Source organism: Botryllus schlosseri, chromosome 8 (genome assembly GCF_051294905.1).
Source record: "Botryllus schlosseri isolate E-star chromosome 8, Bs_hap1, whole genome shotgun sequence".
Classification (NCBI taxonomy): domain Eukaryota; kingdom Metazoa; phylum Chordata; class Ascidiacea; order Stolidobranchia; family Styelidae; genus Botryllus; species Botryllus schlosseri.
In genome coordinates this window covers 19,030,335-19,298,047 of record NC_137243.1, presented here as the reverse complement: position 1 = coordinate 19,298,047, position 267,713 = coordinate 19,030,335, and the positions used below count along the sequence as shown (strand labels likewise).

At 40.6% G+C, this 267,713-nt stretch overlaps 9 protein-coding genes and 4 long non-coding RNA genes across 17 annotated transcripts; 7 read left to right on the top strand and 6 right to left on the bottom strand.

Annotated features, from left to right (window-relative positions):
- The first annotated feature begins 21,012 nt into the window (after positions 1-21,012).
- On the top strand, positions 21,013-22,922 carry LOC145444464 (serine/threonine-protein kinase Nek2-like). Its single transcript, XM_080322452.1, has one exon. The coding sequence runs from the start codon at positions 21,047-21,049 to the stop codon at positions 22,451-22,453; it is 1,407 nt and encodes a 468-aa protein (XP_080178578.1). The 5' UTR covers positions 21,013-21,046; the 3' UTR covers positions 22,454-22,922.
- Positions 22,923-23,704: 782 nt separating this feature from the next.
- LOC145444466 (uncharacterized) lies at positions 23,705-26,953 on the bottom strand. Its single transcript, XM_080322453.1, has one exon. It carries the CDS (start codon positions 26,847-26,849, stop codon positions 25,719-25,721), a length of 1,131 nt encoding a protein of 376 aa, XP_080178579.1. The 5' UTR covers positions 26,850-26,953; the 3' UTR covers positions 23,705-25,718.
- Positions 26,954-51,410: 24,457 nt separating this feature from the next.
- On the bottom strand, positions 51,411-57,996 carry LOC145444450 (uncharacterized). Its single transcript, XM_080322436.1, has 4 exons — positions 57,611-57,996; positions 55,040-55,197; positions 53,790-53,951; positions 51,411-51,853 (listed from the first exon to the last, which is right to left on the bottom strand). Exons 1-4 carry the CDS (start codon positions 57,669-57,671, stop codon positions 51,806-51,808), a joined length of 429 nt encoding a protein of 142 aa, XP_080178562.1. The 5' UTR covers positions 57,672-57,996; the 3' UTR covers positions 51,411-51,805.
- A 15,692-nt stretch (positions 57,997-73,688) lies between these two features.
- Positions 73,689-83,516, bottom strand: LOC145445370 (carbohydrate sulfotransferase 13-like). Its single transcript, XM_080323563.1, has 6 exons — positions 83,234-83,516; positions 82,984-83,177; positions 82,687-82,780; positions 80,217-80,311; positions 78,715-78,867; positions 73,689-75,970 (listed from the first exon to the last, which is right to left on the bottom strand). The coding sequence occupies exons 1-6, from the start codon at positions 83,327-83,329 to the stop codon at positions 75,538-75,540; spliced, it is 1,065 nt and encodes a 354-aa protein (XP_080179689.1). The 5' UTR covers positions 83,330-83,516; the 3' UTR covers positions 73,689-75,537.
- Positions 83,517-84,423: 907 nt separating this feature from the next.
- Positions 84,424-108,177, bottom strand: LOC145445579 (uncharacterized). Its single transcript, XM_080323770.1, has 14 exons — positions 107,943-108,177; positions 105,121-105,391; positions 103,780-103,941; positions 103,537-103,690; positions 102,406-102,649; positions 99,869-99,964; positions 98,991-99,170; positions 92,610-92,735; positions 90,011-90,093; positions 88,888-89,056; positions 87,992-88,109; positions 87,781-87,930; positions 86,797-86,935; positions 84,424-86,059 (listed from the first exon to the last, which is right to left on the bottom strand). Exons 1-14 carry the CDS (start codon positions 108,030-108,032, stop codon positions 85,951-85,953), a joined length of 2,091 nt encoding a protein of 696 aa, XP_080179896.1. The 5' UTR covers positions 108,033-108,177; the 3' UTR covers positions 84,424-85,950.
- A 5,541-nt stretch (positions 108,178-113,718) lies between these two features.
- LOC145445334 (uncharacterized) lies at positions 113,719-147,086 on the bottom strand. Its single transcript, XM_080323522.1, has 21 exons — positions 146,835-147,086; positions 140,873-141,005; positions 134,983-135,155; positions 134,765-134,921; positions 133,381-133,496; positions 132,360-132,497; positions 132,121-132,273; positions 132,009-132,058; positions 130,878-130,984; positions 130,495-130,643; positions 129,911-130,024; positions 128,415-128,568; positions 127,042-127,217; positions 126,670-126,798; positions 126,400-126,549; positions 125,709-125,845; positions 121,555-121,697; positions 116,698-116,896; positions 114,798-115,037; positions 114,183-114,284; positions 113,719-114,114 (listed from the first exon to the last, which is right to left on the bottom strand). Exons 1-21 carry the CDS (start codon positions 146,930-146,932, stop codon positions 113,870-113,872), a joined length of 3,063 nt encoding a protein of 1,020 aa, XP_080179648.1. The 5' UTR covers positions 146,933-147,086; the 3' UTR covers positions 113,719-113,869.
- Positions 147,087-154,199: 7,113 nt separating this feature from the next.
- On the top strand, positions 154,200-159,467 carry LOC145444160 (uncharacterized). Its single transcript, XR_013916624.1, has 2 exons — positions 154,200-154,601; positions 158,875-159,467. It is a non-coding gene; the product is annotated as an uncharacterized LOC145444160 (long non-coding RNA).
- Positions 159,468-171,666: 12,199 nt separating this feature from the next.
- On the top strand, positions 171,667-173,033 carry LOC145444839 (uncharacterized). The gene is made up of 2 exons (XR_013916805.1): positions 171,667-171,711; positions 171,771-173,033. It is a non-coding gene; the product is annotated as an uncharacterized LOC145444839 (long non-coding RNA).
- Positions 173,034-175,845: 2,812 nt separating this feature from the next.
- LOC145444838 (acetylgalactosaminyl-O-glycosyl-glycoprotein beta-1,3-N-acetylglucosaminyltransferase-like) lies at positions 175,846-183,121 on the bottom strand. Its single transcript, XM_080322860.1, has 6 exons — positions 182,664-183,121; positions 180,432-180,521; positions 179,551-179,700; positions 179,286-179,418; positions 177,642-177,826; positions 175,846-176,784 (listed from the first exon to the last, which is right to left on the bottom strand). The coding sequence occupies exons 1-6, from the start codon at positions 182,945-182,947 to the stop codon at positions 176,226-176,228; spliced, it is 1,401 nt and encodes a 466-aa protein (XP_080178986.1). The 5' UTR covers positions 182,948-183,121; the 3' UTR covers positions 175,846-176,225.
- Positions 183,122-196,127: 13,006 nt separating this feature from the next.
- Positions 196,128-198,074, top strand: LOC145443991 (uncharacterized). Its single transcript, XR_013916583.1, has 2 exons — positions 196,128-197,926; positions 197,988-198,074. It is a non-coding gene; the product is annotated as an uncharacterized LOC145443991 (long non-coding RNA).
- Positions 198,075-198,720: 646 nt separating this feature from the next.
- LOC145445423 (uncharacterized) lies at positions 198,721-203,054 on the top strand. Of its 2 annotated transcripts, XR_013917015.1 has the most exons (3): positions 198,729-198,923; positions 199,769-199,875; positions 201,794-203,054. It is a non-coding gene; the product is annotated as an uncharacterized LOC145445423 (long non-coding RNA). The 2 variants fall into 2 exon arrangements; XR_013917016.1 differs by lacking the exon at positions 201,794-203,054 and having other exon boundaries at positions 198,721-198,923; positions 199,769-200,124.
- An 8,459-nt stretch (positions 203,055-211,513) lies between these two features.
- LOC145444724 (zinc metalloproteinase nas-13-like) lies at positions 211,514-235,157 on the top strand. 4 transcript variants are annotated; one of them, XM_080322730.1, is made up of 14 exons: positions 211,514-211,555; positions 211,646-211,708; positions 211,780-211,890; positions 213,636-213,763; positions 215,029-215,169; positions 216,031-216,175; positions 216,260-216,313; positions 217,183-217,308; positions 223,227-223,409; positions 231,809-231,972; positions 233,699-233,834; positions 234,022-234,173; positions 234,237-234,492; positions 234,892-235,157. In XM_080322730.1, exons 2-14 carry the CDS (start codon positions 211,690-211,692, stop codon positions 235,008-235,010), a joined length of 1,734 nt encoding a protein of 577 aa, XP_080178856.1. In that variant the 5' UTR covers positions 211,514-211,555; positions 211,646-211,689; the 3' UTR covers positions 235,011-235,157. The 4 variants fall into 4 exon arrangements, with proteins under 4 accessions (XP_080178856.1, XP_080178855.1, XP_080178858.1 ...); XM_080322729.1 differs by having other exon boundaries at positions 211,643-211,708; XM_080322732.1 differs by lacking the exon at positions 217,183-217,308 and having other exon boundaries at positions 211,643-211,708.
- Positions 235,158-241,207: 6,050 nt separating this feature from the next.
- LOC145445335 (parapinopsin-like) lies at positions 241,208-252,019 on the top strand. Its single transcript, XM_080323523.1, has 7 exons — positions 241,208-242,007; positions 242,412-242,574; positions 244,486-244,590; positions 249,375-249,595; positions 250,412-250,564; positions 250,642-250,731; positions 251,540-252,019. Exons 1-7 carry the CDS (start codon positions 241,825-241,827, stop codon positions 251,684-251,686), a joined length of 1,062 nt encoding a protein of 353 aa, XP_080179649.1. The 5' UTR covers positions 241,208-241,824; the 3' UTR covers positions 251,687-252,019.
- Positions 252,020-267,713: the final 15,694 nt, after the last annotated feature.

Sequence of the window (267,713 nt, the reverse complement as noted above, 5' to 3'; positions counted from 1 at the left end):
CAGGAAAACGTCAAGCCAAATTCAGCACATAAGGCCGCTGATGAAATTGGTTTACCTTTTTAAGCCAACATATGAGCTAACGTGAAAAACATTACCGTACTACCAAATTCGTCGATTCCACTCAAGTCCATAGCAAGCGGACTTGGTAATTTATTTTTCGTCAGCAGTTACCCGACCGGTCAAAAACAGGTCAAATTTTACTGTACTTTACCAAAGTTTAGTGCTGTCCGCATTCGCCATAGTTCGGACGTATCTGAATATGTTTGGCCATTAATTGCTCAGTCAACAAATGGTTACGGGTTGAATAGCGCATTTTTTTAGTCACAGGCAACTTTTTCATAGGGGGGGATTTTAGCTCAAATATCGGCCAAGGGGGGCACGAGATGAAAAAGGTTGGGAACCACTGTCCTAGTCTGAGGACGCCGAAATGCCCTCATAAATGGGAATACGACCTCTTTATAGCTTTGTCAGCCAGGCTAATGGACAGGCAGAAGTAGAAACGTTATAAATGAAGGAAAATCGGCAATGCGGATATTCGGGCGGGTCATTTGGATTGGGAGTAGGCCTACGACTGGAAAATGACCCATTTTAAGTCAACACAGCATGATTTTCCGTAAAAATTAATGGGCAGTTTTCTGGTCCGGTAATCTGAGTTTTCTAATTTGTACAAGTGTCCTTTTTTCCGGATCCAAAATATCGGAACCCTCATTTTATGTAAAAAATGAGTATAACGACCAACATCGACGTAGTTGACTCGAGTCAGGGTCGAGTCTACTTTTTCAGATGTTGACTTGACTCAGCGTTTCAAATATGTGGATTGACTTGTGACTCGAAGCAAAATTTTCGAGTCAATTTTAAGTAATCAAGTATAATCGGTTTCAACTAGGTCCCTGTACCGGTACGTAGTGTACGACAGGGCTGTTCAAAAAAACTTTTTTTCCTGAATCTTGCTGACTAGGTGATTAAATCGTTAGCTTGCCTTTAAAAACGATGCACACCAAATTTGAATTCATTCCAACCGGTAATTGCGGAGTTCTTACCGCTTGAAAATTTTGAATTTACTGAATTCCAACCTGTAGCTTAATGTAAAGGACGTTGTCGAGAAATTTATACCTGAGAATCGATACCGAATGTGGCAACGCCGGGATGCACACACACGACCTTTTCATATGCATAACATGCCTGCATAGTGCATAGCATATATTGCATTCTCGGTATTGTCCATTCTCGGTAATAGAATTCTCGGTATTGACGGACACCATACAACATATGGATTTTTGCTACCCACTGCGACATCAGGTAGTAGCCGTCGGTTAGTCTGCGATAAGTATACGGCAAGTCCGTGGTCAACGGATATCCGCTTATAGTTTATACTTAACTGGCACTTCCGCAGTAGCTGACACGAACGTCCTGTGTTCTGTGTAGTTCTTGACTGTAGTTCAATAAACACAAACAATTGCCTTTTCCAGATATATTGGTCGAATATGCATGAAATATACAGTAGGATATCGCAGATGAGTCTGGTTCGTAATTTGAGATGCACGTGCTGATAAATGGTAAGTTACGTGGTACGAGAAGAAAGACATAAATCACGTGATATACAGATATGAAAGAGAAGGGGCCAGAGCCCTACACCACGTACACAAATTCGATACAACAGTAAATCGTGCTTATCAGGAAGTGGTAAAAGGCCCGTCGTGGTCCTATCCCAGGTAGCATGCCTACTTGGGTACCACAAGGTATCAAGGTAAGATGAATTGTGGTAACCAGGTGGGGAAAGCAATCGGGACCCGTACCTTTATGGCCCCATATTACAGAGGGATTATATGGCGAACCACGTGGGTAACCCACTAACCTGGTAGCGAAGACAATATCACGAAACCGGTCCTTGTAGCAGTGGCAGTGTAAGTGGGCCGAGAATTCGACGTAGACATGTGCTAAGGCGATGATAGGTCTACCCTACACGTCATTTTACTTTAACATTGTATACTGCACAGTAGATACCTGCTACCACTACTCACTCAAACCAATATATATACGGCAATCTGAGTATGTAATAACCTTTACGGTGGGTGAGTGACACCGTCATCACTGTTTAAGTGTAATCGTTGAGTTATATTTTCAACTGAACAAGACACACACAATGTACAATGCGATAAGAAACAAAGTGATGTAATGAACAGATAGGAGGATGCCGACCGACGCGCAGTTGCCGTCTTTTAGACTGACATCTACCTCGGCTTAGAGTGCCCGCCGTCACAGGTACTCTCGATGTTGATCATTTTCGAGGCCACGGCCCTTGCTAGCGATTTCCATAACTTGCGAGTGCTTTCTTTCGTCGAGTCATTCTCGGGTCTCATGGCGGAAGAAGAGGAGCCCGGACAAACCTCCGACGGGAATCGAACCGAGGCCGCCCGATTCTTAGGCACTTATCGTCACCAGTACCCGAATTCAATTCATATGGAGATGGAATTCAATTGGGAAATGTCCCAGCGACCATCATCGCAAATGAATAAATCGGAAACCGATTATAATATGACTTTACTATATAGATCAGTGGTTCCCAACCTTTTTCCACCCACGTACCATTTTGAGGTTTTATGCAGTGCTCGCGTACCACCTATATAAGTTACGTGCGTTTCCACTATTTATGACGTATTTGACCTATGCGAGGTGTATTAACAAATTCTATTAAACTAGGCCAGGGATGTCAAATATACGGCCCGTGGGTCGGATCCGGCCCGCCAGACGATTTTATCCGGCCCGCATAGCAATTCTGAGTACATTGAAAAAAGATTATATTATCCATCACATCCACAGTAATAAACCAAATTACAAAGTCCGCGTTGACAGTTAAATATCTTGTATTCATCACAACGCATACGCAGGGATAACGCCAGATTATGACTAAAGCAGGGGTAGCCAAACTTTTTGCCATTCACATTTCGACAACTCGTGTAGACTACGGCCGCATTCTAGGGCATAATCGTAATGAACGAGCTGGATGCCAAATACCCAGGTTAAAGTCTCTATGTTCGTTTCTGGTAAACTCCAGACTTACTATGCGCACCAAAATCGCGAGTGGTCAATGGTAATGTTAAAGGGGCACTGCGCTCTAAAAATGATGTGGTCTCAAATTGAAGGTAAAAACGAACAAAAATTTTTGGCCGCAGCCATTTCCTTCAGAACGCCACCGTAATGGAGCTGCAATTAATTGAAATTTCTACAAGACCAGCTGCCGCGGCTGCTTAACCCGTTACATGGCACGATATCTTCACCGTCGCACTTGCTCGACGCGATTAGGCAGTCACGCAGAGAACGAATTTTAGATAGTTGTCAGCCGATGTTATGAAGGAAATGTGTCCAAGTTTCGTTCTCTGCGTGACTGCCTTATCGCGTCGAGCAAGTGCGACGATGAAGACATCGTGCCATGTAACGGGTTAAGCAGCCGCGGCAGCTGGTCTTGTAGAAATTTCAATAAATTGCAGCTCCATTACGGTGGCGTTCTGAAGGAAATGGCTGCGGCCAAAAATTTTTGTTCGTTTTTACCTTCAATTTGAGGCCACATCATTTTTAGAGCGCAGTGCCCCTTTAAGGAAGGAAGTGCTCATAGTCGCGCCAACCGCGAAAAAAAAATTCAGATTCACCAATGAATTTCGTCATTGATATTAGTAGTTTTACATATTAGCATCAAACATTTATCCTTTCGCATCCCGTATGATCAGATTCACCGGTATAGAGTTGATGTAGAGGTGTTGTCGAAAATTTAACGCAAGTTATGAGCCATCTTCGGGTGGGCTAATTGGTATTAGTAACTTTGTAAATGATGACCTCCCATCAGGATTGTTAGTATAGTGAGGAGCACACGATTCCGAGCTGATATTTCCATGTGGGGCTCATCATTTACCATTGATGTTCGCATCTGTATTGTGGGGCTCTGATTGCAAAGGGTGCTACTATATTAAAATCGAAAAATGTAGTCGCATTGAATCGCGCAGCGCGAAGAAAATTTCAAGATTAATTAAAATCTTTCAAGAAATCGGGAGTCAATTCGTAAATTCGAATTGCATGTCGACGGCCGCCAGCACATACTAATTGAATTGCGTGTCTACGGCCGCACAAATACCCTCTTACGGCCGCAGGTTGGCCACCCCTGGACTAAAGCAAAGGGAACACTGAAATATGTCTACTTGTATCGGCGGTAATGCCATTGTATTCAACCGGACAAACATCGTATTTTCACCAATTTCATTGCTCGCAAATAATGGTGTTGCGACTCGCTAGAATGAAACCCCCACGATCCGTGTATTATCTATATATGCTTGATAATAAGGTATTCCAGCGAGAAGCAATGGCACGAGGCAACATTTTGGATTGCGTTGACTGGTCCGGCCAGCGAGCGATTTCATGACTTCGATCCGGCCCGCGATGCAATTTGAGTTTCACACCCCTGAACTAGGCATTATCACTCAGTGTTGATGGGATGTATGGAGTGGTTTTTTCACCACCAGTCACAAGAAGAACAACATACTGAAATAACAACACATATTCAAAAGTCAATTTATTTAATGCAATGGCTGCATTTGTTTATTTTCCACTAGCTTGTCGATGCGTGGTATGCGTTTGCTTACAGCGCATCGAAAGTCATGTATGGGCGCAACAAGTCGGTTTCGTTTCTTCGACTTCATAGTCATCAGGGATGAAAATCCTTGCTCGCATTCCCACGTATAAGGGAAAATTAGCAGCTGATGGGGAATAGCGTGAGGCGACGGTCTCAAAAAACTCAAAATCAACCTCACCTGAACTAGTAACTCCCTTCGGTCGAAAATAAACAGAATCTACTCGCGTACCACCTGGAAGACCTTCGCGTACCACTAGTGGTACGCGTACCACAGGTTGGGAACCACTGATATAGATGAACAAACCTTGCTGTAGGAAAATATAAAAGAAGCATCTATTTCGGAAAACTACTCGGTCACATGTGAGAACCGTATGGAAAATCGACCCGTCTTCAATGACGAAAATCACAAGTTCCAATTATTTGATCACAGAAATTTTACGAGTAAAATTAATCCTGAGTTAAAAATAGTAGATACAGATAAGGGATAAAGGTAATGGGATCTACGCTAGAAAATTATAACGCAGCTGTGAGGAATTGAGTACTCTAGCAACGGAAATTTAAGTTCACTTCAGTGTGACAAACGGTCAATTTTAAACAGTTCAAATCACATTGACGAATTAAAGCATGGTAGGGGTTTTAATGTTCGATGTTCGAGCAACCAATAACAGGGATCGCATAATAGCTAGAAAACTTTACTACATACGGAACCACCTTATTATTCGATGAAATAAACCAAATAACATTGATGGAAAATAAGGTTGGTTCCTGTGTGGGTGATATATGGGAAATCTAAGCTCCTCTATAAGTGTATTTCTCATGTTTCAAGATGATTTCATTACAAAAACTCAACAAGTAAAACTCCCCCCGAGTTCAAATTGATAGGTACAATGAGAAGAGACGTATTGCAATCTACCTGGGATTGGTATGGTATAACCACGCATCTTTATGGATGGAAATCCCGCTTGGTTTCGATGTGGGTCACATGTTACTAACCCATTCCGTTTATCCATCCCACCTAACCACTTAAATTCCACTTGGATACCAAGTGGGCGTGCTAGCTGGGATGGGAGCTCAAGACCAACGTTGTAGGATCTGACGAAGTACTGTTTCAGCCCTGCTTGAATCATGCCTCGCATCGTTCTGCGAAAAATTCGCCAAGACTTTGAGACTTTATTGACTGTGACTTGACTCGACTTGTCCTGACTGGATTCAAGTCAGCTCCAAAAACCGAGACACTTGATTGACTAGAGTCGCCTTCTAAAATCGAGTGACTTCGACTTGAATTGAGTGAAAATATGCAATATCGTGTGAGTCAAAGGTAGTGACTTGATCGCACCATTGAAAGATGTGGGTGTTCAGAGACAAATGGCCTGGGATTCAAAGAGTTTCTGCGTATAATGCTTTGGAAGACACTTTTGGGTAAGACCGAAACATGCGGCAGCGAAATTGAGAAACCGATTTTAAACGCTGAGTGCAGATCAGAAAAATGCTTCAGGAATTGTCTTTCAAGCTACTGTGATTTTCATCAATTTCCTGGGACGGCTTCAAAATTCAACAACCACTGTGGTCGAAGCATGCAAGCATCGAGAAAATCTAATTTCGAAACTATACTTGCTTGAGTACTTTTCAGGTCTGCTACATTTTCATGCATTTGAAGTAGATTTAACAAGAAATGATAATTGTCACTTCTACTTGTACTGGAGTAAAAATTTACGTTTGAGTATCAACGCCGACAGCTGAAGAATCAAACTCAAATGAAGCCATTACAACGAAGGGGATGCGATATTGAGAGACCGTACCTAGTCGTTTCTGCGTAGCCTACTGTCTGTTCATTAGGCTACATCAGGGGCTCTCAACTTATGGCTCGTGTCAAGTTTCCTGCCGAAGATATTACAAGTTAGTGAATTTACAATTTTACAATTTACAATACAATATCTCAATTCCAAAATGAAAAAAAATTACCCTTGTCCATTAATTAGAGAAATCTAACATAAAATTGTAAATTGAGTTACAAATTTGGGACGCATATTTTCAACAATGGTGTCGTGGGTTCATGGTCGCCTTCTTTTCAATTGCGTATACGACGCAATGCTGTAAGTCAGGGTAGCCAACATGCGGCCATAGAAGGAAATCTGTGCGGCCGTCGACACGTAATTCAATTAGTACAGAGGTGGACAACCAGCGACCGCAGCAGGGAATTTGTGCAGCCGTCGACACGTAATTCAATTATCATGTGTTGGCGGCTGTCGACATGCAAATTGAAATTACGAATTCATTCCCGAATTTTTGAGTGATTGTAATTTATCTTGAAATGTTCTTCTCGCTCGCCGCACGATTCAGTGCGATTTCTATTCTCGATTTTAATATATAGGGCCCTTTGCAATCTCAGCCGAAATCGGAATCGTGTTCTCCTCACGAAAGAAATTTGTTTCTGGTACATTCATGCGATTCCAATATATTTCCACTATACCGACAAGCCTGATGAGGGGTCAAGAAATAACAACTAAATTATCACCGAAGTGCGGCCTGTTCTACAGCCTTGGACGCTTCATGCCAGCCTGGGTTCTTCTGATACTCTTTAAATCCTTAATCCAATCGAAGTTACAATATGGCATCCTTTGTTGGGGGACTGCCAATAAAACTGCACTCGAGCCACTACAAAAACTACAACATAAGGTACTCCGTATCATAGCTAGAACCCCACAGGGGCCTGGTTGTCCATCCAACAAGTCGCTGCTGAAGAGATTCGGTGTCCTAAACATATAAGATATGCGGAAACATACAAATCGCCAAGTTTATGTATCAGTTCCACTGCGGTCGTTGCCCTGAATATTTCAATGACTTTTTTTTACCTCGGAATCAAAAGCGCACAAGTATAACACACGCGCGTCCACGTCGTCCAAATATCATATGATCGACCATAAAGATCATCGCTCCATCAAATATGCCGGACCTGATGTGTGGAACAGTATCTCGCTGGCCATCCGACAGTCGACGAGCATGTCCACATTCAAGTCGAAATACAAGCAATTACTACTAAATAAATACTAGTCTATCCTCAAGATTACCGGACCACGACTGACCTATCGATTTCGCCTTCCATGACATGCCACCCAATTTATGTCACTTGCTTTTTTCTATACTATCTTCTTTACTTTTCATTCAGTGTGCATGCCTCCTCTTTACATCGCCTAGGCCAAGTTGGGTGTCTGATTCCATAGACTACTCCAAGTCGCTTCGACAACTTCCCATCTTTTCATTGTATCGCATTTTGTGGTGTATTGAAATGATAAAATTGCTAATAAACCAATTATGATGATGATGTAAAAAAGTGACTATAATAACAATTGGCCCACCCGAAAATGCATTTTCATTTGTAACCTAACCATAATTTTTAAAAACCTTTCCTCTATCAACTTTACCGGTGAATCTGATCACATGGACTGGGAAAGGATATGTATTTGACAGTAATATGTGATACTGCTACTAGTAATGACGGAATCCATTCGTGATCTGAATAATTTTCGCGCTTGGCGTGACCATATCCAATCTCAGTGACTATTCATACCATTATCACTGGCGATTTTGGTGCGTATAATAGGTAGGGCTGGGCAAAATGATTCGAGTACTCGAATCTGAATCGAGTAGTAATTTTAATGATTCGAGTCGAGTAATAAAAGACGATTTTTTCGAGTACTGAAATTATACGGTCCTCGAAACTGAAAGGTAATTTACCAACGAGAATTATAGTTTTGATATTATTTTCCACTGAGGAAGCCGTGAAACCTTGATTGGCCGTGTTACAGCACACCGGACACAGTTTAAAGCTACGAACGTTACTGGAAATACCACATTTCCGAAGTCATTATCATCCACCAAAATTGTTAAGAAGTGCAATGAAATCGGTATGGTCGAAAAAATACCAAAGTATCTTTAATGTGATGAATAACAGGCATTGCGTTCTTTGTGGTGGCATAAAAGGTTCATACTTGGACTTCGACATAGTACATCCTGTTGTGACGTCATAATGAGTGATACTCGATTACTCGACTCGACTCGAAGCATATTACGTGATTCAGAATCGAATCACTCAGGTACTCGATTTTGCCCAGCCCTAATAATAGGCCGATATGAAAAGTAGAATAGTCCGAAGTTCACCGGAAATGTACAATGTACATTGTACATGGACATTTTAACATATGTATTTTGTGTCCAGTTAGTTAATTACGGCTATGCCCTGGAATGCGGCCGTAGGCTACATGAGTAATCGAAATGCGGTCGTGATTAGCGAAAATGTTGCCCACCTCTGAATTAGTATGTGTTCACCGTCGGCGTACGAATTTAATTTACTAATTGACTGCGCTTCGCGCGATTCAATGCGACTTCATTTTTCGATTATAATATAGTAGCACCTTTTGTAATCTGAACCCCACAGTACAGATGCGAATAACACTATATAGCAGTGGTCGGGAACCTATGGCTCGCGAGCCATGTATTGCTCTTTTTGGTGTAGGATATGGCTCTTTGAGAAATTTTTTATTTTGTGCTTAATTTATCAAAATTGCAGTAACTTGTTATAAATTTTCATGACGGCCAGAATATTTATTCTCGTGGCAGCATAAGCAATGTCTTTGAGAGGTCAAGACAGTAGGATATCCACTATTCACGGTTAGTGGCCCGCACCGCCTTCTTTTCAAGTCACAAATTAGGTAGCTGTCGCGCCGGTGACTAACTCCACTCGCGAATTCGATCTGCGCGCCTCGAAATCCTGGATTGCACGATTAGAACAGCGGACATTGCCACGCTTGTAGGACAATGCAGTTTTCTAATACGCATTGTCTTCCTGATCTACGCCGAGAAATGAACTGCCTTCGAAGTGACATTCACAATAACAAATTCAAACTAAAAACAACGCAATAGGTATCCGAGTTCTTTATTGGTAAGTAACTTTAGCACCGCCGTAAAATGTACGTTTGTAGCACAGTGTTACGTACGCCTAATACTTTAGAATTCGATCAGTATATAGATTATCGGAATCAGTGCGACAATTACATTTGATTAATATCAGTGACTATAAATTCTAAGCTATTTACGATGAGATTAGGCGGTATCACAGCTGAGGCTTGGCCCGCGCGCCTGTGCTTCATCTGTGCCTAACACCTCTCCTTTTGCGCTGTATTTTCGAACAACAAATATGAAAATTCCGTGATTCAAAATTTAGTCATTCGTAAACATCGATAGAAAAAACCAATAATCAATGCAGGTTTCACAAATTTCTTTCACTCATCTCTGACGACATCTGACGTACTGTCTCACTTGCCGCCCCTAACCCCACGTCACTGACGTATCACACCATGCAGTGCTGTGTGTATGGCGCACACTACGAATCCCATATATTAGTGCTACTAATTCGTCACGGACTTTCAATAGTGACGTAACACTTGCTTGACATGTAGCCTATGGCTCTTTGGGTTTTGCAATTGAAATATTGCTCCAATATGGCTCTTCGGTGGAAAAAGATTCCCGACCACTGCTATATAGAAATACCAACTTGGAATCGTGTATTCCTCACGATACGTTTGGGCGATTCCAATATCTTTCCACTATAACGAAAATCCTGATGGGGGGCAAGAAAGAACAGCATGCATAAAAGTGACTAATAACAATTGATCCACCTAAAGATGCATCATCATTAGGGCATTTTTTTACTTGAAAACGGAAGATTTTGACCTAAAAATCAAAATTTTGAATTTTTTTTCCTTAAAAAACTTAATTTTGACCAAATTTGGACCTGACGTATGCAAATTAGGTGTTTTGCCACATAATGTTAGAATTGTACTACCTATCTTCATTTCTGGTTCGAACTGTCTGTCCTTACGAAGTAGTTCGGCCTGAAAAAAAACTTTTTTGACTGAAAAACTGACAAATTTTTACATGAAAAAGCTTGATTTTATCGAAATCTGGCCCTATGAAGAATTCCATGAGTAGTTACATCACGTATGCGAAATAATTCAAATCTGCTGTAGTACAACGAAAGATACTTTACTACATTCTCGGGTGGAAAATGCGTCTGTCCTTACCAAGTATAGCTTGCCAAGGAAGGAGAAAAAACGTTCAACAGTAGCATTTGTTGGCTGACAACACTGAAGTTGTGCGTGAATACACTGCTTGTGGCACACCGTGTTGCTTCATACTGACAATGGTGTCTACACCACAATTTTTTATAATGCACTTCTTGATATAAGAACCACGCAATGCCCACGCAATCTTGCTTCAGTTAGGATTTTGCGGTACGTTGAGCATAACACCAGGCCAACCTATTAGTTATATTTGAATGTATATGATTCACAAAGAGCAGACAATGGGCCATTTTCAACGGTAGGCCTATAAAGTAGGCTACAAGCTGTAAAATGTCAAATGATAAGTCCTCAGACAGTGCAAAATCTACGACACAAACGAAATGCAGGTTAAAAAATTTTGACCTAATTTTGACTTTTTCGACATGTCAAAAAAATTGCACTAATCATCATTTATAACCCTAAATTTTTGAAAACACCTGTTCCATCAACTCTACTGATGGATTTGGTAACATGGGCGGAAAAAAGAATAAATGTTTGATAATAATATGTGAAACTAATATTATTGACGAAAATCATTGGTGAATCTGTAAATTTTTTCGCGCCTGGCGCGACCATAACCCGTCCCATGTCATGACCACTCGCGATTTCAGTGCGTATATAGTAAGCCGATATCAATAAATAGATTGGTTCGGAGTTCACCGGAAATGGTCATGGACTGGACGCTGTGGACAGTTTAACATGTGTATATGGCGTCCAGCTAGTTCATTACGACCGTGCTACGGAATGTGGCCGTAGGCTACATGAGTAATCGAAAATGCGGCCGCGAATAGCAAAAATGTTGGCCGCCCCTGCTGTAAGTGTTTCAAGACCAGTTATATGTGGAAGCTAAGAAGACTATTTAAACAAAATCAACTTAGCGACATTTTGCAATATATAAGCCTATAGAACAAGTGTGGGCAATTAGTTTCCTCCGTGGGCCAAATGAGAAGTAAAAAATACTTATGGCGGGACGAGTGAAAAACTTTAGCTATATTCTCCAGCGTGTTTTAATTTTATTTCCATTACATTGTTAATAAATGCGGCTCAGTGAATGTGTTGATGTTAGGTAATGAAAAAGAGACGATAATTAAAAAAATATTTATTTTCCGTCGTGACTCGAAACCATGTTAAACATGATACATTTTAACTCTCTTTGAATCCCTATACCAGCTCTTTTATTAAGACTCTCAAACAGTGGTTCTCAAACTTTTTTAGACACGTCTTCCTTTATGATAGTGAAATTTTTCGCGCCCCTTAACTTGATATTACAAAATATTAAAAAGTTCAGCCGGTATGCTGCTAGCAATCCCCACGAATACTTTGATGGCAGGTTATCGCAGTTTATGAGAGAATTCTGAAATGTAAAAGTTGGACAATACAAAGAGCAACAAGTAGCCTATAAGCTGGGGGTAGATCGCGTGGAGCGCGAAAACATTATCATTAAACTTTGGCCTCGCGCCCCGTTCAGATGCTTTCACGCCCCTAGTTCGAGAACCGCTGCAATGGAATGTAGGCTATATATGCGATAGTAGTACAAAGCATATTGTCTTGCTCGATGCCTTCCGAGCAGTGTGTAGCTTAAATAGCCTTGATGTTGAGCGAAGTTAACAGTTTTCCTGGATTTCGCTGTCCCTTGATCGAATGTTTCGTGTTTTTGTCATAAGACCGACTTTTATTAAAATCCTTAATCTCGGCGACATGCTCGGTAAAAACCGAAAGGACGGGTGTACCCCTGACTCCAGTATATACAAATATTTAGTGCTCTAAACCTTCTTTGAATTTCAGTTTTAGGCTTTCCTTTTTTGACATGTCCGTTCACCCTTTATGGGTGATAGATATGATGAGTGATATAGTAATCGCGAGCACTGATTGACTTTTAAATGAATTACGGATTTGGAAACGTGTCACGTAGCAATTTGAAACGCATACCGTATAATGCGTAATGTGACAATGACAAAAAAGAAGATTTGAACTCAACTATATTGAGAGAGTGATTTCTCGTGACTTATTTGCTACTCACACTTTGCCACATACTTTGGTACGTATAGGCAGCGTAAGCGTGGCATATTAATGAACAATTGAACAGACTTCAAAAAGTAAACGAATTTCCTGTTCAGATGATACAGCCTATGGTTTTAGTCATTCAAAAGCAAGTTTTATGTTTTGAATTCCAAGCAACCATTCGTGGGCCGCACAGAATAGCTTCGCGGGACGCACTTTCAGAGGTGGTCAAAGTAGGCTAGTCAAGAAAGCTACTGAAGTAGAAGTAGAAGTAGCGACGAAAAAATCTACTCAAGTAAGAGTAGAAGTACTTTTTCAACAAGCCACTTAATACTACTTGAAGTAGAAGTAGAATTGACTGACTTTAAATCTACTCAAGTAAGTAAGTAGTTTTGAAAGCAGTCTTAATTCGTTCACATGGACTGTCAAAAGCTGCGAATTGAGCTATGCGGAAGGTGCAGAGAGCTTGATTCGTATTGATGCATCCCAGAAGGTATATATCAATTTTCGGCAGAATAAGCATTCTTTCGCATCATGGGATGCAAATTATAGTATTGATATAAAAATGCGATACTAACCCTTTGTTTACTAGAAGACCCCGTTTTAGAGAATATCATGGCATGGTGCCCTACCCCAATGCCTCAAGTTTAGGCGAAGAGCAATATGTAGAAGTTGTATCGGATACGGTGTCATCACTTTACACGATTAGTATACGTTAATAACAAATATTGTTTCGTAAAAGTTATATTTAGTGTAGCTTTATTTTCGGAAAATAGAAGCACTACTACACTTGCTTTTATGATTCAACAAGTATGCGAAAAAAGAACTGAAAGTAATTAGAACTCAGAGTATGATACTCGCAATTGAAAGTGAAATACAAATACCACTTCTTAAAAGCGGAAAATATATTTCATGTCTTTTGTCCATAAAGCTTCAAAGGTGATCTGCTAAAACAGGCTTGATTTTGCAGATTAGCAAGTCACGTAATGGGCTGCTAGATTACGATATGATAGGTAATTGCTAGATCGCAAAACGGTAGTTTCAAACGTTATGGTGGGCCATATTTACTGTGATGAAATATTTGATATGGGCGACAAAGCGGTGTGAGCGGAACCAAACAGTCCGGCTCCTAAATTATATTCACTGATACTTTCGTGAAAACATATTTGGCACTCCATAACACTGTGCGCGAAGCGCAACAAAATTTCTGGGCTTTCTTGACTTTTATGAATATTAAATGTTGGTACTCCGTGAAAACAGCCCCAAAATTCCTCAGGCTATTTTTCGTATTGGGGGATTACACTACTTCTACTTGACAAACTGAAAATAGCGAAAAGTAAGTAAGTAGTTCACAAAATATTACGCAGTAGAAGTAGCGAATAAAAGACCTGCTTGAGTAAGTACCAGAAGTAGAGGAAAACTACTTGAGTACTTCGAAAAAGTAGAAGCACTTCGTTACTGACCACCTCTGCGCACTTTGCCCAGGTCTGCTATAGAACTAACAAATAGCAAAGTAGCATTTACCTCAAAAGAAACCGGACAAGCAAAATATAGTCTGTGGTTTCAACAGGACTTCGCTTAGCAGAAAATACAATAGAATCACCTTCAACGCATCAATTATCAAAAAGGCAACACTAGATGAAATTTCGAAATCGTGGTTCACCGGTCTGCAAAACTTGTTTTGCAAATTTTACCCCTCCACAAGCTTAAAACTGGTTGATAATACGACTGGGTTACATCACACTGTGTCTTGTGTAACGCATGGTTCATTCTGTGTCTTGTAGCTTATTTTGAGATAATTCGCGGTTTCACTATTTACATGCGATCAGGACATGTTATAGGACCACATGTGGTCAAAGTGGTCGAGTAGGTACTCAAGTAGAAGTAGATATAACACCGAATAACTCTACTCAAGATGAAGTAGCAGTGGATCAACTTGCAAGTAAAAATGTATTATAGGCCTAGTGTTGCATAAAAAACAGAAAACTGTCAAGTAGAAGTAGAAGTAGTAGTCTGAAATCATAACCACTTGAGGAAGTGGTGCGAGTAGGCGAAATCTACTTATAGCAGTATTGGGATGACTCAGAGTCATGAATTGAATCGAGTAACCTTTCTTGACTCCTGTCACTTATTGCAAAAATGACTTGACTTGACTTGGTTCGACCGGGGCCTACGTATATAAGTATCGTAGGCCCCGATTTGACGTTTCAGAAATGCGGATTGACTTGTGAGTTGACACAAAACTCACGACGAGTCAATTTCAAGTCATCAAGTAATCGATGTCAACTAAATCGCTCTCTTTTATAAGTTCGGATTGTTAACGACATACGCTGGTGTGACCTGTGAGGGTTACCAATCATTCCTTGATTGTGCGTTTTACCAAGCCTCCGTTGTTATATCACAAATAGATTGAGCGCAAACGTAGTGATCGGAGCTTACAGTTTACGTTGGCGTAAGCTAGTAATGAAATAATACATTCGCAATGTGTTATGTTCTTGATCTTGCTTGAACAATAACACGTACTACGAGGTTGCAATATGAAATCAGCATATTATCAGTAGAACAACTTAAGACAGGCGACACGATCCAGAGTGCAGGTAAACGAAAGACGATAGAGAACAGAACACAAGGGTATAAATACAAGCACGACACACGAGGAAATGATGATTGGCGGTAATTACTAATCCTAGACAAATAAGAGACAAACGATACCTACGTAAAATACACGAACATAACACAATGTATCTCTGGTGTACAAACTGCTCACAGTGCCCAGTGCTCACCTTAACCAACCCTCTTGTATGATTTTAATTTTCTGAGGTTTCGTATTTTATCCAGTATTTTGGCTGATAGTTATGGACTGGGGCTATACTGTTACTCGCGTAGTTTGAATTTTCTGCGTATGCTTTAGGGATACAGCGCCTTTTTGCGTAATCAACTCTTTTTTTCGTTCCTCGATTCAGAATAAATGGGGATTCCATCTGTATTTGAAACAGTTAGCAAAATGCAATGACTTTGAATCATGTTTCGTACTTTCAAAGTTCAACTTGACTCGACTATAGTGACTTGACTCGTGACTTGACTTGACTCGACTTGACTCGAGTTACCTCCAAAAATCGGGTGACGTGACTTGACTCGAGTCACCTTTGAAAATCGAGTGACTCGATTTGTCTCGAATCAACATGCGCAATGACTCGAGATTACTCCTGACTCGAAGGTAGTGACTTATGATACCAACACTGACTTGAAGTACTCCTAAAAGTAGAAAAACTTCGTTACTGACCACCTCTGGGGACACGATGTTATGAACAGCAGCCTTCTAATACCCGATCTTATACAATGTTCGATCTTGATTTTCTTCGACTGATTTTCTTTTTGGCACTTATTTCCCGTTTTTTCATTCTCTTCCTCGTATCCGTTCTTCCCCGGGTATATCTATGGGATTTATTTGTAAAGATGGCGTAACAATAGCGAGAAAAAGGAGGAGGAGTGCAGAAAATGCTGCGACACTTCGACTACGTGCTTGTAATGTTTGGATCAAGTCATTACCTCCGAGTCACGAGTAGGGTAGCTGGAGTTGGATATCACCATTAGGTAAACTCCCACGCTATGTTCATTGTTCATATCATATTTCCAGACAAAATTCAAGTTGGTATTAATAAATAATTACTATAAACCCCGTTAAAGTATAGTAACAAGTAGTGAACGACAAAGTTAGTCGACGGTTTAAAACATCTGTGGCGAGACGAGGAAACAGATCTCTTGCACATCACGTGGCAACGCGATTGTTTTGAAACGAATTTCGGTTTGGAATGATGACGCTTCGTTGCTGCAGACGCTTGGGTTGCTCGACCGTTGGGGTTTGGGTATTTAAATTTAATCTGTGACCAAAACACTGATGGCAAGTTACCACTAAAGCTTACGTCGCTTGCAAGATAGCAACTCGGAATATTTTTCATCAGTGAAGGTTGCAATTCGCAATTATTTGCAATGTTTCGGTAGAAAGGGTGTTACTCTCTTGTGATTTTGATACATGATAGTGATTTGATTTCGGATTTGTAATACTTTGCAATGCTCCTATTATATACTTATAGATTATTCCATTGTGAGGGGATTCAGAGAATGTACTTCTGATTATCTTGTATGACCGACTTAGCTAAAGGGCTTATAATTGCTAGACAGCTCAAAAAGATATCAAAAAGCATCATATGTCCAATATGGAATCGGTGTCTCGTGCACACCAAAGATTCTATCGACTACACACAGGTGTGACGCTGAAAACCGTCTTGGCACACCAAAGATATTGCGCTGGGCGTACCGGGATTCCAACCCGGTCATATGTCATATCATGTGTATAGTCTGCTGAGACTGAGTCATGTTATGGTGGTGTGACTGGTGTCACTGTCTGGTGACTGGTGTGATATTATAGATTACTATTGATAGTGGGACTGTGTTCTCCAGTAGAGGCAGTGCCATAAGTTACAAGTAATAAGTTGGTTAATTACAAATAGAATTAGTGATTTGATTTGCAAGATTTCTCAAAAGTCAAAACTACTTCCAGTTCCATTGGAAATAGGAAATGATGGTCTGGAAACGAATACCAGTGAACTCGGCACTTGGTGAATTCGGCCGCACAAACTCGGCACTTGGTGAACTCGGCCCTTGATGGCACTAGAACACCTTCGCATTGGAAATGGATTTAATATGATTAAACAGTATATTCATATTGAAATGAACCCGAATATTTTCGGCTGACACTCGTCAGGGGTAATCGTCAGCAACTAGTAGAGACTTGGAAAGAACATTGTATATCAACAATCGTATCACAAAATATGACGTCACCAGCATGAAATTTCGAATGAGAGAGCGTTCAATGTACTATTTTTAGGTGGTACACGAACTACTTTTGTTGACCTTGGATTGGCCCCATTTTCACCCGTTTTGAAAAACAATTGATTTCTGCGATCAGTAAGTGTTACGACACAGTCCAAACCAATGTGATTTTTACAACAACACAACTGCTCCTGCTCCCTTCAACACGCAAAGACGTGCTTCCTGCACTTCAACAAAGTAATGTAGTGTACGAATATAGGTGCCACTGTGATTGTGGCTACGTGGGAAGAACGCCAAGACGTCTGCAGGACCGCATAAACCAACATGTCCCCAGATTTATCAGAACACGTGCGTCACGCGATGTGAAAAGCTCACCCTTAACTCATCCACTTAAGATTGATGCTGATCGATCAAAGGCCATTAATTCTGCCATCGGCAAACATCTGTTGGATAATCCGATTTGTGCGAATAATTATCGAGACGACCGATTTCGAATCGTAGGTCGAGGCCGTTCACAATTCCATTTGTGTGCCTTGGAATCAACTTTTATCAAAATACACCAACCAAAACTCTGTCAACAAAAGGAGTTCGTGTATCACCTAAAAATAGTACCGTACATTGAACGCTCTCTCATTCGAAATTTCATGCTGGTGACGTCATATTTTGTGATACGATTGTTGATATACAATGTTCTTTCCAATTCTCTACTAGTTGCTGACGATTACCCCTGACGAGTGTCAGCCGAAAATATTCTGGTTCATTTCAATATGAATATACTATTTGATTGTATATTGAAGTTCTGTACCTCCAAGAAGCTCTTCAAAGATTTAATATGAATGAACAATATCATAAAGGAAATTTAAACGTGTCGTGGCTCGCGGTAGATCTCGTAATCTTGGCATGCTTCAACCCTGTTATAGGGACACCCTAACTCACCCCAAACCTAATATCCTCACATCCAATTTTAATAGACCCTCTTCAAACTCTAATCTTTGGATACCCTTTCCCCATCTTTGACCCTAACCCACCTCCAATCCTGATATCCCCCACCCCAAACCTAATATCCCCCATATCCAACCCTAATATCCCCCTCCCTCAACCCTTATACCTCTTCCCCTCTTACGATACGCTAACCCCAACTTTAACCGTAACCCATATCCATCGCTAATGCCCCTTCTCCAACCCTAATACCCCCTCCCTTAACCCTAATATGCCCCCTCCCGAACATTGATATCCGTCTCTCCAAAGGCAAAAAATAATTTATTTTGACGTGATCATGCGAAACATTTGTTGATGAGGAACACTGGCTTGTCGTGATCGTTTAACGGAGAAGCGCCGCTTGATCTTCCAAAGCTCCGATCTCACATACAACGCCAAGATCCATCTTCTCAAAACTTACACGACACACGCCCGTCACTCGCCCAGACATTGCTTCATTGATCATTTGCTACCATCGTTTAATTTTTCTTCTATTTTATTTTTTTAACTACCACAACATTTTTTACAGCCAGACTGTTTAGAGTCAAGTGTACCTGTTTGATGCTGGTGTGATCAGACTAGATGACCTTCACGGTCTTATCGATCATTCCTATCTAATACCGAGTACTGTGCATGCATATTTTCTGTACCACCACCACTGCCGTGTGTTATGTATTTTGGTTGGATGAAAATAAAGACTCTCTCTGTCTCTCGCGCCATCAAATCAACAATACTAAGCAGACCGCGCGTGGTCGGTATATGAGCGCTGCGGCTACGCAATCCGTGATCCCGCGGCTACGCAATCCGTGATCTAATCACGCCGTGACTGCGTGATCTACAGATGCCCTGACCTCCTTACAAGATAGACGAATCACTTGATAATACTATTATTAGTTTGATAATTCATATTAATAGCTGTTAATACACTTAATTACAAAATTTCTCGAGAGCCGAATTCACCGAGGGCCAAGTTCTCCAAGGGCCGAATTCACCAAGTGCCGAGTTCACCAAGTGCCGAGTTTGTGCGGCCGAATTCACCAAGTGCCGAGTTCACCGGCAACCCTGGAAACTATAGGCTACTAATGTAAGTATAGATTCAAAAAGCAGGTTTAGTCGATTTATGCAATAGTTTAATAGTTTTATCAAATGCACAACTTCAGCCAAATCATTGTGGAGACAACTGAACAGCTGAGACTCGCTGTGTGCCTGTGTGGCAACTCCAAAATTGGAAGAAGTCGAAACACTCTCATACTTACTGTGTGTGTATAATGTTTTTGTTGACAATGCTATCTAATCACCAAGGCTTAAGTTATATACATTAGAGTGGAATTGGTGGCAATGGCAACGTCACGCAGAAATTTCTGTTTAATTACTTAATTATTCTATGCAGAAAAGCTCTCATCACACAGGGTTTATTTCAAAAAATGAACCGAGATTCCATAGGGCTACGTTACATTACGGACGACTGATCTGATCTTTTAGATTTTTGGGATACCGAATTAGATGATGCAACATTACCAAAGCTTATTGATAGTCTTGGATGACAATGTAATATGATGAAAGTTCAATCATTTTCTCTACTAATCAAAAATATCCTAGATTGATACATCAACTGATAAGCCCACCAAACAAAATTTTGTTGTTAATGCAGCAATGTAACAAATTCTAACATGCAAATTGGCATTGCAAACTTGGTAAAACCAACTGATATTTTTATTGGCTGTCTAAAAATCAATAATTTGCTTCCACAGCTTTTAAGCCCAAAACTACCTTCCTTAGCATAAGCGGTTACCAAGATAATAAATATGGTAAAATTGCTATTTTCGGCTTGTTCGGTGAACTTGCACGACCACTAGAGGGTGCAGGAACCTGAAATCACGATAGTACAAATTCATTTGAGATCTGGGACCAAATATCAATAGGCCTACACCGAACACTTTTTGAAATTAAAATTTTTCTTTTCACTCCAACTAATGTGGTCATGGTCAATGGTGTGAAGCTTAAGTACGTAATTGACCTCCAAAGATTCAGGTTCATTTATGAATTGAAATTTATTATCTGTGTATACAGAAAAGTCATGAAGGCAATACCAACTTTTAGCTTATTGTGTTTAATATACAATTGAATAGTATATTCATATTGAAATGAACCCGAATATTTCCGGCTGACACTCGTCAGGGGTAATCGTCAGCAACTAGTAGAGAATTGGAAAGAACATTGTATATCAACAATCGTATCACAAAATATGACGTCACCACTCACCAGCATGAAATTTCGAATTAGAGAGCGTTCAATGTACTATTTTTAGGTGATAACACAACAAAAGGAGTTCATGTATCACCTAAAAATAGTACATTGATTGCTCTTTGTGATACGATTGTTGATATACAATGTTCAATTGTATATTGAAGTTCTGTACTTCCAAGAAGCTCTTATTGTGTTTACTGAATGGCAATCTAATATAGACTCTTTAATCTTTATTGTAGACAAAAATATGCCTTCAAAATTAAGTGACTACGATATTTTGTATACCATCGGTTCTGGCTCGTATGGCAAGTGCCTTAAAGTACGAAGAAAAAATGACGCAAAGACACTTGTTTGGAAGGAAATGGATTACGGATCGATGACGGAACCAGAAAAGCAACAACTGGTATCAGAAGTCAACCTACTGAGGGAATTGAAGCATGAATACATTGTGCGGTATTATGATCGCATAATAGATCGCTCCAGCAGTCGTCTTTATTTAGTCATGGAATACTGCAGTGGTGGGGATTTGGCGAGTTTGATATCAAGGAGAAGGAAAGAACGCTCTTTCATCGAGGAGGACTTCATTCTCAAAGTGTTCGCGCAATTAGTTCTAGCACTGCAAGAATGTCATATCCAACGAAAAAAGCTTGGCCAAGGCAAAGTATTGCACAGAGATTTAAAACCGGCTAATGTCTTTCTCGACGAGGCCAACAATGTTAAATTAGGCGATTTCGGACTAGCCAGGGTGTTGAACCATGATACAAGTTTCGCAAAGACATTTGTAGGCACCCCATACTACATGTCTCCCGAGCAAATGAACAAACTTTCATACAATGAAAAGTCTGACATATGGTCACTGGGATGCTTGGTTTACGAGCTTTGCTCGTTATTACCACCGTTTACGGCAGCCAATCAGAATCTGCTTGCCGTGAAAATCAAGGATGGCAAGTTCCGAAGAATCCCATCAAAGTACAGTGACGAATTGCAGGAATGCATCTCGCTTATGTTGAAAACGACTGCCGCACGAAGGCCCAGTATCGATGAAATACTGAAAATGGACCTGTTGTGTGATACGCTGCATAAATGCGGCTTGCATATGCCGATGAGTCCAATCGTCAAAAAACCGGACGAACCAAAATATCGAAACCAGGAGCGGAGGAAATTATCTCTCCCAGTAGATAACGAAAGTTCAACGCACTCTGATGGTAAATCCAAGGAAGTCAAAGATCTCGAAGTTCGACTGCAAGAGGTTGAAAAGCGCGAACAGGAGTTGAGAAGAAGAGAGAAGCTTTTGACAGAACGCGAAAAGCTGGCGGAAGAGAAAATGTCAAATGCGGAAGCAATTATCAAGCAATATCGTGAGCTGAGATCGGAGAGAAACGGCCTATCATCAGAAGCTTTACACGACAAATACGAGAGACTAGGCATATTGCCTTCAAAGAAGCAAGTGCATTTTGCCGGTGAATCAAAAGAAAACATCCCAAACTACCAGGTAGATGACGCCAAGTACCGAAAGCTAAGTGGCGTCGGTCCCATAAGCGACAAACACTTAACGGATTACAGGCAGAAGTTGCGGGATTTAAGAATACATAATCAAGCAAACAAGAGATACGACGGTAATGCAAAGGCAAGGCATCTGCTTGGAATGCGATAATTTGAGTCACTGTCTCGTGTCAAAGATCGACCGTGATATCTACATAGTGTATTCAAGTGCAGCTCCACCAAAGGTCTTATCATGCAGTTAATAATTGTGAATGATATCCTGTATCAAATTTATCATCACTACTATGCTAATGTAATGTAGCTCACATCTCGTTTGGTAGAATAGCCGTTGATGTTTGCGCGTTTGTGGTGCTCACGCACAGTTCAAGATCGCACTTTATATGTCCATGTGTGAACTCTTTTCATAATTTTGCCTTAAAATTAGCTCAGTATAAATTTTTTCTGGATTTGAGACAATGGTTCATGGAGTCATGATATACTGTTCACCATTTAAATATGTTCTGAGCACACCAGTGATTCAATTGCTTGTTTGCGTATTTATTTACTACAATTGAAACTAGTGAGCACACTTGCTACTTATGATTTTTTGTGATCAATAACGGATGAACTGAAATGCTTTATATGCTGAAAGTTAGTAGTGTGGCATCGGGACGAGGTTATGGTAAGGCAATGATTCCCAAAACGTTCAGGTTCGATGAATTTGATCAAAAATATTCTGTCAGTGGTCATCAAGTAGGATCTATGGACAGCTTCATTAACATTTGAGATTTTATCCCGCCTAGCTGTCTTCACAATTATGGTTTTGAGGCACATTTTATCACAAAACCTACACGCCTGTGAGCCTGTCCAAATTTAAGCCTCAATCAATCCATGAGCTTAAATTTGCAAGATTCCAGACAACTAAGGATATATAGAATGTCCACTTGTGCATAGTGTCATTTTCTGAGGAAGGCTGACACCTTTGAATACGGTGATAAGATTAATGCATTGATTTTGAGATTCGTAGGAGGAATGCAAATTAGATGGAAGCTGCTTTGTGCATAAGAAATGACCTGTGTGAAAGTATTGTGGGCTGAGTAGTTAAATCATAGTCAACAGGGTAAGTACTGTGGACTTGACATTGGCCTACCTTACAGCATGGTTTCCAATGCCCAGGATGGTAGCCGGTTGTGAAACCTCTACATCAAGTAAAAACGCTTCTTTGTCAGCTAGCAAAATGCACAAACTGATGAGTATGGCCCAAGTTACCTGCATACCTAGTGTGACATGTTTTGGAATCACTGGTGTAAGCAGCTCAAGTTAGATTGACGAGTCTTCTAACTCATTCAATGACATTGCCTTGTTCTCTTGTCACACGCAACTTCGACATCTGTGTTGCAAATATTTTTCACACAATTCACCATTTTCTACATGATAACGTCAAAATTTATTCAGTTGCAAAAATAAAACCTCACAATCCAGCTCTTCTAACAAATTGCAGAAAAGTACTCTACTTGCAATATAAAAATACAGGAGGCTATTGACATGCGAAATTTCATACCGAGTTGGACTAGTTGAACACAGCCTAGCAAGATACTTAAAAAAGAATTACATGTTGAAGTCACAACAACAAGCATAAAATTTGTATCTTATTCAATGATTCAATTTACATAACATATATCTACTGCAAGAATACATTTATTACAACTAGCAGACTTTTCTGGTACCTCTGATCACGAGTTATCGGCACACTAAAGGGGTTCAAACAATGCAAACTGAAACTGATATGGACAAGTATGTAATAGTCATTATCTAAAAATAGTACATTGAGCTCAAGTTATCCATTCACCTCAATTATTCATAAGTTTTATGATGGTGACATCATATTTGGTAACACGACTATTGACAAACAGATTTCTTTTGAAATCTCTACTAGTTGCTGATGAACCATTGACACTATCAGTAGAAAATATTTTGGTTTATATCAATATGAATACATTATTCGATTGTTCAAAGTTCTGTATCTATTCAGATCATTTAACGATGTCATGTTCATTGTCATTGTGAGTAGCAGATCCTTGTTTCATTGGAAAGCGTTAAAATCAGCAACTATCAATCGTAGTTTATATAAACAAAAATAGTTGGCTTTGTTTATGCTTATACGATTCTTACCTTTAGCGTTGCTATTACGATGCCATATAGTTTTGCCATTGTTATAATGTGAATCTCATGGTCTGCAATTCTGAATATTACATCATACTTTTTCATATTGGTGTCACTATTGCATCTGTTTAAACTTTTCAGTACAACCAAAAATTCGTCTCCGAAATGAATGATGTGATGAAAATAATGATCTTAATTAAGATACCAATTTTATGCTCATGGTTGTTGTGTTGGAATTGAAATATGAAAATAATGCGGATTGTGTAAAGCCAAAAAATACTCCTGCGTTATACTACGGCAAGGCAGCACAATTAACTCAACACACAGAATATGGTACCCTGATGCATGCAATTTAAAGATTTCAAGTAAGACAACAGTAATAAACCATTGTGATGCAATATTCGCAGGATAATATCAAAAGTTGAGGTAATTCTGTGAAAGCCATCAATAATCCATGGCCGTGGATATATTTCGGGCTTCATCAGGAAAGCAATATATAGAGGACGAACTTTGGCGCAATATTTTCCGTGCAATAGCAATCATAGTATATCAAGAAATGAATAGGAACATTGAAATCAATGAAGTGAACGAGTTTCTGAATATGAATTTATGACAGCAATATCTTTTTCTCACCCCACACCAGCCCAACACTGGGCAATTCAAAGGTTATACATTTACCTGGATACGGAAGTTAACAACTAGCTACTAGACGTAAGGTGACCAAGTTTCACAGGAGTTTGGTGGCAGTACCTACTAGATGGGGGCAAAAACAATTCACCCAAGACGTGGCGGTTCCCAACCTGGGGTCTGTACAGCAGTTGAAGAGCTCGACAATGAGAATATTCACTCAGTATGAAAACAAATACCAAAACCGACTGGATATAGTCAAACTACATAATATGAGAGTTGTGCTATTCAAACTGAACATTGATGACTTAATTGGGGCCAAACAAGTTTAGTGTAGGCCTACCCATCCCATTGAACCTTGCCATAATTGATAGTTATGCGTTTTCATTAATCTGTGCGGCTTTTGAATTTTTCCTATAACATTCTTTGATGTTATAAGGCCGTGAAGTAGCAAAATAATTGTAAAGGGTCCCCCTGGGCAAAATTTTTCTGACAGGTTGGGAATCACTAACATAGACTATGACTAATACAAAACCTACCAACGACATACAATTACAAGGCTCAGAGTAACATGCAATAGTGAAATAGAAGCAATATCGTTATATATATGTAAATAATTAGAAATAACACAGGGCAAGTGGCCGATTTCAACTACCAAAACTACCAAAGCTCCCAAAACTTCCACTGCTCCAAGAGCCGCTGCTCCAAGAAAATCTTTTCGTTGCTTTATGAATGGCGTAACCTCCCAGGGCCGCCGCGGCTGCCCCGCCAATCAGCTTTTTATGCTTTCCGGCCTTCTTAAGCATACCCCCGCCGCCAGCAGCTGCTGCACCACCACCACCTAGAAGAGCTCCAAGCCCACCGAGTCCCCCTTTACTCTTCTGTTTATGACCATGGGATTGCTGTTGCGGGTAGTATCCACCTTGTGCCTGTGGGTAGTAACCTCCTTGAGGATAGTTTGCATATCCGGCGCCATATTGCGGTTGATGAGGACCTGGGGGATAGTTGCCAGGTGGAGGTGGATACTGTCCTACAGCCCCTGCTTGTTGTGGGTAAGGTGCGGGAGCCGCTGAACCAGCATGTGGGTAATGTTGATGTTGTGGGTATCCACTTTGTGGAGGGTATGCTCCACTGGGATGTTGTGAATATGGAGCCCCTTGGGTTGGCGGATATGGTGCCCCTTGCTGGGGAGGATAAGCCCCACCTTGATTGGATGGGTATGGTGGATGAGAAGATCCAACAGCTAATCCTTCAAAGCCCAATGTGCCCATCCCTGGTTGTGTTGGCGGAGGCGCCTGAGAATAAGGTGGCGGTGCTCCTTGGTATTGGCTGTGGTTTGCTGTCTGGGATTGTACAGGCAATGAATGCCCTTGTGGTGGATAAGGATATCCACTCGCTTGTTGTGGGTACCCTGAATTCTGTACAGAATAGCTCGATTTTTGGATGGGTCTTGCATTGTTCAATGCCTGAAGCCATGAATCCAATTCTCTTCGATTATCGGCGAGTAAAAGGAATCTTTTATCCTTGGCTATAAATAAAAAGATACAGTCTGTCTCTCTGTGATCTGGCAGCTTAGGGATCTTGGCCATAATTCCAGCTCCGACTTGGATATCTTGACATTCAGTGGCAAGATTGATATTGCCGCCCCGTGGGCCATCTTTAAAATCGTAAAAGACAAACTGTCCATCAGTGTAAAGTTTGAAGTAGCGTTTTTTCCATCCTTTGAATATCCCAGTTGAGTATTTCTGTAGATATCCTTCTTTCACTACACTTGTCATAATTTTATATCAATCAGGTAAGTAAGGCAACAACCCTGCCAAATTTATGTGTTTTGAGAATTGATTAAAATTAAAACTGTGAACTATGACTTAATTACAATCTCTTTCATCCAATCACTTGCTTTGAGAATTTTCATCGAACAACTATTTCGGTGGGAGTTGAGTGCTGCCATAGTAGCATATATTAGCAATAAAGTGAGAGAGATGATGACCCACTTCACTAATCACAAAAATTATATAAATTAAAATTAACTATACATTAAAGGGTATTGATCAGCAGTCAGCACCAGGCCCATTTCAATGGTTATCAAGGCTTGATGCCTGGCTTAAACATTACATGCATATTTTCAAAAAATGAATAAAAAATCACAATAGGGAGCGTTGGTACTGTGGTTGGATTGGATTTTAATATTTCTATTGTCATATACAGAAACAGTAATTTCGAGTTGCTATGTGCACTGTCTTGCATGATTGTGATTGTATGACCACTGTCCTGAGTGTCCTGTTATTCTTATTCATTTCACTCAATAGTCCCTGCTATACTTGATCCGATGTGGAATTAGTGCCTCGTGCGTACACCAAAGATTCTACTGACTATAAACACAGACGGACACAGGTGTGACGAATGGCACTGAGAACCGTCTTTGGCACAACGCTAAACGTACCGGGATTCCTACCTGGTATACTTGTTGTGAAATGTTCACTACTGGCAAACAATATTGTCAACAGATTGACTATAGGCCTACATCAATAAAATAATAACAATATTCTAAGAAAAATCCAAAGTGGTCAATTCGCAGCTGGCCCCTGCCCCCTCGCAATCTACCCAGCCCGTCTGATTTCAAATATATGAAAATATATATCTGGTTAGGGTACGGTCCGTTCGGACATCACCAAAACGACCCTCTCAGTTCGAAAGGTTGCCAGTAAATTCGGCCCTCCAAGAATATCGTATTAAAATGTATTACCAACCGTGAACCAACCAACCAACATGAATTAATTACAACATAATTACTGTTATTAAGTGATTTGGATGTCAAGGCATGCGTAGATTGCGTAATCGCGGGAAAAAGCGCGGATATTCACGGGGACCTAATTTACTCGGTACAGGTACACAGAAGATATACGGAAACTAGAAATCGCCAAGTTTATGTATCAGTTTCACTGCGGTCGTTGCCCTGAATATTTCAATGACTTCTTTACCTCGGAATCAAAAGCGCACAAGTAACACTGTAACACACGCGCGTCCACGTCGTCCAAATATCATATGATCGACCGAAAAGATCATCGCTCTATCAAATATGCCGGGCCTGATGTGTGGAACAGTATCCCGCCGGCCATCCGGCAGTCGACGAGCATGTCCACATTCAAGTCGAAATACAAGCAATTACTACTAAATAAATACAGTCCATCCTCAAGATTACCGGACCAAGAGTGACCTATCGATCTCGTTTCCCATGACATGCCGTTCTATTTCTTGTCGCTTTCTTTTTCTATACTATCTCCTTTACTTTCATTCAGTGTGCATGCCTCCTCTTTACATCGCCTAGGCCAAGGTGGGTGTCTGATTCAATTGAATACTCCTAGTCGCTTCGACATCTTCCTGTCTTTTCATTGTATCGCATTTTTTGTGGTGTATTGAACTGATAAAATTGCTAATAAACCAATGATGATGATGATGAGGTACTCGGTACTCGAATTTACCGAGGGCCGAAGTGACCGCGGGCCGAATTTACCGCGGGACGAGTTTACTGGAAATCAGTTGGAAATAGTCTCAAATGTGAAATACGTATTGTGACAATAAAGACAAACAATCGCAGTCCACATTCTTTATAAACAGCATGACCGCCATGACGAGATGAGAGATTACAAACGGCTCATTGCATGCATCGACCATAGCTAATGATGAGCAATGAGCATGTCCAGACCGCTGGAAATGGACCTGTAAACGGCAGAAAAACCTATAAAACCTGATTCCAAAAAGCCGTAATAGAAACAGCGGAAGAAACAGACAGCGGAGCTTTCCAGAGTTGCCAACTCCAGATGGACAAAAATCGCTAAAACTGGTGCTGAAAATCGCTAGATGTCGCTAAATCTTGAAATAAAATCGCTAAAAAAGTCGCTGTCTTCGAGAATTAAATCCATTTTAGAGATGTAGTCACACTTATTCAAAATGACTACACCAGATCCTTTATCAGGTTTGGTTATGTGAATTGACTTATTGGATTTCAGGGATCTGATGCTCCTGTAGCAATCGGACGTCATCGTGAAATCACTTCTGTCGATTGGAGTTCCACAAAAACCATGCGCTAAGCTACTTAGTTTGGCTTTAAGGGCAACAATTTTCTCACTGTGTGCCTTTGCTCTGCTTTCATCATCAAATTTCTGGTGATGATGTGACAATTGTCCAAGTAATACCTCAAATTCAGCAAAGACTTCCTCACGCTTGATTTCTGTCGGTGGCACAGAAAAATCAAGACCAAGAGATAGTACCAACTCTTCTGTGCCGCTCAGCTCATAGTCCGATAAGTTGGTAATAACCTTACCATTCGTAATGTTGATCTCGATGAGTCCGAAATCTCTATGTGTTCGTTTGATATATCTAGTTTATTCACGAACGTGCCAGTTCAAGAGACTATAGAGATTTGTGCCAATGAACTCTATGGTGGTGTCCTTCCATCTCCTCCATTCTCAAGGTCTTCTTTTGTTAAATTAATGCGATTGATCGCTTGTGATGTCGAATTTAGTTTCAATAACACCATATATACACAGATCGATGGTGTTGCAATGGGATCGCCGCTTGGTCCCATTCTGGCTAACATTTTTGTGGGGTATTACGAAAAACGGTTATTCGAAGATATTGATCGACCATTAATGTATCAAAGATATGTTGATGACACCTTCGCCATATTTGAAAATGAATCCCAGTGTGATTTGTTTGTGAGCAAATTGAATGGTTTTCACCCATCACTGAAATTCACCATGGAAAAAGAGGTTAATAATTCATTAGCATTCCTTGATGTTGTAGTGGAAAAGACGGGTGCTAATTTTGTTACATCAGTTTACCGTAAGCCTACATTCAGTGGGCAATACATTTCGTGGGATTCTTTCTGTCCAGTAAAACGTAAAGTAAATTTGATAAGAACTCTGGTACACACAGGGCTCTGATGATTTGTAGTAAAGTCAAACTTGATTCTGAATTGGAGAACATTCGGTCAATCTTTCAGTCAAATGGTTATCCTGATCATATCATTAAAATGACCATCGATCGTAAACTCAAAGATTTCAGAAAAGTTAAACCGTTCGGACCTAGAAAATGTCCTGTTTATTTGCATCTTCCTTGGATTGGGAAAGTGTCCAACAGGTTTGAAAAACAAATTAAATCGTCAGTGAGCCATTGTTTTTCACAAGTAAAACCTCAGATAATCTTCACGACGAAATCTCTGATGCCTGCTACGCAAAAGGATGTGCTACCTGCGACAAATCAAAGCAATATAACATATGAATACACGTGCCGATGTGACAGTCGGTATGTAGGTCGCACGTCTCAGCGCTTGCAGCAAAGAATTCGCCAGCATGTCCCACGGCAAATTAGAATAAATAATGTTTCTCCAACTCCTTCATCGCAGTCTGTTGACACACTGCGTGATTATGATCAAGTTACTGCTTGTAATTCGGCTATTGGACAGCATCTCTTATCCCATCCAGAATGTGCTGATCATTACAACGACAGTCAATTTTCTATACTTGCTCGTGGCCGTTCTCTTTTTCATTTAAAGGTCCTGGAATCTACGATCATAAAGCTACGAAAGCCGATTCTCTGTCGCCAGAAGGAACGCCTCTACACTCTTGGAATATTTAATTAATGTTATGTGTTGTGTTTTCGGTTATTTATAACCGAATATGTACTCGTAACGTTTGTTTTGTACCGTTACTACCGTATCTAGCCCGTCTACTAGTTGTTTGTTTTTGTTATTATTACGTCATACGGACAAAATAGCTCTTACATTTCGAATTTGATTCACCCCATCACTAACGTTCGCTACTGATGAGAGTTAGTCGAAAAGCTTTTAGCGAATAAATTAACAATATGAAGTTATTGTTTCGCGTTATTCTGAAGTTCTGTACCACAAATCACTTGTTTAAATGTAAAATATCGCGAGGTTATACACTCTAAGACTTTGATTATTGCAAAAGTAAATTGTGATATGTTTGTTAGATGCATCCAATTCAACTAGAAGTGTCTAGTGCCCAACACTCGTAATATCAAAAAAGTACTTGCTACACTGTTATTTGCTAAACGTGTTTTGCATTGTTGTTCATTTCTAGTATTGATTGAAATCATTCTTGAACCCTCAAATAATAATTCCCGACATGAAACCAAGCCGCTGAAAGTCGTTACCATCACGAAGATACAATGTGTACGATGTTTGTCAAATGTGTCCTACCTGGCCAACAGAAAACAATTTTCACTCACTCGAAATGAAACCAATGTGATGGTCTCCATTCGATATTTTGTTTGTGTCAAATACTTTGCAATGAACACATTTGCGTGGTTGAGCTTTAGATCATCAAGCTGTTATTTGTAAATCAAGATTTCGGTAAACTTGTAAATGTATCGTTTAACTAACCGACATTTAGTGATTGGGGAACATACCAAACGATACACATCCATCTCCGAAATACTGCATTGATCTCAATTTCCATCATCGTGATAATCGAAGTACATTTCTTTCGAATTCGTAACAACCGGTGTTTCTACGACACGATAAATTCTTGACAAGTTATGCTTAAGATTGGTTGCATATCGCGAAAAAAATAATATACCACTCATATTGATACTGTCACTCCATTGATCGATATTTTCAAACGAGTAAAATTTATTACTTGAGTTTCCCCGCTTAATGTAAATGAAAACTCAGCCGTCTTTTAACATCACAAAGACATTGATAAAAAGTAGGCAATCAAACACAACACTTTGTACGACACTAATTATTGTTCCACACATCTCATTTCATACTAAGTGTATACGAAAGATATTCATGACACATGAAAATATTCCCATGCTACAAACCTGTACAATGATTGGTGGTGCTTTCAAACTGTTTCGATATCACAAGAACTTTATTGTCTGAATGGGTGTTCATGTATCTTAATAATCAAATAGTTCAACACAGAACTAGTACGAACAGAAACATCAGAGTTGTTTACACAAAAGTTTGTATGTGTACAGTATGCGAACACCATGTGTAAGTCCAGCACAATTGCGGTATCCATCCGAGTTTAGTTAACACAAATTTATTACAACGGAGCCACGTAAACTTTCGTGAAAGAAAAGCATACTCACTTCCAGAGGGTTATGTCAACGCCATAGCAGTACTCCAACAACAAAGTACATATGTTTTCTAGTCACGGTCCTTACATCTTTCACATAGATCAAACTACTTTGCTAACGAAAAGTGCTGAGTCATCACAGGATTACCCTCACAACAAAACAGCTAGAAGATATTATCATACAAAAATATTCCTAACCCTTTGCGCACCAGTGACAAATCATACAACAAACATTTTTTGTGTGTCGAATTGTTGTTCAGTGTCAAGTATACCTGTTGAAACGTACATTAAAACAACACAGTCACATTTCAATTAAAACCACAAATCTATTTTCATTTCGTCACAAACTGTCACATACAGAAAAATAAATTTTCTTTCCCCAACACATACTTGTAACCAATCGCTTTCATTAAACACTCAACTCCATAAAAGTATTTACTCTCTACAACATAGACATTCCGATGTAGTCAACAAATATTTTTATTATTCAAAATCATCGACTTCTGTTTACGGCGTTAGTGTGTGCATGTCATACATGTGGGGCCCGTATTGAAATGGACACGACACGACTGAATGTAAGGAGATAGAAGTCTATCGCATGGATCGGGACCGAACAAGTTAGTTAATGTATTCACGGTCATGATTGTGTTTGTCATATACGAATGATAGGGTTACTGTCAAATCTACATACAACAACCTTCTGGCACTCATAATAACAATTTCATTCTCCCCCATAATAACAATTTCATTCTCCCCCCTTCGTAATTGCATTCTCACGACAAGTATATTGTACAACTCGACAGCTACGTTTAACAATACCAACGACACTAAACATACGATACCTACCCAAGTAAAATTACCATTTTCACCTGGAGGTCAGGCGTTACCAGAGTAAAAAATACCATTGTCCTTTGAAGATTTATCGTTTACTCAGAGTAGCAATACATTTTCACTTGAGGGTCTATCGTTTCCTAGAGTAACAAACCTTTTTCACTTGGAAATATATTTTTTCACCGGGTAACAAACCTTTTTCACTTGGAAATATATTTTTTCCTTGAACAACAAACCTTTTTCACTTGGAAATATATTTTTTCTCAGGGTAACAAACCTTTTTCACTTGGAAATATATTTTTTCCCTGAGTAACAAACCATTTTTACTTGGTGGGTCGTCGTTTACCTGAGTAAAAATATAATTTTCCTTTGGAGATCCGGCGTTTACCCAGTGTAACAAACCATTTTCACTTGGAAAAATACTTTTACCTAGAGTAACTAATCATTTTCTTTTGGAAATATATTTTCTCCTGGGTAACAAACACTTTTCGTTTGGAAAGCTATCATTTACCTGAGTACCAATACCGTTTTCACTTGGAAATTTAGCTTTTCCCTGGGTAACAATACCATTTTCGTTTTGAAAACTGACCACCACACCGGATAATTTGATATTTTTGTATATTGTTACAACGGATAGTGACAAAATATACACCAACAACGACCCCGATACATTTGTCTAATCAAATATTCACTTGCTCTGATGCATCCCATCAAAATCATTGGTTACTCGCATGCAATAACAATGTGCTGTTGTACATCGACATGTATGTTTTCGGAATTGGCGAATAAATGGGTTTCCGATATGTCCGCGATGTCCGGGTTCGCGCTTTGGATTTTCCAGAGTCAAAATGTCTGAATAAAACACCTCCTCGACTTTGGTAACTGGTTGGTACACGGATAATGATGTTCGGAAAACGGATGAATTTATGTTCCCCATCGCGCTAACAACTCTGGGTTACTTGCGGGTTTCCTCAGGTCTGTTTACTATGTTGTGTCTTTACTGGTCAATACATGTCGCTCCAGTCAGCTGAAACCGGATCACTAATATGAGAAAGTATGTGGACCGGATCAGGATATTCACTCATGAACCAACGACCAATATTCAAGTAAACATGTTACAGACCGTGTTTTGTCTTCATGAAAAATACCAATGCATACACCATCACATCAAGTACGTCAAGATTGTTCATACATACCAAGTATTCGCGTAAACGAGGTGTACATACAATGTGTCGGTGTACAAACATCATGGAAAACAAATTCATGTTCTCAAGTCTCATCATGCGACGACTCTGTACATTCAATGTGGGCAGTTACCAAAGTCGAGGAGGTGTTTTATTCAGACATTTTGACTCTGGAAAATCCAAAGCGCGAACCCGGACATCGCGGACATATCGGAAACCCATTTATTCGCCAATTCCGAAAACATACATGTCGATGTACAACAGCACATTGTTATTGCATGCGAGTAACCAATGATTTTGATGGGATGCATCAGAGCAAGTGAATATTTGATTAGACAAATGTATCGGGGTCGTTGTTGGTGTGTATTTTGTCACTATCCGTTGTAACAATATACAAAAATATCAAATTATCCGGTGTGGTGGTCAGTTTTCAAAACGAAAATGGTATTGTTACCCAGGGAAAAGCTAAATTTCCAAGTGAAAACGGTATTGGTACTCAGGTAAATGATAGCTTTCCAAACGAAAAGTGTTTGTTACCCAGGAGAAAATATATTTCCAAAAGAAAATGATTAGTTACTCTAGGACTAGGTAAAAGTATTTTTCCAAGTGAAAATGGTTTGTTACACTGGGTAAACGCCGGATCTCCAAAGGAAAATTATATTTTTACTCAGGTAAACGACGACCCACCAAGTAAAAATGGTTTGTTACTCAGGGAAAAAATATATTTCCAAGTGAAAAAGGTTTGTTACCCAGAGAAAAAATATATTTCCAAGTGAAAAAGGTTTGTTGTTCAAGGAAAAAATATATTTCCAAGTGAAAAAGGTTTGTTACCCGGTGAAAAAATATATTTCCAAGTGAAAAAGGTTTGTTACTCTAGGAAACGATAGACCCTCAAGTGAAAATGTATTGCTACTCTGAGTAAACGATAAATCTTCAAAGGACAATGGTATTTTTTACTCTGGTAACGCCTGACCTCCAGGTGAAAATGGTAATTTTACTTGGGTAGGTATCGTATGTTTAGTGTCGTTGGTATTGTTAAACGTAGCTGTCGAGTTGTATAATATACTTGTCGTGAGAATGCAATTACGAAGGGGGGAGAATGAAATTGTTATTATGGGGGAGAATGAAATTGGTATTATGAGTGCCAGAAGGTTGTTGTATGTAGACTTGACAGTAACCCTATCATTCGTATATGACAAACACAATCATGACCGTGAATACATTAACTAACTTGTTCGGTCTCGATCCATGCGATAGACTTCTATCTCCTTACATTCAGTCGTGTCGTGTCCATTTCAATACAGGCCCCACATGTATGACATGCACACACTAACGCCGTAAACAGAAGTCGATGATTTTGAATAATAAAAATATTTGTTGACTAGATCGGAATGTCTATGTTGTAGAGAGTAAATACTTTTATGGAGTTGAGTGTTTAATGAAAGCGATTGGTTACAAGTATGTGTTGGGGAAAGAAAATTTATTTTTCTGTATGTGACAGTTTGTGACGAAATGAAAATAGATTTGTAGTTTTAATTGAATTGTGACTGTGTTGTTTTAATGTACGTTTCAACAGGTAGACTTGACACTGAACAACAATTCGACTCACAAAAAATGTTTGTTGTATGATTTGTCACTGGTGCGCAAAGGGTTAGGAATATTTTTGTATGATAATATCTTCTAGCTGTTTTGTTGTGAGGGTAATCATGTGATGACTCAGCACTTTTCGTTAGCAAAGTAGTTTGATCTATGTGAAAGATGTAAGGACCGTGACTAGAAAACATATGTACTTTGTTGTTGGAGTACTGCTATGGCGTTGACATAACCCTCTGGAAGTGAGTATGCTTTTCTTTCACGAAAGTTTACGTGGCTCCGTTGTAATAAATTTGTGTTAACTAAACTCGGATGGATACCGCAATTGTGCTGGACTTACACATGGTGTTCGCATACTGTACACATACAAACTTTTGTGTAAACAACTCTGATGTTTCTGTTCGTACTAGTTCTGTGTTGAACTATTTGATTATTAAGATACATGAACACCCATTCAGACAATAAAGTTCTTGTGATATCGAAACAGTTTGAAGGCGTCACCAATCATTGCGTATGTTCATAGCATGAGCGAATATTTTCATGTGTCATGAATATCTTTCGTATACACTTAGTATGAAATGAGATGTGTGGAACAATAATTAGTGTCGCACAAAGTGTTGTGTTTGATTGCGTACTTTTTTTATCATTGTTTGTTGTTGAAAGATGGGTGAGTTTACATTTAAATATAGTAAGCGGAACAACTCATGTAATAAATTTTACTCGTTTGAAAATCGACTCGCGTGAAAATACCGATTAACAGTATCAATGTGAGTAGTATGTTATTTTTCGCGATATGCAACCAATCTTCTAAGCATAACTTGTCGAAATTTATCGTGTCATAGTCGGCTGTTACGAATTCGAAACAAATGTACTTCGATTATCACGACAATGGGAATTGAGATCAACGCAGTATTTCGGAAGTGAATGTGTATCGTTTGGTATGTTCAGCAATCACTAAATGACAAAAATATCAAACTGTGCATACAACTTGGTCAGGTAAACGATACAGTTACAAGTCAGATGCGATCTCGATTTACAGAAGACAGCTTGATGATGTAAAGCTCAACCACTCCAGTGTGTTTATTGCAAAGTATTTTACACAAAATATTGAAACGAAGGCCCACCACTTGGTTTCATTACCGGGTGAGGGAATTTAGAATTTAGAAAAAACGATCTACGCCGCTTAAGCGACGCTGTTTCATATCCAATGAGTGAGTGAAATTTCTTAGGGGTTTGATTTAGCTAGTTAATTACCGGTGATTCAATCACATACAAGTATATCGTTTTTTTTAGTGATTGAGTATTGTGACGACATTTACTTTGACGAATGACAATGGGAAAATTTCCAATTTCTTTGGTCGTGAGCGTTCCACAAATATTTCCGGCATACATTTAACAAGCAACCTACTATATTCTTTTGTTATGGTAATGACTTTCGCAAGTTTGGTTTTATGATTACAATTACTTATTCAAATGATAATTTATGATCACTACTTTGAGTAACAATACAAACACATTTTGTAGATTTCGGTGTAGCGCCTATTGCGATTTTGTTAATGCTGTGAGTTTTGTATATTACTCAAGTCTAGTAGAATAGGATGCGTCCAGTAAATATATTCCAAATTGCTTCTGTGTTGATCAAAGTCTTGAAGTGTAAATCTGTAGACTTCACAACGCCTTAGAGAGTGCGAACGGAATTATGTATTGATCGCACGCTTCAAACGGTACTCGATACCCAAAGTGATATTTTCACACTCTGTAAGTTGTCTATGTTTCAATGCGCTGTCACAAATCCCGACAATAAATCGTATCAATTGCTGGATTCAATAGTAACGACGTGCCATTGTGATATACTTACTCTACACTTAGTCGTTTCAATTACCCGTTGCGAATTTGACCAATAAAGCATTTTGCATCGGGTGTTCAATGTTTGAATAACGAAATTGTTGCATCTTTAGTCTTGGTTACTGGAAACAACTACATTTGTAAAAATATTTTCTGATATCCGTAATACGCAGAGTGATTTGTACCAACACGGAATATCTTTCAAATCAAGAACATTTCAGACAAGTATAGTTTTACAAATCAATATGTTAATAACCACGGTAGGGAAAAGTTTGTTGCTGTCATAATAACCTTTACCACAACACCGGGTCTAATTAACGCGAATAATTTAATAATCAAGTCATGATCAACTATTACATATGTCAAATCAATGTGTCAATCCTTATGTTTACAGCATGATAACTTTCAATGTAACACCGGCGTTTGATCGTATAAGAAATGAATTCTTAACTACGTTGCTCGACCTTTCAAATCTCGTATACTCAAACATATTATGTTAAGCTCAAGTCCCCTGTACCAAAGAGTAATTACTTTTGCCTTACAAAATATACCGAGTAGTAATTAGTTTGTCTTGCAGAATATACCGCGTAGTAATTCCTCTTCCTCTTACAGAATAGTAACGACTTTTAAAGTTGGATAAAAATGATGCGTCGTAGGGATATGAGTACAACCGTGGCTGTTTTTCATACTGATACTGTTTGAGTTGGCCGGGTAACGGATTTACTTGACAATGTTTTTTGTGGTTGACTCTTTGAATATGGTAAGATGGTAAGATGCCGAGACGTAATACTATTTCCGTACACTCAATTAAAACAAAACATACCTAGCATTCAAATTATCCGTAAGCTACAAGTGGATTTAAAACTTGATGTTGTTTTGTGGTTAACTCAAGTCAGTGGTCATGTTTGTGTTGGTTTCAGGAATGATCATGACGAGTTGGTCGGGTAAATTACTGGTAGTAACTATGACCGTACAGAGTTGCTGAGATTCCAATATCTTTTACGCTGTAATATACGGATTCACTTGTGATAATTTAATTCTCAGTTATTATTCAGTCCTTCAAATCTCATATACTCAAAATATAATATGTTCATGTCAAGTCGTATATGCACCGACTAGTAAATATTTGTTTTCAGAATAGTAACGACCTTTACAATTGAATAAAAATTATCGGTCATATGAATACAACCAGATGAATTAATTCAAGTTTGTGAGTTGTTGTGATATAATCAAGTAAGTGAAAACTAGATTTTGAACACTTGTTAATGTTGTGAATAATTCTTTTGAGTATGGTAAGATGTTAAAATATCTCTTTGACAAACGGAAAGCGGAATCGCGAATAGAGTTGCAATGTTTCATTACTTGTTTCAAATCAATGTGCAGATAATATCGAAATGGGACTGCGGGAAAGTTGGTAGTCATGTTTGTCAATCTATTTCAATTCAGACTATGTCAAAGTCCAAATACCTCATTCTTGATTATCTGAATTTACCTATAGAACATGTCGCGAATGGATTCCGACACCGTACTATAACTAGACCGCTACGTCTGATGCATTATCGTGTCAGCGACGTAGGATTTTACAATTATTTCATACCTTTTTCAATAAGCGTCAACTTCACAGAGGATTAGGGTTGGATCAGAAATAAGTGAAAATTTGTCGGTATTCGAATCACCGTTTGCGACGGTTCTGTTATTCGTTACATGATAAATCTTACCAGTGAAATCCAGCTCTGGGACAAACTAATTACCAAAATGATACCCTCTGAGTGATTGAAATGTATGTAAAATCAAGTCGCGAGCGATGGTTATGTCTTAGGTGTTATCTTGTGAGCGATCGCGGGATTTTAGAATTATTTCGCACCTTTTTGAATAAGCGTACACTTCACAAAGGATTAGGGTTAGAGTAGGAATAAGTGACAATTTGTCGCTATTAAAGTTACCGACACTGGCGGTCTGTTATTCGTTACTTATTAAATCTTACGAGTGAAATCAAGTTCTGTGACAAACTGCTTACGAAAATTTCACCGCGTGAGCAATCGATATGTCTGTAACACGAAGCCGCGAAAGATGGTTATGTCCGAGACATTATCTTGTCAGCGATCGCGGGGTTTTGCAAACTATTTCACACCTATTTGAAGTGTTAGTTTGTGAACGCGGCTATTGTTGATATTCGTATCGTCGTCTACGCCGGCACTGTGGTAATCTAATTGCCTAAACATTACTATGCGACTGATTCCTAGATTTAGCAAACTATTTTCACGCCTTTTTTGTTGAAAGTACGACATTCCACCCGCAGCCTATACCCGAAAGTACGACATGCCAACAACGAAGCCGCGTGCGACCGATCCCTATGCTGAAAAGGGTTACCGTGCGACCGCAATAGCCGCTTGCCACCCCCGCCATAAGACAAAAGAGCCGCTTGCCACACCGGGTTTCGTGTTAGCATCAATAGCCGCAGGCCACCCTCGTCATAAGACGCAATAGCCGCATGCGACCGCACCCATAAGAACACATGGCGAGTCACCAGAGACCGCGTAAGAATAGTACGAATCACGACCACGAGTTTTCAATATACGAGTTACCGCCGCCGCCTATACCCGAAAGTACGAATCACGACCCCGAGTTTTCAATACGAGTCACCGCCTATACCCGAAAGTACGAATCATGACCGCATCCATAAGAACCCATTACGAATCACGGCCGAGAGGGGGGTCTGAAAGTACGAGTCAAGACCCCGAGTTTTCAATACGAGTTACCGCCGCCGCCTATACCCGAAAGTACGAATCACGACCCCGAGTTTTCAATACGAGTCACCGCCTATACCCGAAAGTACGAATCACGGCCGCACCCATAAGAACCCATTACGAGTCACCACCACAAGGGGGGTCTGAAAGTACGAGTCACCACCCCGGGTTTTCAATACGAGTCACCACCCCGCCCATAAGAGCCCATTACGAATCGCGAGCGATCTATATAACTACTTACAGTATGCGAATACCATGTGTAAGTCCAGCACAATTGCGGTATCCATCCGAGTTTAGTTAACACAAATTTATTACAACGGAGCCACGTAAACTTTCGTGAAAGAAAAGCATACTCACTTCCAGAGGGTTATGTCAACGTCATAGCAGTAAATCAGCTACTCCAACAACAAAGTACATATGTTTCTAGTCACGGTCCTTACATCTTTCACATAGATCAATCTTACTTTGCTAACGAAAAGTGCTGAGTCATCACACGATTGCCCTCGCAACAAAACAGCTAGAAGATATTATCATACAAAAATATTCCTAACCCTTTGCGCACCAGTGACAAATCATACAACAAACATTTTTTGTGAGGCGAATTGTTGTTCAGTGTCAAGTCTACCTACCTGTTGAAACGTACATTAAAACAACACAGTCACAATTCAATTAAAACCACGAATCTATTTTCATTTCGTCACATACAGAAAAATAAATTTTCTTTCCCCAACACATACTTGTAACCAATCACTTTCATTAAACACACAACTCCATAAAAGTATTTACTTTCTACAACATAGACATTCCGATGTAGTCAAGAAATATTTTTATTAATCAAAATCATCGATTTCTGTTCACGGCGTTAGTGTGTGCAAGTCATACCTGTGGGCCCCTTATTAAAATGGACACGGCACGACTGAATGTAAGGGGGTAGAAGTCTATCGCATCGATTTACGTGGGGTCTTCGCTACGGTTTCAAAAAACGAATCATATATTTTGCATTGGTCGAGACCGAGCGAACCAGTTACATGTATTCGCAGTAATGATTTTGATTGTCATATGGGAATGACAGGGTTGCTACTCCGACAAATCAACATACAACAATCTTCTGACGATCATAATAGCAATTTCATTTTCCGCCGCTTCGTAACTGTATACCCACGAAAAGTATATTGTACAACTCGGCAACTACGTTTAACAAGACCAATCACACTACCAGCGTTGAACACAAGATACCTACCCAAGTCAAAATATCATACTGGTTTGGACAACTGACGTTTACCTGTGTAAAATTATCATTTTCACTTGGAGGTCAACCGTTACCTGACTAAAATACCATTGTCCTTTGGAGATTTATCGTTTACCCAGTGTGACAAACCTTTTTCTCTTGGAAATATATTTTTTCTCTGGGTAACAAACCTTTTTCTCTTGGAAATATATTTTTTCCCTGAGCAACAAACCATTTTCACTGAGCAACAAATCATTTTCACTTGGAAATATACTTTTACCTAGAGTAACTAACCATTTTCTTATGGAAATATATTTTTGACTCGAGCAACAAGCCATTTTCACTTGGAAATAAACTTTTACGTTGAGTAACAATACCGGTTTTACTTGGAAATCTATCTTTTCCCCAGGTAACAAACCATTTTCACTTGGAAATATATTTTTCCCTGAGTGATAAACCATTTTCGTTTGGAGATGCGATGTTTGCCCAAGTAAAAATATCATTTTCGTTTTGAAATCTGACAACCACACACATCAATTTGGTATTTGCTGTATTGGTGAAAGTTTGAAACAGATTACAACGAACAGTGACGGAAATATACACGGACTACCGGTTTCAGAGTATACCCCCATCAGTCGTATCAATATCATCGGTTAACCACATACAATATACTCTTGTACACCGAAATGCATGTTTTGGAAAATTGGACAATAGGCTTCGATAGTTCTGTGATGTCTGGGTTCGTGCTTTGGATTTTCCAGAGTCAAAATGTCTGAATAAAACACCTCCTCGACGATGGTTGGTATGTGGATAACGGTGTTCGGAAAACGGTTGGATTTATGGCACCCATCGCGATAACAATTCCAGATCGAGTTTTCCCCCGCATGTTTACTATATTGTGTCTTTATTGGTCAATGTATGTCCCGACATTCAGTTTGAAATCGGAAATCCTGATAAAGTATGTAACCGGATCCGTATATCAACTCTGAATCGATAAACCAATGAACAATATTCAAAGTAAACATGTTACACCCTGTGTTTCCACGGAAAAAATACCATCCAGACATACGTCGCGCTTGTTTGCCCACACCAGTATACGCGTAAATGGAGGTGTGTGACATTGCATGCAATGTGTTGGTATACAAACATCGGGGAGTAAGCCTTCGATCCACAGACATTATCATAGCCGGTAATCTTGATGCAGATCGAATGTCATCAAGCACACCCGATAACAATGTCATACTTGCACACACTAACGCCGTGAACAGAAATCGATGATTTTGATTAATAAAAATATTTCTTGACTACATCGGAATGTCTATGTTGTAGAAAGTAAATACTTTTATGGAGTTGTGTGTTTAATGAAAGTGATTGGTTACAAGTATGTGTTGGGGAAAGAAAATTTATTTTTCTGTATGTGACGAAATGAAAATAGATTCGTGGTTTTAATTGAATTGTGACTGTGTTGTTTTAATGTACATTTCCACAGGTAGGTAGACTTGACACTGAACAACAATTCGCCTCACAAGAAATGTTTGTTGTATGATTTGTCACTGGTGCGCAAAGGGTTAGGAATATTTTTGTATGATAATATCTTCTAGCTGTTTTGTTGCGAGGGCAATCATGTGATGACTCAGCACTTTTCGTTAGCAAAGTAGATTGATCTATGTGAAAGATGTAAGGACCGTGACTAGAAACATATGTACTTTGTTGTTGGAGTAGCTGATTTACTGCTATGACGTTGACATAACCCTCTGGAAGTGAGTATGCTTTTCTTTCACGAAAGTTTACGTGGCTCCGTTGTAATAAATTTGTGTTAACTAAACTCGGATGGATACCGCAATTGTGCTGGGCTTACACATGGTATTCGCATACTGTACACCTACAAACTTTTGTGTAAAAAACTCTGATGTTTCTGTTCGTACTAGTTCTGTGTTGAACTATTTGATTATTAAGATACATGAACACCCATTCAGACAATAAAGTTCTTGTGATATCGAAACAGTTTGAAAGCACCACCAATCATTGTACATGTTTGTAGCATGGGAATATTTTCATGTGTCATGAATATCTTTCGTATACACTCAGTATGAAATGAGATGTGTGGAACAATAATTAGTGTCGTACAAAGTGTTGTGTTTGATTGCCTACTTTTTATCAATGTCTTTGTGATGTTAAAAGACGGCTGAGTTTTCATTTACATTAAGCGGGGAAACTCAAGTAATAAATTTTACTCGTTTGAAAATATCGATCAATGGAGTGACAGTATCAATATGAGTGGTATATTATTTTTTCGCGATATGCAACCAATCTTCTAAGCATAACTTGTCAAAAATTTATCGTGTCGTAGAAACACCGGTTGTTACGAATTCGAAAGAAATGTACTTCGATTATCACGATGATGGAAATTGAGATCAATGCAGTATTTCGGAGATGGATGTGTATCGTTTGGTATGTTCCCCAATCACTAAATGTCGGTTAGTTAAACGATACATTTACAAGTTTACCGAAATCTTGATTTACAAATAACAGCTTGATGATCTAAAGCTCAACCACGCAAATGTGTTCATTGCAAAGTATTTGACACAAACAAAATATCGAATGGAGACCATCACATTGGTTTCATTTCGAGTGAGTGAAAATTGTTTTCTGTTGGCCAGGTAGGACACATTTGACAAACATCGTACACATTGTATCTTCGTGATGGTAACGACTTTCAGCGGCTTGGTTTCATGTCGGGAATTATTATTTGAGGGTTCAAGAATGATTTCAATCAATACTAGAAATGAACAACAATGCAAAACACGTTTAGCAAATAACAGTGTAGCAAGTACTTTTTTGATATTACGAGTGTTGGGCACTAGACACTTCTAGTTGAATTGAATGCATCTAACAAACATATCACAATTTACTTTTGCAATAATCAAAGTCTTAGAGTGTATAACCTCGCGATATTTTACATTTAGCACGCACAATGGGGAGTTACTGAAATGATTAAGAATTGATCGCTAGCTTCGAACGGTACTCGATACTCAAAGTGATATTTTCACACTCTGTAAAGTGCATATGTTTCAATTCTCTGTCACAAATTCCGACAATAAATCGTTGGATTTAATAGTAACGATATTGTGATATACTGATTCTACACTTAGTCGTTTCAATTACCCGTTGGGAATCGGGATAATAAACCATTTTGTATCGGATGTTCAATGTATGAATACTGGAATTATTACATCTTTAGTGCTGTTTATCGCAAACGATAGATTTTAATAATTGTACTGATTGTTGAATGTAATAATACCGATATTGTCGTTTCATCTTTAGTCTTGGTTACTGGAAATATTTTCTGATATTCGCGATACGCAGAGTGATTTTTACCAAAGTGGAGTAATTTTCCTATCAAGAACATTTCAGACACACATAGTTTTACAGCTTAATATGTTAATAACATTGGTACTGAAAAGTTTGTTGCTGTCATAACTTTTACCACAACGCCGGGTCTAAATTTAATAATAAAGTAATGATCAACTATTACAAAATCTCATATGTCAAATCAATGTGGCAATCCTTATGTTCACAGCATGATAACTTTGAATATAACACCATCGTTCGATTGTAAGAAATGAATTCTCAACTACGTTGGTCGGACTTTCAAATCTCGTATACTCAAACATATCATGTTAATCTCAAGTCGCCGACACTGAGAAGTAATTACTTTTGTCTTACAAAATATACCGAGTAGTAATTATAGTTTGTCTTGCAGAATATACCGCGTAGTAATTCCTCTATCTTACAGAATAGTAACGACTTTTCAAGTTGAATAAAAAAAGATGTGTAGGGATATGAATACAACCAAGCTTGTTATGGATTTTAGGTTTCAGTGATTGTATGGATTCGTGTATGTTTGGCTGTTTTTCATACTGATACTGTTTGAGTTGGTCGGGTAAGTTACAAACGGATTTACTTGACAATGTTTTCGTGGTTGACTCTTTGAATATGGTAAGATGGTGAGATGATGAGACGTAATACTATTTCCGTACACTCAATTACAACAAAACATAACCCGCATTCAAATAAGCCGTAAGCTACAAGTGGATTTAAAACTTGATGCTGTTTTGTGGTTAACTCAAGTCAGTAGTCATGTTTGTGTTGATTTCGGGAATGATCATGGCGAGTTGGTCGGGTAAATTAGGTAAAGTGGTAGTAACTATGACCTTACCGAGTTGCTGACATTCCAATATCTTTTACGCTGTAATATACGGATTTAATTGTGATAAATTATTTCTCAGTTATTGTTCAGACATTCAAATCTCGTATACTCAAAATATAATATGTTCAAGTCAAATCGTATATGCACCGATTAGTAAATACTTTGTCTTCAGAATAGTAACGACCTTTACAATCGAATAAAAAAAGACCTATAATACGAGTACAACCAGGATGAATTAATTCAAATTTATGAGTTGTAGTGATATAATCAAGTAAGTGAAACTAGATTTTTAACAATTGTTAATGTTGTGAATAATTCTTTTGAGTATGGTAAGATGTTAATATATCTCTTTGACAAACGGAAAGCAGGATGGTGAATAGAGTTGTAATGTTACATTACTTGTTTCAAATCAATGTGTGTATAATATCGAAACGGGACTGTGGGGAAGTTGCTAGTCATGTTTGTCAATCCTATTTCAATGCGCACTACGCCCAAGTCGAAATAATCGGTTTCGGATTAGGATTTTACAATTATTTCACACCTTTTTGAATAAGCGTCAACTTCACAGAGGATTAGGGTTGGGTCAGAAATAAGTGAAAATTTGTCGGTATTCGAATCACCGTCTACGCCGGCTCTATGGTAAACTAATTACTAAAGTAACACCATGCGACTGATTCCTAGATTTAGCAAACTATTTCGCACTGACTGGACTAGCGTAATAATCGATAGTAGCACACTGTTGGACGAAACAATTCAGCACACAGGTCATTCGAAATATAGGCCGCACGCGCTGCGTAATCCTCACAACAAGCCGTGTTTGCAAAACGGACGTATTTAGTAGGTAAGACATATCAAAACGCAAGCGCAAACATCTGTTTTTCAAAATCGCACAATGCACTGCGGTTTAGTGAATTTCCTGTTTAGTGATACTCGTGACTATTCACTTGATACATATTCAACACCGTGCGAGAGATGTATATACCCGAAAGTACGATTCACGACCGCACCCATAAGAAACAATGGCACATCACCACCACAGCCTATACGCGAAAGTACGAATCACCGCCGCGTCCATAAGAATAACGATATATCATTGTCGTACTCACCGTAAACGTTAGGATTACCTGGATTCGGTCATTTTTAATAATTTGCGATATACACATTAACTAAGGACCAATCACGTGACTATTTACCAACCTGATACATATTCAACACCGTGCGAGAGATGCATATACCCGAAAGTACGATTCACGACCGCACCCATAAGAAACAATGGTACATCACCAGAGATCCCGTAAGAATACATGACACATCACCAACGACGCCTATACCTGAAAATACGACTCACCAACACGAGTATTTCGATACCATTCACCGCCGCAGCCTATACCGAAAGGGTTATCGTGCCACCACAAGACACAATAGCCGCTTGCCACCCCTTGCCATAAGACGCAATAGCCGCATGCGACCGCACCCATAAGAACACATGGCGAGTCACCACAGATCCCGTAAGAATACACGACAGGCGAATCACCCCCACGAGCTATACCTGAAAAGGCGAGTCATGACCGCACCCATAAGAGCACATGGCGACTCACCAGCGATAGGGGGGTCTAAAAAGGCGAGTCACCAACACGAGTTTCGCGGCGAATCACCAGCGGCCCTATACTACCCCATGCAAAAAAGCGCGATGTGCGACCGATCTACTATACTACTGTCGTTAAACATGCGTAATTTATGTACATTCACCGAAAATTTAGGGCACTCTTCGAGCTCCCCGATTGGGAGTTCAGGTTGCAGCAGTTTCGGTCTTGGTAAGAGGTCAAAGTCCAGTCGGTCTTTTCGGGACTTTGGTATCGGAAATATTTCGCGCTTTATCGCGCTCGAGGACCCCTCGACCATAATAAACCATATTATAATTGTGTGTGGTATATTCAGGATAAAATCGAGGTGGTTATAACATCAATCGGGTACGGTCTCATGCCTTGTGACTCGAACCATCCCGAATTCACATCTGTGATTGGCAATACGGAGAAATTAATGGTATAGGATTTTGTCTTAGTGCTTTGTGTGACCAACTAAGACAACTGAGAATGGGATGCCTATATCTGCTCACATTGAATTTAGTACTGTAGCCAGTTATTAATTTTAACTAAATGTATTCCAAACAAAGCAACTCGATCATATTACATAACGTCCATGTGAAGTTGTGAACCACAACACTAGATAATATAATAATTTATGCCACGATGAAGAAATATTCTGACGATTTAATTTTGTAGTAGATCAGTGGTTCCCAACCTTTTTCATCTCGTGCCTCCCTTGGCCGAAATTTTAGCCAAAATTCCCCCCCTTAGGATAAATCTGCCCGATTATTAAAATGGTCATTTTTACCGCGCAAACACCTGTTGACTAAGAGAATAAGACGGGCGGTGCCGAGTGTTTGTTTCTAGCACTGCTGGAGTAACACTTTGTAGACCTCCAAAAACCATGGTCTTGGTCCCAATCACACAAATTCTGGAAGGCTTGACTCAACAGACCCCCACACTTCCATTTGTGTTTTCGGTTTCCCATGCACCAATCGCTAATATAACTGCTGTGAAAAATCAGTATCCATGAATTTACTGGTCTCGCCATTTTTTTCTCAAGTTTGCACATGCATTTGGCCAACAATAGTGGTACGTTGATATATAGCAGGGTTGACCAGACTCGAGTTTGACTCGGGTCACCATTTTCTGATAACTCGACTTGACTCGAGTCATTTTCTCAAAATACGGAAACGAAACGACTCGACTCGACTCGAGACAATCTGGGTATTGACTCGATTTGGACTCTAGTCATTGTGCATGACTCGAACCAAGTCATATGACTCAAGACTATAAAACGTCCAAGACCGACTGGTCATTGTAATTTCGAAGAACAGTAAAGTGACCACCCTGTTGGTAGTTCGTCAATTGATCCTGGTACTTGACAATGCGACAAGAAACTGCTCAAAGTGAGGAAAATTAGTATATCATAAATCAAAATCATTAAATATCACCAAACAGTGTAGACTTGAGTGTGACTTGGACTCGTACTCGAGTCATAATACCATGACTCGGACTCGACCGTCTGCTCGGTGACTTGGACTTACCTCAATGGTTAATTGAAAATGACTCGACTTGACTCGAGTCAAAACTATGAAAGTGGGATTGACTTGTGACTCGGAGCCTCTTGACTAGGCTACAGCCCTGATGTATAACATACACGTGATCAGATTCCCGGCTGGAGCTCATTGAAATTTAGGACACCCCTTATACGTTTCGGCAACATTGCACTAAGTTTGCCATGTCTTTTTTCGATCGGGTAGCTGTTCACTAAAAATAAAGCAAGGCTAGCGATCTCTCTGACTTGAATCGATGACGTTGGAATATTTAGTCACAGTCTGAAAATGTTGACTTGAAAATATAAGATAAATACTTTCACTAGAGTCCTTGTTGTGATAGATTCGGCACGCGTAGGATATATTTGATTGAGAGGCCATCGCTGGCCTACAAATTGTCTTGCGAACTGCAGCACATCTGAACTAATTGAAAAAGGGGTGGGGGGATTTGTATGTGAAAAAGAAATTTCAAATAGCATTTGAACATACTGTCAGCAAACAGAAAACAGCCATAAGGAGTATACGATCGGATACAACTGGTTGACTAAATGACTGTTCGAATATGAACAATTAGGGAAATCCGATACAATTCTAAAGTCGAATTCCCCCCTAAAAATTGCAAAATTCCCCCCAAGGGGGGAATTCCTCCGTGGTTGGGAACCACTGTAGTAGATCTAGTTATTCACTTCGTGCACAAAGCTTCAAAACAAATTTTATGTACACGAGGCTCTCACTCTCAAAAGTGATATACAGTGCCTCCTTCTTTGATCTTCACACGCTGTGCGCCGCGGGATATAATACCTAATTCGAAAAATTTTGTGGAAAATAACCGTAGCAACCGTGATGGCAGTGTTTTAACGAGAAATTAGCGATTTAAAAGTACGCCCAATTCGTTTTACATTAATTATAATAACCCACTACATTTCAGTGTTGGGATGACTCGAGTCATGACTTGACTCGAGTCAGACTCGAGTCAACTTTTTCGAATGACTTGACTTGACTCGAGTCACTTTGCTAAAATGACTTGACTTGACTTGACTCGGAGCATCAAAAATGTGCATTGACTCGTGACTCGGAGCAAAATTCACGAGTCAATTTCAAGTCATCAAGTAATCGATGTCGATAAAAATCATTGTATCTTACATATGGTCGGATTGCTCGCGAAACGCTGGTGTAACCCGTGAGACCTACTAATCATTCAAATGATCGTGCGTTTTACTGAGCCTCCATTGTTCCCTCACAAATATATTGACCGCAAACGAAGTGATCGAAGCTTATAGATTAAGATGTCGTAAGTAGCAAAATGTATATTTCTGTTCTCTGTTCTTACCTTAACCAAACCTCTTGTTTTATTGAAATTGAATTCGAATATAGTTTATAGTCATCAGCCATCGAATTGTATCATGTCAATTTGTAAGTGGGTAATGTATTGCATCTTATCAATTCCTTTCTTTATTTTCGCCGGTAACTAAATAATGAGGCTGTACAATTACTTACGTAGTTTAGCAGTTCTACGTATAGCCTATGTGAGCGATACGGCGCCTTATTGCGTGTATATTTAACTCTATATTCGTTCATTGGTTCAGAATCAATGATCACTCAATCTGTATTTCAGACAGCCAGCAAAATGCAATGACGTAATCATGCCTCATACTTCGAAAAGGCAACTTGACTTGAATTGTGACTTGACTCGTGACTTGACTTGACTCGACTCGACTTGACTAGAGTCACCTCCAAAAATCAAGTGACTTGACTTGACTCGAGTCAAAATGTGCAATGACTCGAAATGACTCGTGACTCGAAGGTAGTGACTTGATCCCAACACTGCTACATTTATGAAAACATACGTAGCAAACATCGTCGCGTAGCGCGACCAAAAAGTTTGGGATTTGACACGTTTTGCGGAATGGTAATTTGCCCTGAATACTCATTAAGGATATGTCCTACTGCTACATTATCTGATGCGAAGCCATTTTTCTTCAGCGCCCCCCATATCGCCCCCTGATATTTTCCGCCCCCTGGAGGCAAGGTTAAGAACCAGTGATATAGGGTTAACATATTTTGAAAATCAGAAAAAAGGACACTTTTTCAAAATTTTTAGATTTGCAATACCTAAGGATAATCCTGAAAAAATATTAAATTTTTTGCACTTCGTGGTCGGTTGATTGAAAAAAGGTCTCCCAGTTGAATTTTGCCCTATATTTAACCGAAATTATAGAAAGAAATGGCAAATCTCCAAAAATAGGACATTTGGGCGTCCCCCGAGGACACTTTTAAAAAATTCAAAAAAGAGGACGTATGGTAACCCTAGTATAATCATACTGAGAATGAATCAAAACCAAAATATTTCCGAGCTGATCGACGCGAGTCAAGGACAGTCGTCAGCTATTGGTAAATTTTATTAACTTAAATGAAATAACAATGCATGCGGACAGTATGTCGCCATTGACAAGAAAATGGCACGTGTTATTGGTTATGGCTGATGTCGTCACTAGAGATGCAGGGAAACTCACAGCGCACATAGTGACCCAGACTTGTGGTCGAATTTTTTATGCTGGCAAAACTGGTCCTTCCAACATTTTACGTAATACTCAAACCCTCTCAAATCAAATAAACTGAATCTCGATCTGTTGAAATAACTCCTTGAGGATTTGCATTCGTTTATGCGGCTGCGTCATACCAGTTCAATATATCGTAGCCTATTACTTGAATTCAAGTTTGCTGAGGTTACACAAATATGGACTATTTTCGTTTTATAGATGCATCCGTATTGCTGCCTCCGCCTCCCTCCGTTCGCGTGTCGCAGTATTAAACGCACCACACAGTAATAAAAGTGGCACCATCATCTTATTATACAGCGAATGCTGCTGTTTTTGCAGTAGATGCAGATCTGAAAGAAACCGTAATGATTATACTTCTATCCAATGAAGCTAAACCTCACTTTCTACCACGTCAATTACAAAAACGAGGTTCACTTCACACATTATATTTCGACACTCTTTAGTCTGAAGGCAGGGGTCGGTAACCTTTTTAAACAAGTTTATCTATCCTTAATATTCCATTGTAATTCGAAAATAGCCATACATCGACGCCAACTGTTACGTAACAATCTAAAATACGTGACGTCACTGAGACACGAAATCAAAGTTAACTACGTGGGATTCGTCGAATGCGCCATGTATTCAGCGTAAAACTGATGTGATGTTATAACGCCCGCATTAATCCACCCGGTCGCGTTACATTTGAGGATCCTAAAAGATGAAAAACGACAGTTGACCATGTGACACTCTACCCCGATACAGGGTTAGGGCGGGTAACGCGGGTCATGACTCGAGTCATGATTCTTTGGTGACTCGACTCGAGTCAATTTTTCAAATGAGTTAAAGACTCGACTCGAGTCAATTTTCGTATTGACTCGACTTGCACTCGAGTCATTTTACGTTACTCGAACAAGTCATGCGACTCGAGACTATGGGACGGCCAAGACAGATTTCATTGAAACTTGTAATTTAAGTCACCACATTATTGGTATATCGTCTATCATTCCTGATACCTCGAAAATAGAGCAAGAAACTTTTAAGACTGAGAAAAATTACGAAATTATGAGCGCGAGCCATTCTAGATCAATTGAACAGAATTGAAAAAGTGGGTTGAATCGAATGGAACTCAAAACTGACTTGGACTCGGACTAGAGTCAAAACACTATGACTCGGGCTTGATCTACTCACTGACTTTGACTCGGACTTGACTTGGTCGTGAATTGAAAATGACTCGACTTGACTCGAGTCAAAATTATAAAAGTGAGATTGGCTTGAAACTCGGAACCTTGTGACTTGGTTAAAACCCTGGGTTCGGGAACTTTTTGTTAGCGACATATTTTTAATTTTCTTTTCGTTAGAGTCATGTGATATTTTTTCGAACTTGAGATGTGCAGTTTGAAACAAAAACGACAACCATAGATAAAGAATGCAAATTAACTGCGCACTGAAATAGCTAGAAGGTGGCGAAAGGGACCATACCCCTCCTTTTTCGGAATTTTTAGAAATACAGATATGTTTTAGCCAACACTAAGTGCGATTCAAGAAAGATCGCTGGCGTTAAATTCTTGGCCGAAAATCGCGCGGAATGACCCTGTCTGAGTCTCGCGGTAACAATGCGCCAAGTAGAGGCAATAAATATTGCGCCCAGTGAATAAATGCAAATTGGGAATTGCGCGAATCCCACCAAATACCAAATTTCGCTTTTAATTAGTTGTGGTACGTGCGAGCGACCTTTTGAGTGGTGACAACTTTTTTTGGAGGTCACGAAAAAACAGCATGCTTCAACCAAGTAAGTTATTACAAGTGCCGCGCCCGACGTTCACCCTCCGGAAACGCACGAATTCATAGTAACGGTACTATTAGGCTTACCATATTTTGGAAATCTAAAAGGGGGACACTTTTTCAGAAATCCTAGGCTTGCAAAACCGGAGAAGAATTCTCAAAAACCGGTGAATTTATCCCACTTTCTGATCGATTGACTAAAAATAAGGTCTTTTTTCCGCTCCGAGCTCAAAATACCGTTTTTTTCTCCGCATTGCTAGATGGTTGACTAAAAAAAAGGTCATCTTTCCGCTCAGAGCTCAAAATCACCGTTTTTTACTCCGGAATACCCGCCGGCCTTAAAAAGCGGGACGTTTGACTGACTGGTCGGGACGCCGGGACAAGACGTTAAAAAGCGGGACTGTCCCGCCTAAAACGGGACGTATGGTAAGCCTAGGTACTATATAGTGTGAAATCATGAGCACTTCACCAGACTAATACAAATATAACGAAAACCTAAAGTACCTTGTAGAATTTACATAGGGCTGGATAAAGTGCACATTCTGGTGTCCTTGACAAGCTGTTTAACATCTTCGTATAATACTGCGATTCTCCTCTCCCCAATATTCCCAAGATCCTTTCATTGGTATGGAAGAAATCCTCGTACTCTTTTGGGTACATAGAAAGCTGTAATAAAATAGGAACCTGGTTGATTATTTGAAATAATATATTCATGTCTACCGGACAATTGAATATAAATTATAACTGGTTTTCGCGTGTTTATCAAATGACCTCAAGCTGCAGGTAGGCCATTCGGTATTTATTTAAAAACAGCCATCACATACCATATTTGAAATTCCTGAAATATGAACCAACAAATCTACCAGCAACGTCCGGTGTTGAGATCAGGTCACCTTCAAGTCACAAGTCATCTCGAGTCAATGCACACCTTGACTCGAGTCAAGTCATGTCACTCAATTTTGGGTGGTTACTCGAGTAACCAACTCGAGTCAAGTCAAGTCAAGTCAAGTCAAGTCAAGTCAAGTCAAGTCAAGTCAAGTCACTAGTCACGTCAAGATGAGTTTTCAACGTACGAGGCATAATTAAAATTCGTTGCATACACAATGAGTCCCCATTTATTGATAATCGAGGAACGAATATAGAATTGAATACACACGCAAAAGGCGCTGTATCGCTCACGCATTCTTAGAACTGCTAAACTACGCAAGGAACGGTATAGGCCCAGTCTGCAATGACCAGCCAAAATACAGGATGGAATTCGAAACCTCAGGAAGTTGAAAAAATGATATGGTAATATAAAACACTACCCACCTACACATCCATGATATATAATTTTAGCATGCTCCAATTGTAGATTGAGCGATAAACGATGTTGGTTCGATTTAAATCATACAGAAGGTTTGGTTATATAAGTACAGCGCGTTTGCGGTCAATTTATTCGTGATCTATCAATGGAGGCTCGAGTGATTAATGGCGATCACAGGTCATGGCAGCGTATCGTTGACAATCCGTACAAGGTACACCGATCTTGTCGACACCGATCACGTGATGACTTGAAATTGACTCATAAATTTTTCTTCGAGTCACGAGTCAATCCCCATTGCTAAAGCGTCGAGTCAAGTCAAGTCAAGTCAAGCCATTTTTGCAAACCGACTCGAGTCAAGCCAAATCATACGAAAACTTTGACGCGAGTCATCCCAACACTGGTAACGTCCGACGTTCAGGTAAAAATATTTTGATTAATACATACTCACACATCGATTTCCGCAGTGGTGAATTCCCTTCGTTCTAAAAATTTGTTTTAAGCTTTTTGGAATGCTTAGAGTTATTTTCAGTCCGAAAATCCGTTTTAATTCATCATCATCCGTGTCGGGCTCGATGTCGCTGTGTGAACGATACTTGCTGTGGCATCCTACATGTGTAAAAACGTCACATCTCGATGTATATGTTAGCCTATGACTTCCCTAGGAAACCATGAAAAAATTTGATTAAATTTATAAACTTCATGTTGACTCCACTATGATAGAAGAAATGAAATAAAATTGTAACCATTGATAAGGGCGCATCGTATGATACGGAATGTCTCCGTGACCGATTTCTCCATTTTGACGCGCCGTAGACGTCGGGAACTACGTTTTTAGAAAAGCTGAGATCTTTCCAAATCCTTTGATACCTTACTCAAAAATTTTGGTTCGCAAAAACAAATACAGGAACCTAAAACATGGTTATCACCTAAAATTTCCAGATATTTTCGGAGTTGAAAATATTGTCAGTGATTCTACCAGAACATCAGAAGAGGACTGTACGGTATTATGTATTAGGGTATTACTTATAATTTTTTACCGTTTCGAATATCAAACAGTCTTCTGGGGAGTTTTCCGTGGGGTTAGTACAGTGGTTCCCAACCTTTTTCGTCTCGTTCCCCCCTTGGCCGATATTTGAGCTAAAATTCCCCCCTATGAAAAAGTTGTCTGTGACTAAAAAAAATGTGCTTTTTAACACGCAAACATTTGTTGACTGAGCAATTAATGGCCAAACATATTCAGATATGTTCGAACTATGGCGTATGCGGACCGCACTAAACTTTGGTAAAGTACAGTCAAATTTGACCTGTTTTTGACCGGTCGGGTAGCCGCTGACGAAAAATAAATCACCAAGTCCGCTTGCTATGGACTTGAGTTGAATCTATGAATTTGGTACGGTATGTTTTTCACATTAGCTCGTATGTTGGCTTAAAAAGTTAAACAATTTACTAGCGGCCTTGTGCTGAATTCGGCTTGACGTTTTCCTGCTTATAGTAGCAATTTGGTCGAGAGGCTGTCGCGGACCTAACGAAATCGTCTCGTGAGCCCCACTTTATCAGGGGGCGTAATATCTACGGAAGACATTTAAGCATTCACCTAGCTTGAAATCCGCCAAAGAAACATACAATTGCAAAGAACTAATTTCTACTTAACAGTTCTATACCATAAAAATCTAAAAACCTTGTGAACCCAGTGTATTTTCCGATACAATGCTAAAGCCAGATTTCCCCTAAAAAAAATTAAGCCAGATTTCCCCCTAAAAATTTCAAAATTCCCCCCAAGGGGGGAATCCCCCCCCGGTTGGGAACCACTGGGTTAGTACATTGCGGTCACGCTTCAGTGATTTTCAAGTTCCAGGTCACGTTCAAGTCGGTGCTCGTGACGGCATATGATGCATATACTGGTTTACTTTATCCGCTAAAGGTGGGATATGAAAAGAGAAGGCATGCTGCGTTGTTTCCTGCCATAAACCGGACGGTCCGGGTCCGATTGGGTCTTGATCTTGGACTTGACAACAATTGTACGCAACATATAGCTCAACGAAACATGTTTGACGCACGTGAATTCAAATTGGGAGAATCATCTTCCTCTGAGCGTCGCATTTGTACTACTACTACTACTACTACTACTACTACTACTACTACTACTACTACTACTACTACTACTACTACTACTAATACTACTACTACTACTACTACTACCACCACTACCACTACCACCACCACCTTTTCGACCGAAGAGCCACGTGAGATTTACGAACAATTGCGCGGGCCACTAGTCGTTCGATAGGAACGAGCGGAATCAGATACCGTTAAAAACAATACTTATATTGCTACGCTTCAAAATTGATAACAATTACGTCATCAATAAGATACAACGGACAAGACGTATGCCGCTAATTATACATGCCGAGATCATACATGTTTGTGTTTACCCAGATCATTGTCGAATATTGATATAACCCTTCGCGAAAGAATATGCGATCAGTCGGATTTCGATGCCGAATTATTTTGGCCACCAGGCCAAATATTCATCGGCCGTTCTTTTAAACATGGTAGACCGGGAGTCCTGAGACTACATTTGTAACATTCATTGGCTATTCGCCACACATACTCTTGGACACGAATAACAGTACTTTGTCATTCGTGCTGCAAAAGCAATAATCCGTTCTTCCAGTCCTCTAGCTATTCAAGGACTATTGCAACTAGGCTACAAAAGGATGCCATGGAACCTATAAACCGCCAGTCAGATGATATTTGTCATTGGAATCAAGCTCCCCTGTCTCACATATCAGCGACTGCTCACAACGCAATTGCGGTAAAGTAATCTCACACTAAGTAACTGATATGTTTATAACTTCAAACAGTCGCTGTCGGAAAAATGTGAAACTTGTGAGTAACATAACAATAAGTGGAAAAGACAAATATTTTGTTACTAACCAGCAACAACAACAACAACAAGAGCAACAACAACCACGAAACTGACGAAACTAGGAACAGCTTCAAGAAAGCACCAACTTACCACAAACACCGATAGCTGTATTTAGGACAATCAAGCCGGCCATAACAAGAGTTATCCTCATAGCAGCAGGTTGGCTTCGTTGTATCACAAGGTTCAACTCCTGTCACAATGTCATCGTGTGGTGTTTTATCCTAGGTGCCATCAATTCGAGAGTGACGTGAACGAGATACATCCGAATCTCTTAATATTCATCCAATATGGCGGTAATTATCGGTAATACTGTCAAATTCAATTTGTATTATATTGGCGTATCTACCCACGAACGGTCGTAAGTGATGGTGAAATTTTCAGCGAAATGTGACGCTAATAAATGTCGTCGATGATTAATACAAATTGCGAACCGATGAAAGGTAATTTGATTTCAGTACTTATCCTAAATAAATGCGTTGTCTGTCGCGTCATGGGAGATAATATGATATATTTCAAAGATAAAATTGGACAGCCTCAGATGAACGAGACTTGCAATTCAGAAGCATAGCTGATGTTGAATTTATGACAATCAAAACGACTAAAATAAAGGAAATATAAGGGAAGAATACATGCAACTTTTGTATACATTTATATGAATTTCCTTCTGAAGTGTATTTTCTGATAAGGAATTGATTAGCGTTTCAGAACACAAAGAGATGTTCCGCAACAACATAAGCATTAGGGATGGTGTGAACGTGAGGTTCGCGTTCGCGTTCTGTGTGTGAACCTCGAAAATTTGGAGGTACACGTTCACAAACGAACTTTGGTAGGTCCTGCACTGTGAACCTTTTTCATATATTACAATTTCGGCTTCATTAAAACATTTTTGGTTGACATTTATTGCATTTCTGCTGCGGGTCCCTCTATGTATGGCGCTGGCAGCATAAAAAAATCAACATTAAACGAGCATGCTCCTTGACAATCTCAAAAATTTTACTTGCTTTGTTGGAAAAGTTTGCTCCAAATATCCAGTTTTCTGTTAGTGAATATTTAGTGACTCTCAGCTGTGAGTTTGGCCCGCAATCACACAACATCAAGAGCGAAATACACTACGTGTAGGTATAGTCAGCGAATGATGCTTATTCAACCAATCAATGAAATTGATATCGTTTGTCTGATGTAAAAAAATCTGGCATGAGTGCGGGGTTAATCTTGATTTCATATATTTATTGTATCATAAAAACCAAATCCGTGCGATTGGGGTGTTGGCTACGGCCGTGTAACTCGTTAAATGGGTAGTATCGATAGCAAGTATACATAAACCCGTTTTACACTCTGCTCAATATCAGCGTCGCAATAATACTCATACGCCGAATCCATTTTCCAGTTTGACCTAGACCGTCGCAGCATAAACTTAAATTCCCTAGCAAGTCCTCGTCGAAATTGTTGGCAAAGCCACGAAAGATATTGATTTTATGAGATTATTATATCATTTGATTGCCTCAGTTGATACATTTGGCGAAAAGTAAAACGTCTATATGTACTTCAGCATTGTGGAATTATGTGACCCAAGTCGTCGCTAAATATCTTGTACTGTACATTAATATAGATAGGCTATCACTTCACTGAAATGTAGGGTTGAAATTGGCAATATGATGTCACGCGGCGTCATGAGGTCCACGTTCGCGTTCACACGAATCTGAACCTTTCAGAGGCTCACACCGTCGCTAAAAGCATACTCGATACATATATTGAGTGCATACGGAAATAGTTTTCTTACACACCAGTCCTGCTCACTGAGGTGTTATTTCCTATGAATTCTGAGCATAGGCTATATCAACGTTAGTTTTATATAGGGCCTACAGAGCAACACTTCCCTGATCTGGTTGAGTAACAGAAGGTATTGAATACATTTTGACCGGAAATGGTGGTTTAATCTAGTTTGAGGGTCACTGTTCAATAGCGCTCGCGCAATAGGAGTTTTTTTTTAAATTGTCGCTAAAATTGTTGGTTGGTGTATGTAATTAACCAGTAATTGGCATCGCTAAATCTGGGTTTCGCCTTTCCAAACTACAGCTTACATTGTGAAGTTTTCATGTCATCATCATAATAATAAGCGGTTCTATGAATTATTTTCATCCGCTCAAGACTCACAATGCGTGAGACACAAGACTTAACGCGAATTAATGAAGAGGTATAGGATGATGTCGAGCCGACCAAGTACATTATATCGATCTAAAACCCTCTTGGATTATTGCTTGTGTAGGTCTACTTCCCATAAGAATCATTTAGTACTTCCCAGCGATGTAGTAGCTCCGCCTCGTAAGGTACTCCAAGCTCAATCTGTAATCTGTACGGTGCACACATAAAAATATTCAACATTGATCGAAACGGAGTATAGCACGAAGAAACTGTATAAATTGCACGGCCTCTGGGCACCGGCTTATTTCTGTGATTTATGCGTCACACACGGTCTGCTTTCACTTCACCACAGTTACAGTATAGAGAACGTCCTCTATAGTTACAGCCAGAACGATAAAGTTTGGAATGAGGAGCCGAATTTTAAAAATAAGAAACATGTTAACACGAATGTGGGACAAAATCAGACAGCCAATGAGAAACCTGGTACAATTTTCATGTGCAATTGTGCATTCACGACTTTTTCATCTCATTGAAGTAATATTAGGGTTACCATACGTCCTTCTTTAGGAGGATTTGTCCTCCATTTTGAGGTTTTTGAAAACGTCCTCCTTTTTGGCAATTCGTCCTCCTTTACTGCTTTGAGAGCCAAGATAGCGGATAGATTCGAGTGAAAATGGGCATCAATGACGCTAGATATGAAGTTCGGGGTTCGAAAGAAAGTGGCGACCTCTTTTGTCAGTCAACCGATCACGAAGTGGGAAAAATTTCCCAATTTTTCAGGATTTTTCTCCGGTATTCTAGGTTTGAAAATTTTGAAATAGAGTCCTCCATTACCGATACCGAAATACGGCAACCCCGAGTAATGTAGAGTTTTGTTTTGGCGCGACTCGCTTTGTGTGAGAATGAGCGATATTCAAAAAATCTTTAAAATCCTGGATCGTTCAAATCCAGTCTTGTCATAAATGTATACGTATGGAACAAAACCGCTTCAGTTAGAGATGTAGCCAGGATGAAAATCTTGGGGTTGGAAAAAAATTCAGCAATGGTGTAATGTAACGGATTAATTATGACGTAGTGAGTACATAACACAATAGGGGGGGGGGTGTCTTTTATGGTTTTCAGACTGTTATTTGACTATTTTGGGTTATTTTGCATATTTTCAACGCTCCGTCCGTAATTCCAAAACGTTAGAGCTACATTCCAAAATTTGTAAAAAGAACGTGGCATCACGGATACACTGCGTCCGATTGAAAACGGACGACATCGCAATTACGATGTTTTGGGGCAAAGACGACTTGCGCTATCCTCACCGCCGCTTCACAAATGTTTCAACAGCGCAAGTATCTCGATTATATACGTCGGTACGAAAAATGCCTGGAACTGTGCGAAATCACAATAGTGCCCTGGTCGGATGTCGTTCGTGCAATCATGCAAACAACTAACAGGTTATGGGAATCGATTGTAATAGGAAGTGCCATAAGTTGCATATGAAAATGTTATCACGATATGTGTAATTTGAAGTTGTCAAGCTGTGGCATAATCTCCTTTTATTCGTCATAATGATACATAGCGTATAATTATTCTACTGACGCGATACAAGAACGTTCCGCTTCAGATTTGAGCTAGATTGGATAAACGATTAGTGTTCAACATTCCAAATAGACATGGGGTGATTACTTCATGAATGTAATCGATTACGATTACGATTACTTCTGAATGACGCGATTACGATTACGATTACAGCAAAATCAGGATGTAGTCGATTACGATTACGATTACATTGGAAAAGTAATCACGATTACTCACGATTACATTTATTTTGCATCTTGGAAGTTATATTGGAAGACAATACATGGATTGCGCTGAAAAGGCCTGATGAGATAACAGACTTTCTAAAAAAGATGCGCCATTTCCTTGTTATGTCATACCAATTGTCCATTTTTATAAAGGACAATTTATCGCACCCAACGATTTACATTCCTACCAGATCCATGACTGCCGCACCCCAAATTACCCAATAGGGTGGGGAACGAGCACGAACGGTACTCAAAAGTATTTCGTAAACCGACATTACTTATAGAGTATTTTCGAGAGATTTAATTCCGTTGGAAATTCTCTCTAGATAGCTTGATTTTGATATGCATACGTCTCCCCGTCAAGAAAGAAAGAAAGCATACATAATTTATAGTGGTAGCATTTAAACAAATAGTTGTTTAAAACACTCTGTTTGAAACATGTTTTAAACAGTGTTTTAAACAAAGGCATTCAAGAAACCTAAATTGTGTTTTTCAAGTTGTAAAATTATGCCATATTCGTGTAAATACTTTTCAAAAAACATTTTGTACGAGCCTACGGACAACTACCACCCGATTTAGCCGACGTACATCGATATGGGATGGTTGGAACCCTCAAAATAGTCTTTTCAACAGTTATACTACAGATATTTCGTCAAAGGAACTATATTTACCCTATATATTTTCAATTGTCAATGTCAATCCTCTGTAACGCCCCAAATGAACATTCGTGACGTCATTGCTTAAAAAACATATGTTTTAAACAAGGGCCTTGTTTCATACATGTTCGCTTTAAGTTGCTTTTTGTTTTAAATGCAACCCTAATTTATAGTAATTTTAGGCATTTAGGTTCCAGTCAATATCGTGCCACGACACACCAAAAAACATGCAGTTTCGACCAACACGTAATTAACGAAGTGTGCTACTAAAGAAAGAGCTAGGCCGAAACTTAGGGTATGTGTCCATTGTCAATAGCCGCGCTGGGTGGGCGTGACGAATAGTCCGATCCTTCCAATCTGAGCCCTCTATGCAGATGCCACCCGCGCACGCACAGAGCATTTAAGACATGACAATTTGAGTGTGCGTCTCGCAAAAGTTTTTCTTACAGTCTGCTACGTTCGGTATACTACAATATCTTTTGATTATGTAACAGACCGGAGCTAGGTCACGAATTAACAACATACATTAAAGTAATTATAACAAGATAACAGACATTGTAATTATGAATTAAGTGCCCCCAGCTGTATGGGTAAATCTCACAATATAGGGTACTGAGAGGTGAGAGATGATTAAAATTTAATAGTATAATAATGCATTTACCAATATTATTGACGAAATTCAGTCTTTAACTTTAAAATACCACCCTATGGGGACCAAAGACCAACATTTGGACTGGGGGACTAATTGCTGTTTTGGTACTGATTCTAGCTACAACCCACGCTAACATGGTATATAATCCCATGGCTATGGGGCGGGGCCCAATGTTGAGTAAGAATTGTGTCTTCATCTCAATGTTGAGTAGAATTCTGTCTTCACAACTTGTTGTAGATCATGTACTGCAAGCTGCCGTTACGAGAAACGAGAAAAAAAGAGCTCGTTTATGAGATATATCAGCAGCTGTTGATTTTTAATGCTTCGTTGTAGAAACCGTTATGTTTTATTTGACGAGTACAGAATTTCAAATCGTTGTCCGGTGTACGTACATACTGCATAGGCCTACTGCTCGCCAAGCAGCAACGGTCAAACTGCGTTTAACTATGCATAACCAGAAATCGATACGCAAGTTACTATTTTAAACTAGGCAGAGTGGTTATTAATTATCCTGCAGCGAGGTGGTGGTATGTGGAACCATGGCAATGGTGGAAAGTGTTGATAACCTTATAAACATCACGGTGGGTGTTCTCCATCGAATATCTTTTTACTGTGGATACTTCCTACGCAATGACGAGCAAAGCTAATAGGCTACTTCTGACGTAATTATGAGCAGTGGCGTTTGCAAATCAGACGTTTGTGCTATCACGAAACTGGTAGCCTTATTCAGGAATGTTCATTGTTCAGTTTATGTCATAGTCCTGGTACAAATAAAAAGTAATCGTTCTTTCACAAAGAAATCGATTAGATATGGGAAGTAGTCGATTACGATTACGATTACTTCGGAATCTTTTCGAATGTAATCGATTGCGATTACGATTACTTGAAAATGCTGTAATCGTCGCAATCGATTACGAGTACTAATCGCGATTACCCCATGTCTGATTCCAAATGTGGCGAAATACCATTTCATTAATTGCTTCGTCTTTATCTGACCTGTATAGAGTACCCACAGCATTCACAGGCTGGGATACAATCCCTAACTGAGGGTATAGCATTTTTTCGTCATCGCGTTGTCCCTCAAGTATGGGATATTATTATTGGGTTTCTATTAATTCGCGGAATAGCGATGTAATAGGACTGATAGTGTAATGGTTATGCGTCCGGCTTCTCGAGCGGTAGGTCGTGGGTTCGATCCCCGGCCGGCTCATACCAAAGACTCGAAAAATGGTATCCGCAGCTGTCCTGCTAGGCGCTCAGCAATCACGGATAGCATGGAGGAGAAAAAAAAACGGGGGCGCAGACTAGATGACCTCATGGGGCCGTATCGCAACTCCGTCGCCAAACCATCTCGATGGTGCAGGCGAGAAAGAATATCATATCTCTCTCTCTCTCTCTTTTGAAATCTCCGTTTTCGGTAAAAACACTTGGAAACGCCTTCATTTATGAGGAACGAACACCCAACACGAGATTAGTATACGGAGCAGGCTACGTATATGGCAGTGGTATGTTCAACAGCAATGGGCTGCATGTTCAAACTCGACTGAGGACGAGTGACTGAGCGACTGAGGCCCCTCTATATGTTGGTTTGTGGTATTCATGGTGTTTTTTCGACTACAATTTACACCAGGCCGATTTCCTTATTTTGATTCCGTAGTTGTCAACTTGTAGCACGGCCCCTTTCTAGGCTCTTCAAGACACCGCGTATGTGGCGAGGAGGAGGCTAGATGAGATTTCAACACTTGCGTAGGAATTCTGGAGTCATCATCGGTCCGGCTCGAACAAGCAACCCATTGGCGTCGAAGCTATGGATTATACCATTGCGCCATCTCGTCACTCGATCCCTTCATTAGTCTAGTTCAGTAGTTCTCAACCGGTGGGGAATTCGATGGTTTCTGACAAGGCTTTGGAGCAGCCGTAAATTTGTGTTGCTCCGGCTCCGGAGCTTTCTTTTATCATAAATTAGCTCCGGCTCCAGTTCCGGAGCCGCATTATTGCCACTGCTCCGGCTCCAGCTCCGACTCCGGCTCTGAAAACCATCGAAGATGTCTGTCTATATCAGGGGTGGGCAACCCGCGGCCTGCGGGCCATATGTGGCCCGCAAGGAGGTTTTGAGTAGCCCGCGAGCTAATTTCCCATTATATTATCGAAATTTTGTTGCATTATCGAAATTGAATTGCTCAAATTGTGAACTTGCAAGGCCAACCAAAATATGATTAAGCTGTCAGCGACACTTGGAATGTCGATGACTAAAATATTATTTTCGACGCATTGGCAGATCCAGGGTCCAGTCACATTTTAGTAGGCTTACTACATCGTCGTACATTACAATAAACTAAAATAGTAGTAAAATTTCTCTTCCCGCTTCGCGTGTTTATTTGTCACACGATATCTTTCTTTGTAGCCTCCCCTCCCCTCCCTGAAAATGAAAAAAAACTGATCTTGTCGATTGGGTTTACCTATATTCGTAATTACGAGAGAAAGTATTTTCGCGTTTGCGCTCGCAGAAAGATCGTCGGAGATGAAATGTAGGCACAAAATGAGCGTCGTGTGTTAACGGAAATCTTCGATATCGATAAGTGCAGACGTGGAATACTCCTGTCCTTGCAAACTGTATCCAGGGGGCGGTATACAGTCGACCAGCAATATACCCTAGTAATATTAATATCAACTTTGAAAATTTTACGTGCCTGGGACGGCTAGTGGGCAGCGCACTCGTTCGTCAATGGCATGTGGCCCTTTAGCCGAAAAGGTGGGTCACCCCTGGCCTATATAGACTACTAATTTACCCCTAGGTTAGTTATCTATAGTAATCTAGAGCAGTGGTCGGGAGCCTATGGCTCGCGAGCCATATATGGCTCTTTTGGGCATAAGATGTGGCTCTTTTCGAAACTTTTGTTTCTGTGTTTAATTTATCAAAACTGCAGCAAATTGTTATTAAATCTTCACACCAACAGTAAAATTGTTCTTGTGGTAGTATAAATATGTATTTGAGAGGTTTATACAGTTGCGTGTTAAGGGTTTGCTGCTCGGACCCCTTTTTCAAAATTCTCAAATTTAAGCTACTGTATCACCATCGACCAATATAACACCGGATTTCGATAAACCCGCCACGAAATCTTGGATTGCGCAATACGTTGATTGATCAAAGAGACTATAGTAGACATGGCGGCGCCCGTATCACAACATTTTCTTCCTGATCTACGGGGAGAAATGAACTGTCGTGGGTGGAAGAGACATTCACTATTACAAATTCAAATTACGAACAACATCATAGCCATCCACGTTATTGATTGAGAACGTAGCTTTGTAATCGCTGTTAAAATATGGGCGTGTGGCGCAACGTTATGATACCGCCGAATTGAGAAATCGAATCAGAATTAGTGCGAAAATTTCATTCGATTAATATCAGTTATTATAAGTTCTAAGATATTTACGACGAATTGCGCTATCACAGGCAAGGTAAGGCATGACCTGGTCGTGCCTCATATATGCCTTACCTCTCCTTTCGCGCTTTATTTTCGAACAATTTGGTAGTAAAAATGTTTGAAATCTAGTAGACAGGCGAGGCGCTGCGTCACTTGCCTTCCCTGACCCCACGTCACTGACACAACACACATTACAATGGGTATGTATACTGCTGTATAGTGACCATGTTTGGCTTCACCTACGTATGTCATCATGGGTGCTCGCATTTAATAGAAGCATCAAGACGAACCTACGATCTCGTATAACTGAAGAAAGTCTCAAATTTTGGCTGAACAACAATTATCAACCAGACTACAAAGCCATCAGGAATACCATGCAACACCAAAAGATGCATTAACTGTAAAAAACGTGTAAATAGTATATTCATACTCTTATTGTTGTCTACGTGTGTCGGAATTCTCAATGTTACTTGTCTTGAGCTTCGCAAAATATCACAGGCCACTCATTCAATACATTTAAAAATATATCACTTGCAGAAGATCTATGTAACTCAAGTTTCGCATAATCATTACTCAAATAAGACGATCGGCATGATTAGTACGAGTTTTTACCGAGGAAATAGGTGCAAACGACGAATCCCATGTAGTGATTTGGAATTTGTGCTACCATGACGTCAAGTCATTCTGGCGTAATAGTTGATTGGCATGTATGGCTCTTTGGGAGTTAAAATGGAATATAGAGGGTCAATATGGCTCTTCGGACGAAAAAGTTTCCCGACCACTTAGCTAGAGTCTGTCAGCCGTCAGTAACATCGGATGCAATAACGAACACATATAGGTGCCGCCGTACCGGCTAGTGACGACATAATGAATTCTTGTCAAATGTCGATAGCATCATAGTTGCACTAGAACGCACTTTACTCCGCGCCATTGCTGTGTACAGCATTAAAATTCTGATGCGGCGTTTTAACACTGACACTGTACTCGTTAACATTAAGCTATACAGCGTCATTCAATTTTTAAATGTGCGATTGTTATTCGTCTGTAACTGTAGTAAGAGCAATAGATATTCGATTTGTACCAAATGGCCTATGGTTTGACGTTCGATATTGGTGCACTCGTAACCAGTCCATCCGGTGCCGATCATGTTTATCTGATTATACAATTTTCCGGTTGAAACAAATCGAATAATCGAATTAAACACTGTGCCATGCTACATTGCGCCATGCCCATAACGAATTAAACTATGTAGTATGCACATTGCACATTTACAAGTCAAAGTGCGCAATAATCCAGGAATACTAGAGTATCAAGCAGACAACAAGAATGAATTAACGGAAATCGCATATCAAATCAGTAATTTGTCTCCAACATAAAATACCATGGCGTTTCGGGCTACTCTCCTGCCATCCCCTATTTACGCTCGAAAATCGTTACTGGAGTGAATGACGATGATGCGCAGTGATGAATTCCAATTAGCATGCATAATTGCATACTCAATAACACTGTCCAATTTCGCGGCCCGATTAAAGAACTATCACGAAAGAACGAGTATTTGCTCATCCGATTCATAGCAACGATAAGATAGAATTTATCGACACGTGCAACGGAATCCTATCTCCCATTTTGCGTAATACATAGTGATCATCATTTTCGAACCGTATACAATTGGCCGACAAGGTTGTGCTGATGATGAAATTGCGGGTATGCCGAATACCCACAATATTCACAGGCATATTTCGCATACCGAGGTTCGGCAGTCATTGATGAAAATTGAACATTGAACATATGACTGCTCTACTGTTAAATCCCCAGGAACATGGTTAGTCGGAAAAGGTAGAGGCAAAGAGGAAAAGATTCGTAATTTCGCGAAGGCCTGATATTGAATTATGTGAACTTAGCAGATATGGTTGTTGCATATATAATAGCATCTTATGAAATACGTCGGAGCCGGAGCTACCCCTAACATAACTGGCTCCAGCTCAGGCTCCAGCTCCGGCAAAAATGCACGGCTCCGGCTTCGGGCTCCGGGTCCAAAGCCCTGGTTTCTGGTCGGAAATATAGACGCATTTGTTAAACATTAAATAAAGGATGGTTCACATATGGGGTAATGGCGATTAGTAATCGTAATCGATTACGACGATTACAACATTTTCAAGTAGGCGTAATCCCAATCGATTACATTCGAAAAAATCCCGAAGTAATCGTAATCGTAATCGACTACTTCACATATATAATCGATTTCTTTGTGAAAGAACGATTACTTTTTATTTATACAAGGACTATGACATAAACTGAACCTTCGTGAACTAGGTAGAGATATTATATCAGGTTAGTGATAGCATCAACGTCTGATTTTCAAACACCACCACTCATTATTACTGTAGAAGTACTAGCTTTGCTCATAATTGCGTAAGAAATATCCAGACTACCCATAGATATTCGAGTGTGATGATTGTAAGAACACCCGGCATGCTGTATATATGGTCATCAGTACCCTTGAAACGCCACTACCTTGAGGCAGGGTAATATTAACCGCTCTGCCGCCCTAGTGTCAAAGTAACTTATGTATTGATGTTTGATTATGCTTAGTTAATGCAGTTTGACTGAAGCGGCTTGGCGAGCAGTTGGGGTTCGCACCTGAATATAGCTCTAACCATATATATAGTATTAGTTTATCACCGTAATATTTTGATCATTTTAAAACACCACACAACTGTGATATAGATATAGATATAGATTAGGAAGACGAACTGCTTTCCACACAGGTTACCTATACCGTTGATAATTACTTGTAAATTGTCAGGCAGAGTAGCCAGTGTACAACAATTAGTGATAATTCAGGGTCCGAGCCTTCCGTTGTATTTATCTACGAATCTACCGTTCATTCGTAACTCACATACAGCCTTATTCCGTCGTATGGCTACCGTTCAGACGTAACGCATACAGCCTTCAGCCATAATACCAATTCTTATCCATTCTTATCCATCTTAATACAACCTTAACAAAACTAAATTTTGTACTCGTCAAATGAGACCTTACAATTTCCACAACGAAGCATTAAAAATCAACAGCTGCTAATATATATCATAACCGAGCCTTTCTTTGCGGTTTCTCGATACGGCAGCTTACGATATCTGTATTAAGTGGAATGCAGAATTTTATGTTCACTTTATCTCATTTTGTTCTCATATGACTCTTCTTGAAACGGGTGCCAATCGCTATTTCGCTATTCTTTACTCTACATTTGGATCTGCCGCCGTAGCAATCCGCTTATACAACATGTTAGTGTGGGTTGTAGCTAGAATCCGGACCACAACGGCAGTTCGTCCCCGCACTCCTAACGTTGGTCGGGTCTTCATTCCTCTGTGGGTACCGAGGTGGCGTTTGTATTGTGGCGCTCAGACTGGAAAGACAGGACTGTTCGTCACACCCATCCAACGTTGCTATTGACAATGGACACATAGCCTATACCCACTATTTCGGCCAGTTTCTTTCTGTGACGGCACACTTCCTGGAGTCGCGAGATATTGACCCCGACCGAAATGCCTATTCCTATAAATTATGCATTTTATGCTTTTTTTATCTTGAAGAGGAGAGGTATACATTTCAAAACCAAGCAATCTAGATATATTAAATCTCGAATCTTTAAGAAAAGTTTTAAGTTTATTAAATGTCTTGAAAATACGTTATAATTTATACGTTGATTTACGAAATACTTTTTAGTCCCCTTCGAGCTCGCTCCCCATCCCATTGAGGAGTTTGGGGTCCGGTAGGTACGAACCTGGCTAGAATGCAAATCGTTGGGGGCGATAAATCGTTCCCTAATAAGTTGGGCAATGGGTACATTATCACGTAACAAGCAAATAACGTATCATTTATAAAGAAAGTTGTCATCTCGTTAGCACTTGTAGCATTGTAGCATTGTAGAATTGTATACTTACATTGTAGTTATATTGTATTTGTATTCTGGTTCTAAGTAGCAAAATAAATGTAATCGTGAGTAATCGTGATTACTTTTCCAATTTAATCGTAATCATATTCGCATGCTTCCGAAGTAATCGTAATCGCAATCGATTACATCACCCCATGTCTGGATGGTGTATCTAAAGGTATAAATTCGTGTATTGTACCTATTTTGCGGCGACATTGCTGACATTGCACCGAATTATCAACATTGCGCCGGCATTGTCGTCATTGCGCGACATTGCCGACATTGACAAAGCATTTTTACCCATAGTCGACATTGCGCTGGTAATATCGACATTGCGGCAAAATCATCGACATTGCATGCTATCGGTCATGTATAATGTCAGTTATAACTATTTGAATATAAGTATATTGCACGGTACAAGTTCGTATATTGTACCTAGATTGCAGACATTGCGCGATACTGTCGACATTGCCGACATTCATAAAGTATATGTATCCCTAAACGTCTGGTCAAATGTTATTGAGGGAAAGTTTTGAAAAGTATATAGGCGTTTTAAGTAGTGGAGAATGAAGACTCGGAATAAAGCTGAAGTGGGGAATGAAGACAAAAATGTTGGGAACCACTGGTCTATTGGTTCTCTCGAAATTTAGGGATTTGGATGCTTGTCCATTAGTTAGAGAAATATACATCAAGGGCTTGGATTTTGAAGTAGCTCTTTGGGATCATTTGACTGGTTCGGCACACGAGCGATCTGAATGTTTGAATCCGGCCCCCGACGCAAATTGAGTCTAAACCAGTGGTTCTCAACCTTTTTCACCTCGCGGACCGGTAAAATTTCAAAAAATATTTGGCGGACCGGTGGACTTTCAGAAATTGAAATCAACCCAAAATGTAGAGTATGAAGCCGTTTTTTGGAAGTATATGGTGCTAGAGAGTGGCATTTTAGGGTTTCGATCGTAATTAATTATGTTTATGATGGTATCCATGAGATTTTTCGGTAGTGAGTCTGCTGAGTCGAGGTAAAATTGCCTTGTCCAGATAAACGTGCTACCGCAGAGAGTCGTTTACAGTCTTTCGCCCCGTATACCGTGGATTTAACTATAGATTACTAACCTATGGATAGATACGCAGGTCCCGTCGTTACGCTCCGGCAAGCAGTTACACTTGTTGCTGAGCAATCTAAAAGTAGCATAATTGGTGGAGTTATAGCTTGCGACTCGAGGGCTGAAATGTAATGAAACTGGTCCCGATCGAGAGCTACTGCCGCACTGATTCCGAAAATACAAATTAAAATCTTGTCGGGGATATGGAACCACCTCAAAACAGCCCTCAAAATCTGAAAATCAGCATTGTTCCAACAATGGCAACACCGCAACACGATGAACGTAACAATGGCAATTTCGTCAAGCGATTGTTCAGAACAAAGCCGATTTTCAGACTTTGAGGGATGTTTTGACGTGGTTCCATTTCCCTGACAAGATATTAATTTATATTCTCAGAATCAGTGCCACAGTAGCTCTCGATTGAGACGAGTTTCATTAAATTTCACCCCTCGGGTCGCAAGTTATAACACCACCGATTATACTACTTTTAGATTGCTCAGCAATAAGTCGAACTGCTTGCCGGAGCGTAACGACGTGACCTGCGTATCTATCCGTAGGTTAGTAATCTATAATTTAACCGACCATGTCAAGTCGAATAATATGATTCTCTTCGACAATATCGAGAGAAGGAGTGTTTGGGAGTCGAACCAAGCACCTTGTCGTGCTACCTTGCTGAATGCTGATTGTTCACTACCACCAGACGTAGGCTACTCTGGCTACTACGAACACAATGCGCCGCACGAAAACACCTGGAATAGCTATACCTGGCCAATGGCCATACACAAAACCAGTGCCGAAAAGCAGGGTTGTAACCAAGTCACAAGGCTCCGAGTCACAAGTCAATCACACTTTTATATTTTTGACTCGAGTCAAGTCGAGTCATTTTCAATTCCCACCGAGTCAAGTCCGAGTCCAAGTCAGCGAAAAGAGGATCGAGTCCGAGTCATGGTATTATGACTCGAGTCCGAGTCCAAGTCATCGTGTTGACTGCTTAGTTTCCAGTTAAAGTCTTCCTAAACCCACTTTTTAAACTCTGTTTGGTGATATTGAATGGTTCGCATTTATAATATATCAATTTTCCTCACTTTTAGCAGTTTCTGGTCGCATTTTCAAGCACCAGTACCAACAAACGAAATCCCAATAGTGTGTTGGCTTTGAAATTACAATGAAATGTCGGTCTTGGCCGTCTGAATCTCGAGTCAATGACTTGCTTCGAGTCATGCGCAATGACTCGAGTCCAAGTCGAGTCAATACACAGATTGACTCGAGTCGAGTCAATCATTTCCGTATTTTGAGAAAATGACTCGAGTCGAGTCGAGTCATCCGAAAATCGTGACTCGAGTCTGACTCGAGTCGAGTCATGACTCGAGTCATTACAACCCTGCCGAAAAGGCACTTCGTCAGTCAACCCCCCGAAAAACGTTAGTCTTGGGCCCCACAGCAAGATGGATGCTTTCACCACTGCTTGAGAGCACATCCGCTCTACTAAGTGCCGGCAGAGAATTTACGTAGCCTAATCGCTAGAAGCGTGGAAATTTTCTATAATTCATGACCGAATCCGTCGATAATATTGGTAATTGCGTCACATTGCTACATTTTATCCTATCAGAATCAGATTCTCCGGTTAAGCTGAGTGAGGTGTCGTCTTGGAAAATTTATGGCATGTTATCAAATTAAACATATTCGGGCTGGACTGTTGCAATAATTGCTTTGTTGCATGTCATGAATTCATGACCTACTGTCTGTTATATGATGAATAGATATTGAAATCGTCCATATGCGTACTAAGCTAAAAGAAGCACACGATTCCAAATTGCTATTTCTTCACTGGAAAATAACTTTTCTCTGTGGGATGGCGTTTTTGCTGTGGGGTACAGTACAGGGAAATTCGGCTCCAGTCATTTAGGTGTCTATGGACAATTTGACATATTTACATCGAGGTGTTTGGTCTACAAAGAGCAGTCATTTTTGTCGCTGCCAGATTTTTGGCACACTTTTCGCAGTCTTGTGTTAGCCCAAACTTCATCATGCATTGGTGCGTCGTGGCGCGGCAATGGCTGACCTCCGAAAATGCGTGATCACTCAATATCCAATTTATTTAGTGGCACCAAATCGGACAAAGTGTGTAATTTCGTTTTAAAAAGTTGGATGAAGTTTCAACTAAAATAATCTTTAGTTTATGTTCATTCACGAAATAACTTTGGGCTCCTTCAAGCTCGGCCTCTATCAATTAGGGGTTGTAGTGTGGCAGTTACTATAGTTACTATACTTCACAAAATGAATGAATGGAAAACGAATCATCGTGCAAACTGCGCATTTTAGCAAGTCAGCTTGTACTGGTCGCTCACATGTCGTCAAATGACACGGCTTGAACTTCAAGTCAAATGTTTCCAGACCTAATACTACCTCACGAAGTTCTCAATCAGTTTAAGTTTTGACGCTTTATTGATTTTATCAATGGACAAGCCTTCAACATATTGCATCTTGAAATTAAGGTATGAAATTGTAAAATGCCTGGCAGACCGGCAGGAAAGTCGTCGCGGACCGGCGGTTGAGAACCACTGGTCTAAACGGCCTAAACCAGGGGTGCCAAACTCAACTTGCATCGCGGGCCGGATTCAAACCTTCAGATCGATCGCAGCACTCAAATGATTCCAATATTTTACCTCAAAATCCATGCCCTTGCTTTTCATTTCAATTCTTTACTACTAAACCTTATAGCGTACTATTCTAGCTACGCCGATATTCGCCAAAAATTGTATTTGCAATAATAAGTTTACTGGCCATTTGAATACAGTTATAAACCGCTAGAACAGTGCCTATCGCGATGATATTAGTTGCGATAGTTCTCTGTCCCCTGCGTATGCGTTGCGAAGAATACAATATATTTAACTGTACAGGCGGGCGTTGTAGTTTGCTTCATCATTATTAAATCGCGATTAGGGTTTTTCCTGGGACCACGAAACTTTTGAGTTAATAGTGAAGCAGCAGTGCGACCACAGATATTTGAATTACATTTCTCTGTAACTAATATATTCTTCATGTAACCTGCATATAGCGGTTTCTCTTCTGTGAATAGCTAGTTTTTGGTCCACTTTCCATAACACTATATTCTCTGTATGCACTTTTTTGCCTTCTCGGAATTGGGTGCCCATGCTAGCGACTTGTTCCTAATGGTGACTAGAGTGAAACCACACCACCAATGTCGGATGGTTATATTTTGTCCAATGAACCATGGCCATGAATGAACATAATCTACATTTGCTATCGTGGGGAAGTGTTTCCTACCAAAAATCCTAACATTGCTTAGCAATGTGCTGGAAAATACACGCATTTTCGATCTACTCAGAATTGCTTCGCGGGCCGGATGCGGCCCGTGGGCCGTATTTTTAACACCCCTGCTGAAAAAGAATGGGATTTTTCTTCTAGAACAGTGGTTCTCAACCGGGGGTACGCGGACCCCTAGGGTCCGCGAAACCTCAAAATTTGTAAAATGGTTGATAAGACTCACATCAATAAGACTGTGCACTGAGATGAAATATTCGACTGTGCAAACTCATTTTAATTGTCAAATTGCCAATAACCTACCGATGCAAACATATTACTGTATATTACTGTTTATTACCGTAATTTTTGACCGTCCTGCCGAGCATTAAATTTGATAAAACGGGTATCAATCGAAAGCTACCGCGGTACTGATTGCGATAATATAAATTTTTCTCTGCTCATGGTCCTGGAACCCCCAAAATCAGCCTCGAATGTTGGATTGTAACAGAGTTTGGTATTGTGACGCAACCATGCCGTCTGAGCAGCTCAGGAGTGAGTGAGAATGCTCAATCGGTTGCGCAGCAATGGCCGATGTTCTTGAGGTTTGCGCTGCTCCTCACCTGCTCGCCTGCGTCACAATTCCAGGGAACAGTGCTCACAGCTGATACTGGCTAATGAGACGAATCCACACAGCTTGCATGCGTTTAGACGCAGGATGAATTCGACTCAAATTGCACGCTACCCATGGAAGTAGGCTACATTTGAGATGCCCGGAGGCGAACTAAGGGCAGTAGCCGTGATAAATATTTGAAATGGTATTGGATTTGAGGGGTTAACCAATGGCGTACCGTATTCATTGCGACGTAGTGAACGCATAGACGACGTCACAACGTCAAAGTCGAACATTACTGTGTTTTCGTATTGAACAGGATTATGAGCGACACGGCCATCAGCTGCCGTTATTCATTGGATTCTATACTCGTCGCTACTTGCACTTTTCCCATAACACCCGAAATTCTATAGCAACAAGCTGCAGCTGCTATAGTTTAGGTTTCAAGTAGCCAAAGACTTCAAAATCCTTCTCGTAACTGTCCACCAGCCTCCGCAACAGTTCAGAGCCGAATTCGCGGTGAAATTGCGCCAACTGTGACGCCGTACCGTTTGTGTCGATGTCAGCCGGGATCGATTCTTCTTTCAGTGACGAGGCGACTTTAGTCGCGACGTAACTAACGTCTTTCAGTGCCGTTTCGGCCCGCGATATGTAATCGTATTTGACAGAGCACGGGCTGCACATAACGTGAATTCTCTCCCAGAGGTAATGAAGGTCATCGTTGAGAAATATCTTCTGAATGAGGAATGTTGCGAAATCTTGAAAACGTGCGTAGGCACCCTGGTATCCGTTCGCTTCTCCTTTGGGTAGGTAGTCCGAACGAACTTTTTGCGATATCTTTATCAAATCCTCCTTGATATCTCTATGGTATATCGGTTAAATTCGTTAGTCTCTTTCCCCCACTCTTGACTGACTTGACTAGCGACTAGGGCTGGGCACAATGATTCGAGTACTCAAATCTGAATCGAGTAATAATTTTGATGATTCGAGTCGAGTAGTAAAATACGATTTTTTCGAGTACTGAAATTTTGCGCTTCTAGCAGCTGAAAGTTAATTTATCTACGAGAATTATAGTTTCGATACTAATTTTCACTGTTGAAGCCTTGACACCTTGATTGGGGGTATCGTAGCATACGAAACATATAGTACAAACCCACGAAGGATACTGGACGTAGCACATTTCCGAAGTCATGATAATCTCACAACATTCTCACCAAGTGGAATGAAATCGATATGGTCCGAAAATACCAAAGTATCATTTATGAGATGGATAACAGGCATTAAATTCTTTGTGGTGGCATAAACGGTGGTTATTCGAACTTTGACGCATTACATTATGTTATGACGTCATAATTGTTGGTACTCGATTACTCGACTCGACTCGAAGCATACTACGTGATTCAGAATTGAATCACTCAGGTACTCGATTTTGCCCAGGCCTACTAGCGACCAGTGGCCCATATGCCGGTCAATAAACGGGGAACGGTATGGTACGAGTAAAATAGTAATTGAATTAGGTCGACTAGATATGGAACATGCAATCATTTAGTGTGGTGATACGACTTTTGAATGAAACTGAGTCAACTACAGGACACAGATTTTGATTTGGGCATGGTTCCAAATTAATTTCGAATTTTGATTCAATTTGGCTATAAAGAGAGGAAAATAGACAATAAATACGAAATAGTTGTCCATTTGATCAGCCATGAAATACAGTAGGCAGTTTCGCAATATCCATTGTAGTCCTAGTACGTTAACTGCGAGTCTGCGGGAATTATATTCTTTGATATTAACATAGGGACCCGATAAAAGACATCAGTATTTGACGCTGGAGTCATCTATTAATATTGGATTATATTGATGTTTGGATTTTATAGTCGATTTTCCTCGGTTAGATACAAAGGATTTAATGAGTGGAGCAATAGTGGGGTAACATTAACTCATTATTGTACATGCCACTCCTGGGTTTTTCCACCCAGATCTGGTTTTCCGAGCATCACCTGGGTTTCTGGGTGTTTTTGTGCTTGAAATCTGTTTTTTTCAACATCATGTTGTCAGGTCAATTTTACGGCTAAACATTGCTTAGATTAGTAAGATCTCATAGTGTCGACGGATTCTTGTGCTTGTCATGTTCACAGCGTAACTCTGGAGCAGTTGTTTTACAATTGAAAATGATTTAGGACTTGAATGCTAGCGCTGCAACAAATTCTTCGTGTGTCAGTAATTAGTAGTAACTGCTGGCTGCTGCAAAGTATGCAATTAATGCACAACGGAAAGATCAAATTTTGATCAAACTAATTTACCATGTTGACAACAGAGTATATCAACTTTCAACAGGGACACTCAAAGCAAGAAATTTGGGGCACCTGGGCAAGTTATTCAGAGGGAGAGAGGTTTGTTAAATCCAAAAGTACTCCTAATTTAATGATTTGACAGCTTCTTTTTCGACTAAACATCCCAGATAACAGTGTTTGTCCCAGGCTTAATGAATCGAAAGCTATTTTCAATCTGCCTCGTCAGCTCACAGTCTCTGGAACTACCCTATGGCCATGCATAATCATATATGGGGATTAGCATTGTTGCGAACATTACGAATAAATAATACACCACGTATTGATCCCTCATACCGAATGCCTCGTAGCGATGTGTTGAGAGGAAAACATCATATTTTGATGGATTTGCTCCTTTAACTGAGCAAAATGTGAAGTATGAAAATGGACCGTGGGGATTTCAATATCAAGGGCTAAAACTTCTTATGTTCGTATAACTGTCATTGATGACTCTAAGTCTATGTTTTACAGCTATATCATAGGAATTTCAGTGCAGTATAGGATCTGGGTTCATATGTTTTTTTCTAAAGTCCCAATCTGGGTTTTTCCAAAATATCTCAGTGGCATCTTAGGACTACGGAAAACATTCGAGGGACACATTCTTGTACCGACAGTGTGAATTCGTAAATGTCCGACATGGACAATATTAATCGAATACACAGTATATGGCATTGGTAATGGTATTCGGGAAGAAAAAGTGATTGAACCCAAAACCATATATAGCTGTTTTAATTCAATTACTGGATAAGCTAGGCTTACCATATTTTGGAAATCGGAAAAGAAGACACTTTCTCAGAATTTTCAGACTTGCAAAATCGGAGAAGAATTCTCAATAAAAGGTAAATTTTTCCAACTTTGTGGTCGGTTGACTAAAAAAGAAAAGGTCAACTTCTGCCCAGCTCCCGATATACCCGCCGTTGCGTCACTTCGGTGCTGATTTACCACAAAAAAAGAGGACAAAAGGGCATCCTCCGAGGACACTTTCAAAAAAGTCAAAAAAAGAGGACAAATCCTCTTAAAAGAGGACGTATGGTACCCCTAGATAAGTCGTATAGTATTTACTTTTTAACCAGACTACGGAAGTATGCCGTTTTTTTTTTGCTGAAATCAGCACCTATATCAGATAGGCAGATATAGGCTATTGCGTGATAGCCCCCTTGTCACTTGTCAAGGTGACGAATAATAATCATAGGTGTGTATTGATTGTCTTGAGCCGTAATAGTCTGTTATACTATACATATTTCACGCACAAAGATACACGCTAGAAAACTCTCACATGTTCTTGACATCGAAAACGTGACGTTCGTCCGATCGTAACCCATACTGGTAAGCATCCATCAGACGGATGAGCGGGTCTTGAATCACCAAGAACTTGTAATAATACTTCATTCTATAAGCAATCGATTCTCGCCGGTAACTGTAAATCGACCTGAAATTGTAAAGATAATCGCAAATTCTTCTGATCTTGTCCAGGGGTTTCAAACCCAAATGCACTCGCGGGCGACGGGCGTATTTGATGAGATGAAAGTGTAAAATTCAAGGTTGTCAAACTAAATGAGCTTCTTCCGCTGGCCGGATTCAAATCATTTGATCGCCTGCAGGTCCGACTACGCAAAAGATACCAGAGTGTTTCTTTACCTCTTATACCTTTTTTTTTGCATAGGAATTATTATTATCAAGCCTATACAATATACATAGTAATAAACATTATATTACAATCGCAGATCATAGACATAGAGCATCACGCATCACCGTTATTCACAAACAACAGAAGCGGGAAAATGCGACGATTGACAATTGAATACAATTTTAAGACGCTGAAACATTGGCTCTAACGCCGACATAAGGTCACGACTGCCTTGTGTATACGTTGTAACGAAGGCAAAAGATTTAACTGTAAACGCGTATGTTGTAATTTGGTTCGTTATTATGAAATCGCCATTTGGGTTTCTGCAGAGGTCGAAGGCGTTTAAACAAGAAGTTAAACGGCAGTGTGACCGCATGAGTTTGCAACTTTGTGACTTGGCTGCAACCCAACACCAAAATTCAATAACGCAAAAAACCGCACAACCACTTCAGAATAATATAGAGATATGAACAAAACTGTAGTTACTTTACTTCGCCTAGGCTAAGGTGGGTGTCTGATATCAAAGGCTACTCCAAGTTGTTTCGACACCTTCCTATCTTTTCATTGTATCGCAGTCTTGTGATGTTTCGAAACAATGAAAATATTATTAAACCTGAGTGACTTACAAAGGCTAAAACCCACAGGGGGATCTCTCAATGACAGCTTATGCGACTGTAGCAGTCCTGCTCTCTACTGCCATGCCGGGATGAGCAGATTCTACACGGTTAGATTGTGCATTTGGCTGCCGCCTGCCAGGTAGCAGAGTTGACCTGTTTTTAGTCATCATCCAGTATAGCCAACCGTGAAAGGTCTAAGAGAATTTCAGTGTTCTAGTACTCTATACATGGAGCATTTCCTAAATAAAGTTGAGAATCTCTGTTCTACAATTTCAAATGCATGTGTCTCATCGTAAGCATTTCTCATTCTTAAAGCGCATATCTCTCAGGGTGGCGGCACCTTTTTGACATCTGTATTCTCATTATAATAACATAGCGACACAAAGATGGACGTTCGCTGAATTCGGGTATGTCCAGGGTTGATAAAGTAATGAGCAACTGCTTATCAAATTAGCCTCTCCGCCCCATGATCCGTATCACTGCTATTATACGCTGTGATGAGTTTTGAACGATAAAGGTTCCAATAACACTCACCTTAAATTTTCCGATCCGAGTATTTCTCGCCACATTTCGCTGTAGATATCCCCAGTAAAGCAGAAAATTGCTTTATGAACATCCGAAGCTACTAACTAGAAATATATAGTCTCATCGTTACATTAAGATTTCAGATATTACTTGTGGCTAGTAAAACTACAAATACACAATACACATGTTTCAGGATTGCTATAGTTAGGGATGGTGTGAACCTCTGAAAGGTTCAGGTCCGTGTGAACGTGAACCTTTTTGAAAGGTTCTGTGTGAACACGAACGTGAACTTCATGACGTCACGTGACGTCATATTGCTAATTCCAACCCTACATTAGCCTATACTATACTACTACTCTATAGCCTATGTTTATGTACATTATACCTAGCGACGACTCAGGCCACATAATGCCACAGTCCTGAAGTAAAATCGATATCTTCCGTTACTTTGTCAACAATTTCGACGAGGACTTGCAAGGGAATATAAGCTTACGGTACAGGCCAGACCGGACAATGTATTCTGCGTCTTGAGTATTGCTACGTTGAGATTGAGCAGAGTGTTAAACTTATACCGATATTATTCCATTAACAAGGTAATCAGAAGTAGCCAACACTCCCAACGCACAGATTTGGTTTTTTATGATACAATAACATATGAAATCAAGATTGACCCCGTACGCCTGCTAGATTTTTTTACATCAGACAACGATGGCAATTTCTTTGATTGGTTCAGTAAGAATTATTCGCTGACTACATGTAGTGTATTTCGCTCTTGATGTTGTGTGAGTGCGGGTCAAGCTCACAACGAAATATTCCCAAACGGAAGGCTGGATATTTCGAGCAAATTTTTGAGATTGGCAAGGTGCATTCCCGTTTGATGTTGATTTTTTTATTCTTCCAGCGCCATGCATAGAGTGCTGCAAAGTAGGAATGCAAAGAATTTCAACCAAAAATGTTATAATGACGTGAAAAATGGTAATCCATTAAAAAGGTTCACAGTGCAGAACCTACCAAGGTTCGTTTGTGAACGTGAACCTCTTAGTTTCCAAGGCTCACACACAGAACGCGAACGTGAACCTCACGTTCACACCATCCCTAATAGTTATATACGAGCCATAGTAACTGGAAAGATTGCGTTCGAAAAATAATCATAATAAACTATGAGTCGTTTTAAAAATATCGAACGATACCAATAATTTTCAATACCTTCTGTTAGAATTGTAGACGTATCGGGTATATTATCTGGAATGGACCGGATGAGTACTGATGCACATGGGACAAATTCCTGTATAAGAGTTTACTTCTGTCTCTGACTAACAAGTCAATAACGGTACTAAAACGAGAATGTCGTGATCTAAACCAGGGGTCGCGAATCCATGACCGCGGGACGCATGAGAATGTTCTGGGTGGCCCGCGCGATAATTTTCGAAGTTAGATATCATTAATAATAATTTACGGTGAACTTGCATCCCGAGAAATTTTTCCTAAATTAACATGGAATGGAGAATTTTTGTCAAAGTTTATTCATGATTCATGACTTCTCCTCTGATCTGTGGCCATGGTCATACATGGACGCCATATGCCATTTTAGATCTGCAGCTAGATAGAATGAAAATTGTTGGGTGCCAAAACTATTTAACGAAAAAAGTTGGGCAATGGATAATGGTGAAGGAAGAAGCAAATTAAGTAACGTTAAAATGTCTTGTCATGCAGTCTCATCTCAATAGATTATTGACTTTCACCCCGTGTCTAATTACAATATCACACATTGTACCGAAGTTTGGTAAATTGTGCATAACGAAACAAGCAAATTGTTCATATTAAACGATTTCAGAGTTTTGTAATATGTACTCTGAATTCACGGGGGCAGCGTCAGCAGAAATAGTATGGGAACCGCTGCTATACTACATAGCTGACATCATCAATAGACGTCGGTGATTATGCTCATATGTATGGCTGACTTACCTAGGGTTGCATTTAAAACAAAAATCAATTTAAAACAAACATGGTTAAAATAGGGCCCTTGTTTAAAACATGTTTTTGTTATTAATTATAATTGTGACGCCACAGTGGATTGACATTGACAATTGAAAATATGGGGTAAATATGGCTCCTTCGACGAAAACGGCTTCCGCCCAATGTCATAAACCGACCAACAATAAATTAACTGGGACTGCATTGTTATGCAGGATTTTTACTGACGGCGGTCTTCATCATCTGAACACCCAGTCCGTACCAATGATCTATATCTGCATGCTATAACTTTTGAATCGACGACGATTTCGCGGGTTCCTGCCACCCCACATCGCATATACGTTGACTATATTGGGTGCAAATCGTCTTTGCGCTCATACTACAGGTTCTATCGAAAGTATTTGCGCAGTTATGGCATAATTGGACAACGTTTGAAAAAAAAAACAATTTATTTAAAGGCATTTCTTTAAAACACCGTTTGTTTTAAATGCAACCCTAGACTTACCACAGGTTTGTAAGGAATATCTGATATCGAAAATCCCGGGGGTTGATGCTTGGTAAGATTAAATGATAAACACGAGTCTTCCAACCTTTGTTGCCTGAATACAAGTGATATATATATAATAATCTATAAGCAGTGGGCATAAAAGTGAAGTTCGCCAACATGAGCTGAAATCACGGCAGCAGTTATTAGACAACATTTTCCATATTTCCGACATGATAGATAAGTTAACAACCATAAATAGTCCCGAGTGTCCATGTTCACTGTTCGGTGTTCACACTACGTGTATTGGCAACTTACCTTAACCGAGCGATTCGATCCATTTTATCCTCAAATCCAATGTCGTTTCGTGCAATAAGGTTCATCTCATTTCGAACGAAGGGACCAACGGGCCTAGGGAATGGATGACGTTCATCCAGTGATGTTCCATCAGCGTTTTGTCGTGTTTGCAAGCTCCCGATCTGCCCATCTCGCGTGTATGAAGACAAAATTACCTGCCGGAACAAATATTATACAAGCCTTTGCGAAAACAGAAGCGTACCCTGATCACCTCAATATAGCTTGACTTGTAAACACCGAAAATTCCTAGTCCCAAGGCAACAGTGACTAGAAAGATTACAATTCTCTTCATTCGATATACTCTCATAGCGAGCAATAACCGGGAACCCACGCTCTTGCACGAGACAGCTTATGGTAAGTTGGCGAGCCCAGTTGTCCTTATGTCACATAGGCACTACTTGCATATCTGCGTAAATTATATCAGGATCAGGGTCTGTTACGCAGCTTACATTTGATGTGTCGCGCATGAACTGGGCGCCTGACACACCCTCATAGTAACCGGGGAGCATGATCAATTCTTCATAAGTCAGCTCACTGCATTCACTTTACGCTTACATCTAATCTAAACCAGCGATCCAACATTCGACTCCCTAGTTTAAATTCATAATGCATGGTCGTTTTGTCGTTGCTGGTGCAACGATGTTGGCCTACAAATGCATGAAAAGATATTAACAATCTACATGTGCATCACTGAGTACATTCGGTATGCTAATTCAATACGAGTCTAATGGCATATGTTCTAAATCAAACCCATCAAGATTAGGGTTCTTCAAAAATGACTTTTTTCTCAAATTGTACTGGCTGCTGAACCTTTCAGACGTTCACACTTCACACCATCCCTACATGGAATGGAATCGGCTACTACGAATTTTCAAGTCGGTGACGTCATATTTAATGATATGATTGTCGTTGATATGCAAACTTCTTTTCAATTCTCTACTAGTAGCTCTCGACTAACATACCCCTGATGAGCGTCGGTAGAAAATATTGTGGTTTACTTCGATATGAATATATCATTGTATACTGAAGCTGTGTTCCTCCAAGAGACTTACAACTACTAGAAGTCAAGCTACCGTATTCAAGACTGCAATTCGGTAGCTGAGGCCACCCAGTTTGCCGGTCTGCATTCTAAACTCCGCATCTACAATATTATCTATGGAAAAGCTGGACTCACAGCCAGAAGAAACGACTACAAGTGCATAGTTGGAGCCTCATAACTGCCGTAACGAAGCCGTTGTCACAGGCGATTGACCAAGTAATCTCCACGTTCTCTCATTCACGCTATTGTTTATGGTTTGAAAACAAGGAAAGCACACACGCTCCAACGCCAACCGCAGATGTTCCTCAAATTATTTTCCCATAACACGCACCACCGCCCTAGCTAGCCCTACGCAAAGCAAGAAGTCAGCCAGTAATCGTGTTAAGTTTCATTAGTGAAAAGACCCGTATGGGCTGCGACTGTCAACGCAATATCGGAAGCAAATATACATCGATTCTACGCCAAGATAGCGAAAGTCTTGGCTCAAAGACCGTCGCAAATATTCACAATATACACGATTCTTCGACAGGAATATCTATAAGCGTTCATCAAAGGAGTGAGACGTAAGGCACCAGTTGTAAGCAAAAAGATGAAACAGTATCAGCGGCACAAGTAAATCCATTTTTCAAACGACACAACAGAAACAGACACACGTACGGTGGTGATTCGTGATCAAACTGATCAAGCAGTAAATTCCGAAGTGTATGGCGATTCCATATCGACCCCGATCACAGCGATATCAAGTAGCAAGCGCTGTTCAAATCGAAAAGTACGCACCGCGCATGTTGCTTAGGATGTGCCGCTGTCCTAAAACACCGAGATAACCGCCGTGCACACCACATAAATTAATCTTAAGAAATTCACAACTGTACACCCGTTTCCTTATAAAATAGCAGCATATTATTCGCCACGTACAAAGGACCACTCGTCGAGTACGTCAACGTCATTGCACGAGACCCCCAGACTAATTTCTCGTCGAAAAACTCAAGAACACGGAAATTATACAATTCCTAACGACACCCAACAAACATTTTATACAACAGTAAAGCTTGCTAGCTTCCAAAGCACCAAAATCATTAGGACACAGTATACATCCTTTTTTGCAACCTCATCATGGCTACCGATGCTACACCGGGCAGATCGGAAATGACTTTTTCAAAGCGCACAAATATGGCAGCTTATACGAAATCGAATCGGACCCCATCAGAAGAAATCCCGATTTTGCTAAAATTGGAAAGGTTAGTCATAGTTACCGCACAAACATAAGATAAGAGTAAAATAAATCCATTACGACTAATCGATACATAATCACATAGGAATCTACGATAGAATTATACAGCTACACAACTATTATACCATATTCCTGACAATACACTCCATTTTAAACTCTCGATAACGATTATATCATATTAATATTCAAATAGAAAGCGACACACACACATATATATATAAGACCGCGGTAATACGGGAAGAAATATAGGAAACAACATAATAACAATATCTATAGTTAAGTTTTTGGCAACAATTTAAACCGTCAGTGAAAAAAATTTGTTTAAGTCCACGTCGAATTGATCAAGCCTGTTTCAGTAATCGTATCGTGTTCGTGTCGGCATCGTTTTCGATCTGATGGAAGGGCGCTCTCCTAGCGCGCGCTGGATATGCGGTTGGAAAAACACCTCCGCGAGAAAAGTCTTCAACATCCGCGAGTCGGCTTTTGGCGGAAATTAACGCGCGCCGCTTCCCGGCGCAGGATTGACTACAAAAGAAATTCCACCCTGACCGCACGGTTCTAAAGCACAGATCGGGACGGTCCCGGCCGAGCACGCGCGGCGCGAAAGCTAATGTTCTTTGTATGGAAGAGCACGGCGAGTCGGCGAAGCCTAGTTTCGTTACTCGGCGACCAGCGGCGCGGCGGGCGCGAACTTTCGGTTTTCTTGCGATATCACCTCCACGGCGGCCATCTCCATTTTGCCGCCGGCCTCCGGTACCTTACGCCCGCTGAAAAGCGATAAAAGTTCAGTTACAAGTTGAAAAACACGGATGGCCATGGGATGTTATAACTAAACCCAGATTTTCAGCCAATACCGATGAATTTCACCGTCACTGATAACCTCGATCTATTCGGCGTGAATTTGCCCCGCATCGCGGTACCTAAATATATTTTCGATGATCACACCCATTTGTAGCTTCCCTAGTCATTTTGCGTTAGTTTCTTGCGAACTAATCATTTCCGATTACCCGCTAAAGGTATGCGACCCTGGACCAAATCCACAAAGTACCCGACAGTTGTCTTCAGACCGTTTATTTCTTACCTCCACTCAAGAGTAGGTTTGACACGTATTTGGAATTGTTATTCTAGGGTTTCGGTAAAAATTCACGGAATAAGTTTTACTTCTACCAGAGGAGCAACAAACGAATATTAAATTACCGGCCACGGAATCGCCGAAAACTCGAGGACGCCACCGCCGGAGGTCGGTAAAGAGCAGGTGTCGTCCGATTAAGAGCCTCTCGACCAAGGGCCCTTCAGCAGATCCGGGTTAAAATCCGCGTAGCATCACGCTCTTTTACACCAACGGGATTATTTCAATACATCCGGCCACGCACAGAATACCGTTAGTTGTTCAGGTGTACTGCATCAAACGCAACCAAGCTAGATATCGATTCAAATCCAATCATCGTCAAGTTCTATCTGACTTGCGATGATCCAAGCTGGAAGATACAAGAAGTTGACGTACCTCGCTAGAACGGCCGCAACGTCGCGCGGTTCCATCGTGTTGGCGATCACTTGCCCGAGTTGGTCCTTCGTCTCGTTGGTCACTACTCTTCCAGACGCCGGCTCATCGTACGTATCCCCGCCCTCGAGAACTTCTTGTTCTGAACGAATATCCGATGTTTTTGGTCTTCTCTATTATTCCACAAGCGTAGGCGCGTGATCATATAGACTACGAGGGAGGGCTCTCTGATCCAGTTTCAGGAGCTGGCTGGTGCTCAAGAGACACCGATTTGCAGATATCGCAGGCCACGATTCAGTATAATCATTTTGTTATGTGTGGACATCATGTTTTAGTGTTTTTTCTACAATGCAAGTGATGCAGAGTTCATTATGTGCACAGTATCCAATAATAATAATAATGTATTGGTGTGTAATGTGTTAGATATTTGTTTTTGTGGCTAGGTGAATATTTGTAGCTCAATGAAGGCTTGCAGCGTTAGGTTAACAACCACATATATAATGTAACAGCTTCGTTGGTGAATTAGCGTGTCGACTTTTACATTAATGCACTTGGCGTATACCCTTCCGTCAGCAGTTCTTACCACTAGTTTTAAATGGTCAGTATTGTATGTGTTGGATACGGTTAACAATTATTCAACTGACTTCAAGTCTGGATGAAACCAATATAAACGAAATAGAAACAATCCGTATGAACTCCATCAGTACATTTGTTCAATTTAAAACGATCAACAACCAACGAAACATGAGCAGGTAAAAATCCGGAACGTGACCACGAATCATGGATATTTACCTTTTGCATATATCGACATAGTACCTAACTTCATGTCATTTTGAGATTTCACATCGAAAAAGGACTTGTCAACATCGATTGGACTTCGTTACAAAACAAATGGGTAGGTGGATAAAGGGTTAAAAGGTTGGAGCGAAACGCCAGGTGGACAAAGCCGGATTCAAGTTGTCATAACGAAGTATATACCAATCATACCTGAGGCGTCCTCGGCATGCAGCAAGTCCTCGGAAAACGAGCTCTTGGCGATATCATCGAAGAAGCGATCTTCAAAGCAACCTTCGACGTCACAATACCCATCGTCGTTCCACGCGTCATCGGCATACGACACCAGCACTCTCGACCGCCCTGAAACCGACAAATAATCGTAATCCCAACACACGATACTACCATTTCCATCAACACTTACAAGTCTTTGAAACATCCGTCGATGGTTGGTACGGCATCTGGCTCTGGCTTCCGGCCATGAACGGGGTCAAGAAAGGCAGCCATCCGCCGAGGAACACCGCGAAACACAGCACCACAACCTGGAACCAAACCACATGTCCAAGATTTCAGATAAACTAAGTTCTCGGGGTGACCCAAGATTTATAGTTGCCGTCCAAGGGCATCGTGAGTAGCCTATGCGTTCACGCAGACCTGTCACAAGCCGAATAATACTGGTATGTTCAGAAAAAAACGAAGAATTATCTGACAGGTTTCTTTCGCCTACCGACAAATACCACTTGATTTTCATCGCTTGTCCTTGTTATGTTTTCTTCTGTAAATTTCAATTCAGCATACCTACTATGCAGCATAGCACATGGCATGTAGGCCCTACATGACATGTGCTATGTCCGGCAGGTGTTTGTTTGAAAAACTATAATCGTTTTAACTCTTTCCTGCCTTTCATTTTATCGAAATCTTGTGGAGGTTTTGAAATGAAGAAACTATTAGAAACTATTAGAATGAACTATTAGAATGTATATAAAACGCGTTGAATATAAACGCGCGCATAACCTATCAAGTTTCAGTTAGAAGGACCTTGCAATATAATGAAGCGAAGGGACACCCGGCTATTTAAAAACACCGCCTTATTTCGTGCGCCTGAGATGATCCAAGAGTAAAAAGAAATTCGAGGTCAAACAAGGAAAGAACGGCTTTAAGCCAAGGGTATCTAGTTCTAGATGTCCCTGTTTACAGCAAGAGCGTTCGGATGTCACACGAAATACGGTGCCGACCAGTTCCGCCGCCACGCAGGGAAATAACGAGACGCCAGACTGCTCTCAATTGCGCTACAAAGACATGCAGCGAATGACAACTAACCATGAGGCAACTGCTGGTTTGAGTGCCGGCCTGAGTGGTTTGCTTTGGCAGGTTTTCCGCGACTAGCCTCTGCAGCGACCTCAGCTGTTCCATCAGCGTCTGATTGCTGTCCTCGAGCGAGTCTAACTTACGTCGCAGGTCCCCGTTCTCTTGATTGAAACTTTCCATTCTGAAATGAATCGAAACCGGGATTTAGGGAAACCTGCCGAATGCTAAGCAGACTGCACCAGTGTGCCAGGTATATGCAATTTCATAATAAATACAATCTTAACCCATGACAATAGGGCGTGTCTCCGGAAATTGAGCGCGTAATCATTTTTTCACTTAAAAATCCTAGTCTAAATCCGAATCCCAGCTTTCGCGCGGTAGCTTATCCAGTCACGAGGGCTTAAAGTTGTATTAACATACGCCATGATCGAATGTAGCCGTGACTAATCCGCGCGCATCTAGTGGGGTACCTATTCAAATTCTTAACCATAAAAGCAGATCATATTATAACAAACTTGATTGCACGACATTCAAGCATGCGACGCAATGGAAAACAACAGTTGGGCATGCGACACTTTAGCTCGTAAATGTATAACCTTGAACAACCCCTAATCTCGAAATTCACCTGCACCCACACTCAACCCTAGCCTGATCGAACCACAACCCAACTTTAATCATGAATTTAGCACACTCGTTAAATTGTCGCATGACGAACTGTGGCATGATCTTATGCTACATGCTCATATGTCCAAGGACCACCAAATTGACCTATAGCAAGTTGCAGCACGTCAACAAATTGCACTAATAGATATAACCCGATAAAGTACAACTCGAGAGTTACAGATTATTACAAACCTATCGCCACCACGTAGCAAACACACGCCCTAGTCTACCATCGTAACATCAGAAACCAAATCCAACGAGCGGCTACATCCAAAGATAACGGGCGATAATAAAAAAGGACAGTGTTCACAAGCTTGCTCAAATGGCCGTTGTTACGATAACCGACCGCGTGCCGATTGCCATACGATCATTCACACAGTGTTAACCCCACGTATTTTAAACTGCAACAGCACGCTGAGCAAATAGTACTCAGTACCAGGCTGGAACATGGCGAAGAGGCAAAGATTCTCACCGTCTTTCGAGTGCTTCCACGTATTCTTTCTTTTTCCGTCGGCTCTCCTGCGCCGAAATCTTGTTCTTAATCTTCCGGCGGATCTGAGAGAGAATCTTTATTTGTCAACCTTGCAAATCAATAACAAACATAACAAAAATGCAATTCAGTGAAATGAAACATGATTAGCAAGGTGGTATAGACGCGCGACGTGATGAAACAAGAGTCATCCAAGCAGGATTGCAACGACTCGATTCATGATTTTTTGGTCACTCCACTTGACTCGAGTCATCTTTTTCAAATGTGTAAAATGTCTAGATTCGACTCTAGTCAATTTGTGTATTGACTCGACTGGTACTCGAGTCATTGTGCATGACTCCAACCAGGTCATATGACTCGAGACTAGAACGGCAAAGAGTGACATTTTGAGACTTCGAAGAATCGTACAGTTACAACATTATCGGTATATCGTGTATCAGTCCTTATACTTGGAATATAGACCCAGAAACTGTTAGGACTGAGGAAAATTTTCATAATAACATTTTATATCACTCGGGCAGAGTTGGAAAATATGGGTTGAACCGAATTGAACTAAAAACTGAACAGTGAACACAATGACTTGAACTCGGACTCGACCCTCTACACAGAGACTTCAGACTTGGACTCGGACTTGACTCGGTGTTGAATTAAAAATGACTCGACTTGACTCGAGTCAAAGCTATAAAAGTGAGATTGACTTGCGATTCGGAACCTTGCGACCAGGTTACAACCCTGTATCGAAGTGGAGCAAAAGGGAACGACCGCATATTAAAAAATCGCCCTCGTCATTGAGAAGTGTCCGCCACTGTCCACAGCCGATTCGAATCAGAATCTCAATATCCATTCCAAAAACTTCTTTCTACTTATCATAGTTCAAATTGCAAGAAGTAACTAGTTTCAATGCCAATATAACTGTATAAGTAGAAGTGGAAGGACCAAAGACATAGTCACTCAAGTGGGTGTAACTGCAATTGTGCAAAACTTACCTGATTACTTCGAAAAAGTAGACGCAATCCATTACTGGTTAAAAGTGATATTCGAGCGAATGACAGGCTGTAGAAAGTCAGCCCTACACATGCTTAATGGTAGCTTAAAATTGAACCTTATTGTTTGAACGATAACATCCCAAGGGAACACTATTCCCATTTATTCGCTTGGTGCGCCTCCCGATTCGGTAGTGGGGGGGGGGACCTAATTCGATTCGGCATGGCTGATTCAAATCGGAAGCCATCAAATAAGACTTAGTCGACTTCGAAACAGCGATCCGCTAAGCCTACCCCTAACGCGTCCGGTCTACGCATAACCGCGACTTCACGGCAAACGAGCGCGTCTATTTGCGTCGCGAAACCCGGATGAACCTTTTCCTGCGATTACGGCGATCCGCGCACGTTTTCGCGAAACAAAATCTACCGGCACATGACGTAAGCAAATCCGAAACGCAAGGCTGCGCGCGGTAATAGGCTGCCGCCGGCGCAATGGGAACTCGAAAGCGGCATTACTATGAAAGCGTACTTCAGGTATGATATAAGACTGGATATATGCGGAATGGTTTATATGTTCTTGATGCAAGTGTTTAGGCTATATCGTTTACGAAAATCGTGTATCTCGCCGATTCCCGCCCACAAATCATATAAAGCGCACTTTATGGTTCAAGAATTTGCTTACATGCCTATTCAGATGGGTGGAGAGGAGTAAAAAATACAATAATTCATATGGAGATACATCCCTGGGGTGGAGTGAATAGCGTTTTCGTGTACCAACCCAAGAAAGTATAAAACGTAACCCGTAATCCGAATACATTAATGCATACATACCAAGGGCCGAATTCAACACTGGCGATTCACCAAGTGTCGTATATCATAATTCACGGTCATATTCAGTGATACATTCAAAGTTGCGAAGCACTGCAATCCAAAGTTCACCGCCCCAGCACCGTGCGAATGGTATTTTACGGCGCAATCGAAATAACCGGGCGAGAAGTGGCGACGATGTGAAATTGTACCGAACGAGAGTATATAATGATTGCTTTTGTAAAGTATTTGGGAACGATACGATACGACCGGAGCCCCAAGGCAGCTTTCGGAATTACGAAACGCATTCGCATGACTCACGCAGCATGTTGATCGAGGAGAGGCGCAATTTACCGAAGCGTGCATGCGATCCGATTTCGACCGCCTCATGTTGACTTGTGATTGTGGCGATGTCATTCATAAACGTGACGTAACACTACGTCGCGAAAGTACTTTCCATCTTGGCAATAGTAATAAGTAATAACGTCTTCGCCAATACAAAATACAAACCCATAGCAAACGATTGGGTAACGTATGTAAGCAAATATATTTTATTTTTAATCCCAAATCCCATTCCGAAGTCAAGTCCTAAGGCCAGAATATCAATTCATATTGTACCATGGCGAATTGCAACACTGCATTGTCGGCATCAGTTTAAAAGCGAAATCAGCCCATGGAATTACAGTGTGGCACACCGTTACTGACGGGTTATGCAAGCAACAGAATCATCTCGATGAAACTTATGATGAAACGCTGTACCATTGCAATACGCATGTCTACTGTCGCCTTACCTTCTTCAAAGCCTTCTCTTCTCCCTTGGTAAGAGGCAGCTTGTCGGGCACAGAGTAGCCTTCAGATACCAGCGTCCTTTTCTCTTCTTCAGTGAGATGAAGTTCGCCGTGCGTCTGAGTCAGTCTCTGCAATAAACAACGTCGAATTCAACAGATGTGCGGGCCGGGAAAAACCCAAATCATGGCAAAAACTGGCGCGCTATAATCGAAATACGATTCCCGAAAGGAAGAGAAAGCAATCGAAAATTCCCATATTCAAAAGCAAAGATCACATACACATATGGACTTGTTGAACTATTAGAGCATTGAATAGTGGATCAATTCGCTTTACTATTGGTTACTCGTTTCTCGTGACTCGATGTGACGTCACAACGTAAACACACGGTTACCTATTAACAGAGCTGCGTCAAAAAATAGCAGCGATAGTTGTATGTATAATGTATACCTCGACACCCCTACTCGATACATTCTCATGCATGTATACTGGCAGCTGATTAAATTGATAGCAGCAACACATCGATAGTGTAACGCAGGGAGAGTTGCGTCGGATGGGGGTATGGTTGCCAAAATCTGCCCTATGCGTACAAACACTTCGCCTGCTCAAAGTACAGCGAATTTGTAAACAAATTCTCGGAACACCGTCTCGACCAAAGACCGCCAACTGTTGACGGTCTGGCGTCTACGACGGCGGTTGGTTGCTTGGCTCGGCGTTAACTATATATATACATGGTAACAGTCGACCTCGGGGTTATAGCTGGAGCAAGTATGAACAAGTTTGCGGTGCTATTAACAGACAGCAAGCGCCCAAAGCGCGCAATATGAATATTTACTCTCTTTACGCGCGCCAAAAGCGGGTAAATATTCCCGCGAGCTGATACAACGGAAATGACCGGCCGTGACACATCTTTTATACAACAGACTAATATATTTATAATAAAATAAACCCGAATACATTGAGAAGAGGGAAGCCACTCGTCATCAACTAGTGGAGATTTCAAAATAACTTTGTATATCAATGGTGGCGTCATCAAATATCACGTCATGATACGACTGTTGGCCAGAGCAGTCGAAAATATTCGGGTTTACATCATTATGAATATAATGTTCAATAGTATATTGACGTTCTCTAGCTCCAAGAGTTTCTTGAAATTCACCTTTCATACTTGAAGTCCCAGGTATGAATAGTTTTACGATCGATATGGGAATGGTCGAGGAAGGCATAATTGCCCGTTGCATTCTCCCGAATAAAACTTAAGAAATCAATGACACTGTATTATGAAGAGTGCCGTTGTACTTTCCATCGATACTCTTCTGATAATGAATGGATTGGATGTTTTGCTCCTAAACTTTGTAATTTGAATACTATGAAAAGGACTGATCTACTACCGGGCTGCTGAATTGTTTCGCCACACCCGTTTAATATTTGGAACGCCCTGTTTATGGTGCAAAGAGTGGAGAACGCATCAATGAATACATCGAGTGCAGAATGCAAATACTACAGCATCCGAGTAATCACCAGGCTTAATATTTTGCAGTATTGTGTCGTGTGCGGACAAGTTCAAATTTGAAGACTGATCCGTGAAATAAATCCAAGTTGCAGCCTTGCAGACTTAGCTAATTTCGGTACTCGAAATAACGACTCGCCCTACTCGAATCCCAGTGCTCACTGCTCAGCCGTATCCGTGAGAGCTACGGCTCGATACACAGATAGAGAGAAAATACTTATATAAACCGGAGATCTGGGTTCACAGCGGCACCGGCTTCGACGCTTGCCGCGAGCCTAAATGCGGAAATATATCCGACACGGTGATGTTCCGACGCGCACGACTCCACAATCTAAGGCATCGGGAAGTTTTCCTCGCGGTGAGTCAAGTCAATGCATCACATGAAAGCTCGCGAAGCGTGCAGCCAGCAGTGACGATATGCTGTCCAAAGTAACCTTGCGCGAACTTTACCTGCGTTCCAAAGCTACAGGTGTCGAGCGTTGCTAGGCTTAATTGCAGCATTGCGGCTCCACAAACACCTTTTTGCTAGACGGCAAACAAGCTGTCATAAAATGCAATATTCTCGGCAAAGGCTACGCCATACAACGTCTAGTCGGCGCGTCTAACCTGACGCCTATGACTTTGTGTAATGATGTGTACGAATACAAATTTGTTGATAGGATGCGGCCGATGTCATCAGAAGTTAGAAACAAATTTCATTGCACTACGACGGCGTCACCGGTCAGAACGCTGGCAAGTGTATGTTGAAGGAGGTGTGGCGAATACACACCTATCATCCTGATTCGCAAGACTGCGCAAGTCCTTCCCTGGTGAATAAGTCCAGGTGTCAACAATGCTTGATGAAGTTGGACGATGTAACAAAATATCGGTGTTGGTAGGAATCATTCAGTCACTCGTGAGTTTGGCAGACATGCCCCTTAGTCGATGCCATACCTATTTTATGGGCCGTCTCAATGAGAAGTAGATTGATGAATCATTCGTTCAAGGCTTATTAAAGACTTGACCAAGCGCGCGGACGAAAATTCTTCACAACCACGGAGTAATGAATATTTAAGTACTGTTAACATATTTTACACTATTCTACTACATTAAATTACAGTGGAACATAGTGCAATTTTTTCCAGAGACAGTTTTAAAACTTTCAAAAATGTAACCGAGAGCAGGAAATGGATTTTGCGATAATTTCGAAATCGCACGGGGCTCCGAGAAAGCTCAATCTCGGCCGGGCTGCGGACACGGTTGTTCACGTGTTACGAATCAAATTTGGGTTTGGATTTTGACTAGAATTCGAATGTATATTACACGCAGGACGCAGTGACAAAATATTGCTATTACAATCGCGGGTATGCTGAGTTCATCAACGCAAGTCCTCCTATACTAGAAAGGTCACTATCACCGGTCAGTGGTCACGCTATCAAAAACAGTACAGACTTTCTGACTACTTTCCAGAAGACACCAAAACCAAAACCAAAACTGATATCAAGAGCAAACGCCAGATAGAAAAGACCACGATAAAGACTTAAGACGCGTCACCAACCAAGCGTCAAGACCGTGTAACCATTAAAAGCAAGTAGGTAACAGCGAAACCCTCGATGCACCCGGATATTAGGACCAACGCATTGTCGCGGGAGCAATGATCCATTGACAACAGCACACTTTACTTTCATTTGGGCGACACTAAACAAACATCGACGTTTGAGAATACATATCGTGAGAGATTGATACGCGGCGAGCCTACCAAGTCGCGATATTGAAACTGGTCGAATAGACAACCAAAGTCGAGCAGCATCTTTCCCATCTTCTCACGCTTATCGAATCGTACACTTAGCGGGAATATTGATCACGCCGTACGCGGAAGGAAGGGAACTAACGCGCTAACCTGGTAATCCACCAGCCGTTGGGAAGTGTACCGAGTTCAAAATATCGTGCATCACGGTGTTATGAACAAGCGCGGCAGTATCTGATGAATTCCTACGGCAGGATCTCAACGCGAAACCTCTAAATTTCCAACATGATTGATATCTAATTTGAGATTTTATAAGTTATAAAGCAGTCTTGCCTCATAATCATAACTGCTAAAACTGCAGAGCTCACATCAGCAGAATGGGCGTTTTATATAAAATATCCTGCTATGAAAACTCAATTTCATTGTCTTATGTAAGCTCATTGATACAAACATATTGCTGTTAAGAGATGTTTTGTTTGTGGTTTGTGGAAAACCAAAAAAAACGGAATATGAAGGTCAATCAGGGCAACCTCGCATTGTTTGCAAAAGTTTCTGAATTTAACGCTAACGTCTTAGGAAAATACTGAACTTTTACAGTAGTTTAAAAATGAATACTTCAAGATGAGCTGTTGGATAGAATTTACCAAAAGTACCGAAAGGTTGGCGTGAGTCCTACTGTTCTACAGTATCGGATAGCTCCGGCCTAAAACCGAGCGTGACTCTGACGCCGTCAAAAGAGTTACCGCCAAATGATCGTAAACCAACGTCACACAATACCTACCCGGATATAGCAATAACCGTAGCGCCAGAATAAATTCCAGAAAAAGAACCCAAGCTATATAATACAATATATCGCAGCGTGTTACATAATAGAACGGGTGGGGAGAACGTCCGAGAGAAGATGGCAGTAAGCAATGCAGCGTGCAACACGCCTTCAGATGGGTGTTCACTGTTCACGGTGACCAATAACATACATTCACCTACCAACGGCTAAACCTTAATTCGGCACATCAGTTCCGCCAATGACAGCGTACCATAACCGCCCTCAATTAACCATTGATGATATTCGTAGACCCTGCTTAACAATCACTCTACTAAAGCGATGCAGGGTGCGCCCAACCTCACCCAACTCATTCAAGGCAACGGGCTTGTTTAGAAGCACTCGGCTAGCCACAATTAATAAGACTTCAACCGGATCATCAAGCGCCTGGATTACACCGAACCCGGATATACAAGGCAAGTCATCCGTACACCTAACCAAAGGAGCACGAAGTATCCGGTTCAGAGGTAAAACACGGTGTTACCGGGGCGTAAATTCAAGCTACCAGTTATTCTTTGAATCCTAGAGGAGGAGAGTCATTTTAAACCACGACCGTTTACTGGACAACGCGTGTCAGGATTAGGACAGTCCAATCGTTTCAAACGATAAGCGCGCAAAATTGGACAGATATATTAAAATTGACAGTTGTCTGGTGGGTTACCACTACCAGTGAATGATAAATTTGGCACTTGGTGGATTTTGCATCTGAAATGTAATAATAAGTTCGAAAATGAATGATTCACTCAATATGAGCATGATTTCTGAATGTGATATACACGCCCTCGTATGTATGTAGCAGTAGCAATTATCGTTAGAGTTAGGGGTTAACTGTTAGGGTGGGGAATGTTATCATCAGGATTAGGGGGCCACCAAGTGCCATATTGATGATGACCGTGTGGTGAGGTGTGTCAAATGTAACTAAATATAACATAGGAAAACCGACATATCTATCGCTTTGACGCGACTGATGGCAGTATACCAGGCTAACACCAAATACCGGAACAGTACGTCAGTCGACACTCGCGAAATTGATTTATTCTTGTACAATATTTGAAGAGGAAACGCAACAATCAATGTCGTTAGTAATCGAGTGCGAATTCAGCTTTGGCATCGGCACTCCAAAAAAATCAATAGACAGCCCACTCGAACGCAACGTACAAGCAGGCATATTGAGGTATCAAACCACAGCAGTAGCTTCAACAGGCCACGGCCCAAGCTACGAACACGCAGGTGTTCGTTGTGAACGACCATCGTGATGGCCAGGGGAGTATTTCAAGAGCAGCGTCACGAAGTACATGCGCGTTCAGCTCGGGACCGGTGCCAAGCTGCCAATCTTATCACAGCCTCCAATTTCATCACAAAAAAGCCCATCCGCAACGGCGATGCTACCTTTTCGTTAACCTATATTGGCGACACGACGCTAAGTTATCAGAAGTATCGGAACATTGCAATGCAATGCATTGCCAAATTTAGCGACGAGTATTTTTGCACATTGGTATCAGCAAAACACATCGTAGCCATGTGACGTAAATGGTAGAATCCATAGCCTGGAGTAATCAAAATTTTCCAATCTTGAAACCAACCTCAAAATAGCCGTTTTTTTGTCATAATGGTATGATTTTGGAATAGCAATAATGCAGATTCACTCGCACCAAACTGGTAAACGACACCTAGAACATACTGCGCATATTATTACAGCATAGAGCTATCATGTTACATGGATACCTGTACTGTGTACAGCCGGCGAAAATCAATACAACATCGTGTTCGAGATGTAGTTACCCTCGCTAGAACCAGCGAGCATCGATCACCCATCGTTAATCACTTGCTTTTAATGAGGATAATAGGTATTAAGGAATCAATTCGACAGCGCATATCCCAATTCAGTCTGCCGGCGAATACTAAATTTAGCAAACGGCGGCCACACTCCATGGCAAATATTACAAGACTGCGCAAAAATCAACCACGGGAGCACTTCACAGCGATCAAGCACCTCGCCATCGATTCGTGTTGTTAGGATCTGCCATCGGGCGCATCTACTACACAACGCCATAAGCGGATGCGACCAATCGAGGACAAGTACCGCACGCAAGTCGCAATACGCGTCATTTGATACACTACCAGCGTGGTACTTGATAAATCCATGCCGATTCAGGAAGCAGAAATACATTAGTACGATACATACGCTATGGCCGAATGTCTTCTAAGCCGTACCCCGATTCCATAAACTGTGTACTCATCGCATTAGGTATAAATTAAGAATTGGAAATTATCACTCCATTTTTATCATGTCAAAATCGGACTACTATTTCAGTTGTAAATGTACCCACCTGCGGATTTGTAAGCAGTTGTGCGGACATGTGGTTCGTGGTAGGCAAGAAATGTATGTGAGATTGAGACGGCACTGTGATTTCAGGTGTTATTCTGGTGCAGGCTACTTTTGGGCTCAAGGATCCTTCGCTATCACTGGTGTTACTGCTCGGAGGCGTCGGCGGCAATTGTACGTCAACCTGCAGAGACTGTGACCTTACAAAATAGTCGCGGCTAAGGGGAAACTGTACTGCACAAGCACAGCCTATAACTAGCGCAACGTAACGAGGCAAGGTCAAATAGACGGCGCATGATCGGATTATTCATGGTGAGACTCCGTAACAATGTGACGACACAAACACTATGACATCATACACTAGTGATAGAGATTCTAGAGCAGTGGTTCTCAATCCCCTCTCCAACCACTTCTTACATTGCTGCCACATACATTACAATTTTATATAATTCTACATCTCAATTGAAGATTGCAAGTTGGACACTTGTCCAGTTGTCCCTGGACAAATGCAACAACAATCGAAGTCAATTTAGCGGTTTGCAAATACAACTCGCCTTGCAGAGCAGAAACAGTAAAACCACGTACAACACGTGTAATATCAATAAGGCAAGATCAAATTCCTTGTTATTTTGATGGAAGTTTCCAATATTTGCTTCAGAGTTGCATACATTTGACTCTATTACATGATTTGTAAAGGTTTTACTGGTTCCCAAGCTATCATGATCGACAACCACTGATCTAGAAGGGCACATAGTCACTATGAAGAATTACATTACAGCCAGGAACATGCAGTACACACGAGGTCCGTCAATAGGCTCTCAACAACCGCCATGATACCGGTATCATACAAGGAAAGGCGCTGTGTAAAATATCTATGTTTACCTGCGGCTGACATATCCTTACATACTGTTCCCCTTCGCAAGGCTCTGTCTTGATCTTTATACGAGGATACTGGCCATCCTGTCGAAGCTTCGTAATCTGTAAAAGGACCCTTGGTTTACCATGGAAGCGCCAAGTTTAGGTGCTCAGACAATTTATAATCAAATGGTGAGCAATTATATACCGTTAATTGGGTAAGTCATATTATTGTACTGTATTAGTTCATACAGTACCGAGTTTGTATTGACATCTCAAGAGGAATTGATCCTTGGCAGGGACCATCACGACTGACGGTCGTAGTCCGCAGATAAATATGATTTTTCTCAATGACAGGTGCTGGGATCGTCGACAGGCATTCGTATCGTAATACGACCTATTTCCTCAACAGCATGCGGTGAAGTCATTTCGGCTACTCGCGTTTACAACCTCAATAATAAGGCACACCCGAGACGCTCATGCATGCTAAGCGAAGCAGGAAATGCTCGGTTGCTATTGATACACTCACCATGTGTACTCTACGGTGAATCTAATTATGTTTGTGTTTGTAGAGTTACAATGGAAATCATGGGCTAAACGAGATGTTCATGTAGTTGCGCGGATGCATGCAATTGCACAACATGCCCTTAAAATAATACCACACACATACCGCACGATAATCTTTACTGGGTGTATTAAGTACATTTTGACAATGGAGATAGCCTATACTCACTATTAGTAAGAGCAACGTTGTCATCACACATACCGTGTTTTCCAAAAATGTCAGTTACAAGACGCGAACACAGTGTGCTAAATAATTAATGAAACCACCCACACCAGGCGACTGAGGCGAGACAGATACCTTTAGTTTACTTTCAGCCCTATGCTCCATTGAGTAGCTAGACTAGCTACAGGCTACGTTAAGTGTCATCCTATTGTACTACAGTTGCAACCACGTGCAGGGATTGCGAAATTTCAGAGCTGTAAAGGCTGTGCGACTGGTTTAGCGCGTCGCCATACGGTGTGCGTTCTTTTCGCGATCAAATATACAGTATTCCAAAAGGACGAGCTCAGGCACTATCGGAGATGGCACGTTACGCTGTTGCGAACGTTGAAATTCCTATACAAACGCCCTAAGGTGATGTTAGACATACATTTGCATTTACTATACACATATTTTACAGTACAGCCCGGCTTACGTAACACAGGGCTGGCAATATAAACAAATCCTTATAGAAACATGGTATTCGTACAATCGATTTTGCGTTTGACACTTAACAGATATCGTTACAGACGTAACTCGATATTGCCAAGCTTATTCAGTATGATCGTCTCGACGTATTGAATAATAATCCTTATTGACCGGACGCTAATCTACGCAATGGCTTATTTCAAATAACAACGATGCAATACAGGCTTCGCTTCAGGCAATCAACGATTTATACAGTAGATATGAAGAAGACACAAGCAACGCTGAAATGTTACAGATAATGAAAGAGCAACTTCTGCATGATCTTCGTTACCAATTGACGTTTTCCAAGTTATTGAAAAGTTCATGAACCTAGTTATATTCCCCAACATTTCCCGCATAAGATATCGATCTAACCCACAATACCAAAGAAAGTGACCAACTTGAGAATGGGAGCGCAGATTGTCTATTTGTGTCGATCGGAGAGGTATTATCGAGTAAACCTTCTCAGAATAAGCAAACTATCTATTGTTCGGAGGAGTCAATAGAAGGCAAGTTACGCATATTGGTCGACTCGCGAACTCTAGTCGGCCTTCCATTATTAGAGGATATTGACAATAGAAACTCATGCCAGCGCCGAGCTCCATTTCTAAAGTCAGAGACCGCCTAATATCTATAGAAAATGCACAATTGCACATGACGATATAATCCGCGAGCCGTAGTAGGATTCAGCCTTACATTCAACGTGTACTGTCACACTGACTTGTGTATAGGCCTACAGCAATTAAGATGTCTGAGCTGATAAGTTTCGAAGTAGTAGTTTCATAGCGTTGGCATTGATTGAATTAATACAAATCAAAGGGCAATTGCGTGATGCATGTCAGCTAAAATGGTCACAACAATAATCAACTTGACCGGAGCACAAAACGAAACAACACTAATGCTAGCACAAAAAAGAATATTTGAAAATCAGATTCGTAACCAAAAATAGCGTCCAATTCTATTTTTCGGCATTTACAAGCACGGTACCGATTCGTTGTACACTAAAACAGGTATAGATACATAAGCTATAATCTAGTTTATTTCCGGCATACATTTACGCATACTCGGCCGAAAACGCATGGTGACACAGCACCGCGCATATAGTGAAAAATAACGCACCCGATTATCATCACCACCGATGGAACATACGATCTTCCCAGCAATTAGCTTCTTATGATATGAATATGTAAAATCCTATCAGTTGCATATTACAGGGAAATACATTACACAGCTCCATACATACATACATAAGCCATACATAAGCAATTGGGGTGGCGACTAGTTTCACGGCGTACGCGCATCAATAGGGAAATAATTGAGCTTGACTACATACCAATCGTCCACTCTTCAAGATCGTTTGCAGCGTGGAAGTCGGAATCTGTATCTGGGTCCTTTGCGTAACTGAGTTCGTCGTCACCTTCGCAGTGTGTTGACTGGCGGAGCTGGTCTGTGCTTTTGCGGTCTGACTGTTCTGAGCCAAGTACATAGCCGTCGGGATACCTTCGATTTTGCCATCAGCGGTAATGTTGATCACGCTGGACTTGAGCGCGTTTTCATACGGGTTCGTGGCGGTTGTGCTGTCAGATACACATCAACCTTTCATCGTAATGCATTACAGTCGCACTTGTACAAACTACCGATTTACCCTCTGAATTTTGAGCAGTTCTAGTTCTAGTCACGGATTTTTAACAATGAGTACCGGTAGTTCTAGTTGTCAATTTACAAATTAATTAGTTGCCAAACAACTAGAAAACACGTGTGGTCGTTTGGCAGGAATCGTGCTACCGCTGTACTCTTTTGTGATGTCCTTGTAGCCATTGCTAGCTCAGATTCCTCACCACTAACAGGGACGTAATAGCCAGAGGGTGGATTTTGGAGGCAGAAACCACCCATTCCAAACTCGTAACCACGTCATTCCGAGTCTATTTCCAACATTTCTTAGCTCATGCGCCATTCAATAATTGCTTCGGATTTGAATCCAGTGAGTTGCATTTTAGTAAGTTGGTGGTGGATTTTTGAAAGTCATTAGTTCATGTTCTAGTTACGCATTAGTTCTAGCCACGGTACGCATTTTGAAAATCGAGTAGATTGTACAAGACTGATTACAATGGTGGGCCTGGTCGTATGAGAAATGGTATTACAGCGGGGAAAGATCGATCATAAACACAACATATTCGGTACTACAATTCCTATGGGCAATGCTATCAGACCCATGTTATTCTTTGCCTAATTGTTTATTGAAAAGACCGGTGGTGTTTAGACGATTATGTCCACAGAAATAAACACAGAGTCAAGCAGTAGCAAGATATCATTTCCATGGTGAGTCATGATTTCTGCACGGATGTAAAATACCATCAGCGTCAAATTCGATAGTTGGCAGAACGTAGAGTGGTCGAGTCAAACGAAAGTAAAATCATTCATAGAATATAATCAAATTAGGTTGGTATAAACATGATTAGCAAACCTGTAATCCATGCCCATATCAGTTTCCTTCTTGACTTGAACTGTGTTCCCCAGTTTGCTAATAGTGATGACATTGCTTCCGAGAGAATCGACAGTCGAAGACAAGCACTTGTCCAAAGTTTCATCAGCAGAGATCGACATAGCAGAGCCAGAGCCTACAGATAAACAAAAAGTCATCAAATATCCCGTGAACTGAATCAACTCTCGGAAATTCGTAGCGCAGGCAAAACAAAGCAACGCTTACATTGGTTAATGTCGCAGTTTTCCTGGTCGACAATGTGAGTGTCGAAGGATAGCGCGAGATCGTTGAGTTCATCGTCGTTCTGCAGATTAAGGTCGCTGTCAAACGCGAGGGAGGGGTCGTATTCCTCCTTCACCATAGTAGGCAGTCCACCAATTGGAAATCCTTTAAAAGGCATTTTACCGTGAGATACAGGATGACGCGAATAAGGAGTGGAAATTGAATATTCACCAGTGAATTCGGCACTTGCGACCGTTTAACGCTAATACGAACCTACCCCTTTCCCACCCATAACTCAAACCCTAATCCAGGGGTAGGCAAACTTTTTAGATCGCGGGCCGCATTCAACATTTGAATCCATTCCCGGGCCGCACTGTATAAAATTGGGATGCTAAGCCAAAATGCAATATTGCTATTTGATTATATAGTGACCGACGACATGGAAATAACATAGGCTATATGTACGGTATTTGTATATTTAAAACGAACCAAACATTAAAATGATGGTAACATACACGCGTCAGAAACACTGACGAGAATTTATAAGCTGGTCGTCCTCATTGTGAAAATTAAGGATGAAAGTCGGTTGTCCCGATTCTTAGAGCTGGATGTAAATTTGAGTCTGTGGGCAGCGATCTGTTCATAAGATTTGCTGATTGTACTTTTGGTTAAATTCCAGCACAGACAATGCTGACATCACCATAACCATGTTCCCTTTAAATACCCTTCTACAATATATAATTATTAGAAATATAAATAGTTTCACACATACAATGAACAAATCTATCAAACAAACCCGTGAATCGGTTTTTCAAGTATGCCTACAGCACTAAAAATAATAAACTTGCTCGTGTTTCCAATCTAAAATCACACACGTGGTCGGAGTCAATTCATTTAAGTTTCACTTTCTGTGTCGTTTAGCAATTGAAACCTTTCAAAATGCATGGGCCGAGAGGTCGGACAATCGCGCCATCAATGAAATAAGAACTACGATGGTGAGAATATAGCTTATCATTATCATGTTGAAGTATATCGAGAAAAAGTTTAATCAAGTACCCACCCCATAGTAATCTGATTTTTAGTACGCATTGTATCAATATTTTTACGTTTCCTGACGCTTTCGCGGGCCGTAGTTTGCCCACCCCTGCCCTAATCTAACCTCTAAGCTTTGGCCTTGGCTTGGCCTTATATGTCCGTATATGGCAGCAATTCACGCTCATATCCAGTGAAACATTTACGAGTGCTAGTATCGGCTCAGAAATCCTATATTGCTCATATACACTCAGACTAATAGCTAATGAATGCTGGAATCCCAAATTCACTGACAACTAATCGAGCAATTACCGTTCGAAAAGTCTTCAAACTTCACAGCAGTCAGCGGGGTGTCGGGTCGGTCGTTAATAAGTGAGTAGGCGTGTTCGTGCGGCGCGTTTCCGTGCGAAGAACCCGAAGACGTCGACGAGGGCGATAGCGCCCCGGAGGAACACGACGGTGACGACGGAGTGAACAGTTCACCCGTGCCGTTCACGAAGCGGTCCTCCAACATGCTGTTCACCCAGTCGTTAGCGTCGTCCATGCCGTTTCCGAAATGGTTGATATCTTCATCACAGAACGGCTGCGAAAAGGTTTTCAGAAATGTACACACAAGCTACACTCCTAGTGTAGTGTATAAATCAGGAAAACCGCACTTTCAGGTAGCAAATTCTGCTTTGACACCCTTCCAATGGATGAAAATGAGTCAAATACACCAATTCGTAATGATATATTATATATCGCAGGGGTGTAGTGAGTTCTGTTAGTACCACCCCAAGAAATACGCAAAATTCGATAAACTTGAACATAACCTAACCTGCTACACGCCTAGGACATATGTCCAATGTCCATAGTGATTGTGTATGTGAACAGTGTGCGTTTGAAATAAGAATTTGGTACCTGAGAAACCCGTTCACCTGATTCACACCTCCCCCTCCCTATGGGTAAAATCTTATAAATACACACATTTCAACCCATGGATTTACAGTGTACAAAACCCAACGTGATTTCCATAGCAGTATTATATACATGTCATAAATATCACGTTAGCCGTCCCTCGCTTGCATCGGCACACATTATTAATTGTATCGCCGACTGTGTACGAATGGATTAAACATTAATGCGCTACCGGCGATTAGCAGCCGTGAAATCCATGTAAACAAGAGCATTCTCCACGGCACCAGTTCGAATTAATCAGGGATATCTTGTGATCATTGTGAATTCATGAAGCATGCAGCAACAAATCGAAATGGAACTAAGTAGCTTCCCCAACGAGCTAGATTATAATGGAACCTTATGGGCTCCATTTGAATCGACTCTTGTATCATGTAGGATACGGGGCGTGATTTAAGTCGCTTGGTATTCTGCATTACGCGTTACTGACCCATGCCAGAGTCTCATTCATTATGGGAACATAAAGGGCACAGTTCACGCAACCACAAAACAGCGGTGAAGGTAAACATTCCACAAAAGACCAAGATCAAATCGTGTGCGTATACTTGCAGTGAATTTCTTATTTGACGAAGGCGTTTAAATCGGGTGGACGCGCTATCATTTGAAAATCGAATGTAATTCAAACATCTGAAACTCCCGGTTTTATTATTCGGCGGCGACGTTATAGAAACTATGGAAATCACGACACATAAGTGCTGGTCGCAGAAGTATGACGGAAAAAGCTACGCACAGACGTCGGACCGGTATCATCAGAAACACTCTATTTATGAACGGTTGCTTGGAACGCCCTTAGGCAAACTTGAGCGATTAACTGATAATTATCGGTATTTCCATCAGACATGTAGTAACATCGCATAGTGTCGTCACAAGATTTCAAATTATCCCCCATGTTTAGAACAATTAAACCTGCGTCGCGGCGTCAACGCGTTTCGCGTACGTGTGCTCAGGATAAACTGCGCGTGCGCGTACACATGCAAAATTCAAGGCCCGCCGTGTTATTTCCTACCACCGATTTATGACTCATCGCACTATCCTTTCAGGCACTCAAGCATGATAGCGGAGATAGCCTAGGGCGTTCATTCCTCGAGTAAGTATTCCCCGTTGACGTCTTTAGCATTTCCAATTCGCCTGACACGGTCGGTAAGAAAATTACAATTCACAATTGAAAACATAATATATACAAATGCCTTCAAAATAGTAGGTATTGAATTATTCAACACACGCGGATCTTCTCTATGACGTCAGCTGTCAAATATGAGGCAATGATATCTTGGTCGGCTTTATATGCCGAAGAGATTTGGTTGACGTTCACATATGTGAGTATTATTTGCTAGCAAGAGCTTAACCCATTGCGTGTTTTCGGCGACAACTTGTTCCTTCCGCAACCATTCACGTCCAAAATAGCTTCATTCATATTAGACAATACATATCCAAGTAAACCGCACGCATAGTAAATGAACTAAGTTTCGGGTCAGAATGGCACTTTGTACTTTGCCCTACTGCCCGTATTCCATTATGTTAAATGAAAGTTCTTGCACTGTGTACGACAGATTGAATCGATATCCAGAAATGCTGTTGCTGAATACCTTCAAGTGACCAGCGCGAATTGGATGTCATCAAGTAGTCCGGTGGGTATAAATAGTTACTTATAACATCAATCACAAACTGCCCATTTGGACGTTTCTACTATCACAATGCAAGCAAACTAAATCGGATTATGTGACATTGTCAATATGCGCCGAACTATCGCGGTCACACGGAAGTACAATATAACGGCCAGTTTGATGTGTAACTACTGCAAGCATCCGCATTCCAAAATAGAGATATCATTTATCAAAGCACTGTTCGAAACCGCAGCGCAGGCGACAGTGCAAGCAAGGTCGCAAAAGACCCACAGAGACAATGCACGAAGACTTGAATCCTCACGAATCCGAATTGTATCGATGGCAAGACACGGGGGGGATGCTATTTCCTGCAGTATAGTATCTCGTTGTAGGAATGAAATAGCTTAAAAGTAGGGGTTCGTGTATTAATGTCCTCCTTACCAGTTCAGAACACAACAACGTTGCGAATCAATCTGACGAAGCGTATCAATCGAACACACGAATATAGAACCGAGTAGACCAGACGCGCCGTCATATTGGTTTAGACATGGTGAGTGTCGACCCCCATTTACTCACCAGTTTGTAATAACTTGCCCCAAGGATATCCATATCGTCCGATCTAGTCTTGACGAGGGCGTCGTTAAGGTCAGATAAGGCCATACTCATCGCGGTGCCGGTAATCCGTAGGTCAGTTCGGTTAAGATTGCGATTTTATCCTGTCCAGCTTGCCCGTTATTCGCATGCGCCTCAGTATATACTGGTATATTAACAGTTCTAAGTGATCTCTGTCAATTAACGACAAGATGATTGGCCCTTCGAGTCAATCACTAATTGCTTGTACCTGCCCCCTGAAATTCTGTTTGCTGCATATATCGGATTGTACCATGAGTTTGTAAACAGCCCCTCTACTCATAAGAACTATCAAGATCCCATTGATCTGATATAGCAACAGACACCGCGCACCGCCGGCCGGTGTTACGCCAGTATACGCACTCGACAGACCGCCTAGCGCTACTGGTGCGACGCAGACCGTAAAGCTTTTGAAATTTCACGGACGTAACGCATGACTGCTGACGAGGCGTAAGAAAAAAGATCTCCCGTAGTAGTGGGATCAGAATTGTCAGACACCGCATATCTGTTGAAGGAAAACTAGAAAAACGCCTGCTCCCTTCGCCTGATGGTACCGGCTGTCTCGAAATGGTGTGAAAGCAAATCGCGGTTATCAAACTTTCGCGAAATACCCGCAAAACAAACGTTATCGCGGCATATACGGCTGATGCGATATCGCACTTCGGTGCGATTTGAATGAAGTTAGCAAGTTATTCAATAACGTACCCGAAAACCAGGGTTTGATCAACTATATTTCCAAGTTTAGTGGAAAATAATAACCACTGCTTCGAAACCTCGGCAATGTAATTATAAATTGTATAATTATATCTCACGTATTGACGCAGATAAATATACCACCGCATTTAGGGAACCAGACTCATTCTACCCCTTCAAGTTACCGTTGCAGTAAGATTTATGATCTGACTCAACGATTTAGATAAACAGTGAACAACTGAGCATATTGGTAATAATTTCATCCTTTCGTATCATATGTGTAACGTGTATGTGCGATAGTGCGTGCATGGTGTACAAATCCGATCGGAAGTTATCACAGTAGCTGAAGATATTAAATAAACCTTCAGCAGTACATAGCTTCCAGATCCCTGCTAACAATACATCAATCTTGCCAATCCATTTCAGTCTTCGTGCACTCTCCACTATGAGAATGTGATAAATTTGGAGATATAAAATATGGTTGATGCAATGACACTATTACGGCCACTCTTATGTTATGTGGGCGGACTGTCGATTATTCCGTAGATTTCAGAAGAGGGACCGGGTTCAGAAAGTATGCCGTTTACATGCACATAGGTCACACTACAGCAGTGGTTCTCAACCTTTTTCACCTCTCGGACCGGTAAAATTTCAAAAAATATTTGGCGGACCGGTGGACTTTTAAAAATTGAAATCTTTTTAAAAATTGAAATCAACCCAAAATGTAAATATGCAACCGTTTTTTGCAGGTATTTGTTGCTCGAGAGTGACATTTACGGGGTTTTGATCGTAATTAATTATGTTCACGATAGCGTCCATGTGATTTGGCGTCCAAGTCTTGCCTTGTCCAGATAAATTGCTACCGACGAGAGTCCTTTACAATTTTTCGTGCCAAATGCCGTGGGTTTAACCGACCACGACAACTCGAATAATACTCTTCTCTTCGACAATGTCGAGATAAGAAGCGTTTCGAAGTTGAACCAAGCACTTTGTCATGCTACCTTGCTCATTGCCCACTATCACCAGACGTAGGCTACTGTGGCTACTACGAATAAAATGCGCCGCACGAAAAATCCTGACAACAGCTATACCGACAATTCACAAAATCAGGTCTGAAAAAGCACTTCGTCAGCCTACCCCAAAAAACGTTGGGGAGATGTGGTACCGATGGATCAAAAATTGCTAAATGATCTCTGGCCCACAAATTTTCAGCCGAGAATAGCAGATCTTTTGCGTGCTCAACACTTTGATCAAAGCTTTACCTATCGCGTACATTTACATGAATATCCGCCTTTTCTAATAATATTTATAAACGTAAACGTTTAAAATTTATTGCTCGAACGTATCTTCGGTCCCCACCCGGTGGGTCCAAAGGCTCACGGCCATGGGACCTATGAGACATACGCTCAAAAATTCAAATTTTTCAACTTATTTTGTTGTGTACTATAATCGAAGCTACAGCCAGTCAATGAACAATGTGTTGTCGCCACATTCAAGAATAAAATAGATTATATATACTCAAATGTTGGCATAAAATCACGTTTCCATTTACGCCTAAACTTACAAAATTAATGCCACTTAATTATATTACCCGCAAATCGACATTTTGACTCTCAAATACCTCGTAATAGCGATATAACACCACAGGTAACTATAATTTACAGCCTCTAGATATGTAGGCGTGTTTCTGTTGTTATAAAGTGATTAGTTGGTCCAACTATTTTGCTGGATTTGGTTATGGTACTATATGCCCCCCACCCTATAAATATTGTAATTGAATTGAAAATAGTTCACTCGAGGATGGTATTGAATTAAAAAATGTGTGTCATTATATACCCCGATACAAGCCCTATACATCACATCAAAATTTATGGCTGGTTTGTTAGTGTGGAAGGTGATATAGAAAAAGCTATATATCGATCCAAATTTATTTTACACCTCCTAAAACGTAAATCATTTGTCACAGACCCCATAACTCACGCAGGTCGAAATTTTTTGCATGTGAGGAAAGATTCTGCCAGCATTCCACCGTAGACAGAGTCGCGTACTGTAATCATGGGATTATCACAGAGAATTTTTCAAGTATTTTCGGTCCCAGTGTCTCATCTGTACCACATCTCCCCTTGGTCTTAGGCCCCAACATGATGAGAAGCCAAACTGCGGGTGGACATCGCCCCCAGACCCCACAGTAGGGTGGATGTTTTCACCAGTACTTGTGAGCACATTCATTCTACTCTGTGTAGGCAGGCAGTTTATGTAAATCGCACCATGCGCGAATATTTTCTATAATTCATAACTGAATCGGTCAATGATATTGTTATTGCATATATATTGCCATAAATTTTTCATTCTCTCGTAATTATCAGATTTTCCGGTAGAATTGAGTGAGATGTCGTCTTGGAAAATGTAAGGCACGTATTAGTAATTAAAAATATTTGGGCGGGCGTGTTGGAGTAATTACTTCGTTGCATGTCATTATTTCGCGACCTACTGTCTGTTATATAGTGAATAGATATTGTAAACGCCCATGCGCACTAAACTAAAAGACGGACAAGATTCCAAGTTGGTATTTCTCACTGGCAAATAATTTTTCTTTGTGGGATGGCATTTCTCCTGTGGGGTACAAGATTGCCAGGACAGCGAAATTCGGCGCAAGCCATTTGGGCGCCTATGGACAATTTGACTATATATAGAAGTTTTAGGACAACAAAGAGAAGTCCTTTTCGGTCCAGGATTTCTGGCTGCCAATTTTTTGGCACAAACATTTCAGAGTCCCATGTTATGTTAGCCTAAACTTCAATATGTGTGGGTGCGTCGTAGCGCGGTAATGTTTGACGACGAAATGCCTATTTCTATAAATCATCTGTATTTCTTGGAGAAAGGCACCTAATAAGCAAAACATTCAGTGACAATAAATCGCGCAGAGCGCGAAAAAATTGAAATATGTCGGATAAAGTTTAGAAAAAAATAATGTATAATTCGTATGCTAAATAATTTTGGGTCTGTTTAACCACTGCCCCTATACATTTGGAGTGTTTGGCGTGCCGCAGTTTGCTCCTGCACAAAATGAATGAATCGAAAACGAATGATCGCGCAAACTGCGAGGTTTAGGGAGTCAGCTCGAACTTGTCGCTCGCATGTCGTCAAATGACACGTCTTGAACGTCAAGTCAAATCGAACATGTTTCCAGACCTAATATCACCAGACTTGTACAAACTACTGAATTTTTAAAAAGCGCAACTAGAACTATAACTAGAACTACTCAATTTTTAAGACTCGCAACTATAACTATAACTAGAACTACCCAATTTTCAAATTCTGCAACTAGAACTAGAACTAGAACTACTCAATTTTCAGAACTCGCAACTAGAACTATAACTAGAACTAACGAAATTTAAATACCGGCAACTAACTAACTAAAACACAACTAACTAAATTTAATTCTCAATCAACTCATTCATTTTTATTTTATTCGAATTCGGCGTTCCAGCCTTCTACATGAACGTCGGTACAACGAAATTACTGAAAAATCAGACAGACAGAACTATTCTGTAATCAGTACAGGATAAACTAAACCATTTTCTGCAGCGGTTGCTGATTGCAGCGAATCAACATGAGTCGCGAAAATGTTTTTTCGTTGAATTTCGCCCTCTTTCGGGAATACAAAATCCCAGCCTGCGAGAAAGCCGTTTCACTAGGCGCAGATGTCGCAGTCATCCCAAGAAAATCTTTCGCCTAGTTCCGTAATTCTGGCAAGTCGGTCATATTCCGCCAACAGTTTAGCACATTCTGACCCAGGGGTAGTCGCTGTTCCCTGGCATACTTCTTCACCTCAGACGGGCCGGATTTAACTTCAAGCGGACGACACTGACTTGGAGGTAGAAATTTGAAGAGTGAGAGTCTCGGTTTCTTGTGCGTTGGAGAGCCAGGAGGAGACGACCCAGGCAATTTCTGCAATTTCCTTTGTAAAGATACCTTGGGCGAATCCAGATCGTCTTCTCTTTGTGCCTGGGCAAGCGTGGTCGGTATCAACATCGCGAGTCAAATCTCGTAAGTTAACAGACGCGACAGCTTAGTTCCGAGATAATACTCGCCAGCACACAGCAGTAGATCACTAGTTCACATTCCAATTAGTAAACAACCCCAGCGGGAGATCGCGTGCGCTGCGCACTGTCGATTGTTGTAAATGTGCCGAGTTATCAGTGAACTCAGCATAATCAATGTGTTAACTATGATCCAGCAATGAGCATTTGATCCTTTGTCATGATCACATTAGTAACCCTAAGTAACCTCACTTGTCACGCGAGGAGAGTTCTCATCGCACAGGGCAGGACACACGAGTGTTGTTTTCTAGTTGTTCGGCAACTAATGTTTTTTTGAAATGCGCAACTAAAACTAGAACTAGAACTACTTAATTTTCAAAATCTGCAACTACAACTAGAACTAGAACTACAGAATTTTCAAAATCCGCAACTACAACTAGAACTAGAACTACGCAATTTTCAAAATCCGCAACTACAACTAGAACTAGAACTACTCAAAAAACTGTTAGTTAGTTGACCGTCAACTAACTAAATGTTTAGTTTGTACAAGTCTGAATATCACCTCACGAAGTTCTTAATCAGTTTAAAATAAATTTGATGTTTCATTTATTTTGTCAATGGACAAGCCTTCAAAATATTGCATCTTTGAATTATGGTATATAATTGTAATATGCTTGGCGGACCGGCAGGAAAGTCGTCGCGGACCGGCACTGGTCCGCGGACCGGCGGTTGAGAACCACTGCTCTACAGCGCATGTGACCGGCGTCTAATAGGAGACAAGCGGTTGGACATCGGCTCGCCCGCTGCACAACAAAGTAGCAATTTTGTGTAGATTACCAATAATCGCGCTTGAGCTCAGCAATTATGAAATTATTTAACCGCAAAGTCTGCGCATTTCCCGACGACTGAAACACTATATTCATCAGACATCGGCGCTCCTGCTTCATCATCCTCCACTATTAATTCTGAGCAATTAGAATGAACGATTTTCGAAATCATACATCGACTTTAATCCATCAACGGCAATTATCAGACAACGCTAAATGGCAGACAAACTCATTCCAATCTCTGATAAACATCATCAAGAAAATAGTATATGTCCTATTCTGTTCGAGCAAGTATAGTTAAGGAAATCGTTTACACTGTGACGAGCATATTCTGCAAAAATCTTTCATACGATATTTGATCGCTCAATTTAGTGTCGTAGTGGCGAAGGAAATCAAAAAGCTCATTGGGATCTTGGAATTCCACTCCGTATTGGTGCAGCACGTGCCGGAATGCGTTAACTGGAATCTTCCCTCGCTGCGAGGCATCGACTGCTCTCAGAGATCTTCTGAGTGCCGGAATTTGTTTTGGTGGTATTTGCATCAGCATCGGCGGTTCTGAATGGAGAATATACCATGAAAATAATACGTACCGATGGTGATTCATTCAATACGCAGTACTGTACCGGAGAAAGGAATCGTTGACGATACGGAAGGCGCGTGCCTCACTAATCCGGCTACATTGGATCTGTACAGGCGTTTTGCATCCTCCATGGATATTGTTTTAGCTGCAACAAAACACTAAAGTGTTGTACGGACTGAATGGGTGTGTGTATGGTGTTGAGCTATACTAATCGCATGTTTGATTCAATTTATATCAAAACACGGAAAGATGTAGCTCGGGGCTTGCCACATTGTTTGTATTCGTGTAATCGGGTAGTCACGGTTGGAAATAATACCTACAGTTGGTACGTTCCCAAAGCGATATACTAAGCAGTGTAATATGCTTGGACGGACATATTGGTCATACTGTAAAATGCTAATACATCCAGTCGACACCATGGTAGTATTTGACGTGAATGTGAACCTAGCACGCTCAATGCACATCTGACCTCGTGTGAATATTAAAAGTGTTGTTTCTGACTGTGCGGCGACGTCGAATTGGTCAGTGGTTACGTTATACACGGACAGAGTTTGGAGACCGCCGCATCGTGAAAGCTTTATTAGAGATTACAATGTCATTATTTTTACGTAAACGAAACGATAAAGTTTGAGAGACCTCGTTAATTCTTCACACTGACCTTCCTTTGGTCCATAAAAGCCGGCTTTAATGGCGTTCTCTTTGTCGTAACGGTGCGGGTAATTCTGGGGACCTCTCTTCAGCAAAGCATGCTTCGTAATTGTCTTGAACACCGGTGTTGCTGGCGCGTTTCGAAGACTGACGAACGGGGATCTTGGCTTTCTTTTGTACACGAAATTGTGCTGTCTCGTGGGGATCGGAGGAGGTCCCGGGCGGCAGGCAATAACCGAGGTGGTATCAGCTGTAGGGGAAAATTCATTTTAGTAAGCGATATACCTATGCATTGGTATGGTAAATTTTGGTCTCTGTTTGGGGTTGTTAGCGAATCATCTTGGCATACCGATGAATGTAAAAGATTGAGAAGTATAGTGCGAGTCGCGACAGCCGATAGACTCATACTCATTGGTAGCTATGTGCAAATTTTCCAACCGATTGCACACGGTAATATCGTTTCCATAATAATCGACAATGGCTTTCTCCTCCTAAGCTTTACCAATCCTGCAATCAAATCTTGTAACCCACAAAACTTCACTTATCAAACAGCGATGGCCTTTGACCGGCTCGAATCGTAATCAGATACGCGATCACAAGCAGCACCCCGAAGGCAGGAAAATGGTACGTGAATATGATATTCCTGACAAATTATGTTCACCAAGTCAAAAAGCTCGCTGCAGATTTTACGCTGAGAAAACATCGCATGTAATTCCTGATAGCAATCGTAATGAATATGAACGTAAAATTTTATACCAAGAAGGTCACCCGGCGTATCATCGCCGTATCAGATTTGCATGAGTAAAACAGTGAACGCAATTAAATTAATGCTGCAGGGAAGATGAGAGGTATGATCTTTTGCAGCAATGGCATCTATACTACCTTTTCCTCTCCGGGACCAATTGGAAAAGTAAATATGATTAGAGTTTAAGATCGTTACAAGTGTTGATGTGTCGCCACCAACGTAAATGACCTTGAACAAAATACACGACTCTGAAATTACTGCATAGTAAGTAACTTTAATTTGAGTTAGGGATCAATATTTACGTGGTCACAGTTTACTCACGACGGCATGTCAGGGCCTTCGACGCCAGACGGATATACCCAAAACCTGGCCATTGGTGTACCAGTCCCAAACCGTGTCAGTGGAGGAAGTTGCGGCTGACAAGGCCCCCGCTGAAAAATCTGTAGCCAAATCATGATGTGCATATCTGAGCAGTGGATATTGAGGTTCTCTCTTTTTCTCTCAAAATAAAAGAAATTATGCACCGGCCGCGTTCGGTAAACCAGTCATCGCATATTTAATATGTTGTCCGGTGTACAGTGATATATGTAATGCTGGCCACATGCACGTTCTTGTGTGTATAAAAACTATAACACAGAAATAAGATGCTGGCATCTGCGACCGTAACTTATTTGCTAAATTTGCCTCGTCTGATCGCTTTTCCTTCACACTCTAACCCGTGAGTAGGAAATTGCTCGTGCAGACGAGCTATTAGCGCCAATCAGGTAATGGACGGTACCGATTGACCGTGCATAAAACAGTCTAGTCGAGGACTACATGGCTGGAATGAAGAATCCGACTATTCACTAAAAAATGGCTCAGATGTTTGTTCGACGGGGTCAATTTGTCAATTGTTCGCCTATAATACCATATACTGATGAACAATAGAGGCGATAACGGTTTTACAACCATATACGAAGTCATATGAGACGGTGACCTCTTCCACTAAAATGAAAGGGGAAATTTCCATTATTGCATTGTAAAAGCTGGCATGGTTTAATTTCGTGATCCTATGCAAGAGATGCCTTCACGCACATATTTGTAAGTGAAACTCTCGCGTTATGACAATGGACATAGTAGAAGCGAAACCAGTCGTGAGTGAGTGTTTACTAAAGTAAATACTTACACAGTACAGGCTCCGGAGTCTCAGCCGACGACGTGTGACTCCTGAGACTGTGACGGGACAATGGCTTTGTGAAGAACTCCATGAACCGGAAATAATTTGTTTTCTCATGGATTCTCGATTCTAGCATTTCGACCACGAAATGTAATTCAATTTCGGTGACTTTAGGACGCATGCCTTTCACGATTTCCAGCATGTCTTCCTGTGAAGTACCAGTGTAATTATAACGCGATAATGCAGACAAAAGACATACAATACATTTGGTTTACGAAACGTTCAGATTCATCGCAATCTATGCAGTCGTAAAGAAAGCATTAATTATCACAGTCGCTGATTGATCGTCGAGAGTAAGTCACGTGATATCAAAGACACCAATTTTCGTCTGCGTTAGACACTGTGCCTGGCAATCATTATTTTCTTTACCTTATGAGAGATACGATTGCAATGTGTATGGGGGAAGGCGCCAAAATTGAGTTTGTGCCCTTTGTCGCAAAAAGGTATCCATTCATATGAGCCTAAGATGGATTTAGAACATGTACAATTGTACTGTACATTGTTGTCATAGATATGGTCAAACTAATTAGATTGGGAGTCGAAGCTATAGAAATATCATACGCGACGTAATAATAACGATTAATCGACTGACTTGTGAGACCTCTGTGTACTGCTTGGAAGTCGGATTCGCAGTAGATATATTCGAGGCAATGGCATTTTTTAAGGCTGCAATAGCATCCCTAACAAGCCGTAATTAAACAGCAGGTATTAAATACGAATATTTTTTGTATTTGACTTGCTTCTCAGAGTTTGTCCGATGCTGGGGTTGAATTTGAAAAACACAGTTTGAATCCGTGGTAAGAAACCCATCGCTCCGCGCTACCAGCAACGCACCACTACGGCATGTCACGGGCGAAATCGATATCATACCGTTCGGTCGCCGTAACGGATTTTACGACTAAATTGCCCCGCTGAGCGAATTACGGGTTTATAAAATCACATAAGACACTGTAATTGCCACTCTGTAACGTTGAGTTGCGAAATTTGAAATCGTCTTAATTTCATACGCAGGACGTCGCATGTAATAAAATTGCATACAATTGCATTAATTAATGCAATCCATATCGCGAGCGAGATATATTTATATGTTTCTTTAACGGTCACCCTATTTACGTAACCAATTATACTTCATTATGTATATGAAACGTTGAGAAAGAAAGAAAATTCTGTGTTTGTTGCATCGATATGAAGAGCCTTTACAGACCCATTTAAACGTTGACGTCAAAAGTAACCAATCATACCAACAATTAATTGGTGAGATGGCCAACATGATTGGAATATTACTGCATCCTTGGATATCAATTCGATTATATTCGTTACGATCTACTGGATATCATAATGACCTGCCGCCACGATAAATACCATCCTGGGCGCAACTATACTATTTTAGGCGATATCAGTTGAATAATTACTGACATTGCAAGGGAAAGCGATGTAGATCATATAGGTCTCTCTCGTTGACCGAGTCAATGATATTGGCGAATTTCTGTCTGTCCGTATAACTCAGTGGTTCCCAACGTGGGAGATATCGCCCCCAGTGTGCGATTTTGAGGAACAAGGGGGCGGAAATAGCAAAGGGGGTGAGTGGAGGGGGGGGGGCGATAGGGGCGTAAACGTTAAAACGTTCAGGGAGATTTATTTAATTAACACGGTCAGAAAATGCACGCGAAGACGGCTTATTCTGCGTGTGACGCGTAAAATGACCTTTTTTAGTAAATCCATCAGCGATTAGAGTTAGGTGAATAAATTTTCCGATGATGTGTCCCCCTTTTCGTATCCGTTAGTATGAGGGATGGGGGAGGGGGGAGGGTAATTTGTGTCGAAATTGATAAGGGGTGATGTGACGTAAAAAATTGAGAACCACTAGTCTAACTACATAACTCAGGTATTCATTTTAATGATCTGAGTGGAGTATATCTAAAGATGCTTCTTCCGACCCTGATGCTCGATTCCGAAACAATTCACTCAGGTAGACCGAGCACATGATATTTACCATCCAATTACATTCAATAGTGCAGCGAAGCATTTTCAGGGGTTCGCGAAACCTAAAAATTTGCGAAATAGTTGACAACCTAATTTTTATTTTTTAAATTACAAAAATGGCGAGGGAGTTTCGTTTCATAACTAATCAACCTTTAGGACTGACATAAACGGAACGGTCGTATGAGATGAAATATTCTACCGAAAAAACTCATTTTAATTGCCAATAGGAATAGCCTACTGATACAAACATATTGCTGTTTAGATAGATTTTGTTGGGGTTTTCGAAAAGATTTGTTTGCAAAAACTTTTTTCTCCTGCAATAAACCTAACCGCTATTCCAGAATAACTTCAAGATGAGCAGCTAGATGGAAAGGACTATAGGCTGGACGTCATTTGTTCTGTTTCTCAATTTTGGTGCCATATATATCATACGCAAAGGGAGATACGTTGCGCGTATACTCATTACATTCGCCACTATCTTCGGCACTCGTTCATATCTAATCGAAATCGTGGATTTTCTAGACACGACCGCGTATATCAGGAAATGCAGCTACAGAATTCGCTAAGGAAAGCCTTCCAATTTCTACATAAATAGTATGATGTTATTTCAAAGAATGGTAATTTTGCTGCTCTTTAACACTAGCCTACACTTAATATTTGCACACGACAGATGACGGTTGCACGATAATTGTAGCAAAATTTGAGCTAAAACGGGGGGGGGGGGGGGGGGGTCCATGACGGTCCAAAGCGAGTCCGCGAAGACAAAAGGGTTGAGAACCACTGTAAGAGTGGTGACAATCGAGTCGTATTTGCAAAAGACGGGACAAAAACAGAATGCTATTTGGGGAAATCCCGCAATTTACACATTATGTCTTGCCACGGTACATCACCAGGGAGAAGATGGCCATAAAACTGACAAGTCATAAATCGAATTTTACTGACTAAAGCGCTACTTTTGAAATCGAATTTTACTGACTAAAGCGCTTCGCCGTGATGCACGAAGACCGGAAGTACCAGAAGGTAATATTTTCACAGTGACCTGAACAGACCCTTAAATTTATATATCATGTTTGTGACACTCATACAAGATGTACCAACACTTGAACGCCATTAGTATCCTATTTCATCTAAATGATGGAACATAAGAACCATGGTATCACCTGCGTGCATTCGATATATGGGCATATTCCAATGACCCTTTTCGCGCCTATCACCGTGAGCCCGGTCGTGTACGTGCAACTGTGTCGGGGTCAACTCAAGAATTCCTACCTAAGTGTAAGAGGTTTATCTAGGCTCCGCCTCAACATCTCATCGGTGTAAGCCAGGGGTCGCCAACTCAAAAAGGGTCGCGGGCCACTTTTCGAATTTGGTAGCGGTCGCGGGCCGCATATATTCAATATCAATATAAAATAGGCTACACAGCTTAGCAACCACGATTTAAAGCTTTATGTTAATACAACGCAGTGTTATCTTACATAGGCGATGTGCATATAGTTACCACATAAGGAGTAACACTTTATCAAGGGAATACAAATACAACAAAAATCATGATAAACAATTTCATTTTATTCCGAATTTTGAATTGTGCATGATATCTGGCAGCGCTTTTCCGTGACTATGGAATCGATATTGGGGCTAGCGAGAGACGTAACTAGATGAAATACCAACTCAACGTAAAGCTTGATTTTAACGCGAAAAAGCCCTAAAATAAGCCGTTTTCTACGCATCAGTGTCTGGGCCATTGCACGTCACGGCAATATGCCCAGCCCATTCATATCAGCTGATTTTCCCTCGATGGAATGCTGTTGCCAATAGTTGCCATCGCTAAAGCCGTCTCGGTTAGTGAGGAATAGTGATGTTGGGCACAGGAGAACAGTTTATTTTGAAACAAAAACAATACGTTAAAACTGTAATCAATTTCAGCATTTCAAGTGCTTTTCTAAGCATTCTTCCTAAATCTCAAATCAAGTCGCGGGCCACAGAATATGACCTCGCGGGCCGCATGCGGCCCGCGAAACGCCTGTTGGTGACCCCTGGTGTAAGCGGTGTCTTACAAAAGCCCAAAAGTGGGCCGTGCTACAAGTCGGCAGCTATGGAATAAAAATGAAGAAAATAGGCCTGGTGTAAATGACCATAGTAGTCGGCAAACACCACGAATACCAAAAACAACAAATGACGGTACAAGTAGCCTACATACGACATACTTTGATTACCAGCAACTATTGCTGCCAGTAAGTGAATGTTCAGTACCCTTGCAAATACCATCGAAGAAAAGGAAAGCCGTATCATTTTGCTCATGGCTACTTGTTTGTGCTCAAACTTTAAGATTTGTAATTGCACGTGTTGGCTGTATCAGTATTCAATAACAACCTAATTTCTATCATCAGAACACTTTATAGTTTAACAGGTATACTCATAATGTAATCGGATATTTACGAATTGGAGTGTTGCTCATTTCAAGGTTCGGATTTCCGAGTTGGGTTGGAGTCAACTCGTCGCTCCGGCCCGCACGAACACGCAGAAGCCATTTCCAGTCGAAGTAAAACATCACCAATTTGAAGTCAAGCTCATGGCAGTGAAATTAAAAAGAACCAGCGTATATGTGTGCAATAGAATTTACGGATTCGAAATTCTATTTCGCATTCTTGGCGCAATGACTAGGATTCAGTCATAAATTTACGACAATCTTTTCTCTGCGTACTGAAGAAGATGAATAGATTTAAAGTATATAAGTGCAAGCATAAGGAGAAAACAAAAGCTTTTCACTGCAGTACTAAAATATGTAAAAGCACTCCGTCACTTATCACTTCTATAATGACTAACCTTGGGTACCCTTGACGTTCCCATCGGATCTAAGAATCGCAGTTTTTTCTTCAGACTAGCCCAGTTCGCGGTGACCTCGCGTCTCATTTTATTCATGATAAAAGTGACCATTTCCAAATCCGAGGAATTTCTGGTGAATCGGCCTGATTAAAAGAAAGCGCCGGTTGAACTGACACGCCCACAGCGGTTGTGTGGGAATGTGAGGGTGTGCAGGCCTTTTTGTTACTCTTTCACTTGGGAAATGCCACGCAAGCCAACTATTTTCACTCGCACCACATTGTACCACCTTGTACCTCATCCTATATGCGACCGTATAGGAATAGTCGTCGGCTATTTTCACCAACTGTGGTGCAGGTGTAAAATGTGGAGCACAGAGCACAGCAAATATACGATAATATACGATTTTCATTTACAGTAGAGGGATAACAATTTTAACATTGCACTATAAACAATGTATGTAAATATATATTATGCAGTAGGCCAGGGTTATTGAACTGGGGTCGGTGAACCCATTGGGAGCTCGCGGATTAGTTTCAATGTGCCCGTAAAAGGTCAATAAAAACCGAGTAATTAAATCCTGGATTTAATCCAGATCCGTAGATTTGTCAGTATGATATATCATACTTCCTTGAACAATGAATGGTTTTAAATAACGGTATACTTGATCTCAACGGCCGTCACAATATCAATCGTTATGCGTATACGTTTGTTCATATTTGCACTGATGAATTTTCTGCTCCCAAGCATAATGTGATTAGCGGTTCTCCGAATTCAAGTTATAACATCGGGTCAGGCTATCAGCGTCCAGTCGATAATTCCGGTAAACTTCAAGAGCATGGCAACAGTTGGCTAGTGCCTCATGGGCACCGTTCTTCACTCATCAGTCAAATGAAACACGCGATTCCAAGTATAATTGTAGACTATGCGTGACCCGAACTTATCAAATCTTCACTAATTCTTTCCGATTAAGGACTAATCTTCGCATTACAGACGTAACACGCGATTACGGTTCGTTAGTCACGTGATCGCGTGGCGGTATCGCACATGCGATACGGTATGCGTACCACTACGTTTGATCTCATTTGGAGTAACATGAGTAGTGTTAAGGAATCGTATCAGTATGCTACTAGAAGGAGAATCGAATCGAAATATCTGCTCAAATGCAGTTTAGTTTGCCCAAAAGTAGCATGCTGAAGTACAATGCTGCAAGAGTAATTGCATTGAGTGAGGTAAGAAAATCTTTGAATCCATACTGCGAGTGAGGCTGTGCAAAATCGAATACGTGAATGATTCAATTCCCAATGGAGTACTATCTTTCGGAAAGGTAATTTGTAAAAAAAAAATCAAATGACTCGTGCATAGCTTGGTGCTGCATGCTTTGGAAGCTGTGATTCGACCAATCTAGTTTACAAAGCTCCACTGTATTTGCCAGATTTTAGAAAGGTAATAATCCATTCGAAATGAATGATCGTTCAGAGGTGCAATTACCCCGCAATTTCGCTAGAAAACAATGAATAGGACGCCGCAGTTACTAACAACAACTCTTCAGGTTATTAGCTCTTACGCTGCCGCTAGACTTCGCAAAACTCGCCATCACCCCATAACCGTAATTGCGACGTTATATATTGTTGGCAGTCAAATAGTGGGCAGCATTTCGCAGATGACGATGAATATAAATGTGCCATACCCATAGCAACTAGAGATGTACAGGATCAGGATTTTGGATTGTAATCGCCGAGGAATCCGGCATGGATTTCATAAACAGGATCGGATTAGGACAGGATTCTAAATTTCTAGTTCATGAAAGTGTCGTTCTGAATGATTACAATTTACCTCAATGTTTTGTGTGAACTTGGACCTGGTTAGTTTTTGCATTGCACTACAAATTCGAAGCAAAATCCAATGTATTGTCGAGGTATGATTTGAAAAATATCAACTAATGGATGCGGTCAGATCTGAGCAGGATTGTTTTTGGATCTGGATTTTAGCATTATTTTATTGTATTTTATTTTATCAAACAGAATTGGATACGGATCTCTAAAAACCAGAATCCGGACATCTCTAATAGCAACGTGACACCTGATTTAATCTATTGTGACGTCATAAGGTTTTGTTGCCAGAAGCAACTCAAGCCCTCAAGCGGAGATCAGTATGATATGAAAATGACATAGGAAAAGTTATTCGAGTTTCAATAGGCGTTTATCATGAACAGGGCCGTAACTGCCGCACCCCAAACCCCCCAATTGGGGGGGCCGAGCTCGAAGGGGGCCCAAAATTATTTCGTGAATTAGCATAAATTATGAAGTATTTTTTGAAAATTTATGCAACTCTTTCAGAAATTTTTCGCGCTCCGCGCGATTTCAAGTTGCCAAGTATCTTCATTTTGGGGTACTCTTCCCCCAAGAAAAAATACGCAACATTTATAGAAATGGGCATATCGGCGTTGGCCATTACCGGGCCACGATGTACCAAGAAATATAAAGTCTTACGCCGGTACGTGGACATATGAGCATGCGACATTACAGCATGCGAGACTTCGGCATGCGACAATTTGGCATGCGACACATGATCATATGGGTTAAATTACGGGTTAGGGGTAGGTTAGGGTTGGATTTATGGTTGGGTTAGGGTTAGGCTTTAGGTTAGGTTGGGCTAGGTTAGGTTAGGTTAGGCTATGTTTCGGGTTAGGGTATGTTTTTGGGTTATACAGTCAAATGCTGAAGTGACGCATGCTGATGTGTTCCATGCTGAACTGTCGTTTTCCATTGCGTCGCATGCTCATATGTCGGGCAACCCTTACGCCATCATGTAACATGCGACTCCAAGAAGTGTGCCAGAACGATCGACCGCGAGAAAACCTTGGCCGAAAAGGACTGCCCTTATGCTGAGCGAAAACTACGGTATTATTATATACAAAATACATGTAGGTTTAATTTTGCGCCTAAATGACCAGCGCCGAATGTTCCTGCCTTGACAATCTGAACCTCACAAGACAGGGAAAATTATATGCCAGTGAAGAAATACCAATTTGAAATCGTGTGCGTCTTTTAGTTTAGTAGCCTACGTTTGGGCGATTCTATATTTTTGATATAGCAGACAGGATGTCTCGAAATAGCATCATGTTACGGAGTCATACCAACGGGGCCCTACAGTTACCATAACACCTCACTCAGCTCTACCGGTAAATCTGATTACGTGAGCAGAGAGGACAAGAAAGTGATAGCAATATATATGCAATTCCCAATCTTATTGACCGATTTTATCATGAATTATCGAAAATTTTCGCGCTTCGCGCTGGCTCACATGCAGTGTACGACTCATTACGTGGCAAAATCGAACAACGTGATTGGGGGTAGGTTTATCACCCTATGTGAGTCAAAGACTCAAGTTTTTTTTGGGGGCCTGACGAAGTGCTGCTTAGTTCCTGCCAACGGGTATACACCCCAAGATTTTTAATTATGATTGAGGGGTCCTACCTTTTCAAACACACCTCACTCAGCTCTTCCTGTAAATCTGATTACGTGAGCAGAGAGAGGACAAAAATTAATAGCAATATGTATGCAATTCCCGATCATATTGACCGATTCAATCATGAATTATAGAAATTTTTCGCGCTTAGCGCGTGCAGGCTGGAAAGGCTGACTCAGCTAACGATGCCCCAGCATGTAGATGATAAATAGCGTTAAACAGCGTATAACCTGAGGGGGTCCGGTTTATCATCATATGGGGGGCCCAGGTCCAACGTTTTTTTTTTTGGGGAAGGGGGGGGGGGGCTGACGAAGTGCTGTTACGGCTCTGATCATGAACGTACTTTTGAAAGCAGAATCTATTTGTGTTGAGCATAGCTGGAGAAATACAAACTATTGGGAATTGATAATATATTACGCGTGCGCCCAATTTGTCTGTTACTATACCTCTAATAAGGTTTGTCGCTGACGCATCGGTTGTGATATTTTCGCCTCTAATTACACCTTAGCTATTATAGTGCTTGCATTGATTGCCCGTGTAAGATATAAACCATGTTCGGGAAGTTTACGATGGGGTTTACTAAACACTGCCCTTCATCCACAAAAAGGTCAGACTAAAAGGGTAAATAATTATCAGGCAGTCGTTTATTGTGTCGTCAGGAGCTCGACAGCTCGATCACTGTTTACCTGGTTTGGAAGCGGAATAATGAAGCTTCAACACGTGACGTAGAAGACCGGGAAATGACATGGACTCGATCGGACGTGATATAGGCATGCTCAACCACAGGCGGGAGAGCTCGCTAGCTGTCAAAATGAAACCGCACCTGCAATACATGAAAAACGTACATACTTAACCAATGTGTAGAAAATCGAATATCATCACCCAAGTGATGCTGGCGTAGGCCTTTACCAATGCGAAAGCAAACAAAAAGCTTTATCCCGTGCCTCACCTGACGCCAGGATGAGTAAAAGAAAATTGTGAGACCTTCAATGATTGTAGCACCAATAATTATGTGTATTTTCCATTAATGTTCATGAATCACTAATATATAAAATCACGGAACTTACTTATTCGTGTTCACAAATACAACGTGAATAGAGAGTCGAGGCACTCACTGGCATTGGGGAAGCCTTACCTGTATTACTGCAATTCGTCATGAACAGCTCATAACTTGTATTGTTGGTATTAATTGAATGCCATTGTCGCACTGATTCCGGAAACGTCATTAAAAACAAGTCGCTAACAAAATATATACCATTTCGGGTATGCATATTTTTAAATCGAATTCTTAAAGGTCAGTGCCGCACCAACTGTGAACCTCTCAGCACATCACTGCAGTACAGTGTGGATGAAGACAACGGCCATCCAAATACAGACCTGAACATGACGTAGTCAAACTTTTCCTTATCAACACGACAGAAGTCTTCCCGTACGATCATATCGTATTCCTTTTTCAATTGGTAAAACTGGTTCAAAAATATGCCAACCATGACTTTTTCGAGCTCTTCAATTGGACGCGGGTCATGTCTGAAATATTGAATCCCGTGTAATTCAAGAAATGATCACCCAACGGACCAACATGGAGTTTGTGCTGCTCGATGTGTGCTAACTAGTAAGAGTTAGCATTCATACTATTGAAATCACTACCTAAGAGTGTGATTAGCAGGGTCGGCGCCCATTCCTTGTAGATATCTTCGCTTATGCTCGTGCAGATGGGCGTATTCGTTGTCGATGTTGGATTGTAGCCAAGGGTCGTCCTCATCTGCTGTTGCTGGCCTGAAGGTACAAGGGAAAATTACCAAATGGCACGTTGTGGGTTAAGTAAACACAGCCGCTACTGATTAATTGACGACGCGCATGGGGATTCCAAGAAGAAATAGGCGACAATACATATTACTATGTAAGTTCTAACATCGAAACTGTCAAGTGTAATGAGGGATTTGCTATGTTCACAATTGCAATCGTGCCTTTGAAACTTATTACGTTGGGACATTCTGACGTAACCTGCACTATTCCTACCGAATCATGACGTCGAATTTGGAGAGAAAGTCATTGTAGGCTATATAGGGATCCTTGTCGCCTCTTCCGGTCGGCGAGGGAACTACTTTGATGAAGGGTGACGATACAAAAGCGTCCCAACATCCATCCGTGAAAGTCATGCTGAATCTGGTTTGCAGAGCATCGCGTAGATTGACCTGCAATATGAAATAACATGAGTCATCAGTGAGATACCAATAACTCATGCCGAGGCGAATCATTCACGCTACATCTTCTCGATTGAACTATATACAATTATACATAATATGTTAACCACGTCACCACGTGCGCCAAATCCGACCCATGAACTGCCGGTATGTTAATTTGAATTAAGACGATACTTGTGCACGTTGAAATAAGATCTTGAATGAATCCAGTGATTTCTCAAGAATTATAAGCAAATTGCGGGTGTGAATATTCCGTCATATTCGTCGTTGAATATTGAATACTAAATTTGAACTAAAACCTTTTTGCAGTTCGTATATTGAGTGAGCTGTTTGAACATTTAGGATTGGATCCCTGCTATAGCTGGTCTGGCAATAGGGGTTCTCGTGTGCAACAGTACGCACCAGTTTGTGACAATACTGTAAACCCTATTAATTAATCTTGAGCCGCGATTGACCCGAGACCTGAAATTTGCAAATGCCCGATGGATTGATATCGTATCATAACGCACAGCGCCAAATTGCCCACCAAGCATCTTAGAACTCGTACTGTACATTGCATGTCACTTGTCACATACATTGCCAAATACAGGAACTTAATTTGGAGAAAACTATATGTATAGAGAGAGAAATTGCGAATCGCGAAGCGGTGCGAAATGTATCCAATTCCATACATAACATTAGGCTTTATTCGCAAGCTCTGACTGTTCCAAAACACATGGCATCAGCTGTGTAAGGAGTCACGTGAAATTCATTACTTCAAAAAGTTAATACACGGTAGATGCGGGATATATATAATTACATTTATTATTATATTTAAATACTAAGAGGAATACGAAATTGATGACATCTTCGTCAACCTGTAAAAACGTCAGTTATAAAAACTATAACTATGTCCTACTGTACTTTTCCGTATAGTTTTCAATAGGCCTATAGTGATTCTTGGAGTTTGTACTGAGACACTGAAAATCGTAGTTAATCAACTTGCAAAATTCAAGAATTCAGTGGCGTTCTGAAATTAATATTAGCTCCTAGGAGAATGTCACGTACCACAGTTTGGAAAAGATAGGCGAATACCGATATACTAATCCCTACCGCTTTACGATGAACATTTAGCAAACTAAAATATTGAGTTACCGCACCCGCCGGCGTTCGCTAGTATCAAGTTCAGGATACAGTTGCAGCACTTACCAATGATATAAGTCCCGTTTCGCTGAAATCACGGGCTTTGATCAGACCAAGTAATTCCAGGAACTCTCGCTGGAACACATCGAGCAGCAGGGCTTCAAGAACTGGCGCACTCACGCCATCTGGCGATACTTGCGGAGAGGGAGCTCTATGGAATCTGAAAAAGAAAATCAGATGTTTGCCGATGGCAGAATTAACGGCCTTTGATCGATCAGCATCAATCTTAAGTGGATTAGTTAAGGGTGAGCTTTTCACTGAGCGTGATGCACGTGTTCTGATAAATCTGGGGACATGTTGGTTTATGCGGTCCTGCAGACGTTTTGACGTTCTTCCCACGTAGCCACGCCGCAATCACAGTGGCATCTATATTCGTACACTACATTACTTTGTTGAAGTGCAGGAAGCACGTCTTTGCGTGTTGAAGGGAGCAGTTGTGTTGTTGTAAAAATCACATTGGTTTTGACTGTGTCGTAACACTTACTGACCGCAGAAATCAATTGTTTTTCAAAACGGGTGAAAATGGGGCCAATCCAAGGTCAACAAAAGTAGTTCGTGTACCACCTAAAAATAGTACATTGAACGCTCTCTCATTCGAAATTTCATGCTGGTGACGTCATATTTTGTGATACGATTGTTGATATACAATGTTCCTTCCAATTCTCTACTAGCTGCTGACGATTACCCCTGACGAGTGTCAGCCGAAAATATTCGGGTTCATTTCAATATGAATATACTATTTAACTATGTTATCTGAGGCGCAAGTCACTTCCACATTCTCGATGAGGGAACAGAAGTAGACGTTACATACCGGGTTGCAATGGAATCAGTCATACTCGAGTCACGATTTTCTCGTTAGTAATCAACGTGATGTAGTTTGTTGAAATGCACGCATACTAATTTGGCATGAATCATAAACTGATATGTGACGGGGTGGCGGCAGCATTATTTACAAACCTCTGCCGCTGCGAATGCGTCTATTTATTCCACATAGACGCTGACACCGATGCACGTAAATATCAGTATCAAAACGAAAAATGTAGGCTACTTACTTCTGATTTTCCATTTCCAACGCCAAATGCGGTCTAAATAGGCCTCATGCTAATGTGATATCGCCAGAGTGTGATAACAAAAATGATCCGCGATGGATGATTCGTGATTGAAAATTGTTACGAGAACTAGGACTTGACATCTCGTTTCGTAATTTGGACTATATGACTATGACTCGCTGACGAATGGAATATCACTCGACTTGACTAAAGTTAAAAGTTACAAAAAGAAGAATGAATCGTGACTCGAAACCTCGTGGGTTCGCATACCACTCGGCTTAGTCGCTCACGAGCAATGTATTAATTTATCTCGCCAGCATTATGCTATACACGTGATTTTCTTCTTTGCGATGCAATACGAAATTGCCGGTAAATTGGGTCCGATTCTCATTATAAAATCGGAAAACGAAATGGGTGGTGCGTTGGGTACGCGAATCCTCATAGAATCCTTACGTGTGATCGATGTTTTTCATAACTTTGTGCAGCAAGCCTCTGTTGGAACGTGTTTGCAAGCGGCGCATTAAAAGTTTGTAGTTCACTCGTTGGTCTTTTCGCCGAAGGCCGTTCCTTTCGAAGTAAAAAGTGCATCATGTATACTTCCAAAACCAGCCATTGTTACCATTACCCTCTGATATTTTGACTGCTTATTTATATGTTGAGGTAGGCCTATACTAATTATGTTATCATAGTGATGAAGAATGAAACCAACGCTATGTTAATTGTCGGATCTATATTTGAACAAATATAGTTAAGGTGGTTTGTAAACCGAAAGACTCATTTATTACTATAATATGCGTTCCTGAGTGACCCTCGTAAGAAAACTCTACCACGAATGATTTTCTTTTCCTACTATTAACGACGAGGCTCACTGGGCGAAGAATAAAATTCTCTTTCATGATGGTGATGGTTTATGGTTGTAGCTGTCTGATAATGCATAGGCCCACTCTAAATTATTGCTTCTGGACTGCTACATACGTCGGAATATCTACATTATCGATCATACAGAATCGATTGCTTCACTAGCCTATAATACTTACCGTACAAGGAAATGCTCCATGTCAATGGCTTTGATTGGGATTCCGAAACGCGTTAGGGCAAATCTGAGGTCTGCCTTTGTTATTTCGCCTTTGTGCTCCGTGTCGCGAGCTTGCATAGCTTGTAGGAGACTGTTGTGCCCTTCTTCTAACTACAAAATATGAGTTGATATCACTGGACGAAATGTCGCCTTGCCGTGGAAAACATTATATGAATAAATGGTATGAATATGAATATATGAATGGATATTTTCCTTAATGACCTGCAACGAATGTGGATCGTTCTACAAGTCGGCAGATAAGAAATCATAATGAGGGATATCGGCCCGATGTAACAGGCATAGGCCTACTCCTAGGATACATTTTGCGACGCAGATAGGACAGACCTTTTTGCTAATTAGCAAAGCGATGTCCCCTTCGAATAGCTTAGTTGGTTCGAAAGAAGTCCGAGGCCTTGTTACGGACTGAGGTCTATTGTTCTGTGAAGCAATAGCTGAACGGAGAGAAAACAATTCAAAGTTAGTGTCAACTGTCAATATGATTTCTATAAAATAAAGTGTGCCTCATAATTGGGCTTACGAATGCCTCGTTCATACAATTTGAACACATATAATATCGAATACCCATGGCTGAAACTAACATTCCACTTCCGAACTGAATTTTTCTCGCCTGACGAATGTTCACTGTTCAAGTGTTCATAGGTCATATTACGTGCTGTCACCGAGCTGCCACGATTTGAATTTACTCGAATAAAAACGAATGTATTCCACTCATTTTCGGGTAAATACTACTGTGAATTCGAAACTGAATATGGGATCTCACAACTTAATGTGAAGACAACAGTATAGGGTTACCATAAGTCCTCCTTTGGATTTAGTGTCCCTTTTCAGGAAATGGAAATGTCCTCCGAGGACGCATAAATGTCCTCCTTTAAAGATTCGACATCCAGGCTAATGGACAGAAGGAACTAATAATGCCCTATATATGACACATTCGGGAATGGAACTGGAAAATGACCTTTCTATTAGTCAACACAACAATATTTCCAGTACAAACTTCAGAATCAACAGTTTCTACTCCAGTAACATGACGTTTATGATTTGAGAAAAGTGTCCTGATTTCTGGATTCCAAAATATGGTAACCCTAGTCGGCAGCGCATACGAGTGTGCCTAATCATAACTGCCGTCCTTCTACGCGCACCGATAGGAGAATTCATGTGCACTTGTGCGGTTCTCTTATTGAGGGATCAGTACCACATACATATCATTTGGAGTTGGAGGCAGCAGAGTCGCGAATGCAGATTTGAAAATCAAGAGAGTGAGAGGACATCAGCCTATGATGTTGGTGACGACATGCATGGTTTCTGGGGTCATGTCAGTTGGCGGTGTTGGAGTTTTTAATCGGAAAACCTGGTAAGTTCGTGGCTATAAGTAACCAAGTACACTCATGGTGGTCGATATGAGTATTTAATTGGAGTCATGATAGGTCAATGTATAGCTCTCGTTTTTAGCCTTACCTTGCGATGTTCTAGGTCGTTTTGATTCAGGCTCTGGAACAATTCTAACCCTGTAACGTGAGCTGTAATTAGCTGTTGCGATTGATGCAGATCATCTTCTGAATTATCTAACATCGTCTCAACTGGCTCAACTTGCTGAGGTTGCGGAGGCTTTGGTGTAGATGTAGCAGGCTTCTTTGGAGCATACCGTCCGGTTTCAGGGTCAAGACCCAACAATTCGAATAAACGTTTCGTGTGGATTGCGTATGGACTCGCGCCATCCATTCTATGAATATGATTCGATACAGTTTTACGAAAATACAGTCCTCATCTATCACGATCAGATCTTTGCACTCCAAGCATGCAACATACCCTCTGTATATCTTCGTTACATCGTCCTCTGTGGCCATGATGTTTAACCTGCGCAAGACTTCTCGGAATTGAGCTGGAACTACGAATGCACCGTCTCCGAAACAGATTGCAGGTAAGACGGAGGTCGGATCGAATCGTCTGAAAACAGTATGAGCATTTGATGACTCTTAGCCGATTTATTGAACAAGTTTTAGTCACTCAATCAATGTCGGACTAAGACTCGGCTGGCCCAGGTCCCAGATGTCAGGAGATACTGACTTTTGCTTTAGTCATGGAAACAACTAAAACTATATTTGACAACAAATATCTATTATATAACCTCACAACTGCTCAAGTTTTTGAGAGGTTTGACATTAACATATGTAGTTTTCAGAAGAGGGTAAAGTAGCAATTGATGATACTCAAGTACAAATAAAACAAATGTCGTAAATTGGTACTCAAATAAAAGTAGAAGAAGCGATTTTCAATGCAGGCCAAAACTATATGTAAAAGTAGGCCCATATAAGAGTAAGAAAAAAGGAAGGTCTGAAAATTTCTCAAGTTAAAGAATGGGATAAAGCATACGGAGAATATGCGTCTCAGATCTTTTATATTCAGACTATCGTCAGTGACAGCCATAAAAACCGCTGGATACAGCTTTACCACAGCACCGCAAATGTAGATGCATTTTATAAAATCTTGATACAACGGACGGCACTAATGTGGTGCTTCGGCCTTCATTTATATTGAGTCTTATGATCTTACGTTATTCATATCAGTAATTATCAGTAACAACAGATGACGTGTTTAGGCCGTCAGGCGATAAGCGCCACATCTTTTTGTTTAATAAACAACAACAACAACAACAACAACAACAACAACAACAACAACAACAACAACAACAACAACAACAACAACAACAACAACAACAACAACAACAACAACAACAGATGACGTGAAGTGACAATGCAAATTGTCCGCACCACCTTGCGGCCTCCATGTCAGCGTGAAATAGGCGTAATCGTGGGTTTTTGAAACGTACTCATCTTGTACTCTTTTCTTTAAAACATTCCAACAATGAGATGAAGATTCTCCCACGACCTGCCGCGATGCCCTAGCCGATCTTGCGGAACGGGGCGTTGATGGAGGTAGACTTGGCTGAACGAAAGAATAATCAGTGACCTCAAAAAAGACTGAAGAGATTTGTCAACTTCACTGAAATACCTCGTTATGATGATCCCTATGATATATTAACTAGTTCGTGATTGTCAGAATAAGGTAGATGGGACCGCCTTTTATTGCAACATAAAAATTCTTTGGTACCGGTGTCCCGCAAAATTCTGCGAAAGCTTTATGGCACGTCATGCTACTCGTGCTAAACGTGTTTGTGACCCTAATATATTGGTTATCCACAATTCAAAATGAGTTTTCGTCAACAACGGGCCATAAAGTTAGCGACGCATACATTAGTCCAGTGCAGTGAACTGTTAACGGTAATTGTGGTGTTATTCCGCTGTATATATGTATTGTATTTACTGAATGTATTTATTTTGCAAGGGCGTTTCCCCCTTTTCCACACCAGAAACCCCTGAACTCCCCACAATTCGAGAATTCGATCACCGAGCAATCGGGTGGGGACCACCGATATATAGCCTTATTCCAGTACATTTGTGATATCGTAATGTCAGCGAAGTCTTCATATACAGCTCCAAATAACACTACGGTGATATAACAAAATAATGTGCTGATGACTGACGACTATTTAATCTATATAATATGAAACATTAATTAAATTTAAATTTTCGCCATCCCGATTTGAAGAGTTACTTTCATTTATTTATTTATTTATTTATTTATTTATTTATTTATTTATTTATTTATATATTTCCCTTTGTCTAGTGAGAAGAAATAATTGTTCAAAATGGCTTTACGTATACATAAGTATGAAGACTCACAATAGACTGATATTGAATCTATAGCCACTTCTATTTATATGCTGGTTCCATTATTTGTTAATCTGATCGAGAATAGGCTATCTCAGGGCCATTTAATCGCAGCGCAAATGAGCATACCAGTTGGCAGCAACCTTGGTGCGAGCAATCGAGATTGGTCAGCATGTGATGTGGTAGAGTCCAGTCATGAAATGTGACTCCGCGTAAAATAGACCTTTATTGTATTGTCTACGACCCGTTAGGTGCGACATACAATCAGGTCTTGCGTCATGTGGATTGGCTTTAAAGGTCTGGGTAGTATAAATTCCACGATTGTACCGAAATCAATATCAATGTAAAACTGATTTTGCAAATGCGCCCCAGTGGATGTTGAGATGAGCAATATAGGGTCACAACAAATGACGGTGGGTGAGCCAATACATAGAACCGAGACATGCATTCCAACTCCCAATCCCTATATGTCATCTGGCTTACACGATCGTAGTCTTTCCGATGACTGCTTCTGGGGGCGGTGCTAACTGCTTTAACCCAATTCGACACTTTTTGGTAGGGCGACTCTGGTATTCCTTGATTTTTCACACGAAAATAAAACTCCTCGAATGATATGGTATCTTTGTTGTCCAATCCAAGACTGTGATCAAATATACAGAACATTACCTACTGATATCAAATCGAAATACTGTGCATACGACCTTTTCAAGATGGCTTGAATTTGTTTGCTATTTAAATATCCGTATAAAAGCCACATGACGCGGGCAAATGCTTCTTTCGGCACAGTGCCCTCTCCGAAAGGATCGTTTGCCTGGAATATATTTCGGGCGGCGGGTAGATTTCCATTCAGCTTGTCTTGAAGGTGAATCAGGATCTATATTAAGAACAAAGAGAATGAACATACCAACTACATTGCATCAAATGTTAGTAGGGGATCTTGACCTAAAAGGCGTGGGGGTCTTGCGAACACCAACTTTTATGAAAGGCTATTTGTGAAAGTGAACGTGAACTCGAACACTTGACGTCATGTCACAATGCTAATTCAAACACAAACCTATTTTTGCTTTACTGTCAACGCCCCGCCCCTAATGAAGCGACGATAGCTTATATGACCGGGTACATTTAAACGAAACCCAGGTCAAAATATATAAGGGACTAGACACCAAAATCAGCATTCGAGGCTGATTTTGGGGGGTTCCAGTGGCACGAGCAAAATAAAATATATATTTGCACAATCAGTACCTCGGTAGCTTTCGATTGATACCAGTTTTATCAAATTTAATGCTCGGCAAGCCGATCAAAAATTACCGTCAAATTACCTTTAGCCAAATGGAAAGTGTGACGTAGGACAATTTCACTGAGCCGTGAGATTTGCTTGTGTCCACACCATATAGGACACTACGGTGCAATCCTTAGTTAAGATTTCAAGGCGTTCGATAAGCCCGGTACCCCAAATTTACCAAGATATCAATTCATTTGGGTTGAGTACATGGTAAATGCCGATAAGGCAAGTCTTCTCGCGTCGACGAACTTACGCGTAAGCTCTGCACTCGCACGCTGCGCGCATACGTAAATAATAACATACAGTCACTAAAATTTGACGTTTAAGAAAGTAGTGGGGAATCTCGGCAGATTGGGGCCGCAAGCAACATTATCATGTAAAACGGGAAACTGTCCGCGGGCCGGATCCGGCCCGCAGGCCGTATGTTGCCCGCCCCTGCTATACTTGAACCGTCTAGATAAGTTATCAAGCCTATAGCGGTATCGCAAATGAAAATAATCTATTACAGTGCATGGTTCTCCACCGGGAAGCTTTTTCAGGGGGGTGCGCGAAACCACTAAATTTGCAAAGGTATTGTATTGTATTGATAGGCACAACACAGTGGGGCTTATCGCCTTTCTAGGCCTTGTGCCCCACGACATGAATTTCATAAAGTTCATTGGTCTTTGCTTTTTTTCTTTGTCTTGTAGGGAACGTCTTTATCATTCTCTCTCGCTGTCATCTTCATTGTCTCTCACTCCCATGCGTCCCCATCGTGGTCTCTGCTGCCGACTTATAGCACGGCTCACTTTCAGTCTGGGCTTTTTAATGCACTACCGTAGTAGTGAGGTCGGCAATGAGGAGCCCAGAGAAACCTCCGACACGTAGACGTTGGTCAGAACCGTGATTCGAACCAGCGACCATTGGTGTCGTGACTACGGTGTTTTACCAACTGCGCCACTCGCTTCCCCCAATTTGCAAAGGTATTGATAACCAAATTCGTCATTTTTTACGTTCGCTTCATAATTGCTAAAACTTCAGGACTCACATCAACAGAATGGCCGTCCGAGATAAAATATTCTACTGTGCCAACACATTGTAATTGCCAAGTTGCCAATAGTTTACTGATACGAACATATTTCTGTTTAGAGATGCTTTGCTGGGGTTTGCGGTAAAAATAAAAAGTTGGAGTAGTAAGGTCAATGAGCGTGAATTCGAAATGATTGCAAAACATTTTGAATTTGAAATTATCAGTCTCAGCAATTTAGTGAACAGTCGTTTGTGCTAGACATTCATTATTTTTTTCGCAATCTGCTCCAATAAGGGAATTGATACTTCGTCACAGAATCTATTTTTCCTGTGATATAGCTTACATATAACCACTATTCCACCATAACTTCAAAATGAACTGCTGGATGGAAATGACATGGGCCGGACGTGATATTTTCGATACAAAAATCTTTTTCTAAATTTTGGGGCCATGTATATGTTGCGATCATACCGAAAGGTGTCGTCGTACCCGTTATACGCGTTATTGCTACATTCATCCCAACGGTCTTCGACCATGTTTTACAGAAAAACCAGTCGGACAAATCTTATCATGAATTCAAACCAAAGGTCGACACATTCTCATGATCAAGCCATATTTTCTGCGTGTCGTCTTATTGGCTATGGTACCCAACACAGTGACCTTGTACACGTAAAAACTATCGCAGGATTTTTTGCAATAAATTCAACTAATATTACATACATATTAACATATCGCTCTGGCATCGTGTATAGCCAAAATTATACCCTTTGTGATCCCTACTTTGATAACCCTTGAATTTGCGCTACGGTAACTTGCAAATGTGAATCTGTAATGATGGTATTTAGTACTATCCTCGTGTCTCGTACTAATCGAACTGTTATTACGAAAATATTATGATTTTTTAACGAAAGAAAGCAGAAAGTCAATTTGACGTCATTTTCTCAGCCTGTCGCCGGCTCAGACGAGCTGATACAGTGTATATCTGCCACTACACCGCTCTCAAACCACGCTTTTGGTTACGCTGTAATTATAGTGCGCAAACATTAATTCACTACGTCTTGTGAGAGACAACGTTAGTGTCAAAGCTACGATTAGTGGTGCGTCGTAAGTCAAACAAGTTTTTACAATTGCGTCGCAACTACAAAAGTTGGGAAGACACTGCATTTGAATTTCCTATTAGGTTTGTTTGAATTATTCCACGTCAGAATAATCAACAATTATTTACGATTTTCATTCGCATTCATCCGGATTTTGATCCGCACCATCCACACCACCTTCGTCATCCGCACTGCAATTTTTTTCATTCGCACAAGTGCGTATCATTCCACAAGGTAAAAAGCACTGTCCTGTAACTATGTGACTATGTTACGTGCTGCAGCATGGGCCTTAGGTACGCACCTGTTTGTAGTATGGGTGAGTAATCAAAAGTCTGCCACATTTAACGGGCAAGATGGAAGCGGGCTGTTGTGCCGCAAGACGACAGTCTCGTCTACTTCTTTGTTGTGGCATTGTGGTGACATGTTGTGACAAGAAGTGTTGTCTGCAATCTACTGCAAAACTAGTCTGGTCCTCGGAATTAATCACCGCAGTTACGTACAGTAGATCAAGTTCGGAACGTAAACCAGATCATGTATGGGGAAATCAAATATACCATTCAATTGCATATTGAAGTTCTGTACCTCCAAGAAGCTCTGGAAATCAAATTGTGAGGAAAACAGCGGTCAGCCTGTTGGTATATTCTTGTCCTATTATTGTCTAGCGATTAAAACATTATTGAATACCAGTTGTCATACATCCTTGATATCAATGATAGCTGTTTTGAAAAGGTAGGTATTTGTCAGAGCCGTTATAGTCACGCCACTCGATCGCTGGATAATGGTGAGGTAATTACTCTATAATGAGAAGCCCTTCACGGTGAATGAATTCCTAACAATGAAATGAGCCGGTATAGCTTGGTACAAGCATAGTATCATGCGCGACACAGAATATTATGCTTTACTATTGTAAAGTTGTCAGTAATAGCTTTGTTCGCGGGTCAATTGTCACGATACACAACGAAGAATCTTTATCATATGTGTAGTATTGAAACGTAATGGGATAAAATCTTCCGATGCGCAAATAACATGGGACCCGTAACCGATTTATTTGAAATACCGCTTCACAATGGTGGTTATTATTATTTCGGAAATACTTATGACTATCGGGTGACACTGAGAAGAATCTTAGAAATTGGAACCCATCGCAGAGTTCATCTAAAATTTGTGTATCGAACATTACTACGGCTCTTTCACGTCTGGTGCCGCGGCATGTGCGTAATCCGAAATTGTCACAGTAGTCAGAGCCGCTCTGCTACTCAAGTATACAAGTAAAAGAAACGTCAACAAGCAATGCCCAAGACACGGTAAAACTAGAAAATAATATAGAAAATGAAAGAAGGTAAGAAAAGAACTCAAATAAATATAGTTTCAAAATATAACTTTGGTCGAAGAGTCGTATACTTCTAGAGGGAAATTGGAGTGGGCCACATACGAAGTTGCAAGATGTATGTTTGCGACTAACGCGATGCCTCAACGTTGTAATACGAATAGGTATAATCGTATAATACAGTGGTTCCCAATGTGGGCGATATCGCCACTCAATATGCAATTTTGAGAGACAAGGGGGCGAAAATGTTAGAACGTCCAGTGGGATGTATTTAATTACAACGGCAAAAAATGCGCTTGTAGACGGCTTATTTTGCATATGACGCGAAAGTTTGGTGATAATATCAAGTGCCCATTCATATAGCGTCATTTACACACCTGTTTAAGACATTTATTCTTCACAGCAACAGCCACTATTGTTAGGAAACTGGAGAGAATTTTTAGGCAAATATCGCTTGCCTTCCAAACTCATGATCTCATCGCTTTATATTGATGTGTGGCTCTGTTACTAAATCTCAGCCTCAGACCTGACCTTGGCACCGAGTCCCAGACATATTGAATTTGTCGAGGCATAAAGCGCTTAATCCAATAGTATAAAGATGTTTCCACGCAGCTGAGAACACCTCCGGTTAAATTTGCAACGTAATATTTTCAATAACCAGTTTATACCAAGTTTCCGAAGAGAATTGCCGTGTTCTCACATTTCAACTCATATTGATAAAGTAGGTCGAATGAGCAGATAGACTTATCTATAGCTTGATGTATCTCATATTCCGCAAACAGTCGTGTACTTGATTTTATGTTGACACAGTCTATTTGTGACTGATATGCTGGGAATAGTCACAAAATCGGTATGTGGTCACACGAAAGTAATCTGATTATTATATGAGGTGGATAATGTTTGATACATACAGACAAATTTCTAATAAGAAGGCGATTTTTTTGACATGTCAAAAAAAAGTCAAACTTTTGTCAAATTTGTAGCGTTAGGTCAAAAAATGTCGAAATGTCAAATTGTTTTGCTACCTGCATTTCGTTTGTATCGTAGATTTTGCACTGTCGGTGAACTTATCATTTGGCATTTTACAGCTTGTAGCCTACTTTATGGGCCCACCGTTGTAGACGATCATTGTCTGCTCATTGTAAATCATAAACATTCAAATGAAACAAATAGGTTGACATGGTGTTATGCTGAACGTACCGCAATACCTAAAACTGAAGCAAGACTGCGTGGGCATTGCATGGTTCTTAGATCAAGAAGCGCATGATGGAAAATTGTGATGTAGACACCATTGTCAGAATGAAGCAACATGGTGTGTCCCCAGCAGTGTACGCAAAACTTCAGTCAACCAACAACTGCTGCTGTTGAATTTTCTTTCTCCATTCTTGGCAAGCTACTCAGTAAAAACCGACACTTTCTATGCGAGAATGTATGAAAGTATCTTTCGTTGTACTACAACAAATTTTCATTTTTTCTACCATAATACGTGATGTAACTACTGAAATTCTTCATAGGGCTAAGATTTCGTTTAAATAAAGTTTTCTCAGGTAAAACTTTGTCAGTTTTTGAGTCAAAACAGTTTTTTCAGGTGAAACTATTTCATAAGGAGAGACAGTTCCAACCAGAAATGAAGATAAGCAGTATATTTCTAACATTATTGGGGAAAACACCTAATTTGCAACGTTAGGTCAACATTTGGTCAAAATTAAGTTTATCAAGGTAAAAAAATTCAAATGTTTGATTTTTAGGTGAAAATCTGCCGTTTTTAGGTAAAAAATCGCCCTACTGATAAAGAATATTGTAGTGTTACGTTTGTCCTTTAGCACGTGATTTTGGATACTGTCTAATAACGATTTTAGTATTCGCCAATAACCACCTCTTCCGTCGTCACTCGACTGCTTTCTTGCGACGTATTGCAACGTTTCGTCACACTGCGGCAGCGGTCCATGTCCATCGACGTGTGCAGATTCACCCTGGGTTCCGTTGGCAAAAATCCATCCCGGTGTTGTCTAAAATTACAAAGAATGATCTCTTTGAACATGGATTGACATTTATAGACTTGGATCAGTCTAATTTGATGACTTTATGCGTATTCTATCCATTTCGGACCAACAACTTTACAGCTAGATTCAATAAGAATTTCGAATGTTACGGAATTTCCGGAGTCACTTTATACAAGTGTTTGTTAACTATTTTGTTGCGGTCACCACTAAATTTTGTGGGTGCTTGTGTGAACCCTTAAAGCAGATGACTGGAAAATGTGGTCACATCTCACCAATCGTATTTGCACACTCAATCTGGACTATTACATGATTGTGTCAAAATCGATATAGCGTGTTTATAATCCAAGCGAAGCGCAGGAAATGATATCCAAGTTTAACAGGTTGACCTGGTACATTTTGAGGGTCTGCGATTTTAAGTGTCTTCATGATAGTTTGTGGAGTAGTAGTTACGATATGCGAGATGTAACGCTCGAACACCATAGTGGTCGAATATCATTCGTTTTATTATTACACAGATTACACCATATCATCAACAATATAATTTTCCTTCGTATGCACGTTGTGCATCTATATTGTGTTCAAAAATATCTCTATTAGGGTAAGTCGGAGTCGCGATTGGAGAGAGGAACAGAGAATTTTCTGTGAACGACTTCGTGAGGTATGCAATCGATTTGAGAAATTTGGAGTAAGATACCTGTCATGGTGCTGGCAAAACATCAAAAACATGGAAGCACGGAAAAATATTCCCATCCCAAGGCTGTCATTTTCCATATCATATCATAACATACTTTCATATTTCCCTATTCTATGCCGAGATTTCCTTCCGTACCACACCATACTATGCTCGGTTTATAGGTGTACATTCCAATTCAACGACCAGCTTCCGAAACAACGTGTTAAGTATATCGTTCTTACAAATCGCTCGCAAATTATTGGTGCTTATACATCCAATATACTCGCAATCCCGCATATAGCCCAAGATGGTTCGATGAGCGAAGCCTTATAGTTGGTCCCACTCAAATTACCATTTACTGAACAAATTTATATATGCTGATTGTAATGATATTATAGTACCGGATAAAGCCGTTCTGATTTCAGGCAGGGCATGTCGAACCTATTTTGTCTGTGATGTCGTTACTGACGGAATTAACCATATAGAAAATGAAAATGTAAATGACATCTAGTAAATAAGTCATTTCGAGAGCGACCAAGAGGTTCAGAATGGCGTAGAAAAAAGAACATTTGATTACTTGAAAGTTGACTCGAAAATTTGTCTACTAGTCTCGAGTCACTCCACATTTCTCATATGTCGAGTCAGAGCCAAGTACAGCAAGTCATTTAAAAATGTGACTCAAGTCATCTCAGCGACAGTTTGACTCAAGGGCGGGCAACTTTTCCGGTTGGCGGGCCGGATATGGGAAAATGAAGTACTTTGATGGCCGGATTACATAATAAATACAATAATCGTGTATTTATCCACCTATAAAAGGAATAAATCATATTTAATGTAAACTTCAAGTTTAAAGCGTATAAAGACCAAACACAGTATTTAATGAATTTATTAACAGTAGCTGTTGAAGTCGATCAGACATCTGTGATCGGTCAACGTTGTCAACAAGGTCTTTGAACTCTGGCTGTATGTCGTATGTAGAAAACCTTAGTAAAGACTGCACGTGAACATCAGTTATATTGCAACGCAGCTTTGTCTCATTAATGATCATGGTCGAAAATATATATACACCCGAACAGAGAAGTGGCGAGGTAGCGCAGTGGTATGACCCACGGCTACAACCAGACATGGGGTGATTACCTCATGAATATAATCGATTGCGATTGCGATTACTTCTGAATGACGCGATTACGATTACGATTACAGCAAAATTAGGAAGTAGTCGATTACGATTACGATTACATTGGAAAAGTAATCACGATTACTCACGATTACATTTATTTTGCATCTTAGAAGTTATATTGGAAGACAATATATGGATTTCGCTGAAAAGGCCTGGTGAGATAACAGACTTCCTTTAAAAAGGATTTTCCTTGTTACGTCATAATGTACCAATTGCCCATTTTTATAAAGGACGATTTATCGCACCCAACGATTTACATTCTTGCCAGATCCTTGACTGCCGCACCCCAAATTTCCCAATAGGGTGGGGAACGAGCACGAACGGTACTCAAAAGTATTTCGTAAACCAACATAACTTATACAGTATTTTCGAGAGATTTAATTGTGTTGAAAATTCTCTCTAGATAGCTTGATGTTGAAATGCATACGTCTCCCCTTCAAGAAAGAAAGCATACATAATGTATATTGGGGTAGCATTTAAAACAAATAGTTGTTTAAAACACTCTGTTTGAAACATGTTTTAAACAGTGTTCTAAACAAAGGCATTCAAAAATCCAAAATTGTGTTTCTTAAGTTGTAAAATTATGCCATAATTGTGTAAATACTTTCCAAAAAACATTTTGTATGAGCCTATACGGACAATTACCACCCGATTTAGCCGACGTACATCGATATGGGATGGTTGGAACCCTCAAAATAGTCTGTTCAACAGTTATACTACTGACATTTCGTCAAAGGAACTATATTTACCCTATATATTTTCAATTGTCAATGTCAATCCAATATGACGTCACAAATGAATATTCGTGACGTAATGGCTTAAAAAACATGTTTTAAACAAGGGCCTTGTTTCATACATGTTTGGGTTAAATTGCTTTTTGTTTTAAATGCAACCCTAATTTATAGTAGGCATTTAGGTTCCAGTCAATATCGTGCCACGGCACGCCAAAAGATATATGCAGTTTCGACCAACACGCGACTTAACGAAGTGTGCTACTAAAGAAAGAACTATAGGCCGAAACTTAGGGTATGTGTCCATTGTCAATAGCCGCGCTGGGTGGGCGTGACTAATAGTTCGATCCTTCCAATCTGAGCCCACTATGCAGATGCCACCCGGGCACGCACAGAGCATTAAAGACATGACAATTTGCGTGTGCGTCTCACAAAAGTTTTTCTTTCAGTCTGCTACGTTCGGCATGCAACAATATCTTTTGATTATGTAACAGACCGGAGGTCACGAATTAACAACATACTTTAAAGTAATTATAACAAGATACCAGACATTATGATTATGAATTAAGTGCCCCCAGCTCTACAGGTAAATCTCACCATCGGGTGCTGAGAGACGATTAAAAATTAATAGTAATATAATGCAATTACCAATATTATTGACGAAATTCAGTCTTCAACTTTAAAATACCACCCTATGGGGACCAAAGACCAACGTTTGGACTGGGGGACGAATTGCTGTTTTGGTACTGATTCTAGCTACAACCCACGCTGACATGGTATATAAGCCCATGGCTATGGCGGCGGGGCCCAATGTTGAGTAAGAATTGTGAAATAACGATTGGCGCCCGTTTCAAGTAGAGTCATATGAGAATAAGATGCAGAGAACATAAAATTCTGTCTTCAACTTGTTGCAGATAATGTACTGCAAGCTGCCGTTACGAGAAACGAAAAAAAAACGGCTCGATTATGATATATATCAGCAGCTGCTGATTTTTAATGCTTCGTTGTAGAAACCGTTATGTTTTATTTGACGAGTACAAAATTTCAAATCTTTGTCCGGTGTACGTACGTACTACATAGGCCTACTGCTCGCCAAGCAGCAACGGTAAAACTGCGTTTAACTATGCATAACCAAACATCAATACGCAAGTTACTATTTTAAACTAGGCGGAGTGGTGATTAATTATCCTGCTGCGAGGTAGTGGTGTGTGGAATGTGTTGATGACCTGATATACATCACGGTGGGTGTTCTTACAATCACACTAATGTACGTACAGTCGTACATCGAATATCTATTTACTGTGGATACTTCTTACGCTATGACGAGCAAAGCTAATAGGCTACTTCTGACGTAATAATGAGCAGTGGCGTTTGAATTCATACGTAAGTGTTATCACGAAACTGGTATCCTTGTTCATGAATGTTTATTGTTCAGTTTATGTCATAGTCCTTGTACGAATAAAAAGTAATCGTTCTTTCACAGACAAATCGATTAGATATGGGAAGTAGTCGATTACGATTACGATTACTTCGGAATTTTTTCGAATATAATCGATTGCGATTACGATTACTTGAAAATGCTGTAATCGTCGTAATCGATTACGATTACTAATCGCGATTACCCCATGTCTGGCTACAACACGGGTTGTTGTGGGTTCGAGTCCGACCGAGGTCGACTCCAGAATTCCTATCTAAGTGTTGGAGGTGTATCTAGGCTCCTCCTCGCCGTGTGATCCGCGTAAGTAGTTGTCTTATAAAAAGCGTAAAAGTGGGCCGTGCTACAAGTCGGTAAATACGGAATCAGAAATAACCATTACACTATCTCGCTCGGTTACGACGATTACAGCATTTTCAAGTAATCGTAATCGCAATCAATTATATTCGAAAAAATTCCGAAGTAATCGTAATCGTAATCGACTACTTCCCCGTCCCTGGTCTGACATATGAAAAATGATCAAATTCGAAGAAATGTTAAATTGCTCTTGATTTGACTGGCACTTTATTTTAACCGAAGTATATATATATTGAAGTTACATTTTTCGAAAGTCTGAAACCACTCACATCATTCTCTTAATCATGGTTTCATGATAAGGGTTTCGTGGACCATAGGGGTGTATACGAAGAACTACATCAAAGGGTACGAGATACATGGCGAAATTATTCCTTTACTCTATCTAGAACCCAAAATCATTGTGCGAACCCACTAAAAGTGGATTATTTTCTCGTTTTTCTGGACAAATTCACTCAAATCCAATATCTTCTTCGCGCCACGCGCGATCTTGTGTCAATGGTCGTTTAGATTTTAAATGTAGGTACCATCAGAAATCGTGTTGAATATGGACAAATGGTATGGAAATTTTTATTGAAAGCTCACAGGGTGCGAGTGATAAAAAGGTGTATGCGCAATGCGCATAAGAACATGACGATATATATCATCAGTTCCAAACCAGGTCAATGTCGGCTATGAACCCATCGTGTCACTCTGCGGTCATCAATTATCTCTTTGAACCGATACGATTCTAGGACGACGCGATGTACGCGCTGACAAAAATGCTGTCATGGGGTTACGTTTGGATTAGTTAATCATAACAATCACTATTGAACTTGCGTTCGGAAGACTTCGCACTGAAGTCACGAACACAATCGTCTCTGTTGTTCTCTGGGGCATTCCACAACGGATGATCAATGAAAAGATAACAGACGAACGCGCCACTCAGCTAAATGTCTGCAGCGCAATAAATAACGCTTATCGAATAGGATCTATTCACGTGAATATCCTCACAAATATAGGCATATCTTCATATCTAATATATATCGATGAGGTCAGATCTCTTAGCAAGTGAGTGGTAGTGGTTTTGCTCCCTCTAATTTTTCACGAGTCTGCACGCACTCACCAACTCACTGCGCGGTCCCTTGGACAACAGCACGTAACGAATAAATAAGGTCAGCACTTCGGCTTTCTCGTGTGCGGCACACATTTTTCTGCGCGCGGCCGCTTACGCGCGCAGCTCCGAGGGAACATTGGTCTGGGGTATGAGCTTATGGTTACTGCATTAAATATTTGCCAAGGTGTTTTTCATGACCCGCTTCAGCAATAAACCATCAGAGTATCACCACAATTTTGGCACATTGAATTCACTAATTCGCGTTGGCAATTAGCGGTAAAACGAAAGCACTCGATTCAAGATACACGCCGATAAGATTTCAAGTGTGTGCTAATACGCTGCGCGATATAAATCAAGTTTACTTACCCAGATCCATGAATGGACAATGAATCTCTGCTACCTAGTCTCGACAGCGGATGCGATATCACAGGAAATTTCCCGGCTTGTCCAGCACTGGGAGCCATTATATTGCGAAATACCTAAATACTCTAAGTACACACTAAAATAAAATCAAAACTTCCTAAAAACTCATTCATTCTCAGCTTTAAACCGTGGTCATTTAAAAATAACCCCGCCCCTCATTGTAAAGTGACAACTTCGTAGCTTACAGTAATCCGGTGACTGACTGTGTTCGACATATTCACCCTCCAAACATATTGATCTAAAGACTTAAGCCCTTGTTGAGTAACCCGATAGCAAACAAGTTGTCTATTAATTGTCCTCTGTTGCCTCTGGTAACAATATACCGTATTCACCGGTGGTGTCAAATATGTGTCAATGAGCGGCTATAGTAGCGACACCGTGCGTTATAAAACTGATCTGGTTCGCGAACACAGTTTAATTTATAATGACGCTCGTCAGTGCAAAACAACATACGATTGCGATGCAGTAAAAAGTATATAGAATTCGAAACGACTCGGAAGAGTCTTTCAATCTAATAACCACATTTTCTTACTGGAATTTATAACAAGATGTGATAAGATAAAATCATGCATGATAGAGACCGAGAGTTTGTTCACTGGTAATACCAAATACGTTTGCAACAGTAAATAGCGATTGTTTTCAAGTTACACACACCATAAACCAGTGGTTATCAACTTTTTTGTCTTCGTGGACCCCGTTTGAACCGTCACGGGCCCTGCGGACAGTTTTAGGTCTATAATTTAGCTCAATTATTATGCAACCGTAATCTGTCTGGCGCAAATATTTATTGCGTGGTAGTGATAAACATAAAAAATTATTTTCTTGAAAACAACATCATTTCCAAATTTCCTAAGATCGGTGGCGATAAATGTGATAATAACGGGTAACGCTTCCAACGACACCTTTGGGTATGCTCGCAACATATATATGGCACCAAATTTGAGGAACATAATTTCGGTTACATATAACGTCCGGTCCAGTCTAGGCCTGGGCAAAGAGCGGCCCGCGGAGCTAATCTGTCCGGCCCGCGAAAGGTTGCTTGAAATTCCGACTATAAAACCTATTTTTAATGTTGCTGCGTTGACTAAAAGCATAGGATGTATAAACAGACCGCAAATTCGTTAAACTAAGCCAGTTCATTAACATGCCGCGATTACGAAGCCTGTACGTACCTCACATGTGTAATCCAGATTCAAAGTAAAGTCGATGTAGCAAATTATGCCGTTACGATTAAAGTCAAAAGAAGTCGCCAAACCTTCTTTGTTGCCATTGTCACATTACGCATTTCATGATCTGTGTTTCAAATTGTTACGTGATGCGTAACTGATAACTGGTAACTGGTAGCCCTTCGCATTAATTAGTACTCAAGAAGTCGTTCTCCGTTTCAAAAGATTGGTGACCCTTCCTGGTGTATAAACTAAGTGACGGTCATGGAGTGACGAAGCTAGAAATTGTAGTAACACTGTATCGACACAGTTATTGTTTGTTTGCGATATTCATGGTGTTTGTCGACTATAATAATTGTATACACAAGGCCGATATTATTTATTTTTATTCCGAAACTCCTGACTTGTAGCACGGCTCACTTCTAGGCTTTTACAAGACATCGCTTGCACGGATGAGATGCTGGATGTGGAGGAGCCTAGATAAACCTCCAACACTTAGGTAGGAATTCTGGACTCAAACTCGGTCGGACTCGAACCCATTGGTGATGCGGCTGTGGATTATACCCATACGCTATCTCGACACGCTATCAATACAATTGTAAATTATAACGAAAACAAGCATGTGACGTCGTTCGAGGAGAACATGATTACCAAGAATATCCGTAGGCCTATGTCAAGGCGCGGGGAAATCATGAATATAGTATGATGTTGTTGCGAATACTGGCTATACAATTTTAACGAAACGACTGCATTCTGTGTAAACCTCAAAGATAATCTCAGATGCACCCGTGATCTCTCGTGATCCCAAGTCCTCGCGAGTCGCGACCCATGTTTTTACAGTGAATTATATAGTGGTGACATTATAGGCCGCAAACGATTCGTTGATGGCTACTCACAGGTACAATGACCGATAACTTACTACGGATCTCGCAGTATACCAATAGCACTTGCAAAATAAAACGAACTGAACCAGTGCTTCATGTAACACTAGGGGTTGCCTGGGCCAGTCTCAGGGATTACCTGGAAGTCAATACTCAACTCATATAAAGGTGGCGAGGTGGCGAGGTGGCGAGATAGCGCAGTGGTATAATCCGCGGCTGCAACACCAATGGGTGCGGGCTCGAGTCCGAGCGAGGTCGACCTCCAAATTCCGATACCTAAGTGTTGGAGGTTTACCTAGGCTCCTCCTCGCCACCTCATCCGCGTCAGCGGTGTCTTACAAAAGCCTATAGAGGTGAGCCGTGCTATAAGTCGGCAGTTACAGAAAATAAGAAGAATATCGGCCTGGTGTAAATGACAATAGTAGTCGACAAACACCATGAATACCCCAAAAACAAACTCATATAAATGATTTGGGTTGATACGCTAGCCTTGGCCATCATTGTTGCATGTAATTAGGCCTACGCCCGATCGAGATAGTGTAATGGTTATGCGTCCGGCTTCTCGAGCGCTAGGTCGTGGGTTCGATCCCCGGCCGGGTCATACCAAAGACTCGAAAATTGGTATCCGCAGCTATCCTGCTAGGCGCTCAGCAATCACGGATAGTATGGAGGAGAAAAAAAACGGGGGCGCAGACTAAATGACCTCATGGGGCCGTATCGCAACTCCGTCGTCAAAGCATCTCGATGGTGCAGGCGAAAAAGAATATCATATCTCTCTCTTAGTCGAATTGTGACTTTTGTCGTGGTACGTCGTGTGCAGTGGCGTGCGCAAGGGTGGTTGGAATTCGAAATCGAAATCTGGTCCGTCGGAACTGCCAATTATATCCCCAATATTCATAGGCTCATTTGTAATTAGCCAATTAATGTCGCACTGTTGCGTTTCGGCCGAACAATACGAAGACAGCATCTTCCAAGATGCAGCTTCGCATTTTTGAACTGGCATCCGAAAGGGAACAGCAGAAGTAACACTGAATTGCAATAAATATTCATATTTTATAAGGGCCCAATGAACAATAACGTTGCCACGAACAGAAGAAAAGCATTATTGAGAAAAAATATTTCTTCGTTTCGAAGCTACCAAAAGCCGCAGCAAGGTAGGATTGCATTTAAAATAGAAATCAATTTGAAGCAAACATATTTGCAACATGTGTTTTATTGTGTTTTCTTGTTAGGCACGACGTCACGAATTTTTTATTTTGACGTCAAAACGGATTGAGTTTGACAACTGAAAATATAGAGTGAATATGGCTCCTTTGACGAAAAAGGCTTCCGACCCCTGTTATAAACGGACCAAAAATATCTTTTACCAGAAATACATCGTTATGCAGCATTTTTACGGTCGACAATCATCATCATTAGAACACCCATCCGTACCAATGATCTACAGCAGGGGTTCTTAACTTCCCCTATATACCGGGCCACATTTTAACAGCAGAAGACGCAGCGGCCGCAGAACAATATTAACATGTCTTTGTGGTCTAATGTTAAATTTAGGCTACTGTAGCCTATTTACCAGTCGTATACGGACTTCTAATACGGTTTTATGCATTAAATGGACAGCGTTCGTAAGTTTGCAGCTGCTGCTTGTTCTGAGACGATGTATGTTATAGCCCTGGCGGCACAAGTAAATCCCTTCATGGAGCGTGCATTGCATTCGTTGCCAGGTCGGTGTATGCAACTTCAAACCATTCCACCAGAGAACCGAACTCTCTGTTTCAATGCGTGAGCGAGCAAGTATAAAATAACGGTTATACTTTTGCGTTACGGAGTCCATTATCACATTGAGCTGTGAGTGATATGAAAAGAAGTCTGGTGTTCCGGGCCATTTCCGAGCAAATCAATCAACCTTTCTCCTTTCCTTCCATGCCTGTGGCCCTACAGCAATAGTTACGGAAGTTAGCTTTGTCAAGTTGATATTTTTCGCTGGTCCCCTCCCCACGTTTGCGCAGCCAGCATTTCCTCTACATATATGTCCACTCTGATAAATTTCAACCAGATAATAAGTTATGCAATGTCGATGGATTCGTCTTCGTCCGAGGCTGGGTTAAAGTTGTCTACGCGGCAACGTGTTTCATAAAATGCGATAAAAGATCGACTGACGTTGATGTTTCTGGTCTGGTCACGATTGAATCAGACAACTGTATCTTCGCCATTTGTCGGGTGATGTTGTCCTTGCTGTTAAGTTCCGGAAACAGCAAATATTCGCACAGAATGTTAAGGTTTTATTGAAATAATACCTTTTATAGCAGATTTCTTGGGTTTAGCGATATTCCAATCAATTTTGAAAGATGCGTCTGTAACGTCGTCGGCAATCTCAACAACCGTTCGCAGTAAGTCAAACTCTCTTTAAAAGTGTAGACCTACTACGTAACGGGATTCTCTTGAACCAGAGTCCCGTAGAGAATACCGATTGAAAATAATACCAATCTGAAGTCGAGCATATATCAAGAAACGAGAACACATTAAAGCAGTGGTTCTCAAACTTTTTTAGACACACCCCTTTTTTTATAGGGAAAGAATTCGTGTCCCCTTTATCGTCATATCAAAAAATGCAACCAGAATGCTGGTAATACAAACGGCTAGTTTGGTGGCATGGAAGGTTATGGCTGTTGATGAGAGAATTCTCAAATATGAAATTCGGACTATGCACATAGCTATAATTATGAATTGTAGTTAAATTGCGCAATGTGCAAATTTTTTTCCATTTGACCGCAGCTTCGCGCCCGCTTCAGATGCTTTCAGGCCCCAAGGGGGCGCGCCCCCAGTTTGACAACCACTGCTTTCAAGAATGAGTAATGAAACGAAACAGAGACGGTGCAATAAAAGAGCTAAGTATCTAAATTAATTTGTAACAATACCGTGTCAGTAGTAAATGCGTTTATAATGAAAGATGTGGCGGGCCGCAACATGAACGTCTCGGGCCCGCGGGTCGAGAACCCCTGATCTATAGGTACATGCTATAACTGTTGAACGGACGACGATTTCGAGGGTTCCAACCACTCCACATCATATACGTCGACTATATCGGATGCAAATCGCCCGTGGGCTCGTACTGCATGTTTGTTACACAGTTATGGCAAAATTATGAAACGTTTGAAAAGAAACAATTTTGTTTTAATAAAAAGGCATTTTTTAAAGCACTGTTTAGAACATGTTTTGAACAAAGTATTTTAAAACACCATTTGTTTTAAATGTAACACTAGACATAGATAGATATGAAGGGCCGCGTGCGGCTCCGGGGACGCAGGATGCCGACCCCTGGTCTAACTATACGAGGCCTTGTCGACAGCTGAGAACATGCCCATTGCGTATTTCATTAACTTAAACAATCTTCTAGTGATGTATATGGCATATTCAAAATGCCAAAACAACAACAAAGCACGGTATTTTTAAAACACCGCGCAGACCAAGGAGTTCAGTAATGAGGAGCCCAGATGAACATCCAGCAACAGAAAGACACAAGAAACCAACTCAGGTCTCCTGAACTATAATCCACAGAAGCGTGGTTTGAAAATGAAAGGATGCTCTCCTACAGAAAGATGAAATATTTGTATATCCCTTTTAATTGCCAAAGCCAACTAATACAAACATATCGCTGTTTAGATATGTTTTATTGGGGTTTTGGAAACAATTTGTTTGGAAAAGTCCATTTACTCCTGTAATATACAGCACCGCAATTCCAGAATAACTTCAAGAGGAGCTTCTAGATAGAAATGACTAGACTGGACGCTGTATGTTCATTAAAAATCTGTTTCTCAATTTTGGTGCATGTTGCGATCAGCGGTTACGATTATTATTATTGCATTCGCTACCACCTATCTTCGTACAAATGGATTTTTGGCACATATTCATATAAAATCGACTGCGCAGATTTCCATACATGACCGCGTATTTCAAGTAATGCAGCTACAGAATTCGCTCTGAAATGATTAAAAAATTTCTATAGTTTCTACGTAAATAGCATGATGTTATTTTCAAGAAGTGATTTATTTCTGTTGATCACTAGCATAAAGTCAAGACAGATGACGGTTGCGCGATAATTGAGCTAAATTTGTACTAAAACTTGTGGGGTCCGCGGGGGTCCGTGAAGGTGTAAAAGGGGTCCGCGAAGACAAAAAGGTTGAGAACCACTGGTCTAAACAATTCATTGCATTCAAGGAAGCGCGCTTGTTTTGCTGCAGCGGACATCATAGCATCGGGAAAGAACTTCAGGACTAGTTAGTGGTCAAATCATTTGCTGACATTTTCTGTTGGTATATATGAAACCACACTGCCTTTTACCGCATGACCAAATTTTATGTGTTGATGATAATTTGCTCCAGGCTGAATTTTCTTGACTAGGGCATTGTTCATTTCTTAGTTGCCTATGTTCTGCTTTCTTGGGATATTTCATCGGATCATTAATTCGTACCCATGTGGCGAAGCCATGTCTTGAAACCCAAGATAGTTGCAATGAGCCAAACAGTAAAGTAATCCAATCCAGGCAATCAACCAAGTAATCCAGGCCTTCAGACAGTTAGTTGTACCATCACTTGGAGCTGATGCTTGTTTTTCTTTGGGTAGTGGCACTTGGCATCAACAATGACTGAATGATCAAGAACTTGTAACATAGGTATGGAGATTTTCAAGTACGAAATCTCTCACAAAATACCTTACACTTGTTTTTCATTTGCGAAATAATTTTGGGCCCCGTCAAGCTCGCTCCCCTCTAATGGGGGGTTGGTGGGCGGCCGTTACGGTCTTGGATAGGGCTGGGCACAATGATTCGAGTACTCGAATCTGAATCGAGTATTAAAACGCGATTTTTTCGAGCACTGAAAATGCTCCACGCTACTGAAAGGTAATTTATCAACGAGAATTATAGTTTCGATACTAGTTTCCACTGTGGAAGCCGTGAAACCTGGATTGGCCGTATCGCAGCATACGAACCACATATAGTACAAAGCTACAAACGTTATTGAAAATAACATATTTCTGAAGTCATGATCAATCCACAACAAGTCACAAAGCGCAATGAAATCGGTATGATCGAAAAAATTATAGATGTAAAAAATATCAAAGTATCTTCAACGTGATGCAGAACAGGCATTAATTCTTTGTTTACGCATAAAAGGTACAAATTTGAACATGGACATCTTACATACAGTTATTACGTCATAATCAGTGATACTCGATTACTCGACTCGACTCGAAGCGTATTACGTGATTCAGAATCGATTCACTTAGTTACTCGATTTTGCCGCAGCCCTAGCCTTGAATATGGCACACTGCGCCATCTATGAAAGCGGCCACAACCTTTGACTTTCTGAGGTGATCGGTTCTGGTCTTCAAGTCTAATAATTGATTGATTTCGAAAACGAACTCGCGTAGCACTTGGTCTCGGTGCTGCCTGAGTGAGACAGTTAAAGCTGACCGGTACAGGCTACACGAGAAGACGTGACGCCGTTTCGTGTAAGTGACGCGGGAGGAGTGATCTTCGTTGTGCACTGTTACTTCTATTGCAGACGTTGATGTTATCCGTTATTCGTTGGGGTAGTGATCGAAGCCGGTTGTTATCATGGTTCGCGTAAGTCTGTGGAGAATGTGGTCTATTACTCCGAAAGGTGAGATCTTTGCTGTCACGGTTTTAACTGAGCATGCGAGATTGTACAGTTTATTTACATGCATGACTTCGAAGTTCTGACTATTGTAAATGTCTTTTGAGACTACTTTATTGGAATTTGTAACGAGTCGGTGCATACCAAAAATGAGAGAAATAGGTGTAGCGTTGGCTTCCCGCTATGTGGGTCATGCGTTCGAACTACCATCGAGCAGGGCTTTGGAGCCGGAGCCGGAGCCCGGAGCCGGAGCCCCGGAGCCGTGCATTTTCACCGGAGCTGGAGCCGGAGCCGGAGCTCTACATAAAATTCGGCTGGAGCCGGAGCTGGAGCCCGTTATTTGAGGAGTAGCTCCGGCTCCGACCCCGACCATTATATATATGCAACAACCACATCTGCTGATTTATCATAATTGAACAGCAGGTCTGAATTTTAATGCTGTGCAAAGCAATGGCATAGAGTAAAGTGCAATCTAGTGAAACTATGATGTTATCGACGATTGGCAAGTATTCAGTATGACGTCACAAGCCGGCACGGCGGCACCTATATGTCTTCGTTGCTACATCGGATGTTTTACTGACGGCTGACAGACTCTAGATTACTATAGATAACTAACCTATGGGTAGATTAGTAATCTATATAGACCAGGAATTGCCAACCTTTTCGGCTAAAGTGGCACATGCAATTGACGAACGAGTGTGCGGTCCACTAGCCGCGCCAAGCGGGTAAAATTTTCTAAGTTTATAAATAAACTAGGTCAATATTATTACTACTTGAGTATTGCGGGTCTATTGTATACCGCCCGCTAGGCTCAGTTTGCAAGGACACGACTATTCGGCGTCTGGTCACATCGATATCGAAGGTCTCCGATAATATGCGACAATCATGTTGTGCCTACATTTCACCGTCGACGATCTTTATGCGAGCGCAAACGCGAAAAGCCTTTCTCCCGTAATTGCGAATACAGTTAGACTCAATCGGGTAAATTAGTCGTTTTTTTCATTTTCAGTAGGAGGTAGGCTACCAAGCAAGAAATCGTGTGACAATTAAACACGCGAAGCGTGAAGAAAAATTTCGCTACTATTTTAGTTTATTGTAATGTACGACGATTTACTGAAAATGTGACTGGACCCTGGATCTGCCAATGCGCCTGAAGTCGGAACTGATATTTTAGTCCTCAACATCCCAAGTGTCACAGCCAGAATTGTAATTTTTGGTTGGCATTGCAAGTTCACAATCTGAGAAATTTATTTTCGATAATATAATAGGAAATTACCTCGCGGGCCACGCAAAACCTCTCGCGAGCCACATTTTACCCGCTGGTTGGCCACCCCTGATATAGACAGGCCCATTCGATAATTTCAGAGCCGGAGCGTGAGCTGGAGCCGGAGCAGTGGCAATAAGGCGGCTCCGGAGCTGGAGCCGGAGCTAATGTATTATAGAAGAGAGCTCCGCAGCCGGAGCTGGAGCAGTTCAAATTTACGGCTGCTCCAAAGCCCTGCCATCGAGTCAAACCAAATACTTGGGATTGTGTGAACGTGAGGTCCACGTTCGCGTTCTGTGTGTGAACCTCGGAAATTTAAAGGTTCACGTTCACAACCGAACCTTGATAGGTTCTGCACTGTGAACCTTTTTCATATATTATAATTTCTGCCTCATTATAACATCTTCGGTTGAAATTTATTGCATTTCAACTGCGGGCCACTCTATACATGCCGCTGGCAGCGCAACAAAATCAACACTAAGCGAACATGCACCTTGACAATCTCAAAAATTCAAAATCAAAAATATAGGATAGCTAGTCAGCGAATGATGCTTATTCAACCTATCAATGAAATTGATATCGTTGTGTGATGTAAAAAATCTGGCAGGCATACGTGGTCAATCTTGACTTCATATGTTTATTGTATCATAAAAACCAAATTCATGTGATTATACAAGTACAGAAACCCGATTTACACTCAGCTCAAAATCAACGTGGCAGTACTCAGACGACGAATGCATTGTCCGGTCAGGCCTAGACTGTTATATAGCTTAAGCTTATATTCCCTTGCAAGTCCTAGTCGAATTTGTTGGCAAAGCGACGGAAGATATTGATTTTATGGGATTATTATATCATTTGATTGTCCCAGTTGATACATTGGTGACGTGACGTTTATTCAGCATTGCGGCATTATGTGGCCCTAGTCGTCGCTAGGTATCGTGTACAACAGTACACTTCATTAATATAGGCTATCACTTCACTGAACTGTAGGGTTGGAATTCGCAATATGACGTCACGTGACGTCATGAGGTTCACGTTCGCGTTCACACAGAACCTTTCAAAAAGGTTCACGTTCACACGAATCTGAACCTTTCAGAGGTTCACACCATCCCTACCAAATACTGCTTGAAAAACTGGTATCCATCGATTTCCCGTAAAGCGCTTGTTGTCACGACGGGATTGCATGGAGAGGGAAATGGTACTGTTGTGGACTCAATAATCAAATAGTCCCTTAGCATCCCCATCACTAACGCGCCTCGATGATGCAGCCAGTAAATAAGCTGCCTCTTTCCACCACAATAATATCATTAAAGTGCATGTTGGCCGGTTGAAGTATAACTGATATGTAATGACAGGGACCTATTCAATCGTTTATGTACAATAGTATATATATATATATATATATTAGGGTTGCCATACGTCCGGAATTTCAGTGAAAAATCTGCGTCCGGGAGGAATTTCTAAAATATGCCTGAATGTCCGGAATTTTGAAGGCTTGAAGCAGGCTCAAAAGTTTTTCGTAAATCAACATAAACAATATTATATTTTCAAGCAGATTTATGCTATTCAAAATTGTTCTTCGCGCCGCGCGCGAGTTGATGCAACGTATAATGATATTAGTATGGCAGCAGGCACCACCCTCTCCAAAAATGCAATCAAAAGTAATATAAATAACCATCATTTACTAAAATAAGTCTGATTGTAATCGCAATTATTAGCTAATGGTATATTCCTGGAGCTGGTTAAGGCCGATTGGATGCTTCAATCACAGACAGTAGTGGTTCCAAATCTTTGTGTCGTTCGCCTTTATCTGGGGATCGCGATGATGTTGAGCTTTGCCACGGAACATTTTCAAGTGGAAAATGAGGTCGCGACCATAGAAGGTTGGAAATAACCGGATTCTGATTAAAACACATATGCAGATAGCCCACCAACCTTACAGTATAGCAGGACTGCTAAACACAATCCTGACAGGCCAGACACGGCCCTCCAGATGATTTCATCCGGCGCGTGGAGGAATCTACTGCAGACCCTAGCAAGTAGGAATCACCAGAGCTCACATTACAGATGGCCCAATTCATGACCTATGCTCCACTCCATCCCTGTATAGTGTATACAATACAGTCGATGGACAATGCTTTTCCAGTGTGACGTCATATTGACGGCCAATGAGTTACAACTCATTTTAAAATCCGCTAGTGGGCGCCAAAGAGTCCGAAATTTGTTTGACCAAAATATGGTAACCCATATATATATAGCATTGCGTAGTGGCATTTTTTCGAGCACTGTATGTGAGTTCAACTTTCCATGCATGCAACCAACTTTGGTCCATTTTCTTATTGAAAATTATGCACTCTGTGAGCATGTTTTCCGTTCTCGGAGTTAACGTAGAATGGTAACCAGAGTAAAGACGGCGACACAACATTGCTGTCGGAGACACGTCCTATTTACGGCGGCTGTAACTTCTCAATACGTTACATTCGGCTGTAGTATTGCATGGATCGTGTGATACATAGGCTAGGGCGTATAGGCTGTAAAAGTATAGGCTCTTTTTATTTCGTTCATTTTTACAGATCTGGCACAATAATATCATTAAAGTGCATGTTGGCCGGCTGAAGTATAACTGATATGTAATGACAGGGACCTATTCAATCGTTTATGTACAATAGTATACATATATATAGCATTGCGTAGTGGCATTTTTTCGAGCACTGTGAGTTCAACTTTCCATGCATGCAACCCATTGTGACGTTTTCGCCCTAACTTTGGTCCATTTTCTTGTTGAAAATTATGCACTCTGTGAGCATGTTTTCCGTTCTCGGAGTTAACGTAGAATGGTAACCAGAGTAAAGACGGCGACACAACATTGCTGTCGGAGACACGTCCTATTTACGGCGGCTGTAACTTCTCAATACGTTACATTCGGCTGTAGTATTGCATGGATCGTGTGATACATAGGCTAGGGCGTGTAGGCTGTAAAAGTATAGGCTCTTTTTATCTCGTTCATTTTTACAGATCTGGTGAACCTTAGTGAAGTCGCCCTACGTGATTTGGAGGTCGAGGTGGTGGTGTGCACGAGCTGCTTCATCGTGATCATAGAGTTCGTCGCAGTCTTCTTTTGGCCACGCTATTTTTCAATGTTGGATGTAATGCTTTTGATTACTCTGCTATTATGCTTCTGCGGCTTGATATACCTTAACCGATTGCCGATCTCGCCAGATCTTCATGACATAAAAATGCGATTGAGCCGGGAAGAAAAAAATGACTTGAGGCAAGCGGTCGGCTCATTGCGCAAGTGCTTAGTAAATTATACGATCTCTCTTGGGTTGTCAACGTTCGCGTTCCATGGTGTTTGTGGGCTTGTATATTTAATCGTGCTGATCGGTGTTGACGAATTCTTCAGAGACTTTCATATAAGTGCTGATAAACTACCGATCTACATCATCTTCATCTTCTGCGTTTCGTTTGGCACAAGGTTTTACTTCGTCCGTGCGATCAAGGACGATCGACGGGATATCTTCAGGAAATATTGCTCCTCAGTTGAATAAACAGCTGCCAATCCTACTAAAAATATAAAGCGTCCTGTAATAAAATTTCGAATTCACGAATCTGTGTCATATATGCGAGTCCTTGCCGTCTATGAATCCATAACCAGTTGGTAGAATTAGGCCTACTGGATTATTGAATACGTGGAGCGAGTGTCGATCTGGTCTTCGTATTTATTGCGTAATCCAGAAATGACCTAGCAGACGATGGAGCCGAGGCCATCGTTATGTTGTCGAATTCTTGCCGATAATGAGTAGGGAGTGAAGCCCGATGCACATAGTTTTCGCGACGCCACGAATCTAAAGAATCAGTTGTCACCGGCAATCGTCGTAATATGCGATTCTCTCTGAACAAGCGATGTTCTGCGCGATACAAAAGACAGTCTTTAAGTAGGTGACTAGCGTTTTAGCTACTGCTCGTGAGCGCCAGTTTTCATATCGTCAGTGTGGTGTTTCAGCCCACGTGAACGGATTTACCAGTAGTGCAGATGGGGTGGGGAAGCCTTTGAAAATTCCGGACACACAATTATTTATATATTAATAATTACATCTTCTTGTGGGCCCGTTGTTGATAATTACTTTCTTGAATGCTTTTTGTTTCGTGACCTCACGTCTGTTGTATAGTCAAATGATATTGGAATCAGAGTTGGATCAATTACATTATTTCAGTTTAATTACAATTACAATTACAATTACTTTCATGCATGTTTCAATTACATTACAATTACAATTACTCCATGCTAAAAATATCAAATTACAATTACAATTACAATTACTCCTTGCATGCTTCAATTACATTACAATTACAATTACAATTGCTGCTGTTGAACATGTAATTAAATAATCATAAATTCAACCGTGCTCCTTGACAACCGTAGCGTCGTGATTAACAACAATTCAAGTATTCATGTTTCATTCATGATGCGCAAATACCCGTTAATTATTAAAAAGAAAAAAACGTTTTCGAACTATTCCAGTATGCAGTATGTCGTTGAAAAAAGTATTATAATATATACACGTGTTGGATTTGCGTATATAGTATATAATTAAAGAAATATTATTATTTTTATCGAGGGACGTTGGAATTAGGATGAGGAGTAAAAACAAAACCGTGCTTAGTCAGATAAGACGTTATATAATATCCAGTGGTCTGGTTAGTTAGCCAGACGAAGTAACGATGCAGCATCGTGATCTGAAATCGTATTGTAGATTTCCAACCCACGGATAGATGCGCAAGATGTGAGTCACGGATGAATGCACCGACAAACGTACTGCAGAGCCGGCTAAAAGCAGCAAACTTTGTAGTCCTAGAGCTGGCGATCCAAATTTGATGCATCTGGTCTTTATCGTAAGCTATTGATGCACTAATTCCGAAAATACAAATTAAAATCTCGTCAGGGCAATGTAACTGCTCCAAAATAACCGTTTAAGGCCGACTGTTCTGAAAAGTGAGAGCGCCGCAGCAGCATGACCACAACAATGACCAATTACGCCCAGCGATTGTTCAGAACAATGCCGATTCCCAGACTTTCACGACTATTTTGGGATGGTACCATTGCCTGGAAATATACTTTTATTGCGGAATCAGTGCGATTAGGACCATACATATCAAATTTCGACGCTTGGATAGCCAGCAATTGGACTATCAATTCTGCTGCTTTTAGCCGGCTCAGCAGTTCGCTTCTCGGCGTATTCAATCGTGAGTCACGTGTTGCGAATCCATCCGTTGGTTAGTAATCTAATAATTGTATACAATGGTAGCCGAGGCCAGCATAGCGGTAAAAATAAAAAAAAACTTCGCCTGCAAGGGCGCAGTCAAGGGCTTCCGCGAATGGATCCATCAAATTCCTTGTCGACATTTAAAGAGAATGCATTATAAGTCAATTATTTTTTATTGTGCTTGTCAGGTCTCAATAGCAATTTAATGTAATTGAAATTGTAATTGAGCAAAATTTTTGTCAAATTACAATTACAATTACAATTACACAAAATAAAAATGCTTCAATTACAATTACATTGCAATTACATTAAAAAATGTAATTAATTACATTCAATTACAATTACAAATTACAATTGATCCAACTCTGATTGGAATCACCCAAAAAGTAGCCATATTGACATTTCATTGCAGGGTGAATAAGTATTCTCCGCGGGTCGCATTTATCGTGTGGCTTTCGGGTTGCCTGAAAAGCAATATTCGGCGACAAACAATTAGACGCCTATATTCCATGGAAAATTCGACATAAATATATACACTTTATAGTTGAATATAAAAGTATCGAATCGGTTCATGTATAATCAACTTCTGATGTAATCGTTCCGGTACAAGTATAGCTGTCGTAGTGCTGGTTCTTATGTGAAAACCACCGCCAGGGTAGTAGCGACTGAAACGGTGACCAACCCCGCAATCTAAAACCGTACCAAAGCCTTTGGTGAGCATGGCAATTTTTACCGCGAAGAGAAATACACCGTCATCAAAATCTGCAAGAATGCATAAATTCATACTGTGTATGGGCCGTCGCTTGTGTGTTAATGCATATATTGCGACTCTGCTTAAAGCAAGAAACGTGCCAATTATTTTTAAATGGCTTCGTTGCTATGTTGGCAATGAGTAGGTAGGCTAGTGTGTTCGAGATTATTCAGGCACTGCCTGACCTGTTGCCATGACATGATGGCAAATAATGTTAATAATGACGAAGAAACTCAGATTTATCAAGAGACAAATTGTGTTAATTCGATAATTATAATTTGCATTGGAATCGGGTCATCCTATTTGGATGGGATAAGACAGGGTAACGTTCGAAATTATTTATATTATCAAAACATGAATTGCCCACGTAATTTATAGTGAACTTGCAAGGTCAACCAAACCTTTGATTAGCCTGACCGCGAAATTTAGGATGTCGACGACTGAATAATAAGCAGCAGTTTCGACGCATTGGCGTGACTAGGGTAGGCAAAAAGGGCGATTCCGCCACATTGATTTCAAAAATTTCAGATTTCAGAAATCCTCCCGAAAAACTAGAAGATGATCGACGGATCGTTGCCTAATTTTTCCAGGCGTTGAACACTCCTGTCATTACAATCAGCGGCACGTGGTAGAAATGTGATGCGCAAGACATGCAAGTAGTGATAAATTTGACTGAATTTATTCGTTATCTTTGAAATATTTTCGCGCCTCGCGCGGCCACATCATACATGCACTTGCACATGTACACTGATTCTTCTTGACATAAGTGGTAACGATTTTGGCGCGTAGTAAGAAATGTCTTGCGTTCACCGTTACCTATTCCATCTCTAAACAAAGTCCATCAATACTCAAGTGGCCCGCCCAATGAATCGTTCGGGAAACAGCATGGATCCCTTTGGCCAAAAAGGATGGCCAACCCGGGATAACACTGCAATAGAAATAGGTGTCCATAGTACAAATACTATGCGAGAAACGAATTATAGAATGTCCAAAAATCGTCATATGACTCTATAATCAAAACACTTCTGATCCGCGCATGTCAAATTCATATGTTATGTTATTCATATGTTATTCATATGTCAACCGAAATATTTCTGCCTACCAAATTGAGATGAGAATACTGCTCTAGTGACAACTGTCGCATGGAATAGATTCGTGCGATGCCAGATGACGGCTTCCGTACGAAGGGTCTGTAATACAACCGCATTGGTGACTTGACTGCCAAGTTACAGAGAAGATAATGTACTCATGCTCAACGCACTCGCAGCAGATTGGAATCTGACGTAATCACTGAAGGTATGGAATAGAACAACCGGATCTGTCAAAAATATGGATCAGAACGGTTCACGAATCAGTATAACTATATCGATGAATATTGCGAAGCAGGTTAGAAGCTGGTATTTCTATTCATAATCAAACAATCAAGAGAAACAATTCCCACTTACCGATCTTTCTTTCGACCAACTACATCAATCAAACTTGTTCGACTCCGCCGGGTGGAAGAACGATCAGATGTACGTGACCGCTTGTGGTATTCGCATCTGCAGCTGCACCAACCTTTGCCCCTCGCATGATACTAAACTCGTCGGTGAAGCCTTGATACTTTCGGACTATAGGACTGCATTAGTCGGGTACGATATTTTCATGTTGAATCAAATAAAAGCATCTGAAATCACTAATTATAACTTAACAGCTAAACAGTATAACCTAAACTAAATGACTTTTTTTGATAAACACAAATGAAAGTCCTTGGAGTCTAATTTGATCAAAACACATCAACGAAGGCTGTGTCAACAAAAGGAGTTCGTATAACATCTAAAATCGTACATTGAACGCTCTCTTATTCAAAATTTCATGCTGGTGACGTCATATTTTGTTATACGATTGTTGACATACAAACTTCGGCAATATGTGTTGGCCTATATACCACACGATTAAGAAAAGTATTAATGAGGTTTTCGCAAGTTAGTTAAATAGACACCACTGGTTCGAACCCCAGTTCGGGCTAGTTTCTATGTGTCGGAAGTTATCTGGGCTCCTCACAGCAGTGTTGGGATCAAGTCACTACCTTCGAGTCACGAGTCATTTCGAGTCATTGCACATTTTGACTCGAGTCAAGTCAAGTCAATCGATTTTCGAAGGTGACTCGAGTCAAGTCAAGTCACTCGATTTTTGGAAGTGACTCGAGTCAAGTCGAGTCAAGTCAAGTCAAGTCACGAGTCAAGTCACGATTCAAGTCAAGTTACCTTTTCGAAGTATGAGGCATGATTACGTCATTGCATTTTGCTAGCTGTCTGATATACAGATTGAGTGGTTGTTGATTTTGAACCGATGAACGAATATAGAGTTTAATATACACGCTGTATTGCTCACATATACGTAGAACTGCTGAACTACGTGAGTAGTTGCATAGCCTAAGTTTATAGTTACCAGCCAAAATAGACAATAGAGAAACGAATTGATAAGATGCAATACATTACCCATTTTTAAATTGATATGGTATAATTCGAGCCTGCGCCAATGACGCTATTGTCTTACTATATCAACTGTATTCTAATTCAATTTCTATAAAGCAAGAGGTTTGGTTAAGGTACGGACAGAGAACAGAAATAGACATTTTGCTATTAAATTACTTTACTATACAAGTTTACGACAAAGCTGTAAGCTTCGATCACTTCGTCTGCGGTCAATTTATTTGTGAGAGAACAATGGAGGCCCAGTAAAACGCACTATCATTGAATGATTGGTCGCTCTCACGGGTTACACCTTCGTTTCGCGAACAATCCGAACATATGCAAGATACAGTGATTTTTATCGACACCGATTACTTGATGACTTGAAATTGATTCGTGAATTTTGCTCCGAGTCCCGAGTCAATTCACATTTCTGATACGCCGAGTCAAGTCAAGTCATGTCATTTTAGCAAAGTGACTCGAGTGAAGTCAAGTCATACGAAAAACGTGACTCGAGTCTGACTCGAGTCAAGTCATGACTCGAGTCATCCCAACACTGCCTTATAGCCGAGCCCGCTGTACTAACAGTGTCTTGAAAAGCCCAGAAACACACTATGCCACACTGTAAAAAGTCGGTATCAGGGACCCGAAGTTGGACGCCTGCGAGAGAGTCTGTGACTGAAGAGTGAACGTGAATGATTGAAGCAAATGAAGAAGATGAGAAAGATACAAAGTAATTCAACTGATCTATTAAATATCCATGTCGTGATGCACAAGGCCAAAACTGGCGATAAGCGTCACTGAAATGTCGTGAATTTTTTTCTCCGGCCAGAACAAAAATGATGCAGGGAAGCCACCCTTAGCTGTAAGGACCACCCGCTCCATGACAAAACCATTCCTGAAAACTGCAAGGAGACACACTGACCTCAGCATGTCATTGATGGACTACAAAAAAGCTTTCGATTCAGTCCCTCACACATGCATTCTGGAAACAATATGAATCAGATGATCATCAGATATATTGAGAACTCCATGAAAAATTGGCAAACGAAACTGTTGATCAAACACGATCAAGGTGAAACAGAAACCTATAAAATCCACATACGCAGTGGCATCTTTCAAGGTGACTCATTTTCTCCACTTCTATTCTGCCTCAGCTTGGCTCCACTCAGTGAGTTGCTAAGATAGAATAAAGCAGAATACGAGATGAAAAAAGCAACAAACACTGAAGATCAAAATATTCATCACCTTTTGTTCATGGATGATCTGATAGCCTACTATATGCGAAATTCGTTGCGGACCTGACTAACCAAATTAAAATTGTTCATGAGTTTCGGAAGATATAAAAATGACATTTGGCTTGGATAAATGCACAAAACTTACCGTACGACGTGGCAGAGCCACCAGTACTGGCGACATGAATTTGAAAATGGATGGAGCCATAACAGAATTGAATGCCGAAGATCGCTATAAATATAGGCTTACCATATTTTGGAAATCTAAAAAGAGGACACTTTTTCAGAAATCTGAGACTTGCAAAACCGGAGTCGAATTCTCAAAAAACCGGTGAATTTTTCCCACTCTGTGATCGGTTGACTAAAAAAAAGGTCATCCACCCGCCCAGAGCTCAAAATACCGTTTTTCTCTCCGCATTGCTAGGTGGATGACTAAAAAAAAAGGTCATCTTTCGGCTCAGAGCTAAAATTACCGTTTTTCACTCCGAAATACCCGCCGCAGCGTCACTTCTGTTCTAATTTACGGCATATCACTCGCAATTTGCTCTAAATCTGACCTAAATTTTCAGAAAAGAGGACAAAATCTCAAAAAAGAGGACAAAAGGGCGTCCTCCGAGGACACTTTCAAAAAAGTCAAAAAAGAGGACAAATCCTCTTAAAAGAGGACGTATGGTAACCCTATATAAATATCTAGGGATCTGTTAAAGCGACAACATTAAACATGCTGAAATGAAATCAAGTATAAAAAAAAGAATGCATTAGCAGGCTCAAATCAATCCTCAAAACTGAACTCAATTCCAAAAACAAAATCAATGCGATAAACAGTCTTGCAGTGCCCATCTTGAGATATAGCTTTGATGTGATGAACTGGAATGAAATAAAAAAAATTGGACACAAAGACTAGAAAACTGATGACAATGCACCACATGCATCACCCAAAATCTGATACACAAAAACTGTACAATGGACTAAAAAAAATTCAACATTTTGTGTGTCCTGTAGTCACAAATGATGAACTTTTGTGTCCTGATTTCAAAATTCACATAAGTTAAGACTGTATAACAAAAACCTCCCGCACAAAATTTTCCCAGTTTTGGCTGTATGAAGGATAGACTTTCTTTTGTAGATGCCGACTTTATAATATATATTGCGACTGATTTGAATTTAACTGACACAATTCCAATTTCGAAGATTTAAAATAGCATTTTTGTAAATTGTGATTGCCCAGATTGAATAAATCCTATCGTGTTCTTGTTTACAGTCAAAATAAAATACTTAATCAATAATTATTAATTCTGATTTTAGATGTAGACTGTATATATCGGATATATCGTATAATTTCAATTTGTCTGACACAAATCAAACTGGGTGTTCAAAATGGTGGAAGTAAAACAACTCAAGTCAGTCTAGAAAACTGATTAGAGGAATATGTTTTATAGGAAAATTTGAAAATGTCATATATCATATGTGACACCGTGGCATCTGTTGATACTGGACGGCGGAATGGCGTTGTTTCGGAACTGCAAAATGCAATGATGAGCAAGGGTTTTCATAAACCACATTATATTGTTTGCAAACATCATATTATCGATTCTTGAAGCATAGCCTATATTAGAGTTCTTCAATCCAACGTCTTCAACAAATCCAACTCTCAGCTACAATTTTGGAGATGATGTGATAAAACACTATGGAAAACTTGGTACAATCCTCCAAGCCAGAATTTCAGATGAAAATATTATGAAACCGAGGATGGAGTGATGATTGGAGTGGAAGGCCCAGAATAACCTTGTATAAACGCCTTGAAATCCCAATTGCTGACAGTAAATTCAAAAAATAACCTAACCGGTAATATCGCTGGTCTGCCCGTTTCTAACACAGATAATGCCAAATATCTCGGGGTTTTACTGGACTGGAACATGTCCTGGAAGAGTCATATTCAGTCCCTAGGCGCTAAATTATCACCGAAGGGCGGCCTGCTCTACAGCCGTAGGCAGTTCATACCAGCATGGGATCTTCTGATACTTTTTAAATCCCTAATCCAACCGAAGTTACATTATGGCATCCTCTGTTATGTGGCTGCCAGTAAAACTGCACTCAAGCCACTGCAAAAACTACAGCATAAAGTACTCCGAATCATAGCTAGCTAGGGCCCCAAAGGGGCCTGGTTACCGATCCAACAAGTCGCTGCTGAAGAGATTCGGCGTCCTAACCATAGAAGATATGCGGAAACTAGAAATCGCCAAGTTTATATATCAGTTCCACTGCGGTCGCTGCCCCGAATATTTCAATGACTTCTTTACCTCGGAATCAAAAGCGCACAAGTACAACACACGCGCGTCCACGTCGTCCAAATATCATATGATTGACCGAAAAGATCATCGCTCTATCGAATATGCCGGATCTGATGTGTGGAACAGTATCCCGCCGGCCATGCGACAGTCGACGAGCATGTCCACATTCAAGTCGAAATACAAACAATTACTACTAAATAAATACAGTCCATCCTCAAGATTACCGGACCACTACTGACCTATTGATCTCGCTTCCCATGACATGCCGCCCTATTTCTTTTCGCTTTCTTTTTCTATATCATCTTCTTTACTTTTATTCAGTGTGCATGCCTCCTCTTTACATCGTCTAGGCCAAGGTGGGTGTCTGATTCCATAGACTACTCCAAGTCGCTTCGACATCTTCCTGTCTTTACATTATATCGCATTTTTGTGGTGTATTGAACTGATAAAAATTGCTAATAAACCAATGATGTATAAATCGTATAATTTCATTTTGTCTGACACAAATCAAACTGGGTATTCGAAAAGGCGAAAGTAGAACAGCTCAAGATATTTTCAGCGATCTAGAAAACCGATTAGAGGCATATGATGCATAGGAAAATTTGAAAATATCACATCATATGTGACACAGCATCTGTTGATACTGGACGGTGGAATTGCGTTGTTGTGAAACTGCGAAATGGAATGATGAGCAAGGGTTTTTATAAACCACAACATATATTGGTTGCCAACATCATATTATCAATTCTTAAAGCATATATTAGAGTTCTCTGATCCAACGTCTTCAACAAATCCGACTCTCTGCTACAAATTTTGAGATGATGTGGTTACACACAGCGAAAACTTGGTACAGTCCACCATGCCAGAATTTCAGGTGAAAATATTAAAAAACCGAGGATGGAGGGATGATTTAAAGTTTATCTTTGAGCTTTGCAGAGCATGCCGCTCTTTCAAAGAAAATAGTAGATCAACACTAATCAAATGGCATAAACTTCCGTGTCCACGCAATGCGAGATGGAGCTCAAGGGTTATGATTGTGTACTTCCAAATCCTCAGATGGAGAGTAACTCTGGAGATATCATGCTTATTCATCGCAAAAGCGTAGCAGGAAGCCTGGTATTCTAACCAGATGTCTAAAGATACAATATACTAGAGCCCAACCGATTATCGGCGAGCCTATAATATCGAGACGATATCACAGTTGGAAAGAATTATCGGTATCAGCCATTGGAGCTGAAAAATTATCGGCAATTTTCGTGACGTCACAACATGGCGGTAGGAAGTCAGAAAACTATAATCTTTGACCGCTAGACTGAAAATATTGATGTATTTCATATAGCTTATACTTTACAAGTGTCCAGATGCAGCCTTTCTAGTTTATTTCATGTTCAAGTATAATGATGACTGTGAAGATGTTCAAATCAATGCTCTGAAGCTTTGAAAACGTGCTTATCTATATTCAACTCATTGTGAATATCGGCTGAATGTATTGGGGTTATCGGTCAAGGTGTGAGATATCGGTTTTATCGGTATCGACCCAAAAATCCAATATTGGTCGGGTTCTAGAATATACCAAAGATTATTTGCTGCTGTCTTTGCGCTCGAATGTCCTGCAGCGATAAAGTGCCTGAAAACCCGATTGGAAGTCTGATATGTCCATTGTAGTTGTCCCTGGCACTAACATAATAACAGAGAGGGAAGTCAAATTGATGGATGAACTTGACCAGAAGTGCACAAGGACATATATTTGAAGATTAAATGTGTAGGAAAGAATAACATTGAATTGTATGTTTTTTCTATATTTGGACCAATGTCGAAAATTGAAGTTAGTTTGTGCGGGACATTTTTTTCGATTTGAACAAAATTATTATAATTTTCTTAATTTGTACCAAAATGTTCATTAATTCCTGCTTCAGGCCAAATTTTTTTCAATTCATAGCCTTACTGTACATCCCTAGAAGAAAAAGTGGCCGAGGACTACAGGAAATTGAACAGACATTTAAAACAGAAGTCATTGACTTGTCACAGTACATCTAACAGCGATAATATCTACTGCAAACTCATTGCACTTGTAGACAAACAGCGCAAAACTAAATCTCTGAGATATCGACGCGACAAGTATGCGAGAGAAGTCAACATGGAAACAACTAACCGGTAGCCTACACTGGTGAAAACACTGTTGCCAAACCCACAACAATAGCAAAAACAGCACGAGTTCAATACAAAATGCACACTCAAAATGAGAGAAGCGATATGGGAGTCGATGCCTCTTCGTGGACAGCACAAGAAATTAACGTCACAGCCCCATGTAGACGAGCTTTCATGGACCTGGCTATCCAGCTCTGGTCTGAAACCAGCAAGCGAAGGATTCATTTTCGCAGCACCAGACCAATCGCTTCATACAGAATGCTATTGCAAAAGAATTCTGAAGCAAAACACGGACGGCAAATGCAAAATGTGCCACAACCAAAATGAAAACGTAGCACATCTCATGTCCAGCTGTGGTGCACTTGCAGCCGCCGAATACACATGGAGACATAATAGGATCGGTCTCTACATTTATATTGAATTAGGAAAACATTTCAACATCGCCACTTCCTCAAAACATTGGTATGATTACAGCCCAGCACCAGTGATAGAAAACGACCAAGTAAAAATTTTGTGGGACGTACCAGTTATAACTTACCGCGAAATCAGGAGCAACCGCTCGGATATCATAATCGAACTAAAAAAAGAAAAGAGAATGCTTATTTATTGAACTGGCCGTCCCAGCTGATCAAAACATACTACAAAAAAAAATCAGAAAAACATTCGAATTATGCGGAGCTCAAAATAGAATGTGAGAAGATGTGGCGATGCAAAATAAACTTTGTACCGATAGTCATTGGCGCTAGGCGTGGTAAGCAATAAACTCGTGACACATATCCAACAGATTCCGGGTAACGTTCGATTCGACATGATACAAAAGATCTTTGCCAGATCTTCATCTAGCGCAATTCTGTAATCTGATCTCTTCATATATTGCATAAGAATAACAATCTGACTGTATTACTGAAATTTTAAAAAATCTCGCCATTTTCATTTGGGGGAAGGTTGCTCCCCGGTTTATGTGTGTATTTACCAGTTTTACTGTGAATAAAGAAAATAATGATAATAATACCTCGTTAAATCATGTTTTTATTTCGTGACCTCTGGATTGTCCATAATCTTACTATATTGTAATCACTCACAAGTACCACACCAAACTAAGAAAAGCTCCTTTGGTCAGACTCGGCATGATATTCCAAATTCGCACTTTACCACGGAGGCAATATTTTACCGTACGAGCCGCATTTTTATCGTGTGGGTCTGATTGCAAGGGCAGGACTATTCGGCTCCAGCCCTTCAGACATCTGGACATCAATATCAAAGGCTGAACTTGCGTCCGTTCTATCACCATCAATAATTTTGGGTGCACACTTCGCGGATGGGGCATGTTGACCGAAACTTTACATGTCTATGTGCTTCATGTCACGGAAATGACCGGTTACTAATAGTCCCCAACCCATGCACTGCACAGTGCACACCCCTAGACTAAATCGGGTGATACTATACTACCAAGTATGAGGAATGAATGGAGCAAAGTGCATGCTGTAAAAGTCCGTCTACATGATTTAAAGATCATTTTACCAATATACACAGGCTACTGGGCAAGGTTCGATGTTAATCCCTATGAATTGTATTGCCCGATAACTGCGACTCACGAACCCCATTTCTTATATTATTGCATAGGTCAGACTTAACCTTCACTTGTATTGAAATGTCAGTATAAATCAGTGGTTCCCAACGTGGGCGATATCGCCCCCCAGGGGGCGATTTGTCGGTCCAGGGGGGCGAAAATAGCCAAGGGGGCGATAGGGGGGCGAAAACGGACGAAGGGGGCGATAGGGGGGCGATGGCGCGTTGAAATGGCTATATTGGCGTCCATGACCGTAACTGCCACACCCAAACCCCCAATTGGGATGGGGGGCCCGAGCTCGAAGGGGCCCCACAATTTTTTCGTGAATTAACATTAATTATAGAGTAATATTTTGGAAATTTAGGCAACTGTTTCGGAAAATTTTCGCGCTGAGCGCCATTTCGTGGGCACATATTTCTTGCTTGTTGGATACCCTTCCTCCAAGAAATAATATGCATGAGTTATAGAAATGAGCATCTCGGCGTCAGCCATTATCACACCATGACGCATCAATACATATGAAGTTTCAGGCCATGTAACATGCGACTCCGAGAAGTGTGCCAGAACGAGAAAACCTTGGCGGAAAAGGACTGCCTTTATGCTGACCGACTTCGATATATATACGATATACATATATATTTAATTGTCCATATGCGCCTAAATGACTGGCGCTAAATGTTCCTGTCCTGGCAATCAGAACCTCACAAAAAATGCCATCTCGCAGAGAAAATTAAATTGCCAGTGCAGAAATACCAGTTTGAAATCGTGTGCGTCTTTTAGTTTAGTACGTATGGGCGATTTGAATATCTTTTGACATAGCAGACAGGCCACGAAATGTCATTACGTAACGAAGTCATTATACCCACGGGTCCGCCCGAATATGTTCAATTATTATTTACGGGCCCTACATTTTCCAAGACACCTCATTCAGCTTTACCGGTAAATCTGAATAAATGAGCAGAGAGAGGATAAATAATTGACAGCAATATATATGCAATTCCCGATCATATTGACCGATCCAATCATGAATGACAAAAATTTTTCGCGCTTGGCGCGAATTAAGCCCACTAACTAAAGAGTTCACCAATTTGTGCTGAGAAGTAGCGGTAAAGACGTGTCGGGGGAGTTGGGTCTGAGGGGTGCAGAAGTTTGGTTATCGCCCTATGGAGGGGAGTCAATACCAACGTATTGGGGCGGGGGGCTGACGAAGTGCTGTTACGGTCTTTTGGGAATTAGGTCACCTTTTTTGTTAGTCAACTCACCAAAATTTAGCTGGAAAAGTGTAATTTCGAGGTCGAGCCGAAAAGTTGACCTTTTTTCTTAGTCAACTCGCCGGTGATTTCAGTCTGTATGCCCATTTTTCGGTTCCCAATATTTGGGGGGCGATGATCGGTGTGGAGTTTGAAAAGGGGGCGATGAGTCGAAAAAGGTTGGGAACCACTGGTATAAATGATTGATTGAAGTTCAAATAAAAGTCTCATTAAAGAACAACAATATCAACGTGATAGATATATAATATCCACTTTACGAATTAGTTAGATTAGATAGACTATGGGATAGGCTGTACACGTGTAGCTATTGAACTTTCCAGCATAGCCCATCTATTTCTATTGGTAGGATTACTGCATGTCTACTCTATATTGCAGGGGTCGGCAAACCCCGGCACGCGTGCCTTTTGTGGCACGCGAGATGATTTTTCATGGCACGTCAAATGATTTGACGCAAATTATTATAACCATGTTTTTGCAAAAAATGAAACAGAAGTTTTCAAAATGTACCAAGCCTGCAGACGATCCAAAATTATTTCGTAAATCAACATAAAATAGAGTGTTTTAGGCCAAATTTTACTTGTCTTGAAATTATTTTTCGCGCTTCGCGCAATTTATCGGACCTGATGTGTTGATTAGAATGTGGAAACCCCCAATAAATAAATATATATGTATATAGAAAATGTTCAAGGCTATGCATAATGTACAGAAATGAGTCAACCGAATTAGCATTTATGAAAGAACGTCAACCGAATATCGTATGAAACCATTTGAATCCTTTAGTCTATAGGAGTTTTCACTGTGCACTGTGCAGCCTACGGGAGCGCAACTTATGAACAGGCATTCCGGTACGACGCTGAACATTTTCACGCTATAGAGGACACGAACTTTAGACATAGAGTTTCGGACAACATGCGACTCCTGTGTGGTGCATGCGTTGCGAAAATGATTGGCGACGATAAAACCTTGAAACAAAATAACCGTCGCATGCTGGCCAAAACGTTCGACATTGATATGTCCACTGTCCAAGCGCCGAAATGACCAGCGCCGAATAGTCCAGTGCTCGCAGCTTGAGCCGCGTGTGTCAAATGAGACCTGCCGTGGAAAATAATGAGCCCCGTGCAATGTTCCCTCTAAGTTTCCACGAGTCTGCGCGCACCCACCAACTCGCTGCGTTGTCTCTTGGACAACAGTGCGTAACGACTAAAAAAAGAGGTCATTGCTTCGGCTTTTTTGGGCGAAGATTAGATTTTCTGTTCACAGAGACAGTGTAAGCACTGCTTATTTGCGCACGCACGCAGCTTATAGGGAGCATTGGCCCAGTGTCGAAATTGGAATTAGGAATCGTGTTTGCTCTCCGAAGTAGATATTCTTTTGGTTTCGACTGGTGGCAAGCGATCCAATATATCTGGACCATCGACAATCTTTACCTAGGGTTACCATATTTTGGGAATCTGAAAAGAGTACACTTTTCAAAAATTTCTAGACTTGCAATACCGGAGTAAAATCTGGAAAAATTGGTAAATTTGTTGCGACTTTGTTGACTATTTTTTTTTATAGTCAACTTTCTGGCTCAACTCCCGAAAGTCCCGCTTGACCGTCACTTGAGTACTGATTTCCCATATCTCTCAGTTTAATTTTAACATACATTTGACAAAGATTTTAAAAAAAGAGGACATTTGGGCGTCCTCCGAGGACACAGAAGATATATCATTGCGTGGATGAAAATTAAATTACGTAAATATCACGTACACGTAAGCCAGTGGTTCTCAACCGGGGTCCGTGAAGCAATTTCAGGGGGTCCGCGAGACCTCCAAATTTGCAAAATGATTGATAGCCTAATTTATATTTTTTCTGTTAGGTAAATCACGAGACAAATTCTCTTTATAACTGGTAAAACTTCACGACTCATATTACAAAAATGGACGTCGGAAATGAGGTATCCTACTGTTCAACCTCATTTTAATTGATAAATTGACAGCCGCCTAATGATACACACATATATTGCTATTCGAAGATGTTTTGTCGGGATTTATGAAAAAAAATGTTAGAGTAGTAAGGTCAATCAGGGTGACCTCAAAAGATTACAAGTTGTCAGTCTCAGCAAAGTAGTGAGCAGTCGCTAGAAATATAAATTTTTGATCCATTTTCTTTTGAAATATAGGCCTACATAACTACTATTCACGAATAACTTCAAGATGAGCTTCTAGATAGAAATGGCTCGGCTGAATGTTCATTCAAAAATCTGTTTCTCAGTTTTGGTGTCTTAAGGTGTCGTCGGGAAGCTCTACGAGTTAATATTACATTTGCCACTTCCTATCTTTGTGGAAATGGATTTTCTGCACTCGTTCATATCGAATCAAAAGCGCGGGTTATCGAGACACGACCACTTGTTTCAATAAATTCACCTGTAAAATTCGCTTTGAAATAATAAAAATCGATGTAATTTCTACATAGTATGATATTATTTATGAGCTAGCCAAAGTCATTTTGTTGCTGTTTATCACTGCCTGCAATTTCTACATAATGTATGCCATTATTTATTATTGTTGGTGTTTATTATTATTCTGTAGTTGAATTTTGCATAAGTCATATGACGGTTGCACGATAATTGAGCTAAATTGGAACGAAAACTTAAGGGGGTCCGCGGGGGTCCCTGACGGCCAAAAGGGGTCCGCGAAGACAAAAAGGTTGAGAACCACTGATGTAGGCGATAGGTCGGGTGCGGTAGCGACCAAAATTTATTCCCTTCGCGACCAATAATTCAAGAATCACTGGCGTAACCGATGCCGTTGCCAGCTGCAGAAAGACGGTTCGTGGTATTCTTTGCTCGAAACGTTAAATATTAATAAATTGAATGTTTGGCAGGCAAGATGGTGAAAATTTGACATTTTGGCACGCTGCACACAAAAGGCTGCCGGCCCCTGCTATATTGCAAGGCCTTACCAACGGTTTTAGCTGACGAAATTCGCATATTCACTGCACTCGAAAAATGGGATAAACATGTTACACGAAGTCCGGAATGCATATATTTTCACTGTCATTTTTGAAAGCATGAAGTTTTGCTATAAAGCTCCACACAACAATGTCTTAAATATATTCAGACATACTATCCAAAACTGTCTGGTCATGAATAGATATAAAAAATCTTATAAAATCGATGCATTTGAGAATAAGTAACATTGGAGGCACTGATAAATATAGCCAGCTCGATATCAAAATTTCTATGCGCTATATAGAACTGATATTTTGCATTTGGACCGATATAGTAGGTGTTTGGTACCGATAGCTTAATTTCACAGTATAGTCCATCTGCCCGGAGCTACTCTTATTCCGACAGGGGATTTCCTCAAAAGCCATTTACGCCAACGTCATCGAACCAATACTTAAATACTGCGTCGTATATCATGGTCCAAATCGACATCAATTTCTTGCTTTGCACTTGGAAGGTGTTTTATCGCCACGTTTGCTCTATTAACTTGTTTCTTGGCTTCAAGTGGATAAAAATGAATGATGGTGTCCCTAATCGATTGCCCTTCTAGAGTCTGCATAGGATTGATAGTGACACGGAATCCCTTTGCTCTGTCGAACGGTCCTTCGTAATACGCAAACCTTCGTTTAATCCCTCTCCATATTCCTAAAAACGCTTCGTCTTTATCCCTTCGATACCCAAGATGCCACACCATAGGTAATCTCTTCTGAGTATTCGGATCACGCAGATATATTGGCATTATGTTATTCTTCCTGTTTGGAAGTTTTTCCCTCAAAATACCATTTGTTAACACGTCTTCCAGATGGAATCCAGTGTAGTTCGTCACAAGCGCAATACGGTAGATGCCGTGTATCATGTTGTACGACAGAAGTGTCATCCCACCGTGGCAGAATCTTGGATACGCCGAGATAGGATAAATGTTGTCCGCTACCGCCCATTTCGACTTCTGCTTCCTAAAGAGAGTTGCGCTCAGAAATCAATCTTATGCAAGAACTATATTTTTCCTGGTGGTAATGGAAAATCGCCACGAACCACTCGGTTTCAACAGGGACCATGGCTATTATATCTCTCTCTCGTCCAATTTGCACGGACGAATACGCTCCGCATATCTTACGGACTTATATCAGAATATCACCGGTAAGTAGTGCGTTCTGGGTGCGATTCTTGGTCGAAAAATTTGGGCAACACATTACAAATAAGTTCAATATACCTTCTATCACTGAATACTTGGGTCACTATGACGTCACAGCGTTATACTGTACTCTCAATGATTTAACGCAACTTGAATTACTAAATTTATGAGAATCGATGCCAGGAGAACTTCTCAAAGCCTCGCCATCGCTATATTGGAGTTTATGAGGCTAGACTATGTCTGGATTTCTATTGATGCAGATTTTGTCACATGCTTCGTTTGGAAGCTATATTGTATGCTTATACCCCATAGTGAATGTAGTGATACATAAAAGATCTGTAAAAAATGTACAAAAACGTTACAATATCACAATGAAATATTGAAGAAAAAATAAGAGTTTCCGCCATTTTGTGGTTTTCCCTAGCCCCTTTACAGATATTGACTATTTTTCTCTGGATGCACATTGCCCAATCCCAGATTAAATTTTAGTCTGATCAGGCAATCTGTTTAAACGCATGATCGCAAGTGATCTCGATACTCTCATTTAGCTGCGGTTCGAATACGGTGACATTCTAAGGAAAGTGGATGCTGCCAATCATGTTTTCACATCTTCAACTTTAATGTGAGACCTGCGGTTACCCTTTATGATACAACTCTCCGTGGTCATAATATACTTACGTTATTCGAAATGCCTTCGCAGAATAAACGTATCCGCAATGCGCTGCGTCTCGTCTCCCCGAATCCAATTGTCTGGTGTACTGATATATCTCAACGATGTTCAGGAAGCAGTCGTCATCAGTTGACACAAAGTATTCGCTCACATTCCCCAGGTACTCGACAACAAACTGATATCCCGATAAAACCTGGTGTGACATATCGCAAAAGCAGTAAAGAAAGGGTTGGTATAACTGTTGCTACTCCGGTATAACGGAGTGAACTTTCACTCAAATAGAAGTAGGAATAGCGATTTCTAAGAGCTCAGGCGAGTAGTTTGAAAGATCGATTTTTCGTTGGTTTCCATACTTTAAGCAGTTAATAGAAGGTGTCTACTTTTGAAATGCCAAAATGTATCTTGACGACTGACGCAAATTGACTAGCGACACTATACAGATATGTACCATCATTTAGCATATATTCGATGCTATTTCATGCGGTTCGTATACTATATTCGCCCATAAAACTGGCGCAAACTTATCCCAGAACTTTATACTTTTCAAAATTAAAAGTGCATAGAGTACGGAGTTTTGCCTAAATAATGTACAAGTAAAAGAATAAGTAGTCCAAAAAGTAATCCATTAGAACAGGGGTGTCTAACTCAAGTTGCGTCGCGGGCCAGATTCAAACCTTCAAATCTCCCGCGGGCCGGACCAGTCAAATTGTTCCAAAATGTTATCTCAAAATCCGTGCCCGTGTTGTCCACTTGAATACTCAATCATCCAGCCTACCGATCATAGGGTCCTATTCTATCCTTTATTCGTAAATAAGGAAATTCGTATGATGTCGATTGTTGGTCGGTCGAATACAGCTATATAAACTGCAAAAACAGTGACTTGAACGACGATATACGTTGGCATATTGCTATGATTAATTTGTTTTAGTCGTAATTTGGTGATAGTCCTGTGTATGCGTTGTGAGGAATACAAGAGAATTAACTTTGAACGCAGACGTTGAAATTTGGTTATTATTATTGTATTGCAATTCGGTTTTTTTTGGAAGTCGAGGAGCTGTGAAGTCATAAGCGAAAATGTTAGAATTTGGTGTCAATGGCAGCGATTTGTTGCTGATGGTGATTACAGTGAAACCATAACACCACTGCCAGTTGGTTATAATGTGGCCTATTAACAATCAATCAATCAATCAACTCATATCTATATTTTTGCACTAAGAAGGGGTAGGCTATATGAATGTGCAGTCACGTCGTTCGCTGTTGTACAAGGTGCATTCACGCCGAAATCGTAACCAACGCTCTCCAGAGATGTTCTTAACATACTCAACATTTCTGTTGTGAGGGATTATTTAGTGAAAGTATTTCGTACTAAAGATCTCTACATTTGTCAGAAATGTGCAACCATTTCTCAGAATCGCTTCGCGGGTCGTATGTTTGACACCCCTGCGTTAGAATCAGTAGTGCAAGTAATCAATATCTACTTGCGTATAGTACTAAAGAGTAGAATTTCTTTGTTATTGACCACTTGAGCAATATATATCAGTCTCTATATAGAGATAATGATACCGCATGCTCAATAACGCAGTGAAGTCAAATACAAAATGAAAAGTTAACAGCGAACATAACAAATGGCGTGCCCGTGAAACAACTTTTACCTTAGTCGGCAATTCCCTATACACATCTGAAACGTCGCCTTGGATTATATCTCCGTAAAGATCATTTTCCTCTTCCAAGAGCTTCTGTTGCGCCCGATTTCGCGATACGCCAACCGTGAACATAACGGCTATTCTGAAAAACAGAACTATAGCATACTATCAAGTCGTAGACCGCCAGCATTTTGTCCGCATGCGATGCTCAATATTACGCATGCCCATTGCCCATGCGTATTTGAATATTTTACTTTAACTGATCAATACTCACTTCCGTCTTTCGATTTCTGCCATTGAGCCCCACGTCAGTCGAATTTGAAAGCGCCGTTTTACGAATGCGGACGCTGTTTTCACGAGCACCATTAATAAGTGTTTCTCCGAGCCGTTTCTCTTGTTTACCTCTTCAATAATTTTCCAAGGTCTAGGAAGTGATAAGGAGCTTTAGGATTGTACCAGGAGGATCTGGAATTTAGCATGCCTGGATCATCTGAGAAACTCTTCGGATCAGATCCTTTGCTCGTAATATTAACCTGTCCAGAGGACATTAGTAATGAAATCTTTCTACATTTCGGAGTCCTCTAGTTGGTTTCGCCTACTTGCAGTAGCCTCCTACTTACTCGAGTGCTGCTTTCCGACTACTTCAAATTTTACTTGAACAGTTTTAGGTAAAACTATTTCCTTTTTGAAATATGTAGCATCAGTTGTCATGAGAAGAGCTTCTTGGAGCTACACATCTTCAATATACAGTTGAATAGTATATTCATATTGAAATGAACCCGATTATTTTAGGCTGACACTCGTCAGGGGTAATCGTTAACAACTAGTAGAGAATTAGAAAGAACATTATATATAGTCTTGTGGATATACAATTTTCTTTCCTGTTCTCTACTAGTTGCAGACGTTTACTTCTACTCAAGTAGAAACCCTGACTATACTTTGCCACTTCTTTATCTACCTTTGAAATACAATGTATCTATAAATCATTTATCACATGCTCGCTTATTCTAATTATCATGGAGAGATCTTGAGATCCAAGACCATGCTATGTAACCTTATAGGCATAAGTAAGTAGAATGTCTAATACCTCGCGGTATAACTACTATCAAGGTAATTATTTTTAAATTCATAGTGACAAGTCGTTGTAGTTCTTACCTCAAGTGATAGAATCTTGCAGGCGGTGGCATAGGGATGTTATTCAAGTATTTCCTCGGAAGCGTTGTAAATGCTGTCTTGTTATGGGATCTAGAAGAACGCAATGATTAGCATCGTACGTAGGGTTGAATTTGAAACACATGGTTGTTTAAAACACTTCGTTTAAAACAGTGTTTTAAAACAGTGTTTTAACAATGTTTTGAACAAAGGCCTTTTTGGACAAAAACAAATTGCTTTTTTTAAGTTGCATAATTATGACATAATTGTGTAAATACTTCTCAACATGTTGTATGAGCCTACGGATGATTACCACCCGATATAGCCGACGTTCAACAGCTGTCAAATCTGCTCGAGCTAGACTGCTAGAAAGGGTCATTTGAATGAACCTATTTGTCATCACATAATATCAAGAGATAGTTACAAACTCAACGCAAATCTCAATATCACTTCGTTCCTCGCATGATTGCTTCTATTTCACACAACTGTTTAGATCAGGGGTGTCAAACATACGGCCCGCGGGCCGCATCCGGTCCGCCAGACGGTTTCATCCGACCCGCGAGGCTATTCTGAGTAGATTGAATTTTTTTATGTATTTTCCAGCACATTTGTAACAAATGCTGAGATATTTTGCAGGAAATACTTCCATATTTATAATGCCCATTACCCGATTACAGCGCTGCGGTTTCACTCTACTTAACACTATAGTAAAAAGTCGGTGAAATCAACATCCAATTTCAAGAAGGCAAAAAGTGCACACTAAGTTCGTAGTTTTATACAAATATGGATCAAAAAGGTAGTTATTCACAGAAGCGAAAACGCCAATGTGGAACCGCTATGGACAGGGACAATATATTAGTTGCACAAATATTTAATTGAAAGATTTATGGTCGCACTGCTGTGTGAATTTCGACCCAATACATCCCGAGACGTCCGAGAAACCGAACTCGCGGTTTAATAATAATAAACCAAACTTCAACGTCCGCATTTCCAATTAAATATCTTGTATTCCTGGCAACCCATATGCAGGGTTAACGCCAGACTACGACTAAATCATAGGGAGCATAGAACATGGTTACTTCTATCTTCGTTAACGCCACTGTTCCAGCAGTGCTTAACTGTATTCAACTGGCAATCATCGTATTATAGCCAATTCGATTGTTCGCGAATAGAGGTCTTGCGACTTGCTACTCCTACTTTAAAAACCGATCCGCGTATTATCTATGTATGGTTTTAAGGTATTCAAGTGAAGCAAGCAAGGGCACGAGGCACCATTTTGGAATCAGTTGACTGGTCTGGCCCGCGAGTGATTTGAAGGCTTGAATCCGGCCCGCGACGCAATTTGAGTTTGACGCCCCTGATTTAGATCCTTTTGAAGATCTTTTAAATCAACCTTGTCCAACAATTCTTGTTATACAGCAAGAGAGTTTTGACCCGTCTCAATCTCTCTCCATACGACGGGCGTCGTGAATGGGGTATGTGGCGGTTGTTCTTAGGCCTATTTGGTGTGCCGGCCCGGCATATATTCAGAGTGCCCTATACGTTGCCACTGCATGATGATAAAGGCTAAGATAATTCAGATGTATCCCGTGATATCGACGACTGCTCCTCGTAGTCCTTGCGGCCCATGCTGGTGTTGTGAACTCGGGAATAAGAACATTAGACCGCAAACGAGTCGTCTGTAGCGAATCACAGGCAGAATGCCCGAGAACACACCTGTGGTCACTCGAAAAACGCAATGTCGTAAACACGTTCAAGATTGCGCAACCTCAGTGGCAGTTGCCAAAACTATTTTGAACGGACGTAATGGACGATAAAGTTGCGGAGAAAGAAAATCATTGAGAAAAAATAATATTTATTCACAATTATCCATTGACGTTTCATTTCAAAGCTACGGAGAGCCATGGGTTACCGATCCCTGAGCTAGAGCAACGGTTTTTGAACTCTACTAACATGGGGTACAGCACCACAACAACAGCAATAATTCAACTACTGATCGTGCCTAATGGCCTGTGTAACCAACGATGGTCAAGCCAGGCGAATCATCACAAATCACATATATGAGTTGAGTATGTGTCTGGATCTCCAATGAATTCCTGAGATTGGATCAGCGAACCTCTAGTGCTCCCGGGAATATCGGTCAAGAACAATTGAGATAGAGAGACATATAGATTGCAATACACATATTTATAATACACATATTTAACGCCGCTTCTAGGTCCTTCATTCACTTACTTTGGCTTAACCTGGTCTTTAAAATCCGTCCTCGAATTAGCAGCTTCCGCCATTCTGGTTTCAGAAGTCGGGTTCGACACCGCTCTCTTCAAGAAGCAGTTCATTTTCAAGACATCTTTGAAGTTGAACCCGATAAGTATGCCTATGCTGAAGACCGCGAATCCCATGAAGACAAACTGCAAATGTGATGTTCGCACGGACGACGCCTCTAATCGCAAATACTTGTATCGCCTCAAATTGGAGCGTTGGTTACGACCCATTCTGCCATTTTCTAGCTCTTTCATTCTAGAAACATAGAACTTCCATAGGCTTCGCTGATTGATTACCTTGCGGAGCGATATTATACGCTTGCCCTCAAATGTCAAATCACGTCTCGCGGGCAAATCTGTAGTAAGTAAAATTTCACTTGATCAGCCTCGGGCAGTAAATTCTCGTGACGCCGATTGGAACCCGTCATTTATTCACAGCTGTTGCCACGGCCCGCCTGTCAGTCATTAAAGGAACAGTGATTTCAGGAATGAAAGAAAGAACTCCAGCCTGTATCAATCCGCAAGTGCGTCAGACCCAAACGTGGGCAATGGCATGTATCAGTTGCTATTCTAAAGCAGGAAATATACGATCCAATCAGTACGAATGCGTTTTTGTCACTCTTTCCAGTTTGAGCGATATTCGCGTGATTACATCATCGCACGGACAGCAAAAAATAGGGATGGTGCGAATCTATGAAAGGTTCCGGTTCGTGTGAACGCGAATCTTTTAAAAAGGTTCTATGTCAACGCGAACGTGAACACGAACCTACAATGTCACGTGACGTCATGTTGCTCTTTCCAACCGTACATTTCCGTGAAGTAATATGAATATAGTATGTTGTATAGTAATGTATGCGAAACGTAGCGACTACTCAGTCCATGTTATGCCACGATGCTGAAGTGAAGGCTGACTTTCTAAGCATCACCAAATGTGCCAAATGGAACAATTAAATGCTATGAGGATTCCTTAAAATCCATATTTTCCGTCGCTTTGCCAACAATTTCGACGAGGACTAGCAAGGGAATAAAAACTTATACACCGTGTCGGCCTAGGTTAGACCAGATAATGTATTCTCAAGGCGTCAGGCTATTGATACATTGATATTGATCATAGTCTAAACCAGTTTCTATACTTGCTACAGATAGGCTATTAACTCAAACATGTTATGCTGTAGCCAACACCCCCAATCGGATGGATTTGGCTTTTATAATTCAATAAACATGTTAAATCAAAATAGATCCCGTATGCCGGCTAGACTTTATATTAGAAAACTGTTATGTTCGTGCATTTTACGTTGGTATCGTTTGTCTCTCATTAGTTTACTAGGGTTGGGCAAAATCGAGTACTTGAGTGATTCGATTCTGAATCACGTATTATGCTTCGAGTCGAGTATTCGAGTATCACCCATTATGACGTCATAACAGAATGTACTATGTCGAAGTTCAAATATGTACCTTTTATGCCACCACAAAGAATATAATGCCTGTTATCGATCATATTAAAGATACTTTGGTATTTTTTCGACCCCCCCGATTTCATTGCACTTTGTGACATTGCTGTGGGAGGGTCAAGACTTCGGAAATGTGTTATTTCCATTAACAATAGCAGCTTTGTACAATATGTTTCGTATGTTGGGATACGGCCAATCAAGGTTTCAAGGCTTCCACAGCGGAAAATAGTATCGAAACCATAAAATATCTTTGGTGGCTAGGAGCGTATAATTTCAGTACTCGAAAAAATCGTCTTTTACTACACGACTCGAATCATTAAAATAATTACTCGATTCAGATTCAAGTACTCGAATCATTGTGCCCATCCCTAGTAATTACCAGGGCAAGTATTTGCAGCTTTTGCAACTTTTGCAACTTTTTTCAGCTTCCGATAGCTCCCTGGATACTCAGAATCTATGTACTATGTTGTTTTAAGCTGTTTGGATAGATTTTATGATGCAACTTTTTGCAACTTTTCTCTATTTTTTGTACCAATTTTTACTGAAACTTTTATGAAATATTGAGTCAAAATGTAAAGGAGTGATTTAAAAACATGCTATAAACCAGTGGTTCTCAGCCTTTTTGTCTTTGCGAACCCCTTTCGGACCCCTTCGGACCCCCACGAAGTTTTAGTTCAAATTTAGCTCAATTATCGTGCAATCGTCATGTGTCTTGTGCAAATGATAACTGTAGGCTTTGTGAAAAACAGCAAAAAAACATGACTTTTCTTGAAAATACGAACATACTACTGATGTAGAAATTGGTTTCACTTCTATTATTTCAAAGCGAATTCTGCAACTGAAATTCTTGAAATACGTGAAATCCGCGCCTTCGATTTGATATGAACGAGTGCCGAAAATCTATTTCCACAGATATAGGTGGTTGTCGAATGTAATAATAATTCGTAGTGCTTCCGATGACACATTTGGGTATAATCGCAACAAATATGGAACAAAAATTGACAAGCAAATCTTTTAAAGAACATATAAACGTCAAGCCTGGTTATTTCTATCTAGGTTGTCTATCACAGGAGAAAATAGATTTTTGTAAACATTTCGAAGACACAGTGATTGACCTTACTGATCAAACTTTTTCCCCCACAATCCCCAACAAAACATCTCTAAACAGAAAACTGTTTGTATCAGTAGGCTATTGGCAATTTAGCAATTAAAATGAGTCTGCACGGTAGGATATTTCATGTCAGACGGTCATTCTGTTGATGTGAGCTCTGGAGTTTTACTAGCAATGAAGCGCAACAGCCTTGTGATTTTCCGAATATGAAAAATATAAATTAGGTAATCAGCTATTTTAAGGCTTCGCGTACCCCCTGAAAATGCTTCGCGGACCCCCGGTTGAGAACCACTGCTCTAGATCGTATCGCCTGTTTTAAGTTGTTCTGCTGATAATATACTGATTTCATATTGCAATCTCGTCGTATGAGTTATTGTTCAAGCAAGATCAAGAACATACCTACCAAAAATGATGCATTCTTTATATCCATTTCGTTGATGTCAATTGATTGGTTTAGCAGTGATCACATCTCGCTGACTAGCTACATGTGATGTATTCGATTCTTGACGTGGTGTGATTGCGGACCAAGTTCACATGAGGGGTCGATAAATATTCACAAACGGAAAGCTGAATATTTCGAGCAAATTATTCAAACAAAGCAAATAAAAGTTTCGAAATTGGCAAGGTGTATATATGATCGTTTATAGTGAGTGATGAGTTTCATTTCATGCTACCATAGGGACAGGCAGAGAGTGGACCGAAGTGGAAATGGGAAGAATTTCAACCAAAGATGTTACATTGACGTAAAAATAGTCGTATATGAAAAAGGTTCATAGCGTCGAGATCACTAAGGTTCGTTTGCGAACCTTAAAATTTCCGAGGCTTGCACACCGAACGGGAACGTGAACCTCACATTCGCACCATAGGCGCAGTAAAATAGGCACTCCACGTAGTCACGCATCGCTAAATATGCGTTCAACCTTTGAACAAACAAAAACTTTTGTCTTTCCTCGCAATGATAGTAGATTGTATTAGAATAGAAGCATGGCTCGTTAATTCAATCCGCAAAATTGGTCATTAGTGTATTTCGTCATCAATATTTACATCAGCTGTCACCATATATATGCGGGTCCCAACTTGTATGTATAATGCCCTTCGCACCGCTTGCTTTATTTAATACGCGACACAATGTAGCTTCAATTTTTGACTCGGGCCGCTGCGGCATATTTTCCTCTTCTCATTCTGCCGCTGGGAGAAATTATCGCCCACTCTTGATAGCGTATGGAATTAATCATGAACAAAAAACTTGAACTGAGCCGTTCTTTAGGAAAACCTATGCTACATTGATCAAAGCTGCAAATATCATTCACTTACTAATTCATAGTTGACAATTAACAGCTATCAGATCTTTATAAGTTCAACTAGTTTCCCACAAGATTCTGATGAAGTGGAAAAATCTATGCATCTCTACATATTTGGCATATATCTCGACACCACACTTTACAATCAACTGTCCTTTTCTTATCAGGGCAAATCTTAGCAAACTAGCCACATTTTCAGCTCCATATATCATTATAATGAAAGATACCATTTACGGTTTTCTGGTCATAATAAGTCATATTCGGTTAACTCCCACATGGACACATGACAAGATGATTAAAGACGAAAGTCGACTCAAAATAAGGTCAACTCGACACAAATAATATCCTCATATACTGGAATCGCCGCGAAAAGTCGACCCTTTTCAGTCAATTAACCAGCGATCAGAGTTAGCTGCATAAATTACTTCTTCCTCGGGTCAGGAAATTTGGGAGCGATATTTATATGTCGAGTTTGATAAGGGGTGATGAGTAGAGTTACCATACGTCCTCCTTTAGGAGAATCTGTCCTCCTTTTTCAAGATATCCAAAATTTAATGTCCTCCTTTTTAGAATTCGTCCTCCTTTATAGATTTTAGAGCCGGGCGATTATACATGGACAACTTCAGGGTTGCCATACGTTCGGAATTTCCCGGACATGTCCGGAATTTCACTGTAAAAACTGCGTCCGGGAGGAAATTTTAAAATATGGCTACATGTCCAGAATTTTGAAGGCTTGGAGCAGGTTTAAAATTTCATCGTTTAATCAATATAAACATTATTATTTTTAAGCAGACTTATGCTAATTGAAATTTTGCTCTGCGCTGCGCGCGATTTAGTGTAACGTATATTGATATCATGGGACCGTCCTCGCAAAAAATGCAATCAAAAATAAATAAAAGTAACCATCATTTATTGAAATAAGTCTAATTGCAATAGCAAATATAAGATAACGGTATGTTCCTGGAGTCGGTTAAGGCCGTTTCAATGCTTTAGTCTAAGACAATATTGTTCTAAACCCTGGGGTCGTTTGTCTTTATTCTGGCGAACGCTTCCAAAATATGCCGTGAGTAAGTCAGGGCAAGCTGACCTTTTTTAGTAATCAGCCTAGCTATCAATTGGTGAACTAGACCACGGAATACTGTCAAATTGGAAATGAGTTCGCGACCATAAAAGGTTTGATACCGCCGGATGTGCAATCGGCGGGTGTATTTTATAGTAATGTATGGAAATACCAATATTATTTACAGAATTAATTCACAAAATATAACAACCAGATGCATAATATCGTAAGCCCCCAAGAATAGTTGCATCGATTACCATATGGTGGGCCGAAGATCATTGCTTTTTTTGAACGAAAGGGGGCTGAAAAATGTTTTTTTTTCGGACCTGGTTACAACACCCAACCAGATAACCGCACAATTTAGCAGGACTGTCAAACACACGACTGGCGGACCGGATAAGATCCACCAGACGATTTCTTCCGGCCCGTGAAGAAATCTATTGCAGGCCCCAACAATCACCAGAGCTCACATTAGAGATGACCCAATTCAGAACCTATTCCACTCCTACAGTCGATAGGCGAAGCTTTGCTAGTGTGACGTCATATTGTTGACAACGTGTTCATACCTAATTGTAAAATCCGCTAGTGGGCGCCAAAGGGCGTCCGTAATTTGAGTCACAAAAATATGGAAACCCTAAACTAAATAATGTCATAAATGAGGCGAAAACAGGATTTCGACGATGACAAGGTTGAATAAGAAACTGTCAACGCCACTTGATTTTACATAGGAGCGGCACTTTCAGAAATCGAGTTGGAAAAATGACTTTTTTATTTGATTTTCAGTCAATCCAAAATTATCTCCGTGCTGTGAAAAGTGTCCCTTTTTTGGAGTTCAAATTATGGCAACCCTATAGCGATGAGTCGAAAAAGGTTGGGACAACTGATGTAAACAGAGATTGAACTGAAAACCAATTTGGCCAATTATGACGCAACAATGTTATAATATACGAAAGTTCGGCAAAGTACACTCAACCGCAGGGTTGTAACCAAGTCACATGGGTCCGAGTCACAAGTCGATCTCACTTTTTAAGTTTTGACTCGAGTCAAGTCGAGTCATTTTCAATTCGCCACCGAGTCAAGTCCGAGTCCAAGTCATCGAGCAGAGGTTCGAATCCGAGTCATGGTATTATGACTCGAGTCCGAGTCCAAGTCATTGGGTTGACTGCTCAGTTTCCAGATAAAGTCTTGCTAAATCAACTGTTATAACTCTGTTTGTTGATATCGAATGGTTCGCATTCATCATATACTAATTTTCCTCACTTTTAATAGTTTGTGGTCGCATTTTCAAGTACCAGTACCAATAGAAGAACTCGCTTTACTACTCTTCGAAATTACAATCAAACGTCGCTCTTGGCCGTCTGAGTCTCGAGTCATTTCTGTATTTTGAGAAAATGACTCGAGTCAAGTCGAGTCGTCAGAGAATCGTGACTCGAGTCTGACTCGAGTCGAGTCAAGTCATGACTCGAGTCATTACAACCCTGCTGTACCGGTAACCAATGATTGTAGGACTCATCTTCAAGACTTCTACATTCTTTGTCGGTAACTATGTGGTAGTTATGATAGAGCAAATGCGAGAATATAAAATATTGCAATACACGAGAACATTGGACAGACTTACGGCAATGTATATTAATAAATAATTTTAGGAATATAAAGCTCCTGTTGGTATTAATTCGGATTGCTCAATTTAATGATTGTTGTCTCCAATGCAGGCAAAGTAATGTATATCTAGGTTTGGAAATCACAGCGAACATATCATTACTGTAATTACTGGCACAGATTGGATAGTACATTGAATGCCGTCCAATTGTAGAATTGGAGGCTGTGACTTCGTTATTTGAACCACAGTTGGCCAACTCTCTACAATGTAGAAGTGTCAAACTCAATTCGGGTCGCGGGCCGGGTTCAGACCTTCAAACGTCTCGCGGGCCGGATCAGTAAAATGTGTTTCAACACACATAAAAATGAAGTTACTGGTTTATTGCATACACATACAGTTTAATGAGTAAACATGCTCACGTTATGGGGATACGCTACCCCTCGAATGGCAAGACTTTTAAAAATTAGTTGTATTTTATATTTGTTCTGTTGGATGTCATATTCCCCGCACCTAAACCTTCTGATGATCGGATAAGTGTGTTCTGGCGACGGACAGACAAACCGACGGTCCTGTGGGGCTCACGCACTTTCGGACCTAAGTCACTACAGCCATACGGAGAAAATAACTTAAAAAACCGAAGGTACGCGAGCCCCGTCCTAGTCAGGGTTCGTCAAATCAGATTTTACCATGACGCCCGTTGAATGTGCGTAGTATAAATGAAAGTGGTTGAAGAACTGTCACCCACGTTATGGTATTTACCATGCCACTTGGCTCCAAATTGCAGGAATATGTCTTAATCAATTTTAAAGTTATGGGTATATGACTGATATCTCACGTCGAATGGTAGATTAGCCCTTTAAATCAATGACACAGTCATGTCCACGCAAAATGAAGTGGGGTCTATTGAAACAATATTTTTGGAAAATTTATACACATATTGACAATTAGACGCAGAACAAAAATCGACCGAAAATGAAATTGAACGAAAGGTAAGGGAGTGTGACCAACCAGATTTGTAGGTCGAACTAACGGAAGGAATAATATCCTCTTTAAATACACACGGTTCGTCTTCTCTCACTGCGCTCCCGTATTGCTGCTTAATCTTGAAACTTGACATCTCTTTCCCTTAACGATCGCCTCAATATTTGGATGCAAATCCCGACTAGCAGCACACTTAACGATGTCGTTAAGATGTTTATTGGTTAGCCGTGAGCGTTGAACTGTTTTATTATTGTTCATTACAGAGAGCACTTGTTCGCAAAGATATGTAGTTCCTAACATGGATAAAACCTTGGTGGCCATGGCTGTTAATCTGGGGTACTGCGGTGTAAGATACTTATAAAACTTGTTCAAGTCCACTGACGCAAATTTGTCCTTCATTTTGGTATCACACTGCAGGTCAATTAGCTCGAGTTGAATTTCAGCAGCCATTTCAGATGGCTTGACTGTAAATGGCGATCGGAACACGGCAAATGTATTCTTGAGCTCGTGGAAGACCTGAAACCTCCGTTCAAATTCTTTCAGTAAATCTGCTATGTTTGCCTTGTAGTTTTCCGCGCCAGTACAGTATAGTGCATTTGATCTCACAGCCGTTAAACATGGGAAGTGTTCCAGGTCACCTCGGGAAAGCTGAGCCTCCCACAGAGACAGTTTCATTTTGAACGCGCGTATATGTCGTCTTCATACTGGGTCACAACCTTATCGCGCCCCTGCAATTTAGTGTTAAGCGTGTTCAAGTGTTGCGTAATGTCAACCATAAAAGCAAGATCATGAACCCATTCTTTGGATTGAAGTTCGTGTACTGGGCGACCTTAATGGTCCATGAACTCTTCAATTTCGCCTCGCAGTTCAAAGAATCGCTTTAGTACTGCGCCTCTACTTAACCACCGCACATCAGTGTTATAGGTAGACCAGCATGGACGTCATTTTCGCTGAGGAATGCATCGAACTGGCGATGATTTAATCCGCGCGATTTGATGAAATTAACGGTTTTCACAACCACTCTCATTACATGGTTCATCTTTAGAGTTTTGCAGCATAATGCTTCCTGGTGCAAAATACAGTGAAAGGAATATACGTCTTGTCCGCCGTTCGCGATACGTACCTTTCCCGAAATTTCGTGGCCACGCCAGTCTTCTTTCCGACCATCGACGGCGCACCGTCAGTAGCCAGGCTGATGGCACGGGACCAGTCTACCCCCGCCCTGTCAAGCGCTCCAACGAGTGAGATGAAAATATCACTCGCTGTTGTAGTGTCAGTCATGGGCACGAATTGAAGCAATTCCTCAGTAATTTGTAACGACGGATCAACACCCCTAATAAATATGGCTAGTTGGGCAACATCTGTGACGTCGATGCTCTCATCGATCGCCACTGAAAATGCGATAAATGATTTAATTCTGTCTTTTAAGTCGATTTCCAAGTCATTTGATAGGTCAGCTATTCTATTTGCGACCGTGTTTCTTGAAAGGCTGATATTGGCAAATGCTTGCCGCTTTTCAGGACACACTACCTCTGCAGCCTTCAGCATGTACGTTTTTACCACCTCTCCATCAGGATAGGGCTTGGATGCCCGAACCAACTCTCAATCACAGATCCTTCAGCTATATCCCGGTGGCGGGTAAAAGTGGATTGCTGGATCTTCATGCGGGCCTTAAGTTTTTTTTTATTTCGTCACTTCGTAATTGTCCTTCGAAATCTCCGTATTTCTTTTTATGGTGAGTCTCGTAGTGGCGTCGAATATTATATTCTTTGAGGACAGAAACTTGCTGATTACAAACCAAGCATACTGGCTTCGCGGCCACCGCGACGAATAAAAAACTCTCGGTCCATTTTTGTTTGAAAATTCGGCACTCGGTGTCCACTCTTCTAATTTTCCCCATTTTCGGAATGTGGATTTCCTTGCCACGAATATCGTGATATAATAGTAACCGGGTCGGTTAGGAACATGACTGTCGTTATGTCGTCAGAATCGCCAGTGCCCCACGCTGAGATAAGAGCTCGCAAACTAACAAAGTGTAATTTCATTCGGTCGTCACTTGTGACTATTACCAGCGAGATGAGATGTCAATAACAAGCGTATCATATTACCATCCGGCAGATGCCAGTCACTCGAATTTGGGTACAACTGTGTACAACGCGTTTGACTGATTGCTTTCGTTATGTTATGCGTTAAATATAAAGCACTGCTAAAACTGAGCAATCTGGCCATCCGTCTTTTTCAATTATCCAGAAATGGTCTCGCGGGCCGTATGTTTGACACCCCTGCCTACATCGACGAGCCGCGAGCGAGCTCAGCCGAGTAAAAGCAGCATAATTGGTAGTCCTATAGCTGGTGACCTGAGGGCTAAAATTTTATAAAAATGGTCTTAACCAGTTAGCTAGCGTTGCACTGATTTTGTAAATGCAAATTAAAAACCGCGCAGGGCTCCCAAATAGCCGTCAAAGCCATTTGTTCCGAACAATCGTAGAGCCATAATTGCGTCGAGCGTTTGTTCGGATCAATGCCGATTTTCAGACTTTGATGGCTGTTTCTGGTTCCTCCATTGCCCTGATCAGATTTAAATTTGTATTTTCGGAATAAGTGTGACACTAACCTTCGATTATGAGAAGTAATACTAAGTTTCAGTGATCGGTTTCGTCAGCTATAGGACCACCAATCATGCTGCCTTTGGCCGGTTCAGCAGTATAGGTCTCTGGTTTTGTTTGTTTGTTTTGGGGTATTCATGGTGTTTGTCGACTGATATGGGCATTTACACCAGGCCGATATTCTTCATATTTTCCGTAATTGCCGACTTATAGCACGGCCCACCTCTAGGCTTTTTGTAAGACACCGCCGACGCGGATGAGGTGGCGAGGAGGTCTCTGGTTATTTAAGTGTGACGACTGAGTTGCGCATCTATCCGCAGATTAGTAATCAATACCTTCATCTGGGTGTGTCACAGGCATGTGACAGGCATGTTTAGTCAAAAAATGAACTGCCAAATCATGAAATTCCGGGTATATTCGAATGTCCGGGGTAAATAAGCCCTGTGACCCACCCAGGTGTACAACTTTCTCTCTCAGTGTCTGTCCCTGCTGGAAGTATACTCCGATGAAAATTAATCTACTACTGCAGAGGTGATCAGTAACGAAGTACTTCTACGTTTTTGAAGTACTCAAGTAGTTTTCTTCTACTTCTGGTACTTACTCGGGTAGATCTTATTTTCGCTACTTCTACTTCTACTTCGTAATATTTTGTGATCTACTTACTTACTTTTCCCTATTTCCAGTTTGTCAAGTGGAAGTAGTTTAATCCTCCAATCAGCATGAAGAATTTCGGGCTGTATTCAAGGAGTATCAGCATTTAATTTTCATAAAAGTTAAGTGAAGCCCAGAATTTTCCTCGCGCTTCGCGCGCAGTGGATATGGAGTAGCCACTTTGATTTCACAAAATATCGGGGAATATAATTTAGATAGCGGGTTGCGTGTTTCCGTTCATACCGCATTGTCGCCCATATGGAATATTTCATCACAGTAGATATGGCTCATCATAACGCTTGAAACTGGTGTTTCGCAGTCAAGCATTTACTTATCATATCGTAATCTAGCAGTCCATGGCGTGTCCCAATCTGGAATAGTGGACTCTTGACTATTTTTTGAAGTTTTAGAGCTGTTTTAGCATACCACCTTTGAAACTTTCTGGCCCAAAGACATGAAATACATTTTCCGCTTTTAAAAGTAGTATTTATAGTTCAATTTCAATTCCCAGTATCATACTTTGAGAATTAATTAGTATCAGTTTTTTTTTTAACAGTAATGCCTTCAATTTCCGGAAATAAAGCTGCGCAATATCGCATTTTTACGATCAACCACATTTTTTATTAACGTATAATAATCGCGCAAAGTTTTACACCGTACCCTACACAACGTATTGCTCTTCGACTAAACTACGGGCCTTATAAAAGGGGATCGGGCACCATACCATGATGTTTTCTAAAACGTGCTGTGCGAGTAAACAGAGGATTAGTGTCACATTTCCATATCACTACTATCATTTTCACCCCGTGATGTGGACGAATGGTTATCCTGTCGGAAATTGGATACCTCATGGTATGCGTCAATATGAATCAAGCTCTACACCTTTCGCATAGCTCAATTTGCAGCTTTTGATAATCCATGCGAATGAATTACGATCGTTTTCACAACTACTTACTTGAGTAGATTTAAAGTCAGTCAATTCTCCTTCAACTTCAAGTAGTTTTAGGTTGCTTATGGAAGAAATACTTCCACTCGTACTTGAGTAGATTTTTTCCGGGTTACTTCTGCTTCTACTTGAATAGCTTTCTTGACTACTTTGACCACCTCTGTATACTAGTCAGTTCAACACCTGGTCTATAGTCATATGCATTGGTGTAGCGTTGTTCGTACTATACAGTTACATGCAGTGGCGGGTGGCGAGATAGCGCAGTGGTATAGTCCGTGGCTGCAACACCAATGGGTTGTGGGTTCGAGTCCGACTGAGGTCGACTTCAGAATTGCTATACCCAAGTGTTGATTCTTTATATAGGCTCCTCCTCGCCACCTCATCCACGTAAGCGGTGTCTTACAAGAAGCTTGGAAGTGGGCCGTGCTACAAGTCAGCAGTAACGGAATTAAAATGAATAATATCGGCCTGGTGCAAATGACCATATTAGTCGACAAAACACCATGAATACCTCAAAACAAAACATGTAGAATCCACAGCAGCGACACCAATGGATTGCGGGGCCGACCGAGGTCGACTCCAGAATTCCAAACTAAGTGTTGGAGGTTTATATAGGCCCCTCCTCGCCACCTCATCCGCGTGAGCGGTGTCTTACAGAAAGCCTAGGAGTTGGCCGTGCTACGAATCGGCAGATGCGGAATCAAGTATAAGCAATGTCGGCATTGTGGAAATCACCATAGTAGTCGACACACACCATGAATAGGCCTACATCATCAGACAAACAGTTACATCAACATGTTAATTTTCTAACAAGAATAATTTTTTAAAGTGATACTATGGTATTATGGTATATTCAGGTCTTATATCGTTCCGATTATCCAATGAGTTGCCGAATGCGACTTCCTGCGACTTGGCAGTCAGTATTCAACAAAGCTCCATAGCATCACGCCTCACGGCCTCTCATGGTAATAGTGAATGAGTCTCCTGATGCCGTTACAATAACAGTGAAATCCATCGATAATGGCGAACTGAAGTACGTGCGTTTGACGACATAATGATCTTGGTTAGGGCGATTGTTTTGACCAAAATAATCAAAATTTTGACTTTTTTTATCTAAAAATAACTTAATTTTGACCAAATTCTTGACCTCACTATGCAAATTAGGTGATTTCGCACATAATGTTAATATTGTACTATTTATATTTATTTCTGGTTGGAACTGTCTGTCATTACGAAGTAGTTTGAACTGGAAAAACGTTTTTGACTCGAAAACTAACAAATTTTTACTTGAAAAACTAATATTTCAACGACATCTGGCCCTATGAAGAATCCCAGTAGTTAACAGAACGTATTATGGTAGATATAATTAAAATTTGTTATAGTACAACCAAAGATACTTTCCTACATTCTCGGGTAGAAAGTGCCAGTCTTTACTAAGTAGCTTGCCGAGAATGCAGAAAGAACATTCAACAGCAGCAGTTGTTCGCTGGCAACACTGAAGTTGTGCGTACACTGCTGGTGACACACCGTGTTACTTCATTCTGACAATGTTGTCTACATCACAACTTTTCTTCATGCGCTTCTTGATATAAGAACCATGCAATGCCCAAGCAGTCTTGCTTCAGTTAGGATGTTGCGGTACATTGACCATAACACCATGTCAAACTATTTGTTTTATTTGACCGTTTATCCTTCACAATGAGCAGACAATGGGCCTTCTACAACGATAGGCCTACACTGTAAATTCACAGCGTTGAATGAGACACAACATTGTGCATAGGTATATACAATATTCGGCTGACACATATTATCGGCTGAGATCTGACATCGAGAATCCGCCATGTTGTGTGCACGTCCACACATCATCAGGGAATGTTATAAGATGTGGGTTAATGCTCATATGATGTGTCTATGAGCTCACATGCATATCAGTATAGTCATTCGGGACGAATTTCCTGCGGTGTCAAACATTCACACCGGATATCAATTGAGAGGGAGTTTGAGAGGTCGCTGGCCAATCATCACTCTGAAACTTCACGAAGCTACTATTGACGTGATATATCATCCCGGCAGCCTAAAGCGCGGTAATATTGATACACGTCGAAAAGCCTCGCCAAATGTGATTTGATCGGTATGTCCTAAGCTATAGATTTTTCTTCAGGCTACAGTGTTTAATTAACAATATTATTACAGTTATAAATAACCAAGGTTGTAACCGACGGTGGTACCGGGCTTCAAGCAAATAGGTTGGTGATCAGATATTATGGTCGTGCTGTACCAATACCTGACTGACGACTCGCTGTCTTGAGATTTGCTCTGATCTGACTTTACATACCTACGATAGTCACGTTAATTCTTATAGTTATTCGCTTGTTTCTCATTTCAGTTTATTATAAACAAATTATCAGATCAACATACCAAGAGATTGCGATAAAATAAAAAGGTGATAATATTATTTCCCCACCGAACTTACTGAGGAAATTTATAATACAAATATGTGTGAAACACCCCGACGTTGAACATTTTACTTGTATCCGGTACCGCTGTCATTGCCATCGAACAACAGTATAGCAATGATTCAGCTATTAGTAGTACCCTTTGTATTTTATCATTGATGTTTACGCATGACTTACTGAGTCACGTGATTGTATGACGCAATCCTGAGACAATCGATCGTTACCGCGCACTCATGCAGGACCAGAGCGGGTGAGATATACCGTGAATCTGTCGGTCTTTGTTACGCGAATCTAAATAGCATATAGCGAGGAAATGGAGATGTTTTTAGTTCAAAACGGAATTGAGTGGGAGCACATTGATTTACTGCAAGGTAATTCGTTTATGTAAATTTTCAACATCATCTGTAAATAATGTTATGTTCATGTTATCGAGTTTCACATAAGCACCAGCGCCCAGCGGTATGAGTAGATATAGATTACCTATTTTCGATCTAGCAGCTTGATGCGCCATAAGAGCAGACCATGAAAATGGGAGCTAATGCTGTTAAATAATTTCATCTGAAGATATCATAAAAGACCTAGTGATGAAACCTCATTTGCAGATGAAGTTATGTACATCTTTCTTTGCACTTGGCCTGTTTCAATTACTTGATATGGTTTGGTAGAATGTCTAATGGAAAGTGTTATTTGTGCCCTTTTATCGCAACTATCGATTTGCTGTCCACACATTTATTGTCACAGACAACATCCTAGTGTTATCATGTCATGCAGGATCTGTGGCATAGTGTATTCAAAATATGAGGATCTCTGTAGCCATTGTAAAAGGAGACACAAAAATATGAAGACACTGGACTTGTTTTGCTATAAAGCACCGTCCTCTCTTGACTATGACCTACTGCCCGAATCCTCTCCGAATTAATATATTTTGTATTAAAGTGCATTCATGATCAAATGCTTTTCCGTATTACTTCTCGAAAAAGCTGTCTCAAAAGTTGAGGAATCTCGGACAAAAGACGAAGGCATCTGGTACGTCTTCATGGAGAGCGCATGCTTTGTGTCCAGGCTCATCAGGTGATTGGGATGATTGTTATTCTTTTTTTTAATCATTTATAAGTTTCATGTTATTCAAAAGGTCACCCTACTATAACGATTGAAGATGCCAGGGTGCAGTTGGAAACAGAGTTCAATAGACCTGGCGCCAATTGGCTGAATGTCATCACTCTCATGAAGTACACTCATCACGACAGACGTAATCAGTTGGAGGTGCTAGAATTTGGTGGCTTTGCTGAAATTTTGAAGAGCTTTCCAATGCTGCTGGTGAGACTGGTGAGTTCTTTCATTCCTGACAGATGACTTCAATTTGCAGTCATAACTTCGAAAATCAGTAAAATGAAATTTTTTGTGTGCCTCGGCAAATTAAGCAATTATATTGCCTATGTATCTTTCTATTGTATTAATATACACTGTTTTCCTATTACACAACATGACTACAGTGTACACTGTACCAGCCTTGTACAATCCAGCCAAATTCAAGCTTAGTTCATAGGAACGAGCATGAGATTGGATAGCGTCTGTGCACCATAGCAGAAAAGTTGGGCGTGATGCTGCACGAAACGGATATTTTTGTTAGCTCACTACCAAATACCATAGTCAATTAGACATTTTCAGAAGAATTATGAATATGATCAGAATTGAAAGAATATGGAGACATTCAACTAACTGTGTTAGAATTAGATTAATGAGATTTCGTGATACCATATGCTGAAAATCATTCAATTATTCTGATGATTAAATAAAGAAAATCTAATTATGTTCGTATCAAGATAAGTTTGTGAATAACTATGTATTTTAAAATAAATAATATGGATGAATTTACTTACTCTAACTAACCTGTTTGAGTGATGTGCATATTCATGACTAACAGCTCTGAGTAACGCGTTGTTATTCCCAATAGATCAGACATGAGTTTCAACTGCTTGTTGATAGAAGTGTTGAAGAAATGCATGAGAAGTACATGGAAATGCTTCTCACTCTTGATAAAGTTTTTGGAGAGCAGACTGATCAAGAGGTTTGTATTATGTTTGATAGGCTAATTAACAGTGGTACAGTCATAGGCGCCGACTTTTATTTTTGCATGGGGTGGCGGCAGGCGCGTAGCCAGGGGGTGTCGAAATCCCTCTTTTTGAAACGCAAAACAACGATCTTTTGAAATGACCATTCTGACTCTAATATTCAGTCGCAATTCAACAAGCCGTATTATCGGTGTTACGCGGGGCCGCAACCCATTTGCGATATTCGTCTGTGCACGCATATCGCACAATGCTACGCGACGCGATTTCCTGCTGAAATATTTTAAACGCGGCTTGCGGCCCTCATTGATGCAAATAATGCACTTTAATTTGTAGAATTTGTATTTGTTTGTCAAATCGCGATAGGAGATGGTGTTTCTCAGAGCGCGCGATGAAATCTACGTTTCTAACGATGAGGTCAAATTTGTACATCTAATAACGAAATCAGCATAGAATGTTGTCGTTCAAACTAACGAATAAATTGGGAATTTGCGCCTTCGAGAATCTCGTGTTGCATCAATTTTTGACAACGTAATTCAACCCCGTGTACTGCACAATGCGCAGTATTAATAACAAATAAAACACTAACAAGTGACGCCGAGGGAATACGAGTGTCTAAAGCAGACAAGAATTAGTAGCCTTCAGATGATAGCAAACTAGATAGTGCGCATCTAATCAGTAATTCCACAACTTGCGTACAGCGCTAATGCCCAAACTTGCCTTTATCTGAAATGGAATGTGATGGCTGGAATGGAAACTTTTTAAATGCAGGAATGCTCCTCGCCTGTCTAATATGGTTCTTATTAGTCCTTCACCTGTCTGTTATGATTCTAATTGTTCGCAGGGAACTGAAGCCGATGAAATTCATATCCTGCTCGAACTGCAGAAGGCTCTCGAATAGACAAGAAAATAAAGTCGAATCATGGTTTGAGTGCGATGTGTCTTTGTCAGGTAAGATTTGCTACCAGTCTAGTATGGATCTGCTTCAGTTTAGATATACATAGAAGTTCTAGAAAATAGAATCCTTAGATATGATCGAAATTCTTGAGCCGTCCCAAAACGAAGGTAAATTATGCTATGCTAAACACTGCGCTCGACGTAATGGGGCTGCAAAATTTTGTATTAAGACTAACTGACGTGGCTGCGCGTCATCGATTCTTAACCCGTTGCGAAAATATGCGATGGCGAAGTTAACGCACTAGAAACGCGGAAGCACGAGCGTAACGGGTCTTATGCAAAATTCATTTAATTTATGTTTATCATATTTTGGAATCGGGAAAGGAGGATTTTCACACTAACAGTATTGGAGTTACCAAAAAGGAAGACATTTAGGCGTCCTAGGACGACAATTTCAAAAACCTGAAAAAGGAGGACAAATCCTAAAGGAGATCGTATGTTAATCCTAATTTAATTGCAGCACCATTACGGTGGCTTTCTGAAGACAATGTCTACGGCAAATTTTTTTCGACCTGCGAGTTTATTTGAGACCACAACATTTTTATAGCGCAGTGCCCCTCTAAGATTGAGCAGCTAACAAGTTATGATCGAACGAAGTCTGAGGTTCATTGTTACCCGGCTTGAAATTCTGATGATATAGAGAAATTTATGCATCTGAACATAATTAATGCTTCAATTTATAATCAAATAATATATCAACTTTTAATCAATTTGCCCTTTGGAGCTAAGCTTGTTAACTGTGCTCTGCACTCTAAAAACTATTGTGATCTCCACTTCAAGGGCGAAACGGGAAAATTTTTCAGGCCGCAGACATTTTCTTCAGAACGCCACCGTAATGTAATGGAGCTGCAATTTATTGAATTTTCCACAGTAGAATCATACTCAGTCAGGCAGAAATCGAACTTTATATAGTTGTCAGCCGATGCTATGAAGGAAACATGTCGTACACGCCCTATGTCCCAAAAAAATAGAATACACTAGGCCCGATTTTGACATGAATCTCCTGACTGAACATCTTCCGTTGAACGCGGTATCTAAATCACCTTCGCGTGTACGACATATTTCCCTCATAATAACATCGGCTGACAACGATATAAAGTTCGATTTCTGCGTGACTGCTGGAGCATGATTCCGATGTGGAAAATTCAATAAATTGCAGCTTCTTTACGGTGGCGTTCTGAAGAAAATGGCTGCAGCCTAAAAATATTTCTCGTTTCGCCCTTCAATTTGAGACGACATGATTTTTAGAGTGCAGTGCCCCTTCAAACTATTCGCCGATTCAACTACACTTGAATCTTTAGTATGAGAAGCAGTGTCGTAACCAAGTCACAAGGCTCCGAGTCACAACTCGATCTCGCGTTTTGTAGGATTGACTCGAGTCAAGTCCGAGTCAAAATCAACAAGTAGAGGTTCGAGTCCGATTCATGGTGTTATGACTCGAATCCAAGTCATTGTGTCGACGGCTCAGCTTCCAGTTGAAGTCTTGGTAACCCAGTTGTTGATATCAAATGGTTCGCATGTTAATATATTCATTTTCCTCATTTGTAGCAGTTTCTGATCTCATTTTAAGTACCAGTACCAATAGACGAAATCTCAATAGTGTGGTCACTTTACTATTCTTTGAAATTACAATGAAATGTCGATCTTGGTCATCTGAGTCTCGAGTCATATGACTTGATTCGAGTCATGCGTAATGACTCAAGTCGAGTCAATACACAGATTGTGTCGAATCGAGTCATTTTTGTGTTCTGAGAAAATGACCCGAGTCATGAGAAAGTCATTACTTGAGTCATTACATCCCTGATGAGAAGTCACCTGTAAGCATTTCTACCTGAAGTTGGTCATGTGCTCTGGATTTGCACGTGAATATTTAGCAAAATAATTTAAAGCTAACATATTGCTTTAATTCCAGGCACATACAGTCGATTTACCGACTTCAAAGTTGACTCCTCATCTTTTGATTGCACGTCATGAGAATGGAGATGAACAATCGTGGATGGCGGCCAATGGCATCACCATCAAGCACAGATCCGAAAACCAAAGAAGACCGCTTGAGATGATAATTGATCTCGTAGCATGCTACTACTCATGAAATCTTAGTTATCCCAAGGTCTTTCAAATAATGCCATTCATTCAATGTGTCCTTGTTGGTGATAAAAATTCGTGATTTCAGTTGAACAAGTCCGTCAATTCTTGGAAAAAATATCAAAATGCCCAGCAATCGATTGAAAAAATGTAGGCTAATTAATCTCCCTTGCTCCATGTACTTGTGCTGTGAGTACTGCTTTCTTTTGGTACCTGCACATAGTGGATTTTGTTATTTTTTGCATTTGCAAAATAATTTGTCTTTTTTGTGGCTAGACTTTTTGCTATGCATTCAATTTGTAAACTTTTCGTCTTTAGTGGCACTGTACATTAAGGCTTTTCCAAAATTGGTTAACTATGTTTTTTTGGCAATTCAATCATTTGATCATGTAACTAGTCAATTCGTGAGAAACAATGTTTATTGGCAACATTACTGTTCATACACTTTGCTTTAGTTCCGAATCCAGTTCTTTTATACTGTTATTACTGTTACATAGTATATTCAATTCATATTGAAATGAACCCGAATATTTTCGGTCAACACTTGTCAGTGGTAATCGTCAGCAAATCTAGTAGAGATTTGGAAAGGACATTGCTGGAACACGAAAGCCTGTTTACAGAGTATAGGCTGGTGTATTTTATACATGTGATTTCCGCTGCTATTAGTCCCTTTACTTCCACTATTGAGATTGGGTTGTTGTATATCTCTATGTTGGGATTGCTGGCGTTGAGCGTTTCGCGAGTGACTTGGAGTTTTTCTAGTACTTTGATTACCATACTGTGGTTCACTTATCAAAATACATCAGCCGGAACTCTGTCAACAGAAGGAGGTCGTGTACCAGCTGCATCGGAATAGTGCACTGAACGCTCTCTCGAAATTTCATGCTGGTGACATCATATTTTGTGATACGATTTTGTTGATAAACGATGGTTTTTCCAATTCTTTCCTAGTTACTGACGATTACCCCTGACGAGTGTCAGCCAAAAATATTTGGGCTCATTTCAATATGAACATACTATTCAATTGTATATTGAAGTTCTTACCTCCAAGAAGCTCTGTTATTATTGTATAAAATCCTGTCTTACAGTGTCAAAAAATTGTTGTTTTCAATTTTTCTTGTCATATTTATAACGGCTATTTGCACTTTTAACGTACATTTTACAACCGATTCTTTTGAAATAAAATATTTTTCCAGAGCCTGTGGAGGTATTTCAGGTACATAATTTAGAGCTCTGCAGTGATAGGTACGGACACGCCACTTCAGACCACACAATATTATGACATACATCGCTACCACGCAATGTGGCATCTAAAAAAAAATTCGAATATTGTGTGTTTTTTTGGTGCATAAATGCACGCGTTTCGGTTTACAGTGTATAAAGTATAGGCTACAAGCTGTAAAATATCAACTGATAAGTTCACCGACATTGCAAAATCAACGATACGAACGAAATACAGGTTGCAAAAAAGTTTTGAGTGTGTACAAAATTTTGACAATTTTTGACCTAATGCTACAATTGTGACGTGTAAAAAAATCGTCCTACTAATAACTAGTTTAGAAGCGTAAGATTGACCTGATTAACATGTTGTTGAAAAATAAAACACCTGAAACCCAGGTGACGCTCGAAAAACCCAGGAGAAGTAAATCTGGTTTACACCGATGAGCGAGCTCAGAGCACCGATCGGTTGATTGACCGATGTAATTTATTTCGGCGAGGGGTTCTTAAACTTTTTTCAATGCGGACACCCAAACTTTATTTTGAGCCTTCGCGGAACCCCCAGCAGAAAATGCATCAGAAATTATTCTATACGTATATACCCGTATATCTATTGATATTGTTACGGTCGTGGATTCGAGTAAACCATTATTTAAGACCATTCCATATTCAAGTAACGGTGTAGCACAGGAGTGGGCAAACTAAGGGCAGTGACAACAATTTGCGCGGCCCGCGAAGGTGCGAGGGCATCGAGGAACGTAATAAAAATATTGATAAATATGTTATTATTGGCGCAATATAGTCCGTACTCGACGTCAACGTACTTTAAAACGTGTCCGTTGCTAAACATCCAAGAAAATCAAGACGGAAACAACTCAGTTCAGATCACAATTGCGATTTTAAATTCGAATTCCAACTTTCAGGGCTGTACTTTAAAAAAAAACGGTTCATGCGTGTGTTGTAGATTCGTCTTCTATGCGCAGTTGGGTGGAAATCATTTAAGACTTCGCGGTCTCAACTCATTCATAATGAGATGTCCAAATCGCTACAAAAAGCGAAAAGTTTTTTTGTTGTAATTTGAAACATTATTAGATTCCGACCATCATAATTACAAGCACAATTTATCAAATTATGAGGTGACAAATAAATCAATTGAATTAATCAAATGTTTGAGACTTCAGTAGCCTACATGTCGTTTTCACTAAAGTACATGAAGAGGCAAGTTTAACTATAGAATACTAACCTACGTAGAGGTCTGAATTTTCAATATATATGAAAAAAATATGCACTCGCAAAAATAACGTTCTGGATATAGGGCTAAATCGGTAAGAATCATGTTAGCGACAAGAGAGAACTGCTTAAACATTATGCCCAATACATAGATTAGAGCTCTTATTCACGGATTCAAAAACCTGCTGATTACTATCGAAAATAGTATTTTTTGGCGTGAGGATCATCTATCTCGTAATTGATGATGGATTAATCAACAACTCTGCCATGAATCCGGGATTTATTTACTCGGCATTTTAGCCAATTTCCTACGATTTTTATCGGCCTTTCACGGAGCCCCAAGGGGTTCATAGATCCCGGTTTGAGAACCTCTGATTTTGGCAAATGCTACATCACTATTTCAGACAACCGTAAAGATATGCGACCCACATCCACTATCACGGTAGTATTGAAATTTATACAAAATATTGCTTATCTGGAGAGCAGGTGGTACATATTTGCTATTTGCTAGTCTGGGGCATGAAAAACTGAATACCACCCGAGTGTTGAGCATACCATAGAAGGGTTGCATCATTGATCGGATCTGGTTGCGAAACGGGTCTGAGTTTGATACCTATTAGAGCCAGGGTGAATATACACCGGGAAGTTTTCCATCCCGCGCATCAGCGGCAGTTTTAGTTGCACATTTTCTTCGTAATGAAAGACTGAATTTCAAAATAAGGGAACGCGTTTTCAATCAAAATAGATTTCATTTTATCAAATTCCGTCGTGAGCATAACACTGGGACATTTCATATTAGAGCTCAGTGAACTAGAGTTGAAATCAATTTTAATTTTCAGGGGGTCTTCGAAACCGTCAAATTCTTAAATTGGGCGATAACCGAACATTCTGTATTTTTTTAAAAAATTATAGAAATCACGAAGCTTTTTCGCTTTATAACTGCTAAAACTCCAGGACTCACATAAGAAGAATGTATGAGATGAAATATTCGAATGTGCAAACTCATTTTAATCTCCAAATTGCCAATATCTAACAGATGCAATTACTGTTTGGAGATGATTTTCTGGGATATTAGCAGAGGTGGTCAAAGTAGTCAAGAAAGCTACTCAAGTAGAAGTAGAAGTAGCGACTAAAAATCTACTCAAGTACGAGTAGAAGTACTTCTTCCATAAGCAACCTAAAACTACTTGAAGTATAAGTAGAATTGACTGATTTTAAAAGTACTCAAGTAAGTAAGTAGTTGTGAAAACGATCCTAATTCGTTCACATGGATTGTAAAAAGGTGCAAATTGAGCAATGCGAAAGGTGACGAGCTTGGTTCATATTGATGGATGCGTACCAACAGGTATCCAATTTTCGATAGCATAGGCATTCATCAACATCATGATAGTATTAATAGGGAAATGCGATACTAATCCTCTGTTTTCTCGAATAGCACGTTTTAGAAAATAGCATGGTACGGCGCCATCCCCCATATTATAAGGCCCGTAGTTAAGTCGAAGAGCAATACGGAGAAGTTGTATCGGATACGGTTTAAACACTTTGTGCGATTAGTAAACGTTAATAAAAAATATGGTGGACCGTGAAAATGCCATATTGTGTAGCTTTGTTTCCGGAAATTAAAGGCATTACTACACTTGCTTTTATACTTCAACATGTATGTTATCCAGACAAAAGAAGTGATATTAATTATAACTCAAAGTATATGATACTGGGAATTGAAAGTGAAATATAAATACTACTTCTAAAAGTGGAGCATGTATTTCATGCCTTTAGTCCAGAAAGTTTCAAAGGTGGTGTGCTAAAACAGCTCTAAAACTAAAAAAAAAGTCAGAGTCCACGTTTCCAGATTAGGACACGCCATGGACATGCTAGATTACGATATGACAAGTAAATGCTAGATTGCGAAACATACGTTATGATGAGCCATATATACTGTGATGAATTATTTGATATGGGCGAAGGGCGACAATGTGTAGAGTGAACGGAACAACGCCAACCCTATACCTAAATTATGTTCACCGATACTTTCGTGGAATCATACTGGTCACTCCGTATCCACTGCGCGCGAAGCGCGACGAAAATTCTGGGCTTTACTGAACTTTCATGAAAATTAAATGTTGATACTCCGTGAAAACAGCCCCGAAATTTCTCAGGCTATCTTCCTGATTGGAAGATTGAACTACTTCTACTTGACAAACTGAAACTAGCGAAAAGTAAGTAAGTAGATCACAAAATATTACGAAGTAGAAGTAGAAGTAGAAGTAGTGAAAATCAGATCGACTTGAGTAAGTACCAGAAGTAGAGGAAAACTACTTGAGTACTGCGAAAAAGTAGAAGTACTTCGTTACTGACCACCTCTGGGTATTAGGAAAATATTTTGGCAGAAATCAATTTTCTCCTGTGATATACATAATAACGATTGAAGAATAACTTCAATATGGGCAGCTAGATATATAATTGACAAGGCTGGGCGTTATATTGATGCCATATATGTTGCGATAATATCCAAATGCGTCGTTGGAAGAATAACGTGTATTCGACATCACCTATCTCTGTCGAAATGGATTTCCGGCACTCGTCCACATCAAATCGGCGGCACGGATTCTCAAGACACGGCCAAGTATTTCCAGAAATGCAGCTACAGAATTCGCTTAGAAACAATAAAAGTCTTCTCAAGTATGATGTTATTTTCCAGAGAGGTCATTTTGGTGTTATCAGAAGCCTATAGTAAATATCTGCACAAGACAGATGTCGTGTGCACGATAATAGAGCTAAAAATATGTGTGCGGGTGGGGTGGGGGGGGGGGGTGGGGGGTCCGTGACAGTCCAAAGGGGTTCCGCGAAGACAAAAAGGTTTAAAACCACTGTCCCAGATTGCTAGTGGCTTCATGTAATGCAGAGGTCAGCAAATTGTAGACTAAATACAATTGAGAGCCGCGTCTTCCAGAGAGACCAATGTCGGACAAATCTTTTCATGAATTCAAAGCAATTTGTGCAATACAAAAGTCGGCACATTTTCATGTTTGAGCCACATTGTAGCAGTGTTGGGATCAAGTCACTACCTTCGAGTCACGAGTCATCTCGATTCATTGCACATTTTGACTCGAGTCAAGTCAAGGCAATCGATTTTCGAAGGTGACTCGAGTCAAGTCAAGTCACTCGTTTTTTGGAAGTGACTCGAGTCAAGTCAAGTCAAGTCAAGTCTCGAGTCAAGTCATAATTCAAGTCAAATTGAATTTTCGAAGTATCAGTGACGATTCAAAGTCATTACATTTTGCTAGCTGTGTGAAACGCTGAATAATTGGCCATTTATCTTGAATCAAATACCTAATATAAAGTTAAATATGCCTGTAAGAAGGCGTTGTATCGCTCACGCACACGTAGAACTGCAAATAAAATACATGAGTTACTTTGTATAGCAACATGCAACAGTCTGTTATTAGCAGCCAATCGGCTCGAAGCCTCGAGAAGTTTAACAAATTCATATGGTACAATACACTATATACCCATCCGTAAGAAAATAAACGCACAAACTATCATCGCTGGATGTAAATCATACAAGAGGGTCGGTAAAGGCGATCACCGTGGAATTTAAGCACTGGGCCGTATAAGAAACAGAGATACGTTGTTATGAGGTTAATCTATTGCTACTCCTACTCACAACGTAAGCTGTGATCATTACGTTTGTGGTCAATATATTTGTGGTGTAACAATAGAGGATCATGCAGTGAAACGTACAATCAGTGAATGACTGGATACTCTCGCAAGTGACACTGCAGGCGTATCGCGCATAATACTAACATTCACAAAATTCAGTGATTTAATCGATGCCGTTTACTTGATGACTCGAAATTGACTCGTAAAATTTGCTCCGAGTCACGAGTCAATTCGCATTTTTGAAGCGCCGAGTGAAGTCAAGTCAAGTCATTTTTGCAAAGTGACTCGAGTCAAGTCAAGTCATACGAAAAAGTTGACTCAAGTCTGACTCGAGTCAAGTCATGACTCGAGTCATCCCAACACTGCATTGTAGTAACGATTTATCCTCGCTTATTCATTATAGTAGGGGAGATGTGGTACCGATGGATCACTGGGACCGAAAATACTTTAAAAGTTCTCCATGATAATTCCATGATTACACTCCGTGAATTTGTCTACAAGTACATGCTGACAGAATCTTTCCTCACATGCAAAAAAAATCGACCTGCATGAGTTATGGGGTCTGTGACGAATGATTTACGTTTTAGGGGGTGTAAAGTAAATTTAGATCGACATTTACATTTTTCTATATCACCTTTCAGACTAATAAACCCGCTATATATTTTGATGTGAAGTATAGGGCTTGTATCAGGGTATATAATGGCACATATTTTTCGAATCAATACCATCCTCGAGTGGACTATTTTCAAGTCAATTACAATATTCATGGGGTGGGGGACCTATGGCACCATAGCCAAATCAAGCAAAATAGATGGACCAACTAATCACTCAACAACAGAAACGCGCCTGCATATATATAGGCTGTAAATCATAGTTACATGCGGTGTTTTATCGCTATTACGAGGTATTTGAAAGTAAAAATGTCGATTTGTGGGTAATATGTATGTAGCATTAATTTTGTTAGTTTAGGCGTAAATCAAAACATGATTTTTTGCCAATATTTGAGTTGATATAATGTATTTGATTCTTGAAGGTCGCGACGAAACATTCTTCATTGGCTTGCTGTAGCTTAGCTTACAGTACACAACAAAACAAGTCAACAAATTTGAGTTTTTGAGCGTATGTCTCATAGGTCCCATGGTCGTGTGCCTTTGGACCCACCGGGTGGGGACCGATGACACGTTCGAGCAACAAATTTTAAACGTTTATAAATATTTTTCGAAAAGGCGGATATTCATGTAAATGTCCGCGATAGGTAGAGCTTGTATCGAAGTGTTGAGACAGCAAAAGATCTGCTATTCTCGGCTGAAGATTTGAGGGCCAGAGATCGTTTTGTAATTTTTGATCCATCGGTACCACATCTCCCCTACCCAACACAGTGACCTCTGAATGTACAAACCAAATACAGGCAATCGCGTGAAGCGCGAGAAAATCTTTCGTTACAAATTCAACAAATATTTCATACATATCAAAAGATCGCCCTGTTGCCGCCGCCACCAAAAATTATACCATTCACCACCCATACCTTAAGACATCCCCGACATCCGTAGACTACCTAGGTGGGCCACATATTCGACTGCTTAGTTAGGACGTAATTATTAGGGATGGTGTGAACCTCTAAAAGGTTCGGGTTCGTGTGAACGCGAACCTTTTTGAAAGGTTCTGTGTGAACACGAACGTGAACCTCGTGAAGTCACGGGACGTCATATGGCTAATTCCAACCTAGCGATACCTAGCGACGACTCGGGCAACATTACGTCATAATGCGGAAATTCATATCGACGTTTTAAACGTCGCCAAATGTATCAACTGGGGCAATCAAATGATATAATAATCTCATAAAATCAATATCTTCCGTCGCTTTGCCAACAATTTTGACGAGGACTTACCAGGGAATATAAGGGAAGCAAGGGACGTAGCTTATTTTTGTCCTTGATGTTCTTGCGGCATATACACCGACTCATTATACATACACACGATCTGCGTATATGCGTACCGTGAGTACATGATGTGCATATGCCGCCGGGCAAGGAAGATGCAGATATAGCCTTGTAGCAGTTTTGGGATGACTCGAGTCATGACTTGACTCAAGTCAGACTCGAGTCACCTTTTTCGTATGACAGGTCGGAAAATCTATTCGACGTCTGAATGTTGCTACATTGATATTGAGCAGAGTGCGAAACGGGTTTCTATACTTGCTACCTATATTACCCCATTAACAAGTTATACAGCAGTAGCCAACAACTCAATCGCACCGATTTGGTTTTAATGATCCAGTAAACATATGAAGTCAAGATTGACCCCATACGCCTGCTAGATTGATTAGTTGAATAAGCATCATTCGCTGACCACGTAGCATATTTCGATCCCGATGTTTTGTGATTGTGGGTCAAGCTCGCAGCAGAGAGTCAATAAATATTTACAAACGGAAAGTTGGATATTTCGAGAAAACTGTTGCAACAGACCAAGTAAAACTTTTAAGATTGTCATGGTACATGCTCGTTTAGTGTTGATTTTTTTTATGCCTATAGCGCCATGTATAGAGTGGCCTGCATTTGTAATGCAATAAATTTGAACCAACGATGTTGTAATGAAGTGAAAATTGTAATATATGAAAAAGGTTCACAGTGCAGAACCTACCAAGGTTCTGTTGTGAACGCGAACCTCTAAATTTCCGAGGTTCACACACAGAACGCGAACGTGAACCTCACGTTCACACCATCCCTAGTAATTATGAAAGTCTGCATTGTTAGGGAAGCTTCCATGAAGCAAATAAGGCAAAATGAAATGTATATATAATTGCAGTGATAAGTGGCATGGTTAGGGTTGAATTTAAAACAGATATTAATTCAAAAACTAACATGTTTAAAACATGGCCCTTGTTTACACCGTGTTTTTTAATATTTCTTCAAGCCACGACGTCACAAATTTGTATTTGTGACGTCACAGTGAAGGAAATTGACACTTATATAGGTCACGTATGGCTCCTTTAACGCAAAAAAGCTTCCGATCCCGGACCAGGTCTACATCGTTATGCACCATTCTGTCAGACATCCATTCTGTCGCAATGATCCATAACCACATGCTATAACTGTTGAACAGACGACAATTTCGGGGGCTGCAACCATTCCATTCCGCATACTTCGACTACATCAGGTGCAAATCGTCCGTAGGCTCATATACCACATGTTTTTTCGATTTACACAATGATGGCTTAATTATGCAACTTTTGGAATATTTTTTTCAAAACACTAGTTGTTTTAAATGCAACCCTAGGCGTGGTGCATGTCTGGCTGTGTTGCAATCGTCAGGGAGATACCCTGCCTGATGCGTATTCAGTGCAATGTGTCATGTTATGCAAATGTGCATATTACTTGAAAAAAGCATTCAATCGGCAACTTGCGAAGGACTATAAATAGTTCCGGAGGTCCTACAGACCAGGATAATGTCCATTAGAACTGGGTGAATGGTTGTATAACAGGTGAGATAACGATCTTGATTATGCACTCGATTAGCGGAGTGCATAGCAGTACATGAAACATTAAACGTATATTTTGATACGTGTCAGCAGAGCAATATTCCTCGGAGTTACAAGTTGTGAAGAAGGCTTACATTATGAAGTCCCAATTTGCCCGTAAGTTTTTTCGATTAGGCAGAAAAATTTATTGCAACGCTCGTAAGATTTGTCTGAATAATATTTCACAGTGATGTTGTTGGGAGTCATCGTGGTATCGATGGCAGAAAACGTATGTAAAAAGATTGTAGATGGGGAAGAAGTTGGGGGCTTGTCACTGGAAGATGTCAATAGTTGCTACGGTACGCATGCATTTTATTTTGTTGATTTATTTGTACCCAGGACTTACGCGTGCTCTATCGCGATCCCATCAACCTGACAATATCTGTTGCTGGTCATGTGGCTATGAAAACTTGGATCGCGTAATCATTTGGCTCTAATACAGTGGCTCTCAACCTTGTTGTCTTCGGGGACCCCTTTTGGACCGTCAAGGACCCCCACGGATCCCCCTCCCGTTTTGGTTCAAACTTAGCCCAATTATCGTGCAAACGTTGCTGTCTTGTACAAATAATAACTGTATATAGGCTATGGTGATAAACAGCAACAAAATGACTTTTCCTGAAACTAACATCATACTATTTATGTAGAAATTGGGTAAACTTTTTATTATTTCATATCGAATTCTGCAACTGCATTACTTGAAATACGTGGACCTGTCTTGAAAATCCGCACCTTCGATTTGATATGAATGAGTGCCTAAAATATATTTCCGCAAAGATGGGTGGTGGCTAATTTAATAATAACGGGTAGCGTTTCCGACGACACCTTTGGGTATGAACTCATCATGAATGGCGCCAAAATTGAGAATGTTTAATGACCATATAACGTCCAGCCTATGTAGCAGCTCATCTTGACGTTATTCAGTAGCCTAATAGTATGGTTTTGTATATCACAGGAGAAAATGGATTTATACAAACATGTCGAAGTCGTCCTGATTGATCTTGCTATTCCACATTTTCATGTATCCTCAATACCCAACAAAACATATCTAAACAGCAGTACGATTGCATCAATAGGCAATTGGCAATTTGACAATTAAAATGAGTTGGCACAGTAGGATATTTCATCTCAGAAGGCCGTTCTGTTGAAGTTAGTCATGATGTTTTGGCAGTCATGAAGAGCAACTACCTCGTGATCTTCCTAATTTAAATAAAATATAAAATCAAGGTTATCAACCATTTTGCAAATTTATAGGTTTTGTGAACCCCAAGAAAATGCTTCTCGGACCCCCGTTGGAGAACCACTGCTCTATAACACGGGCTTTCTGTCCCATGCCCGGCATGTCGATTTAGTATTCTAGTTGTATCCCATCGTAATCCCTGATTACGTAATAAAATCTAAATATTTCATTATTTGACTTAATTTGCTAGTATCGCAATAGTAATGAATATTGGTATACGGAAATGATTATGATGTTGTTATAAGAATTGTTTCCCAACATCATATCAGTACCAAATTATTTATATTTTGGACTCGTTCTATAGAAAATTCTGAAATCCTGTGGACACTCCATACTTGGATCCTTTGAAGGACTTTATGATGGCTCTATAACATTTCATTCTTCGGTATTTTAGCAATATATTGCATCTATATTTTCAGTTCTGTTTTCTAGTATTATCGAGTCACCATATTTTGGGATCCGGAAAGGAGGACATTTAAAAAAACCATGGAGGTTCGACGACCGAACTACTGATTTCAATTTTTTCACGGGCATCCACATTACAGATTTCGAGTCATTTTGGGCGTTTTGTTGTTGTGAGGACGAATTGAAAAAAAAACGAAGATATTTTGTCGTCCTCGGGGGACATTTTCGATTTCCGTAAAAAGGGGGATAATTCCTCGTAAAGGAGAGCATATGTGAACCCTATAGTATTATAACTGGACGCAAAGCTATTGAAACTATAGGTCAGGAGCAGAGGTCCTTGATAGGAGGCCCACTCATAAAAAATGGGTTGGAAACCAAATCCTTATGAAAATATATTTTCAGAATGCCAAGGATGGCATACAGTTAACAAAGACCATGCGCACTTCATGTCGCCAACACCACCTGGTGCGGGAGTGGTGTATAACCAAGGATTTCAATGGTGTGGAACGACCGGAAGTGATAAGTTTGTAGTAAGTTGTCCATCTATTTTCAGAGCACGAATATTGAATAGCACCACATCTGATGTAACCTGGTCATATTTCCGTAGTACTGTCGTCTAGGAAGTTGCGTCATGCGAATAGGTTTTACACTGGGAAAATTCCGCTCGGAAATACCACTTGCTCACACAAGCTATATTCAAATAATTTACGCATGTATGTGGGTGGAAAATAATTTGTATGTTTGTTACGAATCAGCCATATCAAGAACGCGTATGGAAATGGTATCTAGTAATAAAAGTAATCGTATTGATGGTGTGGTCATTCCTAGTGCGACTTAGAGGTTAAAAATGCTCGCTGAAATATATGAATGCATTTAAAATTGGCCCTAAAAGTTATCTCTGAGTCACGAGTCATTTAACAGTTCTCATACGTCGAGTCCGAGTACGGTAGAGTCCTTTCAAATAACGTGATTAGAATATGACTCCAATCCTTCTAACAAATCCCTCTAATTTTTCACGAGTCTGCGCGCCCTCACCAACCCAATGCGCGGTCCCTTGGACAACAGTGCGTAACGACTAAAGAAGAAGGTCATCAATTCGGTTTTCTTGTGCGCAGATTACATTGTCTGAGCACAGAGACCCTGTCAGCACGGTGCAATTGCGCACACGCACAGCTTAGAGGGAGCAGTGATTACAACATTGCTTCCAAACAATAAGCATTTCAGGCCCCAAAAAACTATGCCTACTATAAGCATTGTTATGTGAAAGGGCGCAGAAATAACCAAAATAAAATTAATTCCAAACTATATGCTCCTGTCCTGTCTATAAGATGAATTTTCTGAGATCCGAAGGTTGCGTCATGACCGAAGAGAGAAAGAAACGCAATAGTTCCAAGCTTCTTGATCGGCAGGTCGTGCGTTCAATCCCCGGCCGGGTCAGGTCAAAGATCTGATTAGTAGCACGGTATACATAGCTTCCTCTTAGCGCTCAGCATTACCGGGATAGCATGGAGGGGTGGGGTGATGTAAGTCTTCGAAGGCCTTACAAGGCTACATCTGCACCTCCATTGTCCACTCATGGTATGCATATATGCACAGATTGTGTGCATGTATATCATGAGCATGAGTAGCCTATATACCACAAAAGCATTGAAGACATAAATATACAACATTTATATTGTTGACTTTTAAGCGAATGTATAATTGTATATGCGACCATCCTGAACGAAAATCATGGATTCTACTTAATTCTATCCTAATGAGTATATGGGCGATGTTTTTATACTTCATTTTACAGATTAGGTTTCGCCGACCAATCAAATTTGCTGGATTCACTGTCAGCTCATTTGCACCGGAAGCATGGGTGAAGCAATTAGAAATATTTTACGGCGACAATAGCAACGTATTATCGAGAGCACGGAATTCAAGTTTTGGCGAGGTACTAGGTTGTTGGTATCAGATGATGCCTGTTTTGTAAGGATTTAACGTTGGATTTGAAACGGATTGGAAGCTTTAATACGGATTTCGATAGCATACTTACGATTATTATTTTAGGCTAATTTTCGCTTTGCACTTATTAGGTCTAAAATCCGGTACAACCCCTTCCATTCAATATTGTAATTTAACTTCTTCGCATTTATTAAACACGAGCTACAGTGGCGGGCATGACGATATATAAGTTCATAAATAACCATAAGGCCGGTTTCAGTTAAAAAAGAATCAAAACAGATTAGCTGAATTTCACTGTATTCGCCTTTCCATTTACTGAAATTTGGATTTTGTTATCCGTAATCCATAACGCTTTAGCGAACAAAAACCCTGACCATAAGCCTCAGTTTGCAACCCGCAATCACAAAATCACCCAACAGCGCAGCATGTATAACACATCTGTTCGTTTGACACCTTCAGTCGTTCTATATACAGGACGTAGCCTATACTTTACCAAAATTAAAATCAATAATTACAAAAGCTCCACCGATATCATGCATTTGGGTGTGAAATCGTATTAAATTATCCATTTTATATTATAGGCCTATAGTTCCTCAATTGCCCAATCAATGATAAATTCGTAACATTACAAATCCAGAAAGCAATGCCGACGTGGCAGGGGACCGCCATTGACATTACCAGTGTTAACTTATACATTTAATACATGAAATGCACATATCAGCTTTGCAACGAGAATCACCCCTCTCAGCAAAACTTCCCTATTTGTTGTGATTAGGTTCAACTTTATCGACTGTAAGATATAGTATCTGCTATCTGCTATAATCTGCTATATATGAATCTCTCCGCGCAGGTCTTTCAAGGCAACCACAATGACGAGACCACAAAAGAAAATAAGTTTGCTCTGCCATTCACCGCCACAGTAATCAGCGTCGTTGTCAAGTCTTTCGAATCCCTGCCATGTTTTACGATGAATTTGTACTCTTGCAAGAATTTAGGTAACTTCCCTGTTACTTTTACCAAATGACAATATGACGGCATTCGAGCATTAGGCCTATGTAACACTTTACTATGTAATACAGGAAATGCAGTGAGCGCAATGGGGATGACAATGGACAGTCCTTTTTCGATGGAAGGTAAGTCACAATCCTCAAATGTTTTTAACAATCGATGATAGTAGTATATATTGTACATCGATTGCTATGGGGGTTGGCTTGTCCGGACCAATTTTCATTTACTTATCGTGAACGACCAGTAAGCCTATTGTGTAAATTATTTCAATACCCATATTCCAGTTTTATTGCTCTGGCACAATCACCCGGACGCCTGGGATTGTTTGATCTGAAATTATTATGGATATACAGTAAAACGACCTGGCTACACTGACCCTCAATAGCATAGTGAACTCCATTGCGATGTTCACTCAGATGAAAAGAGAATTCCCTTCTCTCTACATCAGTGATTGTTAACCGGGTCAGTTCACATGTGTGACATGCGAGAATATTGAGGTGGCTACTGGCCACTGATCTAATTTGAGGTTATGAAATTTGCGAGAAGTGTGGTAATGTTAGTCTTATTACACCAGACAATATGCATTTACATTGCCAAATTTTGTTTTACCTCAAGCTTTGCGACTGACTCCGATCAGGTGCGAATTCAGTAAATGTAGAAAGTCAAAATCGAAAAATAAAATTAATTATGTTGAGGTAACGAAATAATGATAAGTAAACGGGCTAGTAACTGTCGCAATGGTTGAAAAACGGAAACAAATAAAGTATGAAATAACTGGATATCAGCACAACAGGGGCAAATGTCAAAAGCAGTTCAAGTCAGCGAAATCGTTAATATTACGTCACAAATACAGAATTTTTCTACATTCCGAGGACGACTATTAGAGGTTTGGATCAATTCAATACGACCTGATAGTTGGGCCAGGACTGTGATAAAGTTTAGGAACCATGGCTCTAGCTAAGTATCATGACCCTACGTAATTCTATAAACAAAGGTATCCAATCAGCCGATACGACCGAAGAAGATGATTGCCCGGCCTTCAAGTGCGATCTTAATTGTCTCGCATTTCTAAAGGACGCTGATGGTTGTAATAGATGTGCATGTGACGAGAAAAATGCAGGTATGCATGCAGATGAGTGTGTTTGTTTGTATAATTAGAGATAGTGCGTAGATATGCGATTATTTTTTGCACCATACCATCTCGAAATGTAACTCCCCTATAAGCATAAATAAAAATATCCGGAAAATACCACGAAAGGATGTTTTAAAGCGACGAGTTCACATCTTGTATCGTACAGTATCTAATATGCCCGTGACGACTTTGGAGGACATAGCAATTGCATTTTGACTAGTACTTATCAATTTGACGAGATGACGTAAGTTGCAGTACACATAATTTACGTATAGCTGATTTATGAAGAGTTAACTGTTTCTCGGCATTTGGAACTAAATTGGTCGTAAATCGGGCCCGAGAGAAATTATCGTTAAAGGGCGCATTTAGAATAAAACCACCTTTGTTTGTGGTATTCGTGGAGTTTGTCGACTACTATGGTCATTTACACAACACCAATTTCCTTCATTTTTTATTCCGTGTCCGCCAATTTGTTGCACGGCCCACTTCTAGGCTTTTTATAAGACACCGTCTACAGCTACACGAATAAGATGGCAAGGAGGAGCCTATAGGTATACGTTCAACACTTAGGTAAGAATTATGCAGTCGACCTCGGTCGGACTCGATCCAACAATCCATTGGTGTTGCAGCTGTTGAATATACCACTACGCTATCTCGCCACAACAAAACTACCTGTGCAAACAATGGGGACATATTTAACGTACTGTAACGGGTTTCATGACCACAAAAGTAGGTCTCATATCATACTGATCACAATATTTTGTGATTTTATGAATATTACCTTAATCTGTAGCCTATATATATATCGACTTTCAATTTAATAAAAGGGCAAAAGAAAACAGGAAACAAAAGAACTTCACGATAGTCAGTTTTGGGCCCTTGTTAAGCGCCTCCAGCGTGGGCGGTCGTGTGCGTCTTCGAGCGATAGCCCACGTTGCGCTAGCTCGGTCTCAATTGTCGAGCGCCATGCGGTTCTATTCCGCACCTCTGCGCCATGGCTCCGTCGGAATGTGGTTTATGATGACGGCGGCTGGTTGATCGTCTTGATGCTGCACTAGATGACCGATTAGGCGGAAGCGTCGTTCAGCAGTCAGCAAACGACATGGGACCGTTTTTGTGAGTTTCCGCAGAGCATTGGTAGATATGTGCTCCGGGTGATGGATGTCGAGTGCGTAGCGGAGGAGTGCATCGTAGTTGGCGTTGAGTGTCTTAGTCAGCTTTTCTGTCAGCGTGAGTGCTTCTATTCCGTAGAGAAGAACCTGCTCGACAGTGGCACGGAAAATGCGGGTCTTGGGCTGGGTTGAGGCACTTGAGTGGAAGAGGCAATGTAGCCGTCTTGCCGCGCATCAGGCCTTTGCTCGCCTCGCCTTCAGTGCTTTTCCAGAGTCCGCGACGTCAATACCAAGGTATATAAAACTCTTGACATTCTTTAGTCTGACTTCTCCCAATTGAATTGGTGTCGTGTTCTCCGGCAGAGCTAGTATGGCCACAACCTCAGTCTTCTTGGCATTGATCCAGATGCCAATAAGAGCGGCGGCGGCCTCTAGTTGGTTGATGAGGCGCTGTGCCGATGCGGTATTCGCGGCAAGCAAGGCGAGGTCGTCTGGGTAGGCAAGAATACCTACGTGGATAGCCTCGCGAGTCGTACGTGTACGCGTTCCTTGCCGTGGCCGCCATTCAAAGAAGTTCGAGTTGTCCGCGAAGGCCGTTCGTAGAAGTCAAGGACTATCACGAACAAGAATGGTACCAAGGTGTCACCTTGAAGCACGCCAGCCGAAGTGGTAAAATCTCCGCTTGGACCGTCATCTGTTTGGACTCGCGCTCGTGTGTCAATGTAGAGGGACATAATGGCGTACCTTATCACCTCAGGAATTCCATAGAATCTGAGGATCTTCGCCATGGCTGGTAGCGAGACCGAGTCGAAGGCTTTCGCAAAGTCAACAAAGACAACCACAACTTTTTGTGTGAGCGGCAGGTGTCAATGATTGTGCGCAGTGCCAGGATATGCTCTGTTGTACCGCGGGATGGTCGAATTCCATTCTGTACATTCAGGAGCTTGGTAGATACTTGCTCACGTATGCGAAGGAGAAGAACTCGGTCAAACAGCTTGGCCGCGGTCTGCATGAGGGAGATGCCTCTGTAATTTGCTGGGTCACTCGCAGCGCCATTCTTATATATAGGCACGATTTCACTCTCGAGCCACTCGGGCGGCACCGGGCCGCCTTCGAGGACACCTTTCATGACGTCGAGGAGCAAAGGTGCAACGCCCGAGGTGTACGCAGCCGTTGGGATGCCGTCCGTACCGGTGGCCTTGAATTGTGGTACATCACGCATGGCTATCCCGAGCTCAGCTGGCGTGATCAGATTTGTATTGATCGCGAGAGGAATTGCTGCTAATGAAGGCGGTGCAACGAGCACATCGATGTCCGGTGCAGGTGGAGATAAGAGGGTCTCGAAGTGTGATGCAAGGCCTTGCGTGCAGGCCTTCACGCGGGTCCTCTTGCAGCCAACTAGTTCATCGATAGCTTTCCAGGCTGCTCTTGACCGGCCTGCTTCCAACTAGTTTTCCACGGAAAGAGCAATAGCTTCGACTCGTTCCTTGCGAGCAGCGTCGTAAACGTTAGTTAGGTGCAGAGCGGCCTCGTTAGCAGTGTTCCAGAGGTGTACGCAGCACGTCTGAGAGTCTTGAGGTTCTGGCGTGCACTGAGCACCGCTGGGTCGGATTCCCAGGCTAATTTTGGCCGTGGCTTGCTATGTGCCTCACCGAGCGTTTCACGGGCTGCATTCTTGACTGCTGCCACAGGTGGCGCGAAGGCGGTCGGTATAGTATTTTGGATCTCGAGGGCGTCGAGTGTGTGCATGGTAAAGTCTTTCATCTTATTTGCGTCCTTGATATCAAGCCAATTTGGTAGGGGCTCTTTCGGTGTACGCTTCGGGACGAACGGGAGGCGTTCACGAAGCGTGGCCAACACCATGCGATGGTCACTCCACATCGTTAGCATGCGCACCGTTCGGCAGTTCGTGAAGTGGCGCCGTGCGGGAGCTTTGCAGCAGATATAATCCAGCCGTGTGTTGCGTCGGCGCATACCGACAAATGTTGTACTGCGTTTCGGCTTCGTAGAGAAGTTGGCGTTGAGAGGAATGAGGTCGCAGCGGTCGAGTAGATTGGTAAAATGCTCAGAGTTGCTATTTTCGTTGCCAACGGGGATGCGAAATCGTTGTGAGCGCTCGTCCAACGTGGCATTCATGTCCCCAAGCAGCACGGTTATGTCGCGCAGCGGGTAGGTGGAGATAATACCTTCTAGTTGGTCTAGCGTATCTAGCTGGAAAGGCAGTGGTGTTCGGAGATGTAGGTCCATACGCACACATGAGGTGCAGTTTGCGGCGACGGAGTTGAATGATAGCTGTGATAATCCGGCTGTTTATAACGCAAATCTTTGCCTCATCGTGGAAACGCCGGGACATGATTAGACCGACGCCTTCAACTCCGCCTAGGTTGGCAGGTGACTGGACCACGATAAAGCTTGCACCTAGGTCTTTTTCTCGGAATGGTTCGGAGAAGTGCTGGCGATGTTCTTGGATTGCCGACACATCAAGCTTGAGGTCAGTCACAAGTGCGGTAGCTTCTTCCTGGTGCCACGCAGAGTTCAGAGTTCTTGTGTTCAGAGTTCCAAGTTTAACTGTTGGTTTTAGGCTAATCCTCAAGGATCTTGATTGAGGCTTCAGGTCCCCGGCGCCGCCCTGTCGATGATTGTATGTGAGCATAAACATCGATCATAATGATCCGAATGGGACGCTAATCGGGCAAAATCTACAGTACGATGAAATCATTATGTTATGTACGAGAATTGTCTCAGCGACAATTTCTCCGATAGGTGGTAGAATATATCATCGAAATCATGCCTCAAAATCCAGTCATTTTCATAGAAACGACATACCCGTGCAGTGCTCGACCAGCAGTATTGTTTTAGGGCTTCATAGTGTCAATATACAGGAAGTTAATTCAACAATATGTGTAACTGACAGTATTACCTACCTAGCCGCGTTGGGATCAAGTCACTACCTTCGAGTAACAAGTCATCACAAGTCATTTCACATTTAGACTAGATTCAAGTCAAGTCAAGTAACGAATCAAGTCACTATAGTCACGTCAAGTTAAATTTCCAAAGTACACTCTTTTGGTACTTCTTTGAAATACAGATTCAGTCCCAATTCATTTTGAATCGGGCCGAATATGTCGAATTGAAAATACGGTGGTCTTTGCGAAACGGGCATCGTACCTGAAAGTGTCGAACATTGCTTACTGGCGAGTCCTCGATACTATCATCAAATCATCAAAGACAACATTTAAAAAACGTAGCCGAACGCAGCAGAGTGAGTCTTAACTTGGAATGTCTGTTAACTGATCCGCTCATGGTTATTCCGGTCGTAGCATTTGTTGTATTGTGTAGATATATCTGATTAAACTATATAGCCCCCATAGGTCTGTTGCACAAGACCGTAGTAGTCGAGCAGCATAAACCCCTTATACATACATGCATACACACACGCAAAAAGGCGTTGTATCGCTGACGCATAACTCGAAAACTACGCGAGTAGCCGTATAGTACCAGTCTGTATTCATCAGCCAAAATACAGTACCTCAGAAAGATGAAAAAGTTGATCAGATACAATGCACTACCCACTTACTCATCCATGATATATAATATAAGCCTGCTCCAATTATTCAAGACGAGTAATATAAGCGTTGAAACGATATTCGTTCGATTTAAATCATCCAAGAGGGTTGGTTATATGAGCAGTTTATAGAAGATAGATGAATTGACATCATAATACTTTACTACTAATTTCCGACAATGTAAGCTGTAACCTCCGATCACCGTGTTTGCTACCCAATTTATTCGTGATATAACAATGGAGGCTCGATAAAACGTATAATTATTCAATGACCGGTTCCGCTCACAGGTCACACCAGTGTATCGTTGGCAATCAGGACTTATACGAGATACAGCGATTTAGTTGACACTGATCACCACTAGACTTGAAATTGACCCGTAAATTTGGCTTCGAGTCACGAGTCAATCCGCATTTCTGAAGCGTTGAATCAAATTAAGTCTAGTAAAGTTATATTTGCACCATGGCTCGAGTCAAGTCCATTCAAACTAAAAAGTTGACTCGAGTCTGACTCGAGTGAAGTCATGCATTGATCATTTTACACCAGGCCGATATTATTTATTTTTGATTCAGTATTTACCGCCTTGTAGCACGGCCCATTTCAAGGCTTGTCACCGCTTACGCGTTTCGCGCGGCAAGGAGGAGCCTAGATAAATCTCCAACACATAAGAATTCGTGAGTCGACCTCGGTCGGACTCGATCCCACAATCCATAGGTGTTGTAGCTGAGGAATATACCACCAAGTAATCCCGCCATTGACTAAAGTGTCATCAAATGTGAATACTCGTTTTCAGACGATTTGATCCGACCTCATGACTCATGACTCGAGTCATCCCAATACTACTCCCTAGTCTTGTAAAAGGTACATATTTGAGCACTTCAAGTCTGTTTTACTGTTATGTCTCATAACGTGTGACATTCGAATACTCAACTGTCTTCGAAGCTTACTATTCGGCTCGGTATCGAATCCCCTTCGCTAGAGACAACAACGTATATTGAGATTTTGTAAACTAAACTCGATTCATATACACATATTGCTTTCCAATACTAAATACACTCTTCGTTGTCTTACAAGAGCTTATAACGAAAGATGACTGTGCTTTGAGTCAAGAATCACGATGGAGAATATCGGCCTAGTGTAAAATGGCTAGAATTCAACTCCATGATTACTGAAACAACCAGAACACCAACCAGAATTTTTGTCAATCACTGAACTTTATATTTTTATACAGTAAAGCTTGAAGGAGATATCGTCATCGACTCTTCATCGAGAGTAGATGCTGAAATCGCATATGGCATTCACAAAGATTCGTCCGATCTCATGCGAGACGGGATGAAGAGTGACGAAAGAAGATGGACTAAGTACACAACTGGAAGCACTTATGTTATTCCTTATGTACTCGAAGGAAGCCTGAGTGAGTTGTATCATATTTCTATATGTTTGTAGCGATTGCTTCGTAGCACCCATTTATGAATTGGCAAATGCGGTTTTCTACGGTGCCTTTAATTTATCATACAGCTTACACTAATGTACAATTAGGATTCTTCGGAAAAAGTATTCGATTCCTATTTTTCGGATTCGAATTTTTGATTGTGATTGTTCGGATTCGGACGTATAGTTCCTCAAAGATTCGAGCTGTCGGACGGATTTGGATTCACAGAAATAAATATCCGCTCATCACTGGTTCCTAACCGGATGGATTCTCCACTAGTGGTGAATTTGAAGATTTATAAGGGGACCTTTAGCACTGCAAACCTCTGTAAGAGGCAGTGTTGGGATCAAGTCACTAACTTCGAGTCACGTGTCATCTCGAGTCATTGCGCATTTTGACTGGAGTCATGTCAAGTCAATCGATTTTCGAAGGTGACTCGGGTCAAGTCAAGTCAAGTCAAGTCAAGTCAAGTCAAGTCAAGTCAAGTCAAGTCAAGTCAAGTCAAGTCAAGTCAAGTCAAGTCAAGTCAAGTCAAGTCAAGTCAAGTCAAGTCAAGTCAAGTCAAGTCAAGTCAAGTCAAGTCAAGTCAAGTCACGAGTCAAGTCACAATTCAAGTCATGTTTCACTTCTGAATTATGTGGCATGACTCAAATTCAATGCATTTTGCTAGCTGTTTCAAAGACAGATTGAGTGGCAACTCACTATGAAGCGGGGAACGCCTATAGAGGTAAATACATGTGCAAAAAGGAGTTATATGGCGCACGCATAGGACTACTTAATTACGAAAATAACTGTATAGAGTCAATCCAGGATTTTCAGTCAAAATGCAGCAGGGGTTCTTAAACAGGGGTCCACGTATCCCTTGGGGCTACGAAGCATCGAAGTAGGGGGTACGAGATACAGTGATGTGCAATTACACGTTATTTAATTATGTATATTCTTTTGCAAATGAACATAAAGTGGAAAATTATTGGCCGAATTTCTTAAACTCCAAAATTTTCTTCGCGCTTTGCATGATTCCCTTCGGAGAACATTGTTACTTTGAAGTAGGGTATTTCATTTCCTCCGACAAAATTATGTTATGTTTAAATAGCTGGTTCGTGGTACATAACTTGAAGATAGCTTTAAAAACAACATCCATTGTAATTTTCTTGAATTGAACTTTTCGGGTGCCTCTTTTCAAGCGTTAACTGCACACTGGAGGGGTTTAAACAGAACATGAAAAGCAAAACCAAAAAAGCAGAGTATGACGTAACAATCAGAATTACATACCATGAAGTCTGCAATGTAACAATGGCAACAATAACAAACTTTGAAATGTACGGTACTGTAGTAACAGCGACATTTGCAAATAAACAATTACAAACACAAATTAGAACAAACTACTCGGAAATTCGTAAGTTACACAGAAAATCTTTTTGTCTACATAAAATAGGCTTGGCAAATTGAAAAATGGTTGATTCTAACACAGCGGTTCTCAACCTTTTTTAACACGCGCCCCCATTGGCGATGGTCAAAAAAATCGCTCCCCCCCTTACATTTATCGTCATGTCAAAAAGAGCACATCATATAATACAGAGGTGGGCAACCTTCCTGCTAATCATGGCCGCATTTCCATTACTTATGTAGCCTAAGGCCGCATTCCATGGCATAGCCGCAATGAACGATCTGGACGCAAAATGCCTATGGTAAACTGACCATATCCATTTCCGGTGAACTGCGGACTATTCTACTGTTCACAACGGTCTATTGTACGCACCGAAATCGCGAGTGGCAATGTTATGAATAGCAGAGGTGGTCAGTAACGAAGTACTTCTACTTTTTCGAAGCACTCAAGTAGTTATCATCTACTTCTGGTACTTACTCAAGTAGATCTGATTTTTGCTACTTCTACTTCCACTTCGTAATATTTTGTGATCTACTTACTTACTTTTCGCTATTTTCAGTTTGTCAAGTAGAAGTAGTTCAATCTTTCAATCAGGAAGATAACCTGAGGAATTTCGGGGCTGTTTTCACGGAGTATCAACATTTAATTTCCATAAAAATTGAGTAAAGCCCAGAATTTTCGTTGCGCTTCGCGCGCAGTGGCTGCGGACTTACCAGTGTGATTTCACGGAAGTATCGATGAATATAATTTAGGTAGCGGGTTGGCGTAGCTCCGTTCACACAGGGATATCTAGAATTAGATATCTAGATATCCTTACGTTCACACCACATTGTCCCCTTTCGCCCATATGAGATAATGCATCACAGTATATATGGATCATCAAAACGTTTGAAACTGATGTTTCGCAATCTAGCATTTACTTGTCATATCGTAATCCAGCATGTCCATGGCACGTCCTAACCTGGCAAAGTGGACTCTGACATTTTTTGTTAGTTTTAGAGATGTTTTAGCATACCACCTTTCAAACTTTCTGGGCTAAAGGCATGAAAAACGTGTTCCGCTTTTAGAAGTAGTATTTATGTTTCATTTTCAATTCCCAGTATCATATACTTTGAGTTATGATTAAAATCAGTTCTTTTGTCTGGTTAACATACATGTTGAAGTATAAAAGAAAGTGTAGTAATGCCTTTAATTTCCGGAAATAAAGCTACACAATATCGCATTTTTACGGTCCACCAAATTTTTTATTAACGTTTACTAATCGTGCAAAGTGTTTACACCGTATCCTTTACAACTTCTCCGCATTGCTCTTCGACTAAACTACGGACCTTATTATATGGGGGATGGCGCCATAACATGCTATTTTCTAAAACGTGCTGTTCGAGAAAAAGAGGATAAGTATCGTATTTCCATATCAATTCTATCATTTTCTTCCCATGATGTGGACGAATGCTTATGCTATTGAAAATTGGATACCTGCTGGTATGCATCGATATGAATCAAGCTCGTCACCTTTCGCACAGCTCAATTTGCACCTTTTTACAATGCATGTGAACGAATTAGGATCGTTTTCACAACTATTTACTTACTTGAGTACTTTTAAAGTCACTCAATTCTACTTCTACTTCAAGTAGTTTAAGGGTGGAAAAAGTGCTTCTACTTGTACTCAAGTAGATTTTTTCGTCGCTACTTCTACTTCTACTTGAGTAGCTTTCTTGACTACTTTGACCACCTCTGATGAATAGTTGCTGGTAGTGCATATTGTCGCGCCGAGCGCGAAAATTTTTCAGAGCCGCGAATGAATTGTTATCTTGAGGATTCCCATTCCTGCTCCAATTAAGAAGGGCGCTACTGCATTAAAATCGAAAAATGAAGTCTTGTTGAATTGCGCGGAGCGCGAAGAAAATCTCAAGATTAAATAAAATCTCTCGAAAATTCGGGAGTCAATTCGTAATTGCAATTTGCATGTCTACGGCTGCCAACACATACTAATTGAATTAGGCGTCGACGACCGCACAAATTCCCTTCTACGACCGCATGCGGCCGTACGGGCTGCCCACCCCTGATATAATAGTATACATAAGGTATATCTTACGCCAATTTTGAATCCGCATTACAGTTGTTTAGTCTTTTACATTGCTGACAAACTTCCCCAAACTTGTTTGAAAATAACAAAAAAAAACATTGAAAAGGACATCAATTAATTCCAAGGTATGTTGCACTGAGACTAATCCTGATGCTGGTAGTGACTACAGAGAGCACGGCGTCGTTATATCCGGCCATGTTAAATTTGATCAGTTTTGGAAATGAATTTAATTGTGTTGATTTATAGCCAATTTGAGGGCGAAACCGGGCAACCTATATTGCATGTAAGTCTGTCTTAGGCAGTGCAGTTCGCCAGCTATCAACAACAGCTTCCTATCGCACAGAGATTTAGGCTACTGCCAAAGCTATAAAGTAATGAATGACTTGCACGTAGGAATTTCTCTAAATCTTCAAAGAATATCAAAAATTTGCTCAAATGAAGTTGAAGTCAGCCTACTCCGTTGAGCGCGACTGCTAGAGTCTGAGTTTGTCAAGCTTTCTATAATACGAATTAAGTTTAATCTTCAATAATCGTATCTTCAGAATGGTTGTGAAACACATGTTTAGTCACAATTTATACAGAAATTGACAAAATTGACAAAAATTTCTCGCCCCCCCCCCGAGAGCCTCCCGCGCCCCCAGGTTGAGAACCCCCGTTCTAACACTTTCAATTGAATGAAGAATCTGCTTCGCGCAATGGCAGTAAACATTTCGTCACTATGGTTTTGAGCGCAAGATAAGAGTCAGTTTTTGCAGCTAATATGCATTGGCGTAAGAACTCCGTACTGTCATTTGCGCAAGCTTTTGAGTGAATCTATTCGGGGATGTGTTGCGTTATCCATTCAAACCATTTTTTTTTTGATGTACGTCCTACATATATACTATCACAGTGGCACTTATATTCGTAGACGACGTTACTTGCACGAAGTACATCCTTTCGATAGTTTGGCAGAATTGGTTTGGTTGTATACACATTAGGGTTGTCCATAATTTGGAAAATTTTAAAAAAGATGCGTATCCATGCCTAATTATCTAGATTATTGATGAAAAACATCAATGAACCTGAAATAAGCTCACGGGAAAGTCGTTAACATTTGTCTAAATACGTTTGAAAGTAGCTGCAGTAGAGTGGGCGTGTTAGCGACCATAGAACGGCAAGAAGACTAGTAATAACGACATCACGTCTCTTGATTGGTTAATCAGCAATGCTTGAATGGTCACGACCACAGCGGCTTGCTGAATATGTGCTTATACTAGTTCGAGAAGTTCGCTAACGGCAATGATTCTGTAAGCGCATTGTACGTTGGTGATTTAATAATAAAATGAGACATCTACCTGGTCATTGAATATTTTAGTGTTAAAACTAGGTACCGATAGCTTTAGTGCAACAATAGCCTATTGCAGGCATGACAGAGGTGAAACAGCGAATGATTGTGAACTTACAGAAGTAAGTGTAGATACCAGCAATAGCCTACATATCTGATATGCTTGAGATTACACCAAGTGGTCCTGTTTTCTGGGTGCAGGTAAGGCATATTAGACATCGCCGAACTGGTGCGGAATACCATCTGATATGGATTCTGGACACAATCCTGTATGCTCAGAAGATATGTGGGCCGACCAGGTAGCTTACATTGGTTTTCTGAAGAAGAGTGTAACTACCACACCGCTTCAATACATCCTTTTTGTGTCCATGTCTGGTTTGATTCAAGCATTAGTAGTGATGCAGCCGGTAATGATCTAAGATTCATTAAGGACATGCTAAGCAATGCAAACAAACTGTCTTTTTGCTGGTCCTACCAGCATAGTCTGTGCTTATCTTTACGCCTCTTTTCGCAGCATCATTGAGGACTTTGACAGCACTTGCGGGTATTATTCATTATGCTGCAATAATCTGACAAGTGCCAAGCATAAATGACAGATTCATCCCGCTCTTACAGCATTCAAGACTTCAATTATATACCACGACAACAGCCTAATAAGATCAGACAAAGTAGTGTCAATGTCAAGCTTTATATTTGTATTCAATGATGGTACTCCCCTCTGAAACTAGAAATTCGTTTTCCACTTGCATAAGCGCCTTTGCAATATTTTTCCGCTTGTTTTTGTGCTTTCCATCAATTCCATCATCCATCAAGGCATACGGGCTACAACGGTTACCTTCACAATAAGCCATCCAGCCATGTATTTAAAGATATTGTGAAGCAGCTGTTCTTTGTTCATCATGTGTTTCGTTACTCAACATGTTCTGAATTAATCCTAAATCATTATTGGCAGACCAACCTACAATGCGCTTAGAGAATCACCGCCGTTAGCCGACTCCTTGACCGGCTGATCAACAAGCCGCCAATGTCGTGATCATTGAAGCGTAGCAGATTAGCTAATCAAACGCAGTGATTTCGTGATTACTAGTCTGCTTGCTGTTCTATGGTCGCTGACACGCCCAGTCTACGGCAACTACTTTAAAACGCATTTAGACAAATGTAAACGACTTTCCCGTGAGCTTATTGCAGGTTCATTGACGTTTTTTAACTATAATCTATAGAATGAGACATGGATACGCATAAATTTTGAGATTTTCCAAATTATGGACAACCCTAATACACATCATGCGCAATAACACTATAATGACAACGGTGAACCGCCGATTTGATTAACTTTTCAAAACGATTGGTCAGTGGGCACGTTGCCTAGCAACATTTCCACATTCCCACAGTTCAGCGCTGACCATACCCCCCTACATAACACGCCACGACCTGTAACATTTCGGTGCATCGGCGGCGGTGATTTACATTTGGATCCTAAAATCACAGCACATCTGCTGAAATGTCTCTTGTCTGCCGAAAACCCTATGGGGTCCCAAGACCAGCGTTTGGGGGCGGCTTGACAAGGTGCTGTTTCGATCCTGGATAAGGGGTATGAAAAACATTTCGTGACAGCTCAAGGGGTGCGAGCGCTAAAAAGTTTAGGAAGCACTATGATAGAGGAGAGGATACGAAACCTCAAAGCTGAAACAAATTGATAAGATGTAATAAAATAACAACCTGTACAGTACCTGCAATTGGTAACGCGTAATACAAACGTATAAACGAATTGGTCCGATTTCAAATTTAATCATTCACTAGAACTGCTCAAGGTGAGCACAGTGAGAAGTCTATAGAGCATAGATGCCCCGCAACTATAGATTACTTTGCAACTAGTTAACAACAACGTAAGCTGTAACCTTCAAGCACATCGTTCGCGGTCAATTTATTTGCGTTATAAAAATAATGAAGGGTTAGTAAAACGCACAATATTGAATCCAACAATCCAAACATTATACAAGATACAGAGAATTATTCGACACCAATTACCCTTTCTGCCCTAGCCCTGCTCATAAGGACCATTACTGGTTTTAATTGTCTTATTCGTCTTATTCTGCGAAGAAACAACAGTCGAATCTGTGACATTAAAGATTTAACAACTGAGCTATACTGTGGTTGTCAAGTACGGGGAAAGTAATGCAGTCAAGTCCATCCGAACTACAAGTAAACCGGCTATTTTCAAAACATATCAAACTGCATAGGTGTAGAACGCGAATCAGCTGAATACAATCCATATAAGTAGTTTGAAAATTGTAGATTGGAATGAGGTGTCACATATTTTCGTTAGTCACTATAGATCAGTGATTCCCAACCGTGACTCCCAGCTAGCCGTCCTGCGACTCCTATTGAAGTTTGAAAATCCAACAACAAAAATAAAAAAAAATGAATTTATAACGAAAATATGAAATTCATATTCAAAAATTACCCTTGCTTGAATTGGAGTCAGGAGTTTAGGCCTATAATTAAGCGTGGAGACCAATTCCTTTGCTGCCGAGTAGCGATTCTCTAGTCAGCCACGATTTCGTTACTCTTCTCACACCAAAAAGTTTACTCAAAATCGAATGCGTTCGCATCGGCACTCAAATATAAGTAAGATCACCACCAGACTTAAGCGCCTGTGGAGTTACAACACATTTTCGAACGGGATATGGCCATGGAACATATGGATTATTTGATGCACACAACAGGCTTATCAGCAACTTCATTGATGAGTCTAACAGACGCATTGACGGAATGAATGCTTTTTACCCACCATAAAAATGTTTTCAAATCCTATTGCAGTTAGTGTGACCACTGCTCCTATTAATATTCAACTTCAGATGCTAGACATGCAGTCAGATATCGAGCGCAAGCCATTTTTCAAAGGTGAAGACTTACTTGAATTTTGGAGTTAAGTTCCAAAGGGAAAGTATCCGAAATTGATAACCAATGCTCAGGAAAACAATTTTCTATTGTGATAAACTAATGTATGTGAAGCACTTATTAGCTAAATAGTCAGAATCAAAAAGGAATATCGCAATCGATTAACCGATGACCACCTCAGGCAGCTATTGCCTACTGCATTCTCTGCAATTACGCCTCGCTTCGACACACTTCTTGAAGCTCTCAAAGTCAATGCCAAGTTGGACATAAAATTGATTTCTGTGATTTTTCCGGTTAGTGTTTCTATTCGTTGGTACGTCCGTTCATTCTTCATAATTTCTGTTATACCTAATGAGTGTATTTGTGCGGTTCCAAACGTAGTCTGAAATTGAAATGCGCCTCCGACGCCAAAAAAGGTTGGAACCGCTGTTAAAGATGGTAACAGCTTTCAAGTGTTGGAAATATCCTTGCGACCGATTCGGAATAACTAAGGACGGCACATATATATAGATTTTTTGAAATTATATTCCGCTACCGGCCTATACCGCCACATGCGGGCCATATCACCCCGTGTACTAAATTTACATCTTCTAGAAATGGCATATTTCTATCAAAACACATACCTATGACCTCCATGTATAATTGATACATAATAAATTGATAACTACTGTTTTTTTTTATAGCGAACGCGGGGAGACAGAATATCCCTCCGGCGTTGCAGGAGATCGAAAGAGTAACTTGCTTGAAATTCCGTACGAGGACAAACCAAGAACACTACCTCAAATTCTTTCAAGGACAAGGGTGCTACTCGTACGTCGGGAACTATCAACAACGAGGGGGTCAACAGGTGCGTCATAACAAAGTTTTCTAGCTTTATACGATTAGCTATTCGGAAATGTAGAAAAAGCAACCTCGATTGTCCTCTAATATTGTGCAAATCCTATAATTTATCATTTTTCTGCGATAGGACCTAATAGTAAGCAACAATGCAGTTAGTAGGAAGTTTGATGTTTTTAAGTAATTCGCTCCAATAGAACATAGGCCTATATATAAGCCAAGTCCAATATTATTCTGGTTAACAATGGAATGCAAGTCAACTCGCGTGTCCCTAATCCCTTCCTGATATAGATTTATCTTAATATGCCAGTCGGTACCTCACAATCGTAGCAGTGTTGGGATGACTCGAGTCATGACTTGACTCGAGTCAGACTCGAGTCACCTTTTTAGTGTGACTTGACTTGACTCGAGTCACTTTGCAAAAATGACTTGACTTGACTTGACTCGGCGCTTCAGAAATGTGGATTGACTCGTGACTCGGAGCAAAATTCACGAGTCAATTTCAAGTCATATAGTAAACTGTGTCGATTAAATAACCATATCTTGTTTATGTTTGGGTTGTTCGCGATACGCCGGTGTCACTTGTGAAAGCATAACCAGTCATTCGCTGATTGTGCGTTTCACTGATTCTTCATGGTCACATCACTAATAATTTGACCGCTAACGAAACAATCACAGCTTATACATTATCGTAGTAGCAATAGATTAATTTAATAGCAACGTGTATCCTTGTTTCTAAGACGGCTCAGAGCTTACATTGCGGATGTGCTCACCTTTACCAACCATCTTGTTTGATATATAACGAACGAATATAGTTTACGCGTTTATATTCTCACGGATGTGTATTTGGGCAGTGTATTGTACCACATCAATTTCTTCAACTTCTCGAGGATTCGTATTCGATACTCAATATTGACCGATAAAATCAGACTGTAGATGTAACTATAAAATTACTCGCATATTTTATTAGCAGTTTTACGATTGCATGAGTGCTGCAACATCGTTTTGCATGTATATTTATCTTTATATTCGGTATTTGATTCAAGATAAATGGCCAATTCATCTGTCCTTAATCTAGTTAGCAAAATGTAATGACTTTGCATCATCACTCATACTTCGAAATTTCAATTTGACTTGATTCGTGACTTGACTCGTGACTTGACTTGACTTGACTCGACTTGACTCGAGTCACCTCCAAAAAACAAGTGACTTGACTTGACTCGAGTCACCATTGAAAATCGATTGACTTGACTTGACTCGAGTCAAAATGTGCAATGACTCGAGATGACTCGTGACTCGAAGGTAGTGACTTGATCCCAACATTGAATCGTAGTAGTTGAGGAAGTGTTCTATATTCGTGAAGATCATGAGTTGCATTGAAAACAAGAGGGGCTTTAAAATACTTTCTTTAAAACAGGTTTTAAACAGTGTCCTAAAGAAATGTCATTTAAAAAATGTGTTTTTCTAGATACAATAAATGACGATGTAGTCCGTGTCTAAGATATTTTTGGTACGTTTGAAACAAAAATCAATTAAAAAAAACAGGTTAAAACATTGCCCTTGCTTAAAACATGTTTTTTATTCTTTTTTAGCCAAGACGTCACGAATTTCCAATTGTCACGTCATAGTATATTGGCATTTTATATTGCTCCTGGAGAATTACAATTGAAACTATATGGTCAATATGGCGAATAATGTTTCCGACCCGTCTTAAATATAACCGTATCGATTGGTAGATATCGATTGGTAGAGGATGCGAAAGCAAAGGAACCATACAGCACGAGGTACTCCATGCATTGGGATTTTGGCACGAACAAAGCAGAAGCGACAGAGACGAGCATGTGCGGATTCTGAGCCAAAATATCCAATCAGGTGAATTTTTAAATGGTACGAATGTTTAAATGCGAAGTCAGATAGTATACGTTGGGTGTTCACTGTTCACCTTCGGTTTATGTCGAACATCAAAAGGTCGTATTCATTGGAATATCGTCGTGTTTACAAGTATTTAGCGGACATCTATTTTACCAACTTCAATGATTTAACAAGTCATCCTGTTCAGGACGGGAGAATAACTTCGAGAAACGCGACACCAGATCGTTCGGCTCACCTTATGATTATCAGTCTGTTATGCACTACTCGAACACAGCCTTCTCTAAAAACGGACAGGACACCATCCAAGCTATAAATAACCCATCTCTGAGACTCGGACAGGTAACATATATATAGTTCATCTCTCATGACTTCTGAAAATACCAAAGTGCGTTTGCTCTTCAGAGGAATGGCATGTCCGGGGAAGATATTAAACAGGTGAATAGTATGTACCGCTGCAGCGGCGTCAAAACTACTAGCCCGACCCGGACCACGACTCGCACTACGACTCGCACAACTCGCACAACCAGAAATCCCACGAGGTGTACCAATAAAAATTCGGAGCGGAGTTGTTCCATATGGAAGAGCATGGGATACTGCGAGAGGAAGTATCAAGTCTACATGTCAAGAAACTGCGCGAAGACATGCGGAAAATGTCAGAGTAAGCTTCAAAAAGGTCAATTTGCCCCCAAGAGTCCTTCCGTACAGTGTTAAGTTGAATATTGACCTGGCCTTGACTATCCTAATTTATTTCAACGGTCTCTTAAACTTGTACATTATCTTAAATATTGAGAACTACATATCGCTGTTGACCTTTATTTAACCATGAAGACCAAAATATTCGCCACTGAAGTCAATGTCAAATTGTTCACTTTGACGCTAAAAATTCGTACGAAATCTGCCAGCCCTTCCGTTGACCCAGAGTACACACTTTTGGTAGTAGCCAGAATGAAAATGTCAGATGAAGAAGTTCAGTGAATCCAGTCTTAGAGCTGTACTGTATCACACTTGACTCTGGTTTCACGATCTAAATACATCAAGTTTCACACCTTTCATTCAGAGAACTGCGAAGATCGAAGCAAGAGATGTTCAAGAAGAAAGAAATGGTGCAATAGTAGAGATTCCAGCCGACGTGGATATATGCGGAGAGTTTGCAAGCAAACCTGTGGTAGATGTTGATGGCGAGCGAACGGAGTAGCTTTTATTAAAATGTTGCTAAAACTGGTGAAATATGAAGCGTGTAGCCGCCTGTAATGTACATGTATATTCTGATAACTGAACTAAACCCTGTGATGTGGTGAATCGCATAGATCTGTATGAAATGCACGGTGACCTTCATTTTCGTTCACGTGCAGGGCAGTCATTTGTGAATGTCTTCGACTATGTAGACTAGGGTTGCATTTAAAACAGAGATCAATTTAAAACAAACATGTTCAAAACAAGGCCCTTGTTTAAAACATGTTTTTTAATTTTATTTTTAGCCATGACGTCACGAACATTCAATTGTGACGTCATAGCGAATTGACATTGACAATTGAAAGTATAGGGCAAATATAGCTTTTATCACGAAATATCGATTACTATAGTTGTTGAAGCGACTATTTTGAGGGTTCCAACCGTCCTATATCGTATACGTCGGCTATATTGGGTGATAATCGTCCGTAGGCACATACAACATGTTTTTTGGAAAATATTTACACAATTAGGGGATAATTATATAACTGAAAAAAAAGTTTTTGTTTAAAGGTATTTGTTTAAAACACTGTTTAAAACATGTTTTAAACAACCATTTGTTTTGAATGCAACCCTAATGTTCACTCTATATCGTCTATGCCGGTTCTCAGTTCTCACCACTATATCGCAACCATGTCGACTATCTCAAAACCTCGCAAAACTACTTCGCCTATATACTTTTCACTATTTGGATCTTGTAAACTATGATGTAGTTTTTGATATGTTTGCATTACTTTTACCAGTGAAATCATCATAAGTGTTGGGCGAAATATCACATATATGCTACTCTGCCTCAATATACCGTCTGGACGCATGACATATAAAATGACAAGTGTATTCATAAAGATTTTCATCTTTCGCATTTAGCCGCGAGGATTCATCTTACAATTATAAACTTTGTACTTTTTTGATTTTTTTGCAAGTAGCCTACCTATTCCAGTAATATGCAAATCGAAATAGGGATCATGTATTAGGCAACGAATCTCAGTATCCGTTCACAAATGACGGCGATGGTCGTGAATCACAATAAATCCAAGTGACAAGCATAGGATTGCCCGTAATGATAGGTAACGATTGGGAAATTGGTAAATACCTGATGGAGTCCTGCTGGATACACGGATAAAACTTCAAGTAATTACAAACTACATCTATGTTTATTGGTTATTCTCTTTTTTGTATGCCAACACGTGGTGAATTCGTATACACTCGAATTACATGCTGGCGGTCGCCAACAAATGCTTATTAAATTACGCGTTGACGGCCCCATAAATATTTATCAGCGGTCACAGGTTGGACACTTTCGGCTTGATAGGTTGGATTGATAGTGTTTTGAAAATAAAGAATACATTGCTGTAAAGGTATCCCACTCTTTATTAAAGTAGTGAATTCAACGTGAGACTGCATTCTATTTTAGGGTTGGAGGCCATAAATTAAGTCCAAATGCAAATAAACCTCTTTTTTTGGGGGGAAGGGGGGCCTTGGCTCTGGCGTTAATGGGGGATGCTGTCTATGCATTGGAGTATCCTAAAAGAATCGTGGCTTATGGTATTTACAATAGATCTATTGCATTGTTCTTCGTTGTCTGGCGGAATTCACAATCAGTTTGTCAGAATTTCCGTTTCACAGCGATCATGGGCGTCCCATGAATTATACCTGCTCATCATTGTACACAAAGAAAAAACTGAAGATTGAAATAGTGCTGAACAAGTAACCTTCATAATAACCAAAATTGACACAATAGTTTGGGAATTAATTCGAGATCTACAGCTACGTAAACTCACAGCAGCACAGTCACAAGAAACTACTGTACTTTGTCACCAAAACATTGTATACGTAGGTATATCTTTATGGAAAAGGTGTGTATGTAAGTATAAGCTTCGTGATGTCGCATGACGCTAAAGGTTCCGACACACCAGGGGTCGAGTTCCTTTTTGATCAAAAACGCCATACCGACCTAATATTTTTAATTGTAATTCTTTAAGAGTGATATAAGGATTTCAAGTGACATAATTGATGATTCGTGACATCTTGGTGGTGATAATAGTGTAATGATGATGCGTCCGGCTTCTCGATCGGTAGGTCGTGGGTTCGATCCCCGGCCGGGTCAGACTAAAGACTCGAAAACTGGTATCCGCGGCTATCCTGCTAGGCGCTCAGCAATCAAGGATAGCATGGAGGAGAAAAAAACGGGGGTGCAGACTAGATGGCCTTACTATAAAGGCCGTACCGCATCTCCGTCGTCAAAGCATCTCGATGGTACAGGCGAAAAAGAATACTATATTCCTCTCTCTCACTACTTAGAAATCGCCGCGTTCATCGTAATTTCTTTGTCTACAGTAGACACTGATGCGATGCTAAGACAAAATGCAAGCCGGTTGCCTGCATGGCGTTTGAGCATGCGACACAATGAAAAACGACAGTTAAGTCAGGGGCAATTTCGCTAAGCTACGGGAGTAGGGTGTAGGGAACCCTTTGCAAGATTCATATGTTATTTCAGTGAGAGCCATATCATATTATTCGGAAGTTAGGGCAGTAGGATGTACATTTTGACGCAACAAAAATAATTGTAGAAGCCTATATATATATATATCATGATAAAGTACCAGGATATGATGACAACATTTCATATACTAAAACATACAAAAATTCTGATAAAGGAATTGTCACAGTAATATTGAATTAGCGCAATACTAGCGTATGCATACTGTTCCAATTGTGCCTCACAACTAGTCAAAACAACGCAAACGCCTTCCTCGCCTAATAACATTCAATTCCATATAAATTCTAAGAAGAGAGGCACGGCGAACTATCCATACATATCCGACCTGAGCATGTATGTAGTCAATATATAGGCCGACTGTGTAGTCTCATTAATTTAGAATCAATCACTGCAAGTGTGGTAATGCAATCAAGCCTATCAGGATTAGCATGTGTAGGAGCATGAAATTGAGCGTGATGTACAACCCGATCGATTCTCTTTAATCTTGCCTGATGATGAGTTTCCTTGATGCGATTACGGAAGGTACCTCATCCGCGTCAGCGGTGTCCTACAAAAGCCTAGAGGTGGGCCGTGCTATAAGTCGGCAGTTACGGAAAAATACAAAGAATATCGGCCTGGTGTAAATGACCACAGTAGTCGACAAACACCATGAATACCAAAAAAAAAAAAACAAACAAACGGAAGGTACAGCCAAATCGAGAATTTGAGGCCGAGAAGATTCATTTTCAAAGATTGATTGGTAACAAAATTATTTTATCGAATATCCAATGTAGCACATGCCTGTCAATTTGTTGAAGTCAATATATATGTTGATCACTAGTATTGTAATAATAATCAAATTATCGATTCCGCATCCGAGTCGCTTCCGTCGGATATTGAGCTAGAATTTTCTTATAATTTCCCGAATTCCCAATCAAAGGGGCCGGTCGACACGGGTATTCTGCACACGAGACGGTAGAATGGTACGAACATGGTGAGTCACGGGATAACTTGCGTGCCGCATCGATGAAGGGCCTTCATTTTAATTTGCATTTGCATTTGCTTTCCGATATGTTAATTAGATCTAGGTTTATGATGGTGCAAACAAATGTCCGTACTCACGATCTATGTGTAAACCATTGTGATTTTTCGACTTCCATCAAAGAACGACTTTATTCTGTTTTCTGCTGCGATCATTTCATCATTTAGATCAGGGGTCAGGAACCTATTAGTCACGAAGAGTGCCCTGCACAATGATTAGAGTTATCGAATCTAAATCTAGTGTTACTGCCAATGATTCATTACAAGTAATGGGCTATGATTTTTTGTGGACTCCAATTATACACCACGTGTTACTAAGTTCGATTTATAATCGTGGATTATAGTTTAGATATTATTTTTCAATGTGAAAGCCCAGATATTGCTACTGGTCTTAATTGAGAATACGAACCTGTAGTATAAAGCTACGTGCGTTCGGGGAAAGGACGTTACTCCGGGTCGTGATCAACCCTCACCAATATCACAAAGTGCAGTGAAATAGATATGGTGGAGAAATACCAGAGTATCTTTTATGAGATGTAGCACTGTTATTGTATTCTTTGTGGTCGCCTGAAAGTTACTAATTCGAACTTCCCACGTCATCCACACATTTATGACGCCACAATGAGTTATAGTCGAAGCCTATAATACTCCATTCAGAAATTAATCATTCAGGTACTCTATATTGCCCAGACCTAGTCGCGAGCAACGCCTCTATCCCTCGTGGAGTATAGCTCTCATAGAAATCGAAGTGGAAGGTTGTCAACTAGCCCGATTGTCACGAATCAATATCCATTGTCCTAATTAGAAATCTATCCACGCCGAAGTGATCAGTGGCTGGCTAGCTTCTGATTGTGATGAAAAAAAAAGCACTCGCGTAGCTGGCAGGTGTCGTATTGATAAAGGCCTACATACCACGCTTTGGACATCGGTGAGATGATTCGTAGGATGGAGCCATCACTGTCTACTCAGAGACAAGTATTCCCAATATATTTATTGATTATTAGTACTTTCGATGTTCCGATTTATCTCGTTAATCAAAGCATGAAACAACAACGAGATCATCATTATATGAGAGTGCAAGAATCTAATTTCGCGGTGTTGGCGATTTAGTGGAAAGAAGAAGTGGCCAAAGTAGCAAGGAACCCAAGAAGAAGTAAAAGTATCATCGTCATTTCCTACTCAAGTACACAAGTAACAGTGAAACCACATAACCACTTGCGTAAGTTGTGTAATTAGAAAAAAGCCACATGAGTACATGTACTTCTGAAAACGAGCAGTATTTCGTTACTGACCATGCACCTCCATTGGAAAGTGAATTTGTTGTAGTCACTAACAATTATGCAGTTTGGTTGGTACGGGTTTGACATCACATCAGTTTTTCAACACAGAAGATATGACACACATTAGGAATCCCATGTGGCCAATTTGGATTTTGTGCCGAGAAGATATCACGAATCTTCAATTGTGACGTTGTATTTGATCGACATTATAATCGGGTTGCCTCGGAATTACACGCCTAAAATGGCTTCTGTGGTTCCATAACCTGGCTTTAGATAAAAAACAAATGTACCTTTCGAAAATAGACTAAATATTACGTTGGAATTGATGGCATTTTCAGCATCGCATCATTGCGGTAGCATCACAATCCATCGAATGATCTGAATCCATGCAAATCTGCCCATCCCTTGTGCACTGTCTAATAGAGTAAGTAATTATATCTATCACCTAAGTTGAAGATCAAAACTGTGTATTGAGTGACGTATCGTGGAAAGTTTACCTAAGTGTATAACTTATTTGTGTATTCGATATGGGTGGTTGCGGCCCCGCGGACCCTATATCAGTGTTGGGATCATGTCACTACCTTCGAGTCACGAGTCATTTCGAGTCATTGCACATTTTGACTCGAGTCAAGTCAAGTCAATCGATTTTCGAAGGTGACTCGAGTCAAGTCAAGTCAGTCAATTTTTAGAGGTGACTCGAGTCAAGTCGAGTCAAGTCAAGTCAAGTCACGAGTCAAGTCAAAATTCAAGTCAAGTTGCCTTTTAGAAGTATGAAGCATGATTACGTTATTGCATTTCGCTGGGTCTCTGAATAGCAGAATAATTGGTCATTATTGATTCGGAACCGATGAACGAATATAGAGTTGAATATACATGCAGGGGCTGTATCGCTCACATAAACGTAGAACTGCCTCATTTTATAGTTACCAGTCAAGATAAAGAATCGAGAAACGAATTGAGAAGATGCAATACAGTACCCATTTGGCCATTTATATATATTGATGTGATACAATTCGAGTCTGCGCCAATGGTTGAGGAGTATATAAACTATATTCGATTGCAATTTTAATAAAACAAGAGGTTCGGTTAAGGTAAGAACAGAGAACACAAATATATATTTTGCTATTAAATTACTTTACTACTAGTTAACGATAACGTAAGCTGTAACTTCGATCACTTCGTTTGTGGTCAATATATTTGTGAAAGAATATTGGGGGCTCAGTAAAACGCACGATCATTTAATGATCGGTCGCTCTCATGGGTTTCACAAAAGTTTGGCGAGCAATCCGAACAAGATGCAAGATGCAAGATAAGGTGAATCTTATTTGATGACTTGAAATTGACTCGTGAATTTTGCTCCGAGTCACGAGTCAATTCTCATTTCTGATACGCCGAGTCAAGTCAAGTCAAGTCATTTTAGCAAAGTGACTCGAGTCAAGTCAAGTCATACGAAAAAGGTGACTCGAGTCATCCCAACACTGCCCTATATACGATGTTTGAAAAGTGAACCTAAACCCATTTTCATTTGGTGACCCCTGTCTTACATCTACGCTTGCGACACTGACAACTGCACGTAAAAGGTATTGATTGACACGACTTATAACCGTACGGACATATACCATCAGGGCTTCTAAGATTTAGACATATATTCGTCCTCAACCCTCATTGATTATTCATGCAATCGTAATTCACGATGATCATTATAAGTCTTGGTAGTCCACTAATAACACCACAAGATTTTCCGGTTAGCCAGCTAGAAGCTAAATGAGAAGTCGGGAAATAAATTTGCCGCGTCGTTTTGTACGCCTCCAACTATAACACTTCTCGCGAAAGCCAGCTAATATAGGCAAGTACTTTATCAAAGCAACGGGAATATAGCCGGCTTGTATCAGGTAGGCTATATACAGTCGAATAGCCGATATCTATATATCGAGATACACAGTACTTTGAATTTCAGGATATGTCTCATTTAGCGTCGTACGAAAATGAGACTAAGCTCCGTAGTGTGGCCGATTGGTCGTATCTTCGAATAGAACCGGTTCCCCGTTTCGTTTACCTTTTACTGTGCAGTTACATTACTACGATCACCGCATTAGCTCTTCTCGGCAACGGAATATTCCTAGTGACTTCCTACAAGAGCAAGGTCAGTGCATCTTCCTGTTTGTCGACTAATGAAGGTATGCGTGGTTTTGTTGGAACTGGCAATAGTCAAAATAGGTATCCGATAGATCGCAAATCAAATATGATAAAAATCACTCCTTAATACAAACGTGAATATAATATATCTGACATTTGCGAAGCAACACGGCCATAGTCGTCAATTCTGATGAATCTTGCCACGTATTCACTCGGAGCATATACGGATTTAGATTCAAAGGAGAACTTAGGTTACATGTAAGACTGATGACAAATGCTAATACGGGTTAACTAACATATCATTTTGTTTAATGAATATCAAAAGCAAGAAGAAGAACGTTGAAGGCATCTCGTTTCAGCCTATTGCTTATCAGACAGTTGCTACGTGTGAATTCATTTGTTGACTTCCAGAATCTGCAACGACCCATACATTTCATGCTTCGGAATCTGGCAGTGACTGATTTTTGCAGTGCGTTATTCGGCGGGTGTATTAATATAACTACGACTGCATCGGGATACTTTTACCTCGGCCAGGTGGTTTGTGATATGGAAGGTTTCGTCATTGGAACGTTCGGTAAGGCATGGCATTTCTTAACATTTTTCAAAAGTCATGACACGGAGCGAATAGCGTATGTTGTTGGTATTCATGGTGCCTAAAGTCACTTTACACTAGAACGATGTTCCTTATTGGAATTCCCTGTATCCGACTTAGAGCATGGCCTATCGTCGTTTTAACTTTACGTACGCCTACGACACCAATCAGTAGCTCATCACCAGAGGCGGCCCTACGATTGAGGGGGCCTGGGCGAGACTTCCGGGGGCTCCTATAAGTAGGCTATGTATTCGCAGCTTCAGGGGGATCCGCCCCCTGATCCGCCTTTTGCATATGTTGTTTTCAACTTAATATTAGTGCACCATATGGAACGGTATTATGTGATGTGTATATGACACTATAACACGGCTCTGAAGCAGGCCCAATAGAATAGCGATATAACTGCTGCGGGCTGAATAGACCACACTAATCTGGAAAGCTATAGGATGACATAAGTAATAAGCCAGCATACCACGTCAAAGTTTGTGCCAGGCACTGGATTAGTTCATATCTATTATTGCATGGTTGCAAGGATATACCACATAAAAACTAATTCGCCTACATCTATCGCATGAAGAGATTTGATGATTAACCCATCTGTACGGAATCATCTTCTTGATTGGTACACGGATTTCCACGTCTATTCGCTATAATCCTTGAAAAAAGCGCTTGAACCAAAGAGGGGGCCCTTCGACAAGGAGGATACCCTTGGCGACTGCCCACCTCTCCCCCCCCAGAAGCCACCACTGCTCATCCCGTACCCTAAGATAAGTTATTTTCTAAATTACCACTGATTCAATATCAGTCGGCTTAGGTGAATATTGAATAGCCTGCTTGGAAGAGTTGGTCACTTGGTCAGTAATGAAGTAGGTGTACTTATTCGAAGTAGCCTACTCTAGTGTTTAGTCTAACTAGTCTTCTTCCATTTCTACTTAACATTTTAGGATAAGCTACTGACCCTGTAAGTAAACTGACCCTGGGAAGTAAATTGCTATACGTCTCATCATTTTCATGAGAGCTGTTGTATGAACAGCTGAGCGAAATACCCAAGGTAACTCAAAAATGCCTCCGCGTTATAATTAAAGGTGGCCAGCAATGAATAACTTCAGCTAGGATTACTTCTTACACTTTGATACAGAGTGGAAACTAGTTTTGGGATATGGTTGCATCATCTTTAGAATGGAATTGTCCTGACAGCAGGCCGAAATAGAACTTGTACCACGCTTACTTCATGCATTTTTAAACATTCCGGCAATTTGTAGGGTCATTGGTCCTTTTATGTTGGTAGCGAAGATTCACACTACGATTTAAAAAGTGGTGACCTGCGACCTGCGACAGTATACGACCCGTCGACCAAATCTCATTTTGACACTACTAACCCGTGTAATTTTCAAATCTTCAATTTTTACTTCTTTTTGACTAGTCTTGACACGTCTTTATGATATCCACTTCTTAGAAAGCGCTACGTTTACTACTACCAGACGTGACTACTTCGACAATCACTGGTAATATTGGCACTTACTTTTTGGCGTCAGTCATGATGCTACACGTTGTAATTTCGAAAGCATCCAGCTCCGACTAACTGCTAAAAGTTTCTAACATCTCGAAAAATATAAATTTTTCGAACTATCCCCTCTTGAATACTTTTAATACTTTAATTTTCAACTTCCAATTGATGCAGTTTTGACATGAGTCCAAATTGTTATTTCCACTCGAAATTCACGGCATTACTGCTACTCAAGCACCTACTGTACTTGTGATACATGTAGTATACTTTAACCACCGCTACTACTTGATTGACAGTAATTTGCATAAACCGCTACCCGCCCCTGTTAATCATCCGCTCTATCAAACAGTAGTCTAGTAACTCACTGATAAGCTCCTTCCATTCAGGCATTGTGAATCTGACTATAATATGCATCCTATCGTTCTCAAGATACCTTGTGGTATGCAGACCGTTCGGAGTGTATGTACCACAAGTGAAGCATGGGCGATACGGTAAGACACAGATAGTAGAGAGTGTTGCTAGAATATCATGAGTATCGTGATTATTACTAGTATTAGGAAGGCAATGTATTCAAGATCGTGACATTTTGAAGTCAGATGTAAACGTCGCGGTGTATCTGGTCTCATGTCGCAATATCTCGTGACTCGGGGGTCAGCTCACTCGTGATTAGATTTGGTGTAGGCAGAGTTTTGCTGATATTGATAAAGTTATAGTCAGATAGCCTACATCTAATCGCGATACTGAAATGGAAGCCCGATGAGACTGAATAAAAAATTTCAGTTAGAAGAATGATCCTCGTGGTTTGATTTAGGATCTATGTTACCTATTACAAAATGAACGTAAAGAAGTGTCCGCGGACTCCAGGGGGTCCGCGAAGCCTCTAAATTTACAAAATAGTCGATAACCTAGATTCTGTTCTTTAAAATAGGAAAATCACGAGACAGTTTCGCTTCCTACCTAGTAATACCCCGGAACTCACATCAACAGAATGGTCGTCAGAGATGAAATATCCTACTGTACATACACATTTTAATTGCTAAATTACTAATAGCTTACCGACGGGGAAGCGAGTGGCGCGGTTGGTTAAACACTGTAGTCGCGACACCAATGGTCGCTGGTTCGAATCACGGTTCTGACCAACGTCTACGTGTCGGAGGTTTCTCTGGGCTCCTCATCGCCGACCTCACTACTACGGTAGTGCATTGAAAAAGCCCAGAATGAAAGTGAGCCGTGCTGTAAGTCGGCAGCAGAGACCACGATGGGGACGCATGGGAGTGAGAGACAATGAAGATGGCTGCGAGAGAGAATGATAAAGACGTTCCCAACAAGACAATAAAAACAAAGACCAATGAACTTTATGATATTCATGTCGTGGGGCACAAGGCCTAGAAAGGCGATAAGCCCCACTGTGTTGTGCCTATCAATACAATACAATAGCTTACCGACACATCATACATTTATTTTGCTATTTAGAGATATTTTATTGGGGATTGTGGAAGAAATAAAAAGTTGGATTAGTGAGGTCAATCCATAGATAATTAAGGTATACCGGTTTGCCTTAGTTATCTATAGTCCATCTACGTGACGTCGAAATGTTTACAACGATCCATTTTTTTTCCGTGGTATTTATGACGATTTTCAGTAATAACTTCGATATGAGTTTCTAAATAAAAATGACCAGGCTTGACGTAATATGTTCATTAAAAAATTGTTTATCAATTTTAGTGCCATATTCGTTGCGATCATACCCGAATGTGTCGTCGGAAGCGGTACGAGGTATTATTACATTCACCACCACCTATCTTGGTTGAAATGGATTTTATTTTCGGCACTCGTTAATATCAAATCGAAAAATTCATTTTCATATGATAAAAATCAACCCAATTTTTATATGAATAATATGATGTTATTTTCAAGAAAATTCATTTTGTTGCTTTTTATCACTAACCTACGGATATTACTTTGCACAAGATAGATGATGATTTTTTTGGTGTTCATGGTGTTTGTCACCCACTATGGTCATTTACACCAGGCTGATATTCTTAACTTTTCCCGTAACTGCTGACTTATAGCACGGCCCATTTCTAGACTTTTTGTAAGACACCGCTTACGCAGATGAGGTGGCGAGAAGGAGTCTAGATAAACCTCCAACACCTAGGTGTAAGAATTTTAAGTCGCCTCGGGCGGACTCAAATCCACACCTATTGCTGTTGCAGCCGCGGATTATACCACTGCGCTATCTCGCCACCGCACAAATGATGATTGCACGATAATTGAGCTATATTTGAGCTAAACCTCCGGGGGTGCGTGGGCTCCTTGACGGTCCAAAAGGGGTCCGCGAAGACAAAAAGGTTGAGAAGCACTTATCTATTAGCTTTTTGACCTCCTATACTGATGGGGATCTATATTTGTATAGGTATAATGCAAGATATTTTGTACATCATTGTTACATCGTTGCTCATATTTGCATAAATGGTGCGTTATTTGTCCAGCAAGGCTTCAAATCTGACAAGACACTTACGAGTTGAGATTGTGGGATCCTATATTCTAATACGATCAATCAAATCTTCCATCGATTTCATCATCAAATAAGAATGCGTCAAATTTAAATCCAAGCATGAGGTACATTGGCCAAATAACTCCTTCAACTACAATCCTATAATGTGGCCTTTGGGAATTTCCTATTCAGTCGCGCAGGTTGAATAAATGGGAATTACGTTATCAAAAACAGTAAGAACATTTCGACATCAAAACCAAGCACGAGGAAAAAGATTTTGAGCCATTTCGACATAGTCAGTCTTCTCCTGATAGCATGTCCTCTGCAGTTTTACGATCTGAATTGATTTGCGTCGTTGTTGAATGCTCTGCGCTGCCAGTATAGTGCCAAATCGTTTTAGTACAATATATGTTACGAACAACTCACGGGATCCCGGACAAAATCCAGTAAGCGAGACATGAACAGTCGATGATGGAGACAGTACAATTCATCAATATGATAATTCAGAATTCTCTACATTGGTAATTTTCTTCTGGTTTCCGACAGATTTACGCATGCGGCGAGACATTGCTTTCCAGTAGCATAATTAGACGCGGTGAGATTATTTCGATCTGCATTTGACAAATATCTAATTACTATACCTGCGTAGAACAGTTTACCAATCGATGGCGACATCGGTGATGGGATTTGAACCTGATACGCAGTGGAATCGAGATCACAACTTGGTATTTGATCCATCATCCACAGTACCGATCGATTGTAATGTTTAAAACAAAAATCAATTTTTAAAAAACATGTTTAAAACAGGGCCCTTGTTTAAAACATGTTTTTTCTTCTAACCATTACCTCACGCATATTCAATTGTCACGTCATTATGGATTGATATTCACGATTGAAAATATAGGGTAAATATAGCTCTTTAGACGAAATAGGCTTCAACCCCTGTCATATACGGACGGAAAATATCTTTAACCAGGACTAGATCTTCTTGCAGCATTTTTACGAACGGCGTTCATCATCATCATCAGAACATTCATTTCGTACCTGTGATCTATATATAGCTTTTGAACCAACTATTTCGAGGGTTCCCACCATCCTATATTGTATACGTCGGCTACATCGGGTGGTAATCGTCGTCCTTAGACTCATAATACCACATGTTTTTGGAAAGTATTTACACAATTATGACATAATTATACAACTTTAAAAAACACAATTTTTTGAAGGCCTTTGTTTAAAATACTATGTTTCAATAATATTTTAAACAGCGTTTTAAACAAGATTTGTTTCAAATGCAACCCTATGTGTGTGTAGGCCTATGTTCAACAATCGCTCGATTCTTATTCGCTGAAATAACACACAACACAAGGCTGCAATACAGGATTGTATATGACTCGGGTCACTCATGACTCAACTCGAGTCCGACTCCAGTTGTGATTTTCCGATGACTCCATTTTACTCTAGTTATGTCGCGAAATACTGAAAATGACTCGACTCGTCTTAGAGTCTGGGTGAAGTTACTAACTCCCCGCGTGGGCCCACTGACAACTTTCAGCAAATTTCAAAAACCAAAACATGACTTTGCCACCTTCCCCGAAACGCGTACACCGGTTTTGCATGCATATAGTAAGCACCAGAATCGATCACCCACTGCTTGGCCCCAGAGCAGTTTTGTGGGAGGCAGGCTAGAAAAGTCTTGTTTCGGTCCTGGTTACAATTAGGGCTGGGCAAAATCGAGTACCTGAGTGATTCGATTCTGAATCACGTAATATGCTTCGAGTCGAGTCGAGTAATCGAGTATCACTCATTATGACGTCATAACATATTGTAATACGTCAAAGTTCAAATATGTACCGTTTGGGCGTTTATGCCACCGCAAAGAATATAATGGCTGTTATCCATCTCATAAAAGCTACTTTGGTATTTTTTCGACCATACCGATTCCATTCCACTTGGTGGCAATGCTGTGGGATAATCATAACTTGGGAAATGGGCTACGTTCAGTAATCTTTGTAGCTTTGTACTATATGATTCGTATGCTACGATACCGCCAATCAAGGTTTCAAGGCTTTAACAGTGAAAATGAGTATCGAAACTATAATCCTCGTTGATAAATTACCTTTCAGTGGCGAGAAGCGTATAATTTCAGTACTCGAAAAAATCGTCTTTCACTACTCGACTCGAATCATTAAAATTAATACTCGATTCAGATTCGAGTACTCGAGTCATTGTGCCCAGCCCTAGTTACAATATACATAACCACAGAACTTCACCGACCTAACAGTATAAGCATGGGGTGTCAAACGGGTACGGTCCGCCAGACGATTCCATCCATCCAGTAAAGAGGACCCTAGCAATCACAAGATCTCAAATTAGACATGGCTCAATAGCCTAGTTAATTCATAACCAATTTTCAGAAATCCACTCGTGTATAGGCTTATACTATCGATAGGCAAGGCATTGCGAGTGGGGCGTCATATTTACAGATAATGCGATCATATCTCATTTAAAACCCCGGTAGCAGGCGCTAAAGAATGTCCGGAATTTTGAGCTACTAAAATATGGTAACCTTATATAATTGAGTGGTGACTCGGAACCGTGTGCCTTAGTTAGAACCCTGCTGCGATGTAAGGATAGGTTGGAAAAAAGCCAAGCCTATTTTCCTTCCATTTTACATACATTTTACAAGAAAGTGAACAACAATAACATATCACCTTCTCGAATGAGAACTGAGTATTATTGGTGTCGAAACCAGCAGTGGCGTCTTCTACATTTCAGCACTGCTTTTCGCCTGGCTATGGGCTATAATATGGAACCTTCCGCCGCTGTTATGGGGCGGATACGACCTGGAAGGAATTGGTACAAATTGCGGACCGGTTTGGAATACCAGAAACCTCAACAGAAGAATATACTTGATACTGCTCATGGCTTTCTGCTACTTTGGCATACTCATCACATTGGCCACCTGCTACGCAAATATCGTGATGACCATACGAAAGGTGATATTGGCATTTTTTTACTCCTATCGTGTATACCCGTGCTAGGCATACATAAACGACTATAGATAATTTTAGATCTCTAATAGAATATAGCAAAACGCCGGTAACCTTATTCGAGTATAATTTGGGAAATGTATATTTGTTCTAATTCTAAATCTAATCTAAATTTTGAAATGTTTCTATGCTCTGATTTTGATTCGAATCTATATTTTCTGGTAATACTGAAACTGCTAGATACAAGAGGAATGTATAGTGCCCCTGACAAAATTGCAGGGCGCATGTTTCCACAAATTTGATTGTCTAGCTAGTTTATCATAAAACACTGTATGACGAGATAGCCTAGAAGTATAATTCACGGCTGCGACATCAATGGGTCGTGGGTTGAGTCCGACCGACTCCAAAACCCCTACCTAAGTGTTGGCTGTTTACCTAGGTTCCTGCCCGCTATATAATCCGCGTAAGCGGTGTCCTAAAAAGCCCAGAAGTGGGTCGTGCTACATGCCGGCAGTTACGGAATCAACCGTAAGGATTATAGGCGAGGTTTACGTGACCATTGTAGTCGATAAACACCATGAATATCCCCAAACAACAAAAACAGAGAACACTACGTGTCGTCCTGTTTACATGAGTTTAATATGAATAAGTAAACTGGCGGTAGGTTTATTATGGAAATATCAGGTAATTTTGAAAACGAGAATTAAGATATATACATACAGTCTGCGTTACCTGCGTTCTTACCTTCTATAGAAAATTTGGTGGCATTGCTGACTATTTGCCGTTGGTTGTCGTCTTTCTTATCAATGAGATGTTCCGTAGACCAGAACAGCATCATCAATCCATTCGCGGAAATCACAAGAGGCTGAGAGAGAGGTCACCAAGATAGTGATGAGCATCATGATTGCATATCTGATCTGCTGGACACCGTACACGATGGTGGCGATAATGGCCGTCTCTCGTCCAGGGATGCAGGTCTGGTTATAAATGCACTTCAGATTTATTGGATTTGTTGATGTTTTACGGAGTAAATTGAAGTTATTTTCATTCAGGGTAATCAATATGTCGGTACCATACCCGTGTACTTCGCCAAATCAGCAACTGTGTTGAATCCGATTATCTACGTTCTGATGAATAGTCAGGTTAGAGTTGAAACGGTGCATTTGCTACGTATCTTCGCGACTAAAGGAGTGGTGAAAGGTTATGGCTTGCTGAGTCAGAGTTTTTTTCAACTGAAATCCTAAATGATTTTATACTCTAACGACCGCCCCTACTACATCCTTTGCTACTATCTGCTTTGCTATACCATCGAACACCGAAGTTGGTATCGAATAAGTAGGCTACCTCGACTTTTTTGGAATAGCCGTGTCTACTTGCAATTTCTCAAGTCGACTACTATCGACATATTTTCACGTAACGCATGTAATAGCAGACTGACTTTTCCCACTTTGCATTTTGCAAAATAGAACGTACGGTGTTTGGTTAGGTTTGCATTGCGCGTATAGGAGTGAGATTGTCGTGAAGAAACGGACAAAATAGCCCCAAATATCAATCAACATATTTTCTGAAAATGGTCATATTTGTAGTAACAATATCGACTTCGTGTTCGTTCAAGATGTATATTTATATTTCAATATTCACCTTCCTTCGATTGTGTACACTAAAAATATGCAACTCCTTGGCAAAATCAACTTTTTTACACTATAGCTATATCATACATATTACTAGATATATTACACATAAACATAAACTTTTACTTCTATTTGAAGTAGGTTTGCTACGAAAGCGCTACTTCTTGCATTCTTGTTGTTGTAGTGGCAATTTAAGGCACGACTTCTCGACGGGTGGCCTCGTCGTTTACTTTGTCCGCGTCTGCTGCAAACAGAGCCGTAATTGCAGTGGCTTTTTGGGAATTTATTTAACGATAAAATCACTTCGTCTAACTTCTAGATCCGCAAGGAAGTTATCAGAGTCGCGTTAAATGGAAATTCTCGAAGAGACGATGAAGCTTCAAACGATTCGAATACACGGCGAACTTCAGTTTTATTCCTGAGAAGGGGTTCATCAGTATATGCCACGATGCTGCGCAACTGTTGATTTACCTTCCGCAAATCATGCCGTTGTTTCTTGTGATTCTTGAATACCTATCATTATAGTGATGAAAGATATATCTTCGAACCTTATATGGCATCAATGATTTAATAAAATGGATTAATCATTACACTGCTAGACACAATTTTTGTTGACGTTGATCAGACAATTGATTTCGACTAACTTTTGGGCGCTGAAGTTAAAATGACTTCCGTTTTTCTCTGCCACGTCAATTTTTGGGTTAGGCACCCAAACTCACATAAAAGTACTACTTTTAATATTTTGTGTTTATTGTATAATATTATTGTATTTTGATAATATTGTTTATATATATTGCATATAAATCAATAGACTGTAAATAAACATTCGCACTGCTTTAATTGGTTGATTTCAACTGATATTGCTTTTGCCAGACAAATAAAGGGCGCATTTCAGGGTCTAAATTTACGCTAGTAACTCATAATTCTGGGGGTTGTCTCGTTTGATACTCGTGCAATAGTCTGGTACCATATGTAAGTTCCAATCTACTCTGGTATCTTTCACCAATCATCTTCAGATATTGGCGGATTCTTTCTCCTTGCCCATCGCTGATTATGCCAAGGTTTTTCGGGAAATTAAATAGATATTTTAGCTTTTCAGAATTTCTGTTGTCCGACATAAACATATGATAGTGCAGTGGCACACGTCAATGATATATATGCAATGATTGCAAACTGCCACGCCCTTTAACGCTATAAGATAGGTTCGCGGCGAAATCAGTCCGTCGCGGGATATGCTTGAGTGGAGGTACGGAATCGCGTTATGTCGACTGTGGTGGAGTGCTGCAATCGACCTTCCTGGCGTGATATTTCACGGATCTACCCTAATTGGTTTAGTTTTAGCTGGTTTCGTGAGCATAGTGAGGCAGTACTGCATCCTAAGATGTAACATAACTTTTACCGATGCACATTTATCAAAGTAGCGAATAGCTGCTAGGCATTTGGGCATCGATAGAATACATAAATGTACGGTACAGTCTGAAAAATTAATAGAGACTGTGGTTGAGCGACAACATAGATGTGCAGAACCTGGAAGGATTGTTAAAAGAGGATATGAATATTTTCTGGCATCATTTACGTCACCTGGTGTATTAAAAGAGAAGGGTTTGTAATCAACCCAAGTACTTTGATATAGTATAGTATGAATATTGCGATAGAACCCGCATAATATAAAATCAGAACTAACCGAGAACTATCATTGTAGGCTTACTTGTTGCTGAAATGCCAATATATATAACTTTTTCCCGACTAAGAACGTTGAATTCACATCGATGATGGGAATCGGCATTGTTCCGAATTATATTGCATCGGCAAGGCGATAAGAAAACAACAGCAATAATAAATTTGATGCAAACATTTTTGCCAATCCACCGAGCCGACCTCATTATCACCAAAAAATTGAGTCTGGATCCGTTATTAGAATCATTTTTTGCCTGATTCGGAAATCTGGACGTACCTGCGATCTGGTAGCTTTTGAAGAGTATTCGAGTTCTAAAGAGGCGTCAAACATACTACGGCAGGGGCCGCCAACTCAAAACGATTCGTGGGCCACTTGTTAAATTTCGTAGCGGCCGTGGGCCGCATGAATTCAATAACATAGGCTACACAGCTTGGTAACCACGTTTTAAAACTTACAACGCAGTGCTATCTTATATAGGCGTTGGGCATGGTTATCACGAAAGAAGTAATATTTTATCAAAGGAATACAAATACAACAAAAATCATGATAATCAATTTCATTTTATTCTGAACTCTGAGCTGTGCACGATATCTCGCAACGCTTTTCAGCGACTATGGAATCGATATTGAGGCTTGCGAGAGACGTAACTAGATGAGAGACCATATCCACGTAAAGCTTGATTTTATGGCGAAGCCCTAAGCCGTCTTCTAATAGTGCGGAGCATGGAACGGAGCCGGATTGGATATCCGGCTGGATTTTTTCAATTTTGGCCGGACCGAATCGGAGCCGGATCAGTACTTTTTCTGATACGGCTGAAGCCGGATTGGAGCCGGATCATTACTTTTTGATAAGGCCGGAATCCTTATGGATAAGCATGACGTTTGTATATAAATACCTACCAGCCAACAACGCGCAAGTAACCGCCAAGCCAGTGCGGAAAGAAAAGAGCCATATTTTTAAATTCACGGAACCACCGTTCCGTGCTGGGCCGGATTTCCGGCAGGAATTTTTCATTTTAGTCGGAGCCGGATCAGTACCTTTTCTTCATACGCCCGGAGCCGGACCAGAGAATTGGCAATCCGGATTGGAGCCGGACCAGAGAATTTGTCGATCCGCTCCGCCCTATTTCTAAGCTTCTATCGGCCTTGACAGTGGTCCAATGCACGTCAAGGCAATATGCCCAGCCCATTCATATCAACCGACCTGCACTGAACTGAAACGGGGAATTCGTTCACCACTTGCATAAGCGCCTTTGCTTTCCCTCAACGAAAACACGGCATGTAGGCTACAGCCCCTTCCTTCACAATAAGGCAGTCATGCTGTAAAAGTTTTTGTGAAGCAGCTGTTGTTGTTCATCATGTATTTCGTACCTCAACATGACCTGAATTAATCCTAAATAATCATATGCGAACCTACCAACAATGCGCATTCAGAATCCCCGGCGGTAGCAGACTCCTTGAACATCTAATCAGCAAGCTGCTCCTGTCGTGATCATTGAAGCATAGCTGAGTAGCCAATCAAGAGTCGTGGTTATTTGATTACTAGTCTTCTCGCCGTTCTATGGTCGGTTGCACGCCCATTCTTGGGCAGCTGCTTTCAAACGCTTTGCCCGAAATCTTAATGGCTATCCTGTGAGCTTCTTTCTGGCTCATTTTTGTTTTTCACCAATAATATATAGAATTAGGCACAATCACGAAGTATTTTTAGGATTTTCAAAATTTGCCTGACGCAAGCTATGCTTAGAACCCCACTGAATTCATTCTTGTCTGTATCATACAATCTAACGACCGTATTCCTGAATAGATTCGCCAACTTGTCGGCATCCAGTTCAACTCGTTACTCATACGACTCATTGTGTATGACGAGACATAGCTGTGATTCACAGCTGTTACACCAATAAGACCGACCGAGGACAACACCATAATCTCATCCAAAGTGTTGGAGGTATATCTATTCTACACATAGGCTCCTATACTAGCTGTCTCACCCGCGTAAGAGGTGTATTGAAAAACCAAAAATGGAATGTGCTACAAGTCGGCAGCTACGGAATAAAAATAAAGGACGACCATCGCAGACGCAAAACACCGTGAATACCGCAAAACAACAATAACAACTGATTTTGCATTGAATCACGTTTTCATACGTTTTGTCATGGTGGGTCGCACAACTAAATTTGGATGAAAACTGAGACGTGAACTAAAAAAGGCTGGGCAGCACTGATCCGCGGGATCTTCCAACAATGCTCATGAATGACTCAACTTTAAACATTTACCATCCCTTATCAAACAGTTTGTATACAGTAATACGCTCAAACTATAGCATGAAATGAGAGTTGTGGACGAAGTGAGGAACAATATGCTCAAGCTCCACTTGTGATAGCATAATTCACCATCAACAAAGTCAGAACATTTCCATTACAATAACCTGTTTCAGATGTGAGTCTATAATGATGGGATTTTCTACTATCCACTATCAACTATCGTTATTACGAAAGTGTTATGATGATTGCTGAAAGAAGGAATGCAGAGTGTCAGCATGGAAAACTAAATGGGATAGAACGGTAACTGCGTGGCCTGTCAATCAATAACGGTTGAGTAACAATCGATCGACCCAGAATGTCTTGGTAGTTTGCTGTGATGCTCCGGCATACGTAACAGCATACATCGGGTTAAGTAAGTGTCATTATTATCGTTATCGTGACTATAGTCTAAAAAATTTACATGTATTTAATGACTGTACGTCGCGATTAAGTTTAACATCGACGCCAGGTTCTAATATGCTATAGTGCTGTACAATGCGTAGTAGGCTATATAGCAGTGGTCGGGATCAATGTTCCCTCCAATTTATGAAGTGTCTACGGACACTCACCAGCTCACTGCGCAGACCCTTCCACAATAGTGCGTAACGACTAAAAAGAAAGTCATCATTTCGGATTTTTTGTGCGCAACTTGGATATTCTCTGCGCAGAGACCTTGTCAGCACTGTGCATTTGCGCACGTGCGCAGCTTAGAGGGAACAGTGGTCGGGAACCTTTTTCGTCCGAAGAGCCATATAGACCCAGTATTTTCCATTCTAACTCCCAGAGAGTCATACAATCAATCAACTGCTACGTCACAATTGAAAAGTCGTGAGGTCGTGGTAGCGCTAATTCGAAATCTCTACATGGGATTCGTCGTTTGCACCGTATTTTCTCTGTAAAAACTCGTACTAATCATACTGCACGGTTGCCTTTTTGAGTTACATAGATCTTTTGCAAGTTATATATTTTTAATTGTATTGCACTGAGAGGCATATGATATTTTTTCGAAACTTGAGACAATTAACATTTAGATTTCCAACAGACGTAGGCCTAGTCATAGTAAAAGTATGAATATACTTGTTACACGCTTTTTCCAGTTCATGCGTATTTTGATGTTGCTTGGTATTCCTGATGGCTTTGTAGTCTGGTTGACGCTAAGATTTATACAAAATTTGAGACTTTCGTCAATTACACGAGATCGAAGGTTCGTCTTATGCTATTCCTAAATGCGAGGACCCATGATGACATACGTAGCTGTATCATTCAATCGCTAGACGTCGTCGAGTACGGTCGTCTCTTGATTAGCTCTTGTCTGCTTTATCGAAGCACCGAGTCGTTCAGACAGAGTCGCTTTGTCATATCATTACCTTATCGTAGCAGTTAAGAACCAATAGATAGGCCTACTCCTATACACTAGTCAGAGTAGTCTAGTATAGTCAGTAGTTCTCCAATTCCTCTTGTAGGAAATGGAGAACATGGACGCAGAAACGTCTAGTCGCACGAAGCGCAAGAAGTGTAGCGGTAAAGAAGCTGAGAGTGACTCCGATGATAATGAAAATGGTGCTAAGGTTATAGCTAGAGACTACGCAACTACGCTCAACAGTCCGGACCCTTGTCCTAAAGTAACATCTCCTTCGCAAGTATGTTCTGCCGTGCCGTCTTCCGTCCCTGTCTCGGGAAATTCCAACGTTTTGCTCAGTGGAGAGCGTAGACTTATGAAATCGTATCACTCAGACTTGTTCAATAAGGCACTTTATGCATCAATAGGCAGCTATGCTGATACAAGGTTCTTTGCTCGGGTGACATCCTTATCACATGTAACAACTAAAAGCAAGCAAAGCAGCTCCTTGATTGCACCACTTTGAAGTCAGCATCGACAACCATTAAAATTAAGACATCAATCTTTCAACCCATACCGTACGCAAGTCGCGCAGTTATCCCTCGAGTACCTGTCGAAATATCGGAACAGGAGCTCGTAGAAAGTTTTCGCGGCATGAATGTAATTCATGTTAAAAGGCTCACCAAAAAAAACAAAAGATGGCACTGTTTGCAGTTCTGCTGTCTCTGTCTATCAGCACGGTCACGATTCCACCGCATGTTATTTTCCACTATCTCCGTTTTAAAACCAGACAATACAATCCACCGCCAACGAGATGCTTCCAATGCAATCGCTATGGGCATGTCGCCAAGCACTGTCGCGGAAAACGTTGCTGCTCCAAATGCGGTGGCCGTGATCACACGTACGACGACTGTTCAAACAACAAAAAATGTGTAAATTGCAACGAGGAACACAGCGCTGCATATGGTGGTTGCATAATATATAAAGAAGAAGCAGAAATTATCGCTCTTAGAGAGGGATATCATATATCCCTCACACAACCCAAGGAAACTCCCGAGTCCATGTCCGAGTATCATGAGTCGGTACTCGTATAGACGATCCTGCCCCCAACAGACTCAACGCACACACGATCTCTAAGCCATACCCGCAGCGGCTTAGTTATAAGAATATACTAACCCGTGGTCGGAGTTGCAGACCTACCATCAGACAGCCCAACCACGCTGACCTGCGCCACTGGCGTCAACCACCACCCTCTCGGAACTGCTGCCAACCCCAGAGTTGAAACCGCAACAAGTGGGCTTGCTTCTATTGATCCCGTAGTCATCCTTGCGCTCATTGCTGAAATCGTTAACATAACTGTAAATGCTTGCAAATCTAGCGACAGTGGCACCGTTCTACATAATATCGTAGCCAAAGCTGCCAGCAAATATTTGGGATTTTCTGTTGACTCAGTCTCTCTGAAGAATGTCACGAAAAGCTTCGGTGAGACCGAAGACACTCCCTCCCAGACGTCAAATAACGCTTTGAATGGATCATACCAACTCTTTAGTCCTTTTACAGTGGAACTGCAGAGGCACCTGTCGCAAACCACACGAATCGAAGCACTACTTGACAACCTTAACCATTCAACCACCTTAACCATTCAACCAGACGTTATTCTTATTCAGGAATCCCATCTTGTCCAAAAGTACACACCAAAACTAGGGGGGCACCAACTTTTCCGCCGCGATAAGACGGTGCACTCTGGCGGCATTGCCACTTTTGTTCGAGCATCGCTCAATGCGTCTCTTTCGAACAACGTCTCGTCATCAGTTTTTGAGGTAGGCTACTATGTGTGCGAGTAGGGAACTTGAACATATGCAACGTGTACATACCCCCGGACTGTGAAACTACAGCTAGTGATTTTATGATATTTGACTCTAAGTCATCACGCTCCATTATATGCGGCGACTTCAATGCGCACCATTCTTCAAGGAGTCACTCGACAAATGCACGTGGCAACCAACTCTGCGAAATAATGGATAGAAACGACCTTGTCCTGTTGAATTCATCGTCCCCATTCGTATGGATATTGCGTGCGATGCCGTCCATAGCTGGTCACTTCTTGACCTGTCGATGTCGCCTTGGGACATTGCGGCGATAGATGTGCCACAACAGTAACTGACCAGCTCGCCACAACAGTAACTGACCAGCTCATAGGTAGTGATCACGTTGTCGTCCAGACTACATACAATAATAAGGCGTCGTGCAATTCATCAAAACGAAGATGGGATTACAGTAAGGCGAACTGGTCAGCCTTCTCGGCTGCTGCGGATTTCCACCTCTAATCCAACTTCGTTGCTACGGGGGAAACTGTAATCCAACTTCGTTGCTACGGGGGAAACTGAAGGCCTCCACCGCCATTTTATAAATAGCCTACTTTTAGCGGCGAGCGGCGGGAAAGTCGATCCCACGACCGATAATATCAACGAAAATAGCCGTACCTTGGTGGAATGTGGAATGTACTCGTGCTGGGCGCAGGAAAAGGGCTGCTTACTTTAAAATGAAACGTACTTTTCACATTCGAGACGTGATCGCCTTCAAACGCATGAGAGCCGAATGTCAAAAAACCATCCTTTCTGCTAAACGCAAATGTTGGGAGGATTTAAAAGTACGTTGGACTCCCGTACGCAGATGTCGAAAGTCAGTCACGTTATGAGATAGGCCTATATGTCGGCCGTGTCGGGGGTGCATGCTGGATGACGGATTCATTCCATAAAATAACAAAACCAAAGATAATACACTGGCTTCACACTTCGCTAAAACGAGCAGATCCGACAACTACCCAGCAGGATTTCGTATAACGAAGGCTAACTTTGAAAACACGGTTCATCTTGCCGCTGACAACGTACCAGATCGGCACAGGAATTCGAACATAAACATCGAATTCACTCTTGACGAACTAAATCAAGCTTTGCGTACCCGAAAATCCACTTCATCAGGGGAGGACTCCATAGGGTATGTGATGTAAAAAAATCTATCATCCTCCGGTCGCACCGATCTTTTGAAACTATACAATGCATCCTGGGAGACGGGGAGATTGCCAGTCTCGTGGAAACATGCTATAGTCTGCCCAATTGCCAAAAAGGGCAAAGATCCTACCTCGGCGGACTCGTACCGCCCTATGTCTCTCACGAGTCACATTTGTACAGTCATGGAAGTAATGGTCACCAATCGCTTAAGATGGGATTTGGTGTCAAAAAATCTGATTCATCCCTCGCAGTCCGGCTTCCGGCGCGGTCGAATCACCCTGGACCACATACTGCGTCTCTACGACACGATTTACATGTATATCCATCATCAGCGGTCGATGGTAGCGGTCTTCTTATGTCTAAGTCGAGCCTACGATATGGTGTGGCGCCATGCACTTCTGTACAAACTATACCAACTTGGAATACGCGGGCGCATGCACCGATGAATTACAATTTTCCTTTCTGACAGAAATTTCCAGGTTACCATAGGAAACACTCTTTCCGACAGTTACGTACTGCAGAACGGTATACCCCAGGGCAGTTGCGTAGCAGCCACTTGGCGGTTCTGGCTCTGCGCCAGGGGCGGCAGGCTCCAAGGGGGCGGCAGGCTCCAAGGGGGCGGCAGGCTCCAAGGGGGCGGCAAAATGTGGCTGCACAGTGTAAGAGAGAGAGATATGGATGTGGTATTCTTTTTCGCCTGCACCATCGAGATGTTCCGACGACGGAGATGCGAGACGGACTTGTTTTTATAAAGAGGTCATCTAGTCTGCACCCCGTTTTTTTCCTCTGATTGCTGAGCGCGTAGCGGGATAACCGCGGATACCAGTTTTCGAGTCTCTGGTCTGACCCGGCCAGGGATCGAGCTCACGACATACCGATTAAGAAGCCGGACGCATCAACATTACACTATCTCGCTCGGCACAGTGTACACAGCCGGCTAAAAGTAGCGTTGATTGGTAGTCCTATAGCTGGCGTCCCGTGAGCTAAAATTTAATCAAACAGATCTCAATCGAAAGCTAGTGTCACGCTGATTCCGAAAACACGAATTAATGTTAGCATGGCGATGGAACCACTCCGAAACAGTCGTCAATGCCGATTGTTCGGACCTTTTTCGAACCTTTTTTCACCCACGTACCATTTCGAGGTTTTATGTAGTGCTCGCGTACCACCTACATAAGTTACGCGTGCTGAAGGAGGTAAAAAATGTTTCCACCGTTTATGACGGCATAATAACGTATTTGACGTATGCGAGACGTAATACTGAATACTATTAAACTAGGCATTATTAGCCAGGGTTAATGGGATGCATGGAATTGTTTTTTTTCACCACCAGTCACAAGAAGAACAACACAATAATAATGAAATAACGGCAAATAATATTGAAATAACGGCAAACAATAAACGTCAAGTGTTTGAAATGCTAAGGCTGCATTTGCTTATTTTACACTAGCTCAGCGGTTCTCAAACTTTTTTCGACACGCTCTTGTTTATGATAGTGAAAAATTTCGCGCCCCCTTATCGTCATTTCACAAAATGCAACCAGAATACTAGCAATCCCAACGAATAATTTTATGGAAGGTTATGATAGTTGATTAGAGAATTCTTGAATATGCAATTACGACTATACACAGAGCAAAAATCAATGAATTGGAGGTTTTTTCGGTTAGTCGCAGCTTCGCGCCCCCTTCGGATGCTTTTACGCCCCCAGTTTGAGAACTATTGCACTAGCTGGTCGATGCGTGGTATATGTTTGCTCACAGCGCATCGGAAGTCATGCATGGGCATGGGTTTCTTCGACTTTTGATATTCATCAGAGAGGAAACTCCTTGCTCGCACTCCCACGTAGAAGGAAAAATTAGCAGCTGGGGAATAGCGTGAGAAGCTAGAGTCGATTTTGAGGAGGCCACGCTAAGCCTGAAGTTTATTGGAGAACAATCTTTGTACTCAACCCCAGTAGTAGTATAGATCGGTCGCATGACGCAATGGGGTTCTTATGGGTGCACCCGACCGGTGCCGCGAAAACTCGTCCTGAACCGGTGACCCTTTCAGACCCCCCTTCCACCCGACCGGTGCCTGGGTTGGTATAGGCATCTCTCGACCGGTAACCCTTTTCGGTATAGGGATCACTCGACCGGTGCCTCGAAACTCGTCTTGAACCGGTGACCCTTTTCGGTATATGCATCTCTCGACCGGTGTTGAATATGTATCAAGTAAATAGTCATGTGAATGAATCTTTGTTAATGTGTATATCGTGAAAACTCGTGGTCGTGACTCGCCTTTTTTACTATAGGCGGTGGCGGTGATTCACCTGTCGTGTATTCTTACGGGATCTGTGGTGACTCGCCATGTGTTCTTATGGGTGCGGTCATGAATCGCCCTTTCGGGTATAGGCATCTCTCGCACGGTCTTGAATATGTATCAAGTAAATAGTCACGTGATTGATCGTTACTTAATGTGTATATTGCAGATTATTATATATGATCGATTCGAGTTAATCCCAACGTTTACGGTGATGGCGACTTCAATATATCGTTATTCTTATGGACGCGGCGATGAATCGCCTGTCGTGTATATGGGATATCTGGTGACGCCACCCTTTCAGGTATACATTGCGTTGACATGTCGCACTGTCAGCAAAAAGGTGCGAATAAATAGTTTGCTAAATCTAGGAATCAGTCTCATGGTAATGTTTTGGTAATTAGTTTGTCACAGAGCCGGCGTAGACGGCGATTCGAATATCAGCAATAACCACGCTCACAAACTAACACTCCAAATAGGTGTGAAATAGTTTGCAAACCCTGCGATCGCTGACAAGATAATGTCTCGGACATAGCCATCTTTCGCGACTTGGTGTTACATGCATGTCGATCGCTCACGCGGTGAAATTTGACTAAGCAGTTTGTCACAGAACTTGATTTCACTCGTAAGATTTAATAAGTAACGAATAACAGACCGCCAGTGTCGGTAACTTGAATAGCGACAAATTGTCACTTATTTCTACTCTAACTCTAATCCTTTGTGAAGTGTACGCTTATTCAAAAAGGTGCGAAATAATTCTAAAATCCTACGATCGCGCACAAGATAACGCCTATAAGACATAACCATCTCTCGTGACTTGTGGTTACATACATCCCAATCGCTACAATGTAATATGTTGGTAGTTTGGTACAGAACTGGATTTCACGAGTCTGATATAATAAGAATATTACCTATTAAGTAATAAGCACCGAATAACAGAACCGGCGCAGACGGTGACTTGAATATCCAAACTTTGATACTTTCCGCGATCGCTATGTCAGTGTTTTCACACTTTCGGAACAGTGGTTGACTTTAGTTGCATGATAAGATCCCAGAGAATATTCAATCAATGTGTCAATTTGTCAACTTGAAATGATACTCACTTCATAAATCAAGTTGATTCGTATTTGAATGTGTTGATCCGGTACAACTCTAATCCTTTGAGAAATCCATTTAACGCGATCTGTTGAATCGAACGTACCCTGAATATTACTGACACCAACTTTCAAACACGTCGGATTATTCGCACATTCCGCGCCGCTGCCTATAGAATCAATACCAACTTACTAAACAAGAATCAAGAATCACAAGTATGCACATACAATAATTGTATTTATTACTGAGAAATCAAACGCTTAACAAAAACACGCAACTTATCATTTGCCAACTCTAGCATTACGAAAACATCAGGTAGGCCTATTGTTGATTGAAAATCCTTGAGTCCTTATTATCAAAAATGTTATAGTGCGGCGTCGGAATCCATTCGCGGGATGTACTAAAGGTAAATTCAGATAATCCAAAATGAAATATCTCGACTTTGACATAATCTGAATTGAAATTGATTGACAAACATAACTACCAACTTTCACCCAGTCACATTTCGAAATTATACGCATATTGATTTGAAACAAGTAATGAAATATTACAACTATATTCGCGATCGGACTTTCCGTTTGGCAAAGATAGTTTCAGAAATACTATCACTATGACATCTCAACATTTTAACATCTTGCCATACACAAAAGAGTAAAATACAAAAACCTTGTCAAGTCAATCCGTTTGTAACTTACCCAACCAACTCAACAGTATCCTTACGAAAAGTAGACAAGACTACGCGAGTAATCACTACAATCCAAAATCCATAGCAAGTTCGGTTGTATCGATAGTCCGCCAACTCGTATTTTTTATTCAACTGTAAAAGTCGTTACTATTTTGTAAGACAAAAGTAATTACTACCCGCTGCAGGTGACTTGAGATTAACATAATATGTTTGAGTATACGAGATTTGAAAGTCTGATCAACGTATAGTTGCGACTTCATTTCTTACAATCGAACGCTGGTGTTATATCGAAAGTTACCATTCTGTAAACATAAGGATTGATACATTGATGTACCATATGTAATAGTTTGTCATGACTTGATTAATAAATTATTCGTGTTAATTAGACCCGGCGTTGTGGTAAAGGTTATTATGACAACAACAATCTTTTCAGTACCGTTGTTATTAACATATCGAGTTGTAAAACTATGCGTGTCTGAAATGTTCATGATTGAAAAAATTATTCCACCTTGGTACATATCACTCTGCGTATCGCGGATATCAGAAAATATTTTACAAATGTAATTGTTTCCAGTAACCAAACTAAAGATGAAACAACAATTTCGTTTGCTGATTAACAACCGATGCAATACTTTATTGTCGGAATCTGCGACATCGAAATGAAACATACGCACATTACGCAGTACGAAAATATCACTTTGGGCTCCGAGGCGGTGTCATTTAATCTGTGTTAAACTCTGTTCACACTCTCTGTCGAAAATGCGTGAAATGTAAAAACATTACGAGGTCACACTCTAAGACTTTGATCATCAAAAAAGTAAATAGAGGTATCTTTACTGGATCGATTCTATTCAACTGGTCTTGGTTAATACAAAACCCATAACAATAATATCGAAGTATGTGCTACACTGAAATCTACAAAAATGTGTTTGTATTGCTGTTCATAGTAGCGATATCGATTTGAACCTCCAGAATAATTGTCATCATGTAACCAAACTAAGGAAAGTTGTTGTCAATTTGTATGATGTTCACTGAATGCGTACTATAGAACTAATTGTGTAACGCACACGATCAGAGAAATTGGAAATTTTCCCATTGTCATTCGTCACAATACTCGGTCACTAAAATACGTTACTTGGATGTGATTGAATCGCTGGTAGTTAACTCGATAAATCAAACCCCTAAGAAATTTCACTCACTCATTAGATATTAAACAGTGTCGCCTAATCGGTGTGGGTCGCTTTTTATAAATACAAATCATACCTGGTCATCGCTGATAATTAACTCGGTAAATCGAAACCCTAAGAAATTTCACTCACTCGCTGGATATTAAACAGTGTCACCTAATCGGTGTAGATCGTTTTTCTAAATGTAAATCATATAGGTCCAACAGAAAAAATGTTCACCCACTCGGAAATGAAACCAATGTGTTGGTCTCCATTCGATATTTTGTTTGGGTCAAATACTTTGCAATGAACACATTTGAGTGGTTGAGCTTTACATCATCAAGCTATCGTTTGTAAATCAAGATTTCGGTAAACTTGTAAATGTATCGTTTAACTAACCGACATTTAGTGATTGGTGAACATACCAAACGATACACATCAACCTCGAAATACTCCGTTGATCGTAATTTCCATCATCGTAATAATCGAAGTACATTTGTGTCGAATTCGTAACAACCGACTTTTCTATGGTATGATAAATTTTTGACAAGTTATACTTAGAAGGTTGGTACATATCGCAAAAAATAATATACCATTCATATTGATACTGTTACTCCGTTGATCGATATTTTCAAACGAACCGATTTTCAAACGAGTAAAATTTATTACTTGAGTTGTTCCGCTTACTATATTTAAATGTTAACTCATCCATCTTTCAAAACCACAACGAACAACGATAAAAAAGTATGCAATCAAACACAACATGTTTTACTTTTGTAGGACACTAATTATTATCTCATTTCACACTAAGTGTATAAGAAAGATATTCATGACACACGAAAATATTCGATATTCCCATGCTACGAACCTGTACAATGATTGGTGGGGCTTTCAAACTGTTTCGATGTCACAAGAACTTTATTGTCTGAATGGTTGTTCATGTATCTTAATAATCAAATAGTTCAACACAGAACTAGTACGAACAGAAACATCAGAGTTGTTTACACAAAAGTTTGTATGCGTGCAGTATGCGAATACCATGTGTAAGTCGAGCACAGTTGCAGTATCCATCCAAGTTTAGTTAACACAAATTCATTACAACGGAGCCGTGTAAACTTTCGTGAAAGAAAAGCATACCCACTTCCCGAGGGTTCTGTCAATGTCATAACAATAAACCAGATACTCCAACAACAGAGTACATATGTTTTCTAGTCACGGTCCCTACATCTTTCACAGAGATCAATCTACTTTGCTACCGAAAAGTGCCGAGTCATCGCATGATTGTCCTCACAACAAAACAACCAGTAGATGGAGCTGTATTAAAATTTTCCTAACCCTTTGCACACCAGTGCCAAATTGTTTAGTGTATCGAGTGGTTGTTCAGCGTCAAGTCTCCATGTTGAAGCATACATTAAAACAGTGCAATAACAATCCAATTAAAACCACGAATCTATTTTCATTTCCTCACAAACTCCCACATACAGAAAAATAAATTTTATTTTCCCAAAACATACTTGTAACCAATCGCTTTCATTAAACACACAACACCATAATAGTATTTACTTTCTACAACATAGACATTCCGATGTAGTCAAGAAATATTTTTATTAATCAAAATCATCGACTTCTGTTTACGGCGTTAGTGTGTGCATGTCATACATGTGGGGTCCGTATTAAAATGCAAACGACACGGATGAATGTAAGGAGATAGAAGTCTATCACATAGATTTACATGTGCTCTTCGCTACGGTTTCAGAAAACGAATTATCTCTTTTGCATTGATCGAGACCGAGCAAGTTAGTTAATGGCCATGATTGTGTTAGTCATATGCGAATAATAGGGTTACTGTCAAATCTACATACAACAACCTTCTGGCACTCATAATAGCAATTTAATTCTCTCCCTTCGTAATTGTATACTCACGAAAAGTATATTGTACAACTGGGTAACTACGTTTGACAAGACCAATCACACTACCAGCGTTGAACACAAGATTTGGTTTGGACAACTGACGTTTACCTGTGTAAAATTATCATTTTCACTTGGAGGTCAACCGTTACCTGACTAAAAATACCATTGTCCTTTGAAGATCTTTGGTTTACCCAGAGTAACAATACATTTTCACTTGGAAATATATTTTTTCCCTGAGCAACAACCCATTTTCACTTGGAAATATATTTTTTCCCCAGGTAACAAACCTTTTTCACTTGGAAATATATTTTTTCCCTGAGCAACAAACAATTTTCACTTGGAAATATATTTTTTCCCCGGGTAACAAACCTTTTTCGCTTGGAAATATATTTTTTCCCTGGGTTACAAACCTTTTTCACTTGGAAATATATTTTTTCTCTGAGCAACAAACCATTTTCACTCGGTAGTCCGTCGTTTACCTGAGTAAAAATATCATTTTCACTTGGAAAAATACTTTTACCTAGAGTAACTAATCATTTTCTTTTAGAAATATATATTCTCCCTGGCTAACAAACCCTTTTCGGTTGGAAAACTATCATTTACCTGAGTACCAATACAGTTTTCACTTGGAAATCTATCTTTTACCTGGGTAACAATACCATGTTCGTTTTAAAAACGGACAACAACACCGGACAATTTGATATTTTTTGTATATTGTTACAACAGGCAGCGACAAAATATACACCAACAACGACTCCAATACATTTGTGTAATCGCATATTCACTTGTTCTGGTGCATCCCATCGAAATCCTCAGTTACCCGCATGCAATGTGCTGTTGTACATCGATGTGTATGTTTTGGAAATTGGACAATTGGTTTCGACATGTCTGCGATGTCCGGGTTCGTGCTTTGGATTTTCCAGAGTCAAAAAGTCTGAATAAAACACCTCCTCGACTTCGGTAAATGTTTGGCACGCAGATAACGGCGGTCGGAAATCGAGGAATTTATGT

Bases quoted from the DNA above. Each gene is read 5' to 3' on its own strand.
- LOC145445335 (XM_080323523.1), top strand. From the start codon at position 241,825: ATGTCTCATTTAGCGTCGTACGAAAATGAGACTAAGCTCCGTAGTGTG. The intron at 244,591-249,374 runs GTAAGACACAGA...TCTACATTTCAG, and splicing joins AGTGAAGCATGGGCGATACG to CACTGCTTTTCGCCTGGCTA. The intron at 249,596-250,411 runs GTGATATTGGCA...GATGTTCCGTAG, and splicing joins TCGTGATGACCATACGAAAG to ACCAGAACAGCATCATCAAT.
- LOC145444724 (XM_080322730.1), top strand. The intron at 217,309-223,226 runs GTATGCATGCAG...ATTTTTATACAG, and splicing joins ATGTGACGAGAAAAATGCAG to TAAAGCTTGAAGGAGATATC. The intron at 231,973-233,698 runs GTGCGTCATAAC...ATCGATTGGTAG, and splicing joins AACAACGAGGGGGTCAACAG to ATATCGATTGGTAGAGGATG.
- LOC145444464 (XM_080322452.1), top strand. From the start codon at position 21,047: ATGCCTTCAAAATTAAGTGACTACGATATTTTGTATACCATCGGTTCT.
- LOC145444466 (XM_080322453.1), bottom strand. From the start codon at position 26,849: ATGACAAGTGTAGTGAAAGAAGGATATCTACAGAAATACTCAACTGGG.
- LOC145444450 (XM_080322436.1), bottom strand. From the start codon at position 57,671: ATGAGGATAACTCTTGTTATGGCCGGCTTGATTGTCCTAAATACAGCT. The intron at 53,952-55,039 runs GTGAGTATGTAT...ATTTTATTACAG, and splicing joins ACCACTGCGGAAATCGATGT to CTTTCTATGTACCCAAAAGA. The intron at 51,854-53,789 runs GTACTTTAGGTT...GGTTTCTTTCAG, and splicing joins CCCTATGTAAATTCTACAAG to ATCTGCATCTACTGCAAAAA.
- LOC145445370 (XM_080323563.1), bottom strand. From the start codon at position 83,329: ATGAGAGTATATCGAATGAAGAGAATTGTAATCTTTCTAGTCACTGTT. The intron at 83,178-83,233 runs GTGATCAGGGTA...TTGTTCCGGCAG, and splicing joins ACAAGTCAAGCTATATTGAG to GTAATTTTGTCTTCATACAC. The intron at 75,971-78,714 runs GTGAGAGTTTTC...GATATACCATAG, and splicing joins GTTTTCGATGTCAAGAACAT to AGATATCAAGGAGGATTTGA.
- LOC145444838 (XM_080322860.1), bottom strand. From the start codon at position 182,947: ATGAAAGAGCTAGAAAATGGCAGAATGGGTCGTAACCAACGCTCCAAT. The intron at 180,522-182,663 runs GTAAGTGAATGA...GCGTTCTTCTAG, and splicing joins AAAGACCAGGTTAAGCCAAA to ATCCCATAACAAGACAGCAT. The intron at 179,419-179,550 runs GTGAGTATTGAT...TCTGTTTTTCAG, and splicing joins GCAGAAATCGAAAGACGGAA to AATAGCCGTTATGTTCACGG.
- LOC145445579 (XM_080323770.1), bottom strand. From the start codon at position 108,032: ATGAGTATGGCCTTATCTGACCTTAACGACGCCCTCGTCAAGACTAGA. The intron at 89,057-90,010 runs GTGAGAATCTTT...GATTCATTTCAG, and splicing joins GTGGAAGCACTCGAAAGACG to AATGGAAAGTTTCAATCAAG. The intron at 88,110-88,887 runs GTTAGTTGTCAT...GTTTGGTTCCAG, and splicing joins AAACCAGCAGTTGCCTCATG to GTTGTGGTGCTGTGTTTCGC.
- LOC145445334 (XM_080323522.1), bottom strand. From the start codon at position 146,932: ATGGCTCCCAGTGCTGGACAAGCCGGGAAATTTCCTGTGATATCGCAT. The intron at 130,025-130,494 runs GTAAGTATTATA...TTACTTCGAAAG, and splicing joins ATGGAGCATTTCCTTGTACG to GAACGGCCTTCGGCGAAAAG. The intron at 115,038-116,697 runs GTAAGTATTTAC...TTTCCCCTACAG, and splicing joins GACTCCGGAGCCTGTACTGT to CTGATACCACCTCGGTTATT.